At 42.1% G+C, this 288,358-nt stretch overlaps 1 protein-coding gene across 4 annotated transcripts; it reads left to right on the top strand.

The window, feature by feature from the left end:
- The first annotated feature begins 49,344 nt into the window (after positions 1 to 49,344).
- FAM135B (family with sequence similarity 135 member B) lies at positions 49,345 to 268,482 on the top strand. Of its 4 annotated transcripts, none has more exons than XM_033076055.2 (21): positions 49,345 to 49,621; positions 91,180 to 91,300; positions 149,289 to 149,384; positions 174,176 to 174,255; positions 204,309 to 204,448; positions 209,914 to 209,984; positions 211,939 to 212,112; positions 222,574 to 222,700; positions 243,196 to 243,349; positions 245,980 to 246,029; positions 248,708 to 248,863; positions 250,912 to 250,985; positions 253,746 to 253,900; positions 254,935 to 256,993; positions 258,754 to 258,920; positions 260,124 to 260,215; positions 262,372 to 262,469; positions 262,802 to 262,953; positions 263,742 to 263,852; positions 265,864 to 265,977; positions 267,320 to 268,482. In XM_033076055.2, the coding sequence occupies exons 3-21, from the start codon at positions 149,308 to 149,310 to the stop codon at positions 267,523 to 267,525; spliced, it is 4,257 nt and encodes a 1,418-aa protein (XP_032931946.1). In that variant the 5' UTR covers positions 49,345 to 49,621; positions 91,180 to 91,300; positions 149,289 to 149,307; the 3' UTR covers positions 267,526 to 268,482. The 4 variants fall into 4 exon arrangements, with proteins under 4 accessions (XP_032931946.1, XP_032931936.1, XP_032931929.1 ...); XM_033076045.2 differs by lacking the exon at positions 91,180 to 91,300 and adding an exon at positions 66,006 to 66,218; XM_033076063.2 differs by lacking the exon at positions 91,180 to 91,300 and having other exon boundaries at positions 49,346 to 49,621; positions 254,935 to 256,317; positions 256,828 to 256,993.
- The last annotated feature ends 19,876 nt before the right edge of the window (positions 268,483 to 288,358 follow it).

Raw genomic sequence — 288,358 nt, 5'->3', positions numbered from 1 at the left:
AATTTTGCTTGCTAAAGAGGTGATTCATGTTTTGAATCTCCCTGTGGTTCCTTTGTAGCTTCATCTCATGGTGCTGGATGCATTGGCAATGCTGAGGAAACAACAAAAGGATCTAGGAAGACCCTGATATTCTTGAATCTCAGCTTGAGAATCTCCCAGGAATTGACAAACTGCTATTAAGTTTTCTGGGATCTGCTGCTGGTGTTCCCACACAGTTTCCCACAAGTTTGAAATGGCACCAGATCTCTGGAGGAGGTCACCTCCATGGGAAGGAGAGTCAGCTCCAAACTGTCCCACTGATTGCTTCTGTAGATCACCTTGGCTTCTCCCAGCTTCAGTCAGCAGATACCTGTCATTTGCATTCCCTGGGAATAGATCCCAGAGAATGCCATGCTCTGCTGAGCAGCCTCAGCCCATTCATCTTTACATCAGTGTTCAGCTTCAAGAAATACAATGAGGTAGGGAGGGAAGTATTTGATATCTGTCCTGACTTGCAAGTGTGTTATGCTGTGAGGTAGTGAGAATTACAGAGGATGCATCCTCTCATTTCTTCTGAAGAGTAACCAAAGAGCAACCCAAGTGCTATGTGTTCTCTCAGTAGCAGGATGCAAAAGCTTTTTTTTTTTTTTTTTTTTTTTTTTTTGTGATATATTCAGGGATTTTCCAGCAGAAAGTGTTTCAGTTGCTGCTCTGCTGCTGTCACATGTCTAAGCTGGTCCCAAATCCAAAGAAAGAGGTATACAGCAACAAGAGAAACCATGATGACTGGTAATGGTCTCATTGCAAGATCCTAGGCAGATTATTGAAGCCCTTTTGACATGATACTGTTGAATAAAGTATGCTGATTTTTTTAATGCTTTGAATTTCAAACATTTTGCCTGTCCTTTGTCCCACTAAAATGCTTCTAGGTCTCAGGAAAGCTCAGCTGGGCTAAGTGCTTGATGGTTATTTTAAGCAATTTTCTGCATTTAGCAAGCTGCCATAAAGCTCAGAAATAAGCATACACGTTTGTAAAATATGGCCATAATGAAGCAGACTGCAGCTTTTAAGAAGTGACAGTAAAGGTACCTCATGTGGCTATTTACCTGACCCTTTTTGGTCTTCTTCAAATGCAGCACATTAACCAAATTATTCTACTAATGCAAGGTGTACTTATGGAATAGGCAGAAATATTTCATAACCCCTAACATTATTCCTCTGCAAGCAGAGATAAAACCCCCCTGCAGCAATCTGTTTCTGTAAGAGATCTTTAAATCTCTTGTATGTAGTTATTGACTAGAATGTCCCAATTGCTTTTGCCTGCAAAGAGCTTGGAAAGAATGGATTCAATGATTTTGTTAATTGCCTGCCCTGCTTGGCTCAGATGGGTGCATATGTACCAGTTATATTTATTTGGCAGGTGTTCCTTTCCTCTCTCTCCTTTGGACTTGTTGTTCCCTGTTCTGTTACTCAATCAAGGCTTATAGAAAAAAAAAAAGGAATAAATAAAAGAAATTAGTATGATGCTTGAGCACTCTGTACCAGCACAGCAGTGTGGAAGGTACACAAGGAGCCCTGCACATCTGACCTCTCCTTCAGATGCTGCTGTACTCCTTGCTAGATAGGAAAGCTGAGGTGAAGAAATTAGGGCACAATGATTAAAGGATTATTTCACACTCAGAGATATCTAAATGCAGAATTTAGGAACATTTAGGTCATCAGTACCTATGCAAAACTCATTAATCTGATGTATGCTGTACTTCAGAGCATGTCTCTTCTCATGGAAGAGAAGTTCTGTTGCCACATTTTTAAAACCTGGGTGTCACAGTATGTGACAAAGAAGTGGCTCAGCCTATATGAGCAAAGAAGTCTGGCCTGGGCTGGGATTCAGAGCTGTCTCTTGAGCAGTGAACAGGAAACTGCTACCAAGCAGATTGCCAGCTCTGCCTTCATGTCATGGAATATGGCAATTAAAGCTAAAGATACCAGCCAAAGATGCTTAGAAACCCACTGTGAGCAGACACAAGTCTCGTGGCTCTCTTATCCAACTCTGCAAACCAGTGAGTTACCAGAAATGTCAAGCAGAAAAAAAAGGACAGGTTCAGGCAGGGTTTGAGGAGTTAACTTCAGACATGAAGATTGTGATGAATGGGGTGTGTGGATTTATCCCCATATGAGCTCTGATTTTATTAACCAGTGGTCTGAGACTTCACTATAGAGCATATGTAAGAGCACAGTGTTGACTTCTGTCCTTTCCTTCTTTGTGTATTCCAGGGAAGAACATTTATCTGTAATTTACTGCAACAGGTGCTGTGCTGCCATAGATTATGGCAGCCCAAGGAAAGACTTAGAATTGCATGTAAAATACCAGCTTACAGCTCCACAGCCAGCTCTGCCAGCTCGTGTGGGCGAGGGTTTGACCTTCTGCTTTGAGATGCCATTCTGGATAGCAGAACAGAACACTTGGGCACTGTGATCATCCACAGCCTCTTCTGAGATGGAGAATAATCTCATACCCTTCTGTCCTTCAGCAAATGAAGCCAAGGGCCAGACACTCTGGCTTCTGTCACCTGAAATCCTGGGAAGATTGCCATAACACACTGTTTCATCTTCCTTTCGAGCAGTCAGCTTTACTGCTGCCTGACATAGCACACAAGACACTTCAAAGTCAGACAGCTCGCAGGCAGTCACACTGGAGAAGTGGCAATGACATTTCTGTGGTCCCACTGATGCCCCTAACCTAATGATCAGTTTTTTGTGTGTCTGTGTAAGTCATTTTAAATACTTGATGCTATTATGAAACACCTTCCTGCCAACCTCAATGGGGCATCATAAGGCTTAATTAAATGCTTGCAGTGTATTCTGGCATGCTGAGAAGCAAGGTACTGCAGAAGGCAAAATATTATTACAAATAAAAAAGTCTATCACAATCTGGAAAATGGGTAAAAAAAAATTAAAACAGTCTAGTACAATCACTTTCTGTTGCACTCTGCAAGCACAGTGTAACTTGTGAACTCAAAGAGATTCTCCCCAAGGGCAGGTCCTTCATTGACACGAGAAGCTGTCTCACACAAAGCAAGAAAACTGTGAGTGTTAGGCAGATACAGAGACAGAGCTGGAAATTGGGAATAATTCTGCCTTTTTAATTGTTTGTTTGGTTTTAGTTTTGGGTTTTTTGGGGAGGTATTTTGATTTTTTTTTTTTATGTTGTTCAAATGCTTACCTTGCTCTGCTCAAGATCTGAGTGATCCATTTATCCACTTAACCTCTCTTTATAGCCAGGGCAGATAAATGAATTCTATTGGCACAATATCCCTGGCTAGTTTGGGCTTTTTTTTAAGAGCAATATGAGTTTTCACATAGGTTTTAAAGTTTAGGCTTTCAGCTGTATTTGTATATCTGCACTGAACATATCTAAATAGCCTGTGTCTGGAAACATGGATTCAGTCAGCCAATATGCTGAAGAAGGATTTTGTATAATGTATCTGAAGTGCCCAAGTTTGTCAAAATATCTTTTAAAAAATGTGGAATCTGGCTCATGCTGAGACCCTGAATTTATCCTTATCTCAGCCACTGAGTCTGAAAATGGCTTGCACAGAACTTGTCACCCAGGACATGAGGTGGATAACAGTATGCTGCTCAGATAGTGCTGGGTTTTTTTTCTGCTGATGGTGATCTTCAGTTGTTGTACATCATATCAGCAAAATGCTCAGCTTGCTAAGGATGAGACCCATGGATTCTGCTTGTTCATTCGCTCTCCATGCTGTGACTTGTTTTGCATTTGATATCCTTCTCTGGGCAAAGCAACTGGCACTTATGTGTCACTAAGTGGTAGCCATAAAGAAAATCAGCTATGCTTGTCTCTGCTGTCACCAGAGGGGAGCAATCCTAAAGGCAGGAGAAGATAGTGTGAATCATAAGAGGAAAATAAAATTCCCATCTCCTTCTGCACAGTCTCCAGGCATCATTTGTACTCCAGCACAGTCACAGCCAGTGGGAAAACTCTAGATATTATTACCACTCTTGTTTTTATTAGCAACAATCTGGAATTGGAGCTGTAAGTAGTGTTATCTGTCAGTGCTATCTGAGAACAAATTACAGACATCACGATGGGACACTGGGGCAGATAAATTGGGGATCATTTGAGGCATATCTCAGGTTTTCTTGCTGGGACAGAGAAGCTTATTTTGATCTTTAATAACTTTCAGGTTCAGAACCCAACAGGTTCATGTTGCTCAGAAGGCATTAAATAAAACTTTTTCCTGTCCAGTGGGGAACTGTGTAGTGTAAATTTTTTTGGAAAGTTACTGCAGAGCTATCAGATGGCAGTGGAGAAGGTGGAAGTGGTGCTGAAAGACTGGAGTTGTTAAAGCAGCAGTGGGAAGAGATAATGGCTAAAATGGTGGGGTTGGTTTGGGGGAAATAGACTTGGATTAGTTGGTAGAGTCAGAAAAACATTAATATCTGATTTGTGATCAGTGATACTGAGCTCCTGTTTGTCCAGCACAACCTTCCTGAAGGAGACTTGATTTTAATGGGGAAGCTTCCTGATGTTTACTGAAAACTGAGCTTATTAAATTAGTTCTGATTGCGTTTTATTAGAACTTCAAAGCAAAACATCTGCCACTGTTGGCTCTACCAGTAGTGAAGAGTTTTATAGGACAATAAAGCTACAAAAGCAATTAATATATGCACTAATGTAGAAGCTGTAAATATTTTCAGTCCAGTCAAAGTATCTTAAATAGCACTTACAGCATTGCTCTTGGTGTTACTCCAAGAAGACAATCATAATTCATGTGAATAGGTGTTAAAAGCATCGGTGCTTCTAGAAGCATTTGGAATTATGATGATTTGTTCTGCTACCCTGGCCTTAATTTTCTGTTTTTTTCACTTATATGTGTAGTCTAATCCAGAGTACTCAACCAATAAAATAGGAAATCTTGCAGGTAAAAGGGAGGCTGGGGTGTCTCCATAGCTCAGCTCCCTCCTTCCTGTCTTCATTTCTCCAGGGGGGAGGTGGGACTGGGATTGGGAATGAATTGCTATGGAAGCTGTGCCATGTCCTCACACAGCCCCCAGGCAGAGCTGGGGGCTTAGCTAAGCTCTGCTTAGCCAAACACCCAGCCCACAGGCAGAGCCAGCCCAGATCAGGTGAGCTGGAGGTGCTGCAGTTCTGTGCTTTCCGTCCTCTGCCCTCACCTCCACTGACTGCCAGGATCACCTACACATTTTGGAGGTGAGAAGAAAACCAAATGTTAGTGTTCTGGGGAGAGGATGTAGGTCAGGAGATGAACCTGCTGAGACAGAGATGGTGGGAGGAACTGGAATGGATGGACCTCAAAGTGATGGGAATAATGGACTATCAGGGAGGTTTGCTCTTAAAAAAATCTGGGAAACACTTGACTAAGAGTTTCTTTTTCCCACCTGGGATGTAGATATATTCCAGTGGTGTGCACCATGAGTTTTTACCAAGCACACATAAATCTTTTTGTGAGAAATGTGTAAATAGACTTATTTTTCTTCTGATCTGAGTATTTTTAGAAAGCAATCTTTTTTTGACAGATGTAGTAAACATAATTTTCAAGCTGTTTGAGTCCTTCACTTTAAACATTTATTTCTAAATCTCTTTCCTCTTTATCTTTGTGTTCAATTCAGCCTGTTCACACACTAACTGAAGTATATTTTGTGAAGTGATGGACCTTATAAAAATGTGTTCCATGATATGTTGTGCATCCTGGATTTGGGATTGAACTGAAACCATTTCAAGAAAAACTTGAGAGCTGTTCCTGAGAGTTTATTAGTAACAAAGATCAACTAGCAGAGATGAAGATAGACACATTGAAAAGGGACAGAAATCAATGAATGCTGAGATACCTGTGTTTGGGGGGGTTTGTTTTAGAAGCAGCTGTAATCAAGTGCTCTAATTTCAGAGTTGTCAATCTGAAGTCCTAAAAATTATCAGTCAAGCTATCCTAGGCTCTTTTTCTATCTATTTTTAGGGATTACATTTGGAAGAGTTTTCTCTAATAGTAAGTATTAAATATGCCATATGAGAACAGAATTTTCACTTGAAATCTTTGTTTCTACAGTGGAGTATTTTAGAAAAATGGCAAATATTGTCAGATTCTAAAGAATATAGCTAAAGCGTGATGGTAGTACTGTGGCTTGTTTGAATTTCAAGTAAATAATTGCTAACAAATATATGTTTCATCAGTGCCAGCTGTTAATGATGCAGAGGAACATCTCTCACAGAGTATATGCATGCACAGCCATGGGCCCTGGAGAGCAGCTGTGTCACTGTAATGACCAACACATGTGCTGTGCCTGTGGTGGACTCAACCTGCATTTAAATGGCAATAATTGATACAGATTTATCATGGTACAAAAGCAAGTCAAAAGCTGAAAGCTTGGTTGAGCATATGACTATGTGAACAAGTATGTGAATGAGGAAGACTGTCTTCTACACAAAGTCTACCCTTGTGATAAAGGCACCAGTTCAGAACTTAATAAAAATAAAAATTTAAAAAAAGCCATGCAAACAACGGTGGTTTTTTTGATAGCTACAGCTTCATATGAGTTTGACATGGCTATCTAATCTGTTCCAGACATCATTTTATATTAAATGTCTCAGTAATGGAAGGTGATTTCCATATTTCCATTACTGCTATGAAGATCTAGTGTATAATCAATATGAAGTAAAAGCAAACTAATTATTAATGACTATGTTAATGAAAAAAATAGATAGAAAGATAGAGATTGCAGTTTTCCATTTATTCTGTGTGTTTAAATTCTACTATATCATGTGGAGCATTCTTCAGAGTTCTTTAGGAAAAAAAAAAGAATAGGAAAAAGAAAATTATTTGAGACTTGAATATAATTTGGGAGAGTTAACTTCAGTCATTCTTAACTCAAACCCAGTCTCCTTTTTTGAATGAGAAAGAGGTTTTATTATCTTATGTCTGTGAGGCAGAAGAGTGTGGAAATATCAGAAAGAACCCCAAAAACTCAGTCCCTTTGTCTTTGTTAAAATGTTTTTTGGGAAGAAGTCATTATTGGAACCACAGCATTCCCCTGAACAACATTATTTTGCAAAGCTCAAAGACTAAGGAAAATGCTGACTAAATAGCTTTTTCAGAGGTAATCTGTCTCAGGAAGTTGTCTGGAATGTCTTTTCCCCATGGAGTTTCTTCAGAACAGTTTTTTGTGTTAGTTAACATATGTCTGCTTAGGGTTGAAGTTGGAGAAGCATCAAAAGGTCACTTGGAGCAGGAAGAGCAGCAGTGGAGGAGACTGGGAGAGATGTACTGGCTGTCCATGCTGCTTTCACCTTGGAATAACTTTCCTGTACAGCCCAGCATCTGACCATGGCCAAAAGCAGGTTGGCTGGGACAAATTTGCTTTTACCATTGCAGGCACAAGGAGGACAGAGTTTTCCATGTCTTTGCATAGAATCATAGAATGGTTTGGCTTGGAAGGGACCTTAAAGATCCCCTGCCATGGACAGGGGCACCTTCCACCAGACCAGGCTGCTCAGAGCCCTTTCCAACCTGGCCTTGAACACTTCCAGGGAGTGTTCACAACTTCTCTGGACAACAATCTGCAATCTTCTGATTCACTGCATTGTGTGCCAAAGGTAGCAAGAACCACATTCGTTTCTATATTTATCAGAACTAAAAATGAGTTTTCTGCATTTTGGGGGCCTGTTTGAAGTCATTTAGCAGTAGGTGTATCCTTTGTAAAATAACTGGGAGTTTAACCTCACCCTCACACTAATAGCTTGCATGTGATATACTCTTTCACTGTGAAGATGTATCTGTGCAGGGGGAAATCTTTTGAAAGAACTCATATTTCTTGCACAATTTTTTTATTGTATTGCTCTGGCAGGGGTTCTTTTACTACTGTATCTCTAAGATCTTGAGAAAGTTAGTTCTGGCTGCATCATGCTCAGTGCCTTGCCACAGGCAATAATCCTGTGATAGCCTGAAATTCATGAATCTGTCATACACCAGTCTGACATATCCAAGTATGATGGGAGTTCCAAGTCTGTGTGTGGGATAGAGAAGAGATCCAGCATGGGATTGTATCATTATACAATGATATAATGATTTGTGTAGCAAGACCTCACACTAATATTGTACAGGGATCTTAGCAAAAGGCTGTATGAAAAGCAAAAACAGTTCTTGAAACTTTATTTTTAAAAAAATCCCCTCTTTTCACAAACTTACAGGACATATTAGTCATCTTGCTGTATAGCCTATTACTCTTTTATATTGTGATTGTAAAATCAGCTCCCTCCTTGAACCAAAGCTAAAATCCTTCTCACAGGTGAAAAAGCATAAGCTTTAACAATATGAGAAAAATTCATTTTGTATTGCCATCTGCTTCTGGGATGTGAAGAGGAAGGGGGTTGATGCTGCACAGCCTCTGCCTTTGTGGTTTAGTTAATCCTGCTGTGATAAAGTCCCACATCTGAAGTGGTGACTGTCAGCAGTTCCTCCGCAATAATGCACATTGAAAAGCAGGTGAACAAAGGAAACACAAAGCCAGAAGGAAAATGAAAATGCAGAAATTTCAGTGTAATCTTGCATGTCAGGTTCATGAGAAAATTAAACATCTCTGTTTTTGTGCCCACTGCTGATTTTCTACCTTCTGGTGACTTTCATAGGAAAGTGGGAGTTTGACTCATTCCTGTGCCATGGGCTTCTGTCATGACCCCTGGCTTGTCACTCAGGCCCTCTTGCTGAGGAAGGTGGTTAATTACCTTTCACCAGAATGAGATTGCAACAGCAGATTTGTGTTACAGGCTTCTTTATCCAGCAAATTCCAAGCCTATATATCCATGCTTAACCAGGATGGCATGAGATGGAACTGCCCAGCTGCTGCCAGGGGAGAGATCCAGCACAAGTTCCTGCTGTGTGCACTTAAACACATCTCTGTACATTATGTATCTAGATGTCTCATATATATATATATATATATGTACATATATATGTCAATAAAAAATTGTATTTTCTTCTTCCACGAAATCTGAATTGATTTCTGAGACTGTAATCCTTTATTCTGACCATTGTGAGAGATGCTTGGCACTGGGATTTGAAAAGTCAGAAGCTTCATTCTTCTCAAGGCAAGCAGATGGCATTTTGGTCAAAGACAGGGAAAGATCTTGTGACAAAAAAGCTGAATTTTTGTACCATTACTTGAAGGTGCTGATCTTTAGCCTTCCTGAAAACTGCCACAAAAACTGAGAAGAAAAGATCATGAACATTTATTTTAGAAAGCGCTTTGTATGAAACACCAGACTCGGCTGGCCCAGATGCAATCTTAAATAGGGTCAGTACCATATCTCTTAGAAAATATTTGACCTACTTCAATGAGAGTTTAAAGAATTCAGAGGTAGGAACACATTAAAGAAAAAGGGTTTTCCCTGCTGCACTGAGTGAAAGGGTCTAACGTCATGGAGTAGCTAAGAATAGATGATTGCATTGTTCCCATTGCTCTTATCTTGGAAACCACATATGCCTGCAGTGGGAGATCTGTGACCTTTGCTAAACTTTGCAATTCTGTCTTAAATGTAGCCTGAGACTAGCTACTACTCTGTCATATTTGTTAATATTGCACTCAATTCCCATCAAAAAACTAAGTCTGTGTCAATGAAAAATATATTTTTAACAGATGACAGAATCCTTGTGTTAACTCTTGTAAAGGTTAAAAATGCAGTATTTGATAATCTAAGGACACTAAACTTTAAAAGTAAATGTGAATGTTTGGAGGAGGGTTGGCTTTTGACTGCCAGGTTTGTGTGCCCAGCGCTGTAGGCCAGGAGATGGTACCTGCAGCAGGAGATAGTTTTGCCTAAACTGGAAAACATCTGAGCTTTTTGGGAGTGCTGTGCCTCCTCTGGGAAGAGAGGGAGCTGGGGGATATCCCAAAGTGCTGCTTGTCCTCGTGGCAGAAAACCTTCAGTGCCTCATGGTTTCTAGTGGTGACTGTGGGATAAAGTCTGAAGTGTCTCTAACTGGAGCTCAGGCACAGCTGGGCACTCTGTGCCTGGAAAAAGGAGATTCTGGATGTCTGACCCTTTAAAATTACATAGTATGGCTCCTGGATAACATGAAACATGAAATAAAATAAAAATGAAATAGCAATATGTATTGTTAAATTGACACTACAGTTGACTCAGGGTAGAATTTGCAACTGAGGGCTGTGATTTACAGTAATTTCACGAATACAAGCCGCACCAATTTGACTAAGATTTTGCTCCTAAACCGGAAATGCGGCTAATACTCAGGAGCGGCTAATATGTGAATAATTTTCTGACATTTACAACCTCAGAAGTGCCAGCCAGAGTGCCGACCCGAGCTGCTGCAAAGTCGGCATTTTGCGATTGTTACAAATCGCTACTCTGTTGCACCGCGGGTGGAGCCTGGCTCCCTGCAGGCAGCACGGGGGGCGGGGAGAGAGGAGGGAGAGCTCTTTCCTTCCCTCCTCTGCCACAGCCCGGCGGGCCCCGCGCCGCCATTGCCGTGGCTCTGGGAGGAGGGGAGGGACCCGGGCCGCCCCTGCCGCGGTTCGGGGAGGCGGCAGGGGGCTCCGTCCCTGCCTGCCACCACGGGGCAGTGCCGGGCCGTGGTGACCGAGCCCAGTGGCAGCGGGGGCTGGCCCCCAGTGGCCCCGCCGAGCGGCAGCACCGGGCTGGGCTACCTGGCCCCGTCAGCAGCCCCGAGCGGGCCGAGCCTGCACAGCCTTAGCTGAGCCAGTAAACCCCCCGCCCTGCCGCCGTTCTGTTACTATTTAGCAACTTTGTTGCACGCGGGTCCTCGCTGCGAACGACAGAGCGGCTTATACTCGGGTGCGGCTTATTTATGGACGAAAAACGAAATATTTACCAACACCCAGAGATGCGGCTTATAGTCAGTGCGGCTTGTATTCGTGAATTTACTGTAAACATCTTCATGCTGTGCTCTCTCTGCTCAAGAGACTGTTTCTACCTTAACCAGAAAAAAAAAACCAACAAACCCCAAACATATTATTTGTTTTTTCCACTTGAAGCACCTTTCTTAATTTATTTTAATCAGTTGGTGCCAGTTATTGTCCCTCTATAAGGGTTGTGAAAGGCAATAAATATCTGCCATGCAGACAGTCAACTCAGCCACGGCTGCTGATTTATTTTAAACAACTGCTTTGATTTTTTCCTTCAAGATTTACTCTGTAGTAGGAGGTGACACTGTTGTCTTGTGCCATTAATGTTCTTCTCTTTCAGTGACACAGCCTGTTAATTAGAGAAAGGAGGTAAATTCAGAGACAGGTGGAAATCAATAGATCTTGATTTTAAAAGATTATTTTCTTTGTTTCAGGCTCAAGCACCTTTATTTCAGCACAAAAATAAAAAGAAGTGTGTTTTTATAATGTTTGATAGCCAAGTTTCAATACTACTAATATTAGAGTAGTGTTTAAACCATCTGACCTCTCAATGCCTCTTGGTCATGTTATTTTTAAGATTCTTTTTCTGATTTAGAGATTTCCGCATGTTGCTTTACATTCTTTCACTTTTCATCACAGTGATTATTTTTCTAAAGCTGTCTGATTTGTTTTTCTTTTTTTCTTGAGATTTTTAAGAAGCGCAGCCACAAATAATTTGATTTGACTCCAGCAGAAAACATGAAATTCTTCTGCAAGGTGCTTGAGGGTTTCTGGCTGTGTCAGAACCGGGGAATTTACTTAGTTATTTATTTAGTTTACTTTGGTTATTTACTGCTCAGTGATCCTTTAGGCCAAGGGAAGATCTATCCCTTTAAAGCTTTACCTGAGCACGAGTGTGGGAGCTGTGATGGGAGGAGGAAATACAGAAATCATTGCTGCCCTGACTTACTCCTCCTTTTGGTTTGCCTCAGAGCCAGAAATAGCCAGAATCGGTCAGAGCACAGAAAAGGGTGATTGCAAGTGGGAGAAGGCACAGAGAGGAGGATTCTTGACCTACTGTGAAGACTTGGTTGTGTGATTTTGTCGGTGGACTGTGGCACATTTGAGTCTGACAAGTTTAGTTGCACACAGAGATTCTCCAGGCAGGCTGAAGGAGTGCAGAGCAGTTCTTTGCTGGCTGATGCACACGGCAGACACCTGTTTAATGAGCTGGCAGGGTAAGCATTAATGTGCTCACCACAGTGCTCCTGTGGGCCAGGCACTCATCGATCAGGCAGGGAGGGCTCATCTCCATTGCTCCCCAGAACAGCCTGGCCCTGCTGCCCCCATCTTCTGGTTGCCTGCTTTTTTAATTAGGGTCTCATACCTTTTTGGTGTCAATACTTCTTCCCTCTTGAATGCTAGCACTGTAGCTAATTAACTACTGTTTGTCTGTCTTTGTTTTCACCTTTCTGGTCATGCATGGTTTTAGTTCTTGGGTGTTCTCACCATGAGGATGGACATACTCACTACCACCTCTCAACACTTTTGTAGGAACACAGAACCAGGGTCATGCAGCTGCTCTGCACCAAGCTGGGTCTTGGTTCACAAATCTGAGTCTGTCAGCCAAGGGCAATCAGAGTCGTCAGGAAAAATGGGAAAACTGAACAGTTATAAATTAGAATGGGTAAATTTCTAAAAAATCTTCTACTGCAGCAAATTTTGGATAACTGAAAGAGAGTAGCTTTAAATGCTACTCTAAGGGTGGAGAGGCACTCAAACAGGTTGTCCAGAAAAGCTGCAGATTCCCCATCCCTGGAAGTGTTAAAGGCCAGAATGGATGGGGCTCTGAGCAACCTGACCTTGCAGAAAGTGTTCCTGCCCATGGCATGGGTTTGGAACTGGATGCTCTTTAAAGTCCCTTTTAACCCAAGCCATTCCAAAGTTGATTCTATAATTCTGTGATTTTACATTACAGTCTTAATCTCTGTAGAGCTGGCATTTTCCAACACTATTGGATGTGGAGAAGACAATATCTGGTCAGTGAACTCTAATTTATTTTAACCTTTTGTGTGTGCACACTGCTTTACAGTCCATTCTTGCCACAATCAATTTGCTGATTTGCTAACAGACTGTTTTCAGGGTTGTATCTGCATACCCTGTGATCCATTTGAGCTGTTTCTGTTCACTCAGAGCTCTTTGAAATTGGGCCTTACAGACTTGGGGATTGTGGTTCCCAGTTGAAAAGGTAATGTTCAACTTGCTCCTTTCTCCTATACCATCTGTCTCCTTGACAGCAATCTAAAATGCTCTTTGTGTTGCACTTGGAGTAAATACTATGGATCTGATAGCTGTGTGCATAAATCCCTGCTGCTTTGCTGACTTGGATTTATGCTTGGAGTTACTGTATTGATTGCCTGAGATGACATCTGATTTGTTCTGTGATATTATACTGTAAAAAACAAACAGAACTTGTCTCCAGCTGAAGGATGATCTCTGAATCTGTGCCTCCCTCCTCTTCCTCTCTGTGTTTTTAGTTCATCATGTATTAGGTGGGAATGGGCTCACACTGTAATGTGTCAAGCAACCAAGCCATGATGCCTGGCAAAACAGCAGGTCCAATTGCACCCTTATCTTCTTTTTTCTTTTTTAATTTTTTTTTTAATTTACTTTGATTCTGATCTCTGGACCCTGATGTAAACAGCAACTTAGTGCCTGATTCTTGGCTGCTCCTATGGTTATTTTAGTGTAGAAAGCTGCACCTAGAGTAGCATGAATTAAAGAGGAACAGGGTCTACACTATTATATAATGATTTGGATTGGAAGGGACTTCAAAAGCCATGTAATTCCAACCCCCCTGCCATGAGCAGGGACAGCTTCCATACCCATGGTATAGAGATGGTGCTGTCAGAGTGGGACTCTTGGCTTCCAGAGAGCAGCCTGTATCAGCTCCAAAGCAGGAACTCCAATGCCAAGGAACATCATTTTCACAGTGGGAAACAGATGTCTCAATACCTGTAATCGTATTTCTGCATGGCAGAATTGGAAACCAAATTCTGTGGCTTTAAATTAGTCTGGTGAGTTGGCAAAAGGTTTAGAGCTACCACATTGAGCTAAAATTCAAACTTTCTCATTTCTGCCCTGAGTCAACAAGTTTTAACAGGAGTGAGGACCCAGAGCTGTAAAATGGGAAGTGCAGTTTCTACACAACTGACTAGAGATGTGATGATTTAAAATACATTGAGACTGCACTGTTCTTCCAAAGGAGTGAGGAGGATGCACTTAAACATTGAAGTTCTTTATGACTTTCCTGTTTATGCCCTGGTCTGACACACCACACACATCTGAGGCTGTGTAAGGAGCTCCCTGCAGGAAAGCAGGAACCTCTCTGCAAACGGAGACCTTCTCTGAAAATAATCAAGGTGAGATCGTTCAGCTTTTGGGTAATTCAGGGACTGTCTCTCAGGTTCTGCTTGGGTGCAAAGAGGCAGCTGGACTTCTGATGTGTCAAGGTAGTTTGACCTTCCATTAATGAAATTCCTACATACTCCTGGAAGCAGAATGCAGGCATCAGCCAGGGCTTGATGAAGCTGCCTGAGACTGTAGAGTTTCTGATCCCTGTGTTAGACTTGGTGAAATTGAGATTTTTTTGTTGTTGTTGAGAACAGGACACAAGATAGTTGAACACTGGACAAACACAGATTAAACCAGACTTTTCTAACAGGAAAGATATATTCTGAAAGGGGTGAAAAAGGCTATTGCTATGTGGTGCACCCTGCAAAAGCATTCACAGATGGGATATTTTGATGAAGCAGCTGTCCTGTCCAAATGTAGCTGAAGCAGTTGGTTAGTTCCCACTGAGACCAGAGACACACTTGGCAGGATTCTAACAAAATGTTAATGTATTGTGAATGTATCTGCCAGCCAGCCATTTGAACTGTCACTGTTCTTTGCTACAGGCTGCAGCACAGCAAGGGCAGGGCCACGGGCACTGAATTTCAAGGCATTTGTCAGAGCTGTCGTCTTGGTGCTGTCTCGGAGCAGAATGCAGCCAGCAGCCAAGTTTTGTTGAAAGGGAACATCCAACTGCATTAGTGTCAGCCTCTCTGCAGCACTGCAGGCTGGCTGTGCCTGTCCCTGGGTCATTCACTGTCTGGGAGAAGGCTTCCTCACAGGGGAACCTGATGATTCCTATTTATTTGGGTTTTTTATGTAAAGTTTTAAGCAACTTGTAAATCAGGAAGTTGTACTTTCTGAGCAGCAATGATTCGGAGGAGAGAAGCAGCACAGTGTTAGACAGACTTCACTGGCTTGTGCTGTGTAGCTATTAAAAGACTGGATCACAGCAGGAACTTGGGCATGGCGAACGGATGCATCTCGGAGGGGTGGAGGGGCCTCTGCATCCCTGAAATAGGCACAGCATTTGATGCAGCTCTTCATGACACCCAAATTAGAATAGTGGTGGGTGTGTGCCTGACAGGTTGTCCCTGCTGAGGATGTTACTGTACCACTGTCATCCACAAAGACTGAAAATAGGTAGAAAACCTGGAGGATAATTGTGTTTTTAAGAGGTGGCTGGAATGGCTTAAAGCCTAGGAGAAGACCTCTCAGGTCAGGTGGTGCTGTGTGCTGCAGCCAGATTTGCTGGCACTTCCTCTGGTGATTCCTCTGTTGAGATTTTACAGAAGTCCATGTAGACGTGTCTCCAGCTGAAGTCCATTGTGTACCCCAATCCATGCTCTATCCCGCAGTGCTCTAAAGGAATTTCAACATTTGGTTTTGCTATGAACAGTTCCCACTGTTCCCAGAAATGAGGCTAACCTTGATGCATAAATCCATGCTCATTTTATCTGAGCTGTCTCAAGCAGCATTGCTGCATGGCACCATAGCATTTTCTGAGTACTTAGCAAGAATGATTGTAATAATGATGCTGACTGCTGCTCAGACAGGTAAAGAAAGCATGGTTTGTTGCTATTATTGTGGATATTGCTTCAAAGGGAGGAAGTATAGGGTGAAGTAAATGTGGGCAGAGAGCAGAGGCTTTGCAAAGATTGAGCAGTTGAATTTTGATAGAATAATAGTTTACCTTTTCTAAAAATGAGACTTATACATATGTATTAGGATTGAAGACTCCATTTGTTGGAAGTATAACCAGGAAACTGAAATTACTGCAATACTAAGGCTAACATATCTTCAGCAGTTACTAGTGCCAATATAACTAACCTCTTCTTTAATTAATGTTTGAATATAATTAAACAACAGCACAGTGTAAACTTAATGGTGAATTTATCATTGAGGAAACTTTCATTTCCTTGAAGGACAAGAGCAGAGATAGGTAGAATAAGAAATATGTAAGTCCTCTGAGATTATGGGAGTGTATTAATCTGTATATTGCCTACCATACCTCCTTTTCTGAAACAGCAGCACCAGAAGGTTGTTTTCATTTCCGTCCCTAAACACACTGAACATCATTAAATAGTTAAATGCAATTAATAAAGAAGGCAGCTTTATCTTAATCATTCTTTATCTTTACAAAAAGTCCCTGCAGTGTCATATGAATGGCCTGTACAATATGGAATGAAAACCAATAGGCACAAAACATGAACAGTTAGGTCACGCAGCTTCTGAGATAGAAGTAGTAGTATAGGAAAAATAAAAGCCTGTGTTTTCAGTTTTAAAAGAGCCAAGCAAATTCCTTTTTGTGAGTTTCTTGCTGATGCACAGGAGACACCTCTCTGAAGGTGAAAATGCTGTGACCTTCAGGGTGTCTATTCAGAAACATAAACATATATTTATTTTAACATTAAATATGGATCTTCTCTAACACAAAGTTGCTGTGTGTTTGGATTTGATTTTCAATTGAATCAGGTTCAGTTTACAATATAACAATGTTTATCAAGTGTGTGTTTCCATGAAAGGTCTTGTGTTTTTAATGAAGAAGACAGATAGGTGTACGCTCCCAGAAAGCTCCCTGAGGTGAAACAGAATGGGATGTCATGAGAATGATTCAGGATGGAAAAGAAAGGCAGGCTCAGATCTGTGGGAACAAAAGTTTGGGGAAGAAGATAAAAGGTGATGTAGGCAAGAGGAAGACCATAAAAGTCATTAAAGAGTTTGGATGACAAATATTAATCTTTGGGTAGGAGAGATGATTCTCGCCTAAATGATTATTCCAAAGCTAATGAGCTGAGATTTAAAACCCCAGAAAGAAGCAAAGCCTGCAGTAGCTGCAGTGATGGAGAACACCTGGACAAATGCTTAAGATGGAAGGTCCATGTTGCCAGATACTGCAAAATAATCAGAAAATTTCTGATTGCCTCAGACAATCATATGTCTCAGACACTTGGAAAGCTCTCTGAATATGCCTCAGACTCTTGGAAAGCAACACAGAGGATATTCCACCACAGTTGTGGAAGAAAAAGGATAAATAACAGACATTATTAGGGAAGAAAAGGCCATTAATATATGAATGTAAATTTCATGCACAGAAATGCCTTTGATCTTAATCAATATTTCACCCCGTTCCTGTCTGAGCTGCAATACACATCTTAGATGGAGATGTCAAGTGATGATGAAAGAAGGTTGGGAAAAATAGTTGGAAGGCACATTTTATTTTTTTATTTAATGCAGTCTGGTTGAAATTTCTACTGAAAATTGTATTTGATTTCTCTGATCTTTCCACACAAGGCTGTAAATTAATCTGCCAGACATGAATGAAAAATTTGCCTTTTGTTAGATTTGGCTGCTGGACAGTCCATGGTGATGTGACAGCAAAATTGGGCAAAGGCCAGTTCAGTTTTTGGGAACTGTCAGGTTTGGGAGAAGAAACGAATGCTGAGTGATTGCTTGTCATCAAAGAAAAGCCCAAACACGTTAAAGGGGTGAAAGGAGGACAGATCCTGGAGGGACTGACCAGTGGTGATGTCTACAAGAAGACACAGGAGTTACAACTCAAAACAACTGAATGATGGCCCAGGGCAGTAGCTGAAGGAATTGTCACAGCAGGCAGATGAGACCCATTCACCAGGAAATGGACCCCCCAAGATGATTGCCAATGGCACCAGAAGGAACCAGACTGCAAAGGCGCTGATGCTTTGCTAAATAAAACAGTTTAGGCATCGATCTCCAGTCCAGAGGTCAAATGCCACGGGGTTGCTCCTCCTTCCCTCAGCTCACACTGCCCTCAGGGAATGGTCACTGGCAAGTGCTTGTCCTAAACCTGCCTGGAAAGCTGCTAATTGGCATTCTAAATACACCCCAGCAAGCTTGTGCTAACAATTAAAAGAGAAGAATAACAGTTAAGTCCATATTTTTATGTACTAACACATCTCACCCAATGAAACAGGACATTGAGGACATTAAAAATATGAAATGGGCTGTGCCATCAAAGTCTGAATGTAGGAAGAAAGGCTCATATATTCAAAGAGCAGGGGTGAAGAGCATGTTCCTGCTGTACCTGGGAGACAGGCATGAATACAACAGGCATTGAATAAGGAGAAGAGAATTAGGCTGAAAATGAGCCAGTCAGAAACCCTGGAGTGATGGGGTCAAGAGGGCAAGCCATAGAGATAGAGATCAAGGACAGGGGAGACAGCTCTGAGTCAGCAGCACTGGAAGGAAATCAAGTGAATTTCTCTCTTATGGCCAGGGGTCCTTTTATATCATTTCTCTGCAGTGCTAGCAGCAGCAATATTTGCTGTAGCAGATGTGGATTTAATTAATGTGCAGCATATTTCTTTCTCTGGGTCACTCTGAAACCTCAAATGGAGGGCAAGAGTGTGTATGGGGAATTGCTTGCAAATTCAGATGGGGTCAGGGGAGACTGTGGGGTCAGTCCTGGAAGTTGTGGGGTGAAGGAAGCAGAGATTGGTGCCTCTCACCCTCATCTCTCTGCTGAGGTCAAGAGTAGGGGTGAGACATGGTTGTTTTTTTCTGAAATGGGAGCTCTGGACACTGTGGCCAGCACAGTCTTGAGGGACTTTTACAGCTGCTCATTAACCTCCAGACTGTCACATTTGCATGGCTGTGTAGGTCACTACAGAATTTATTTTGCCCTCAGTTTTCCTGAACCTGCAGAAGTCCACTTCCTCAGGAGGTGTTTCCCTAGAGAGTGCTCTGTGATAGCAAAGAGATCTCACAGAAATGGATTGAAGGGATGGTGTCAGCAGGAGACGTCTGCTTTTTTTTTCTGCACATCTCCCCCTTGTTTCTTTCAGATATTTTGAAAAAACTGCCACAATTGGCATCTAAAAATATGATTTTAAAAAATACTGAAAAGTTTAGGCCCTGGGGGGAAATATTAAAATTTGTCTTTGTCAAATTTTGTGGGAGTAAAAGGTAAATTTTTAGAACGATATGAAAATTCTTATTTTGACAGATAGACATCTGTCTGTTGAATGGGATTGCAAAAAAATTTAATGGAAAAATTGACTCTGTAGGAAAGGTTGGAGTGCACAGTGAGGTTGGAATAAGCATTTCTATTTGAATGCCATTCATGCAGGGTCAGTGTCTGATCTCCATTGCAAAGAAACTCTGGGGGCAATTCCATATCAGGAAGGCTGAAGCAGAGGTAGCTGGGCTTTCTCAAAAGGGGGTGAACCTTTCAAACATGTTTTTGGCTGATGCAAGATTGATGGAGTGTGGTCAGTTCACGTGTCACCAAATGGAAAATGACAGCAGCACAGCAGAATTGCAAAACAGGTGGCTGAGAATAAGCTCAAGTGATAGCAATAGTTGGAAACACTGGTAAAAGAGGGGACAATTCAGGATGAAGGTTTAAGTGAGTCTGTAGAGGAGGTATCAGTGAAGATTCCTCTGCTTGTTACTGTCTGCACCCTTGACTTAATTTTGCAGCTCACATTCCCTCTGAGCCTACTCCTGCTCCAAAACCCTTCCATGATGACACTAGACTTTGCCAGGACCTTCAGATGTGCCTGCTAGCCCAGATCTGTGGGTTCATACTCTGATGTGGTGGAAAGGAAGCTTTGCAAAGTCCATTTCCAAACTCCCATGTGAGGCTCCAAAGAGTGACTGATTACCTTCCATTGCCAGTAACTTCAGAAGGCACATCCTGCTGTAGGTGGTTGGCACAGTAATTAGTTGGACTGAATTTGGGTTGGCTGATTTATAATAGGAGAAGACAATAAAGTATTTTGGCTCCAGCTATGGGGTCATTAGTTTTTTTAATTCCCAAGGCAATGCAGAGCTGTCTCTGATAACTGATTTCTTGCTCCCTCTTTCTTTCTCTTGAGAAATATCTCATTTGTTAAGTGGCTGCCCCACTCTTGAAGCTCAGCCAGGTAGCAACAGAGAGATTATATTGAAGTGTTCATATTAAAGAAAGTACTCAGAGCTAAAGCACTGCCAAGGGTTTGTTCAAACACAACTTTGGGAGGTTGATTTCTTATGGAGAATGGGTTGTCCCCTATTCAGAAATCAAACATGAAGCAACATTTATGAAACCCAAAAATGTCTAGTGTCAGAACAGAGAAAGTCAGTCCTACTTCCTAGCTAGAAGTGAGCTGTGTTCATTTGTAAAGACTTTGGGGACATGGTTTAATTCTGTTTGGCAGTTCTGGGTCAGCAGTTGGACTCAATGATCTTAAAGGTATTTTCCAACCTAAATGATTCTATGATTCTAAAAGTAATTTTTATAATGAGGTCATTAATTTGTATTATGGTTCTGCTATGGAACCTCCTCTATAAGGTTGGAAAATATTTTATATAAAAGGAGATGAATTAGTAATATTTACCAAGACAGACAGCCTTCCAGGCACAGAATTCCTTTAAAAAAAGTGACTAAACATAAATTTGTGCCAAAGAGCTTCCTGCTGAGCTGTGAGGATACAAGTGGGTAGATGGATTGGAATGGGACACTGGACTCAACATAAAGATGAGGCTTTTTTATGGCTCAGCAAGGACCCTTAGGGATGTCTTCAGGGCATCACCCACACCCTGGGAAAGGGACCCATGCCTTTCTATCATTTATAATAACACTATAGAGTGACCCAGCAATGCACTGTGCAACCTGCTTGTCATTGACAATGCAAAGGTGCTTTGTCCTCACTGGCAAAAGTGCTGTAAGTCCTGGAGGATCAGATCAGGGAAGATGCCACAGAGCAAAAGGGCTTTTTACTCAACCAGTTGGCTTAAGAGAAAGTTCAAATACACCTTCAGTGTTCCATCCTCTTTTGTGAATGGTTCATTCAGAGCTAGTTTTTTTCAGTAGGTGCATCAGCCCTGATTTTTTCACTCCATATCAACAATTCACTAGACCCTATGGTCAAACTGTGCAAGACCAAAGGTTCTACTGGCCCTGAGTTTGAAGTGGATATCCAAGGCAGAATGAAAAGGGGTGAGTATCCTCGTGAAGCTCTTCCCTGAGGTTTCTCTCACACTGTTCTACGTCCTTCCCCTTCTGAGACTTCCTGAGTCACAATTTGTTGCTGTGCCTCAGTGCACTTCTCTTCAATGGACTTACCTCACTCTGACACCATGAAGATTTGAGCATTCAAAATTACTCATTCTTTCTTGCAGTGCCTAGTGCCCCTGTTCAGTCCTAATTCAACACTATCCCACAAAAAAAAAAAAACAAAAAAAAAAAAACCCGAACAAAAAAACCCCCAAAAAACAAACCAAGCCCTCAAACAAACTCCTCCCAGAAAGCTACACACCAAAACCCCAAACCCTCAATCCTTTGCAGAAAGTAAAACAACACAATCGAACCGAAATCTATAAAAATCTGGATTGTTGCAGCCCAGGAGGGATTTTCATGGGAAAAGAAATCTTTAGAGCTATGGGAGTTTTAAATCAACACCTTGGCAACTTCCAGGAGTTGTCTACCTAAGGGGTAGGAAGTGATACATTAGAAAATGTCTATCGATGCTGTGTTCCCTTCCCCTGCTTTGTTTCTTGGAAGTGGAGGGCAAATGGTGGCCTGGCTGGTGGTGAGAAAGGAGAGGGGTGTTCCCTTAGCTCTCCCATTGGGTTGTTTTAGAAAATAGTAAAGAGTAAGAAGAAGCAAATCTTTTCCATCACAGAGTCTGGAAGGGGCTCCAGCACCACTCAGCTGAAAGCCAAGAAAGCAAGGGTTGGTGAAGCTTTGTCTTTTCCATTCTCAGTTAGTGTCCTACATGGCCAGAGATACCAAGGAAGATGGGATAAAATTTCTTAATTGATAAGGAACTGTGGAAGTAGCAGATTACTTTTTGTGGGATCAGATGGAATTATACTGTTTTGTCAAGTTTCACCAATTTGACACTTCCTTAGTGAAGTTTTAGGTAAGTCTGTGCTAATTTCCCCATGTATATTTAAATGGGAATGTTCGAATTTTCCTGACACATATAGAGCATTACAAAAAAATCCCAACAAATATTATGAGTGAGAAGAAGGTAGTGGTAATATCTGATTGACTCCATGGCTTTTTTGACTGAAGAACTTGATTCTAGTGGAAGAGATTTTTATCTTGGTGAGCCCTCAAGAAATCAAATGGGCTGAAACAAAATCAACATCTCCAAAATTCTCCATTTTATTTCAAAGAACTTTGAATATTACAGCATTCTTGAGAATGTTTAAGTAGTTGCTTAACTTTTACTCTCTTGAGACCTTTTCTATTGCTTCTCAGCAAGTTTCTAAACTCAAGCCTCTGGCATCTGGGATGCTGTTCCAAAACAAAAGCATCCATACAAGCTGGTTTCACTCCATTAACATGGAGATGTCTTCCACCTGCTTTGTACCTTTTCCTGCCTTATCATCTCTTCCATACTGTGTTGTTAGCTTGTGTGTCTCTGAGGTTGTTTTTTGTACATTTTAAATTGATCAAACTTCCTGAGTTTCTGTTGTAACATCACAGGATGATGTGAAATGCTCAAGAGACCAGCAGAGGCAGAATGAAAGCTCCACATCCTCACTTGGTCACTGTTCCTTACTGAGCTGCCTGGTCCCCTGAGTTGGAGTGCCACTAGTGTGGAACAGTGACTTTTCCTTCGTGGACTCTGAAATTGTAAGAGACCAACTATATCAGCTAAATGTTCACAATTCCATGGAGCCTGATGGAATTTGTCCCAGAGTTTTGAGGGAGGTAGCAAATGTTATGGCAGGAGCCATCTCTTTAATCTACGAAAGATCTTGGGAGTCTGGAGAGTCTCTGCTGGCTGGACACTTGCCAGTACTATTCCAACCTAAAAAAAAGGCATGAGGAAAGACCCAGGGAACAACACAAGGGCTTTTCTAACCTCAGTTCCTGTAAAAAATTATAAAGATGATACTGAGTTGAAAGGTATTTAAAGAATAATACAGTCATCGGGCACAGTCAACAGGGGTTTGTAAAAGGAAACTTCTTTTAAAATAATTTGATATCTTTCTATGTTAGAGTCACCCTCCAAGTGGTTGAATGGAAGGTGGTGTTTTGGGGTTTTAGTGAAGCTATTGATATTGATATTGATCCCAGCTGTGGAATTGGCTGAAGGGCAGAGCTCAGAGGGTTGCAGTGAATGTAGCTACGTGTGGCTGGGGCTGGACACCAGAGATGTTTCTCTGAGTTCAAGCCTAGGTCCAGTCCTGTTGAATATATCTATCAATGATCCAAATGGAGGAGCTGGAGGTGCCATTAGCAAGTTTGTCTTCTCTCCTCAGTTATATATAAAGGAATAAAGTGCATGATAGTTAAGTGGCTAAGACGGGTGATACCTCAAATCTCCAGGAAGCTGGTGAATCATATGTTGCTCTCTTCTGACCTCAGAGATGTCTACTCTATTGAATAAACCAATGCTTCAACTGTGCCAACACCTGGTTGTTGATCTGCAGTCAACACTTCCTACCATTTTGCTCAAACATTTACACAGTATATTTGAATTTTAATTACTCTCTTTCCTATCTGCTTTGCTTCATTGAATTGCTAACGATGACATAGCTGTTTGTAAAAAGTATCTGGTGGAGGTGTTGCTTGATTCTTTATAGTTTTCAAACGAGTGGTGTGTGAACCATAGCTCTGTATTCAGTACACTCTCAGGAACAGGCTCTGGAAGATTTTTGTGAGCCTTTACAGTGAGCCAAAGGTACTGAGGGTGAATTCAAGGGGAGCTAATGGGACCAGCACATATCTGAAGGCTGGGTTATAGCTGTGGGGCTGGGCTTCTTAGAGATCTCTTTCTTGATCATTTTTAAGAGCAATACACCTTTAGGAAGCCAAATAATTTGGAATGTGCCTTCAATTCTGTGAAAGAACAATGAAGACTCTGAAAAAAAAAAAAAGTTGGAGTCTTTGGAAAAAAAAATATGAATATGGCTTCTCACCTTCTCTGGCAAAGACATCAAGGCAAACTTCTATTTCTGACATCTGTATTTACTGAGGAGTAGTGTGAAGCTGTAATTCTTGAATTGAGAGTTTTATGTATTTTTCTCTTTCTTTATTTTTCTTTTCCTTGGTCTTCTAGAAGATACCAAATACTCTCTCAGTTTGTTAAGCCCACCATTCAGGACTTAGCCCAGAAACTAATTTGCCTATCAGTCACTCAGCCAGCTCTATATTTGTGTTTTCAATGGAGACTTGATTGCATAGACTCAGTGTGGGGTAGATGGTGTCTGGCTCTCAGTGATATACTTGGAAGGATTCTGTATGTGAAAGTATATTCAGTGGGTGATGAAGTGAAAATGCATGATTTAATTCCATCCTTGTTTAATTCAATGTTTGAGTAAAATGGTAGGAAGTGTTGACTGCAGATCAACATGAGCTTTGCAGTCCTGGAAAATTCCATGGGTAGAGCATCCATTCGTTTGTCCTACTCTGTTTCACTGGACATAGAAGGACTTTATTACAACAGTAACTGTGGTTTAATGTTAAAAAGCCCCCATGGCTTATTTTCCTTCCTAGCAATCAATGCTAAAAATTATTTCAGAGGATAAAGTGTGGCACAGGGATTCTGCATCCAGGATTTACTGCCTAACAAGAAACAGCAGACCTTGTTAGCTTTTCCCTGAAAAAAACCCTGATCTCCTGTTGAATGCCTACTTAAGTCTAGACTGAACCAATGTGCCTGAAAATGGCAGGGTGTGGACATGTTTGGTACTAAAACAAGATAGTGTGTTACACTACTGCACACTCCTTTGCTTTTAACATGATTCTGGATATTTTTTGGTTAAATTTTCTTTTTTGTTCCCCTCTTTTGTTTTTCAAATGACTAAAAGGGAATTCTCTAGAGAACCAACCTCACTGACTCCACATGACTCCTATTTATCAAGAAATTCAGGTGTTTTTCTATGTCCTGCAAAATAGAAATTTTCCTTGGAGGGAAAGACTTCAAGGTTAATTGGAAAAGCATAAAGTGTGACAGTAGCCCATGTGGCATAGACTTGTTAGAGTGAAGACTGTCATGGCAAAGTGGATTACTCTTGTGTTTTCTGTGGCTTAGAAAGGAAAAAAAGTTGGGAAGATGTGAAGCCTCTGATCCATGAATCTGTAAAGATTCATCACACATCATTAACCCAACCCCTTCCAAGGGGCAAATGGCAGAATTGTTTGTTTTAGAATCTGTTTTCCTGCAATTCTCCAAGTCTTAGTTTTAGGATTCAGGTAATGTTAAGTCCTATTTTTTTCCTTCTAAACCATGCAATGTTTGTGAAGTGCTTGATGGAAAAGGAGGTATTTGAAGGAAAATAATAAGGTACTCCACTGCACATTTCTGGAAGTTTCCTTGAAGGCAGGAACTTGATGGCAAGATGAGAAAACAACATTTGAAAATGTTAGTAATTCTCACTAGCTCTGAATGATGGGGGAAGTGCACAAAGTGAGGTGAAAGGTGAGTGTTCAAACTGATTTTGGCAAAGGAGGACAGGTAAGGGGTTACTGAGACAGAAAATAAGGCCATGGCAGGCCAGGAAAATGCCCCTTGGAATCTGATGCCAAGTAGGCAGGGAACATGGCAGGACTGCACTCATAAAGAGCAGGAAAAGTCAGAGACTGGTAAGGGGAGAGGGGATGAGCTTTGATAGCAAAATTCCTGTGCAATTAACCTAACAACATACAGACTAAATGGAAGGACCCAAATATTTGCATTTAAGACCTTGCAAGATTAAACCTTGCGTCACAGGCAGAGAAATTATTAAATCCATAGTGATGAAGAAAGCAAAGGAGGTCAAACTTTTAGGGGGAGTTTGCCCATAATTCAGCAGAAGCTTTAGGGCTGTTGACATCTATTGTCAGACTCTTAATTTAATATAAATCAGTACATACAGAACAACTGTTTCTAAATGTATTTTGTGATTTTTCAGTTTTTACAAAAAAAGGTTTTGGAAAGGATTCTGAAAACAAATAAACAAACAAAAAAAACCATTAAATGTTTTCAAACATGAGATTTGTAATTAAAAACAGTAAAAACTAAAAAAACCACCCCTAATTCCCATATAATCAAACACAGCTTTTTGCAATAACTATTTTTTTCCTACCAGTTTAAATCAAGAGTAATTTGATTAGGAGAGAGCATGCAAAAGAAAAGAAAAATGCTGGCTTTCACAAAATATTGTGTAGAAGTCATGGAATCCAGGGCACTAGGTTCAGGGCAAGGATCTTCTAATCAGTCAACAGAAGTACTCTATATGCCAGGAAAATAAAAATACCTTGATACTTTTATTTCTCTCAAAGCAATTGGAACCAGACTGTAACAAGATATGTTAGAAAGAAAAAACTAAAACTTACAGTGATGGTGCTGGGATTGCAAAGAATTCCCTGTAATGATCTCATTTAGAGACAGAAAGCCAAGATGACCTTCCCAAAAGTTCCTCTGATAGCTGAAATACCTATGTGAACGATCCATAATGATTCTTTGAACATATTTTCAAGCAAGACACTGTTGCGGCATTAAGTCCCTTAAAAAAGGAGCTCAGGGTTGAGAATGCAACTCAAAAAGTGTTTAATATCTTTTTTTATTGTACTCCATGCACATTGGCTGGCAGAAGTCTCCCAGATGGATTGTGTTCAGAGCTGCCACAGGCGCATTTTGCAATTTAGCAGTGGCCTGAGCTGTACTGAACAGTTTCCTCTGCAGTTGGCAGTGTTAAATGCTCTGCCATTACTCTGAAAAAGCAGCTTTTGTCTCTGAGACGATCAGGACAATCGCATTTCTGTAATGGGAATAAGTTTACAATCACTTTGTTTTCCTTATCTCAGGCTGCTGTGGTGCTGCACTGATAGCTGTGTTAGCGCTGGCTTGGGAGGAATGCAGAAAGCCCTGGGACAAAGGCAGGCAGAGTCTGTGCAGAGTGAGTTAGCTCAGCAAAGATAAGCCCAGGCAAAGATCTGCTCCTGGCTCTGCTGGAAGAGCTGATTATGCTTGATATTTGAAAATCAGTCCTCCGGGTTGCAAACCTTTTCAGGAAAGCGTTTACAGGCTTCCTCTGAGTCAGCTGCTGGAGAACTTTTGATAACAGAAGCGGGTGGATTTTAGCAGTTTCCCCTTTCCCTTCCTCCTTTTCCTTTGCAATTCCATAAAGATTTGCTCTGGGAAGGCTGACCAGTCTCCTTCTTGTCGAATGCAGATGTATCAATATTGGAATATTTGGGAGACTGTCTGCACCACAGACTCTGCTGCAGATGGTCTTTGCTTACCCAGCTGTCGCTGACCTTCTGAGGAGCTTGGTTTTGTGCTCTCACAGCACGGCTCCACAAATTGCAAGTGCTTATCTACTGTAAGAAAGATCAAAATCCTTGCAAATCTTCACTCTTAACATGATTTCAGAATCTTTATGAGGAGACTGCGTGAAGCATAATTAGTGATAAATATTTTTGCAGCCAGAATGGGGAAAAACAGCATGAGGAAAATATTGTGGCAGTGTTTGCATTCTGTTACTGTGAAAACAACATTTCTAAATGGGAATTTTAGAATTTAGATGATATCCTCTAACAATTTTATTTGGAACTTTTGAAACTTCTAATTGAAAAATATCTTAAAACTCTTGTCTTTGATATTTCCCTGATCTGCTTTTCTGCCACACACCTCTGAAACCCTAACACATATAAGTTTGTATTGTGTCAAACATTTGTACTTGTGTGCATTTTGTCTCTAGAAAATAATAATAAAATATATATAGGGATTGAATATACTTACTGAAGTAGAGGTGCAAATGAATAACCCAGATAATGTGAGAAGTTAAAAACATTAAAATCATAGAAAGACTTGCACTGAAAGGGATCTTAAAGATCAACTTGTTCCAACCCCCCTGCAATGGTGCACAGGACAGGTTGCTCAGAGCCTTGTCCAACCTGGCCTGGAGCTTTTCCAGGGATGGGGCATCCACAACTTCTCATGGCAACTTTAGGAAAGGGGATTCCAATCTTTACTGATGGTGGAACTGCAAACATGAAGAATGATGCTTGTCACTTCAGGCTCTGGTGTGCTAAAAGCAGAGAAGCAAACACAGGAGATGCTGTGAAAAGAGAGTCAGACTTGCCTCCTGTTTATCATTCCATGGCTGGAAGGTGTCTCTCTCCTTGCCTACCTTGGAATGTCCTGGTTGCCCTTTCCCATTGTCTCCTAAATCTTTTGCTCATACCTGTCCACAGATGGAAGAAGATTACTTTAATTTCTGTGGTATGTGGTTCCCAGCTTTGTTTCAGACAATATCCTGTGGCTTTTGTGAGCTTCCACTTTGGATACCTCCTTGTATTTGCTTGTGGCATCTTTATTTTCATATCTGCTGATGAAATGTGTTGTCTGGAAGGTTCCTTAGGGAGTTTTCCATTCCCTCCTCCTCATCTCACATTTTATTGTTGTTTTCTCTGCCCAATGAAATTTGATATCCAAGGACATCCAGTTGTCTGTGTTAATTTATTGTCTCTCAGCCCTGAATGTCCCAACAGCACCATATTATCAACTTTCTACAACCTGGGCTTTAAGCTTGAGTTCTGAGAATTTTCATGAGTGTTTAACCATTTGATCTGACAAGTGAGTAAGAAAAACTTTTTCATTTTAGCAAGATCATAGTGCTGATAATTTTTGTTTTCCTGCACTGCCTGAAGGCTTAGGACAACTGTGGTACTGTGGAGCTTTCCAGACTGGCTCTCAGGCCATACTTGTAATAGGGATGTATTTGCCATTTAATTGGACTGATGAGAAAAAAGGAAAAAAAAAAAGAGTCAGAAGAGATTAAATTTTCATTTTCTTTCATATGAAAATTAATTTCTCTTGGTACTTTCTGGTGATGAGAAGGGCATGTTTCTGTCTAATTATGTAGCAGGACTTCCATAATTACAATTTAGCTCTTCTGGCTTACATCAAAAACTATCCTTCCCTCCCATGGCTCTTAACTTTGTTTCTAATGGGCTCACAACCACGTTGGAGGGTTTGTCTTTTCCCACACTGATAAATTCTGCTGAGCAGGGGGTAAGACTCATTGCTAGTGCCCTGCTGCAGAGACCTTTGGCACATCCCAAAAGTCCAGTTCATCTAGGAATCTTCCATCAACTTGCCACTGAAATATAACAAATAATTTTTTTAAAAAGTGATTATTTTTGTTGTTGATGGAGATCTTTTGCTTTATTCTGGAGGAGATCATGTCTGTGTTGATCTTGATTTTTGAGTAATTCCTCACTGTTTCTTTCACTTCCACAAATGAACTTCCTAACATCTCTAAAAGGATCTCTGTTGCATCCACACTATTGCTCTTTTATACTTGAAAATAAAGTTTTAAAAAAAATCAAATTTAGAACTATGCAGAGAAGAAATAAAAACAGAAATCAAGATTCATTTTGTTCTCTAATCCTGACCTTCGTTTCCCACCTTTCTCTCAGTGCTGTCTAAAGGCACTGTCCAAAATACAAAACCTAAAAGAAGAAGATTAGAAAAGACAAAATGGGAGGGGAAAGAACACTTATTTTCTTCCCTTGGCTTCCTTTATTCACATTGACCACTGATGAGTGGCAGGTTCATGGTTTCTTTTGCAAGAGCTCAGGCTTTCATAGAGAAGGGGAAGGTATTTCAAAAGCCAGATAATATGATTATGAAAGCATAAAGAGTATCAGAAGTAGAACTCAGAGTGGTAGATTTTTTTTTTCCAAGGAGTTGAAATTGAAAGTTTCCTTTTATGTCCACTGTAGCTAGAATCACAGTTGGTGTTGGGAAAAGTGGAAATCAACTTTTATATGTGTATAAATGTATAAACAATATCTTCTACTTTCTTGAAAAGCATCTCTTGGTTCAGAGTGGGATGGTTATCATTATTTTGAGAGAAAAATGAGACTACCTTTGCAGTTTTAATTGCTACAGAATAAGTCTCATTGAACTAAAATGCCCAATTAGTTTTGGTTTGGCCATCTGCAGAGTTAAACAGCAAAGCAGAAAAAGACATTGTGGTATATATGGAGTGTGATAGAGACTTCTAAGAAAAAAGTGCATTTTACTTGAGATACTATGTGTAGAACTGATGTCTTATCTCAAACAGGATATTTTACACCTCAGATGAGTGCAAAGAAGTGTGATGACTCTAATATAAAGTACTATGAGAGGTCTTCTTTGAAGCAAAACCATGAATTTTAACACTATTTAAATAAAAAAACCCAGCATTTTTGAGAAAGTCGATCAAGAGCTTCTGTGTTGTCCCTGCATCTGAACATTTCAATCTAAGCACAGTCACTGGAACTGAACAGTGAGAAGCTCAAATTCAACCAACAAAAATGTGGGGAGTTTCCCCCCCCAAGAATTTGTGATTAGGATGTGCAAAGTCCTGAGAGCAGCAGTGAAAGTGAATTAGAAAGGGATGAGATGTTTGTCCATGGATAACAAGAGGCCCAGTAATGTTGCTGGTAAGGTTTTTGGAGGATCCTGAATCTCCTGCTTTGGCATGCAGAAGGCTGGTAAAGATCAGGTGAGATGGATCAAATTTCCCCTTGTGCATTTTAAGTGTGTAATCCCTTGGTCCTGGATGGCATTGGCTCTGTAGGACACAGGGGAAACTTCTGGCAGCTTCTCAGGAGCTGCCCCAGAGCCCCCTTTGCTCCAAACCTGCCCACATAAGCTCAGTGCAGTACCTGAGGCTTCCAGCTGAGTTTCCACATGATTCAGCAAACCACAGAAAATAAAAATATACTTGAAATTAAACACTTATCCAAATGTGTTGTTTGCATAGGAATGTTTACTGCCTAGAAAATCTTCCTCTTCATAAAATGCTATTGGAGGCAGCTGTTAAAAAAATGAACGGAGTCAGCATGAAATTGAAGTTTTCCACTGAATGTTTTAAACTGCATATTCAGCCCTAATGCTTTTAGAAAATGTTTCGGGCAGGCCACAGGTTTCTTCCACTTAATAAAATGTTTTCACTGCTTCAATGGCCTCTCCATCACAACTGGCTGGTTGTATGCTTAATTCTTTTTATCACAGGAGGTACATTCTAAATAGATCTGCCCATGTCTGTACCACAACAAAATTCATCAAGTGACTTGTCAACATCAACCAAAAGTCATCAAGTAAAATCAACCCCTTGCTTATTTGGTGGGAATTAAAACCTAGCATATTTAATCTAAGTTTTTTGTTTGTTTGTTTTCTAATTAGCTGCATTTAGTCCTGCTGACACACCTCTGTGTCTGTGTGGGTTGCCTTTATGAAAATACCAATGAACAGTGAGAAAGCTCAGGTGTTCAATTGACCTGGCACCTGGAGTTTGGCATTGTGTGGATTCTGTGGGGCAATAAAGAAGTGTGTAAACTGCTCTAGGTGGCCTTTGAGACACATGGGGTTTCTTTTCCTGTTCATACAGCATTTAATACAGCACAGCTACAGGCTGAAGAATGTACAAATACACCTATTGTCCTTTCTCTAGAAAAGTATAGAGACAACACATAAGAGGTGTTGTGTGTTAAAAGTATATTGTTGGATGCACAATTAATTTCTCTGATATTTTACTGTTTAATTTCAACTTGTGGACGAGAAAAAGAAATCCTAGCAAGGTGTATGCACCCTTTTTAATGGATTCATAACAGGATGGTAGCAGTGTTGTTTCAGCCTTTCCCAGCGTCTAAATCTTGATAAATAATTCAATAAAAGTCATCGCCAGAGTGAATGGTAATTAGGTTTATGAAAGAAAGAACAGTTGTTTCAGATAAAGAATGAGGGCCCTATTTCTCACACTGCCCAGACAAACATCCATCACTGTTCACTCTCAGTGTGACAGCAGGTCACACGTTTCATACAAAGCAAGCAGGGAAGTTTCCACTTGAGAAAATTAAGGTTGAAATACATCCTTGTACTTTTTAGCACAACTGCGAAGTGTCACACAGCCTGTGCTTGGTCCTAAAGCCAGCTGAAATTTCAACTGCAATTACACAGGAGCATGAGATTTACCATGACCAGCTCTTAGAAAAATGAATCTCTGACCTGTCTCCAGGTGTTACCCAACTTTTTCCAGTTTAGGTCACCAGAGTGTCCAGAATAACTAACTGAGTTTGTCCAGCTACACCACACCAGGTGCTCTGTGCACTGTTAAGCAATTAAGCACCAATCAAAAATATGCAAAAGCACAAACTTTATAAGAAGTTCCTAAAATTCTCCTTTACAGCTGTGATATAGGTTTGGCATTCAACCATCTACTTTTTTTTAGCCATTCACTTAAATAAGGTGTCCCTGCCTTGTAGTACATCATATGCTGTCCAGTTTCTTTGGCTGTTTTGAGTAGTTCACAAATTTTCAAAGTTCACTATGTTCTTGCTGTGGCTCCTTTAGGGGGTCAGAGGAGGCTAATGTAGTCAAATAAATTTTTGTACCAAAATAATCGCATCAATTCTGTTTAGTTTGTCTTTTCAAAATCCTTTCAACTTTGTGAAGTTCTGCATTTCAAGGGATAATAGACCATAAAAATACCAATTTTTTCCCGTTGAAAACATTAAATAAATAATGACAAGAATGAAAAATACTGCACTACACTGTAACATTATGCAACCAGCATGACTGATGTGATTTATCAGTCTCTTACAACTCCTTTTGCTGCTGAAGGAACTGTTCCATGAAAAATATTGTGTAGAGTAGGAGAGATGTGAGGAGATTTAGTTACATCATATTTTTATGACACACATCAGTATAGATTAATTAAAATTGCAGAAAAAAAGCCTGACCGTCACAGAAATCTTCCCTTTGCTTCCTTCCATCCTTATTTGCCATCAGGGTTCTCCACATGGGGACTATGCCCTCCTCCTTTCCTCTGAACCACTGAGCCCAGAGTTGTGTGCCCACAAGGAACTCAACTATTTTCCTTGCTATACACTTAATATTTAATATGTAGCATTCAGCTCCGTCTTCCAACTTAAATCGTTCAATAGACTATGTATTATTCAACAGAGGAAACCTAAAATGTTAAATAAGCACGGATTTCAGATCCATTTTTACGAGTGGGCCTGATTACATAACATTTCCTTGCTTTCTTATAGGTTTGTTATCACTTTTAATTCTTTCACTATTTGATTAAATTTAAAGGAAAGCAGTTTGCCATTCAGGACACTTCTAGCATTGACCTCCTTTCTTGTAGGTAAGTACAAATGTGCAGTTAGTACTTAGCCCGAGTGCATAATGCATGCAAAATTAATAGATGGGCAAGATTTGCTTGGGTGTTAAAAAACCAGGACAAATGAACATGCTGGGATTTATCTTCTCCCCTCCACATAGTTCCTTGCAGAGCTCTAGAGGCACTTTTGCAGAGCATTCTTTTATTAAATAGGGTGGAGGATTCACACCTGCTGGCACATGTGAATTACTTATGCATTCCCAGCCTCTGCTGTTATTTATCTCACAAAAAAGTGCAAGCACTTACTCTGACTGAGGTGTCTTCAGTGAACCACAGAGCTCAAAACTGAGTCTAGCGAAAGGCCAAAGAATAGCAGCACAGATTTTCTATAATATATTTATTGACCAGGGATTTAAATATGAAAAAAAATTTGGGCCAGTTTTACCGAGGTGTTTGGTTGCCTCAGTTCCATTTAAATAAATGGGAATTAAGTGCCAAATTGTTGCTTAAAAGACTGGGTGACAGTGATATCTAAAAAACAAATTATACCAGGTCTTGGCTAGAGGCATAAAATGCCCTTAGGTTTGCTGACACCCATTCCAAAACAAACCCATTTTTTAGCCCAGTCACTGGGATAATTTGATGCCTGATGAATAATATTAACCTTCCTCCCTCCCAGTGTGAAACCTAGAGCTGCTATGATAGGAATCCTCAAGAAGTAGGAGACAAGGCTCTTAGCACTTATCCCACCTTCAATCTAACAAATCCCCTCTGAGATCTGAGGAAGAAGATGAAGTCAAGTAGCATCAAGAGAAGCAATTTTTTTCTTTCTTCAGTCCATGACAAACCTTATCAATCTTGCCTGGGCAAAATCACCATCCCTGGATTGCTAGAAATCATCTTGTAATTTTCTAGCCTAAGTCTGTTTCTGAACATTATATATCCCATTGATCTTGTGCCAGTATCATACTTAAAGTTAGCTAATTTATCCACTATCTTGACATTCAACCTTTACAAGTATGAGTCACCACATCCTCCCACAACCTTTATATTCCTATGCCAAGTTGAGCTTTTTGTGTATCCTTGTCCACGAGGATTGTGGTCACCTTTTTAATTCTTCCTTCCAGTTCCCTACCTTTCTCTTGAAAACAGGTGCTTAGAAATGCCAAATGCAATTCCATCTGATGCTGCAACCAGGCATTTTTTACAACTGGATGGGCAATTCCTTACCTGTACTGAACCAAATTCAGAATGCTTTGCCATTTGTACCTGTACTGTGTCCATGGGTTCATGGAATATCTTGAGTTCAAAGGGACCCACAAACATCATCAAGGCCCTGCACAGGGCAGCCTCAAGAGTCACCCCAGGTGTCTGAGAGTGTTGTCCAAATACTTGAACTCTGTCAGGGTTGGGGCTGTGACCACTTTCCTGTTCAGCTTGTTCAGTGCCAGCCACTCTCTGGGTGAAGAAACTTTAACTAATGTCCAACCTAAACCTGACAGCTTCATTACCAACCCCTCAGGTCCTGTCACTCTTCACCAGAGAGAAGAGATCAGTGTCTGTCCCTCTGTTCTCTCTGTGAGGAAGTTTTAGAGTGCAGTGAGGTCTCCCTTCAGTCTCCTCCAGGGTGAATAAGAAGTGACCTTAGCCATATTTCATACTTCTCCTCTAGATTCTTCACCATCACAGCCCTCCTTTAGACACTCAATAGCTTTATATCTCACACTGTGCTGAGGGGAACTCACTCATGGGCTGAGCTCTCACAGAAATGGAGCTCCCTAGGGATGAGTGAAGGTGAGGCACAGCCCATTGGAATGTGGTAAATAGGGAGACCACTGAGGAGATAAGTTAACTTTGGAGACACAAATTGTATTTATCTCATCTCTGGGGATGCAGTTTTGTCCTTATCAGTACATGATTTAGCATCCTTTGCATTTAGGTCATGGGATGGAGTTCTTGTTTTGCACACAGACTGTCACAGTAACAGCTCTGCTGAATTCACAGCAAATTCACAGCAAATTCACAGCAAATTCACAGCAAATTCACAGCTTTGGGGAGCCTTGGCAGGAGGATCAGCCCTGGTGCAGCTTGGGGAAAGGCCTGACCTGGAGCAGAGACAGGAGAGGAGGGAGGAGCAGCCTGGAGAGGCTGGGAGGGATCAACCTCTGCCCCATGCCCACCCTGCCAGGGAAGAGGAGCAGGAGTGAAGTGGGGATGGAGAAGAGCTGGGTGGAAGGTGTTTTTTGTGCTGCTTGTCTTTCTTTCTCAAGACCAGAATATGTTTTAATTGTGAATAAATTAAATTATTTTTCTCCATAGAACCCTGTTTAGCCCATGGCAGGAACTGGTAAATGATCTCCCTGCCTTTACCTCAGACCCTCTCATCATGTTTGTCTGCTTGCACCTCTGGGGAGGGGGATGACTGTGCAGCTGGGTGGGTGTTTGGCCCTTTAGCAGGAATTGATTGTATTGTCTGGCTCTTTTAAGGTCTCTCAAAGGGATTTTTTTCAGGATCTCAGTGTCCATTCTGTATGGTTGGGAGAGGTGTCTTGGCTCTCCAGAAAACAGGATGCACGAGGGTTGTGCTGTGCATTCTGCATGCCTGGGAGAGCCCACTGAGCCAGAGGCTGTACAGCATGGGTACATGTGTCTGCACCCCAAATTAGCAAATCCTGAGAGCCCCTGGTGTACATCAGTAAGTTTTAGCCCCACCAATGCAGCTGCATATCTCTGACCATATACTCAGGCAGCAGAGCCTGGCTATTTTTGTTTGCCCTGGCAAGGGGGAAACAAAAGTCCACAATAAACATTCTGGGTGACCCTAGGCTGAGACTTGCCAGGAAGAAAATGTCTTGAAGAACAGCAGATTTGTTTTTTTATTTCAGCATTTAGGAGGAGGCAGCTTCCCAAAACATCCAGGCATGATCTGCATAGCAGTAAATGTTGTGTGTGTGAGGTACTGCAGAGGCTGTATTTGCATTATGCTGAAGGAGCAGTGCTGCACAAGGAGGTGTGTTTGTAAATAGTTCTGAAGCATCCTCTGAATTACAGCAGTCTGCCAGGCTCCTGGTGGTGAGAAGAGACATGCTAAGGATGTGCAAAGGAGTTGAGCAGGATTGCTTCATCCCAGGTGTGATTCAGAGGTTTATGTGAGGCCATGACTGAGTTTTTTAAAAAGCATTCCCTCAAGCTGTCCTGAGATAGAAGGTGAATTGTCTCAGACTTTAGAGACTGGCTGTTCTGGCAGCATGAGGGATGATGATCAGAGGGATGGGGGCTTATAAAATAGAGAAAGAAAGATTTTTTAAAATGAGCTGATAGTGATAGGACAAGGGGGAACGTTTTTAAACTAAAAGAGGAAAGATTTAGATTAGTCATTAGGAAGAAATTCTTTTCTGTGAGGATATTGCGGCCCTGGCAGAGGTTACCTAGAGAAGCTGTGGATGCCAGACCCCTGGAAGTGTCCAAGGTAAGGCTGGATGGAACTTTGAGCAAGCTGGGATAGTGGCAGGTGTCCCAGCCCATGGCAGGGAGTTGGAAATAGATGATCCTTAAGGTTCCTTCCAATCCCAGCCCTTCTATTATTTTATAGTTCTGTGATAACCCCTCTTGGATTTGTAAATGTTTGTGTGTCACTTCTGCTGTGCATGTGAGCTCTGCCTCTCTACCAGAGGCTCCCAATGGCTGGAAGTGAGAGAAATTTCATCTTTTTCACCTAAATGTTGGGAACTCAGTGTGTGGGGTTATGGGAGGGGGGGCATGTAATTGCACAGAGTGTTTACAAGGGTGGAAGAAACAAAGGACAAAACTGCAGTGAGGAAAAGCACGATGAAATGAGAGCCAAGCTTGTGAATCTCATTTTTAATGTCCAAACATGTAGCCCTGGATGCTGGTCACTGTAACTCAGATATGCTATAAGTACCAGTTTGGTTTGCTCTAGAGATCACTCTCTGTATAGTGAATATATTATTGCCATGGGTTATTTACCACTGGCTGCAGTAACAGCTCTCCAATCTTGAAGCCCCAATGTGATTTTTCTTTTCATGAAGTTTCCTTTTTCCTTCGCAAGAAATATTAAGGAGAAAATAAATTGCTGTGCAATTATGAACATTATACACACAGATATTTAAAGTTAAAATAACCACAAGTTGCTTGCGGAATGAAAAAAGAAAGAAGGTAAACATTAATAGAAGAAAATTTTTATTTTAGGGACTGAATGATGAGGGCTAAACTTGATGGTTTGTTTCTTATCTGCCCTCTAGTGTTCAGGACTCCTTTTCCTCTGGTGTGTGCTCACATCCAAGGAATTCTTTGAGCATGGGAAGTGAATTAAAGAAAAAAAGGCAAAGCAGTTGAGTTAGTGGAAAAAAACTTTCTAATGTCTTTCACCATATGAGTTCAAAGGATTCAGTTTGTTTAATTGATTTGTCATATTAGAGAAACATGAGGACAAATAAGTAATCAATCTCATCTCCAATCTCATCTCAAATTTCTTAGTCCTTTCTAGAAGCTGACAAAGTCTCTGCAAGTCTGTGAAACTGGGAAGATTGATATAATCAGAGATCATTTTCCCTGAGATTGAAACAGATTTGTTGAACCTTCATTGGAATGCTCTGGGGTAGCTGAAAATGTTAATTTATGTTAATTTAGAGCTTGAAAAATACAAATATGAGAATATTTTAGAAAACAGTTTTTTTTGTTTTGGTTTTTTTTTTTACTGATCTTAAACCTTAAAGCCAACATTTCTATTAGTCATCTTCTCAAACCATTTTTACAATTTCAAATTCAGGAGAAAAAGAGGTTTTACATTAAAAAAAGTATTAACTTATTCTGCACCCACCAAGACTCTTTTCCTTATGTAACAGCTATACCTCAGCAGAGGATTTACTAAAGTTCACCCTGAAATGAGTAATGATGGTGCTTGGTGACAGAATAGAACTAAAAAAAAACAGTATTGCTTTTTTCTCCATTTCAAATGAAAATACAGGTGTTGATACCTGGCCACATTAATGACTGAACCTGCTCTTGCCTGGAAGGGAAAGGTGCAGCTGCCTTCTGAGGACTGGGGTCCTGGAGGAGCCCGTGTTGTTCATGAGAAGACAGGCAGGGCTGGAATGATCTCTCAAGGATTTCCCCACCCTGTGTGCAGTGACAGAGGTGGTTGGGATTTCTGTCAGGAGGCAGTGCTTGTTGTGGGTCTGTGCTGTGGTCACTCAAATGTACAGATCCTGTTAAAATCCAAGCCCCATGTGCTGGTTGGGATTGTTTCTGTCGATGGCAGAGGATGATGCTAAAACCTAATTAACATAGGGGAGCTGTTACCATTGTCCCTTGCATGAAGGGCAAACAAGGGTGTGCTCTGTGGTGGGACCTGGACAAAACAACAGATAAGAGCTCATCTCTTCTCAACAGACAGGCTGTGAGAAGAACTTCTGCTGCTTTTCACCTCAATCTATCCCTCCTTTCTCTTGCATGTCTCTCATATCTGGGTGTTGGCAGGGAACTGGGTCATGCAGGCTTTCAAGGCAGAGAGAAATGTTTATTTTTCCCTTTGTGTTGAAGAGATTGAGCCTCTCTCTTGCCCCATTTAATTTCAGAGCTGGGTAATGAAGTCAGTGCTATTGCTGTGTTTGTGACTGGAGAAGAAAGGATGATAAAAAGAATGTGATGTAATGCTCTGATGAATTCCAAGATTATCTTTAGCCTCCTTTCCTTTTCCTTTTTATTGGCCTCACATGGACCTGCTGTGCCAATCTGTTAGCCAGGATGTCGTCACTGAGAAGTACACAAACATATAATCTCTGCTTTTCATTTCACAGACTGAGTGCAAGGCAGGCTACTAAGGGAAGATTTGGAAACCTGGGAAAGTGACTTCTGTAGTGAGACAAATCACAGGTATCACAGAATAATCCAGAGGGTCTTTAGCTCAGTTCCCTGCTCCAAGCAGAGCCAGCTGTGGGGCCAGCTATGATTGCTCAGAGCTTTATCCAATCCAGTCTTGAAAATTCCCAAGGATGGACACCACACAACCCCTCTGGACATCATGCTCCACTGCTTGACTGTGCTCAGGGGAAAATGGTTTGAATCTCTCTCATTTAAGTTTGTGCCTGTTGTTTCTGGTTCCCCTGCCATGCACCACCATAAAGAACTTTTTCCCACTTCTGGATGGTCTGTCCCAATAAGAATTGAGGGCTGCTGACCTCCCTTAATAGTCCACCCAAAGCAGTGCCTTATCCAGGCTGTAGAAGCTGATCCTCCACTCTCTCCTTACTTGGAAAATTCTCCAGATCCTTTCTTCTCAGTGGTCCTCTATGCTCTGGTTTATCCAGATTCTCCCTGTATTGGGGGCACCAAAGCTGGGTTCAGGATTTAGGTGTGCTCTGAAGAGCACTGAGGCAGGGAGGGATGATCTCTTCCCTTTATCTGCAGGCTGTAGCCTTGTTGGTGTGGCCCTGGAGCCCATTATCTTAGCTGACAATCCATCTCACAGTCCAGCAAGAACCCCTGAGCCTTTTCTGCAGTCCATCAGCCCCAGTGTTTCTTCCTTCCCAATCCCCTGCACTGGATCAGGGATTCTGATGGGAGCACAGCAGTGTTTATAAGAACCTCTTTTGCAGTTCTCACTGGTTGCTGGATCTGTAGATGACAATGTTATGGATGTTTTGAGATGATGTTGCTGTGGGTAGTGCCAGGTGCCTCATGCTCCATCTGCACAGTCTGTGTAGGCTGTGATGTGTGCACGTGGAGTTTTCTTTTAGCACTGAGGTGGCAGGGAAGACCATGAAACACACTCTGGTGATGGAGCTGTGCCCAGGGGTTTGGCTCTATTCTAGGCTTGGTTGCTGCCTGTGTGTGTGGGAATTTTTCCTGCTAGGGTGGAATGGGAGAGAGGAAACAAGGTGTTTTCCCTCCCTTCCCTCTGATCTAGAAACCTGAGATGGAAATGTCATATGTACATCCAGCCTTTGCAGTCATTCCCTGGACTCTGACCATGCTAAATTTTATAAGGTATTCTGCAGCTCTTCCTCAGGAATAACAGGGCAACCTACAGGGAAAATCCTCAACAGTTTTCTTTTTATTTCCTTTGGAGATGGATAACATCTTTTCTTAACATTTTTGGTTAGAGCATGTAGAAGAATATTCTGCTTTGACTGAACACTGAAGGTGAGTTTTGCTGGTGGGGTTCAGTTCACTGGGAAATCAAACCCCTCTCTGTTCCTGTCTAGCCTCCAGCTGAGCAGCTACTGAACACAAACAGCCAAATCCTTCCATCTTTAGTCATTTGGATATCTGTATCTGTCAGTATCCTGGCTGTTTGGTCTCAGTGTTACAGACGTGCCTAAATGGCTGGACATGCTCCACATCTTCTCTGTCTTTGTCCTCCCCATTGAGAGAAACCATTTGGTGGCTTGTGGTGTCACTGACTTCTGTTGTCATATGCTCAATCGAGGCATTAAGATGAGGAAATGTTTTTTTGAATTATTTGCCTGTGAATTTCAAGATAAATCTCAATCTATGGCAAACCCCTGAAGTCCTGCAGTTGCTCTCTGCGCCTGTGGTTCACCTCTTTAGATGTGTAGTAGTTCTCACTGTCTCTTCAATAAATAATAAGCTTTAAGAAGAACAGCAGATGTCTACACAGGTACTAAGACAGGGTTTCTTGATTATTTATCCAGTGTAGTATCTTTCACCACTCTTTGAACCACCACAGACCCCAGAGCATCGTATAGCTGAATGAAAATCCTTAATGTTCAGTTTATTTTAAAGTTACAACTCCTGTATTCCATAAACATTGTTTACCTTTTATTCAAAGACACAAGGGGGTTTTGGCCTAAACTCTACAAGGAAGGTTGGTTAATTTATTCTGATTAACTCTTCTAGTTGCCCAGAAGACAGGTGAGAGCTGGTCCTATATACCCACAGTCTATGGGATTTCTGAGATCAGTAAAACTGAAGTTCTTTCCAAACCAATGCAGACATGTCTCAAAAGTTTCTATACTAAACTCCTTCCTTCTCATGAATGACCTATTTGCTAAAAGCAAATATGAATGTGAGGTAAGGAAGTGTCCACTAGCAACCACTCTCATTACCTAGGGTGGTGGGAATGCTGAAAAATATCCTGTTCTGGTTTTGTTGTAATGAAGTCTATAGAGCTGTGGTAAAAGCTGGGACTCATCAGTCTGGATAGTGAATTCTTAATTTGCTTTTCCTAGACTTTAAAATACTCTTAAGAGCTTGACTTCTCCCTCATCTTATTCCTTCATACCATTGCACTCAACCTTGAGCCAGGGAAGACAAAATGTCTGTAGCAGTTTCCGTGTTTCCCATTTAAATGGGCTTTGGGGTGTCATTGACCCAGAAAGAAAAGCAGTGGTTGGAACTTATAGGCCAGCACTTAGACCAACTTTAAATAGGTGTTCAAATCTCAACCATGAAACCTCCCTCACTGCTAAAAGTGCTGGTTTTCCACTCACTTGGGATTTGCCAACAAATTGCCATCCTGTGGCTGAAAAAATTGTTGCATTCAAGAATATTTGGGAGAAAGAAGCCTGATCCCTGTCCTTTTCCCACCTATAATTTACCCTTCCTCAACCATATTCAGCTTTTCTGCACCATGGTTTGCCTAGACACAAATGAGGATGGATGTTTCTCCTCTCCTTGCAAGGCTGAAACATTGTGCTTATTGGAAGCAGTGCTAGACAAGTGTTTGGTCCTCATATTTTAAAATAATCTTTATATGCAAACTCCAGTTAGTAGTTAGGTACTACTAGTACTGCCTGCCACCTGGTATTTTGCATTATAAAAGACATATATAAAAAAATAGAAATCTGCAAACCTCTAGGGAAGAGTCTTAAACAAACAAGCCCATCTGGTTGTTTAGTGAATTAATATGTATTTTAGGTGGGAGTGATACCAGTGAGTGTTGTTAAGGTTGTCCAGCATTTCTTATAGTAACACTCTAGCTTTTATTGCTTATCATTTTGCTGTATCTTAATTGCTTGGGCTGAAACATTTTATGCAGGGCATCTTCCTTGGACTGAATTAATTTGTGAAAACTGCATCCAAAATAGTTTAGATATTTCCATAGAGGAATGTAGGAGAAATTATTGGTTTTGCCTACATTAGAAATGGGTCATCTGCTCTCCTTTGGAAGACTGCACTTATGTGCTTAGGAGCAGCTACTCCAAAGAGAAAAGAAATTGTCTTTCTGTTGTGTTCATCTCTCAGAACTTCTATAATAAGACAGCACATAAACCTTTGAATAAACACAATTTTTGGGTGCTCAGCAGCAGCTAGACATAAACAGCTAAGTTCCTCTGATATGCTGAATGCACCGGATGTTTTCCAGTCTGTGTCAAAACAGAATTCTCTGCCTTCCTTTTTCTGTGGTGATGTAGGTTAGGCCAGATCTAAGGCGGCACACAAGGTGGGAGAGGCACCACTCAAGGTGACAGGAAAGCTTGCACTGCACCCAAACTAAACAGGGGAGGAAGCTGCCACTATGGTTTACTGCACAAAATTGGCAGAGGGAGGTCTGGGAGGTAACAAGGGGCCTAGGAGGAGACCAACTGATTTAGGTTTAGGATACTGTAGGTTGACTGGAGGAGAGTAAGGTGTGATTATAGGTGTGTGGCGATATGTTTGTGTGTGGAAGAAAAAGGAGGTTGTGTATAAAACCAAGGGGGCAGAGATCAGGAATCTCTGGAATGTATGCTGGAAACATTGGGGTATGGGACTTGTTCATGATTTCATAGAATGGTTGATGTCAGAAATCAGTTTTTGAGGTCACATCATCCCTGGCCCTGCCAGGATTTGCTAGAGCAGGATACAGAGGAAAATAATAAAATTTTGAATATTTCCAGTGATGGAGACTCCACAACTGTCTGGACAGCCTGTTCCAATGTTCAGAGAACTCAGCACTGACCTCCAGAAAATCTCAGCTGCTTGTGTGGGTGCTTCTGGAAAAGTCCAGGACTTGTTTTCCATGCACAAAATAGATGGCAGTGGCAGCCCTTTTTCAATAGGAGCATTTAGAAAAGTATTGATTGTGATTCTGTGAGGTACTGCAATAGAGAGCTGTGCTCTGCAGCCCTAAGGCTGTCTGCAAAATGATGTTTTGGGCCTGGACTGTGTTATTCACAAAATCCTTCTTTTATTTGTGTTTTTGTTGTTGTTGTTTTTTGAACTTCTAACACTGCAATAGTTCCTTCAAGTCCTATCAGATGTTTGTATCATGTTAAACATTTGAAGTGTGCTTATTTACTCTCTGTTTTCCATCCAGTATACAATCTTCCTCCCTGAATGAGAGGATTGTAACCTGAGGCTTCCCACTGCCTTCCAGGTAAGGGAAGCACTGGTGGGTAAAAGTAAATTTTTTATGCTTAAAGCAAGACTGCTTACCTGGCAGGCTGTCTGTAACAAAATGCTGAACTAAAACCAAGTGGTAGAATGAACAAAATATTAAATGGATGGAATTTTGTCTGAAATACATACCTAATAAATGCTTACTAAAATGATAAATTATACTTTATACTTTTTCTAATATTATAGACTTTACCTTTTATTCTTCACTATGATACGTGAAAATACTGCAGCATTTTAAATGCTATATGGTTTAAAAAATCTTCATTATTTAAAAAACATCTTTATACTGTGGAACTCCCTAAGAATCTGTTATATTTACTAGAATCATAAAATGGTTTGGAGATCATCTAGTTCCAAACTTCTTGCCATGGAAAGCAATAACTTTCACTGGATCAAGTTGCCCAAAGCCCCTTCAATCTGACTTTTAATGCTTCCAGTGATGGGGCATGGGTGGTGGAGAGCTGACTGTCACCAGCTGCATCAAAATAAATATTTATGTATTTTAGTTGACACTTGTGGTTATATTTTTCTCAAATAGCTTTGTGAAAGGCATCTTTTGATCCCTTCTCCTGTTTTTCTCCTTCTTTTGCTTAACTGCTTCTCTGTTGCATAGCATGAAACTGGATTATGTGAGACTGTAATTCATATTAGTGGGTGTTTCAAATCCTGCTATAACAGTATGGTGCATTTGCTTCCTCAAAGGGTCTTGCCATCTGAATGCTCCTAGAGCATCCAGAAGTAATCAAAGCCCCAAGACTGAGAGTTCTGTTTGTTTTTCTGTGTCAGACTTTCCCTTTGGATCTTACCCTTTCCTGAAATTATAAAGTAGAGAAAAACAGCCCCTGGAAACTGTGTTGCAATCAAAAGGTGAATTCAGCTTCTCAATTCACTAAAAGAGAAGCTTAACTTTGTCTGTCCATCACCTACAGAGCTGCTGTGTTTCCTGCTGCCAGCCTGGAACGCACATTTTACCCTTCCTCCTCCTCCCCAGCCATGGTGTGACCTGTTACACACCCACCAGGAGCTTCCACAGAGGGCTCCTGCAGCAAGATGTGAGCCAGAGCTTGAGGAAAGCTCTTACAGCCAGGGTGAGGAAGCTGAGGGTTGTGGTCTCTCCTTGACACGAGACACACTCCCTTCCTTGCTCTGTGTGTTTAAATCACAAGCTGGTGCTCATCATGTAAGGTTTTATGTGCTGATATTGAGGTGTCAGAGGAGTCACAGAATCACAGAATGTTAAGGGTTTGGAAAGGATCTTAAAGATCATCTGGTCTCAACACCCTCTGCCATGCCAGGGACAGCTCCCACTAGACCAGGCTGCTCAAGTCCTTATCCCACCTGACTTTGAACATTGGGCTGGGGCATCCACAACCTCCCTGAGCAACCTGGTCCAGGGTCTCACCACCCTCACAGCAAGGAATTTCTTCCTAATCTCTAACCTACATTTACTCTCTCTATACCCATTATTCCTTGTCCTGTCACTACAGTTCCTGACAAAGAGTTCCTCTCTCTGTAGGCCCTCTTCATATAGTGGAAGATTGTTTTGGGTTCTCCACACAACTTTCTCTTCTTCAGGCTGAACAGCCCCAATTTTCTTAGCCTGTCTTCAGTAGAGAGGTGCTCCAGTCCTGTCATCAATTTTGTGGCCTCTTCTGGACTTGCTCCAGCTGTTCCATGTCCTTCTTGTGCTGGGAGCACAAGGACTGTGCTCAGCACTCCAGGTGGGATTTCACAGGAGCTGAGCAGAGGGGCAGAATCACCTCCTCTGACCACTCTCCTTTGGACACTGCTCAGGATTCTGTTGGTTTTTCATCAACCACCACCCCTGAGTTCTCCTCAGGGCTGCTCCCTTCGCTTCTCCACCCAGCCTGTCAATGTCTGGGATTGCCATGACCCAGCTGCAGGAACTTGTACTTTGCTTTGTGTACCTTCATGAGGTTTGCCCAGCCCTACCTCTCCAGCCTGTCCAGGTCCCTCTGGATCCTTCCTTTCCCTCCAGAATATGGGCACCAGGATGTCGTGTGGGACAGCATCAAACACCCTGCAGTAGTCCAGGTAGCTGATGTCAGTCACTCTGGCCCATCCACCAACACTGCACCATTGTCACAGAAGGTGACCAAATTGGTCAGGCATGAGCAGGCAGTTCATAAGAAGTTTGTAGTTCTAAGCTTATTTCAGTTATTTTAAGATTTTTCTTTTTTTTTTAAATTTAAACCTGCTCTCAGAATTTTTACAATTACTATCACACTCCAGCTCTGGTAGTGTAGAGATTGGAGCCTACACCCTGCAGAAATGTTTACAAGTGCAGTGTGTGCCCTGCAGCACGGACTGGATGCTCCAGTGAACATCTATTAGTTATCCTGCTACCTAATGGGAATATCTGTTTCAGGTTATTATTAAATAACCCAAAGGCTCCACACAAAGAATCCAGAATACAAATTTTTCTGCTTATGACAAGATACAGGGCACTAAGCATGTCCAAGGATGTCTGTGCCATAGGGATTGCAGCCAGTCTGGGAACATTCATCAGCTACACAGGCCCTGAGACATCCTCATTGCTGAAACCTCAGTCTGCTGTGGGGCTAAGGTGGCACTTAAGAGACATTCCCTGAAGATATGTTTTGGTTTAAAAGTTTGTTGACAGGCATCAGGGCTCAGATGGCTGATTTGGTGGGATGGTTCTGAACTGGAGTTAGGGATGGGGATTTACCTTTAGCTCTGGATGTTGTAGATAAATACAGCTAAGCAAGTCAGCCCTTGTTTTTCCTATCAATAGGGAGAGAAAAAAGAGGCACAAGGGAGAATTCACCTGATTTGCTTTAGAAATCTGTGTTAGGCTAAGTTGATTTGCCTATATTTAGTATTTAAAGCAAAAAGTTAATCCAGACATGACTAAATCTAGATGCCTAGTACCATCTGAGATGCCCAGAGGGGTCAGTAATTCCTTAGCAGGTCTGCAAGACATAGGTTCTATCTTTAAAAACTAATGCTGTGCTTAAAAACGCAGCCTTTCCTCTCAACTCTGTCAAGCACATCTGTGATGTGTCCTTTCCTTATTGAATCATATCTCCCTATGAAATCAGCATGCTTTACATACTGTAACACCACTTATCTCCCCAGTGAATGATGCAAGTCATCGATCCCACTGGACCTTCTTGCATGACTGAGGGAAAATGAAACTATTTTACCTTTTTTTTCTTTTTTTTTTTTCTTTTCTTTTTTTCCCCCCTGTGCTTTGTTAGATTTTTAAATCTACTCTGTCCTCACTTGGCACAGTTGAAGATGCCCACTTTGCAGGGTACAGACAGAGAGGTACCAAAGCCATTTGTTTTAGTGGACTCTGCATCTCCTTCGAGGTGGATTTCCCCTCTGTTGCAGATTAGCACCAGCAAGAGAATTGAGGTGGGCAATTCCTCAGTGGTATCACACAGAGACACTGAGCCAAAGAATCTGAAACTAGAGGACAATTCTCTCCTGCTATTCTTAGGTGTCTTCTTGAAATAAGTGATGCAGCTTCCAAAAGAAAGCCCCAATAAGCAAACTTGGAAAATATAATCTTGCAAACTGATTACACACACCTCAGCAGGTACATTTTGCAATACACATTCTGATTTAGCAGAAATAAGATCTGTCTGTGGTCTCAGTGATCTATCAGAATAACCATGGGTTTTCCTGTCAGCTGGTAAATCATGGAGTGGGTGATTTAGATGTGTTCACCATCATTACTGCAATGAGATCTTCTTTCCCTGCATTCAAAATTACAGCAGGAAATCTCCTGGGCCACACATGCAGCAAATATTTTTTAGCTCTTGAGAAGGGTTTCAGGATCCTGTCTAATTTTACATGCATTACACTTTTAAAGATTAAAATAGATAACATATTTCTTATTTCTTTTCAGAGTGCTAAAAAGTCCCTTTGAGTCAGCTATTCCATATAATCTCTGAGCAGACACCAAAATTGTTGCCTAAAAGAAGATTAATTAAAAAATCTTTGGGGATAATGGTTTATAAGATACTTGGAGCCTGTGAAATCAGAAGTTACTTCAAGGAGGTCTGACAGTGTATGCTGGCTGGCACTTTTTCCTCCTCAATCAGATAGTTCCAGTTTCTCCCACAGTCATGAGCTATATAGAAAATGATTTTATATGAACCAGATTATGACTCTGCAAATGAACACAGTGTGGAGACACTGTCTTCTAGAATATCTTGAGAAATGCTGCCAACAGCACACCATAGAATCATAGAACTGCTTGGGTTTGAAGGGACCTTAAAAAACATTTCATTCCAGCTTCCCTGCTAGGGACAGGAATACCTTCCTGTCCACTAAATGAGGTTGCTCCAAACTCCATTCAACCTTGCCTTGAACATTTCTGGGGCTGGTGCATCCACAGCTTCTCTGTTCCAGGGCCTCAGCAGCTCTACAGTAAAGAACTTTTCCCTAATATCTAATCCATACCTACTCTCCTTCAGTCTGAAGCTATTCTTCCTTGTCCTGTCACTACCTGCTCTTGTAAATAATCCCTGTCCATCTTTCTTGTAGGTTCCCATCTTCTATAACCATTTATCCAGGTTTGATACTTTAATAGAAAATACCATCCAGTTCATTTTCCTGGTGCCTCAAGCTCATAGATTCATTTTATCTGCAGCATTCAGGCTGCAAGCAGAGATCTGGCAGCAGTAAGCAAATCCCTTTAGAAAGTTTCCACCAGCGATTTTTCTTTTATTTTTTTCAGTATTTTTAAGACAGGGTTTCACTATGCCCTGCAAACAGTACCAGCTCCTGAAAGAACTGTCATAGCTTAGGAGCACTACGTAACTTTGCACTGACATTTTGGGATGGAAGTGACATTTGATTGCCGTGACCTTGTTGTGTCTTGTGATGTTCCAGTGCAAAATGAGGACCTCACAACATGCCTCTCTGATAGATAAATGGCAGCTGAATGCCTTGATTTCACGTCTCTCCCGGTTAATACTCTGTATTTTGATCATGTGGTAGTCCATTCACCTGAGGTATTTTTCCTTTCTTATTTTCAGACCATTAGACAAAAGCAAAGTTCAGCTTATTTGCTTGATGCATGAAAGAATTAGTGTCCTGTGCTGTGAAAGTGGGTTCCTTTCTGGAAGGTTTTTCTGTCAACATTTGGTGGTTAGAGGCAGTTCTCTGTCACACAAGGAACTCAATTCTAGGGGGATTCCTCTATGCAAAGAAACCTTTACTTGATAAGACGGTAACTTTTAAGTCCCAATTTAAAGGCAGAGGGTTAACCTTTAGTTTAAAAAATAAAAAGTTTAAAATTGCATCACAGCAGCAACTTTGAAAGTCATCCCCTTCCCCAGCTTTGCTGTCTTGCTCAGTTCTTTATAAAAATGCAGAAACCCGCTAAAAAAGGAAACTTCTCCCTCCTGGAAGCCGGGATTTGACCTTTGCAGGGCAGCGAGCTCTCTGCCGACAAGTGCAGAATGCGAACATTTTGGATGCATCACTCCATCTGCTTTCGCAGAGCCCAGGCCGTGCCAAGGAGTGACCTCCATGGTCTGTCCCTGTCCCTAGGAGAGGCTCTGGGTGGTGTCCCCGTGCTGCAGCCCGGGGGCTGCCTGGCAGCCCTGGGTTCCAGCAGATCCGGCTGCTGGGGCAGCTGTTGCTCTGAGCGGTGCCGAGTTCCGTAACCATGGCAACAGCATCACCGCCAGCATCCTCCTCCTCCTCACTCGGCTCTCCTCCTCCTCGGCATCATCAGGAGCAGCAGCAGCAGCAGCAGCCCTGGCAGGAGCCAGAGCCCGGCAGCCGAGGCTGCAGCCAGCTGCTGCCAGCCCCTGCACCGGGCACCCGCTGCTCCCGGGGGGAGCAGGGCACAGGGAGCTGAGGGAGCTGCACTGCAGAGGGACCCCGGACAGCCCAGGTAAGAGCTGCGGGGCTGCTCGCAAACTCCCCGGGATCGATGCGCTGTGTGCCTGCCGTGTGTTTGCGTGCGAGTTTCCCGGCTGGCTCCTTCCAGCAGCAGGGCGATGACAATTCCAGGCAAGCATGTTTTCCGGCTCATGTTCCCCATCTCTGCCATACTGTCCCTCTCTCTCTCTCTCCTCCACCCAGATACATAAGGAATAGTAAATAATGTTCTAAAAGGTTGTCAGAAAATGGGATGGTGGGGGTTCCAATGTGATCAGAGTGGGGAACGGCTGCGCTTCTAAAATAAAAGTGGGCAGCAGCCGCGGAGCAAAGGTTGGCGTGGTAATTAATAACCCTTAAAGAAAAAAAATTATGCGACAACGCACTTCTGTCTCTACCCACCCTACAAATAAATCTCTCATCATATTCAGTAGAGAGCTTTAAGGCACAAAGGTATATGAATAGACAAGACTAGAAACCTCACTGTAGTCCACAACTGTCAGGTTCACATTGAGTGCTTTAAAACCAGACTAAATTATTATAATATCAATGCAGTTATACCTGAGAATATATGTATGTATAGAATTGCAAAAATACTGCTCTTAAACCTTTATACCTCCTAAGAAATAATAATAATAAAAATTATATTAAAGGTGTGTGTCTGATGACCACACAGTAAATGATGCTTGCTTCATCTGTTGTGAGAAAGCATGTAGTGAGTACATTTCAAAAGGTAGGAAGAATAGTTCTGATCAAAAAGCACGTGAGGACAGTCCTTGTCATTTTACAAAGAGAAGAGATACAAAGCTGTGGAGTGTCCTTGTGCAGGCAAATAGATGAGCGTGAGTGCGTGTGTCTGAGGAGCACGAAGGGGGGACCATAAGAAGTAAGTTTAAGCCAAGTGTTTAAGCTGTGAGTGTTTGCTGTGTAATGACTGCAGAGAGCTCTTTCCACTTCCACAGAACTATTTTTATTTCTTTGTTTGTTTGTTATTGTCAGCAGTAAGGAGAAAGAGATGTGATGCTGCTGCTGTCTCTGTCTCCTCTAAAACCCTGTTCTTCCTCTCTTGTGTCCCTTGTCCTCTCTAAATCATTCCTGTCTGTGTAGGTGGAAATGCTTCCTAATTCAAACATGGGGATGGTCTGGGTATAACCCAACACAATTTCTTGTATACTTGGGTGTATATATATTTACATATATAGATAGCCTTGTACATAGGCTAAGAGGCACCTGCCTCTCATGTTCAACCTGATTTGAAAATCAGAGTGGTTTTTGGTCCCTATCCTGCATTTTGCTATATCTCTAGATCCTCCTAAATCAGCAGGAGCTGGAATATAATTTAAGTTTATAGGTACAGAACAGAGGGCAGGAATGTGCCCACCTTTTCTCTGTGTTTACAAACATTCTCCTCCTGCAGGCTACAGACCAAGGAATTCGGGTAGGCAGGACCTCATGTCCAGTTCTTATGCTGAAGTGCTGTAAAAATCACTTGGGAATTATGTTCCATCCCAAGGGAAATTGGTTAGGTAAAGGACAGGAAAAAAAAAATATAGGCAGCTATTTTGAATCAGTGCTTCGATTTGAAAAATTTATTGAGGAACTTGACCTCATCACAACAGGTCTTCTCTACAAGAGGCTCTTTGATCCGTGGTAATGACAGTGCTCACAGACACCAAGTTTAACTGAAGAGGATGATTTTGGATACTTACATTAATTAAACTAAAGCACTGTAGGGCTACAGTCCTTAAGAGTCTGGGCACATTACAAGGTGCATTTCTGCATGAGATTTGGTGTTTGCTACAAATGCAAATAATACTTAAATCTTGAGAATTCTTTGTAATGACAGAGAGGGAATAAAAGTGCCTGTCAAAAAGCCTGTAAAAAGAGCACAAACCTGATCATGTGTCTGACACTGAGACACCAGTGGCAGAGCCACAATCCTGTTTACATGTGTTGCAGAGATGTACAGTGCATAATCCAGGGGCAGCTCAGTGAGGCACACAGCAGTGACCCTCTCATCAGCACAGGCAGATGATTGAAGGTCAGAGGGCTCTGGGTATTACACATTAACACTCTGCAGTATTCCTACACCGTCCTACTTTGCTGCTAGCAGTGGGCAGGTGATTAGGGAGAAGCCAGAATTTGTACATGGACTTTTGACTGCTACAGGGCTGAAAACTTCTATTAGAAATGACTCTAGGTAAGGCAAGGAAGCTTGATGTTTTCATGATCACTGCTTGGCCATAGAAATCCTCTATGGAGTGCTGTTCATGGAAAGTCAGGGCACTGAGGCTGATACCAGTGGAAACAGCAAGGATGTTCCCCACCTCAGACATCCAGTATTTAATTCACAGTGTCCCCCAGTCCTGCAGCTCTTTCCATTGCTTAACCTGGAAAGCTTAGGAGAGATTCTTTTTTTTATTTTCATTTTGCCTTATGGCTTTTTCTATTATATTTCCTTAGTTTAGTAATAGATGGGAACACAGACTTTCTTTTGTTTTGTGCATGGCTGTTAAGAGCTGCTCCCTCAATGCTCACTTATTGTTCACTAGCACCATTCTAAGGGGAAAAAATTATATCTCATGATATAACTAAGCATCTTTTAAAATCTCACTCCTAATGTTCATTAGTCACCCACTGTGGCTCTCAGAGCTCAGAACAAAAGAAGACTTACACAGTAGTTGCTGTTCTAAAGTCAGCATTTGCCAACAGGTTGAGGCAGGAATTTTGGAAATGCTGCAGCCAGGGTTTGGGTGTTTTTTGTTGGCTTTTGTTGTTTTTATTTTTTGGGATTTTTTTTGTTTTGTTTTTTTGTTTTGGTTTGGTTTGTATTTTTTATATAAGGAAGATGCTTTTTTCCAGATCCTGCTCTGTAGTAAGCTGAAGCAAAAGATGATTTGAAGAAGAATGTTGTACCTTGCCTTTAGTTTAACAATGCTATTTATTTTATTTTGAACCTATGTGTACACTGCTATTTGTTATTCTATTCAATAATCATACTCTGTTATTTTCCTTTCTGAAATGTTATGTTTTTCCTTTACATTCTATTGTGATTGGCTAGATTCACTGCTAAATGAGACAGACACTTAACCAAGGAAAAGTTTTCCCTGTGAGGAGGGGGATGATGGGATCTTTACATTAGGAACTGGACACTGCTCTGTCTGTCTGGTTCCCTTAAAATTATGTACCCAAACCATACTTGATACAGAAATAACCTTTTTTTTTTTTTTTTTTTTTTTTTTGCCAACTTCCATCTTCTTGCAGAGTCAGACTGGCCTTGGTAGGTTCTCTTAGTCTAAATGAGACCCATGATGATGCAATGGGAACCTTTGTGCCCACTGAGCAGATACCCCATCAGCACTGGGAGGGTTAAAATTCCTTCCTGGTCTGTTGGCTCAGGTGGTGTCAGCTTTTTGGTTTCTCCTCTCTGCAACCCCTGGGGTCCATCACTTTCCTTGCTCCTGGTTTGAAACCTTCTTCCCCCAACTGGTGAGGCAATCTGGGTTGTCTGTGCCTGCCCCAGCACAGCTCTGACAGAAGTGTGTCCACAAGCACAAACAGTGCAGGTGTCTCACTTTGTGTGCATCTCCTCTGGTCTCCCCTGTTCCCAGTTCCCTCCCTTGCATGCTGGTGGTGCCTGACATGCTGCAAGAGCCTCAGGGCTGTGATGGAGCATGACCTGTGCTCACACTGCTCCAGGAGGCAATGGGCTGAAACCACCTGGGCAGCTGTGGCTGCTGGGCTGATCCTCCTTCAGAAGGTCAGCACCATGACATGCCTGATCTCAACTTGTTGGGAGAGTGAGTCAGAAGCTGGCTTCCTCCAAATGTTCCAAATCCAAGAGGATATGATTTTATTCTCTCTCTAATCCTATTATTAGTGCCTGCAATGTTAAGGACTCTGTTATTCAGCAGTTTTATTTCTTCCCAGTTCCACTGCTGCAGATGGAGCATCCAAACAAAGTGTAAAAGGAAGAATTTCTTCATTTTGTACACTCAGATGCTGCTGACATCCATGTGCTGCCCTGTATAGAAAGATAATACCTTTTTTTTTGGGTGGAGGAAGCTCTCTCTGGTCCTCCTACAAATCTGCCAGAAATCTCAAGGCATTTCTGCTTCTCTCTTGGGTTCAGACATGCCTCGGTGTGGATTCTTTGTTTCTGTAGCCCCCACACCTCTGACCTGGCTATTTTTCAATACTAAGATTATTTTCAGCGGTCACAGAGGGTCTCACAAAGTTTACTTCTCTCACTGCACATGAGGCACTGCAGGTAAATGCAATATCCTGATATGCTCTTCCTACCTGTTGTGTTTTCCCATCCTTAGGATCACGGGAATAAGACAACATCAGCAGTACTTTGACCTTTTCCTTGTATATATACCCACCAAATTCTTGATTTTATAGTAGTATATCTAGTATATTTATATAACAATATATGTGTATTTAGTAGTCTACTAGTATACTAGTAGTATATCTAGTATATATATATATATAATACATAATATGTGTATCTAGTAGTTATATTCATCATAATTCCTTGTTATTTGTTCTTAGCTACGTGGTGTTGTCATGAACAGCTAAGGCCTTGTGCACTCCACTGGAATTTAGAGGTGAAACTGCAAGTGTTAAACAACAGACTTGTACTGAAAATGCATAGCACTGGTGTGACAGTAAATTGATATTTGTCTTATTTGCATGGAAACTTCAAACTCTGGTCACTGGCTTTTGAGGATTCACAGAATGCAGCACAATATGGGAATTTTCTTATTATAACTTGGCTTGGTAGGGACCACCTGTGCTGTTAAGAACCTGATGCCACCATTTAGCAACCTGGGGAGGACCAGGCTCTTTCTTGGTCCAGCTAGTTGGGCAAAAAATCCTCCTTGTTGTATTGCTGTGCAGATCTGCACAACTGGGAAGGAATCCAGCTCTGCACCATCTTCTAATGTGTAATTCTGGTTTCTCTCATTGTTAACATTGCATTTATATCTGAGGCTGGCAAGCACAGTCCCATTACCTTTTTATGGCCCTAAAGAACGTGAGTATTATTTGGAGGATGTGGCTTGAATGAAATATGGCTTGTAACTTGGTCAATTTGTCAACCCATACTGCCAAAACCATTGTGGCAGTAGGAAAAGCAATCCTGTTGCATGAGAATGATTTCTTAAAGAACAGAGCAAAAGGACCAGAATTTCCATCCATTGAATCCTAGACAAGAGAGAAATTTCAGTATGAAAATTTCCATTTCTGTAAAATTATCTCCTCCTTTCCACTCATAGCCTCTTGTTCTGCTCAGTGGCTTTGGCTTGACCTCATTGCAGGGAGATGATGCCTACAGATGAAGTAACCTCATATTCTTCCTAAATAGGCCCTTGGCTTTTAAGTGGCAGTTTGAGGTGTCTGCATGAAACCACCGATTTTATTTGCATAAAAAAGTTTCCCATTTGTTTCAGAGGTGATGGGGCAGAATGGGGCAACACCCACTTTTGGGAGGTCGCATCTCTGTGTACTCTACTTTTCTGGATTTGTGTGCTTTAAAAAGAAATTAGGTTCTTACTGGTGTTTTGGTTTCTGCAGAGGACTCTGGGCTACAGGTTTTGATCTGGCATTCTGCCAGTACCTGTAGCAACTGCTCCCCCTCTGTGTGACTGAGCACCTGAGTGCTGCAGGTACTGGCTCACATCTGCACAGCTCTCCTGTGTTATCAGGGCCCAACTACCCCACGTCACAGCACACGAGGATCTCTGTGGGACGAGGCAGATGGATTTCATTAGAACTGAGCAGTGTGTGCTGCTGCAAGTGTCTCTTCTTACAGGTGCTTACAGAGTACACTGCCCTGCATAATAAACCTGTTCTACACCCTGCAGCCACACAGCCCTATTTATTTTCTTTTCCTGCCTGCCTTGGTTTAAAATCTCAGCTGAAAACTTCTCTTTTCTGTCCGTGCCTCATTGTTTTCTCTCCGTTTCCCTCTCCCTTTGCAGCTGTGTTTAGGCTGCGCTGTGTGAGGTTGCAGCTTGCCATGGTAGATGTTAGAGGAAATAAAGTCTCATTGTGTGATGTTCCAGAGGGCTGTGCTCCACAGCCACCCAGCCCCTGCACCACTGGAGGATGTTTGCCACTGACCTCAGGAACAGCAGGAGCCATCCCCGTGCACAAAAGTCTTTTCAGAAGGGAAGATAATGCACAAGGCTGTGAAGAGATTGTTGTTTGAGAAAGGCAGAAGCCTGAACCCTCTCGGTCGAAAAGCTTTTGTTGGCTGCCATGGATGGATCAAAGTCAAGCTGCTGTTTTTGCCTGGGATGTCACAACCACCTGAACATTCCTTGTCTTTGCCTGGGGAAGCAGGCAGCAAAGTCAGGGGCATTGTGAGGCAGAAGAGGGACAAGGCAGAGAGACATTTTTTAGCAAGGCTACTCTTTTTTGAGAGAAGTCCATATGGATGAATGGATGAAATGGAGATGAATTATAATTCCAGAAGGTTATGTGAAAAGCCCTTAGATGTTTTCTTTCTTTTATGGTGGGGAAGGGAGGAATAGATTTTGGATTGCATCAATTCATTTGGATTGCTTCAATTCTTTTGGATTGCATCAATTCTTTTGTCTGATGAGGGAAGAAAGATTGTTGGAAAAAACAGAAAAAAAAATAGAAAAAATGTGCCAATGAAAAAACTAGTGAGGAATGATCATCCGACTCTTGCTAATTTTTAGTAACACTGTAAATTAGGCCTTGTTTTCTTTAGGTGCCTTGTGTTGGTAGTGGGTGACATTAGTGCTTTATTAAACTCACTGTGCTGGGGAGCTCATGGGTTTAGTGCAGCTAATAATAATAATGCCCTGACTGAGAAACAGAAGGTGGGATAGCTCAGCATCAGACATTGGAGTGCAGAAATAGTTGCTGCTAGTTGAACTAAAAATACACATCAGCATAGCCCTCTTGCCTACAGCAGCACATGCTGAGCACACTTTGGACACTGGCAGTGGGGGGAACGGCTTCCCTTTGTTTTTGGCAGCTGCTGGATCAGCATGCTCTGTGGTGTGACTGCCTAACGCTACCTTAGGTGTGCAAGGCCCCTCAGAGCAAGTTAATTAATATCCTTGGAAAGTGAATCATTATCCAGGGTCATAAACAGACTCTATAGGGTGAAATGGGCTGCACCAGATGAGTTGTTAAGCCAGTTTGCCCCAGGGTGGGACTTTGTGATCATGGAATCACCCAACAACTTGGGAGTGACCGGCAGCAGGGACTGAGATGTAACCATGGCTACTCTGATCCACTGCTCCCTGCTCCTGCTTGGGGACAAACAGCAGATGTCAAGATCACTGCTGAATTATGACCCTTGGAGTTATTGCTGCACAACCTGGTAAAAGAGGTTTATCCATTTTTTTCCTACCATCTCCCAGGTTTTACCCAGCCTCTCCACCTCACGGGCTCTCCATGGGTGAAATTCAGTTTAGCATGTACACGTTTTTCTGCTATGGGCTTCAAAATCTCCATGACCAGAAGCTAAAAGTGGCCCAGATGTAGTGGGGATGGGGTACCCTGAAATAGGTTAGTTAGATGAAATTAGGACACACCTAATGCCTGAATCAGCAGTGCAACATGGATGTCTGCTGCACTGTCAGATGGTAGATCAAAGGTGAGGAATGCCTTGTAGATGAATCATAGAACCATAGGACAATTTAAGTTGGAAAAGACCTTTAAGTTGATCAAGTCCAATCTCTAACCCAGCACTGCTGAGATGTGGAAAAGTGCTGGGTGAAAAGAGGGAGTTAATTGACTGTGTTGGGCACGAGTGATGAGACATTGTCTCCAGATAAAGGGTGCAAACACAAAGTGCTGAGACCATGAAGACAAGCAGCAAAGCCTGAACGCTCTGATTTGAAATTCCTGCATTATGTGTAGTAAATCCCAGCTGTGGTGGGACTCCTTCACTTGTTTGAATATTGAGACCTGTGTCTGGAATAGGAATGGCCAAGGATATGGCTGTACTCTGGTCACCACACCTGCAGGTAGGAAATACAGGGGCTGCATCTTCTCTCCTGCTTTGCTTCCCCTCCCAAAGTCAGGTACAGGCACAGGTGCTTCCCTCAGAGCAGAACCTGTCAGGATATTGCATGAAGAAATGTCAGCTAACAGAACTGGTTTTATAATATCTAACACAGAGGTAAGCCCTTTCCACAGTGCACATGAGCTTTTTTGTTTTTAAATTTTTTTTTAAAAAATATTTTTATTATTACAACCAGGAGATCCAAGGACATCAATGTCCTTTGTGTCTCCTCTGGCACTCTTTGGAGCTTGAGGGTTCAGCTGGAAACAGAGCAGGTAAAGCACAGAGGGTTTTTTTTTTCTCTTGGGATAGGTACTTCTTGTGTGGACTTCCCTGAGTTGAGGCTACCTTAATAAAGGGAGTGCCAGGAATGACAAACCTGTCTTTCTTAGCCAGTCTTAGCTTCTTTCTGGGACTGCTATTGGGCTTACTCTCTGATGAAGTGAATAGCAAAAGGCTATTTTTGTTCACAGGATAGTAGGATAACTCTGGTTGGAAGGAGCATCTATTCCAATCATGCTAAAATCAGGGTCACCTCCCGGGTCAGACCATCCTTCTTTGGGTTTTATCTAGCCCACCTTTTTATACATCTATAACAGAAAGTGAGTGGCCTCTAAAATTCTCTGAATTGTCAGGATCAGGGTCATGAGGAGGTTTCAGAGAGAGTTTTGAGAGACAGGAGGTCTGGCCGCAGGGGCAAAGAGCATTTCCATGAGGACTTCTGACCGTGGGGATATCCAGGGGAAACTGGCAGCAGCTCTGAGAGTGGTGTGCAGAGCATGACAGAGGTGAAAATGAACTTATCAAAAGCCTTCTTGGGCTGTCAAGGGCAGGTTTATTCCTCAGCTTAAGTGGCTTCCTCTGGGGATTTGTGGAATAGGCAGTGCCAGGGGGAAGGTGCTGATTTTGCAGTGGGTCTGCCTTGCCCTGTGTCTGTACATGGTGGGTGACTGCTCTGGGAGATAATGCCTCAGGTCAGTGACTTAATTATGTCTGGTTTGGAGACCTTTTCCATGCCTGAGATAGCTCAAGGCTTACAGGATGGCCTCTGGAAGAACCATCCTGCTCAGCAGCAATAATCGCCAATTACTAAGAAAAGATTGCCTTCCTCAGTCATCCCCCACTGGTCCCATCTTCCCACCAAACGCTCTGCTTGTGAAATGTTTTCTTCCAGGACTGGTGCCACTGATAATCAGAACCCTCACATCACAGAAACATTTTTAAAAGGGTTTGAGGGCCAATTATAGAAATGTTTCCCCTTTTGTAAAACAGCTTGGGACTTGTAAACATATTAAGTCCACATATCTCTAAATAATTCATGATGATGAATTATTTACTTGTGTAAGCTGTGTTTTAAGTAAGGAAATTTTTTCCCTAATATGAGGGAAATAAAAACATTTTAGATAATTTTGAAGGGAGTAGTTGCCATTTCATTCTTTTGGGTTTTTTGTGTTCCAATTGATTTTTCCTATGAGTGTGTTCCTCAGGAGAGGCTGATACCAGGTGTGAAGTGTGTAAAGGTGACTTCCTCAGCACAAAAAACCCACAAAACCTTTCAGCAGAATAAGGTTTATCAGAAATCATGGAGTCTACTTCACGTTGTAGATGAGTGAAGATTTTAGAACTTAGAATTTTATAACCATTGTTTATTTTCCAGATGAAATTGAGGATGGCAAATTCAATCCATTCAAAGTAAAGGTGGATGCTGTTACTATGGAGTCCTTTGCATGATGCTTTTAGGTTTAAGCCTTATTTATGAGATTATTTTGAACTTTGTCCCTTTTATATATATATATATGGATCATTCTGTTGCATTTTCTTTTCTCTCCCCTTCCTTTTCCTCCCTCAACAACAGATGATTTTGAAGACAGCATGAATGAAACAAAATGTTGGCATGGTCTAGCTGAATTTCCTGACAAGATAAACATTAAGTTAAATGTGAGACATATGCCTTAGTGTGTGACTGTAATTTTGTGAGTTCTTTTATATGTTATGGTTGGCAACAGAATCCCTGTAGCTTATTCTGGCTAGAAAGAACAGTATTTCTTAGTCCTAAGACAAATATGTGATTTGAAATCTGTATTTGCTACCAGCTGTACTGTGTGAGTGCTGAAGTGTATCCTGGTTATAAATACTGTCCATTCCAGTTCCTCTCATCATCAAAGATGGTCATTCAACCACGGTGCATTTGTGATGGGGATAATGTTCTTACCAGAATTCCTCTTTTCTGCCTTCATCCCATCTTTGGGTTAAACTGTCTGAAGGTGATGCTCCTCCATTTGCTCCCCCTGTGGAATGCAGGCTTGCATTGGGTGAGAATATTTCCTTTGATGCAAGATTAGAGAGATATTGGCTCTAGCTCATCCTGTGAGACTTTGGTTTGTGCAGCCAGACCACCAGAGGATAAATGGTGTGCCCTTCCCCAGTCCCCTCAGTTTTGGGGACCACTCATGTAATCTTGGAGTACTTTGAACTGCAATGAAATTTGCTCACCCTTCCTCACATTTTTACACAATGATCCCCATGCTGAAATGACATTGATAAATCTCCTGTGGTAATATTTAGGCCTAGGAGTGTATTTTGTCTGAGACCCTGATATCTATTTTAGTTTTCTTTAGTAGAATCAGCTTCATTCAAAGTAGCCACCAGCCTTCTTTTTGTGAACAGGGCAGAGAAATAGGTATTTCTAAGGCACTACCTAGATAACTCTAAAAATGCATGCTTTAGGACAGAAAAGTCATGCTCAAGCTTTGTCTTCAGTGCCTGAACAGGAGCCTGGACAAATAGTTGAGGAACAGCCATTTGTACTGTAGATGTATGTCCTTTTACCAAATGTAAACTTATTTATTGTCAAAATATGGAACAGGGGACAGACATCCCAAACCTTCCTTATCCCTCTGTTCCAAACACCCTTCACATTTGTCTTTATGGCATAGTTTTCAGTCAATCACACACATTCCTACTGCCTCTGCCATCACCTTCCTCTGTGTGATGCCCCACTCTGGATTCCTGGCTGGTTGCTGGACTAGCACAGGGGAAAAAAAGATGAAGCAATCCTAGCATTGCTTCACATTATGCATACTAAAAGATTTTGGTTCTAAGACACAATCAGGGAATAAATAGCAAATTTGGCAAAAATGTAGCCTGTTCACAAACAGCATTTGAACTTGAAAGATGCAAAGATCCATGAGCCAGCTGGGAGAACAGAGGCACTGTCCCTTGCTTAGCCTGGTGCCCAGCTGCAGCAGGACATCCCTGGGATGCACAGCCAAGGGTGCTTCACCCAAGCAGAGCAGCATCTGCTCCTTGCCCCTGAGAGAGCTGGTTCAGAGACAGCTCATGCACACCTCTGTAGTGGTTCAGAGATGCAGTACCCTTTGTTTGGAAGAGTAATTTAGCACTTTGTGTGGGTGCATTTATGGGAACACACAGATCCTCTTAAAGAAATAGGCACGCTTCTGGTATTTGCAGAGGTTATGGTTGCACATTAAGAGAAAAAAAAAAAACCAAAGTAAAACACATTTAGTGGAGGAAATTTCCATTATTCACCAGCACTTCTTATTTGTACCTTAGTAACTTATTCTGTGTGGGGAAAGAAGAGGAGTTGGAAGCTGATTTCCAGAAGGATGAAGTATGCCTGGTACTTTGTAAATCGACAAACTTGTGGAAAGAATTGCACCTGAAGGTTTAATTCCTACAACTGCTATTAGAGTGGCAATAAGAGAGGCTGAGGATGCAAGGATACAGAGCTATTGGAAATTGTCCAAAGGACAGTGAAGATGGTGAAGGGCCTGGAGGGGAAGCCACACAAGGAGTAGCTGAGGTCACTTGGCTGAAGAAGAGGAGGCTGAGGGGAGAGACCTCGTTGTAGTCCACACCTCCCTCAAGAGGGGAAGATGAGGAGCAGGCACTGATCTCTTCTCTGTGGTATCCAGCAAGTAGGGTCAAAAGAACAACATGAAGCTGTCAGGTGAGGTTTAGTTTGGACATTAGGAGAAGGATTTTCACCCAGAGGGTGGCTGGGCACTGGAACAGGCTCCCCAGGGGAGTGGTCACAGCACCAACCTTGAGAGATTTCAAAAAATATTTGGCAATGCACTCAGGCACATGGTGGGATTATTGGGATGTCCTATACAGGGCAGGAGTTGGACTCAATCATCCTTGTGGGTCTCTTTCAGCTCAGGACATTCTATGGTTTTGTGCTTCTATGAGGCTTGGCCATCACTGTCTCTATGGGAACTCTCTGGAATTTTCCTTTTTTTACTGTACAGCCTGAGCTTCCAATGTGTGTGGTTGCAGATTTATCCTGCCTCACGCACTGCAAGTCTCTCTGACTCTTGTTGAAGTCAAGGAGAGCAGCAGTATGATGCCAGGAATACCTGAGGCCTGAAGTGTGTAGAATTGAGAAGGAAAATTCAAGAATCCAGGGAGTAAACCAAGCTCCTGGCCCATGGCTGTCTTCCCCACTCCACACACAGGCCTGACACCCTGGGTCATGTTTTTAGACATTGCTGTGCCTCTGTCTCCAGCTGCCAAGAGCATCCCTGACAGCAGCCACTCTCCAGCTGGGAATGGCTGTGCTGCCCTCCCTGCCTGTGGCTGGGGCTCAGAGGATGCTGAGGTGCTGCTGCAGGTGCTGACATCAGTGCCTGCAGCTATCACTGGAATTTGTGGCCTTCCTCCAGCCTGTGTTTAGTCACTCCTGGTACAGCTGTGCTGGTTGTTGCTGTTCCTCTGTAGTGGATGATATGTTCTGGAGACTTGTTCCAGAAATTTTCACTCCTGCGTCCTCTTAGACATTGCTGACAATAGGTTAGGAAGAGAAATGGTGGCTTCTTCTCTCTCCACCAGTGTGCAATGCTCCACCAGTGACTGCTGTTCTGGTAGGACCAACCACAGAATCCTAGAACAGTTTGAGTTGGGAGGGACCTCAAGGATCATCTCATTCCAACTCCCCTGCCACAGGCAGGGACACCTTCCACGGGACTGGGTTGCTCAGGATCTGCAGGTCAAGAGCAAGGGTTATCACCAGGAGCCTGAACTATTCATTCAAACATTTTGCTGCTTCAGTCTGTAGCACTGGAACTGCTGAGGTAGAAGACAAACTCCTCCTTTTTAATTTTAAGGGCAATATTGATCATGTTTTGTTTATGAATATTTGTTGAGTCTCAGCACATCTACTGCAAGCCTCAAATCAGTGTTGAATGCATCCCTTTTTTTTTTTTTCCAGATCATTGATTTAATGATCAACAAAGTAATAAAGATGGTAGAAAATGCAGAATTATTATGCCTAGGTGAGATTTGTGGCACCTTAACAAAGCTGCCTGAAAGAAGATGAAATACTCTGTTGATGAATACAAAGTAATGTACAATGGAAAGAATTAACTTAAATGATTCATAGCCCTTGCTGGCTTAAAAATAAATTCTGACTACTTGAGAGGAAAGAAAGCCTTCAGAAAACCTTTCTATGTGTATGGGTACCTTAGGAAATAAAATTTGCTGTGAATAGAATAATATGATGTATAAGAACTGGAATGAAGATTATTTTTGAATAGAAAAATTAATCATGCTTTTTTTTGTTTTCCCTGTGGTGAAGAATTTGGCAATTAAAAATGTTTTAAGTTCAATTAACATGAACCTGTGGGAAGTATTGATCTAGAATTTGTTTAGGGCAAAATCTGGAAATTAAGAGATCCATTTGGAAAGTTCAGGGTTTGTTTGTTTTGAAACACTTTTTTAAAATGTCAAAATGCAATTGTTTTAGAAAAAGAAGCTATTCACATAAAAAAAATAGTCTTAAATGAAGAGTGTTGATTCACTGAGACACAGTGTTTCTGATCCATCAAAATATTTTTATTTCTGTCAAAAAGTTTTGTGGGAAATATAGGGCTTTCATTTGGAGTCTGAACACAAACACCCACCCACTCACAGCCTGAACATTTCTTGCTACAGGTCCCATGGGTGTGTTTTTCAAGACATTGCAGTGTCTCACCAGAAGCAGGGCCCCTCCTAAGGTGCTGCATTTTAATTTGGTCACTGTCTCCCAAGGGTCCCCATCACTAAAGCAGGAGGCTCCAGAAGGTGACCAGAATTCACACTGGTTTCTGTGGTTTGGATTTGACTAAAATGAATATATTATTTCAGCTGAGAATTAAGGAAATGATTAGGTGAGGTTCTCATGGTCTCAGTTTTGCAAAGTTAATGGAAAAACTCCCTATATGGGATGAGAAAGGTTTTCACTCCTGGTTTTGGTATCAAGGGAGTCCCTGTGGCAAGCTGGTGCAGTTGTGCTCTGCAGAACTGACTGCTGAGCACCTAGAATAACAGAAAGTGAAAAATTTACCTTTGCCTCTTTTATTTTCCTAAATGCAGGAGAAAGATAGCATTCTGTGAAAGTCAAAGGCATGACTTTGAATGTAGATTAAAAACAAAACAAAACTAAACACTTTTAAACCTTGTAGTTTGCAAAAAATGAAACCAAATCAAACTAAACCAAAACAAACCCCCCAAAAATTAGGAAAAAATATCAGAGGAAAATTTTAAAAGATAAAATGGGGAAATGAGGGAAAAGTGCTCCATTTTTGGTTAGAGGATGAGAGGATGAGTTTAAAATCAACTTTTAAACAGAGGCTGAATAGCCCAGATTGGAAGAGATGTCCAAAGTTCATTCAGCCCAGCCTTTTGTGGGAGCCAAGAGGGGAACATGCATCAACCTGCCCAGTCACATCTGAAAAACATCCAGAGATGGAGGCTCTACCTGACCATGCAGGGCTGTTCCAGGGAATGATTATTCTCACTGTAAAAATTTCCTCACACAAGGGTGAATCCTTTTCTGGTGTAAATTGTTACCATTTCCCCTTTCCTTCTCCATGTGGTTCCTCATGTAGAAACACTGTCCTCTTTGCAGTTACCCAGGAATAGTCACTGGAATAATGTGATGAGATTCCCCCTGAGGTTTCTCTTCTCCAGGGAAGAGATTTCCTCCTGTCATGGCTCAGAGGCCAGGTCATGGCACTCCTTTGGACCCTCTCCTGGTTTTCTGTGTCTTTCTTGAGCTGTGGGGACCAGAGCTGGCCACACTCTGATCACCACTCTCTGAGTGCAGCCTTTTACCCAATTTCCTGCTCATCTTGCACACCACCCATCCAGTCTGTGTCTTGCCAGCTCGTCCCATAGAGGCAGATTGTCTAATGTGTAATTTCAGGATGACTTTCACCTTTTCATTGAAGCCTCTATCATTGGTACTGCAATGTGGTATTTGTCTCCAGTATTCTGAAGTGAAGAGGTAAACTCCAGCATCTATTTCTTGGGTCATAAACCCCTATACATATGTAGATATGTTTCTAGAGTTTGTTTTTTTTTTTTTTTTCTGTTTGTTTCTATCAGTACTGAAATTCTTAGGTCATAGTGCACATAACACTAGGCTTTAGTACATGGAACACGTATTCTGCATTTGCTTTTTAAATGTCACAGTGCCTTCCTTGCTAAAAGCATTCAGAAAATCTGGGTTTGGTGCTGCATTAGGAATAAAAAAAGATTAGGGGAAAAAAAAATACTCAACCCAACCTAGTAATTAACTTCCTTAGGACTTTTTTAGGCTTTGATTTTGGTTTTGTTTTTTTTTTTTTGGTTAAAATTAAAGCTCCGTTTATTCAGTGCGTAAGAAATAAGAACATTGAACTCTATGTGAAAAATGGAGAGGAGGAAATACAAAGGTACTGCAGAATGCCAGGGCTCAGTATATGCATAGAAAAATAAAAAACTTAATGAAAATGGAAAACAAAACTAGAAACATTTTTTTCTCTTCTGTCTGCATGGTGAAATTGTCCTATAATAAATCAATTATTAGCAATCTCTTCTTCAGGCCTCAAAGGAGACCCATCTGCATTGCCACAGCAGGTTAAAACATTCCGTGTCTCTCCCAGGAAAAACCCCCACTGTGCCATAATAGGATTTAATATTTTCCATCATCATGTAGCTGTGATTATAAAAGGTAATTGTTAAAAGCCCCAGTGTTCATGATGACAGGCTTGGAACAGGAAGGCTTAAAGGTAGCAAAGTTGCAATGGGCATTTTCCTTTCTTTTTTTCTTTCAACTTAGAAACACACCTTCACCTCCCTCTTTCCCTCTTTGCCAGCATCTTCCGTGGCCTCCCCTAGGTTTCTTGTAAAGTGGAGCTGGAGTTGTGTGGAATATCTCTCAATATAATGGATTTCTCATACTGCTTGGGCCTGTTCTTATCCCCAGGTCCCATAAACAGATTGCTGCACAAACAAGGGAAATTGTTTCACAGCCACTTCTCTGGAATTGTGTTGTGCCATGACTGCTTTGTGTTAATGTGCCCAGGCATAATTCCTGACTGGAACACGTCCTGACTTCATGGTGCTTCAGCAGAATTGTCCTGCCCATCTCCAGCTCCTGGACATGTGCTGACCTTTGCCTCCTGCTGCCTTGTACTCATCTCCTCTGTCCTTGTCCCTGCTGTCCCTGCATGGGAACCTGACACATTTCTGTCTCAGCTCGGAGTCAATCCCAGCAAACCACTGTGCTGACTGCCAGGTACTGCTCCCTGGGATTTGCCTTTTCTTTTGCCCTTCTACCCATTAGACAAGAACAAAAAGCTGTGGTGACCTGTCTCTGCTTTTGGAGGGTAGCTCTTCCCTTTAAAAATTAAACATTCTCTCTTTTTGTTCAGTTTGGGAAGGATGTTCTTGAGCTAGGTCTATCCTTGTGCTTTTTTATTTGTGTCAGAGAAGCTCAGCTCCTTCCTTCTGTTGATGGATTTCTCTGTTTCTGTAAGCATGTTCAGCTCTGGGTGCTGAACAGATCTGAAGTGCTTCAGAAATAAACATCATATCTGTACTGAAATCTGTAGCCTCTTCATCTTAGATGTGCTTGAGATTGCTGTATTTTCTGGAAAAAGAAGCTAGATTATCCATGTTCTTCTTTTCACTCACTGCCTTCCTTCTCCACACCTTTGTTCCTCACCTTCCAACCTATAACCAATCCGTGTTTCTCGAAAATCTCAACATCTTTCCCTAGAAAGGTGGCTTTTTCCCATCCCTCTCTCTTCTCCTGTAGAGTTCTAACCATCCAGACCCCCTGGAACCAGCAGTGCCCTTGTGGCACAGTGGGATCCTGGGGTGCATTAGGAGGGTCATTGATTGCCAGCAGATCAAGGGAGGTGATTCTGTCCCTTTATTCAGCCCTAGAGAGGGAAATCTGGAGTGCTGTGTCCTGTTCTGGGCTCCTCAGGACAAGAGAGAGATGGAGCTCCAGTGGAGATGATGAAGGGACTGGAACATCTCTCTTACAAGGAAAAGCTGAGGGAGCTGGGGCTGTTCAGCCTTGAGACGAGAAAACTCAGAGGGGACCCCATCCCTGTCTGTGTCTGCAGGGAGGGTCAGAGCAGGGACCAGGCTCTGCTCCTGGTGCCAGCAATGGGACAGGAGGAATGGGCAGGAACTGATCCCAGGAAGTTCCACCTGGACATGAGGAATAATTTCTTCCCTGTGCAGTGACCGAGCACTGAGCAGATTGCCCAGAGAGGGTGTGGGGTCTCCCTCAGTGGAGATATCCCAGAACTGTCTGAACACAATCCTGTGCCCTGTGCTCTGGGATGACCCTGCTGGAGCAGGGAGGTTTGATCAGATGACCCACTGTGTTTTTTACAGCCTGACCCATTTAGTGATTTTATGATTGATTCTGTACTGGGGTGGGGATCAATTTTGCCAGGCAGGAGCATGTTCTTATCTCTGTCTTCTGGAAGGACCCCATCCTCTTCTAAGCTAGAGAAAGAAGTGAGAGGAAATGGCAGTGTTTAAAATCGTTCCACTCTAAATGGTCAGGACTAATTATGAAGGCTACAGCTACTGTGAGATGAGCTATTAAATGCCTTGAACAGGTTCCTGAAGTCTGTACTAGAATGGGATGAGTCACAGTTGCACCAGCTGACTGCAAATGAGTGGGTGGGAAGGGAAGAGGCCCTGTGCCTTGCTGGCAAGGTAGGAACAAAGAGCTATCCACAGGCCTGGGGTATCATCTGGGGTGAGTTAGGACTGACACAGCAGTAAGATGGAGGCAACAGAGTGCTCCTCAAAGAGGTACAGCCTAAGCTTTTAAGCTAAATCACGCCTTGAAACCACTCTGAATGAAGTGCAGATCAGCAGAGGATTGGTCAGGCTGTGAGATGTGTGTAGGATTTAGTCTCTGCTTCTTGGTCTGACTGCTTGTATAGAGCTCCTTGAATACCAACATTAGGAAAAAAAAATGTGCTGTGATTTGAGTCAAATCAGAAAACATTCAAGCTTCAGTGTTTAAGATCAATATGTTGGAACATAGGCAGATAGTGACAGGACTATCTGTTACTAGGAGTAACAGTTTTAAACTAAGAGAGAAGAGATTACATGTTAGGAAAAAATTATTCCCTGTGAGAGTGGTGAGCCACTGGAACAGGTTTTCCAAATCCCCCATTCCTGAAATGGTTCAGGGCCAGATTGGGTGGGATTCTGAGCAACCTGGAGCAGTGGAAGGTGTCCCTGTCCATGGCAGGGAAATAGAAACTGGATGGTCTTTACAGTCCCTTTCAATGAGTCTACAAAACTGTCTGCATCTGTGGCCTGTTACAGAGGCTCCAGATGCAAAATTCAATTCTGGACCTGGGTTTATGCCAAAGATTTTGTGAAATTATGACAGAGGTTTCTTATTCACCACTGTGATCTTGCAGAGGCCAGAGTTTGTTGTGTCTGATTTGCAGCAAAACTGTGCAAAACTTGTCTGGGTGAGGATAATACCCTGACTGGTAAGACCCCTGATTGTCCTTTCCCAGATTAAACCCCCTCAGCTCCCTCAGCTGCTCCTTGCGTTCCAGACCCTTTTCCAGCTCCATTCCCTTCTCTGGCCATGCCCCAGCACCTCAAAGTCCTTTTTGTCATGAGGGGTCTGGCACTGAGGGCAGGATTCAAGGTGCCCAGCACAGGGGGACGGTCACTGCTCTGGTCCTGTTGGTCACATTATTGCTGCTACAAGCAAGTCAGTGCTGCTTATTTTGGCCAACTCACCCAGACTAGAAGGGGCAGGGTGTTTTCTGCTCTGTCTGATGAGATAATGCAGCAGGTAATTATTTTTGGCACACCTCACTTGAGTTTTTGAGATGTCATCTGGCCTTTTGGGGCAGATCAACGTGGTGCTTCAGCATGGCATAGGCTAGACAAAATGGGATACAGCCTTGCAGGTGAATAGACAGGGGTGAAGGGAGAGTCTTGAGTCAGGTTTAGCATGGGGTTAACAATGAATTTTGGGAAAACAGGAAACTGTGGGCAACTCATGCAAGGAGGATGAGAATGTGGTCTCCTTGCAGTATGAAAAAAACAATCCACACTGACTGATCTAGTTAAAAAAATATTCTAGAGAGGTTAAAACAATTCAGCCAGACACATCATCAATAACTGATTATTTGCAGCTAAAATTAGACCTGGAATTGGCATTTTGTATCTTAATTAAAACAAAGCTATCTTTATCAATGAGTACGACAACTTTGAGCAGACATTTCCTAGCGAATGCTAATCCCTCAGTCCCTTTTGATTAGTAGATGGGATTACATTAAAATTGATCCTCCTTCCGAGGTCCATTTGTGGGCCCTGTTTCAGTATTGAATTACATGGCTGGCCCTGTGCCAGGCACAGGTTCCCCATCGGGACGATGAAATCACAGCCACAGTGATGCTCATTTGTGTTTTACAGTATGCCATTTATTTATCACAAAAGGCTCAGGAGACTTTATGCCGTGGTAAGATACTTCTTAGGCTTCAGATCTCTGTCAAACCTTATTACTCTCTTCAGTTCTCTTTGCACAGAGATGGCTTTTGAAGATAGGAAGGGAAAGGCTAGGGAAGAAAAAACAATGTCATGTTTAAAATCTAGCTCCAGTGAGTTTTCTTCAGTTGTACAGGCTGTTCTGAGGGAATTGTTGGGTTTCAACCTGCGAGAACAGATCTCTAGACAAAACATCACTGGTCAAGCTCAGTGTTAACATGTTTGGAAGCTTCAGTTTGGAACTGTGTGGATCTCATTAAAAGATGAATCCCTCTGGCTCATAACTGAGCTTCAGACAGCTGTACCCTGAAAGAAGCTGTCCCTAAATTTTGCTGACCTGTTGCAATTGTTGTCTGAGAGTCCCTGTGAAGCTGGTGGGAATTGGGTGGGGTGTGATCCTTGCAAAATTCAGGAGCAGAGAAGAACTGCTGTGTCTTTGTTTTCTGTTTCAATGTTCTTTCTTAGTAATTGAAAGTAATTAAAGCTATGAACAATTCTCCCCAGGGGAATGAAAAAAAACTTCACAAAAAATATCAGAGAAGAGCTGTTGACAGTCTGAAAAGCTGGACAGCTTTCCATTTAACTCCCTCCCACCTTTTCCATCTGTAGCTCTTGTCATCAGCCAGCAAGCCGGCCAGCAGACAGTGATAGATAAATGGTGTGCAGTCCCCTAAAATTCCAGATTACATCTTCCCTTCCCTTCCCTTCCCTTCCCTTCCCTTCCCTTCCCTTCCCTTCCCTTCCCTTCCCTTCCCTTCCCTTCCCTTCCCTTCCCTTCCCTTCCCTTCCCTTCCCTTCCCTTCCCTTCCCTTCCCTTCCCTTCCCTTCCCTTCCCTTCCCTTCCCTTCCCTTCCCTTCCCTTCCCTTCCCTTCCCTTCCCTTCCCTTCCCTTCCCTTCCCTTCCCTTCCCTTCCCTTCCCTTCCCTTCCCTTCCCTTCCCTTCCCTTCCCTTCCCTTCCCTTCCCTTCCCTTCCCTCTCTTATATCCTTTAATAGTCAGTTTTTATAAAGGGTGCTGTGTTGCTTGACTTGTGCTCTTGTGATCTGGAAGATATTTTCCAGCATCTGACTGGTTCACTAGGGAGTTACATGAGCATTTTGTAAGAGTGTGAACTGATGCCTTAACTGAGCTACTAAAGCACCATTCTGAGCCTGCCAAGCCTCAAATGTGAAGTGGAAACATGTATAACATATATATATATATATATATATATATATATATATGTATAATTTAGGCAGAAAATATAAAACATGGCATTCCATACAGTGTTGTAAACAATATTCTGATCCACTTTGCTTATGTGATTTGGCATTTCTCACCAATGCTCTGTGGTAGCAGTAAGAAGGATGCCGTGCTTGAGTGGAAATAACGTGGGATGCAAGTGATTGATGTTGCTTGAAATGAGGAATATAAGAGACTCCAGATAGCAGACTAATTATGTAGCTTGTTTATTTTCCAAGGAAAGTCTCATTACTACAATTGGTGTTGAATGAAGAAGAGGGATCAGTTATTCACTGTCTTGGATCTGTTTATTCTTTCATCTGCAGGTCTTTGAATACCTAGAGATAGGCTGGTAAAAGTTTCAGAGGAAGAGATGGACACAATACATGGTTATATTTTGTAAAAGTGTCATCTTGAATCCACAAACCCACACTGATTCTTTTTATTTTATTGTAATAGCCATAGCCAGGTAGATAGTTTATCATCCTTTACTGTGCTTCAGCCAACATTGCTCCTGCTACATCTCCAAGTTTTCCAAGTACATGAAGTGCTACACAGCATTGTGTGCTTCTCAAAACTATACAAAAAATGGGGAGATGAGGCGTAGGTGCTAGAATTTTATGTTTTTTACTGTGATCTTTCCACTCAGGAAAAAGCAGCCTTAATTAGACTGGTTAAGAACTGATAGCAACCTTTATCAACTGAAGTTGATGATGATAATTCTGTCTTGGAACTATAACACGAACATGCACATATGCAGCTTTAAAAGTCTCCTGCCTTTGTAGTGCACTGAGACAAGAAACTTCCAGAGCAAATTTGAAACATAGGATACCTCCAGTAGTATGTGACTGAGTAAAAAAAATAACCAACAAACCCACTGATTATTTTCTATACTTCAAATGTCTTCATAATGCTGTGGGGAACATTCATAACCCAGTTTATTCTGTTTTATCTGGATATTTCCAACATAAGGAATGACTTCTCCATGCTGTTGCTTTCCTGCAGAATCTGGACCTTTCCACCCTGTATCTCCAAAGACACCATGGTGTCAGATTGAGTTACGTTATTTTGAAACACTATGTTGTCTTAATCTGCTCAGGATACTCCATTTTATCGTGATAGCTGACCAGAAAATGAGGAATAGTGATTTTTTTTCTTTGCATTTGATATTGCTTCTTCAGTCTTATGTGGCCAAATCTTTGGACAAAGGATTTATTAATTTCATTTCATTCATTTCATTTTCCTAGTTGCTAGTGGCTTTCTCCCAACATAAAAGAGGCTTATGCTTAGCAAACCAGTTCTATTTTTTGCCTACCTAACTGCATGCAAGCTGGAAGTTTCTTCTTTATGCAACAAGCTCCCTACTGTTATATTGAGCCTTGGAGAGTCTTGGCTTTCCATCTACCCAGGCTCCATGGCTGTGTTCACTACGCCTGTAATACCAGAAATGACTTAAACCATAATGCCTCAAACACTGTTTTTCAGCTCAATGATTTATTTGCATGATTGGGAAGAGGCTGCAGATCTTTTGACTACACCACAAAATCAAATAAAGTAGTAGAACTGTATATATTTTTGAAAGCAAACTGTGCTGTTGCTTAAATTTGTTTAATTTTTCTAGAAATGTGAGGAAGCCTCTAGTGGGAGCAATCAATCCAGTGGTGCCAGCTCCAGGTTTGACAGACAGCATAAATACTTACCACAAAACCAAGCAGAGTGATTTGGAAGATAATGTGGGTAGAAGAGTCTAATCCCCTGAAGCTTTGTTTGTATGGATTTAGGCATGAGGCTGCACTATTAACCTGAACTCTCTCTGCCCTGGTTGCTGTGCCTTCAAAATCAGGTTAGACTGCAAATGGATTTGAGATGCTGTGCATCCACCTTGACCTCAGTATCAAGTTTTGCCTGGAAAAGCAGATTTTGTTTTTATAGGTGTTTTAAACAAGTTCACTATATAAATCCTTTGTACACAACCGTTGAGACCAGATTTTGCACGTGGTACTGAAAGAAAACAGAAAGCAAGTCATACTGCCTTTAATTTAGTATTTTTTTCATTAGTGGAAGGGTGCTTTTACTTAATGCCTTTTCTCTCTGGTTCAAGGTAAAGAACAGGCTGATTTCTTCATGATTTCTAGTAGACAACAGTAAATAATTCCCTCAGCCTTTCTTTTACAGCATCTGAGCTACAGCAATGCTGTTCTTGCTCTGCTGGTGATACAAATAGTTAACTACTGTGGTAAACCAGGCTGGTCCCTTTTCAAGTCACTCCTTGCTGCAGGTCACTGTCCTCTGTAGATCAATTCAGAATGAGCTGACAGAACTTTGTGGCAAATCGATTGGCAAAGAGGCTCTAATGATACAGTGAATATGACACGAGGCAAAAATTTCAGCACCTGCTTCGAAGCAAAAATTCATCCTGGATTTGAAATATGAATATACTCCAATGAACATTAAATTGTAAAGAGTTTCCACTAGTTCTGGGTATTCTAAGCTATTGAAGCTGATTTCCAAGCACAGGAGCAGCAAAACCTTTTTTCCATACCAGCTTTCCCATAAAAAGGTGCTGAAGCCCACAGAGAGGAACGTTTTACAAGAGCATGTAGTGACAGACCAAGGGGCAATGGCTTCAAACTGAAATAGAGGAGCTTTGGATTAGGTATTAGGAAGAAATTATTCACTGTGAGGGTGGTGAGGCACTGGCACAGGTTGCCCAGAGAAGCTGTGGATGCCCCATCCCTGGAAATACTCAAGACCAGGTTGGATGAGGTTTAAGCAATCTGTTCCAGTGGAAGGTGACCCTGCCCATGGCAGGGAATTCAGAAATGGATATTTTTTTAAGGTCCATTCCACACCATACCACTCTATGACCCTCTCTGTACACAACCAATGATTGCAGTCAATCATTTTGTGCAGAAAAAGTGGCTTCTTGAGGTAATTTTAAAAAACAAAAAAACAAACAAAAACAAACAAAAAACCCAAAAAAACCACCTGCTTACTTAAAACCATCTATTGCTGCCTAAACTAGGGAAAAAAAAAAGAAAAAAGAAAAAAAGCTATTCTCTGTCCTTGTTTTGGCTGAGATGGGGTAATTTTCTTCCTGGTAGCTGGTATGGTCTGAAGACAGAGACCCTCTGATGCCAGGGCAATGTGTTTATTGCCTTGACTAAGATCAGCATTTCATCTGCTAGTTTTTCAGCCTTCTCAAGCTTACTGCTGTGTGCAGTCAATAGCTGCTGCAACAACAGTATCCACAGATGGAGGATGAACAGCTCTGTAGCAATTTCAGAGATGAAATTTTGGGTTTCAGTTTATCAACATTTAGCAATTTCTTAATTATAGTACCCAGCGCTTTGAGCTTTTTACCTTTTCAAAGCACTGCACAATTATTAACAAATTAATTGCTGCCTCATTGCCCTGTGAAACATGATGATAGTTATTTGATTATCTGGTTCTCCAGCAAATGAAAATAACCATGTTGCTTATAAGACTACATGTTTTATATATGTGTATACATAGCAATATATAGGGCATATATATAATTCAAAGAAAGTTCTGATAAATGAGGGCACTGATACCACCCATTATGAATTTGTTTATTGCAAAGGTTATTCAGTGCTACGGTAAAATTCCTGTATTGTGGCAGATATCTGGGGGGAACAGAAAGAACAAAGTGAAGTTTGTCCTGTGATGGAAGCAAAGAATCTTCTTTTGTTCATATGGGAATCCACTGTGGTGGGAGTGTGACTTAACAGGCAGAGGATTATCATTTCTGCAAGCTTCTCCTGAGAAATGGGACAAAGGAAGGAGATACAGAATCATAGAATGGTTTGGATTGGAATGGATCTTAAACATTGTTTATCTCCAGCCCTGCTGCCATAGACAGGGACACCTTCCACTAAACCAGGTTCCTCAAAGCCCAGTCCAACCCGGCCTTGAACACTTTCAGGTGTGGGACATCCATTTCCCTGGGAAACCTATTCCAATGAAATGAATAATGTTGGAAGCATTGCAATTAGTGGGACTGTAACTGGACAGAAGATCTGAACTATTTTTTTTTTTTTTTTTTTGAGAAAGAGGAGCTTCCATTTTGTTGATATTCTTTCTTTACCTTCTACAAATTTAAGTATTTCCCTGAAAGAAACTCTGATCTAACATGAGGATTAATTAAACAGTTAACCACATTTATCTCCTTTACACAGGAGATCATTCCCTGATGGGGGGCGGGGGGAGGAGGGGGGTAAAGGGATGTTTTATAACGAGCAATGAAAATATGGCAATTTAGGGAATTAACATGGTGTAGTGCCTGACGCAAATGTTTTTTCTATTTATAAGACTAAATATGTTCAGCTGTCTGAGTCTTGAGAGCTAAACATTGGGAATGATGGACCCCTAGTGCCAAGGCTGTACAAACAGGCAAGGGGAACAGTTACTTTCTGAAGGCAAAGAAGGGGTCAAAATGTCATGGGAATTGTTTAGTCACTAATATAAAGTTTCAGTTTTTGTGCCCCCGTTACAAAGTTTACCAGTTTTTAAATCCAGGTACAACATATTAAATTTATTTATCATATTTAGGTATCTTTAGGCGTTCCTCTGATAACTTTGCCTAATCTTTTTAGGGATTCAGGTATGTATTAAGTCTTTGTGAGCAATGATGGAAGTATATTTAGAGTGTTGGCATGAAAAGTCAGCTTCTCTGTCCAGTAGGATTTTTGTGCTTCCCATTGTCCAATGCTGATTTGGCTCAATAGACTGAGGGCATTAGAAATCACCAGTTGTGAATTATGCAGCCATACATCACTTGAAAGAAATATACTGCCTTTATGCCTGTTTCACCTCTGAAGCACCAGGAGAAAACAAACATTCCTGTTTGAAGATTGCCCTCTCTTGTTTTGTTTTGTTTTGTTTTGTTTTGTTTATTGACCAGCTTTGAGTTACTAAGATTCCTAAGGCAACCTTTGGGTGGTGCCTTGTCCATTTGATGCTGCTCACACCATTTTATTCTTCTAATGTTTCATCATGATACTTTCAGACTTGAGATTTGTTCTCTTGCACAGTTTGTTCATACTCATCTAAAGATCACGTTTCAACATTTTGGGACCCTCAAACAAACTGAAGATTCAAAGTTTTCTAAGGAACAAGGGATAGGTCCTCTTCCCTGACAGGAAAGCACCTGGAGGTTAGGGAGGTTAGAGAACAGCCTTAGTTTTCATGGCTTTTGAGGTTGTGGGTTCTCTGTGTGAGGCTGTGGGTCCCCCTGCAAAGGACTCTTTAACTCCTTAACCATTTTTCTGTTCACTGTTCTTATTCTGCTTTCTTGGACCATTTGTGTTGTTTTTACTTTTAAAACCAGGTTATGAACCTCTTTATCCAGTAGCACTAAAGTCTGTTCTCCAGACTTTAGCTGGAGGATTTTTTGCTAGAGAAACTGAGCCAATGATTTGGCCACTAACTGTTCATTCCAGATTTGTCTCTTGCCATTGCAATAAAACTAACAGCATGTATCTGGGTTTTTTATCTTGTTTTTTGTTTGTTTTATTTATTTTTTTCTTTAAATGAATTAATATTCCCAGCTGACAAAACCCTCTAGCAAAAAGGATGGCAAACCTGTGAGCCGTGTTTATGCATATGAAATTATCTCATTCTGAAGATGTAATTAATATTCTGTTTCATGGGGTTAGGAATAAAGTCCTGAAGGTTTTATTTATTCTATCACTTTAAAATTTAGCATTTAGAATCTCCTTTCAAAAGATTAGTGCAGTGTTGTTGACTAAATGGTTCAGTACATCCTTTTTATATAACCCTTTTGCTGGGCTGGATTCCAAATTTTCTTGATTTCATATGTTTTATATCTCCTCAAGAGAGATTAATTCTATGTTAATTAACATATTAGGGTCAACTAAGTTGACAAATATGGTTTGTGACTTATATAACCTTTAAAACACTTTACCTGAAAACTTTTTTTTAATTCATCTGATGTTTGAATACATTTGGGAAAAAGTTAATAATAATATTTTTTTTAAAAAGACAAACATTTTCACATATTAATATAAAGATCAAGTCTTTAATAAGCGTTTCTGTATTCTGTGGCACTTTGTTTTAAGGCAACTGCCAATACAGATGAGAAGAGAATAAGTATTAATTCCTCCCTGAAGCTCAGAGACTACCACTGGCAGACTTTCAAAAAATAAAGTTCTGCTTTTTGTCCCTTCCTACCAGAGCTAGTCAGATTGTATAGATAGATAGACTCAGTGCAAAATTAAGCCAATCTGTGCTGATCATTCTTTATTAAAATTTAACAAAGTCAACTTTTAAAACTGTTTCTCATTCTTTAATATAATTGTTTGGTTTTGGTTTGATTGGTTGGTTGTGTTAAGTCCCCTGCTCTTTGGCTGTGCTGTCAGGCAGAAGCTGTTTAAAAACTACAATTGTAGCAAAATCTGGCATGCAGATCCCAGCATGGATCTGCCTTTGAAGTGATAAACTGGCCAGGTCCAGGCTGTTTCCCAAAACAGTCATGGTGAGCAATATTTTGTGTGTGTATCACAAAGGAGGAAAGCAGCTTCCTGCCAGCCTGCAGCTGAGCAGAGGGGCAGGCGCTGATCTCTTCTCCCTGGTGACAGGGACAGGACCTGGGATGACTGGTAGGGCAGGTTTAGGTTGGATATTAATAAAATTTCTTCACCCACAGGGTGGTTGGGCACTGGAACAGGCTCCCCAGGGAAGTGGTCACAGCACCAAGCCTGCTGAAATTCAGGAAACATTTGGACAACACTCTCAGGCACATTGTGGGATTGTTGGGGGGTCCTGTTTGAGGCCAAGAGTTGTACTCAATTATCCTTGTGGGTCCCTTCCAACTCTCTTTCTATGATTCTATGAAGGCTTAGGAAAGAGATAATCCTTGATCAAAGCAATAAAGACTGGAAAGACTCCTCTCTTACACTTGTAATCAGTGTTGTGCAAAAAAAAAAAAAAAAAGTGCCAAAAGCATTCAGGGAGAAATTTCAGGTCTAGACAAAAGTCACGAGACTGCAGTGATGGTAATTGTGGGTTCGTAGTGATTTGCCAAGATCATCAGCCAGATTTCCACTTTGCTAGTTCCAAATCTCTTTTGTTAAATATAAACTGAAGAAGACACTTGTGGCATGAAGTAGGAATGGTTGGTGAACCCTTATGGAAACCAGGTCAATACCTGCAGGCTGCTGAAGTGCAAATTGCCTGGTGTGCTGGAGGAAAAAGGAAGTTTTTGAAACAGCATGAGAAAAGATGTGTGTGAAGTAATCTGCTGGGATGGGAGCTTTAATTGTACCCATTGGATCAAGTGAGCGGTATTGATTCTGTGGATTTGGGGTGGGTTTGGTTTTATTTTTCTGTAAAAGGAGTAAAAACACAAAGAAATTAAAGGTGTCTCAACACAGAAACAAATGCAGATCACAACAAAATCACAAGGTTGCCCAGTGTACATGGAGTCATTCTTCCACCTTGAGACAGGAGCAGGGTGCCATGCTATTTCTATTTTGTATTCAACAAATTTCTATGCAGAAGGGAGGCTCTGAAATGAAGTTTTGGAAAGGATACAGGGACCCCTGCGATCACAGACTGCAAGAGCTGATCGTGGTTGCTCCAGATCCAGCCAAGAGACAAATAGTGGGAAGATCCAAGACCTGAATAGATGCATTTCATCAAAATGTTTAGTCTAGAACATCCACTGCTGCTTTGTGAATAAAAGTGATGCTTGCAGTGAGTGTCTGTCTCTTGACCAATTACCCTGGCTGAAGTGACTGAGGAAAACAGGCAGAACTCGTAATAGGAAAATTCTTTTAGAATTTGTAGGGGATTTAAACCTTTATGTAGTCTCATTTGGTTGGAAGTGTGGCTATTTCATTCTTTGAGCAGTTACTCCAAGCCCTATGAAAAGCCACTCTATTCTCACAGGCAATGAACAGAGATTAATTTAATTTCTTCTCAGATGAATTATGAAAATGTGGTATTTCTGTACATAAACCCTAGAAACTCCAAATTATACAGAACAGTAAAATATGTATCTTCAGAGACATCTGGCAACCAACCCTATGCATATACATTATATTTTCTGTCCAAGAATATCTGAAATATTTTAGTCTTCAGTAGCATCAGACAGCCACACGACACCTTGGAGATCAGATAATGATGATGAAAAAGTTTATTGGACAGCTCTTGTGGTCTGTCTGAACTGTATGGAATAAAAGCTCTTATGTGTATAAGAGAGGAATTTTTCAGTGGAATTCCACATTGACCTTCTACCGGCAGCAAAGGGTTGACATAAGTCTCACTGTTCTGTCTGTAAGAAATATTTGCTTTCAATGCTCTTTAATTCAAATAATGACATGAATGCCTATTAAGGGCAACTTAAATGAAACATTAAAAAAATAAAAGTCCAAAGCAAGAAATATTCCCTGTGAATCTAGAACAATAATTACATTTGTGGGATTTATGCTGGTTTTGAACAATTCTTACAGAGAAAGGCAGAGAGTCTGGTACTGGCAAGGCTTGCTGCAGGAGCCCAGGCTTTAGTAGAGATGTACTTTGATTTCTAACTGATTTTTCTTCTCTAACTTGTTTCAACATTATTCATTTTTGTCAGGGTTATTAAACTTGAGGTTACCCTTTTAAGGGGTTGGATGTGAGCCAGAATTTAAAGGACTGCTCCATCAGTGGCAAGTACCAAGGCTTGGTGAAGTGAGAAATGACACTATAGCCTAACAACTGGCTGCAGTTTGAAACATTTTCAGAACAAATGATAAAAACCCCACATTCTTAAAACTGCAAGGTCTGCTTTCCAGTGTTGACATGCATTTGTCATGTTTATACAAGTTTTCATTCACCATCTCTGTCCTTTGGGGAAGCACTTGGGATATTTTCAGACACTGGCTCAGCTGTGGAACAAAATCCTGAAATTATCACTTCTGTCATGGGGATTGCTAGCCATGCTGATAAAAATCAGGAAAATGGTCTTCAAAACATTTAGATCTTGCCATTAGGTATAATTGAAAAAGCAACAAGCATGGAAATGACACAAAGAATTTCCCTGCACTCACATTATATAAAACAACATATATAATTTTGTGTACAATTTTGTGCAGGTGCATTTTTTGGCTGTATGTATGCATATTGGTGAAAATATAGTGTGAGAAGTTGTGGTTGCCCCATTCCTGAAAGTGTTCAAGGTTGGATGGAACTTTGAGTAATGTGGTCTGGTGAAAGGTGTCCTTGCCCATGGCAGGGTTTGGAACAAGATGAGCTTGAAGATCTCTTCCAGCCATTCTGTGACTCTCAATTTCTTCCTTTAGCCTGTAGCAAACATACCTTAAATCCTCAGCCATAGCATTTCTTGTATTCTGATGCCTGTGGTCAATTCACTACAGAAATCTTCAAATTCCAATCTATCTTCACATCTTGCAATTTTCAAGTACTCAGCTATTCCATCTCCCTCCCGAGGACTGAAGAAGTAAACACTGCTTCCTATTAAAACATTTAGCCACCTTTTTGTAGTGACAGAGCATTCTGGGCTGACAGGCACAGAGGAATGAAGATGTTGACTTCACAAAGTGCAGCATGTAGATCCCTCCTGTGTGCACTTCTTGCTGCATTAAAGTGTAATAATCCACTCACTCCACACAGCTGGAACTTTATGTGTTTCAAAATATAAGAACTTTATATATTTTAGTGTGAAAATCCCTGGGAAGCAGGGGATGGGAGTTGCTTTGTTGCTTTCAAGTGTTGACTGTGGATGGAAAGATGAAGAATTCAATTATGGATTTACCTAAAACAGAATTATTTTGGGTACTTCAAATTCAAGACAAGCTCCATGATGTTTCATCTCCCATCTTTGTTGGTTAGATGCCTGAATTCATATCACCATATTGGCATTCTGGGTTGACACAGTGTGTGGTTCTAGGGCTAAGCTTGGCCTTCCACTGCTAAAACCCTGTTTGAAGCATCAAGACTGGATTATTGGGTTTGAAGTTGCAGATCAGATGCAGTCCATGACTGAATATTGATTTCTCACATATCAAATGCACTGAAAAGGAAGAATTTATTTTTATTTTCTTCTTCCTTCCTTTCTTTTCTGACTCATCAAGCCAAGAAGTGGAATTTCCTCAGTGTGGAGGGAGAATTTTAGCATGGAGAAAGGAGGAAACAACAACTCATTTCTCCTCCTGTACAGAGTCCTGTTCACCTGTTGTGCCATTTGTGTGCTGGCCAATAAAGCACAGCTCCTAAGGTCAATTTTCATGTGCATTAGAGCCAAAGCAGCCTGGTATCCTTCAGATCTTGTTCCTGCAGCACAGGTTCAGCCAATATTCACATTTCCTGTTGTCTGCTTGTTGGTCTGAGGGTTTTAAAGAGGAGAGCTAGCAATTCTGCTGTCATTTAAAATACAGTGTTCATATGTAAGGGAAAGGTTGAAAGGATTTGAATCAATTCGTTTAAAATCTTCATTTTGGGTGTGGTGCCTTTATTCTGTGATACCAATTTGTCAAGGCTGTGTGTGCAGCCTTTTTTCTCTTGTCTGCAAGTGTCCCTGCCCTCTGAAATCATCCTTTTTCCTGAGAATATTTCTAATATGCTGGTAAAAAAGTATAAAAGTGCTCTAAGCTGAAACTCAAGAAGGGAAGAAAAATCAGCTTCTCAAAATTTGATTGCATAATGTATTATTTTCACATATATTTTTAATATTTTTGATTTTTAATTAGGGAATTGGTTGTTTGTTTTAATCTTTCATGCAACCATAGGAAAGAAAAAAAACCCAGGTGTTAAAATTGGAATGCTTTTATTACAAACTTCCGAAATTAACAATATTTTTTTTCACACATGATGTTAACCATATAAAATTGACTTTTCTTCCCTTTTTAAGTTATTTTGTATGTCTCCTGTGAAACCAGTCCTTTTATATCTTCAGATGGCAACTAAACAATAAGGAAACAACAGTAACAGTAGAGCCAGCACCTCACAACAAGGAAACAAAAAGATGCTTCTGTAATCCTGTTTGTAGTCACACAGGTGGTCTGTAGTCATATAGGTTATAGATCACAGAATTTTTAGGGCTGGAAGGGGCCTCTGGAGATCATCCAGTCCAACCCCTGCTAAGGAAGGGTCACCTGAAGCAGGTGACACAGGAACACATCCAGGTGGGGTTGGAATGTTTCCAAAGTGACACTCCAAGATCCCCCTGGGCCATCTGTACCTAAATTCACAGATGGGGGAATCATCCACATGTCAGGTGACACACTGTGCCTTTTCAGTTTCTCCTTCAGCCTTCTTCACTTTTCACTTTAAATAAAAGAAATAAATATCTCTTTGTCTTTACTCTTTCTTAAAAAAAAACCAAACAAACAAAAAACCAAAAACAAAACAATAAAAACCAACAAAACACAGCTATTTGTAAATAAATTTTGCACACTTAGGTAGGTAATCTACTAAAAAGTAAGTTGTATATCATAGCTCACAACTATTTTAAAACTGATGAGCCCCATGATGTTGCTTTATGCAGGAGAAGTCAAGTTCAATACTTTGGTTAGCATTCTACAGCTCTCATCATTTTAATGTCCAGTGGTTAGTGTTGATAGGAAAGTGCCAGTATGCTTAAAAATCCTGGGGGACTTTCTGCCTCCTGACAATGCCATGGATGCTGTCAACCCAGGTAAAATGAACAAACACATGACTGTACAAATCTGAAGTTCTGAAGGTCTCCTTAAAGCAACATCAAAACACATTGCTAAGCCACCTTGGCAGCTGGGGATACGTGCAACAAGTAAATGTAAATGATGGAATTTCCAACATTTGCCACGTGCAGCTGCACTCAGGTTGGAAGGGGAATTGATGCACCATCCTGCTCTTCTGCAGACACAGTAATCTTGTGTGTGTTGGAGCTGATGTGATCCCACATTTGTTGTGTAGGTGACTACACGCCCGTTATAATGAACATCAGTGCTCGTGCTGTGTTTTGCAAATCATATTTTGTTTCCTGTATGAGACTAATGGTGATTTATTGACTGCACTGAAACAACTCTTTGGTGGATTGTTTAGAACAAATGCCAGTTCAACCGACTAACGACATCGAACTGCTAATGGGAAATTTTAACAACAAAAGAAAATAGCTTCTATTGTTCCTTTGATTTAGGCTATGAGGCTACATAAAAAATCCACTGAAACATTATTCTCCTATTCTCTACTGTGACTGGTTCTGGCTAACAGTTGTGTTGATATCCTCTTAGCAACACTGAATAGCTCCTAAATAGGCTTTATCAGTATTTCAGTCTATTCCTGGCACAAAAATTATACAGAGGGATGTGAGTAAATTCTGAATTGGTGGGTTGTTTAAAAAGAAAAAAAAAAAAGATGTATTACAATATAATTTGTTTAATAGCTTTTTGAAAAAGCAGATGTGCAGATAGCATATTAAGCTAAATTAGATGTTGAAAGAGTGAGGCATTTGCTTGCTTTGTATTTCAGCAATAGAAGCCTTTCAGGCGGGCTGTATACAGGTGGTTTTCAGTAATTATTAGTTATTTAAATTATTAGTGACTTGCTGATGTTGAAGTACCAGAGTGCTTCATTTTAATGCACGCTGTTGTGTGGGCATTGGGGCTGATTCCCAGAATGGTTTGGCTTCCACAAATTGCAGTTAATGTGAGCTGCAGGTGTTCAGAAGCTCTTTAAAGGAGAGGTGAGCAGAGACAGAAAACCTGTGCTCTGCCTGCAGTGCTCTTACAGCTGCAGCCCCCACGCCTCCTCTCACATTTAGAGTTAAGTAACATCAAAGCTCAAGTGCCATCCAAGAGATTTTGGGAATTTTATATTCTCTATTCAGGTGGTTTGATTGCTAGAGAAGGCTACCCAGAACAGCAATTAATCTCCCTTCTCCCAGGAGAGAAGTTTGGCAAGGTTGTAGAAGGCTTCAAGTTTTAGACTGGCTTTTTATTGATTTATTAAAATTGTCCTGTTTTGTATTAAAAACATTAAACATTAATGACAGTGGAGTTGGAGACAATGTGTCTTGAAACCCCTCCAAATTTATAATTTTATATGAAATAGAGATCTTTCTTCTTTTAAAACTTGGAGAAGATAAAAAAATCTGCTAGTATCTTTAATACATTGAGATATGTTTTATATCTATTCCTTTATACATTAAGAGTGGTGAAGGATAGAGTGACGAGAGGAAAAACATTTTCATGGAGGTTGATCTTTATATTATCCTGCCAGGAAACTTATATCACCTTTCAGTCTTCTCATTTATCCTTTAGACTCTTCACCTTTGTTCATCTCTTTCACAAAACAAATTTTGAGGAGAACTCAGGAGAAAGGTTCTGATCTCTCTGCTGCAAAGGCCAGACTATAGATGTTAGCAGTGAAGAAAATGGTAAACTTGCAATTAATACATCTAATTGTGTCTAATTAACACAATCTAATCTAAGTTTTTATTCCAGAGATAATTTACCTACAATTTAAAACAAAGTTCTGTCAAGTGAGGAAATGAAAGGCACTAGTCAATATTTCCAGGTTTCGCCTTCTCTCAATATCTTAAATTAGGCTCAAAATGTAAATACAGAAAGTGCTAGAATACTGTGGAGATTTTTTGGGGGGCTGACCCAGTCCATTAATTTGTCCACATGTTGCTGCAATGTATATACACAGGTATGGATTTAAGTTTGCAACCCTCAGAGTCTTTTTGTTTAGTCAGCCCTGCACCAATGGCATCGGGACTTTCAGCCTCATTTCTTCCCTCCTGCTCTTAGCCCTGACTTTACAGAGTGGCTGACATGGGCAGTATGAGGCAAGGAACAAGGAGGGTCCCCTGGCTTGTGCATCCTGCAGTCCAGCACCTCTGCAGCCTGACCCTAGGATGTCCCAGGCCACAGATCCCTGTGTTGTACAGCATCCTGCAGCACTGCTCTCCATCCTGGGCTCCTCTCACAGGCGCTGCTTTATTCCCCCTGCTCCCACCCTGCAGGGCTGAGGAGCTCAGAGGGATCCAGGTGGGTCTGTACCAGCTGTGAGCCTCACAGCTGGGAGCAGCTCTGTGTAGGTGTTTGCCAGGGCCCTGCTGTGAAAGCTCAGAAAGCTGCAGCACTTCCTCCCACTTCCCTCTCGAGACAGTGCTAACAGCCAGTCTTGCCTGTCTGATTGTTCTCAGGTTGTGTTTGGGATGTTGCAGAGTCCTGGGGTATAGGAAAGGACATTGAGGAGGTGGACCTGATAGCCTTTGTGTAACACTTTTTTCTTACAGTTATGACTGATGAGTTATTAATTTAATTTTGTTCTGAAATATTCTTGCTCCTGTAGAACGAGCCACAGTAGCTCTGCTGTGGAATTTCTCCACAGTTGGTGAGTTTCTCTACAGTTGATGACATTTCTCTACATACGCCAGCAAATTCAGCACAAATACCCTTTCCCCTTTTATTCCTCCTGCTGTAACAACACAGATGTGCAGTTTTAAATGCCCTGATTTATCTGTGCCTCTTGGGAGGATCATCTTTATGCTGCAGATTTACAGCCAGGCACCATGACTAGATTTAGCTGTCTGTCAGCATGTCATGACTGCAAAGGACTGCAAAGCTTTGTCATATCCTTACTAATTTCATTTGGAAAGCACCCCTGGAGAACTGGCCCATCCCATGCCCAAGGCAGGGAGGCCTTTGAAGATATACTCAGTTGCACAGGCCCATGTCCTGAAGAGTTTTAAAATATCTCTAGGGATTGAGATTCCATCAGCTCTCTGGGCAAGTTACTGAAGCGAAACCACCCAGAGTAAATATTTCCCTTACCTCTGATCATAATTTACTTTGCTTCATTTTATGCCTGTTGTCATCTAAACTAAATATTTTTGTCTGATGTTATCAACTTCCCCTTGTATATAAGGTGATTCTCTATTGTTTATGCAGGGTTTTCAATGGACAGAGAAAACTGTTGTAGGAAAGTTTCTTACTGCAGAAAAAGTGACAGAATTCGTACATCAAGGATTTAATCTGCTTTTTGTATAAATCCTGAGTGTTCTGAGCAACACCTTAGTTAGACTAAAACTGTGCTGGACCCATACTGGACTGCTTTCAGCATCAGGTGCAGGTCTTTGGATTTGTCCAAATCAATGAAAATAACACAGAGCACAGAGGAGCTACTTCAAATCACCTGAATGAGTGCTCACTCCTACCAAACCCATGTAATTCCTCATCTGGGAACCAAGAAAGCCCACTAAATTAGCTTGGTGATGTTGATATCAAAATAGCATATGAATAGAAATACTTAGATAAGCAGAGAAGGAAACAAATGAGAAATGACTCTGCAGAGCTGAGTTAGAAGATAAGAAGGCTTTCCTAATAATGGTTAAGATGTGAATCCTCTAATAGAAAGAAGTGTTTGGTTTTGAGGGGTTGCTGTAAACCTTGTACATCACATTACAGCCTTGGCCCTTACATGTAGTTGAGCATAGATCTATTGATTTCATCTCCACTGCTTCAGGCCAGATGAGGATTTTGTTCTTAGGTTATTTTAATTTTCATTTGGTGCCCATTGAGCAATGGCATTGCAGTGACTGAGCAGGCAGCACAATGCTGCCCTGGTTTGTGTGGAAAGGTTCTGTTAGCAGGGGGGCTGCAGGGGTGGCTTCTGTGAGAAGCTGCCAGAAACTCCCTCTGTGTCTGACAGAGCCAGTCTCTAAGATGGACCCACAGCTGGCCAAAGATGAGACCCTCAGTGGTGGTGGAAGCACTTCTGGGATAATGTGTTTAAGAACTGGGGCAAAAATCCTGTCCAGCTGCAGCTAGAGAGAGGAGTGATAATAATATGTGAGAGCAACAGCTCTGGAAACACCAGGGCTGGGGGAAGAGGGAGAAGAGGGAAGAGGTGCTCCAGGTGCTGGAGCAGAGGTTCCCCTGCAGCTCAGGGGTCTATGGGGAAAGAGCAGAGACCCACCTGCAGTTCATGGAGACCCCACTCCAGAGCAGCTGGATGTATCCAGAGGAGGCTCTGAGCCCGTGGAGAGCCTGTGTGGAGCAGGTTTGCTGCCAGAACTTGTGACCCATGCTGCAGCATGAAAGATGTGGAAAGGACTCAGGGTGGAGGTCATGAAGGATGTCTCCCCAGGGAGGAACCCCATATAGCAGGGGAAGAATGTTTGGGGTCCTCCCACTGAGCCAAAACGACATGTGAGGAACTGACCACAATCCCCATCCTCCTGCACCCCTGAGAATTTGGAAGCAAAGTTAAACCCAGGAAGAAAAGAAGGATGGGGGCTAAGGTGTTTTAAGATTTAGGTTTTTTCTTATTATACTACTCTGTTTTGATTTGTAATAAATTAATTTTTTTCCTAAGTCACATCTGTTTTGCCTGTGATGGGCACTGGTGAGTGATCTCTCTTGTCCTTATCTCAACCCACCTTAAGCCTTCCATCTTAATTTCTTCCTGCCCTGTCCAGCCAAGGAGGGAAGTGACAGTCTGGCTTTGATGTGCCCCTGCATCCAGCCAAGGTCAATACACTGGGCTGAATAAATATTACAGATCAGGCTGAGGGGAAAAAAAATTGTCAAAAAATATTTTCCTATTGGAAAAATGCTGGTTTTATCACAAAAGGTAGAAATAATGCAAGTAAGTGTTGATTGTAATGAAATTTTCATTTGAGAAGGGGGAATAAACAGTAGAACTGAAACCAACTGAAAAACATCAGCAATGACAAAAGAATTTCTTAGAAAAAGAGTAACAGAAAAAAATACTCTGTGCCTCTCAAAAAAGAATAAGAAAAACCTTGTCCAATATTGTTCCAGGGAAAGTCTGCCAGAGGAAGCTCCTAAATTTGCCATTGATTTTGATTCAAAATCTAACCTTTTTCTCTGATGAATTATTTAATATTGCTTTTGTGGGATCTAGTCTATGTAGAACATGGTCAGGGGCACTGCTCAGGGTCCCATTCAGCCATGTCCTTGCATCTGTGACTTTCTCTCTCTGCATCTCTAAATCCACAGAGAAATTTGGACCTGCAGGAGGGATGGACCAAATGGGTTTGCTTCTTGGAAATGGACACCATGCTTTGTAATTTCACTGAAGGTCTTCCAAGACGCTTTATCATTTATAAAAACAGAATCATAGACTGCTTTAAGATGACTTCTAAAAGTCACCCAAAACATCTTGCTTAGAGAAAAGCCACCTGCAAATTTAGGTTAGATTGCTCAGGGACATTTCCAGGTGATCTTCAAGCAAATGCATGGATGGAGATCCCACAGCCTCTCTGAACACCAATTTCAATTCTGATCAAAATAGATACAAAGGAGTACAGTAAATTCACGAATACAAGCCGCACTGACTATAAGCCGCATCTCTGGGTGTTGGCAAATATTTTGGTTTTTGTCCATAGATAAGCCGCACACGAATATAAGCCGCTTTGTCGTTCGCAGCGAGGACCCGCGTGCAATCAGTAACAGAACCGCGGGAGGGCGGGGTTTACTGGCTGAGCTAAGGCTGTGCAGGCTCGGCCCGCTAGGGGCCGCTGACGGGGCCAGGTGGCCCAGCCCGGTGCTGCCGCTCGGGGACAGCCGCCGCTGCCCCTGGGCTCGGTCACCCCGGGTCGGCGCTGCCCCGTGGTGGCAGGCAGGGACGGAGCTTCCCCTGCTCCTACGGCAGCGGCGGCGGGCGGGGACGGAGCTTTCCCGCGCCCGTGGCGCCGGCGGCGGGCAGGGACGGAGTTTCCCCGCTCCTGCCGGGGCGGCGGCGGGCGGGGACAAAGCACCCCGTCGGCTCCCCGAGCCGCGGCAATGGCTGCGCGGGGCTCCCGTCGGCTCCCCGGGCCACAGCAATGGCAGCGCGGGGCTCCCGTCGGCTCCCCGAGCCGCAGCAATGGCGGCGGGCGCTTCCCCCCCCCTCCCCGGGCCGCAGCAATGGCGGCGCCGGCTTCCCCCCCCCTCCCCGGGCCGCAGCAATGGCGGCGCCGGCTTCCCCCCCCCTCCCCGGGCCGCAGCAATGGCGGCGCGGGCTTCCCCCCCCCTCCCCGGGCCGCGGTAGGGGCTGCCCGGGTCCCCCCTCTCCTCCCCGGGCCGCGGCAATGGCGGCGCGGGCCCCCCCCGTCTCTCCCCTGGGCTGTGGCAGAGGAGGAAAGAGAGCTCTCCCGCCTCTCTCCCCGCCCCCCGTGCTGCCTACAGGGAGCCAGGCTCCACCCGCAGTGCAACAAAGTAGCGATTTGTAACAATCGCAAAATGCCGACTTTGCAGCTGCTCGGCTCAGCACTCTGGCAGGCACTTCTCAGGTTGTATTAGCCGCTCCTGATTATTAGCCGCATTTCCGGTTTAGGAGCAAAATCTTAGTCAAATTGGTGCGGCTTGTATTCGTGAAATTACTGTATATAAACACTTCCGTTACTCAGTTTTAAGCTTCAGAATTAAATAATTTTGTGTTTTACATAACCTTTAAAACTTAAAAATCTATTTTTCCTCCTGTTTTGCCTTTATGTACCAGAAGATGAACATTTCTATATCAATTTGAATCTGAGATCTCAAATTTCAAGCAAAGAGCAAAGTATTTTGAAATTAATCACATTTTCACCATTTTACTTTTTCTTTGACTTTGTCCTCTCTTTTCTCTTAATCCAGGCTGTGGAATTTATCACTAAAAGAATTAATTCTCTCACCAGAAATGTCTCCAGGTGAAATGTGCAGATAAAAGAAATGAAAAAAACCCACATCACATGTTCTTTCAGGTTGGAGAGTTATTACAAAAACAGGCTAATATTTCCCCTTAATTTTGAACTTTGGTTGAATGATAAAACAAGTAGAACTTTTTAGAAAATGGTCGAATCCTTCTTGTTAAGGACAGCTTTGGCATCTTGTTGCAGGTTCTTAACAACTTCAGTAAATATTTAAAATGTATTGTTTAAAAATTAATTCAGCAGGCATCCCTGGTGAACTGAAATAATTCAGCCTCCAGGCACCCCCATCATAATGCAGCTAATTAGAATAATATCAGAGAAATGCAGACCAAAGAACAAACTTCTAATACTGGCTCCATAGGAAATTATAATCCATTGGCTTTTTGAGGTCCTTTGATCTTTCCTTAGGTACTGGAAGTACCAAGCACCAACGTAAGCTCTGATAACAACAGGTCTGAAATTTTCCACTGCAATCATCTTTCATGTATGTTTTTCCTTATCTCATACGCAGTTAGTGATAGGACAAAGGGAAATGATCTGATGTTGCACCAGGGAGGTTCAGGTTGGGTATTAGGAAAAACTTCACTGAAACAGTGTTAAACATTGGAAAAGGATCCTCAGGGAAATGGTGGAGTCATCATCTTGGGAAGTGCCTGGGGAGTGAGTAGACCTGGCACTCTGCAGTATGGTTTAGGGGGTGTAGTGGTACCTGGTTCAAGGCTGGGCTTGTTGATCTTGGAGGTCCTTTCCACCTTGATTGATTTTAAGAGTATTATCTGCTTTCTGTTGGAAAATTCCATTTCTCTTTTCATTAACTTGAGAATTTGTTACATTTCACTTCCTTTCATAAAAGATAAAATCTCTCCAGATGTGGAGGCTGCTGGAGTTGTGGGTGCTACCCATATTGGTGCCACAGGTGCCACTTACTGTCACTGAGAGGTGACTTGGGACAGATTTGCTGCCCAGTCACCACCTCCATGTGCAGACACTGTTTGGAAGGCAGGTTGTGCCTGTGCAAGTGGCACAATACACCTGGTGATCCCAAATACCCGGTGATTGGAGTGAGCTGCAATGAGTGAGCTGCACAACCTCACTGAAGCAGGATACCTTTGTCAATGGCAACGTTTTCCCCATAATTCTCAAGTAAATATCAAGATATTTCTCTATCTCTTCTCCAAGATACCCTCAAAATACAAAAAATACAAAATACAAAATACATATTTTTCCATTGCTGGCTGTGAACATGCTGGCCCTGATGCCACACAGAAGGGAGGAGAACCCTGACTTGCTCTAATGCCCTGTGCCTCTGAGCAATTAATTCATTAATTCATCAAAGAGCAGAGGGAACTCAGACTGGTGGCAGTGTCAGCCCACATTCTGTTTATCCTTTTGGCCATAAAAGTCTCACTTCTCTGGAGGCATATTATTTACTCTGAGACTGGATTCCCCTAGCCCAATAATTTTTTTTTTATTGCAAAGCTCTGCTGTCTAAAATGACCTTATCAAGGATTATCAAGCCTAATCAAGGACTGGCTTGGAGTAAATAAAGCAATAAATACTTAATGTGAACAGTCCTAGTGAGGTCACCCACAATGCTTTCTCCTGGCTGCCCTATGGCATTTCATGAAGGTGTGGGTCTCTGCCCTCTCTGTGATTTGGAAGCCAGCAGAAAGGAACCTCTGCTTCCCCAGCCTGTTTAATCAGGATTTGTGCTTCAGCTCAGCAGCTTTCCTAGTGTGAGATGGGTTGCAGTTATCTGAAAAGCTGATGTCTCTCCTGCCACCTGAAATTCCAGTCTCATCTGGGTTTTTTTCTACAGTGGCAGCATTCCCTGTGCATGGTCTGTTAAACGTGAGCTGGGGAGCCGGGAGGTGACTGAACGTTTGTTATAGCAAATGAGGCAATAAACGTCTGAGGTTATGACGGCCAGAAAAGTCAAGGTATTTATCAAATTGCCATGGGAAATAGCTTTGCCAAGTGTTAAGTAATAAACTTTCAATTATCATCTTTATGTTCCTACTGCAGAATGCTTCTGAGATCAGATTTGCTTCTGGTGGTTCAAATGAGATCAGAGGTGAAGCTGTTTTTCTCTGTGAGCAGAGAGGTGATGCGTGTCCATGTGTGTGCTTATGTACTGTGCCTCTACAGCTCTCTGCTACTCTATTTTTTTTTCTTTCTCTTTATTTTGGTATTTATTTTTCTTTTTCTGCCTGGGGACTTTCCCCAACTCTGGATTAACTGACCTACATGGTGATAGTGAGGATTTTAGGATAATCCACTAAATGCCTCTTTGAAAGGTACTTACCTTTAGATTCTAAAAGATTATCATACTTTGTTATTGTTGTTGTTATCAGTGTAGTGTCATCCTCTGCCTGGTATGTACTTCCCAGCTGTATATTGGCTTGTCTGTCTCATCTTCCTTATGGAATAAGAGAAGATTTTCCTTTCTGCTGACACCTGGTTTGACATGCTTTCTTGTCAAAACACAAGCTGTGTTTAATGTTCAACCTGTCCTTGATTTAAGTAAAAGTCAAGTCAAGCTCAGATGAACTTTTCCATAGAAGCAAAATTTCTGTGTCAGTTGGTGAGGAAAAATGCTCAAGGGAAAAAAAAAAAATCCTCAAAATCCTCAGTATTTAACAAAACTAATTCTCTAAAGTGAGAAGTGGCTGAGGTCACTTGGCTGGTTCAGCCTGGAGAAGAGAAGACTGAGGGAACAGGCACAACTTGCTCATGAGGGGAAGAGGAGGGCAGGCACTGATCTCTTCTCTCTGGTGACAGTGTCAGGAGTCAAGGGAATGGCCTGAAGTTGTGTTCCAGGAGGTTTAGGTTGGATATTAGGAAAGGTTTCTTCCCCCATATGATGGGGGAACAGCTGCCCAGGGCAGGGGTCACAGCACCAGCCTGACAGAGCTCAAGAAGGGTTTGGTCAACACTCTCAGGCAGGGTGGAATTGTTAGGGCTCTCCTGTGTAAGGCTGTAAGGCTGGGAGTTGGACACAATGATCCTTGTGGTCCCTTCCAACTCAGGATATTCTAGAATTCTGGGGTTCTATGAGACTCTTTATGCATGAGCATTCATAAATTTGCTCAGAAGAGGCCACACATGGTCAGTTGCACATTCCAGAGTCCTTTTAGCCAACCTCCAAAATTATCTGAAGCATAGAAACTAATTTTTCTCCACTTCAGAGTTTATACTCTTCCCATCTTATTTTTACACAGTGATGTTGTAATTTTTAAGACCTGCTATATCTGGAATCAGCTGCACCACCTGGCTGCTTAGCCAGCAGTTCACAAACTAGCCTTGTAAAATCAGACTCTTTGAAAACATACTTGTTAAAAAGCAGGCTTCCTCACAAGCTTTCTAGTGTACTGAATTCCCACTGCAGACCAATGTGTTCTTTTATACCTCTGAAATGGCTGGTGATTTCAGAGGGAGTCTGTGATATGCTGGTTCTGTAGAATTACAACCCTAACAGCTGTAACATCACTAAAAGGATTATTCCAGAGAAAGGCTGTGTCGTAAATGAGGTGTACAAAGACTGGAACTTGCAGCTGCAGCTTCCTAACTGTGCCTGCTGCCAAAAATGATTCTCCCCAGGAAAGTCCTACTCTCTCCTCATTTATAGTTTTTCTTTCAAAATAACCAAATTTTAGAAAGTTTAGGAATAAAGGGTATGAGTAAGAATTTTTGTTGGCTTCCAAAGTGGTGGAGTTTCAGATGATGAAGTCCTTGACAGATGAATGGCTGTAATGAGATGTCTGAGGGTTAGACACAGTCAGGCTCATGTCCCCTCTGTCCCTCTATGGGGAGATTTTCCTCACCAGCCAAGGAGAGTAAGGCTGGGAGATATCTGTGTTCACTTCAGAGTTCTGTTTATTAGACAAGATATTGATGAAAGTGATTTTTTTGCTAAAGAAGTATATTGGAAACTCCCAGAACACATATCTTCTGCAGCTCCAGCAGGCAAACTTCTGTTTGAGGGCTGAGGGACAGACAAGGGCTGCTGAACTGTCAGAGCCAAAAGAATGAATTTAAATTTAGGAGCTGCCAGGCAAAGCATAGGGTGAGCACAAACAGTTGTAAGTGAGTGTTCACTATGTTTAAGCCACAAATATCCCCACATTGATCATTAGGGTGTTTCCTTCAGTCCCCAAAACTTCTCCCTTTCCAGCCTCTGCAACCAGCATTTTGGCTTTGGGGTGAAATCACCCCCAGACACTGTATTTGGGGTGTAGTTTGCTCTTTTTCATGTATTCCAAGATGCTTTCCAGACTAGAACAATCAAGGGACATGGTCAGAAGGTTCATGTTTTGAAGTTGCCCTCTCCCATTCCACTAAAAAATGGCAACATAGGTGCTCAGCCCAACCAAAATTGTGTCAGTGGGATCTCATCCTGAATTCAAAGAGAGCTCTGCTGGTAAAACCTCAGGTAAAGCTCTGGATGCAGTGGAAGAAAGCAAGCAAGTAGACTCTTTCCTGAGCTTAATTTTATCATAGTACAGCTATATGGTATATATATAGTACAGCTATAAATACCCAAGCAGTTCTGGGCTTCTGAATTTTAAATGTTTGAGAAATTTGGGCATTTTGTTATACCAAAAAAAGAAATGAATCCATAAACAAAATGAAGTTGAATTTTTATACAGAAATTTCTATTCATGTCAATCTGAGTGGAAGAGAAGTTGAGTCATGCCAATTTTTCTTCTCAAGAAAACCTTTGCTTCAGATTTAAAAGTGTTTTGTCACTTTTTCCAAGGGTTAATTACATATTGGTACTCTATCTCTACAGGCCTTATTACATGTGGTCTCCAACTGCAGTGTGGTGCTCTCAAAACAGAAATTAATTTTTTTTGACAAATAGAAATTAAAAAGAAGAAAATGCAAGTTTTGCAAATTTTTATCCTGCTCATTTTTTAATCTATATGTCTAACAGTAGATACATAACATACTTTGAAAAATAGTGGTTCATTTTAAAATTGTGTGGTTTTACATTTTTCCTAATGCTGCTGTAAGGATTTGTGTGAGGAAAGTGTAATGTTTCAGAGCACAATTTCAAATTGGCATCGAGCTGAAAGGATCAATAATAAATTCCAGCTCAAACTGTGAATCTTCTGATACTTTTCTAAATGAAATCTGCATGTGTCAAGGGTATTTTTATCCCTCTGACACAGAAATCATGTTTTTCAGAAGCCTTGGCTGCAGAAATAATGGCTTATTATACAAGAACAGAAAAGGACAAGATATTTTAAACCTATAGTGGGAAACATCCTCCAGTGGTGTAAGTAGGTACAAACCCCCTTGATCTCAGTCAAACTGCACCAGTATTCACTGCCTAACACCTGACTGATGAGAAATATTCCAGATGCCATGCTCTTCAGGATCCATGCTGTTTGATAATTAATGTTCTTTGTACAGTATCAGCCCACAAACCCATTCAACTTGACAGGTTCGTGAGAACGCTCTTTGTAATTTTTCAGAGTCGTTTGTATCTCCTGATCTTAATAGTGACATGTAGTCATATGCAAAAAAAAAAAAAAAAAGAAAATAGCCATTTTGCTGCTTTGGATGAGAGGAGAAACCTTTTCTGGAGAAAGTTTTATGGATGGCCAAATTTGTAATGTTTCATAAGTGAGCTACAGAATTGAAGTTATTTTTTAATTTTACAGACACAGACCATTTTTTTTTGTTTGGTTTTTTCCCCCTTGTTTAGCATGGCATGAAATAAGATTATGTGCAATGAGTAGGTTTCAGCAGAATAATTTCATATGTCTTAGTATATCCTTACTTTGACCATGCAAATAGAAACAAGCTTTCTATCCTGAAAAAGAAACAAACAAAAAATTGCAATTAGCACATAATGTATTGAAAGTAGCTCTATCTAAGGGAGAGAACAAATGTAAAAAGGGGTAAATGTGAAAGTCTACATTGTGCCAAGGGTGTACAATGTTAAATGTGTTTATCCTGCAAAGATTTTATTTCTACACTTCTGAACTTGCTTTTAAATTTCAGAGGTATCATATCAAAGTCCACTTGATGTTTCAGATGTTCAACAGCAAGTTTCTGTGAGAATCTAGATAATGAAAATAATAATAGTATTCTGGTATCTCAAGTGTATGTTGTGCTGACAAAATCTTAACAGTGACCTCAGATGCAACTTTGAATAAGAAGACAGATACAGTGGTTTCTATTTTCTCATTTTTCTGATATCCCCAAATAGCTGTTTAACATTCACAAAGCTGTTCTGTTGACACCAGTATAACCAGAATTTTACCCAACATCCTTACTTTTATTGCAGCTAGTATATTCCAGGAATCACTGGGCTATTACTCAGTGTGTGATGTTGTCTTTGCTGCCAAAATTTTATCTCAGAAGACACACAGATGGCCCATTTCTGCATATAAATATGAAGCAAAGAGTGCTGGAGCAGCCCAAAGCGTGCTCATCCTGCAGGAGCTGAGTCCTGCACGCAGGACCCTGCCCCAGTCAACGCTGACTCTGCTTTGCAGGATCAGAGTGAGATTCTAGACCAGGTGAAATGTCGATCCTGGCCCAAATTTGATTATCTTGCCTAGCAGGATGTGTGCTCAGCTGTTCCAAACCATGAAACACTCAGGAATTGCTCTGCCATCATCTGTCTCTGCTGTCAGGGTGGAAACACGACTGCATTTTCCTCATGACACAAGTGCAAATACTTGGGTCCCCTGTCTTCATCTGCTTCATAGTGATATTTATTCAAATGCAGAAGAACAGAACATTTCACAACTTGCTATTTATGGCCCAATGAAATCATGTGCCTGCCATAGTCGTGTGTACCGTCTGTTTTCCTCATTTTCAGCACCGTGTGAGAATTACATTTCATGGATGTCTGCCTGCTAATAGGAGGATGAAATCAGAAATCCAGAATGAATGTTTCTTCAATACATCAAGTTCAGGATTATGATTAAAACTGCAAAGATGTGTTGAGACTTTCCCCTTGATATCACACAATTTTTCTCAGATTTTAATCTTTTTTTTTTTTTTCTTCTACAAAAAAGAGATCTTGTGTGAGGCACTGAAAACTGATGTTGAAGATGATAACATGAGTAGGAGAAAATAACCCTCTATATTTTCTTGTCCAGAATGTCAGAGCATCACTCTTGGGGAGGATGTGACTTGCTGCTTTGCTACTTTGTTCCAACAATAATTCACATTTCTTTAACTCAGAGGAGCCCCAAAGTGCTCTCCAGTATACATATATCTGATTACTTTCTATCAAGTGAAGAAAGCAGATATTTTATAGCCTCAAAACTGGAAATTGGTCTAAAAAAGACTATGTGGCATTGGAAAATTATAAGCAAAAAAAAGCAATTGGGATTCAGATGAAGAGAACGTCTACCTATGAGTGGACAGGACTTAGTTTCATAGCAAAATTCCTGTTGCATCTGGGATCTTTCCTGTCATTTAATCTTGCCTTTTTTTTCCATTCAGCTCTTAGTAATTAGGAAAATATAAATATGAAAAAAATTACATTTAAACGTTCAAGAGTGATTAGTGTGATGTTCGTACACTAAATCCCTACATAAAAGTCTTGGATCAATTTTTAAATCTTATTATTTATTTTTCTGTTTGAGATATAACATCTGTAGGATAAAATTGTGTTTAGATTTATTCCAGCAATAGTCTTTTGTCTGATGAGCATATAATTTGAAATTCCAAGTTCTTTAAGGGGATTGTGTTTAGTTGTTTTTAAGAGAGCAGTGAAATCCAGGAATTTCAAATTTAGAGTTCCAAATTAATCATAAGTGGCTGAAGATATGTGTGGCTGTCTGGTGGTACTTCTGAGAGGCAGGTATCTACATCTTGATCAATCCCCATATTCCAGAAGTGGGATTGGGGTTTCTCATCTCTCCTTCAGAAACTACATCAGAGATAAGCACTGAGATTCTCCTGCTAATCTGTGCAAACAAGTGGTGTGACTCATTTCAGTGTGAAATGGATGTAGAGAAATGGGTCAGGGGAATCTGCTACTTTTTTTTTCTTTTTTTTTTTTTTTTTCTCTTTTTGTAGACAAGTATCCCATATGTATGCACCTAAAATATGTGAGATAGGTTTCAACTTGAGAATGGGATGAATTCCCACCTCGAGGCGCCTCCATTCTGCTGTTCAGGCACTGTGTAGTCATCCAAGTGTTCCATTACTTCTAAAAGAGATGCAGCCAGTAGAGGCTGAATTAATTCTTTTGGGTGGCTGTGTCAGGCTAAGTTCAACCACTTTCTAGGATTTATTTGTTTGCAGACTTTACAGAACACACTCAGTTCCCTAATCACAAGTGTGTGTTATCATTTCAGAGGCTTTAAGATGCCTCATATGATATTTAGCTGCCGCTTCCAAAGAAAGCAGAACTCTCCCACATTGTGGGTTAACTGACAATTGTTTGTGAATTGATTCAGATATAAGAAAAGACAATTTGTTGGGAATAATTGTCTTTTTTATATCTTAGGGGGTATAAAATGTCACTAGAACTCTATGTTTAGGCACTGGAATTTCTCCCTAGCTGTTTAATTGCTGTTGAAAATAGAGCTTTAATAATTTCATGTCTGGTGTTATGGGTGAAAATAGTAGTACTTTGACACTCTGTCATTTGAGTCTGCAAGTGTCCTAAATTACCCTTTTCCTAAAGTATCTTATATAGATGTAAGTATTCTCAGGGGACAAAATGAGAGGTAAAATGCCACTGCTTTTAAAAAGGCAATAAAAAGACTCTGGAGGTCCTCTGTTCCTTGTGTTTTGTTGATTTTCAGATCAAATCTGAAATGTTTGCTTGCACAGCAAGCTAGTGTGTGAAATTCAAAGTGAGATACAAACATGAAGGCAGTTTCAGCTCATTTCAGCTCTGCAGGCCTGACTTCTACCGTGAGTTCTGGAAATAAAATTATGCCTCTGACAAAAGTCATATGGAATTTTGAAATAGGCTAGACCCTCTGCAGCAGAGGTAAAATGAGGCCATAAGAAATCTGAGATATTTTCTGGGGTTTGGGAAGCTGCACATAGCACTGAGTACTCTGGAAGTGCTCCTGATGTTCTCTGTATTGATTGTATTTCTAATACAAAAACCAAAACCAGTGAGGGTTAAGAATTTGATTGTGGGACACCAAGAATGATTAACCTGCTGGCACGAATTAGGCTATGAAAATCCTTCAGGAACAGAGCAGATTTGTACTATTGTTTGTATTAAATAATCAGGGATATTCACGTGACAGAGACTTTTATTTAGATGTTGATGTACCTATTTTTGTTACAACCTTCTGATTAACTACATTCACTTGACTTCACACTTCACTGTCCTGTTTGGAGATGGAGGAAAAGTCCTCTGCTTGTTTTAATATAGATTGAGCTGAACCTGACATTTGTTAGCTAATTAGTGCCTCTTATAAGCTGAGTCTTCATTCTTAAGAGATCATGGATGTTCCCTGTGAGGTATGTTAATACAAGGAACTCAAAAAATTAGCAGCACCAGGATTTGGAGGCTAGTCCTCTATGCATAATTCAGTTAATTAGGAAATGCTGTCAATAATTCTCAAATTTTATTTTAAGCTGAAAAGAAGCAAATAATCCCATGTGCCAGATGCAGTAAAAATCTGAATAGTAATGTTTGGCATAAAACTAAAAATTTGGGCTGCATCTCGGCCTTGTTTGCAAAAGATTCCTTCTAGGAACAAGTGTTTCATCCAAAATGCTGTCCCAGATTCAGCTTTAGTGATGAAATTTCCTCTGCTCATAAACAACCTCTCTGTTTCTGGTGTTTTGTTCTTAGAGAATTCCTGGCTGGGAGCACCAGGAGCTGTTTTGGTTTGGTTTTTAGCTCAGCAGCTTGGTGTGAGATTGTGTAATTAGTGTTGCATGAGATATTGGTGTGATATAGATTTTCCTCAAGATATTCTTGTTCCTGGATGTGCAGTGTATTAGGAAAATGGGAGCAAAATTAACAAAATGACACCTTTGCTGGCTACAAATTTGTCATGGCATTGGGTTCATTACTTCATTTTCCTGAGATTATACCACACAATATAGAGAGATCTAGCAGAGAACAATTTAATTTCATTTTTATTTCCATCTGATTTTTTTCTGAAACTTTATTAAAATATCTGGATGCCTTCGTATAATGTATTTCTAATGCATATTTAATGTTCTAAAGACATGAGAAAGTGTGCTGAAAAACTTTGTTCATTCCTGAAATGACAAAGCAGGATTTTAGTGTGGGAAAGGCAAGTAACTGGGAAAATTACTCCACAACTTTAAAATTTTCAACATTTTGCCTTGGGAAGAATTTTTATGTGATGGTTTCCTAGAATATTTTCTCATGCTATGTTTATTTGAGTATAAATATTTTTATGGGAAGTGTTGGAGTTCAAAGTTGTAGTATTTGGTGTGTTCACAGTCTGGTTCTGACTGCTGATTGAAATTGTGTGTCTGCATCACCTAAGCAAAAAAAAACCAAACCAAACAAACAAAACAAAATAAACAAACCAAAAAAAGCCCCAACCCCCCCCCCCCCAAAAAACCCCAAAACAAAACCAAAAAATCACCACAACAAAAAACCCACAAACAAAAAAACAGAGCTCCCAGATCATTAATTTTAAGCTGTACAAACTAGTAAAAGTGGTAATCACTGCTATATTCTACCAAAACCACACTCAGTACTGCCATGTGGCAGTGACCAAAAATAAAAATTCAATGCCCCTTAGTTTTTCTAATTATTTCTTCAGTAAAGCATAGAGTGTCCCTGTAGGCATAGAGCTTTTTCAAAGGAGGTTAAAAACCCCAAACAACAATAAAACAGGTGATAAAATTAGCCCTTCTTCATTCAGTTTGTCAGGAATAACAGTCTGGCAACAAAATTAGGAAGGAAGTAGGAGTGGTTTCAGGAGGAAGAACTTCACTGCAATGTCATGAACATGTGGTAGCAGTCCAGCCTTGTCTTCACAAAGCCCCCAGATTTCTGTGCCTCTCGGGGTTTCTTACATGAATGTCCACATGAAATTTCTTCTACCAGGCACACCAGAAAACTGCAGTTCATTGTTGGTTTATGTGCAGCTGCAGTGTGAACATCCAGTCTGTTCACAGCCACTGCCAGGAGAACACAACTTCAAGGGACATGGAGGTGACCTGCAGGATGGTGGTACTGGTGTCTTTCTAGAAAGCTCCCTGTGTGTGATGCTCAAATTTACTTGGCTGGAAATGCTTGGGTACACAAAAAGTATTTCAGGGGAAAAGCCCCAAGGTGGATATCTTAGTTTTGTTAGAATCTCACCTTCCTCTTCAGACACTGTTTGTCGTAGAACTCAAGTACCTGTGTTAAAGACAGCACCAAAGATAACAGATGCTGTGGAGAATCAGGAATTTTCAACCATTAATGGGCTGCCAGTGCCCCAGTACTCTAAAAGGAAATCCATCTCCATGTCCAGCTGAACCTCAGAAAATCACCATGACTTCTGCCAGCCTTTAATCACTTGAGAAGGGACCTTAGCTCCCTGAGATGACTGAGCAGATCCTTTTAGTGTGGCAGGCACAGCTTGAGGGACAGATGTTTGCAGCTGGAATAAGAGTCATGGCCTTCAGGAAGAAGTACAGCCCTTCTGTGAGGCAAACATTCTTGCTTCATGAAACCTTCTGGAGGAGTTTGCCAAGATGCTGGGCTGAATTTGAGAAAGAAATATGTTTCCTGTTGTTTTGATAGACTCTGCTGGCCTCGCTGTATTCAGCAGCTGTACCTCAGGCCCTGTTGTGTTGGCTTCATGTCTAGCAGTGGCACAGTTGGCCCTTTCTATTTTTGTCACAGATCAAGCAGTGCCATGACAAATAAGTCACCCTTTTCCTCTGTTTGTAAACCACTTAATTTAGCTCTTGCTCTATAGGAAAACCTGATGCAGTTATTTATATCAACATGGCCTCAAGCACTTAAAACCAGTCAAAATTCTGATTATGGCTCTGCATATTTTATTGCCTGTACTTAAATCACGCTGCTCTAAAACAGCACCTGTTCCTCCCTTATTGCATCCCAGTTTTATAGTTACTGCTTATCCAAAGAGCTGTTATGATGGAAAATGGTCTGCAGCTTCTTTACTTACTATCAATGGCCCTTGTAATAAATGTCTGCCTCAAAGTTTGGGTGCAATTTGTTAAATATTCCATAAGTGATTACAGTTATGAAGAAATTTTTTTGACTTTTTTTTTTTTTTTTTCTGTGAGCCTGAAAGTAAATCCATACTGTATTAATTTCAGTATTGCAAATATTCCATCTTCCAATACTACCAAGACCCTGTTTCTGCTGCTGCTGCTCTGACCACCTCTCTCTGTCAAGTTTTCTCACCAACATCCTTACCATTTTAGAATCATAGCATTATAGAATGACTTGGAAGGGACCTTAAAGCTCATCTAGTGCCACCCTGTGCCACGGGCAGGGACACCTTCTGCTAAACCAGGGTGCTCCAAGCCCCATCCAGCCTGGCCTTGGGCACTCCCAGGGACATTTTCCCATCCTGTCCCAGCCTTTAAGCATTTCTGCTGATGGGAATTGAATCATAACTGCTTGTCAAATTTCAAGGGCTCTGAATTCTGCTCTTGTTCAGTGTGCAAGGGTACAACACCTCTTGTTGTGCTGTTCTCTCTCTGTCCAGCACTGCAAACACTCAATTCAATCCTCCTTACAAATATCAATAGCTCCACTGACTCCACATGAAATATTAACATCTGCTGGCAGTGTTTCCTTTCCAGCAACTTCAGATAATTTTATTGATTATAACTGGCTGCATATTGAATATAAAAGAATATTTATATTGAATATAAGGGCTGCATTAAGAGTCTTTAACTTGCTCAAAACTTCTATCAAGAGAACAAGACAACGGAAAACCTGACTTGTTAAATATGCACATATTTTCTTGGATCAGCAGAGTTGTCTCTTTTATACAATATCTTATCTCCCTTATAAGATGTCTTTTGAAGTCTGAAAAGCCAAAAAACTTCACCTGTAATGTCCAGGTTAATTCCAGATCTAGTATGTCCAGAACACTGCAGGAGGCAGAAGTGATTTTGATCATTGTCTGGTCATAACATGATCCATGTGCATTAAGTAAGGAGATAATGGAGACTCTGTGGCCAGCCTTATCTTTGACATTTCCTGTCTCCTGAGTTCTGAGCACCTTTCCATCCAGTGATAATCTGACTGTTGGTTCCAGCTGGGTATCTTCACATGTGTGATAAAAAGGAAAATGTTTTCAGGCAAAGAAAGGAAAAATATTGAATCATCAGGTTTTGAGGATTTACTTTTTTTGTCTTTTTCAAACTTTTTTCTTTTTATGCACATATAAGAATCATAGAATCACTAAGATTAAAAAAGACCTCCAAGATCATTAAGTCCAACATAGAGAACAAATATATATAGAGATACACACATGCTACCTCTCTCCCCCTTTCTATGAATGATTCTGCACACACATTCAAAATCCTGTTTATATGTGGAATTTGGCTATGACTGACCTTCATCTAACTAGATCTGGACTTGGCTTGTATGTCTGCACCTTGAAAAGTTTCTTTCAGCTCCCTTGGAAGCCAGCAATGGTGACATGAATCCAGTTGGAGGTATTTTCTATATTCTTACTGATCACACTGAGACTCTAAGCACCCTATACATATGAAGACATGTCTAGTTAGTGAGATGAATCTCATGGGCAAGTGCCTGTGCTTTAAATTTTTCACAAACAAGGATAATCAATGCCATTAATGTAAAGTATGTGCTCACTTAGAAGGTCCTCAGAACATCTGAAGGAGAGTATAACTTGTCCAAGAAACTCTGCAGTGAATTTGATCACGCAAAATGCAAAATAAGCATTAAAGGTCTGACAAGGACAGCTGAGCTTGCAGCACAGTTAGACAGTGCCATGAAATTTTTCATGACCAGAAATGGAAATGCAGTCAGAACAGTGCCAAGAAAACATATAACTCAGTAGAGTTTCTCTGTCATAACTGTCACTAGTTTATTAGCTGTGACTGCTTTGTAGCATCAAGCTGATGTTCAAGTCTCTCTGTTTCCTATCTGGATTCTTTGGTGATGTCTCTATTGACATAACAGTTTGTGCTCCAAAGCAGATCTCCTTTACTCATGCATCAGGCAGCCCCACATCTCTTGCAAGAGGATGCATCTCATTCATCTTCTTACCTCTCCTTTGCAGTCCTACAGAACCTGATACAGGACTTTTTACACAGAGGATCTTGGTCTAGTTGCTGTAACATTCAGAATTCAGAAGATAGAATTGACCTTTAGCTGTTGCTGAAGTTTTGAATGTGCCCAAACATTCTGATAAACTCCCAAATACTTAATGTAGACCTATGTGCAAGCAGTTTTGACTTCAGTCAGGTATAGAGTAGAACTTCAAAAACATAATTATAAAATAAAAAAATAAAAATTGTGGGGCTCTTCTGTGAGTACATGAAAATAAAATAAGGTCAGTCCCCTAAAGAACCCTCATTTCCTGCATGAAGCCAACAAAAGAGCCCAGACTAAGAAGAATATATCCCCCTTTACTGGGAAAAAGAGCTCAGTCAAATGTGAGAATGATGGATAATTCTGTCTGAGTGTCCTAAATAGGCTTCAAATAACTTGCTGCCTTTTGATGCATTTTGGGTTTTCAAGACTGACAACAGGAATATCAGAGAAAAAGACTGAGGTGAACAGTGGGAATAAGACACAAAAACTGCTGAAGACTGAAGACGATGATGTTCTGAGTCTGAAACTTTAGCTCTCAGTTGTGCATAAAATATTAAAACATATTTTTCTTTTGAAGGTCATAAATAAGGAAAATAAGTCAGAGAAGGAACAGGTAGAGGAGTGAAGAAGGGAGGATTATGTAGCAGTGGGAAGCTATTCCAGGGCAAAGTTTGTATTATCTCCTTTTGCCTTCTGTTTTGCTCTTCCTCCTCTTCTGTCTGAATTTCCCCTGCTGCTTCATTTTTTGCACAATACCAACAGCAGGTTGTTATTAACTGGTGTAAGCAGATAGTGATTTGTGCTGAGCTGAACTCAGCACTGGTGTTCTGACAGGCACGTGCTAACAGAGGACAAATCGAGGCTGCTCTTCATTCTACCTTTTTTTTTTGAATGCTTTGACCTAAATTTGCACAGCTGTGTTCACATTTAATCCTGTGTAATAGCTCAAAGGCTTTATATCTCATAAGAGCAGCCTACTGGCACCTGACATTTATTCTGGCCCTCTTCAGTTCTGCCCTAAAATCCTCTGAACAACCTGGTATTTTGGGTTTTTCTCTTAGGGGATTTATTCCTCTCTCTAAATACCCTTGAAATGACCAGTGTATGGAAGGTATAATCTACACTTGCTTCTCAGCCTTCTTGGACCTGGTGACCTGCAGAAAATCTCTAGCGTAGATTGGTCTCACAAACAGAATGTGAAAGGAATTGAAGTAAGTTGTTGACTTGTTTCCCTGTGTGTTTTTCTTTGGACCCTTTAGTTATAGTCTGTTTTCACCCCATATATTTGAAGCTATTGATCTAGAGTTAAAGTTCTCAGCTGTGGGTTTCAAGAGGTTTTAATCTTAACACTAATTTTGTTGGAGGTTGAATGGGCATCTACCCCCATGAACTGGGTACCACTGGTACATTGTGAATTCCAGTTGTAATGATAAAAGACAAATCACACTTGAATTTGTAAATGGAAAAAAACCCAACCATAAAATAACACAGCTCCTTTCTTATTTGCTCCACTCTGAGTACTCTTTGGGCTATGACTAATTTTTTAAAGGGCCATTTAATATTTGTGTCTCTAACTCATTACATTTCAGTGGTAGCTAATCAACGAACCTTGGGAAAAGTGACTCATGTGTTGCACTCTGTGAACATATGTCTGATGCATCTGACAAAGTTTTGAATATTGATTTTCCTGAGAATATCAAACAGCAAACTCTCTTTTTGTAATATTGGAAGATTATTTTCATGGCTTGCATCCAAACTGAATTAGCACTTTAGAGTTTAAAAACTGAATTTGTCTTTATAATTTTAAACGAGGCTAAATGCTTATGCAGTGGATGCAAAGCATATTTCACAGATGTGACTGAGCAAGATTATGTGCCTTGCATTTGTTTTTACCTGTATCACAAACCTTTGCTTCGGTTTCAGTACTGAAGGAAATATAGAAAGGATTACAGCAGACTGGAAACCTAAATCCTTATCAAAAGAGCTGCAAGGGATTATCTGTGATGCTATCTCATTCTGTAAATTATGCAGGGTGATGTTAGGTGGCTGTAAAGATTGGAGACCTCACAAAGCAATCCCTGACACTTCCATGACTAAGGGAGCATTAGAAGGTTTATCATGGTAGAATAACTTGATTTCCAGGGAAGACTTGAGACTGAAATCTGAATTGTAATACACAGGAAAACAAACAGAAAATCACAAACACTCTTTGACCCAAAAGTCCAACAAGACTACTAAATCTTTGGGCTGAGTTTTACATCATAAAATCATAGAATCATTTAGGTTGGAAAACACTTTAAAGATCATTCAGTCCAACTCAGAGTTGGAGAATCTCTTGTGCTGGTTTTGGCTGGGAGAGAGTTCATTTTCTTCACAGTGGCTGTATGGGGCTGTGTTGGATTTCTGCTGAAAACAGGGAAGTTTTCATGACTGCTGAGCAGAGTTCACACAGAGTAAAGGACTTTTCTGCCTTTTTCACGACCCCATCACCAAGGAGGCTGAGGGAGCACAAGGAGTTGTGAGGGGACACAGCCAGGACAGCTGACCCCAACTGATTAGAGAGATATTACAGATGATATTCCATCCTCCTCAGCAGATAAACTAGGGGGAAAGATGTCCTGGGGGCTGCTGCTCAGGAGCTGGCTGGACACTGGTCAATTGGTGGTAGGCAATTGTTTTTCATTTGCATAATTTTTAATTCTTGGGGTTTATTTAACTATTTTTTTTCAATTTTATTTTTCAATACTCTTATTACAAAGGTTTTTTACTAATATTATATTAGAATTATTAAAGCATTCTTGCCACAACCCACAAGTTTCCTCAGTTTTACCATTCCAGGTCTCTTCCCCACATCCTCCTGGGGCTAAGTGAATGTGTTGGGTGTTTCTTGGTTGCCACTGAGGCTAAATTACAACACTTCCTTTTAGCATCTTTGGAGCTCTAAGATTTTGAGATGATAGATTGATAAGAGCATATTAGAAGTGATTCATATGTTAACATTTGTGGATCACAGTATTGGTTAATCTGTTTTTAATATCAGTTTCTGTGATCTGAGCCATGCGCTGTTTTGGTTTTTTTTTTTTAAATCTCCTTTTAAAGATTGGTGTTGGCTTTGCAGTTTGCTGTGCTCTGCAGTGATTAGTGATGTTTTGCCTGTGAGGTTTGTTACTAAAACACTGATCTTGAGTTCAGTCTGCTATTTGGACTCTGACCTGAAGGCATGATTGTACTTCTGGTACCCTCTTATGGAGACAATTAATAAGAGTCCCAATCTTCGGTAGGAACAGTTTTTATTCAGTTTTCCTCAAGGAAAGACTTGCAAAGTCTCAAAGGAAATGGGAAATGGAAGGAGATATCCAGGATCTGAGGAAATCAACTGTGTTGGAGGTGATCTGTAATGACCTGACATCCAGGTACTAGGATGAAATCTGGTGCACACAGTCTGTGTGGTGAAATTTTTCACCCACAGCAAGGGTATAATGAGCTGGACAGACCAACTATTGATGAATAAGCCAGACAACTCTGAGAATGTGACAACTGAGACTCCTTGGTGTGTAGCAGTTTGCTTTCACATGCAGGCCTATCCTGGACTTGACTGTTCCAAAGGTGAAAACATAATCCTGCCATTTGTCATGGATTAATACAGATTGCACTGGAATAAGGTGTATGTTGCAGTACATTGGTGACATCATTTTGTGGGGCAACGCAAACAGTAGGAGAAAGTTTTTGAGAAGAGAAGAATAATCCAAATTATTTTGAAAGCTATTTCTGCTATTAAAAAAAGTATGGTAAATGAACCTGCACAGGAAATTCAAATTTTAGGACAAAAAGAGTAAGGGTAGATGTTTTCATATCTCAAGGGGTGTGATCAATAATATAACGACTGAAAAAACATAAGCACAAGATTTCCTAGGTGTCATGGTTTTTTTTGGAGAATGTATGTTGCAGGTTATAGTCTCATCTATACTGGTTGTAGTCTCCCTCTCTATCTTCTAACAAGAAAGACTTTAAAAGGGGTGCTGAGCAGCAGCAAACATTTGAGCAATGGTTTTTGATAATTTTGGCCAGTCTAGACATGACAAGATGTAGAATATGTGCTTTATAACCCAGACAGGGGTAATGGCTGCATCTGGAACATCTGGCCAAAAGAACCTGGAGAGACTCTAGGCTGGCCTCTAGGTTCTAGAAATGGGATATGGGGGATCTAAAACCCTGTGACACTCCAACTGAGAAAGAAATATGAGCAACATATGAAGGAATTTGAGCCTCTTCAGAGGTAGCTGGTACTGAAGCACAGGTGAAGTTTGCATTTTGCTTTTGTGGGGTCAGCTGAGTGTTCAAAGGGAGGGTCACCTTCAGGCATCATGCCAATGATGCTACATGCAGTAAGTGGGTTGCACTGGTGATGCAGTGGGCTCAGACTGGAAATCCTGAGTGCCTGGAAATGTGGATATGATCATGGACTGGCCAGAGGGCACATGCTCATGTATGTAAGACTGTGACCCTGATGGGCAGGTGGATCAGACTGCTAGAACTGAAGTGGTTCTGGTGGATCTGGGTTTTGAACAGATGGGTGAGCTATTTATAGCTCAATGAGTCTATGACACATCAGGACATTTAGGAAGAGAGGTAAAATACAAATGGGCTTTCGATCAAGTGGTAGACTTGGCTACTGATGGCATTGACAAACCTTGTCACTTTTTGTATCTTTAGTGTGCACTTAGATTGGCTCCTTTTGAAGTGCAAAGGAAATACCTTACTGCCACTGAAAATCTCAGAAGAGAAGTACTGGCTTGATTTATTTTAACGAAATGAGGTGTTAACTTCTGAAATCACCTTGAAGGGGAAGACCTCACCTCTCTCATTTTGCTGATGTGCTGGCAGGAAAAGCTGACAAGTTCTGTAAAGTGGAGAACAACTAATGACAGCATTGTAGCGAAAGGACTTACTGACATTTGTGACTGCTTTGTCTCAGGAAATTAATGTGTGCTCAGGCAAGGCTATTGAGATGCAATCACTGTCCTAAGAACTGGGATCCAGTTCAGCTGCATGAAAGTGAGCAATTAAAAAGGAAAACAACAATGAAAAAGAGATTTGGTCTAATGAGTTTGCTTCTTCTAATCCTTTCATCTCAGAGCATATGTGTATGCTTACTGTCCTCCTTGTATTGTGTTCCTCTTGCTTTTCTTACTTAAAATACGGTGGGTAATGGCATTAGTGGAGAGGAAAATAAAGTTGTCTCACTGTGACTTTATTCACTTAATCAAGGAATTCCTAATAAATTAATAAATGGATACAAATGCCTAACTTATAACAAGTGCCAACTTCTGAAAAAAAATCACAATGAAATAAAAGATGATTTAAAACCAGTAAGGACTGTGGTGATATCCAGCATATGGGATGTGCTGTGTTTCTTAAGAGGTAGCTGTATTTTCTTAAATGAATGCTTCTAGGTTCACGAGTCATTGGCCTTGGTCACATGGCATTCCATTCTTTTCTCCTTGCTGTATTTTTCGTCTTTTTTCCTTTTTTTAAAACCGGTTTCTGTAACGGAGGTATTTAAGAATGGTGAAAACACTAAAAAAAAAAAGCAGTTTTTGTTTTAAAAATATGGTTTGTTTTTTCCTTGGATGTAATTGTGCAAATGCTAGAAGGTTCATGGACTGCCAGATTATGTAGTGTCTTGTCCTTCCATACGATGTGCTCTCTCCCCATCCCACCTTCCTTAGCTCCCTTTGTTTGGGGTGACAGTGATTCCTGTTTGTGGGGAATTGTCAGATTCATTTTTATCTTCAAGGTCTTTAACAGTGGTGTGTGTGGTACATAATCAACTAATTGCTTCCTGGCAGAGGGCTTGGTCAGTGGACTGGATCCCTAAAATGCCATTAAGTACAAATACTGCAAATTAAAAAGGTTGCATTTAGCCAGTATTATTTCTTGAACAGTCTCCAATGCAGAAGGTGTTTCCACTGACAGCAGTGGGGATGTGGGGAGTAAAATTCAGCCTTCCCTTAAAAATGCAAGTGAGACAGTCCCCAGTCTTTAAAAATATAGATTTTTCATAGGCTTTATTTGTATAAAGGATTCTGATTTTCAGTTGGTGTGTCCTTGCTCTAAGTAAGGTGAACAAGTGTCAAGTGACAATTGAAATTGACTGTCCCTTGGTGGGACACCAACCCAGCTGCAAGGACAAACTACCAAACTGGTGACCTGACTCGTGCGTGTGGGACAGCACAGCACAGCCAGTGACAATGGCAGTGCCACTGAAACAATCCAGTGCTTTGGAGTGACCAGGGTGACCACAGGCACTGCTTTTACAGGAGCAGATGGCCAAAACACTTCCCATGTTGCTTTATTAGCTTTGCATTGATATTTATTAGTGTTGTCTTAAGGTCTCTTTTTGAAAAATGCAAGGAGCCTGATATAGAAACAGACAATTCAGAAATATAAATATACTAAAGCCTTCCCAAAATGACCTCTATATTTTTCTTTAAGCTGCTTATTAAATAACTGATGATACTTCAATACTGGCAGTATTCCCTATTGTGTTTACAATGCTGATGTCATGGCAAACTTTAGTATTATTTTTACCAACTATTGCTCTATTTATAACCCAAGGTTGTCCCACACAAGGTCTGATCAGAGGTCCTTCATGAGCCCTTGATTTTGGAGGGTTATGATAAGATACCTTTAGGCAGGCATGTGGTACAAGAAATAAAAATTAGTGCATTAATGACATAATATTTTCTTGGTCCAGTGGTGCCTGGAGCTATCTTGTAAAATTTCATAGATTCTTGAATTGAAGAATTACACTCTTGTGTCTAAGCAGGATTCTTTGAACCTTGCTAAGTGCCATGAAAATAAGGTGCACCAGATGCCTCTTTTAGCACTTGTGAGGTGCTCCCTGAAGTACCAGGCTTTGGTGCTGGGGGCATAGATCTGGGTGATGATGGGGTGGATGGAAGCTCAAACTGGTGTAACAGGTGCTTACACCTTAATTCTGGTGACCAGTGAGGGAAATAAAGATACAGAAATAATTTTTTCATTTGCTTGTTGTTCTTTTCTTTTCTTTTTGTTTTTGTTTTTGGGATAATTTCTGTATTTGTTTTGAAGAGTTATAAGGCTTGCAAAATATATATTGCCAAAGGCAATTCTTTTAATTAGCACTGTCTTCAAGACTAAATGCCTTGTCAGAGCATTGCTTTGTGGTTTGCATGGTTTTCTACTAGCTTCCCACACAGTCTGCTTTTGGACTCAGGCAAGGCTATCACACACACGGACACTCACACATACACACACACACACACACACACACACACACACACACACACACGACACTCACACATAACCAGGTGGATATGTCATAGTCAACATAGTCAACTTGTTAATCTGCGCCAAAAAGCAAAAGGACAAAGTATTAGTTTCATTCCTGTTGAAATGGGGACAAAGGAAACAAAAAATTTCCCCAAATTTTTCCTCCTCTATACTCAGCACTGCTTAGGCTGTAGCTGGAATGCTGTGCCCAGCTCGGGACCCCTTACTTTAGAAGGGATGCTGAGATCCTGGAGCAGGCCCACAGAACGGCACCAAGGCAGGTCAGATGCTCCTCAAAAAGGCAGGGCCCAGCTCATCCAAGAGCTGGTCAAGAGACCTAAGCACAGAGTGTTACGGTGTCTCTGCTGCAGCATTTTTGATCACATTGGATGTGCTGTGTGGCTCTGAGGGGCCTGCAACTGCCTCCAGGGTGGGGCTTGGTGGATCCTGAAGGATGCGGCTGGACCTGGAGGGGCTTTCTGTGTTGTCCACAGAGGAGATGATGGCTCTGAACATCTCGTCATAGGCTTTGTCTTCCAGTTCCTCTGTCATTTTACGTCTGGCCTCCTCATCCTGTGGGCACAGCTGCTCACGAGGCGCTGTTTGCTGGACTGGCCACCGAATTCCTTCCCACTTTGGGTGGGAACCTAATCACTTGGAGGTTCTCCAGGTGGATGTGACAGGACTGTTCTCACGGAGGTGTAGCTCCAGGTCTCTAAACAGGTCACTGCCGATGTCACCACCCTGCCCTCCCTGCACCATGAATAGCCCCACTGTAAAGGAGTGCCCCAAGTGGTTCCACACCGGCTGGGTCCCACTGCCGATCTGCACACCCCGTCTGGTTTGCGCGGGTGGCAGGCGATGGCTCTCCCTTGCTGCTGGCCCGTAGCGTTTGTACAGCAGTGGCTGCCACTCACGGGGCTGGCCGTGAGCGTTCGCCCTCTGCTGCTTTGACATCTTCTCTGTGCTTTGCCAAACACTGGCCACAAGCACTCAGGAAACTGCTACCTCCTCAGAAGCTGCTGCCTCCTCAGAAGCTGCTCTCCTGAGAGTGGCCACTGCTGACTTTTATAGCCCCCTGCTGCCTGAATCAAGGTGCCAAGGAGACCATGTATCAAAGTTAACAATGAGAATTTTATTTAACAGTAAACGTGGGGTAGAGACATAGGGGTGGGAAAGAGGAGGGTGAGAAGGAAAGAGGGAAATATCTGGAGGTGGAATCCTCAGGGTGAGTGGGTGACTTCGGGCATTGTCCTGGTTGTGGCGCAAGGCTCACTCCTCTGGCTGCCCCCTGAGGCAGCTGAAGGAGAGGAGCCGGCGCAGAGTTTGCCGGGCCCTCTTGGCCATGGAGCGCCATGGCCGTGGGGCTGGGGGCTGCGGGACGGCTGCGCTGCCAGCGGGGCCGGCAGGAACGCTGCATGCCAGGGCCTGGGCAGGCACCGGGCAAGGCCTTGCCGGCACCCAAGCCCTGCAGGGCTGCTCCTGGGGAGGGGCGTCCTGGGCACAGCCAGACTCCATGTCTGCTGCATTGGCCTCATCTATGGGATCAGCAGGCAAGACAGAATCCACAAACATACTTGGGTCATTGGGCAGTGCTGTGGGGAAAGGCTCACTGTGCCACTCGTCACAGGGATCAGTGTCCAGGGGAGAAGCTGGTGGCTCTGCTTCTTTGCCTTCCATTGTGAGAGAAAACGTGCTCTCTGTCTCGCTCTCCCCCTCTCCTGCAGTGTCTGTGACATGGAGCTCTTCTTCCTCCAACACTGCCTGCAATTGGTCTGTCTGAGCGTCCCTGGTTGGAGCGTCCTTGTTGTTAAAGAGAGAGCTCCGCTCTTCAGATGGGTCAGGAGGCACAAGCTGTGTGTAGGATTCCGCCTCTTCTGTGCAGTTTTTGGTCCAGCTGCAAAGTCCCTGCGGCAACGCAGGGCCTGCAACAGGTCCCAGGGTGAGGCTTGATGGATCCCAGAGGGTGTAGGTGGTATTCCTGGAGCTTTCTTGATCCACAGAGGAGAAGATGTCTTCCTCCAACTTCTCCAGCTCCTCTGCCTCAATATTCAGAAGATGCTTTGAAGCATCCTCGGGCCCCGTGCACATCAGCTTGCCACATGGGGTTTGGTCAGGCAGCTGATGGGTTACACTCTCCTCAGAGGGGCTTCCAGATGAGGGAGAAGCTGAGAAGTCTGAGCATTGCTCAGGCTCTGACATGGCGTAAATCTCCTTGTGCCCCTCGTCATAGGGATCTTTGTCCAGGGCAGAAGCTGCTGCTTCTGCCTCTTCCTCTTCGAGAGGGGGAAGCGATGCACCCTGTGGGTCGCTGTCCCTGTCTCCTGCAGCCTCTGTTTCTGGGAACTCTTCCTCCTCCCACTCTGGCTCTTTTGGAGCAGTGTCCCAGCACTGTGAGTTGTCTGATGCAGAGCACGGCTCTGCAATCACACCAGGAGACAGAAACTCAGAGGAGCTTCCCATCTCTCCTTCGGTCAAGCCCGGATCGCTGGGCAGCACCAGGGGCTCCACATTTGCCCCTTGCCAGAGACTTGACCACTCCTGGGTACAGGTGGACTTGGTGGAACTTTCTTCACAGAGGCACAGGTCACGGTCTCCAAAGAGGTCTCCATAGGAGTTGACTCCGTCCTCTTCCTGCTCCTCAGTGAGCTCCTCCGTCTCGCTGGGCCCCAGGTAGTTCCAGGCACACAGGGTCCCTGTGCGCAGCACCGGGCCACGTGCAGCTCGCAGGGGTTTCAGACAATAGCCCTGCCTTGCTGCTGCCCCTCGCAAGAGCCACTCAGCTGAGCTGTCTGGGGAAGGTGTTACCTGGGCCCTGTCATCAGCCAGGGATTCCCACCATGGGGAAGGGGGCACAAGCTCTCGGTAGTGGTGGGTGACAGGGCCCGCAGACCGTGCTCTGCGCGTGGGAGAAGATGGAGAGGCTGCTGGGGCTGCTGGCAGAGGGGGCAGCTTGACCCTTGCTGAGGCTGCTCTTTCCATTTCAGGCCTGAGCTGGTACGGAGGTGTCACTGTCAGTGGAGGGCCGTGGAGGGGCGGCAAGTCTGACACAGACAATCTTCGTGTCCGTGTGACTGTGCCGCTGTGGGGCAGTGAATGCCCTCCCTCCAGGCTGGCCACTTGTCTCCCTGTTGGTCTCTGTGAGGTGTCCTCTCTGGGAACTGGTCTGTCCCCATGGAGGGGCATGATGGTCACCAAAGTGACCTCCGCTGCTGCCTGCGGCAGCCTCTGGGGCTCCTGTGGGAAGCAGGAGGAAGTATAGAATGGAGGTGACTGTGTAGGCACACTGTCCCCTCTCATGATGCAACCCCAGGCCTGGCCTCAAAGCAGGTGCTGACCATGGCATCCAAACTGGGCTGTGTTCCCAGCTGCACTTGCTGGCTCTGAGGCATTCCTTCACCCGGGCCTGGCTGGCACCATCTCCTCCTCAGAGCAAGGCCTGGTGCCAGGCCTGGCTGGCAGTCTCTGCCCCCAGCCCTCCCCGAGTTCCCACTGCAGCCTCTCCCTCCATCCCCATCCCTCACCTGTCGCCGCTTGTACAGCAGCGGCTGCCCCTCACGGGACCAGCACTGGGCATTTGCATCCTTCCTATTCGACATTTTGGCAGTGCTCTGACAAACACTTGCCAAGGCACCCAAGAGAGCTGCTTCCTCCTGAGGAGCTGCTACCTCTTCAGAGAGCTGCTCTCGTGGCAGTGGCAATGCCAGGGGTTTGGCCCTACAAGAGTCCTCTGTGTCACCACATGGACTTGTGTCACAATGGCCTCTGGGCATGATGCAGCCCTGTGTCACAAAGGCCTGGTGGGCACGGGCCCCCCACTCCCGTCATGGAGAGACATGGAGACCGCCTGGTCACAAAGGCGTTTTTTAGGCCTTTCCCCTCAACTCTGCCTGTTCCTTTCACAGTGACATACAGTTCTCCATTTTTTCACCTCACCAAACATCCCCATAATAGCCTTATTCCCTGCCAAAATGCTTTTCCCAGCCAGCCCACGATGTGTCCCACCCCTTGACCTCCACCTCATGTAGAAAGAGAATCAGGAACGCAAAAGCTCTGTTAACACTTCATCTGGACCCTAATTGTAAAAGACAATTAAAAGTGTTTGTTTACAAAGTTTGACAACAAAGGGGCGACATGGAAAATCTCCATTCTCTAATGAGTGTGGTGTGCATATGGGTACAAAGGATTCTGTAAAGGCTGAGGTACTGAATGCGTTTTTTGCCTCAGTCTTTGGCCAGCAGACCAGTTCTCCAGAGGACAAGCAAACAGGGACAGGGAGCAGAGCAGAGGCCCTGTAGTCCAGGAGGGAATCATTAGTGACCTGCAGAGCCATTGAGACACTGACAAGTCTATGGGGCTGGCCAGGAGTCCCCCAGGGGTGCTGAGGTAGCCAGCGGCCAGGCTCACAAAGCCGCTCTTTGTTCTTTTTTATCAGTCCTGGACAGTCACGAGGTCCCACCTGGCTGGAGGTGCCAAATGTGAGTGCCATGCCCAAGCAGGGCTGCAGGGAGGATGAGGGGATCTTCCGAATGTGTCACCCTGATCTCAGGGCCCAGCAAAGTTTTGGAGCACATCATGGTGAGGGGATCACATGGCCCGTAGAGGATAGCCGAGGAGTCAGGCCCAACCAGTGTGGATTTAGGAATGGCAAGTCCTGCCTTCGCAACCTGATGTCCTTTGAGGTGTGGGTGACCCGCCACAGGGCTGAGGGAAAAGCAGTGGATGGAGTTTGTGTGGACTTGAGCCAAGCCTTGATTCCATTTCCAACAGCACATTCCTGAAAAATGTATCAGCCCTGGGCTTGTGCAGGGGCTCAGTTTGCTGGATTAAGAACTGTCACAATGGCTGTGTCCAGAGTGGTGGGGAATGATCCTGCATCCAGTTGGCATCCAGTCAGTAGTTGTGTCCCCTGGGCCCAGTCCTGTTTAGTGTCTGACCTGCTGATGTGGCCAAGGGCATTGAGGGTACCTTCAGTAGTAAATTTGTGATGACTCCAAGGTGGGTGGGAGTGTCAATGTGCTGGAGGGAAAGAAGGCTCTGGAGGGTGATGTGGACAGGCTGGATGGATGCTGTGAGGCTAGAGGAGAGAGGATGAAGAAGAGCCAGGCCTGAGTCCTGCCCCCATGTCCCAAAAATTCCCTGCAGTGCCCCAAGCTGGGGGCTGAGGGGCTGGAAGGCTGCCCAGTGAAAAAGGCCCTGGGGGTGCTGGATGTAAATGGTCAAATATGAGCCAGCATGTGCCCAGGTGGGCAAGGAGGCCAGTGGCTTCCTGGCCTTCTGTGTCAGCACTAGTGTGGCCAGCAGGACCCGGGTGGTGATTGTCCCTCTCTGCTGCACACCAGGGAGGCCACACCTCGAGTGCTGAGTGCAGATGTGTGCCCCTGTGGAGATGCAGTTTGTGAGAGTTGCCTCTGCCTGAATCAAGGTGCCAATGAGATCATCTACAAATCAACAATGGTGATTTTATTTAACCATGAATGTGGGGTAGAGGGATAGAAAGGAGCAGGAAAGAGATGGGTGAGACAGTAAAAGAGGGGATGAGGGAGAGATGAAGCAGAAGACAACACAAGATCCTAGGATCTAGCAAGGTTCCATCAGCCCTTCATGTGCTGGGTGTCCCAGTGTTTTTTTGGAGCAATGCAGCTCAGGCCTAAATTCAGTTCTTGTGGGATTCTTCAGCGCTGTCGCCCTTTGTCAGTCAGCTCTCCCTGACCAGGCTGCCTTGCTGTTGGCTAAGGGGGGATGGGCTGGGGCCCACAGCTGGACCTACATTTGGCAAGTGGTTTCCTCAGGCTGATCAGTCATCCTTGGGGATCTTCCTGCTCCTGGCCCTGGGCTCACTCCTCTGGCTGCCCCCTGAGGCAGCTGAAGGAGAGGAGCCGGCGCAGTGTTCGCCGGGCCCTCTTGGCCATGGAGCGCCAGGGCCGTGGGGCCGGGGACTGAGGGATGGCTGCGCTGCCGGCGGGGCCAGCAGGAACGCTGCATGCCAGGGCCTGGGCAGGCACCAGGCAAGGCCCTGCCGGCACCCAAGCCCTGCAGGGCTGCTCCTGGGGAGGGGCGTCCTGGGCACAGCCAGACTCCATGTTTGCTGCATTGGCCTCATCAATGGGGTCAGCAGGCAAGACAGAATCCACAAACATACTTGGGTCAGTGGTCAGTGCTGTGGGGAGAGGCTCACTGTGCCATTCGTCACAGGGATCAGTGTCCAGGGGAGAAGCTGGTGGCTCTGCTTCTTTATCTTCCATTCTGAGAGAAAACGTGCTCTCTGTCTCGCTCTCCCCCTCTCCTGCAGTGTCTCCCACATGGAGCTCTTCTTCCTCCAACACTGCCTGTAATTGGTCTGTCTGAGCGTCCCTGGTTGGAGCGTCCTTGTTGTTAAAGAGAGAGCTCCGCTCTTCAGATGGGTCAGGAGGCACAAGCTGTGTGTAGGATTTGGGCTCTTCTGCGCAGTCTTTGTTCCAACTGCAAAGGCTGTGCGGCACTGAGGGGTCTGGAACAGGTCCCAGGGTGAGGCTTGATGGATCCCAGAGGGTGTAGGTGGTATTCCTGGAGCTTTCTTGATCCACGGAGGAGAGGGTGTCTTCCTCCAACTTCTCCAGCTCCTCTGCCTCAATATTCAGAAGATGCTTTGAAGCATCCTCGGGCCCCGTGCACATCAGCTTGCCACATGGGGTTTGCTCAGGCAGCTGATGGGTTACACTCTCCTCAGAGGGGCTTCCAAATGAGGGAGAAGCTGAGATGGCTGAGCATTGCTCATGCTCTGACATGACATAAAGCTCCTTGTGCCCCTCGTCGTAGGGATCTTTGTCCAGGGCAGAAGCTGCTACTTCTGCCTCTTCCTCTTCGAGAGGGGGAAGCGATGCACCCTGTGGGTCGCTGTCCCTGTCTCCTGCAGCCTCTGTTTCTGGGAGCTCTTCCTCCTCCCACTCTGGCTCTTTTGGAGCAGTGTCCCAGCACTGTGAGTTGTCTGATGCAGAGCACGGCTCTGCAATCACACCAGGAGACAGGAACTCAGAGGAGCTTCCCATCTCTCCTTTGGTCAAGCCCGGATCACTGGGCAGCACCAGGGGCTCCACATTTGCCCCTTGCCAGAGACTTGACCACTCCTGGGTACAGGTGGACTTGGTGGAACTTTCTTCACAGAGGCACAGGTCACGGTCTCCAAAGAGGTCTCCATAGGAGTTGACTCCGTCCTCTTCCTGCTCCTCAGTGAGCTCCTCCGTCTCGCTGGACCCCAGGTAGTTCCAGGCACACAGGGTCCCTGTGCGCAGCACCGGGCCACGTGCACCTCGCAGGGGTTTCAGACAATAGCCCTGCCTTGCTGCTGCCCCTCGCAAGAGCCACTCAGCTGAGCTGTCTGGGGAAGGTGTTACCTGGGCCCTGTCATCAGCCAGGGATTCCCACCATGGGGAAGGGGGCACAAGCTCTCGGTAGTGGCGGGTGACAGGGCCCGCAGACTGTGCTCTGCATGTGGGAGAAGATGGAGAGGCTGCTGGGGCTGCTGGCAGAGGGGGCAGCTTGACCCTTGCTGAGGCTGCTCTTTCCATTTCAGGCCTGAGCTGGTACGGAGGTGTCACAGTCAATGGAGGGCCATGGAGGGGCGGCAAGTCTGACACAGACAATCTTCGTGTCCGTGTGACTGTGCCGCTGTGGGGCAGTGAATGCCCACCCTCCAGGCTGGCCACTTGTCTCCCTCTTGGTCTCTGTGAGGTGTCCTGTCTGGGAACCACTCTGTCCCCATGGAGGGGCATGATGGTCACCAAAGTGACCTCCGCTGCTGCCTGCGGCAGCCTCTGGGGCTCCTGTGGGAAGCAGAAGGAAGTATAGAATGGAGGTGGCTTTGCAGGCTCGCTGTCCCCTCTCATGATGCAACCCCAGGCCTGGCCCCAAAGCAGGTGCCGACCATGGCATCCAAACTGGGCTGTGTTCCCAGCTGCACTCGCTGTCTCTGAGGCATTCCTTCACCCGGGCCTGGCTGGCACCAGCTCCTCCCCAGAGCAAGGCCTGGTGCCAGGCCTGGCTGGCAGTATCTGCCCCCAGCCCTCCCTGAGTTCCCACTGCAGCCTCTCCCTCCATCCCCATCCCTCACCTGTCGCCGCTTGGACAGCAGCGGCTGCCCCTCACGGGACCAGCACTGGGCATTTCCTTCCTCTCTCTTTGACATTTTGGCAGTGCTCTGACAAACACTTGCCAATGCACCCAAGAGAGCTGCTTCCTCCTGAGGAGCTGCTGCCTCTTCAGAGAGCTGCTCTCATGGGAGTGGCAACATGAGGGGTTTGGCCCTACAAGAGGCCTCTGTGTCACCACATGGACTTGTGTCACAATGGCCTCTGGGCATGATGCAGCCCTATGTCACAAAGGCCTGGTGGGCACGACCCCCTCACCTTCATGGAGAGACATGGAGACTGCCTGCTCACAAAGGCGTTTTTTAGACCTTTCCCCTCAACTTTGCCTGTGCCTGTTCCTTTCACAGTGACATACAGTTCTTTTTTTCACCTTGTGTGTTCCTCACCTAAACATCGCCATAGAAGCCTTATTCCCTGCCAAACTGCTTTTCCTAGCCAGCCCACCATGTGTCCCACCACTTGACCTCCACCTCATGTAGAAAGAGAATCAGGAAGGCAAAAGTTCTGTTAATACTTCATCTGGCCCCTAATTGTAAAAGACAATTAAAAGTGTTTGTTTACATAGTTTAACAACAAAGGGGAGACAAGGAAAATCTCCATTCTCTAATGAGTGTGGTGTGCATATGGGTAGAAAGGATGAGGAAAAGGCTGAGGTACTGAATGCCTCTTTTGCCTCAGTCTTTGGCCAGCAGACCAGTTCTCCAGAGGACAAACAAACAGGGACAGGGAGCAAACCGAAGGCCCTGTAGTCCAGGAGGGAATCATTAGTGACCTGCAGAGACATTGAGACACTGACAAGTCTATGGGACTGGCAAGGAGTCGCCCAGGGCTGCTGAGGTAGCTGACGGCCGGGCTCACAAAGCCGCTCTTTGTTCTTTTTTATCAGTCCTGGACAGTCACGAGGTCCCACCTGGCTGGAAGTGCCAAATGTGACTGCCATGCCCAAGCAGGGCTGCAGGGAGGATGAGGGGATCTTCCGACATGTCACCCTGACCTCAGGCCCCAGAAAAGTTTTGGAGCAGATCATGGGGAGGGGATCTCACGGCCCACAGGGGACAGCTGAGGAGTCAGACCCAATCAGTGTGGATTTAGGAATGGCAGGTCCTGTCTTAGCAACCTGATCTCCTTTGAGGTGTGGGTGACTTGCCGCAGGGCTGAGGGAAAAGCGGTGGATGGAGTTTGTGTGGACTTGAGCCAAGCCTTGATTCCATTTCCAACAGCACATTTTTGAAAAATGTATCAGCCCTGGGCTTGTGCAGGGGCTCAGTTTGCTGGATTAAGAACTGTCAGAATGGCTGTGTCCAGAGTGGTGGGGAAGGGTCCTGCATCCAGTTGGCGTCCAGTCAGTAGTTGTGTCCCCTGGGCCCAGTCCTGTTTAGTGTCTGACCTGCTGATGTGGCCAAGGGCATTGAGGGTACCTTCAGAGGTAAATTTGTGATGACTCCAAGGTGGGTGGGAGTGTCAATGTGCTGGAAAGAAGGAAGGCTCTGTGGGGTGATGTGGACAGGCTGGATGGATGCTGTGAGGCTAGAGGAGAGAGGATGAAGAAGAGCCAGGCCTGAGTCCTGCCCTCATGTCCCAAAAATTCCCTGCAGTGCCCCAAGCTGGGGGCAGAGGGGCTGGAAGGCTGCCCAGTGGAAAAGGCCCTGGGGATGCTGGCTGTAAATGGTCAAATATGAGCCAGCATGTGCCCAGGTGGTCAAGGAGGCCAGTGGTTTCCTGGCCTTTTGTGTCACCTCTAGTGTGGCCAGCAGGACCAGGGCAGTGATTGTCCCTCTGTGCTGGACACTGGGGAGGCCACACCTCGAGTGCTGAGTGCAGATGTGTGCCCCTGTGGAGATGCAGTTTGTGAGAGTTGCCTCTGCCTGAATCAAGGTGCCAATGAGACCATCTACAAGTCAACTATGAGGATTTTATTTAACCATGAATGTGGGGTAAAGGGATAGAAAGGATTAGGCAAGAGCAGGGTGAGATGGTAAAAGAGGGGATGAGGGAGAGATCAAGCAGAAGACAGCACAAGATACTGGGCTCCAGCGAGGTTCCATCAGCCCTTCATGCGCTGGGTGTCCCAGTGGTTTTTTGGAACAATGCAGATCAGGCCTAAAGTCAGTTCTTGTGGGATTCTTCAGTGCTGTCATCCTTCCTCAGCCGGCTCTCCGTGACCAGGCTGCCTTGCTGTTGGCTAGGGGGGGTTGGGCTGGGGCTGGCAGCCAGGCCTACCTTTGGCAAGTGATTTCCTCAGGCTGATCAGTCATCCTTGGGAATCTTCCCGGTCCTGGCCCTGGGCTCACTCCTCTGGCTGCCCCCTGATGCAGCTGAAGGAGAGGAGCCGGCGCAGAGCCCGCCGGGCCCTCTTGGCCATGGAGCGCCATGGCCGTGGGGCCGGGGGCTGCGGGACGGCTGCGCTGCCGGCAGGGCCAGCAGGAACTATGTAAGGCACGGCCTGGGCAGGCGCTGGGCAAGGCCCTGCCAGTGCCCCAGCCCGGCAGGGCTGCTCCTGGGGAGGGGCGGCCTGGGCACAGCCAACCTGCATCCGTGATGCATCGGTTTTGTCCGCTGCATCAGCAGGTGATGTGAAGACCTCAAAAATCTTCGGGTCTTTGGGCAGTGCCATGGAGAGAGATTGGATGTGCCCCTCCTCACTGAAACTGCTGTTCTGTGGGGAAGGTGCTGCCTCTGCTTCTGTGTCTTGCAGTGGGAGAGACAACACGCTCTCTGTCTCGCTGCCCCTCTCTACTGCTGCTGCTGCTCTGTCCTGGAGCTCTTCTTCCTCCCACTGTTCCAGGAGCTCATTCAGAAGAGCATCAGAGGCTGGCGAGTCAGCAGAGGCAGCACACAGGTTTGCCCAAAGGTGAGAATGTGCCATCTCTGCAGTGTCCTCTCCTGCAGGGCCTTTGCTGGTGCCCAAAGTGCTGTGTGGCCCCTGGGAGCCTGCAGCAAGTTGTGGGGTGACACTTGACCCCTTCCTGAGTACACATCCTTCTTTGTCTTGTGATGGGGTGACCCCTGCATTCTGTGGCTCTCTCTCCCTCTCTCCTGCAGCTTTTCTGTCAGGGAGCTCTTCTTGGTCCCAGTCTTCCAGGAGCTCCTTGACGAGAGCATCGCAGGACAGGGAGTGATCAGAGCCAGGGTCCAGCTCATCCAAGAGCTGGTCAAGAGACACAAGCTCGGAGTGTTCTGGTGCCTCTGCCTCAGTGTTTTTGGTCATACTGGATGTGCTCTGCTGTTCTGAGGGGCCTGCAGCTACCTCCAGGTTGGGGCTTGGTGGATCCTGGAGGATGCAGCTGGACCTGGAGGGGCTTTCTGTGTTGTCCACAGAGGAGATGATGGCTCTGAACATCTCGTCATAGGCTTTGTCTTCCAACTCCTCTGTCATTTTACAGATCCGCTGGATCCTGGCCTCCTCATCCTGTGGGCCCAGCTGCTCACGAGGTGCTGTTTGCTGGGCTGGCCACTGAATTCCTCCCCACTTTGGGCGGGCACCTAACCACTTGGAGGTTCTTCAGGTGGATGTGACAGGTCTGTTCTCACGGAGGTGTGGGCCCAGGTCTCTAAACAGGTCACTGCCGATGTCACCGCCCTGCCCTCCCTGCACCTTGATGAACCCCACTGTAACAGAGTGCCCCAAGTGGTTCCACGCCGGCTGGGTCCCAGTGGCAATCTGCACACCCCGTGTGGGTTGCACAGGTGGCAGGCGAAGGCTCTGCCTTGCTCCCAGCCCATAGCATTTGTACAGCAGTGGCTGCCACTCACGGGGCAGGCAGTGAGCGTTCGCCTTCTGCTGCTTTGACATCTTCTGTATGCTTTGCCAAACACTGGCCACAAGCTCTCAGGAAACTGCTGCCTCCTCAGAGGCTGCTGCCTCCTCAGAAGCTGCTCTCCTGAGAGTGGCCACGTCTGGCTTTTATAGCCCCCCAGGGTCATGACGTGGACCCACATCAGAATGGCCTCTGAGCGTTATGCCACTGAATGTCCCAAAGGCCTGGTGAGCACGCCTTGTCCCAGTGCCTGCTGGATTCCATGGAGATGCCCCTGGTCACCAAGGCCTTTTTTTACTCCTTTGCCCATCAACTTTGCCTACGCTTGTTCTTCTCCCAGTGACCTCAGCTCTGTCTTGTTCCACCTTGTGTTTCTCCCTTAAACATCCCCTAAGAAAAATCTGAGCCATGCCAAAGTGTTATTCCCACCCAGCTCACAATGTGTTGCAGCAGATTATCCTGGATGGTGCCTCAGTTTCCCCACCTGATTATCTCCTTCCTAATCTTCCCACTTGGTTGCTCCCAGGAAGCTTCATGGAGAAGGGGATTTCTGTTTCCTTCCATGAAAAGCTGTGGCTGGAGCCCTCAGGGTGCAAATATCAGGTGGCAAATTGCAAAGTACATGAGATAAAACCGTGAAATAATTAAGATTGGAAAAGACCCTCCAAGTCCAAGTATTCCCTCAGCACCTCCAAGGCCACCACTGACCATTGTCCCCAAGTGCCACATCCATATGGATTTTAAATTCTTCTTGGGATGGGGACTCCATCACTTCTTTGGGCAACTGTGCCAGTGCCTGACCACATTTTCCATGAAGAAATTTTCCCAATATCCCATTTAAACTTGTCCTAGTGCAGCTTGATGCTGTTTCCTCTCCTCCTGTCCTTATTTTCCTGGGAGCAGGTCCTGATCCCACCAGGCTCTCTCCTCCTGTCAGGTAGTTACAGAGTGAGAAGGTCCCTCCTTGAGCCTCCTTTTTGGAAGCTGACCCCTCTACCAGCTCCCATTTGTGTTCCAGAGGTTCTTCACAGAAATTATCCCTGCAAATCCACCCTCATTCTCCCTTTTTCTTCCTGCAAATCTTTAAAACCCCTGAATCCCAGAATAGTTTTAAATCGTCTTGGAATGGACCTTAAAGACCACCTCATTCCAACTCTTTCCATGGATGAGGACAGCTTCTATTGGACCAAGATTCTGGGATTCCCTTCTGTGGGAGCAGGGAATACAATATTTATGGAATAAACACACCCCCAGTGTATTTTGGCAATGGTGTGGTCATTGCTTTGCATTCAATTTGGTGCAAATTCCTGATCTCTGAATCAATAATCACTCCCTGCTGATTATAAATTTCCATCAGATAAATATTGATATTCCTCTCCAACTTTATGGATAAAAGTCCTGGGCTTCCATATCGTTCCAGGTTTTATAGGTAGGAAAAATCAACAGTGGTTTATGGTTTGAAAGAGTCTTGTGTTGGTTTGGGTTGTTTTACGTCCACTTGTGTTAATCAAGGGGGAGGTTTGGGATTTATTGCAAGTGAGGTGTTGGTGACATTTGAGGTGTTGGATGGTGTTATCTATGGAGGAATCCCGAGGGATTCTGGGAAGTGGCAAGTTAACTTAGAAGTTTCTGGGATTTTGAGTAGGACATGGATATTTTTGCCACGTGAGAGCTACTTTTGGAACTTGCTGGGAACCTGCATCCACCCTCAGATGTGGAGGAGCTCCTGGAGGGGCTGGAAAATCTCTGGCTGCAAATGGAGCTCTGATGGAAGGTGCTGCTCCCGGGCTGCCTCTTCCAGTGTTCCTTGGGGAGGGAAGCAGACCCCTTGGACACTTCTGTGTGATGGCTGTGCTCAGCAGGAAGGGAAAAAAGTGGAGACAAAGGATAAGAGGAAGATTCAAGTAGAGCAAGGAGTAGGTCCTGCCCTTGTGTCCTGACAGGGTGGGGCCAGAGTGGCTGGAAGGCTGCCCAGTGGGAAAGGCCTGGGTGGAGCTGGGTGACGGTGGCCAAATGTGAGCCAACATGTGCCCAGGGCTGCAAGGAGGCCAGTGGCCTTCTGTCTTCTGTGTCAGCTCTAGTGTGGCCAGCAGGACCAGGGTGGTGATTGTCCTTCTGTGGAGATGCAATTAGTGAGAGATGCCTCTACCTGAATCAAGGTGCCAAGAAGACCATGTATCAAAGTTAACAAAGAGAATTTTATTTAAAAATAAACGTGGAACAGAGACATAGGGGTGGGAAAGAGGAGGGTGAGAAGGAAACAGGGAAATATCCGAAGCTGGAGTCCTCAGGGTGAGTGGGTGACTTTGGGCATTGTCCTGGTTGTGGTGCTGGGGCTCACGCCTCTGGCTGCCCCCTGAGGAAGCTGAAGGAGAGGAGCCGGCGCAGAGCCCGCCGGGCCCTGTTGGCCATGGAGCGCCATGGCCGTGGGGCCGGGGGCTGCGGGACGGCTGCGCTGCCGGCAGGGCCAGCAGGAATGATGTGAGGCAGGGCCTGGGCAGGCACCAGGCAAGGTCCTGCCGGCGCCCCAGCCTTGCAGGGTTCTTCCTGGGGAGAGGCGGCCTGGGCACAGCCATCCTGCATCCGTGATGTGTCGACATCATCTGCTGCATCATCAGGTGATGTGCAGCCCTGAAACATCTTTGTCTCGTTGGGTGATGCCCTGGAGAGAGATTGGATGTGCCCCTCCTCGCTGGAATTGCTGTCCAGAGGGGAAGGCGCTGCCTCTGTTTCTTTGTATTGCAGTGGTAGAGACAACACACTCTCTGTCTCACTGTCCCTCTCTGCTGCTGCTGCTCTGTCTTGGAGCTCTTCTTCTTCCCACTGTTCCAGGAGCTCGTTTAAAAAAGCATCAGGGGCTGGTGAGTTGGCAGAGGCAGCACACAGGTTTGCCCACAGGTGAGGAAGTGCCGTCTCTGTGGTGTTCTCTCCTACAGAGCCTTTGGTGGTGCTCAAAGTTCTATATGGCCCCTGGGAGCCTGCAGCAAGTTCCAGGGTGTCACTTGACCCCTTCCTGAGTACACATCCTTCTTTGTCTTGTGGTGCATGAACCCATGCACTCTGTGGTTCTCTGACCCTATCTCCTGCAGCTTTTCTGTCAGGGAGCGCTTCTTCGTCAGGACAGGGAGTGATCAGAGGCAAGGCCCAGCTCATCCAACAACTGGTCAAGAGACACACCCTCGGAGTGTTCTGGTGTCTCTGCTGCAGCATTTTGGGTCACACTGGATGTGCTGTGCGGCTCCGAGGGGCCTGCAGCTGCCTCCAGGTTGGGGCTTGGTGGATCCTGGTGGATGCAGCTGGACCTGGAGGGGCTTTCTGTGTTGTCCATAGAGGAGATGATGGCTCTGAACATCTCGTCATAGGCTTTTTCTTCCAGCTCCTCTGTCATTTTACAGATCCTCTGGATCCTGGCCTCCTCATCCTGTGGGCACAGCTGCTCACGAGGCGCTGTTTGCTGGTCTGGCTGCCGAATTCCCTCCCACTTTGGGCGGGCACCCAACCACTTGGAGGTTCTCCAGGTGGATGTGACAGGTCTGTTCTCACGGAGGTGTGGGCCCAGGTCTCTAAACAGGTCACTGCTGGTGTCACCACCTGCCCTCCCTGCACCTTGATGAGCTCCACTTTACTGGATTGACCCAGGTGCTTCCAAGCCAGCTGAGTTTCAATGCCGAACTGCACACTCCGTCTGGGTTGCGCGGGTGGCAGGCGAAGGCTCTCCCTTGCTGCTGGCCGTGCCTTTTGTACAGCAGTAGCTGCAACTCATGGGGCAGGCCGTGAGCGTTCGCCTTCTGCTGCTTTGACATCTTCTCTTTGCTTTGCCAAACACTGGCCACGAGCACGCAGGAAAATGCTGCCTCCAGAAGCTGCTGCCTTCTCAGAAGCTGCTCTCATGAGAGCGGTCACTGCTGGCTTTTATAGCCCCGCTCTCTGCTTGAAGTAATGCGCCAAGGAGACCATGTATCAAAGTTAACAATGAGAATTTTATTTACAATATATGTGGGGTAAAGAGACATAGGGGTGGGAGAGAGGAGGGTGAGAAGGAAACAGGGAAATATCCGGACCTGGAGTCCTCAGGGTGAGTGGGTGGTTTTGGGCATTGTCCTGGTTGTGGCCCTGGGCTCACTCCTCTGGTTGCCCCCTGAGGCAGCTGAAGGAGAGGAGCCGGCGCAGTGTTCGCCGGGCCCTCTTGGCCATGGAGCGCCATGGCCGTGGGGCTGGGGGCTGCGGGACGGCTGCGCTGCCCGCAGGGCCAGCAGGAACGCTGCATGCCAGGACCTGGGCAGGCACCGGGCAAGGCCCTGCTGGCACCCAAGCCCTGCACAGCTGCTCCTGGGGAGGGACGGCCTGGGCACAGCCAGACTCCATGTCTGCTGCATTGGCCTCATCAATGGGATCAGCAGGCAAGACAGAATCCACAAACATACTTGGGTCAGTGGTCAGTGCTGTGGGGAGAGGCTCACTCTGCCATTCGTCACAGGGATCAGTGTCCAGGGGAGAAGCTGGTGACTCTGCTTCTTTATCTTCCATTCTGAGAGAAAACGTGTTCTCTGTCTCGCTCTCCCCCTCTCCTGCAGTGTCTGTGACATGGAGCTCTTCTTCCTCCAACACTGCCGGTAATTGGTCTGTCTGAGCGTCCCTGGTTGGAGCGTCCTTGTTGTTAAAGAGAGAGCTCCGCTCTTCAGATGGGTCAGGAGGCACAAACTGTGTGTAGGATTTGGGCTCTTCTGCGCAGTCTTTGTTCCAACTGCACAGGCTGTGCGGCACTGAGAGATCTGGAACAGGTCCCAGGGTGAGGCCCGATGGATCCCAGAGGGTGTAGGTGGTCTTCCTGGAGCTTTCTTGATCCACGGAGGAGAGGGTGTCTTCCTCCAACTTCTCCAGCTCCTCTGCCTCAATATTCAGAAGATGCTTTGAAGCATCCTCAGGCCCCGTACACATCAGCTTGCCATATGGGGTTTGCTCAGGCAGCTGATGGGTTACACTCTCCTCAGAGGGCCTTCCAGATGAGGGAGAAGCTGAGATAGCTGAGCATTGCTCATGCTCTGACATGGCATAAAGCTCCTTGATCCCCTCGTCGTAGGGATCTTTGTCCAGGGCAGAAGCTGCTGCTTCTGCCTCTTCCTCTTCGAGAGGGGGAAGCGATGCACCCTGTGGGTCACTGTCCCTGTCTCCTGCAGCCTCTGTTTCTGGGAGCTCTTCCTCCTCCCACTCTGGCTCTTTTGGAGCAGTGTCCCAGCACTGTGAGTTGTCTGATGCAGAGCACGGCTCTGCAATCACACCAGGAGAGAGGAACTCAGAGGAGCTTCCCATCTCTCCTTCGGTCAAGCCAGGATCGCTGGGCAGCACCAGGGGCTCTGCATTTGCCCCTTGCCAGAGACTTGACCCCTCCTGGGTACAGGTGGACTTGGTGGAACTTTCTTCACAGAGGCACAGGTCACGGTCTCCAAAGAGGTCTCCATAGGAGTTGACTCCGTCCTCTTCCTGCGCCTCAGTGAGCTCCTCCGTCTCGCTGGGCCCCAGGTAGTTCCAGGCACATAGGGTCCCTGTGCGCAGCACCGGACCACGTGCAGCTCGCAGGGGTTTCAGACAATAGCCCTGCCTTGCTGCTGCCCCTCGCAAGAGCCACTCAGCTGAGCTGTCTGGGGAAGGTGTTACCTGGGCCCTGTCAGCAGCCAGGGATTCCCACCATGGAGAAGGGGGCACAAGCTCTCGGTAGTGGCGGGTGACAGGGCTCGCAGACTGTGCTCTGCATGTGGGAGAAGATGGAGAGGCTGATGGGGCTGCTGGCAGAGGGGGCAGCTTGACCCTTGCTGAGGCTGCTCTTTCCATTTCAGGCCTGAGCTGGTACGGAGGTGTCACTGTCAGTGGAGGGCCATGGAGGGGCGGCAAGTCTGACACAGACAATCTTCGTGTCCGTGTGACTGTGCCGCTGTGGGGCAGTGAATGCCCTCCCTCCAGGTTGGCCACTTGTCTTCCTGTTGGTCTCAGTGAGGTGTCCTCTCTGGGAACTGGTCTGTCCCCATGGAGGGGCATGATGGTCACCAAAGTGACCTCCGCTGCTGCCTGCGGCAGCCTCTGGGGCTCCTGTGGGAAGCAGGAGGAAGTATAGAATGGAGGTGGCTGTGTAGGCACACTGTCCCCTCTCATGATGCAAGCCCAGGCCTGCCTCAAAGCAGGTGCTGACCATGGCATCCAAACTGTGCTGGATTCCCAGCTGCACTCGCTGTCTCTGAGGCATTCCTTCACCCGGGCCTGGCTGGCACCAGCTCCTCCCCAGAGCAAGGCCTGGTGCCAGGCCTGGCTGGCAGTCTCTGCCCCCAGCCCTCCCCGAGTTCCCACTGCAGCCTCTCCCTCCATCCCCATCCCTCACCTGTCGCCGCTTGTACAGCAGCGGCTGCCCCTCACGGGACCAGCACTGGGCATTTGCTTCCTTTCTCTTTGACATTTTGGCAGTGCTCTGACAAACACTTGCCAAGGCACCCAAGAGAGCTGCTTCCTCCTGAGGAGCTGCTGCCTCTTCAGAGAGCTGCTCTCATGGGAGTGGCAACATGAGGGGTTTGGCCCTACAAGAGGCCTCTGTGTCACCACATGGACTTGTGTCACAATGGCCTCTGGGCATGATGCAGCCCTGTGTCACAAAGGCCTGGTGGGCACGGCCCCCCCACTCCCGTCATGGAGAGACATGGAGACTGCCTGGTCACAAAGGTGTTTTTTAGGCCTTTCCCCTCAACTCTGCCTGTTCCTTTCACAGTGATGTACAGTTCTCCTTTTTTTCACCTCACCAAACATCCCCATAGAAGCCTTATTCCCTGCCAAACTGCTTTTCCCAGCCAGCCCACCATGTGCCCCACCACTTGACCTCCACCTCATGTAGAAAGAGAATCAGGAAGGCAAAAGTTCTGTTAACACTTCATCTGGCCCCTAATTGTAAAAGACAATTAAAAGTGTTTGTTTACATAGTTTAACAACAAAGGGGAGACAAGGAAAATCTCCATTCTCTAATGGGTGTGGTGTGCATATGGGTACAAAGGATTCTGTAAAGGTTGAGGTACTGAATGCCTCTTTTGCCTCAGTCCTTGGCCAGCAGACCAGTTCTCCAGAGGACAAGCAAACAGGGACAGGGAGCAGACCGAAGGCCCTGTAGTCCAGGAGGGAATCATTAGTGACCTGCAGAGCCACCGAGACACTGACAAGTCTATGGGGCTGGTCAGGAGTCCCCCAGGGGTGCTGAGGCAGCCGGCGGCCGGGCTCACAAAGCCGCTCTTTGTCCTTTATTATCAGTCCTGGACAGTCACGAGGTCCCACCTGGCTGGAGGTGCCAAATGTCACTGCCATGCCCAAGCAGGGCTGCAGGGAGGATGAGGGGATCTGCATACCTTTCAGCCTGCCCTCAGGCCCCAGCAAAGTTTTGGAGCAGATCATGGGGAGGGGATCACACAGCCCACAGGGGACAGCTGAGGAGTCCGGCCTAATCAGTGTGGATTTAGGAACGGCAGGTCCTGCCTTAGCAACCTGATGTCCTTTGAGGTGTGGGTGACCCGCCACAGGGCTGAGGGAAAAGCAGTGGATGGAGTTTGTGTGGACTTGAGCCAAGCCTTGATTCCATTTCCAACAGCACACTCCTGAAAAATGTATCAGCCCTGGGCTTGTGCAGGGGCTCAGTTTGCTGGATTAAGAACTGTCACAATGGCTGTGTCCAGAGTGGTGGGGAATGGTCCTGCATCCAGTTGGCGTCCAGTCAGTAGTTGTGTCCCCTGGGCCCAGTCCTGTTTAGTGTCTGACCTGCTGATGTGGCCAAGGGCACTGAGGGTACCTTCAGTAGTAAATTTGTGATGACTCCAAGGTGGGTGGGAGTGTCAATGTGCTGGAAAGAAGGATGGCTCTGTGGGGTGATGTGGACAGGCTGGATGTATGCTGTGAGGCTAGAGGAGAGAGGATGAAGAAGAGCCAGGCCTGAGTCCTGCCCTCATGTCCCAAAAATTCCCTGCAGTGCCCCAAGCTGGGGGCAGAGGGGATGGAAGGCTGCCCAGTGGAAAAGGCCCTGGGGGTGCTGGCTGTAAGTGGTCAAATATGAGCCAGCATGTGCCCAGGTGGGCAAGGAGGTCAGTGGCTTCCAGGCCTTCTATGTCAGCTCTAGTGTGGCCAGCAGGACCAGGGCAGTGATTGTCCCTCTGTGCTGGACACTGGGAAGGCCACGCCTCGAGTGCTGAGTGCAGATGTGTGCCCCTGTGGAGATGCAGTTTGTGAGAGTTGCCTCTGCCTGAATCAAGGTGCCAATGAGATCATCTACAAGTCAACAATGGGGATTTTATTTAACCATGAATGTGGGGTAGAGGGATAGAAAGGATTAGGAAAGAGCGGGCTGAGATGGTAAAAGAGGGGATGAGGGAGAGATCAAGCAGAAGACAGCACAAGACAATGGGCTCTAGTGAGGTTCCATCAGCCCTTCATGTGCTGGGTGTCCAAGCGGTTTTTTGGAGCAATGCAGCTCAGGCCTAAAGTCAGTTCTTGTGGGATTCTTCAGCGGTGTCGTCCTTCCTCAGCCGGCTCTCCGTGACCAGGCTGCCTTGCTGTTGGCTAAGGGGGGATGGGCTGGGGCTGGCAGCCAGGCCTACCTTTGGCAAGTGATTTCCTCAGGCTGATCAGTCATCCTTGGAGATCTTCCCGGTTCTGGCCCTGGGCTCACTCCTCTGGCTGCCCCCTGAGGAAGCTGAAGGAGAGGAGCCGGCGCAGAGCCCGCCGGGCCCTCTTGGCCATGGAGTGCCATGGCCGTGGGGCCGGGGGCTGCGGGACGGCCGCGCTGCCGGCGGGGCCAGCAGGAACGATGTGAGGCAGGGCCTGGGCAGGCGCTGGGCAAGGCCCTGCTGGTGCCCCAGCTCTGCAGGGCTGCTCCTGGGGAGGGGCGGCCTGGGCACATCCAGCCTGCATCCGTGATGTGTCGGTTTTGTCCGCTGCATAGGCAGGTGATGTGCAGACCTCAAAAATCTTCCGGTCTTTGGGCAGTGCCATGGAGAGAGATTGGATGTGCCCCTCCTCACTGGAATTGCTGTTCTGAGGGGAAGGTGCTGCTTCTGCTTCTGTGTCTTGCAGTGGGAGAGACAACACGCTCTCTGTCTCGCTGCCCCTCTCTGCTGCTGCTGCTCTGTCCTGGAGCTCTTCTTCTTCCCACTGTTCCAGGAGCTCATTCAGAAGAGCATCAGAGGCTGGCGAGTCAGCAGAGGCAGCACACAGGTTTGCCCACAGGTCAGGAGGTGTCATCTCTGCAGTTTCTTCTCCTGCAGGGCCTTTGGTTGTGCCCAAAGTGCTGTGTGGCCCCTGGGAGCCTGCAGCAAGTTCCAGGGTGTCACTTGACCCCTTCCTGAGTACACATCCTTCTTTGTCTTGTGATGGGTCAACCCCTGCACTCTGTGGCTCTCTGTCCCTCTCTCCTGCAGCTTTTCTCTTTGGGAGCTCTTCTTGGTCCCAGTCTTCCAGGAGCTCCTTGACAAGAGCATCACAGGACAGCGAGTCATCAGAGCCAGGGTCCAGCTCATCCAAGAGCTGGTCAAGAGACACAAGCTCGGAGTGTTCCAGTGCCTCTGCCTCAGTGTTTTTGGTCACAATGGATGTGTGCTCTGCAGCTCTGAGGGGCCTGCAGCTGCCTCCAGGTTGGGGCTTGGTGGATCCTGGAGGATGCAGCTGGACCTGGAGGGGCTTTCTGTGTTGTCCACAGAGGAGATGATGGCTCTGAACAACTCGTCATAGGCTTTGTCTTCCAGGTCCTCTGTCATTTTACAGATCTGCTGGATCCTGGCCTCCTCATCCTGTGGGCACAGCTGCTCACGAGGCGCTGTTTGCTGGGCTGGCCACCGAATTCCTCCCCACTTTGGGCGGGCACCTAACCACTTGGAGGTTCTCCAGGTGGATGTGACAGGTCTGTTTTCACGGATGTGTGGGCCCAGCTATCTAAACAAGCCACTGCTGATGTCACCGCCCTGCCCTCCCTGCACCTTGAAGAGCTCCACTGTAACAGAGGGCCCCAGGTGCTTCCACGCCGGCTGGGTCCCAGTGCCGATCTGCACACCCCGTGTGGTTTGCACAGGTGTCAGGCGAAGGCTCTGCCTTGCTCCCAGCCCATAGCGTTGGTACAGCAGTGGCTGCCACTCACGGGGCAGGCCATGAGCGTTCATCTTCTGCTGCTTTGACATCTTCTCTGTGCTTTGGCAAGCACTGGCCACAAGCACGCAGGACACTGCTGCCTCCTCAGAAGGTGCTCTCCTGAGAGTGGCCACTGCTGGCTTTTATAGCCCCCCAGGGTCATGACGTGGTCCCACATCAGAATGGCCTCTGAGCGTTATGCCACCGAATGTCGCAAAGGCCTGGTGAGCACGCCTTGTCCCAGAGGCCTGGTGGAATCCATGGAGATGCCCCTGGTCACCAAGGCCTTTTTTTACTCCTTTGCCCGTCGACTTTGCCTACGCTTGTTCCTCTCCCAATGATCTCAGCTCTGTCTTGTTCCACCTTGTGTTTCTCCCTTAAACATCCCCTAAGAAAAATCTGTGCCATGCCAAAGTGTTATTCCCACCCAGCTCACAATGTGTTGCAGCAGATTATCCTGGATGGTGCCTCAGTTTCCCCGCCTGATTATCTCCTTCCTAATCTTCCCACTTGGTTGCTCCCAGGAAGCTTCATGGAGAAGGGGATTTCTGTTTCCTTCCATGAAAAGCTGTGGCTGGAGCCCTCAGGGTGCAAATATCAGGTGGCAAATTGCAAAGTACATGAGATAAAACCGTGAAATAATTAAGATTGGAAAAGACCCTCCAAGTCCAAGTATTCCCTAAGCACCTCCAAGACCACCACTGACCATTGTCCCCAAGTGCCACATCCATATGGATTTTAAATTCTTCTTGGGATGGGGACTCCATCACTTCTTTGGGCAACTGTGCCAGTGCCTGACCACATTTTCCATGAAGAAATTTTCCCAATATCCCATTTAAACTTGTCCTAGTGCAGCTTGATGCTGTTTCTTCTCCTCCTGTCCTTACTTTCCTGGGAGCAGGTCCTGATCCCACCAGGCTCTCTCCTCCTGTCAGGTAGTTACAGAGTGAGAAGGTCCCACCTTGAGCCTCCTTTTTGGAAGCTGACCCCTCTGCCAGCTCCCATTTGTGTTCCAGAGGTTCTTCACAGAAATTATCCCTGCAAATCCACCCTCATTCTCTCCTTTTCTTTCTGCAAATCTTTAAAACCCCTGAATCCCAGAATAGTTTTAAATTGTCTTGGAATGGACCTTAAAGACCACCTCATTCCAACTCTTTCCATGGATGAGGACAGCTTCTATTGGACCAAGATTCTGGGATTCCCTTCTGTGGGAGCAGGGAATACAATATTTATGGAATAAACACACCCCCAGTGGATTTTGGCAATGGTGTGGTCATTGTTTGCATTCAATTTGGTGCAAATTCCTGATCTCTGAATCAATAATCACTTCCCTGCTGATTATAAATTTCCATCAGATAAATATTGATATTCCTCTCCAACTTTATGGATAAAAGTCCTGGGCTTCCATATCGTTCCAGGTTTTATAGGTAGGAAAAATCAACAGTGGTTTATGGTTTGAAAGAGTCTTGTGTTGGTTTGGGTTGTTTTACATCCACTTGTGTTAATCAAGGGGGAGGTTTGGGATTTATTGCAAGTGAGGTGTTGGTGACATTTGAGGTGTTGGATGGTGTTATCTATGGAGGAATCCCGAGGGATTCTGGGAAGTGGCAAGTTAACTTAGAAGTTTCTGGGATTTTGAGTAGGACATGGATATTTTTGCCACGTGAGAGCTACTTTTGGAACTTGCTGGGAACCTGCATCCACCCTCGGATGTGGAGGAGCTCCTGGAGGGGCTGGAAAATCTCTGGCTGCAAATGGAGCTCTGATGGAAGGTGCTGCTCCCGGGCTGCCTCTTCCAGTGTTCCTTGGGGAGGGAAGCAGACACCTTGGACACTTCTGTGTGATGGCTGTGCTCAGCAGGAAGGGAAAAAAGTGGAGACAAAGGATAAGAGGAAGATTCAAGTAGAGCAAGGAGTAGGTCCTGCCCTTGTGTCCTGACAGGGTGGGGCCAGAGTGGCTGGAAGGCTGCCCAGTGGGAAAGGCCTGGGTGGAGCTGGGTGACGGTGGCCAAATGTGAGCCAACATGTGCCCAGGGCTGCAAGGAGGCCAGTGGCCTTGTGGTCTTCTGTGCCAGCTCTAGTGTGGCCAGCAGTACCAGGGTGGTGATTGTCCCTCTGTGGAGATGCAATTAGTGAGAGATGCCTGTACCTGAATCAAGGTGCCAAGGAGACCATGTATCAAAGTTAACAAAGAGAATTTTATTTAAAAATAAACGTGGAACAGAGACATAGGGGTGGGAAAGAGGAGGGTGAGAAGGAAACAGGGAAATAGCCGAAGCTGGAGTCCTCAGGGTGAGTGGGTGGCTTTGGGCATTGTCCTGGTTGTGGTGCTGGGGCTCACTCCTCTGGCTGCCCCCTGAGGCAGCTGAAGGAGAGGAGCCGGCGCAGAGCCCGCCGGGCCCTCTTGGCCAGGGAGCGCCATGGCCGTGGGGCCGGGGGCTGCGGGATGGCTGCGCTGCCGGCGGGGCCAGCAGGAACGATGTAAGGCAGGGTCTGGGCAGGCACCAGGCAAGGTCCTGCCTGCGCCACAGCCTTGCAGGGTACTTCCTTGGGAGAGGCGGCCTGGGCACAGCCATCCTGCATCCGTGATGTGTCGACATCATCTGCTGAATCATCAGGTGATGTGCAGCCCTGAAACATCTTTGTCTCGTTGGGCGGTGCCCTGGAGAGAAATTGGATGTGCCCCTCCTCGCTGGAATCTCTGTCCTGAGGGGAAGGTGCTGCCTCTGTTTCTTTGTATTGCAGTGGTAGAGACAACACACTCTCTGTCTCGCTGTCCCTCTCTGCTGCTCCTGCTCTGTCCTGGAGCTCTTCTTCTTCCCACTGTTCCAGGAGCTCGTTTAAAAAAGCATCAGGGGCTGGTGAGTTGGCAGAGGCAGCGCACAGGTTTGCCCACAGGTCAGGAGGTGCTGTCTCTGTGGTGTTCTCTCCTACAGGGCCTTTGCTGGTGCTCAAAGTGCTGTGTGGCCCCTGGGAGCCTGCAGCAAATTCCAGGCTGTCACTTGACCCCTTCCTGAGTACGCATCCTTCTTTGTCTTGTGATGGGTGAACCCATGCACTCTGTGGCTCTCTGACCCTCTCTCCTGTCACTTTTCAGCCAGGGAGCGCTTCTTCGTCAGGACAGGAAGTGATCAGAGGCAAGGCCCAGCTCATCCAAGAGCTGGTCAAGAGACACACCCTCGGAGTGCTCTGGTGTATCTGCTGCAGCATTTTTGGTCACACTGGATGTGCTGTGCGGCTCCGAGGGGCCTGCAGCTGCCTCCAGGTTGGGGCTTGGTGGATCCTGGTGGATGCAGCTGGACCTGGAGGGGCTTTCTGTGTTGTCCATAGAGGAGATGATGGCTCTGAACATCTCGTCATAGGCTTTTTCTTCCAGCTCCTCTGTCATTTTACAGATCCTCTGGATCCTGGCCTCCTCATCCTGTGGGCACAGCTGCTCACGAGGCGCTGTTTGCTGGTCTGGCTGCCGAATTCCCTCCCACTTTGGGCGGGCACCCAACCACTTGGAGGTTCTCCAGGTGGATGTGACAGGTCTGTTCTCACGGAGGTGTGGGCCCAGGTCTCTAAACAGGTCACTGCTGGTGTCACCACCTGCCCTCCCTGCACCTTGATGAGCTCCACTTTACTGGATTGACCCAGGTGCTTCCAAGCCAGCTGAGTTTCAATGCCGAACTGCACACCCCGTCTGGGTTGCGCGGGTGGCAGGCGAAGGCTCTCCATTGCTGCTGGCCATGCCTATTGTACAGCAGTAGCTGCAACTCATGGGGCTGGCCGTGAGCGTTCGCCTTCTGCATCTTTGACATCTTCTCTGTGCTTTGCCAAACACTGGCCACGAGCACGCAGGAAAATGCTGCCTCTTCAGAAGCTGCTACCTTCTCAGAAGCTGCTGCCTTCTCAGAAGCTGCTCTCGTGAGAGTAGCCACTGCTGTCTTTTATAGCCCCGCTCTCTGCTTGAAGTAATGCGCCAAGGAGACCATGTATCAAAGTTAACAATGAGAATTTTATTTACAATATATGTGGGGTAAAGAGACATAGGGGTGGGATAGAGGAGGGTGAGAAGGAAAAAGGGAAATATCCGGACCTGGAGTCCTCAGGGTGAGTGGGTGGCTTTGGGCATTGTCCTGGTTCTGGCGCTAGGCTCACTCCTCTGGCTGCCCCCTGAGGCCGCTGAAGGAGAAGAGCCGGCGCAGAGCCCGCCAGGCCCTCTTGGCCATGGAGCGCCATGTGAGGAACAATGTGAGGCAGGGCCTGGGCAGGCAGCAGGCAAGACACTGCCGGTGCCCCAGCCCTGCACAGCTGCTCCTGGGGAGGGGAGGCCTGGGCACACCCAGCCTGCATCTGTGATGCGTCGGCCTCATCCGCTGCATCGGCAGGTGATGTGCAGACCTCAAACATTTTCAGATCTTTGGGCGGTGCCATGGAACGACGTTGGATGTGCCCCTCCTCGCTGGAATTGCTGTTCTGAGGGGTAGGTGCTGCCTCTGCTTCTGTGTATTGCAGTGGGAGAGACAACACGCTCTCTGTCTCACTGTCCCTCTCTGCTGCTGCTACTCTGTCCTGGAGCTCTTCTTCTTCTTCCCACTGTTCCAGGAGCTCGTTCAGAAGAGCATCCGAGGCTGGGGAGTCAGCAGAGGCAGCACACAGGTTTGCCCACAGGTCAGGAGGTGCCATCTCTGCAGACTCCTCTCCTGCAGGGCCTTTGCTGGTGCCCAAAGTGCTGTGTGGCCCCTGGGAGCCTGCAGCAAGTTCCAGGGTGTCACTTGACCCCTTCCTGAGTACACATCCTTCTTTGTCTTGTGCTGGGTGAACCCATGCACTCTGTGGCTCTCTGACCCTCTCTCCTGCAGCTTTTCTCTCAGGGAGCTCTTCTTGGTCCCAGTCTTCCAGGAGCTCCTTGACAAGAGCATCGCAGGACAGGGAGTGATCAGAGGCAGGGCCCAGCTCATCCAAGAGTTGGTCAAGAGACACACCCTCGGAGTGTTCTGGTGTATCTGCTGCAGCGTTTTTGGTCACACTGGATGTGCTGTGTGGCTCTGAGGGGCCTGCAGCTGCCTCCAGGTTGGGGCTTGGTGGATCCTGGAGGATGCAGCTGGACCTGGAGGGGCTCTGAACCTCTCATCATAGGCTTTTTCTTCCAGCTCCTCGGTCATTTTACAGATACACTGGATCCTGGCCTCCTCATCCTGTGGGCACAGCGGCTCACGAGGCGCTGTTTGCTGGGCTGGCTGTCGAATTCCCTCCCACTTTGGGCAGGCACCTAACCACTTGGAGGTTCTCCAGGTGGGTGGCAGCCTGTTCTCACAGAGGTGTAGGCCCAGCTCTCTAAACAGGTCACTGCTGATGTCTCCCCAATGCCCTCCCTGCACCTTGATGAGCTCCACTGTAACAGAGTGCCCTAGGTGCTTCTACACCAGCTGGGTCCCACTGCCGATCTGCACACCCCGTCTGGTTTGCGCGGGTGGCAGGCGATGGCTCTCCCTTGCTGCTGGCCCGTAGCGTTTGTACAGCAGTGGCTGCCACTCATAGGGCTGGCCGTGAGCGTTCGCCTTCTGCATCTTTGACATCTTCTCTGTGCTTTGCCTAACACTGGCCAGGAGTACGCAGGAAACTGCTGCCTCCTCAGAAGCTGCTGCCTCCTGAGAAGCTGTTCTTGTGAGAGTGGCCACTGCTGGCTTATATAGCCCCCCTGCCTGAATCAAGGTGCCAAGGAGACCATGCATCAAAGTTAACAATGAGAATTTTATTTAAGAATAAACGTGGGGTAGAGACATAGGGGTGGGAAAGAGGATGGTGAGAAGGAAAGAGGGAAATATCTGGAGGTGGAATCCTCAGGGTGAGTGGGTGACTTCGGGCATTGTCCTGGTTGTGGCGCTAGGCTCACTCCTCTGGCTGCCCCCTGAGGCAGCTGAAGGAGAGGAGCCGGCGCAGAGCCCGCCGGGCCCTCTTGGCCATGGAGCGCCAGGGCCGTGGGGCCGGGGGCTGCGGGACGGCTGCGCTGCCAGCGGGGCCAGCAGGAACGCTGCATGCCAGGGCCTGGGCAGGCACCGGGCAAGGCCATGCCGGCACCCAAGCCCTGCAGGGCTGCTCCGGGAGAGGGGCGTCCTGGGCACAGCCAGACTCCATGTTTGCTGCATTGGCCTCATCTATGGGGTCAGCAGGCAAGACAGAATACACAAACATACTTGGGTCAGTGGTCAGTGCTGTGGGGAGAGGTTCACTGTGCCATTCGTCACAGGGATCAGTGTCCAGGGGAGAAGCTGGTGGCTCTGCTTCTTTATCTTCCATTCTGAGAGAAAACGTGCTCTCTGTCTCGTTCTCCCCCTCTCCTGCAGTGTCTCCCACATGGAGCTCTTCTTCCTCCAACACTGCCTGTAATTGGTCTGTCTGAGCGTCCCTGGTTGGAGCGTCCTTGTTGTTAAAGAGAGAGCTCCGCTCTTCACATGGGTCAGGAGGCACAAGCTGTGTGTAGGATTTGGGCTCTTCTGCGCAGTCTTTGTTCCAACTGCAAAGGCTGTGCGGCACTGAGGGGTCTGGAACAGGTCCCAGGGTGAGGCTTGATGGATCCCAGAGGGTGTAGGTTGTATTCCTGGAGCTTTCTTGATCCACGGAGGAGAGGGTGTCTTCCTCCAACTTCTCCAGCTCCTCTGCCTCAATATTCAGAAGATGCTTTGAAGCATCCTCGGGCCCCGTGCACATCAGCTTGCCACATGGGGTTTGCTCAGGCAGCTGATGGGTTACACTCTCCTCTGAGGGGCTTCCAGATGAGGGAGAAGCTGAGAAGTCTGAGCATTGCTCATGCTCTGACATGACATAAAGCTCCTTGTGCCCCTCGTCGTAGGGATCTTTGTCCAGGGCAGAAGCTACCGCTTCTGCCTCTTCCTCTTCGAGAGGGGGAAGCAATGCACCCTGTGGGTCACTGTCCCTGTCTCCTGCAGCCTCTGTTTCTGGGAGCTCTTCCTCCTCCCACTCTGGCTCTTTTGGAGCAGTGTCCCAGCACTGTGAGTTGTCTGATGCAGAGCACGGCTCTGCAATCACACCAGGAGACAGGAACTCAGAGGAGCTTCCCATCTCTCCTTTGGTCAAGCCCGGATCGCTGGGCAGCACCAGGGGCTCCACATTTGCCCCTTGCCAGAGACTTGACCACTCCTGGGTACAGGTGGACTTGGTGGAACTTTCTTCACAGAGGCACAGGTCACGGTCTCCAAAGAGGTCTCCATAGGAGTTGACTCCGTCCTCTTCCTGCGCCTCAGTGAGCTCCTCCGTCTCGCTGGGCCCCAGGTAGTTCCAGGCACACAGGGTCCCTGTGCGCAGCACCGGGCCACGTGCAGCTCGCAGGGGTTTCAGACAATAGCCCTGCCTTGCTGCTGCCCCTCGCAAGAGCCACTCAGCTGAGCTGTCTGGGGAAGGTGTTACCTGGGCCCTGTCAGCAGCCAGGGATTCCCACCATGGGGAAGGGGGCACAAGCTCTCGGTAGTGGCGGGTGACAGGGCCCGCAGACTGTGCTCTGCATGTGGGAGAAGATGGAGAGGCTGATGGGGCTGCTGGCAGAGGGGGCAGCTTGACCCTTGTTGAGGCTACTCTTTCCATTTCAGGCCTGAGCTGGTACGAAGGTGTCACTGTCAGTGGAGGGCCATGGAGGGGCGGCAAGTCTGACACAGACAATCTTCGTGTCCGTGTGACTGTGCCGCTGTGGGGCAGTGAATGCCCTCCCTCCAGGCTGGCCACTTGTCTCCCTGTTGGTCTCTGTGAGGTGTCCTCTCTGGGAACTGGTCTGTCCCCATGGAGGGGCATGATGGTCACCAAAGTGACCTCCGCTGCTGCCTGCGGCAGCCTCTGGGGCTCCTGTGGGAAGCAGAAGGAAGTATAGAATGGAGGTGGCTTTTCAGGCTCGCTGTCCCCTCTCATGATGCAACCCCAGGCCTGGCCCCAAAGCAGGTGCTGACCATGGCATCCAAACTGGGCTGTGTTCCCAGCTGCACTCGCTGTCTCTGAGGCATTCCTTCACCCGGGCCTGGCTGGCACCAGCTCCTCCCCAGAGCAAGGCCTGGTGCCAGGCCTGGCTGGCAGTCTCTGCCCCCAGCCCTCCCCGAGTTCCCGCTGCAGCCTCTCCCTCCATCCCCATCCCTCACCTGTCGCCGCTTGTACAGCAGCGGCTGCCCCTCACGGGACCAGCACTGGGCATTTCCTTCCTCTCTCTTTGACATTTTGGCAGTGCTCTGACAAACACTTGCCAATGCACCCAAGAGAGCTGCTTCCTCCTGAGAAGCTGCTACCTCTTCGGAGAGCTGCTCTCATGGGAGTGGCAACATGAGGGGTTTGGCCCTACAAGAGGCCTCTGTGTCACCACATGGATTTGTGTCACAATGGCCTCTGGGCATGATGCAGCCCTGTGTCACAAAGGCCTGGTGGGCACAGCTCCCCCACTCCCGTCATGGAGAGACATGGAGACCGCCTGGTCACAAAGGCGTTTTTTAGGCCTTTCCCCTCAACTTTGCCTGTGCCTGTTCCTTTCACAGTGACATACAGTTCTCCCTTTTTTCACCTTGTGTGTTCCTCACCAAACATCCTCATAGAAGCCTTATTCCCTGCCAAACTGCTTTTCCCAGCCAGCCCACCATGTGTCCCACCCCTTGGCCTTCACCTCATGTAGAAAGAGAATCAGGAACGCAAAAGCTCTGTTAACACTTCATCTGGACCCTAATTGTAAAAGACAATTAAAAGTGTTTGTTTACAAAGTTTAACAACAAAGGGGCGACAAGGAAAATCTCCATTCTCTAATGGGTGTGGTGTGCATATGGGTACAAAGGATTCTGTAAAGGTTGAGGTACTGAATGCCTCTTTTGCCTCAGTCTTTGGCCAGCAGACCAGTTCTCCAGAGGACAAGCAAACAGGGACAGGGAGCAGAGCAGAGGCCCTGTAATCCAGGAGGAAATTATTAGTGACCTGCAGAGCCATTGAGACACTGACAAGTCTATGGGGCTGGCCAGGAGTCCCCAGGGGGTGCTGAGGTAGCCGGCGGCCGGGCTCACAAAGCTGCTCTTTGTCCTTTTTTATCAGTCCTGGACAGACACGAGGTCCCACCTGGCTGGAGGTGCCAAATGTCACTGCCATGCCCAAGCAGGGCTGCAGAGAGGATGAGGGGATCTTCCGACGTGTCACCCTGATCTCAGGGCCCAGCAAGGTTCTGGAGCAGATCATGGTGAGGGGATCACACGGCCCACAGGAGACAGCTGAGGAGTCCGGCCCAATCAGTGTGGATTTAGGGATGGCAGGTCCTGCCTTAGCAACCTGATGTCCTTTGAAGTGTGGGTGACCCGCCACAGGGCTGAGGGACAAGCGGTGGATGGAGTCTCTGTGCACTTGAGCCAAACCTTGATTCTATTTCCAACAGCACATTCCTGAAAAATGTATCAGCCCTGGGCTTGTGCAGGGGCTCAGTTTGCTGGATTAAGAACTGTCACAATGGCTGTGTCCAGAGTGGTGGGGAATGATCCTGCATCCAGTTGGCATCCAGTCAGTAGTTGTGTCCCCTGGGCCCAGTCCTGTTTAGTGTCTGACCTGTTGATGTGGCCAAGGGCACTGAGGGTACCTTCAGTAGTAAATTTGTGATGACTCCAAGGTGGGTGGGAGTGTCAATGTGCTGGAGGGAAAGAAGGCTCTGGAGGGTGATGTGGACAGGCTGGATGTATGCTGTGAGGCTAGAGGAGAGAGGATGAAGAAGAGCCAGGCCTGAGTCCTGCCCCCATGTTCCAAAAATTCCCTGCAGTGCCCCAAGCTGGGGGAAGAGGGGCTGGAAGGCTGCTCAGTCGAAAAGGCTTTGGGGGTGCTGGCTGTAAATGGTCAAATATGAGCCAGCATGTGCCCAGGTGGGCAAGGAGGCCAGTGGCTTCCTGGCCTTCTGTGGCAGCACTAGTGTGGCCAGCAGTACCAGGGTGGTGATTGTCCCTCTGTGCTGGACACTGGGGAGGCCACACCTCAAGTGCTGTGTCCAGATGTGTGCCCCTGTGGAGATGCAGTTTGTGAGAGTTGCCTCTGCCTGAATCAAGGTGCCAACAAGACCATCTACAAGTCAACAATGGGGATTTTATTTAACCATGAATGTGGGGTAGAGGGATAGAAAGGAGCAGGAAAGAGATGGGTGAGACAGTAAAAGGGGATGAGGGAGAGATGAAGCAGAAGACAACACAAGATCCTAGGATCTAGCAAGGTTCCATCAGCCCTTCATGTGCTTGGTGTCCCAGTGGTTTTTTGGAGCAATGCAGCTCAGGCCTAAAGTCAGTTCTTGTGGGATTCTTCAGCGCTGTTGCCCTTTGTCAGCCAGCTCTCCCTGACCAGGCTGCCTTGCTGTTGGCTAGGGGGGGATGGGCTGGGGCCCACAGCTGGACCTACATTTTGCAAGTGGTTTCCTCAGGCTGATCAGTCATCCTTGGGGATCTTCCTGGTCCTGGCCCTGGGCTCACTCCTGTGGCTGCCCCCTGAGGAAGGTGAAGGATAGGAGCCGGCGCAGAGCCCGCCGGGCCCTCTTGGCCCTGGAGCGCCATGGCCGTGGGGCCGGGGGCTGCGGGACGACTGCGCTGCCGGCGGGGCCAGCAGGAACGATGTAAGGCAGGGCCTGGGCAGGCTCTGGGCAAGGCCCTGCTGGTGCCCCAGCTCTGCACGGCTGCTCCTGGGGAGGGGCGGCCTGGGCACAGCTAGCCTGCATCCGTGATGCACCGGCTTCGTCCGCTGCATTGGCAGGTGATGTGCAGACCTCAGACATCTACGGGTCTTTGGGCAGTGCCCTGGAGAGAGATTGGATGTGCTCCTCCTCGCTGGAATCCCTGTCCTGAGGGGAAGGTGCTGCCTCTGCTTCTGTGTCTTGCAGTGGGAGAGACAACATGCTCTTGGGGTCACTGTCCCTCTTTGCTGCCGCTGCTCTGTCCTGGAGCTCTTCTTCCTCCCACTGTTCCAGGAGCTCATTTAAAAAAGCATCAGGGGCTTGTGAGTTGGCAGAGGCAGCACACAGGTTCACCCACAGGTCAGGAGGTGCCATCTCTGCAGTGTCCTCTCCTGCAGAGCCTTTGGTTGTGCCCAAAGTGCTGTGTGGCCCCTGGGAGCCTGCAGCAAGTTCCAGGGTGTCACTTGACCCCTTCCTGAGTACACATCCTTCTTTGTCTTTTGCTGGGTGAACCCATGCACTCTGTGGCTCTCTGTCCCTCTCTCCTGCAGCTTTTCTGTCAGGGAGCTCTTCTTGGTCCCTGTCTTCCAGGAGCTCCTTGACGAGAGCATCGCAGGACAGGGAGTGATCAGAGGCAGGGCCCAGCTCATCGAAGAGCTGGTCAAGAGACACACCCTCGGAGTGCTCTGGTGTATCTGCTGCAGCATTTTTGATCACACTAGATGTGTTCTGTGGCTCTGAGGGGCCTGCAGCTACCTCCAGGTTGGGGCTTGGTGGATCCTGGAGGATGCAGCTGGACCTGGAGGGGCTTTCTGTGTTGTCCACAGAGGAGATGATGGCTCTGAACATCTCGTCATAGGCTTTGTCTTCCAGCTCCTCTGTCATTTTACAGATCCGCTGGTACAGCAGTGGCTGCCACTCACGGGGCAGGCCTTGAGCGTTCGCCTTCTGCATCTTTGACATCTTCTCTGTGCTTTGGCAAGCACTGGCCACAATCACACAGGAAACTGCTGCCTCCTCAGAAGCTGCTCTCGTGAGGATGGTCACGTCTGGCATTTATAGCACCCCCTCTGCCTGAATCAATGTGCCAAGGAGACAATATATCAAAGTTAACAATTTTATTTAAAAATAAACGTGGAGTAGAGACGTAGGGGTGGAAAAGAGGAGGGTGAGAAGGAAACAGGGAAATATCTGGACCTGGAGTCCTCATGGTGAGTGGGTGACTTTGGGCATTGCAATGGTTGTGGCGCTGGGCTCACTCCTCTGGCTGCCCCCTGAGGCAGCTGAAGGAGAGGAGCCGGCGCAGAGCCCGCCGGGCCCTCTTGGCCATGGAGCGCCATGGCCGTGGGGCCGGGGGCTGCGGGATGGTGCACTGCCGGTGGGGCCAGCAGGAACACTGCGTGCCAGGGCCTGGGCAGGCACCGGGCAAGCCCGAGCCCTGCAGGGTTGCTCGTGGGGAGGGGCGGCCTGGGCACAGCCATCCTGCATCTATGATGCATCTTCCTCATCTGCTGCATCATCAGGTGATGTGCAGACCTCAGACATTTTTGATTCTTTGGGCAGTGCCATGGAGAGAGATTGGATGTGCCCCTCATCTCTGGGATCGCTGTCCTGACGGGAAGGTGCTGCCTCTGCTTCTGTGTCTTGCAATGGGAGAGACAACACGCTCTCTGTCTCACTGTCCCTCTCTGCTGCTGCTGCTCTGTCCTGGAGCTCTTCTTGCTCCCACTGTTCCAGGAGCTCATTTAGAAGAGTATCAGAGGCTGCTGAGTCAGCAGAGGCAGCACACAGGTTTGCCACAGGTCAAGAGGTGCCATCTCTGCGGTTTCCTCTCCTGCAGAGCCTTTGGTTGTGCCCAAAGTGCTGTGTGGCCCCTGGGAGCCTGCAGCAAGTTCCAGGGTGTCACTTGACCCCTTCCTGAGTACACATCCTTCTTTCTCTTGTGGTACATGAACCCATGCACTCTGTGGCTCTCTGACCCTCTCTCCTGCAGCTTTTCTGTCAGGGAGCTCTTCTTGGTCCCTGTCTTCCAGGAACCCCTTGACGAGAGCATCACAGGACAGGGAGTGATCAGAGGCAGGGTCCAGCTCATCCAAGAGCTGGTCAAGAGACACACCCTCGGAGTGTTCTGGTGCCTCTGCTGCAGCGTTTTTGAACACGCTGGATGTCCTTTGTGGCTCTGAGGGGCCTGCAGCTGCCTCCAGGTTGGGGCTTGGTGGATCCTGGAGGATGCAGCTGGACCTGGAGGGGCTTTCTGTGTTGTCCACAGAGGAGATGATGGCTCTGAACATCTTGTCATAGGCTTTGTCTTCCAGTTCCTCTGTCATTTTACGGATCCGCTGGATCTTGGCCTCCTCATCCTGTGGGCACAGCTGCTCACGAGGCACTGTTTGCTGGGCTGGCCGCTGAATTCCCTCCCACTTTGGGCAGGCAATGAACCACTTGGAGGTTCTCCAGGTGGATGTGACAGGCCTGTTCGCACGGAGTTGGGGGCCCAGGTCTCTAAACAGGTCACTGCTGGTGTCTCCCCCAGGCCCTCCCTGCACCTTGATGAGCTCCACTTTTTTGGAGTGCCCCAGGTGGTTCCACGCCAGCTGGGTCCCAGTGCCGATGTGCACACCACGTGTGGGTTGCACAGGTGGCAGGCAAAGGCTCTGCCTTGTTCCCAGCCCATAGCGTTTGTACAGCAGTGGCTGCCACTCACGGGGCTGGCCGTGAGCGTTCGCCTTCTGCTGCTTTGACATCTTCTCTGTGCTTTGCCTAACACTGGCCACGAGCACGCAGGAAACTGCTGCCTCCTCAGAAGCTGCTGTGTCCTCAGAAGCTGCTGTCCTGAATGTGGCCACTGCTGGTTTTTACAGCCCTCAGGGGTCATGACATGGTGCTGCGTTACAATGGCCTCTGAGCGTGATGCCACCGATTGTCACTACGGCCTGGTGGCCATGCCTTGTCCCTGTGGCCTGGTGCATTCCATAGAGATGCCCCTTTTCACCAAGGCCGCCTTATATTTCTTTGGCCATCGACTTTGCCTACGCTTGTTCTTCTCCCAATGATCTCAGCTCTGTCTTGTCCCACCTTGTTTTTCTCCTCTAAACATCTCCTAAGAAGCTCTGTGCCACGCCAAAGTGTTATTCCCACCCAGCCCACAATGTCTCCCAGCAAATTATCTTGGATAGTGCTGCTCCTGGATGGTGATAGAAGGTGCTGCTCCCGGGCTGCCTCTTCCTGTGTTTTTTGGGGTGGGAAGCAGATCCCTTGGACACTTCTATGTGATGGCTCTGCCCAGCAGGAAGGGAAAGAACTGGAGACAAAGATAAGAGAAGGATTCAAGTAGAGCAAGGACTAGGTCCTGCCCTTGTGTCCTGACAGGGCGGGGCCAGAGTGGCTGGAAGGTTGCTCAGTGGCAAAGGCCCTGGGGGTGCTGAGTGACAGTGGCCAAATGTGAGCCAACGTGTGCCCAGGGCTGCAAGGAGGCCAGTGGCCTTGTGGTCTTCTGTGTCAGCTCTAGTGTGGCCAGCAGGACCAGGGCAGTGATTTGTCCCTCTGTGCTGGGCACTGGGGAGGCCACACCTCGAGTGCTGAGTGCAGATGTGTGCCCCTGTGGAGATGCAATTAGTGAGAGATGCCTCTGCCTGAATCAAGGTGCCAAGGAGACCATGTATCAAACTTAACAATGAGAATTTTATTTACAATATATGTGGAGTAAAGAGATATGGATGGGAAGGAGGAGGGTGAGAAGGAAAGAGGGAAGTCCTAGGAGGAGCATCTGAGGGAGCTGGGGGTGTTTAGCCTGGAGAAGAGGAGGCTCAGGGGTGTGACCTCATCTCTCTACAGCTCCCTGACAGGCAGGTGCAGCAGGCTGGGGTCAGTCTCTGCTGCAGCAGACAAGGGGACACAGCCTTGAGCTGCACCAGGGGAGGTTTGTGCTGGACATTAGGAAGAAAGTGTGGCTGAGCCCTGGAATGGGCTGCCAGGAGGTGGTGAGTGTCCCTGGAGGTGTTCAAGCAAAGACCAGGTGTGGCACTCAGGGCCTTGTTCTGGTTGGCAAGGTGGTGTTAGGTCATCAGTTGGACTCATGATCTCAAGGGTCTTTTCCAACCTAGTTTATTCTGTGATTCTTTGACAAGAAATAGAGTTTGAATATCTTCAGCACACCCAAATCATGGCTGACACAAGCTAATGTAGAGTTCCTTACTTCAGAGGCATATCAGATGTGTGGTTTAGCAATTGTCTTCGTCTTTCTCACAGTTATACACATATATTACATGTATTTTATATCACATTATTGTCATTCCAAAGTTTGAGGATGGTGAGTGAAAAATTAATAATCTTTTAACTCTGGAATGAGATCTTTTTGAAAAACTGTAGTGCTTAAGATGATAGCCAGAAAAAAAACCCCTTAGTTTAAAGTAATCAGGGTAATAAGCCAGTCAGTTGGAAAATTACTAATCAGGAGCAAGCCTTGAGAAAGCTAAAGCCTAATGCTTATCTGAGGATTTCATGTATCAAAATCTTCTTCACTCCTGCTTCATTAAAGGACACGGTCAAATCTATGAGGGCCATGAAAATTATTGATTAACACCTCTGGAGAAATTTTTAACTTTGCATCTGAGCTACATATCCCTTTAAAGCCCTGCATGTCTCAGAAAGGGGAATTGTTAAGAGCCCTGACATGGGTCTTCCTCAGAGACTGCACTTGGCTGCTGTCAAACAACAACTGAAATGTTGCTTATGAATGTGTTAATGAAAAAAATTTAATCTTTATCCTCTTATTGATCCTACAGAAAATTTCCAGGCAGCTTGGCAGATTGCCAGAAGTACACTTGCTGGGGATGGGGGGGAGAAGGAGGGAAGGGCAAAAAATAATTGAAAATCCATCTGAAAGCTGCAGAAGTCCTTGGCTTGCCTCTCTTATAATTAGGGAAATGTTAAGGACCTACACTTGTGTATTAAATAGAGCTGGTTTGGAAAGTTACTTCCTTGAGTGAGGCATGACCTCCTGAGCTCCCTTCCTACCTGAATTATTCTATGATTCAATAAGCACATGAGATGTACTATGTAAATGGCTGTAATGTGTCAAAATCTTGATCCCACTGTTGTGGCCTATTAGGTGTCATGACTGTCATCATTTTCTTTAAAAGAATATCTTCCACTCATTAATATTTAAATTATTCATATTCCCTTAGAAGCTTGCCTTCTGGGACTTTATTTAAGTCATAGGAGGGGTCAAAAGCAAGAGAAATCTGAATTCTGCTCTTATCTATCTAGGGTTCTTGTCTTTTTGGCCTGTGCTTTTACAGAAATGAGCTGTGCTGACCCTGGAAATCTGCCATTTCATAAAATGAGAAGGAAAAAAAATCAATTTCCCATACAAGAGTAGCAAGAGAGTTAATTAAAATTTGCTTTGAGATTCTTGCACATAATATGTTATTTACTTTTTGCTTCTTATACTTTTCATAATATTATCATTCTGTCCTTAATTAGACTTCTTAGCTCTCTTAATTACTGCTTTGATCTGGCTTTTAGTGAGTTTTCCTGACAATGGAGCCAGATGATGTCATTGTAAGATATCAGTCGCTTTCAAGCTTTGCATGGACCCAGAGGTGCCAACTGAAATGAAATTATCTATTCATAGATTTGTTAAGCAAAATACTTCAAATGTTCACAATGTCTTTATATATGTGTTGTTTAGGTGATGACCTGAAAAAACCATGTCTGAGGTTCAGGGAACGGTCGAGTTTTCTGTGGAGCTACACAAATTCCACAATGTGGACCTCTTCCAGAGGGGGTGAGTTGATGTTTCCCTTAATTCACAGCTGACAACAGAGGAGCAGCTTACAGAAAAGAGTTAAATTGCAAAACAGGTTCTTTTCTGCCAAGTGCAGTTATATTTCATGCAATCTCCAGGGCAGAGAAGGATGTCATTGGGCTTTCATTGCTGTCAAGGAAGATCAATGTACATTGCTTTCACTATAAACTCAGACTGACTGACTTGTTTTTGCAATACAATGTTGTAATGTTCCAAATTATTTTAAGCCCCTGTTCAGATATAAGTACAATGGCTGTTTTAAATGCTTCTGGACTGGTTTTGAGTCTCCATGGTAAATAATAGCTGCATTGAATTATAATGCAAACAATTTCATTTTAAGGCCATAAATCTAATGACCATATTTTTTAAATGAAATTTAGCAGAATCCCACCATTTCAGAAGGGAAAATGAATACTCATATTTGTCTAAAACTCTGCTTCTGGTGGCCACACTGATTTTTCACATCCCTGTAATTTAGAAGAACATGTACAGCAATGGTCTAGTTAAACTTTTGCCTCTAGTATTTTTGCACCACTCTACCTAGTAGTTTTTTAACAACCTGATGGCTGTGGAGAAGCCTGGCCAGGTGTGAGTTGTTCAGCTTGCATATTGCACCCCACAGGTGTTCTTCAGTAAAGAAAAATTAGACAAAGAAACACTTTTGGCGGAGACAGGACTCTCAGGTCAAAAGAATGTACTTCATTGAAAACAGTGGGTCTAGAGGAATATTATTTTCTTTTGCCTACCAAAACTGATGCTTACAGAACACTACATGTTCTCTTTCAAGCCTTAGCTTGGGCACAGAGGTGGTTCACAGCTGATTTGTCTATCTCAAGCACCATTTCCCTCATGAAAACCAGGGAATTGTTTCAGGTATTGGGATGGATTAGGTAGAGCTGTTTCCATCAGTACAGAGGCATTTTGTTATTTGATTTACTTTGATGAACTGTGTGGGAAAAATGCTAGGAACTTGAATGAAGGAAACACAGCTTTATTTGGTTTTAACAGCTGGCATCTGTCATTCTGTTGCTCTCTCTAAGAGAATATCCACCAACTTTTTCTTAGAGAGTATTCTGACTATGTCAAGTACTGGTGTCAAACTGAAAAAGAAACCTCTATGCTTGAGCTGTTTGGTTTATCCAAACTATTAAAAAAAATCTCATGTGCATTCTGATTCTTATGATATCAGAAGACATAGCTACAGATTATTTTTTTCTTGGTTTTTGGTGATCACTGTAATGTCTTTGATGTTTTTCACAACTGAAAATCCACTCCCATCTGTGGGCCATGTGATGCTTTGAACTTAGACAACAGGGTGTTCAGAGGTTAGCCAGGAATCTTTCCATGTTTCAGTGTGATGACCTGCCTGTTTTTTTTCTTGTATTGGTCTGATTTTGCATTCAATCATTCCTGTGAAATGCTTTCCTTGGCTTTGACAGTCAGATCAAATCTCTGGTGTGGGGGTAAGCCTAGCACTAACACAGATAATAAATTCAGCTGTCACACTAATGAGTTCCTAATTACCTTTGCTTTTTTCCCCACTGGTACTTAACTTGCTTTAGTGATTAATATTCCAAACACATGATACTATAGGTTATACTGCATTAATTTGTTTGCAGTAATTTTTCTTTCCATGTATCCTGCACAATATTACATTTACTTCCTTTCCATCTTTTTAACCTTTATATTTCCAACAAAATCCTTGTGTCTCATATTTGCTGGTCACCATCCTCTGGCTGATTTCGTCTGCTCAGCAGGGCCTTTCACTGTAGCATGAATGTGTGAAAAGAAAGAGTTGAGCTTGCCAGATTTCGTTTTAACTTGGGCACACTTTTAATTTTGACATTTTTATACTGCCATTGTTGATATTCACTATAGACATCTGGGATATCTTGTGGTCTCCACAGATGAGAGTGTGGTAGAATTAAGAATGATGGGTATTTTCTATTTAACTAACATTGTTTTTCTCTGAGTGACTTGTAAATTGAATCAATATCATTCTGTCCTGATGAAGGTCAGAAAGGTGATTTATGAAGTGTTGTCTATCAGAAAAGCAGAGAAATTGAAATTCGTCTTAATTTCTGTGGGAACCCAACATGCTGTATTTTTTTAACCTCAAAACCATGCAAAAAAATGAAGAGCATTAATAATAATTTATATAATCTATTTTTTCCTCCTAATATTTTGGCACAAAGACAAAATAAAAAATCATAATAAAAACCCCGAATATGCCCACAAATACAGAATAGTCCTGCTCCTGTATGCCTAACTAACAAGGCTGAAATTTCTGGTCTGAGCTTGGCAGCTGCAGAAATAAGGGCAACACTTCCCAAAACACTTAGTCTTGGCTAGCTGTCCTTCTGAAGGCATTGCCCTTTGGGAGAGTGTGGCTGTGCCAACCACGAGTCTTTTCAAGAGGAGCACTCCATTCAAATAAAGGAATGAATAAATCAACATGATTTAGGAAGAATCAGCCCTTCTGGAACCATTAGGTAATAGTTAATCAAGCTTGATTAAGGACATGATCTGCTGTCCATAAGTCACAGAGTCAAAGTGCTTTAAAATGCTAGGCTGCCAGTAATGGCCCTGTTCTATTTTTAGTTTTGCTGGATGCTATTTTGAAATCTGTATGCATGCACAGCCAGGTGCCCCTCAACCTCCTCATGAAAAATGGAAGCTTCTTAAATTATTTGAACTACAACTTCTGCTATTGGAATAATGTTTCTTTACCTGTATGAATTGTTACTATATAAAAATCGGTATTTTTTTGGTGAGTATTTGTCATGGTTTTATGGCATTTGGCAAATATATATCAGGAACAGTCAGTAAATTATGTGTTGCAGGTAGTTTGGTCAGTTACTGTTAAATATATCTTCTTCTGGAGCACAAATATAACCCTGTCAGTATTTATAGACATCAAAGATTAAATGCTGCACCCTGTAGGTGCTGCTACAGGGGAAGAAAACCTTTTTTTTTGGTCAAACCAAAGGTTTTGCAATGCTGCTTGATGCCAGAGTTTTAAAGGTTGATCATAAGTAATGCAATTTCTGGAAGGAAAAACATTTTTGAGTTTTCCGTCTTTAATTCTTTCCATCATGTGCTGCTTAATAACTGGTGACATTTTCTCTAGTGAAATTAGCTAACTGATTCTGATTTTCCTTAATAGAGTAGGAAATAAAATTATCCCTGACTGCCAGAGATCAATTAATTGATTCGTCTGGTTCTGTCAGAAGCAATCCTTCTGCACCTTTTTTTCTTAAAGCTTTTCAAAATCTATTTGACTGAGGAAAAAAAATGAACCCCACAACTACTGCATTCACAGGGTGAATAATAGTTGGAAATTGTGAGGAAAAAGAGGGCACAAAGAAGGTGAAATAGTGACTGACCAGTGGTAGGATTCTGGCAATGATGTATCATAAAACTCGGACCAAGGTGAGTCACTGGTTACTGATCACAGGGCTGAATCAACTGCTTGTCTTCTCAATCCTCAAATTCCAGGCTGCAGTTTGTAAGTGTCTGACACTTACACTGGTGGTTTATGTGTGTGAAGGGTGGTGATGATTAAAAATAAGTGGAAAAGTGAAGTCCAGTTTCTTCTAAAAGGAATGCACCTTTGCCCTGGAGAAAGGATCAGTGGTTTCAGAGCTTGCAAAACCCCACAAGGATCAAACCAAGATCAATAGCACTCAGAGCTGCTGGAAAGAAGATCTTCTGGCTTAGCAGACTAAGCTTTTGTGTGGCAAAACATCCCTGTTAACTTCCAGATGGACAACTGGGCTTCAGTGTACTTAGCCATGAATTCATTCCCTTAGAGACAAAATGCAGCAGCTCCTTTTCCCAACAAAATGGGGTTCAGCAATCCATCAGGGCCTCTCGTGTCAGATGATACATGAAAAATACACATTGTGTTCAGAGGTTCAGACCTTATTTCTCAGAGTCTTTGAGGGACAGTGTCAGAATATATGTAAAAAATATGGTTTGAAAGTGTAGGACAGAAGTAAATCTTATTTGTTCATAAAAATATGCATTTCTTCAGACTTCTCACCTGTAATGAAATACAAATCACTTTGGGAGTGTAAATCTGTCATTTTAAAAATACTTGCCTAGTGCATTTATGATGCATGAATTCTCTTTATTATAAATAAAGAAAAAAAGGGGGACAAATAAAAGGAAGTGGGCTTGTAAGCATTGTAAAGTGATGGAAGTGATGCCTTTTTGGAATCATAAGTGCTGTCCCTTGGAACAGATGCATTGAAAGAACTGACTTCTTTCTTGCCATGATGACATACTTTCTTCACTTGAATTAAAAAAAGAAGCAAGCACAAAACCCTTCAGGAGTCAGGGACTCAGTCATGGTCATGCAGTGATAGCTGAGAACCTACTGAACTGACAAGATGGAGCAATCCAAAGCCATGAAAGTAGCTGCAGCAGTGCAGGTGTGCATGAAGCTAAAGATCAGAGTCCTGAAGCGTAGCAAATGGCAACTTCATCAAAATCCTGAATGATAGGTTATTGTCATGACAGCTGTTGAAGACAATTTTCTCATTTGGTTAATGAGTATAGCCATCTTTAATTTCTAGGCACTCTGTGTCTGCTGAAGAGAGTTGGGAAGTTCTGTCCTTGTGGTAGGGAGGAGACATTGAAAATAAATGGAGGTGAGGCTGTTCTGCAGGTGAAGAGCAGCACCTCAGCAAACTCCATTGACAAGTAATTGGTTGGTCAGTGGAAAGTAGGGTGCTCTTGTATCTGGAAATTATCTTTCTCCTTTAAATAAGCAATACTCTAGCTTACCAAACCTAAATGCATTAGGAAACTGTTCTGTGTCACTTGGTCCCCTATAGACAACTGTCTAACCCAGGCAATATCACAGAATTAGTACAAATTCAGATATAAGGGGCCTGGACAGATACTTAAGGCCTTGGGATAATGCTTTACATACTAGTTAGTGATTGTTTTTTACACACTGTTCCCAGCAATCATTAATACAGAGTGAAAACCAGGCATGTGCAGTGTCAGAGGGAAAATTCTGGACAGCACAGTAATTTGAAACAAACACATGTTGGAGAGCCCAGAAATGTTAAAGCAAACTGAGAGCTTCTGAGAACTCCAAATGTCGTCTTGCCACTCCTCAACCCATATGGTCCAGGCTTCACCACTTGTTCTGCTCCCACTTGGCACCCATTCAACACAACATGAGCTGTCTGAGTCATATGTTGAGAAAGAATGTGCTCAGTTTACTTCAGCCACCCTTTGCACATGGGATAACAACTGTTTCTCTCTTGGTCATGAGCACTAGAGTGATAACTAGTCATTAAAACGACTTACTAAAAAGTGCACACTGCACAACACTCAGCAAATTGTCCTCTCTTCATGGGCACATCCGAGGGGAAAAAAAAGTATGTTTTAGTGAATCAATACATTCACTTCCTATCTCTCTTTCTGATCCTGGCCTTGTTAGACTAGTCCCTGGTTTTCCCCACCTGCAGAAAATAAACAACTGGGACTTAAGAAAGACATTTTGAAAGATCAGTAAATGCTGCAAAGCAATTTCTGATCCAAAGATAAAAGGTGGTGATACTTACAGAGAGAACAGTTTGGTATAGATACTCTGGCATCCAGGTGGGAAGCTTTGTACACGCCAGGAAAATTCATAAATCAGAGGTAAGGATAGAGACAGAAAAGGCATTCTGCTTGCTCCTGGAAGACAAACATTAAAATATATCATATAGACAGTACTAGCCAAGAGGAATGTCATGCAAACAGATGGGATCCACTCTCCTAGGAAATAAAGTGCAGGCTGTGATGTTAGATTAAAATCTTGGGAAAAAAAATTGAGTTAAAAAGAAAAAAACAAAATTAAACTTTTGGGATTTAGCCAGATTTTAATGCTCATCAGCCATTAACCTAGAAGACAGTTCATTCTATCATCTGAAACATTAAAAATTGACTATTATAAGATTTTCTTTAAAGCTCTTGATGTCTAATTTGGCACTGCCTTTCCCATTTCTTATGAATCCAATTCATAAAATAAAAAATATTTCTATATGCAGAGATCTTAAATTTCAAGTATCATCCCCTAGAGTATCACAGAGTGGCTTTGATCCCTCTTAAGTTCTGCTAATCAAATGTATTAATCTAATGGACTAAATGTATATCTTAGAAGTGAATTTCTACTTGAATCAATAGATTTTATAAAAAAAGTAGCTGCTCTTTGTTCATAGGCCTTAGAAGCATGTGATCTTCATTGATACATTTGGATCAGTTTTATCCTCTATCTCCTTAATGAATTGATGACACAAGCCCCATAAATTCTTACATTGTGTCGTTAAGGGCAGCATTGAAAATTGAGCTCCTCCAGAATGGGACACACTTATTGAGGAACTGGACACAGTGACATCAAGACTTAAGGCATGGAGCACTGCATGCAGCTGAAAAGCAGAAGCTAATTTTATTAGCAAACCACATTTCTCAGCTGAAATCACTTATTAATGATAATCAAGTAAATCTGTTTTGTGCTGTAAACAGCCAGGTGAATTACTGGTGACCATCGTCCTGGTGATAAATCACTAAAACAATGCTTACTTCATGGGCTGAAACTGAGTGCAGAAAGCAGCTGCACAGCTTCATTGTTGTTTCTATGCTGAGGAAGACTATGGTCATAGTCATCCTAGAGTCAAGGAATGTTGGAAGGGAGCTTCTGTGGTCTTCAGTCCAATACCTGCTTAAAGCAGGAATTGTTGAATTCAGACCAAGTTACTCAAGGCCATGTCCAGCCCCATCTTGAAATTTCCAAGGATAGAGATTCCCCAGACTCTGGAGAACAAAGTTCAAACAAATTTCAGAGCTTGAGTGTAATCAGAGGATTTTACTTTCTCCCTAGCTGCTCTCCTAAGAGCTTGTCCTGTATTTAAAGACAGGATTTGCTGCTCGTGGTCACTCCATACTTTCCCTAGGAATATACACAGTGGGTGCCACACAGCCATGGGATGGTTTGGGTTGGAAGGGACCTTGAAGACCATCTAATTCCTACCCTCCTATGTAACCATGCGATAACAAATTCCAAATTCAGGTAAATTCAGCTGCCTCTATTAGTTGTTGTTTGCAGAGTGCATGGGAGAGGAAAAGTGCCAGAAGAGCTAAAAACACCACAATCACCCTCACATGAAAACTTGGAGAATGAATTCTTATTCCCTAAAAAATTGCACGCAAGGGGCAAAATGGGTTTTTTGAAGCATTTCATAATTATTTTATTACCAGACCTTCTCATTCACTAATGTCTGGCGCTCTCTCTTGTTTAGAATAATTGCCCTGACACAGTCTATGCCAGTGCCATGTTTCTGGCTTGTTCTAGTTAAGATCAGTGCTTTAAAACTGTGTCACTTCACTTGTTCTTAAGTAATAAAATGTTGCAGCACATACACATAAATCCTTTCACAAGCCTGAGGGCTTAGGCTTCCTCCCACAACTTACACATACAAAGAGCTGAGTGATTCCCAGCAGCAGACATGGGTCCATCTGTAACTCTCTGAGTTAGGAACTCTAGTCAACATCTCAGGTGTAGCTGTGTATAAACAGAAATCATGTGAGGTGAGATTGAAGCTACTTTCTGACATAATTTGCTCAGAAAGTTATCAAAGCAGCAATATAAATGTCATTTGAACTGGGGTGATATTTGATTTCCTCAGAGGAGATAGTGTGTAGATATTAAGGGGCCAAGGTTTAATTTTTGGCCAGCCAAATGCAACATTTAGGCCAGCTTGGGGATTTTTTTTTTTTGGCATTACATCAGTGCTTGCAAAGAACACACTTCCTTTCCACTCCTCTATCACTGATTAACAACAATGAATTGTTTAATAAGTGAATGGAACCTGGATTTAGTATTTTTAAAATACATTTTTTTTAAACTGTTACATATTTAATTGTTTTGGGGTATAACATGTCATAGCAACTGTGAGCATTCAAAGATTAAATGTAAATAGTACAAGACCTTGTCAAATTGCCTCACTCCAGGAAATTGGTTTTTAAAGAAAGGGGAAGGAGGGAAAAAAACCCATAGACATTACTAAAGACTCAAATACAAACTCTTTAGTTAAAACACATACATAAACATGTACATAAACACAAGTGACAAACTTTTGCGTTTTTGTTAAATCCCACACTGTATGAGATTTTTATATTATACTCATCACTAATATCTGAATAACCCTGAGTAGCATTAGATGAAGAAAAAACCCCACACCAGTATTTTCTCTCACTGTTATGTCCCTGATGCACATTTTTCTCAGAGAGGAGGCACTGCCTGATGTCCAGGAGATGTGGTTCAGCTCTGTTTCCCTGTCCTGGATTTGAAGCAATCCTGTCCCTTGGCAATACTGTTCATGCACTTCATTGCCCTTTGTAAGGTGCATTTTAATGCAACTGTTCCAAGCTGGAATACAGATTCTGACTATTGCTATTTGTTGGAATGAGTAGTGAGTTTGGAAAATTACTTAAGGTGGGTTTGAACAACCTCTTAGCTTATCACCTATTATCTACAAACATGGGAGTATTAATAATATATCAGAAGATTGTTCTTTTAGGATACAATTACAAATGCTCAGATGGTGTGATAGTAGAAAATATAACTGTCTATGGGAAAGGTTTGTTCTGACTTCCATTTATCAGGTATCTTTGTAGTCAGCTTAAAATATCCCAAAGTCTAATTTTCAGAATGGAAAACTACACACAATCTCTTGATCAGATCCTTTTAAGATGGCTTATGCTGTCAACTCAAAATAGTTACTCTTTTTTTTTGACATGTAATCCTTTAGAGTTTCCTTGCTGTATTAACTGTTTTTGGAACTGTCTAATTCTATGGATGCAATTAAGCTATATGGTGTATATGCTGCAGACAGGGTGCACTCAAGATGCAATGAAAAAAACAGTTGTCATTTGTCCTTGGATTAATGGAGTTCAGTATATTGTGTGTCTGGATAGGAAGACTTCTTCTAGCACTTTAATTACTTAATGTGCTTGCTGCAGCAAAAGTACTTTAACAAACACAAATCAATTTCTCCCATCAATCCACGTCCACTTTGTTACAGTGGAACATTAATTCATTTGTGGGGATAACATCTGCCAATAAAAGGTATTACAAATGAAATGCAGCTGAAAAATGAACTGTTGTTCAGTAATCTCTTGTTCCTGTTTGGCTGTGCATGATAAATCTTTATAAGGATGTCTTGCAACAAATGAGAAGTCAGTTTATAAGTGACTTTTTGGAGTGGTGTGTGCAACCAAAACTCACCACAAATACTGATAAAGCTGTGGATTTAAAATTTATTTTGTAATTTTTTTTTTTACTATTTAAAGTAATCTCTTTGGTTTAGATATTTTCAGGACTCACAAGATAAACTTTGTGAAGCAGTGGAAAGAGTTAAGTTGATGCAATAGACCCTCTAGACCTTGAAGAAAGGCTGGGTGTGAAGATTCTTAGACAGGAGCAGCCCTGGGTAGTTCAATCACTTAAAAACTTTGTAAAGAAAGAATGCTAAATTGTAGAATAACTTGTGTTTGGGACCTCCAAGCTCATCTTTTTCCAACAGCCCTGCCATGGACAGGAACACCTTCTACTGTCCCAGGTTGCTCAGGGCCACATCCAGCCTGGCCTGGAACATTTCAAGGGATGGGGCATCCACAGCTTTTGTGAGCAACCTGTGCCAGGACTTCACCACCCTCTGAGTAAAGAATTTCTTCTTAATATCTAATCTAAATCTCTCCTCCTTTGTTTTAAATCCCATATCCTGTCTATCTGCTGGTGTATAAAATCCCTAATTCTCTTATAAGCCCCCATTACACACTGGAAGGTTGCAGTGGGGTCTCCTGGAGCCTTGTCTTCTCAGGGCTGAACAATTTCTAACTTATCATCTTGCCAGTAAAAAGACATTAAAATTTCCCCCTGTTCTCAAGTCCTAATGCTTCCCACCTTGGAGGCAAAGCTGGATTATTCTTGACCTGCTGCTCTACTTCAGGAATCTGCAGAACTTATTTGATGATCAAGCCTGTTAGGATGGTCCAATCCCAAGATTACCCTTGTGTCAGATAATAGCCTTAATTTTTTAAGATTCTCTGCTAGCCAAATTAGCAAGGTGCAAAATCCACTGAGCTCAGGCACTGAAAGTCCTGCAAAAATTAAGGATAATAGAGAAGCTGTAAAAGGGAGCCAGTGAGACTTTAATTCTGTAAGGTAGATGGCAAATCCATGAGTGACCTGGATGGCCAGACTGACTGAACCCTTGACTCCAAGCTGGTGGTGAGGTGGACGTGTCAGGAGGGACTTGGACATGCTGGAACAGCAGGCAACAGCAACTGTGAAGTTTGACAAACACAAGTGCAGGGTCCCAGCCCTGGAGTGACAGAACCAAAGACCTGACCTCTGAGGAATGTCAGAAGGAGATCTCACTGAAGGTTTCATCTCCCTGAAGGTTTCATCTCCCTGGAGAGGGGAAAGCTCAGGGGAAATCTCATCACAGTATTGCAAAGAGGACACACTGTCTCTTCACAAGGAGCCACATGGAGAAGACAAAGGGCAATTTACACCAGAAAAGGTTTCATCCCTTATAAGAAAGAAAGTTTTTGCAGTAGAATAATCATTCACTGGAACAACCTCAGGGTTGGGTCATTGTAGAGTCCCCATCTCTGGAGTTTTTCCAGATGTGACTGATCTAGACAAGGCTGCTGGAGGATGCCCTCCTGGCTTCCATTTCCATGAGGGGCTGAATTGGATTATCTTTTGAGGTCACTTCCATTCCGTGATTCTGTGACTCTATGAAGAGTATATTTCTGTGGATCCTGGTGGGAGATAAGTGTGGGTTTCAGTTCTGTTTTGGAAATCACCCCCCCTCATACCAAGAGCAGATTTGCAAACAACTTGGAGGCTTTACTGCAGCAAAGACAAGTGGCTGCAAACTCTTGGTGTTTTCAAAATTTGGTGGCAGCTCAGGTGGACACATCATCATTTTTCTCTACTGCTGTGTGTTCAGTATTGCTCTGATTCTAATATTTTGTCTGTGAATAATTTCATCTGGGACAAAATTTCTGAAACACAAGGTTTTGTGAATTATTACATTATTAATATTTTTAGGATTAGCTCAAAGATGAGATCAGAGCTTGAGCAGAGGGGACAGATTCATGATACGATTTGGAATGAAAACTCTTTTCACCTTTCTGTATAGATTTTCTGTAAAGGACTGAGGACTCATATTGACAAAAAAACATTGTGAAGAGGTTTCAGTGTAGTTGTTAGTGCTGAATCTATTCAGCAGAAAATGGGATTTTCATCTCTAGAGCTGTCAGGCTTGTGCCAGCACTGAGTGTGCTTTCAGAAGAGAGTATTCATCCTTCTTGGTAGAGGGGGAAGTGTCCCTTCTATGCTGCCAGCATTTCAATGAGAAATAGAGGTGAATTTTGGTAAGATTCCCACATTTAGGAATGAGTTTTGTTTCTGTGGGGTGAGTGGGTAGACAAAGAGATCACCCATTTCCTGAGAAAGGTTAGGAGAGAAAATGTGATGCAGACATATTATCATGAATCTGTCTCTTGAAACTGCTGGACAAGGAAAGCTGAAGGGTCACCGTGCAGGAGCTGGGGACAGCAGGGAGGGGCTCTGTGGGGCTGCACCAGCAGGACACAGTCCCTGGGCAAGGGGCTGGAGGAGCTGGGAGTGAAGGAGTAAGGTTGAGATTGGGAAAAAGGCAGGAAGAGGAGACAGGAAGCAGAGAATGTGGCTGGCTGAACCTCAAAAAAAAAGTAGTTGATGCAGGGAAAGTGGTTTATTTTTGTTTATCAGCCTACTCTGGTTTTAAATAGAAATAAATAATTTTCCCCAACCATGTCTATTTTCCCTGTGAGGGAAAGTGGGAAGTGCTCTCTCTATCTTTATCTCGAGCCAAGAATATTTTTGTTTTCCTTTCTCCCCCTGTTCTCTTGAGGCAGGGGAGTGAGGGAGCTGCAGCTGACCGAGTTCAACCCACAACACTCAGGTCCCTCTCCAGGTGTGCATTCTCTGACCAAAGCTGAGTGATGGTGGAAGTCCTGTGCTTTTCCTGTACCTCTGTCACTTCAGCTGTAATATCTCCTAATTTTTACTGATCAAATTATCCCAGTATTGTTCTATGTTTTCTAATAAGAACTGCAATCTCTCTTTTGTCACTGGTGCTTCCTGTTCTGCCTCCAATGGTTCCTTTAGCACTTGATCAGAAATGCCTTCTGCAGGTAGCCTTGTCTTATATCATCCAATTTAAACTGTAAAGCAGACATCTGAATCTGGTTATTGTACTGTTGCTGTTGTAATCTTTCTTCATTCTCTTTTAATTCTCTTACCACTTTCTTAATTCTTTGTAGCTGTTGCTCCAACCAACCTACAGTCTCTAAGACCTCCTTACTTCTATTCTCCAGTTCTTGCATGTGTGCTACCAGTTTTCCTATTTCTTTGTCAGAGGCTGTAAATTCTTGATGGTTTTGTTCCTTTCCTAATAAAAAAAAAAATTGTACTTATCAATCCTCCATTTTATTTATGCTTGCAAAAATTCTACCTTGTATTCTGTAAGCATTCCAGAAGTCTTTGATGTTACTCCTAAGTTTTAGCTGTTCTTCCAATTCCTTAATTTCTTGCACCCCATTAAATTTGGTTTGTCCACCAATTGCCACTTTTTTTTCAAGCTGTTTTTCAAGGACTAGAATTTGATTTCTTAGATATACAGACTCCAACAATTACTTACCTAAGTCCTGGTTTCCTTGCAGTTATTGTCCATGTTCTGGTCCTGTTTTATCATTTGAGAGGGCAAACTCAAATGGTCCTTTCCTATCTGACACTGAAGCTCTAATTTGCCCTTTTCTAAAAATTCTACTTCCAGTCCTAGAAAGAAATTACAACAGGAGCACATCACTTTCTTTTCTTGTGGAGTTGTTCAGGCTGTGTGAAACATCCAAAAAACGATGTTTTGTACAAACATGCTTTTGCTCCACATTTTATTCTGACACTGAAAAGTGCCCACATTTCCTAGCTATTCTTTGAGTGCTTTTTTTTCTGATTCTGTACTGAAGTCTTTAGTCTTTCAGAATAGGAAATGCTGCTTGTTTCTTTGTTTGTTTTTCAGTTTCTTTATTTGCTACATGTATGACACAGACACATCAATCTCTGTTTACATCTCACAGGGGTTACCCTCATGAATAAATCTGTCTGTCTGAATTAAGAACATTATTTTGAAAAGAAATGGACCATTGCAATCCCCTTCTCTTTAACAGGAGAACATTGTAATGAGTTCTAGGAATCAGGATCCAAAAGAGAACAGGATCAAACTCCTCTCTGGAACCCACCTGAGGCACCTTAGGAAATGACTGTTGGTGTTCAAGGAGCGTCTGGATGATGCTCTCAGTCATGTGGATTAGTTTTAGTTGGTCCTATGAGTGACTTGGACTCAATGATTTCTTGGACTCAGTGATGGGTCCCTTCCCACTTGAGCTATTTTATGATAGTGAGTTGAATGAAAAAACATACTCCTCTCAAAATACCCCAGAACAAATAAAGCTGCACTTCAGCAGAAACTACTGAAGCAGTGTCTTTGCACTTCTGAGAAAGTGAATCTGTTTTCTGACCTTAAGAATTGAGCTGGACCAAGATAGAAATGCTGAATTCTGTATTTGTCTTTGCTGTGGCACTGATCAGCCACCCCTGGGCTCAGTTTCACTCAGCTCTGCATTCCCCTGGGAATGTGCTGTGTGCTCCTGCCAGATGCTCCCACCTTGCACCTGCTGATGCACCTGAGCAGGGCACAGGCAGGTGTTGGGTCAGGAGGGACTGTAACCCCAGACTGCTTTGGGACACAGGTGGCAGTGACTGTGAATTCCCCTTGGGCTCCACAAATGTCAGGCCTTAGTGGAGGCACCTTCCAATTTCAGTGAGGTGATGCAGCTCCTCTCTTGTTCTGAAGGTTGAAAGTGAGCCCAGTGATGGCAGATCAGTAGCAGAGCAATGGCTCTGGGATCACGGACCTGGAGACCACCCTGCAGCTGTGAGAGGTACAGGCATAGCCATGAGACAAAACAGGTCTGAGAGCACACAGCTTGACCTGTCTGCACAGCTTTGTTCCACCACAGCAAGTGTTCAGCCTGCATGAGAATTCCTGGTATTTGAGCTGACCAATTCAGCAGAATTTAGGGATCTGCTGTGTGTGTAAGTAAAGTGACTTGTCCTGGGAATGTGATTCACTCTGTGCCAGGTCACACTGCATCTCCCCTTTGCTCATTTCCCTCAAGTTCCTTCTTTTGGAATCTAATTCAGGATAAGATACTCATCTTTTGTATTCATTTGAGATTGGACAATTTCTAGGCTCTGAACAAAGTGAAAGTCTCTCCTTTCTGCTGGATTAGACATTGTGTCCCCAGTAGTTTGCACCTTTGTTTAAAGGTCACTTTGGCTTTCAACCTTCTGAGATGTGGATAAAAAATGGCACCATTTTTACAGCAACAGCTTCTGAGAAGCCATTTCATGCCTATCACTTTCATTTTTCTCCTGTTTCCAGGAGTGGGATACAAAACAAAATGTAGTGTAAATAACCACGTCTCCAAACCTGTTTACCCATTTCACTCTAGAAGCATTACAGCAGCACTTTAGAAATCTCATGAGATACAATGCTTGTCTTATTCTACTGAAAAAAAAAAAAAAGAAAATAAAAGGTACTATAAAGGTTTGAATTCATCTCCAGGAATATTCAGCTCAATTTATATATATCAAATATTTTTTTCCAGTTTCTTGATTGCACCCAGAACAGGTGAGGGTTAATTCTCTCTCTCATTCTCTCAGATAATCAGAGTATAAGTTTTTCCAGGTGCTTCAGTTAGAAAAGCACAGAATCTCTCATCTTTAGCTCTTCATGTAATATAAAAACAGATTGGAAAAGGTTACTACTTGACTGTGAGACTAAATTAAACTGTTTTCAAGGTTTCCTATTGCTTTTGAGACAAGAGTATAAGTGCTCATATCCTTACTGGGGTCCTAATTTTTCTGCCCTTTCCTTTCACTGCCTTTCTTTTCCAACAATAAAGCACATTTCTATCTTGCTCTTTGTTCACCATTCTACTGCCCACTCCTCTTCACCCCTACCTTGCTATGATGAAGGAAAGGGAAGTAAAGGGCAAATTGCTTTAAAAGTATGAATATGGGACTAAATAAAAGATAGCATTGCTACCTTGATGAGGATGAAAGGGCAAGAGCCCCTGAGGTGAGCACTAAAGGAGATATAAAGAGAGCTGGTTGTGTAATTGTCAGAGAGCTGCAGGGCTTCACGGGCTGGAGGTTTTATGGCTGGTGGGAATGCAAGTTTCTGCAGAGGAGAGATGATCTGATGAAACTACAAGTTGTATAAAAATGGTCAAGGTTTGGGCTTACCTGGATCCAGATGAAATCCTTGCTTGACAAGCACTGAGTGCCAAGTGTAGGCTCTCCTTCAGTGATGCACTGAAATACTTTTGTGGACATTAGAGCTCTTCTGTCAGGAGTTGGGTATATTTTGTCCACATTATGCCCAGAGCAGTATGTTCTTGAGAACTTCCAGCCCTAAATCCTGGACTCAGGACATAAGTATCTGTTCTTGATCCAGGGAGTTGCTGACCACCTTCTGAAGATTCTGAGAACCCATGTGCACTGTTTGCTTGGATGAGAAGGAATCACACCAAGCACATCTCAAGCCTGCAGAAATGGGCAGCATCTGGTTTTAAACAGGATTTTGTGTCATAATAAAATAAGAAAAAATAAAAAGAAGGTTGCCATAATTTACAGTTGAACAATTTCATCTTATTGAAAAGTTTGCTTTCATAGACTCACTGTATTTTTCACTGAGCCACCCGTTCATTACTTACTGCACTGCAAAGAGGATATGGCTCACTCTACCCACTATTAATTTTAGACCTACCCTCATCTATAGTTAAAGAGCTTGAAAATAAAACTGGGATGAGAATTGTAGAAATTTGATGTGATGAATGGCTGTGGAGTCTGGATGGGAGCACTGCAGCTGTGTTTGACTGACCTGCCCTGGCACAGCAGCTCTGGGCATCACAGAGGGAGATGCCAGACAGATCTGTCACTGGGTCTGCAAGACAGGCTTGAGAAAAGCCTTCCTCTCCCACCTCTAGCAGCCTCCACAGTGAGTGTAAGATTCCCTGGGCTGTCTGAGGTGTTCTTCCTATTTCCAGAAAGGTGAGAAGAAAACGCTAATAGTGTTGATGACTTCTGTGAACAGCCACCTCCTGCCTGCTGCCAGCTCCTGTGTCCCACACTCACTCCCTTTTTTTTCTGGGCTATTCTAGAGCCTGCCAGAAGCTTGAGGTAGAGTTAGGTCAGAAAAGCTTATTGATATAGTATTTAATTGAGAAATGTCTGGATTTTTTAGATGTGTCTGAAATATTTTGTGGTCATATTGTAGGGCTTCCTCATGCACAGGGTATTGCACATTGTGCTTGCTTATATAGCAATGTAGTAATTTTTCTAATATGCTCCACAGTCTGATTTATCTGTCTGTTTTTAATCTGAGGTGTAAAATTATCACTTTTTCTCATGATCTCCTGTTTGAATAGTCAAACAACCCACCAAAATATCTATATACAGAACAGGGATGGATTTATACAGTGCACTTGTGTGTGACTCATGCACTTTAAAGATCCACCAGTTATTGACTCTGTTACATATGTAACCTAAAGCATTATCACCACAAACAAGGAAAATTCTCCATTGTTTTATGAAAACTTGCAGAATTTTTGTGGCTACACCTCTAACGTTTCACTGAAGGGAAAGGGGAAATAACCAATGGTCTGCTTGCCTTCTTTGCCCTGGTTTTCTCCCTATACCTCCACAATGGGTATTGCTTTTTAGTTTTTACTTTTTCAGCAGGAAGCTACTCAGATAGAAAGCTTTATTTTTAAGCTTTGTTCCCCAGTGCTTGTGGAATGGAAAATAATTGTGTGTTTGGCAGATTATAGATTACTGTTTTTTTCTGGGAATCAGCCTGGATGGCCACAGATGTTTACTCTGTCCTGCATAAACTTCTGGAATTCCTATCAGGAAGCCCTTGGATGGTAACACACTTGTCAGTTCTCTGCTGGGGATCATCAGCACAGGACAGAAAGGTCACTTAATGTTGGTAGAGAGAGAATGAGGTTTTTTACATCTGAACACCTCAAGTTCAAAGCCCATGAAGTTCAGCCCTGCAATGAGATTTGAGCTCTCCTCTATTGCTGTTTTCATGAAATCCATCTTCTTTTCTTGCCTGTAAGGCTTTTTCTCACCGACTCCCAAAAGGCTGTGCTGCAGTACTTGGCTCCCTGGGAGCATTATTACAATGGAGAAGATTTGGTGATATCCAGGGGTTCCTGGAGGACAGCTCCAACACTGGTCTGAGGAGCAGCTGGAACTCCAGGCTGACTCATCAGGCTCAGCACACAGCTCATTTGTTTGCTCTATGTATTAGCTTAAGGGTTGTTTGTTTAAATGCAGCCTAATCTGGGATGAAATTTTAAGCCTTGGGGCTGTTCAGGTATAATTCAAAGCAGGTGGAATTTGAACTTGTCTGGCTCCAGTGACACTGTTACTGAGCCAAAGGCTTTGATTTCCATGCTGCTGGAATGATCAGGGAGGAGAAGTGTGGTCTGTCAGTGCTGCTGCTGGGAGTGATCTGGTTTGGTGGTGTGATGCATCAATGTTATGTTACAAATTGCTTCTCTCAAACCAGTCAACCCTTCTTTACCTGGGTTTTACAGTGCCATTACAAGCCAATAGAAGGAGGAGACAAGTAGGCAGCAACAAAGAGCTGAGATACTCTGGTATTAATCTGAGAGGAGGAAGGATGGAGTCCAAAGCATCAGTAACAGGGCTGTACCACCCTGCTCTGTGTTGGCTTTAATGTAAATCCTCTGGAATTAGGCACTGCCCTGTACTGTGATTAGATCACTAGAGATGATATGATGAGTTGTCTGTAGTCAAAATGTTTTATGATCCTAACACCAGCAGAGGAGGTCTGAGCACCTCAGTGTAGAGGGACTGAGAGGTGTCAGCAGCTCTGCCCCATGCAGGGGGAGGCAGGGGCAGGCAGTGGCACCCAGCACATCTGTCAGTGCAGCCAGGCTCCCAAGCCAGCCAGTGGGGTGAGGCAGTGCAGGCCAGCAGGGATTAATTTGTGTCCAGCCACAGGAAAACAAAGGAGCCACTCCAACTGTTTAAAGATTAGAAATTCACAAATAGCCAGCGAAGGTGGGGATGGCAAATTCATTGCTACTGGGGTGACCCATGCAGTTTATCTTACAAGAGAGAAGGGACTTGGAGTAGTATGCACTGCCTGCATAAATAACATTGTCCTGGAAATAAAAAGGATCAATGGCTTATAAATCATTTGGAAATTTACTGAGCTTCCCCTAAAAACAAACTGGCTTTTTCATTCCTGCTTCTGGTAGGAGCTCATTTGATTTTTTTTTTTTCTTTTTTTTTTACACGGTCTTGCTCCTTTGCCAGCTGCAGTTTTTATGTCTAAACTGGATTTATTCATGGGTAGTTTATATGAGTTTGTTCTTGTGCCAATGTTGTACTTTCTTGTACCTCAGTCTTCTTTCTTCCTGATTATTTTCCTCCCAATATATTTATAGATGGAGAGGGGATCTGATTGAGCTCTTTTGCTGAGTTAAGTGTACCAAGTTCCTTTAGTTCTTAAAATCAGCTTGCTGTTTCCTGATCTTCCCTTCACAATGCCTGTACCACATTAGCTGCAATTTTCCATGCTCTCCCCACTTTACTGAATAAAGTTTTTCTGAACTGTTCTTCCCTTTAAAGAGGAAGAAAAAACAGTCACAAACCAGATGTTTACTCAAAAAGAGGTACTGCCTAGCCTAACTCTAATGAGCCAGACTCAGCCTAATTGCAGTAAAACAGGAATTGTGCTGCAGTTTCTCATTTATTCCCTAATTATGCTTTTCCTTAAAATTTACTGTAAAGCCTTATGTATTTCTGGGGCCACACTCAGGGAGCCAAGTGACGTCCGTACCACTCCCTTTGCAAAATGACTGTTCAGCTTCTGCTCTTTACCAGCCCTTCTGTAACTTTATGGATTTCTTGGATTTTTTGTAAGTCTGTATTACCAAGTGTCCAATTCACATGTCACTTCTACCAAGGTTCTCTAAGAAAAATAGCTTGTTATTTTTGGAGGCAATATCTCATTTATCATTACTGTCAGCTCCCTATCACTACCAGGCAGTGCTTTCCTACACATTTGTGGTGGGAAACCTCTCGTAACTATTTTGGTGGCCTTTGCAATGTCTGTCTCAGTCTGATTCTCCAGGTTTAGGTAGAGATTTTGATCTCCACATCGTGTTCTGTTCTTTGTAGTTTTCATGCGCATGGTTCACATAATTTTGGAGAGGGTCACTCAGCTGGGAAGAGATGAAGCTGTCTGTAGGATTTCTCCCTAAGCCTGAAATTCAGAGAGCTGCTTACACAGAGGGAGAAGCCATGTCCCTGCAATTGCTCTCCACCCAGCAGCATCCCACCCTCAAGGCTCTGCTGCTGCAGGGTCCTCTCAGGTGAGAACAGATTACGCACACTCCAGGAGAGCTCAGGAGACAAAACTGATCCCTCTTTATCTTGAGGGGGTTGGAAGAGCCTGGTGAGGATGACCAGACTATGAGGCTACTCTTTGATGACAGCATTTAGAGCCAGCTGGAGATGGTTCACTTTGTTCTGAGGAAAACCAGGCACACTGTATGGTCAGGTGCATCTGCTGCTTCTCAGCATAATTTATGCCATTCATAGCTCAGAGTGCCTCACTGGAACAGACGAGTGGTCTTAGCACCCCCAAAAAAACATTTTCCTTCTGCTATCCTGTTAGAATCATAGAATGGTTTGGGTTGGAAGGAACCTTCAAGTTCATTTTGTTCCACCCCCTTGCCAGGGCAGAAACACCTTCCACTACATCAGGTTCAGGGCCACATCCAACCTGGCCTTGAACATTTCAAGGGATGGGGCATCCACAGCTTCTCTGGGCAACCTGTGCAGGGCCTCAGCACCCTCTGAGTAAAGAATTTCTTCATAATATCTGACTGAAATATATTCTGGTCAAGTTTGAAGCCATTCCTCCCTGTCCTGTCCTTTAGCAGGGACTATGGACAGTGTTCAGTCACCCAACAGTGTGGGGTTTTTTGGAGACACTGAAAAAATGTTTTATTTATACTCAAAATAACATGGCTTCATTTTATATGTTGGTCTCAGTGTCACTCAGACTGGTACAACAAAGAGGTATGGGACAGTGGGATGGGGAAGTGGAGACATATCTGTGTTTAATGCTGAAGAAATTGTGCGGGACTCTGCATCTTGCAGTGTATTTTATAACATATTTGATTTCCTGTATTTTGGTCAGGAAACCCCTCCTCACAATGCACAAGCTATCATGAGTAACATCCAGCTTTACAGTGTGGGAACAAGAACCTTCAAATTTTTGGTTTTGCTTGGTTATAAAGTCACTGTTTGGCAATTCCTCCCTGCTTACAAAGGCTTAGAGGAAGCTCTGAGGAGGAATGGATAATGCTTTCATGTCTAATGATTTAAATATTGATATGTGCCCTAAAAATAGGAAAAAAAAAATCCCAACAGCCAGCAACCACACAACAGTAATGGGTTTTGTTTGGTTTCCTATAAGGAGGTTGCTTATTTTAACTGGACAATAAACATTCTTGTGAAACTCAAATGAGGATGTCCTTGGGTTTTTCTGGCCACCCAAGGTGAAGCTGTTCTTTGCTTATATACTGCTTGTGATGTTTATCTCCTTTATTTACCTCTTCTGTTAACGTTTTGCCTGAAACTGTCATTGAAAATATTTTCAGGAAAAATATTATTATTTTTTAAGGAATAAACTGATAAATCATGAGCACTAGTATTTCTCTGTAATTTTAAATTCAATCTACCAGTTTGAGCCTTTAACATTTTCACTGCCCTGTGTACTTTTTACCATGAATATCTCTGAGGTGTTGGGGGGATCTGAGGTCCTCTACATCTCTGCCCTCTGCCACTAATCCAACTGAGCACCTTAAGGTACAAGTCTTTGCAATGCTCTCATATGCTCAACTGAACCAACAACAGGACATTTAGAAACCTCTTCTGACTAGTAGATGATTCTCTAAAGCCTTTCTTTAGGAAGAATGTATCTAATTCCATGATGATTTATACCAGAACTCCTTTATGCCAGTGTGTTATCAAGGCCAGACTTTTTGGCATTAGGTGCCAAATGATCTGCAATAAATCATGTATTAATAACTGTTTATTGCCATTCTTTTTATTAAGAATTTAAACATGCTTGGTCACTTAAATATATGAGATACATTTTTGGCTCCAATCCTTAATAGTGCAGAATTTGCTAGTCTCTGGATTCTTTTTGTATCTAGACCTTCAATCTCAGAGGGGGACCTTAGTCTGAGATTTCCTTAGGTTTCTATGACTTTGCTATGCATTTTTTTACTTTGGCTAGCTTACTTTGGTGGGCGCACAGGAAGACAATGACTTGTGACCCCTACAATAACTCTGCCATCCAAATGAATTTACCTAAATTTAGGGGCTGAATAATGAAAGGTTTAAAAAAGATGAAGACATTTATTTTATGTCCTTGCACCTACTCCATTTGGCAAAGGACACAATGAACCCTGTTATGAAGACACCAGTAGTGAGGTATCTTCATGTGCTTTTGATATCCAAGGCAGTATTGCCTGGGCAATGAGGAAATAAAGGTCTGCCCAGCATCCTCCAGGAGCTGAATTCTCTAAATCTGCTGAGAGTTATGACTGCATGGCCATCACGGCCCAGAAAGGTTTTGGATGTCCCACCCCTGGAAGTGTTCAGGGACAGGTTGGATGGAGCTCTGAGGAGCCTGGTCTAGTGGAAGGTGTCCCTGCCCATGTCAGGGGGTGGAATGAGATGGGCTTTAAGGTTCCTTCCAAAACCATTCTATAATTCCATTATATGAAAGTGTCACCCTAGGCACCTCTGTATAATCTCTCCAGCTTTAGATGGCTTAATCAGAAGCACCAGCCAAGCCACTGAAAATCAGTTTCCTACTGGAAATATTTAGGGCTGCATGGGATGTTTCTGAACATGAGACACACAATGAGGGAAGGCTGACATTGCCATAGTGTGGCAGGAGGTACCCAGTTAGATATTCCCTGAAGGAGCTGCAGCCTGTGGAAGCATTTGCACGGGAGTGGGGAATGTGTGAAGAGGAGGGAGCAGCTGAGAGGTGCTTTTATGGACTGATACTAACTGCCATCCCCATCCCCATCCCCATCCCATCTCCATCCCATCCCCATCCCCATCCCCATCCCCATCCCCATTCCCATACCCATCCCCACCCCCCCTGAGCTGCTTGGGAGAAGTTTAAAAACTGAAGCCAAGCCTGGGAGAAGGGAGTGGGCTGGAGAGAGGTTTTATTTTAATGTCTGGGTTTGTTTCTTACTACTCAATTGTGAATGAATTAAATTAATTTCCCTGAAGTTGAATCAATTTTGCCAGTGGCAGTAACTGGTAAGCAATCTCCCTGTATTTTTCCCATCCTATTTTTCAGCCTATTTTCTGCTGCTGTTCTGTTGATGAGGGGGAGAGAGAGTGCATGTGGTTGAGAATTTGGCTGTTAGCCAAGGATAACCCACCACAATTCTGAGCAGCAAAAATCTATAAAGAAATGGCCAGACAGTTACAGATTATTATTCTTTGGAGCTGATCTAGTGGAATGGGCACATGGTAAATCTTAAATATCTGCAGATGGAGGAGTGTTGTGTTACACTAATGTGTAATACCACTTTAATACCCTGTTAGTGGTATTTGGAAATTATTAGAATTTATGAGTAGTCCACACAGAGTATTTTTGTCAGTAAAAAAATAGTATTGCATAAAATTATAATGAAAATTCAAAGGGTCTTAAGGCATTATTCTTGTACTTGCTTTAGAAAAAATCAGGATAAATACTATCAATTAAAAACTCCTGCATAGTGCAAGAACAACATAATGGAGAAAAAAATCGGGTAGTTTAGATTTGGCTGATGTTATGTTTATTTCGGTACTGTGTGTATTTAAACATGAGCTGCTTTTATTTTCTTTCCTGAAATCTAACATGTAAACAGAGTTTTCACGCCCAACCTCTAGACTGAAACAGATACCTAGAAATCTTTAAGGTTGTGCTGAAAGTATATCCCAGTTGGGAAGGAGCTGCCAGCTGAAGCAGAGTAACATGGGCTTTCAGCTGTGAAAGACATGGAACAATTGCCTCTGAAGTGGTGCCTTTTTGTTTTTGTTTTGTTTTATTTTGTCTTCTCCCCATCAAACTCTTCAGCTTTTAACTTCAGACAGACAGATCTAGTTCCTTCACTATTACACACTTAGCAAAGATGTTATTGGTAAGTGTAGCATGTGTGAGATTTTCATACAGGAGTTCACAGAATGGTTCAGGCTGGAAAAGACTTTTGCATTTAGAGGCTGGGACAAAAATCAGGCCAAAACTATCTGCAAATACTAGTGGGTTAAAGGAATTTATAAACAAAGAGACCAAAGGAGGGAAAATCCAGAGAAAGGGAGACTGCCACCACAATGGTGTTACAGTGAGTTAGTGGGAGGTCTACAAAGAAGTGGAAGGACCCTGAGCTACAATTTCTGGGATTGGGCACTGTACTGAACACTGCCTCATCCATGGAAGTAATGAAGGAAGACTAGAATGAGTTTTTCCCTCTGTTTAGACTGAACTAATGTTTTGGGCACTGGAACAGGCTCCCCAGGGAAGTGGTCCCAGCACCAAACCTGTCAGAGTTCAAGAAGCATTTGGACAATTCTCTCAGACACATGGGGGGATTTTTGGGGTGTCCTGTGCAGGGCCAGAAGTTTGCCTTGATGATCCTTGTGGGTCTCTTCCAATTCAGGATATTCTGTGATTCTATGTGTAAATTAAACCAGTGAAATTGCTGATGTTTTCTTTTTCTGTCTTCCTTCACCTAACGCAGAAAACAACCAGAATAATTGGTTTAGATATGATTAACAGAGTCATGGCATGGCAGGGACCACAGTGGCCATCTGACCCAACCTCCCTGCTCATGCAGGGTCACCCCAGAGCACATGGTACAGGATTGTGTCCAGACAGCTCTGGAATATCTCCAGTGAGGGAGACTCCACCTTCTCTGGGCAAATGATTAATGCTAACGTTTTCTTGGTAAGGTGGACTCAACATGGAAGAGCAGAGTGATAACTATCATGCATTGTTTGAATGTTCCTAGATGTGAATTAGCACTTTTGTTGTCTTTCCACTGAAGTTTTTATTTTTGTTTTTGTTACTTTTTTTTGGTTTTATTACCTTTTTTGTTGTTGTTTTGAGGGTTTTTTTTTGTTGTTTTATATTAAATTTTTGTCACTCCTTGTCTGATCTAGGGAGCTTTTAACATACATGTTTCTCTATGTCTCCTTTTCCTATAGGAGACCAAGTGCTTTTCACAATCTTTCTTCATTTTTCACACATCAGGCCACTGTGTCCACTCTGCCTGGTAAAATAGAAGGGGCCAGATTAAACCCACTTTAATAAAAGCTAAAAAGCAGAACAAAAGATCCTAAGCATGCCTGTTCTCTTGAGCACTTTTGAGTGCAGATGCCCAGGATGTGCTCTCACAGAATTTTAGGTTGGATCAAGAGGTGACTTCTCTAGCAGTGTCTAATTTTCATCCTTTCTCTCCAGGTATTACCAGATAAGAGCTGGACTGAAGATCCCATCCAGGATTCCCCACAGGCTGTTTGCTACGATTGCAGGACAGACAGGTAAGCAGGTCCCAGAGGAAAAAGTTCAAAAAGCTTGAGTATTTAAGGTTTTTAAGGTTGTCTTTTTATTTATTTATTTTTTAATTTTTTTTTTAAAAAAGGTATTTTTCAATTTGGAAACCTGGTTCAATTAAAACGCAAAATTGTTAGACAAGCGTCATAAAACACAAATAGTTATACCAAAATCTGAGAAAATCACCTAAAAAACCCCTCCCAAACTCAAAAGCTGAAGAAAGAAATTTCCTTGGAAAATCAATGAATACATAAATAATTTAGTCTAGGTTTGGAAAACATCTTGTTGCGAAAAATCCTCAAGGAAGAAACAATATTATTTTACAACAAAGTCCAGTGTAATTTTCCCTTGGCAGATCCATAATCCCCTGAAGTTCTTTTGATCTCTGGAAATGTCCTCAAATTACAGCAGTTTCTGGCATAAGTAGTCTTAAAGTAATGAAATAACTGTCAGTGAAGACAGCTAGTTTTACTTTCTTGGGGAAAAAATATTCAATAACAAACAATAAAAAGCCAACTACTACTGTTCAGAATAAATTATGTTTTATATTTACTTTTTTTTTTTTTTTAGAAAATAATATTTTCTTCTCCCTCTTAGAAAATACTGAAGATTCTTTCACCTCCTCTAGAAACAATTCATGGAGACACATGGTCAGGGGAGAGGCTGGCAGTGCAGTTACAGGATTAGCAGTTGATTTTCATGGTGTTAATGCAATCCAGACTGGGCTCTAATAGCTTGATAGGGCTGACATCAAGACAAGGGATATTTAAGCCATTAAGGCTTTAAACAGTTTCTCCTTGGCTATCTTTGCAAGTACTTCCTAATTGATTTCATAGATCTGCAAGAGTGCATTATTTAATGGGACTGAACTTAAAGGTACACAGGCCATAATCAGGGTGTTTTTCATGCCACTGATGTCTCTCAGTGTGTGGATATCTGGGGTAGGGCTAATTAAATTGCTGGGCATGCTTCAATAAGACACTCCTATTAAAATAGCATTACAACAAAACAAGGGTGATATAAAATAGTGAATAAACTCCTACATCACCAGCAAGAATGACTATAAAATAAGTGGCATTCATGAGTTTGGCTTATTTTTAATCTTTCCTTTATCGGGTTCGTAGGATCTGTGAAAACGGAGAATATATTTCGGAAATGATTATGAAAATTCATAAAGTAAAATCTGTGAATATATGCAGTAATAAAATATATAAAATATGGAAGTATATAAAATAAATAAGAGGCAGTATTTCTCTTCCAATGCACATGGCTTTTTATTTTTATTAAATGTACAGGATTTACAATAAAACCTTGGGAACTGACAGCATTAGCAATGTTTGCTTCCCACTAGATGTTTTCAGCAACAGAGGCAAAACCCCCCCTAGTTTGCAATAATTCTGCAGATGGAAAGCTGTAGTCTGTACTAGGTAGTCCCTTGGTGGTGACCAACCAAATGTGTGCAGAAAGAACTCCATCACAGAACTGAAAGCCTTGGTGACCTACCACATGGTCCAGAGTTTATCCATATCCTGTGTAAAATTTAGGAAGGGAATGAGCTGTGTGGCTCTGTCAAATCACAGGAGAGCTGTGCTGGAGCCCAGGAGCCCCTGTGGTCACTTATGTCCTCAGTACGGACCACTGGCTTGTGGTGAGTCAGGGTGCATGTACAGAAATGTGCTGTGAGCATAAGTATATTCATAAAAACATATACATTTCATTCACACTCCTAAGCATTTTTAACAAGGTGTGTTTCCCTAAAGACAAGACAAGACTGGTGACTGGGGACTTTTCACAGAATCATGCAATCACAAAATGTGGAAAAGACCTCCAAGATAAAGTCCAACCTTTGGGCCAAATACCACCTTGCCCACTAAACCATACAGTGGAGTGACACTTCTACTCGTTTTTTGGACACTTCCAGGGATGGTGACTCCACCACTTCCCCAGGGGGCTTGTTCCAATGCTCGCTCATTCTATCACAGAAGACATTTTTCCTTATATTCAACCTGAAAATCCCCTGAGTCAACTTGAGGTAATTTCCCTGTGTCCAATCACAAGTTGTCTGGGAGAAGAGACTGACCCCTACCTCCTTTCAGGCTGTTGTAGAGAACAATAAGGTCTCCCCTGAGTCTTCTCTTCTCCAGACCAAACCACTCCTGCTCCCTCATAGGACTTATATTCCACATCGTGCTCCTCATTTCTGATCATTGAAAAGGACAGAGGGAACAAGGCTTGTTGTGCACAATCTTTCGTTGCTGTCACGCAGATTTTGCACCCCCACGAAATTCAGCTTCCTGTCTTTTAATAGATACCACGACTGAAGACTGCTTCAGGCTTGTGCAGAACAAATTATGCTCTCTGCTCATTCATGTGCAGCTCATAACAGCACAAACTCCATTGCCCTGAGCACCACTCCTACAGGGCTGAGTTAATGCAGACATAGCCTGGATTTAAACCCTAGAAATGCCTTTCTGAGTGGATTTATGGGGCTTTGGCCCCTGGTGCTCTCCAGCAGCATGGCTTGTTAATGTCACCATGTGGAGGTGTGTGCCTGCAGCAGGCAGTGGGCTGAGCCTCTGGGACCCAAGCATGAACAGCTAGAGGAGCAGGGAAGGTGAAGATGCCATCTCACAGTTATAATTTGTATAATTAGCTCCTTGGCTGAGTTGTCTGATGACCCACTAAGTGTCTACCATAAGATTTTAAGTTACTGTATAAATTTTGGGGCAAGGAGTAATAGAAGTAATGAGCATACAGTCATTCCTTGATTTCCAGGCTACAGGCCTAAGCTGAAAAACTGCAGGAGCTTATCTTAAACGTATGTATTTAAAACACGGATTTTTGCTCTTAAGTACACAAGATCATTCCTCAAAACACTGTGAGAAAGAGCAGTGCTCAGAAACAGTCAGGATTAGCTGTTTTGTCTTGATGTTCTGCACTGTATGAAATAGGGGAAAGTGGAGACCAGAACAGTGCAGAAGAGGACAAGTGAAAGAACATGGCATGCATGGGATAAATCTTGGCAGCCAACAGAGACTTGGAGGGTGAATTACAACAATGAGGATGCCTGATAAACCCAATCTCAGAAAGAATATAAATTTCCATCTCCTCTGCAGTGTTTTGCAGTAGTCTACACACCACTTGAATGCATTAGCATTTTGGAAAATAATTATTCTTTAATAGTGAAAGCTGCAATTATTTTTTTTGGTAAGTTTTCAACCCACTGGGCCTCACTCCCATGTACTGCAACCAGCAATACTCATTGGCTAACAGCTTGCCTACTTGTTTACCTTACAGGCCAAGGAAATGTTTTGCTGGGTGAACACTAAAAAAAAAAATATTTTGCATGGCATATAACTAGAGAAATTAAAAAAAAATATTTTGCATGGCATATAACTAGAGAAATTACTCAGGACTTTGTTTTGTGTCCTGACCTCCTTTTTTCTCCACCCAGAAGTACCACATTACCAATTCTCAATACTCCAAATAGACAAATATGTTTGAAAACTTGACCTGAAAATGTAATTGCAAGTAATACAAAGCATTTAAGAAAAATTATCACTGGCTATGCTAACTTTTATTAGACTGTAGAAGTCTTCCATCTAATTTTAGTCAATTAAATTGGGTTATTGTTTAAAAGTGCAGAAAGCCAAGGATAGCCAAGGAATGTGGTTCTTTCTTCATTTTTCTCATAAAAGGCAGGGAGATAAGATACAACATTTCTTCCAGACAAGTCAAGAAAAAGCAAATGTGATTGCCATTACACATTATCTCTTTTTGTTGGTGATGTAAAATTGTGTACCCACAATTTAATGCTTTTTCATAAAATGGAATACCTGACTTTAGGTGACAAGAAGAAGCACAATTTCAATTGTGGTATGCAAACAAAAAATTAAGAAGTAGGAGCATCAGGAAATTGTGGAATCACAGAATCATTTAGGTTAGCAAAGGTCTCTTAAGATTGTGTCCTACCATTACCCTAACACATTAAAGTTACTCACCCATGCCAGCACTAACCCATGTCCCTAAAACAAAGGACATTGCTGTAACTTTTGTCTGAACTATACAAGTTCATGATAAACCACACTGAATTCCTTTTCCTATAAATTAAATTACTTAATTAAATTAAGCCTGTGACTACCTTTCACCTAAGACATGATTTGAAGGGTTATTTGCATTTCTGATATGCTCCATAATTAACTGTTTGTGCCTGTTTTTAATAAACAAGCAGTGTTCTTAATCTCTTCATTAATGTTTGACTATCTCAGAGCAGTTCCCAGTGAAGGAATTCTGCTTTGATTATTAAAGAGAAACCTTTTCTTGTAAATGGCTTCTTAATGCATTCAAAACAAACAGTTGCAGTTAGTTGCTCATTAGAGCAAGGAGAAACAGCACCATGACTTGTGGAACAGTATGAAATTGCAGTCATTAGTTTCAATAACTTTTTGAAAGGCAATTTTTTCCTCCATTAAGTGAAGGTAAGGTTACTGCATTTGAAGTATGAAGGGGAAAAAATTATGCTTTAGCAAACACATGGGTTTATTTTCAAAGCTTATTAAAAGTAATCTGGAAATAAATAGGCATTTCCTATATAAAATAAAGCATACCTGGTAAATACAAATTATATCCAGAGGGCACTTCACTGTGAGAGAAGGTGTTTTGGGGAGGAGTTGTCTTAGAAAACTTCACCTGTGAGGTTATAAGATATATAAAGCATGTAATGTTTCCTTGGAAGCATTCAAGACCAGATTAGATGGACCTATGGTCTAGTGGAAGCTGTCCTTGACCAAGGCAGGGGAGATGGACAAGATCATCTTTAAGGTCCCTTCCAACCCAAATCATTCTGTGATTCTATGATCAGACATTTTAGGACTTGTGAATTCACAATCTAAACAGAACTAATTCCATGATATACCAAGAGAAAAGGAGAAACAGAGAAAAAAATAATAAAAAAGGGGCAAACAGAAGATGGTTCTGACTGACATGATACTTCTGTGTGCATGTCTCAATCATCTTCCAGTTGAGGCCTTTCATAAATGCCTCAAAGGATGGAAGCTGAAAAGTATTTGTGGCTACAAGAGTTTCCATTGTAAACCCTCAGCTAAGCTGGAAACCATCAATTCCCCCCTCCAGAAGCTGGGTCAGATCACTCACATGGAAGTGGAGTAGGTCCCACAGTGTTGGAGAAAGCCAAAACCAGGAAGGGTCTGCAAGCACCAACACGTGCCACAAGTCTCTTCCCCTGGACAGTGATTCTGAAACAAAAAACTTCAACATCAGTGGCCACCTGAAGGCCTGGCTGGGACAGAACCCAGCTGTTCATATGCAGAGAGCCAACAGAGTATTTCTGGTGCTTGGGGCTAAGGATGACCTTCACCTTTGGGGTTAAATTGGCACACAGCTGTTTCAGACCACTCCAGTGGGAGCTGGCCTTCACGGAGCCCTCTTCTCTTCCAGGTTCATTCACATGTCTTTAATTTCCCCACACAGTGATTCTTGCTGCCTTCACTCTGATCTAAATTTCAGTCTTGAGATTCTTTTAAAATCCAGCACTGCTCTAAATATTGGTGAGTCATTTACACCAATTCAGTAGGTAAATTGCACCCAGAGGACAGTTTTCTTGTTTTCTGCATTGATGAAAAACTATGTGCTGTTGTAATGTCCCATACTTTACTCAGAGATTTTTGCTACCTGAATTAATATTTGGAATAAATATACAGAGTGGCAGCCACAGAGCTGTATAAACACAGTGAATTAGTATTTGCTCACACAAGTTTCTGAAGAACAGACTTCTTTTTAGATATGAAATCTCTAACTAAACAAGGCTTTTAGGGAACTAACATTGAGTTTAGAAACAGAAATAAGCACTACAAAAACCATAGATTCTGTTTGTTTTAGCAAAGCATTAAGCATTTAAGAAAGAAAACTTTCTGCTGCTCCCAAGCAGGTCAGTTATTCCATCATCTCAAATTTCAGCATGTCTGAGAAATGAACCTTGGTTTATAGAACAAATCAGCGATAAGAGACTGTATTTATGTTTGGATCCTTTGTACAAGGAAATTAATGGGACATCTTGCTTTTTATCATCACTGAATCTATGCATGGGTAGAGAGGTAGATTTATATAATTCTTTCCATGAGGCTAATTCAAAATGTCAAAAGGCAAGGTTAAGATAAAGGATTCCTCTCAGAAATGTGCAGCTTTAATCAAAAGTCACACTGAGGGAGAAAACATCCTGAACTTTTTGATCAAGCAATTTCAAAATTATGGTGTCTTCTTTAGAAATATAACATCTCAACTTATTCTAAATATAAATATGCAAAACATAATATTTCTAAATTAAGAAAAGTCTCTTCAAACATTTAAATATGAAAATGATTATGCATTGAATGAGTTAATGCCTGAAAAATGTTGTCTTTGCACTTTACAAAGTAAGTTTATTTTAGCCCTGGAGGGTCTGCATGAGTGTTTTTCTGCCAAAGAATGTGTATTTTCAACCTTCAGCAACTGGGTTTTCAAACTTCCTTCAAAGAAGATTTGCAACTCAGTACATGAGGATAAATGTGGTATTTTCAACCCTGTTTTTTTATTTCAAAGCCTAAATTTTCAGAAGTCAGTGCTTATTAGTATTGGTTTGGTCTTTATTTTTTGTTCAGTCTGGAACACTAAAGTGTCAAAGAAAGGTACTTGAAATTGGGATGTCAGAATGGTCAAAGTAAATAACAAATCACAGCTTAAGGTCTCCAATAAACTGATATTTCCTGTTCACTGAGTGCCAAAAAGGTGACAAAAAGGGACTGCTTGCAACAAATTATGAAAATCTTGACAATCAGCTGTTACAAACCAACACATAAATTTTTTATCTATATCACAAGTGGAGAAACCCCCCCAAAATGTACCCAGAATTCTATGCAGGAGACAACTCTGTTTTATTAACAAAGCTCCTTGAAGTCACCAGAGCCAAAAGCAGGGTTTGTCCTAGTGGTTCATGGAGCTGTAAATTCCTGTGAGCTTCAAGTGCCTGGAATGTTGGTGCAGCAGATTTAGTGCTAAGATTGAGGGAAGAGGTATATTGTCTTTCTAGAGGTATGACAGATAAAATTGAAAGTTTATCCTGCATCATTTGAAATCAGTGTGACTCAAAGCAGTATCATATGTAACTGGCAGCTCTAATAACCTCATATTTCCTTGAGGAAGGATAAATCAGAGGGACTATGACACACTGAACAGAGGTCTAGAAAACACTAGAAAATTCTGCAGAAGAAGCTCCTGTGCTGGATTTATGTTAGCTAAGAAAGAGGTAAATAGCACAACTGAGTGTTTTTATAGAATCATTTAGTTTGGAAAAGACCCCTGAGATGACCCAAGTCCACCACTAAATCATGTCCCTCAGTGCCACATCCACACATCTTTTAAATACCTCCAGGGATGATGACTCAGCCACTTCCCTGGACAGCCTCCTCCAGTGCTTGACAACCCTTTCTGTGAAGAAATTTCTCCTAATATCCAACCTGAACATCTCCTGGCTCAGCTTGAAGCCATTCCCTCTCTGCTATCACTTGTTATCTGGGAGAAAAGAGGAACTCCCACCTCCCACTTCATTCAGTTGAGGTGCATGGATCCAGCCTGAACAGAGCCCTTTGTGTAGCCTTCCTACCCTCCATCAGATCAACACTCCTGCCCAGCTTGGGGTCATCTTCTCTTTTCTGCTGTCAACTCTCTGTTTTTCTAAAAGTTGCTTTTTACATTTTTTAGTTAGTTAAACTCCTACAGAAAGGGACAGGCATCCCTGTTGAAGGCTGTGAATCACCAATTAAGGGCTGACCTTCTATGGATCTGAAATGCAGAGGGGAGTGAGGGATTATATGAAGGAGCATGCAGCCTGTCTGGAGGCAGTGGTTAGAGGGGTTCTTCAGTAACAAAATCATTTAGTGTGATTACATTCCCATTTATCTCTGCCTCTTCATGTCTTTTCATATTTAGCAGGTAATTCTGCAATACTTTGCTACATAACCAAGGTGATAAAGTGTCAGCATAATCTGAAATGAAAGACTTTGGAGTCTACTAGCAACTAAATTAGTACAGTTTCAGGAAGGAGTACCTGTATGGGAACTACAACCATTTTTAAGACTTTCTTTAAAAAATCCTTATGGGGGGTGGATTATGTCCCAGTGTTCTGCTCAGGAAATCATCACAGACTACAGATGTTGTAGGGAGTGATGGTTCCTTGATAATAAGGTGGTCAGGGTTTCCTAGTGACTGTGGGATGCAGAACATCTTAACAATGAGGGTTTCAGTATCCTGAGATCTATAGATGACAGTTAGATGTCAGTTTAAATAACATTTGTTACGTAAGAAGTCAATATTAATTATTACAGCATATCTATATATACTCTTACTAGCTAGAGGTAATAATGGTTCTTCCCTGGGGAGGGTGTCTTGCATGATTTCTGAATTATCTTTCTAACAAACCTTATTTCACCAAGCTTTCTACACCAGCAGGAAACAGTTGTCCTGTAATGGTTTGCTAGGCTGTATTCAAAGGGCAGGCAATAAATTATCTGAAACCTGAGTTGTGGCTGTGAGATGGAAGATGCCTTGGAAATCTGTGGCTAAGGGTAAAAATAATCTTAGATAAGTGCTGAAATCTGTGCTGTGGGTGTTTCTACCTAAGCTAATCAACCAGTCTCCTTTTACAGAGGAGAGAAACAGGTAATTTGAGGGAGTAATTTAACATATCTATTTTAAGATGAGCTGAATCACACCTATTTCTGTCCATTTACTATAAAAGAAGTTGCAGGAACTTTTGCAGAGAGAGACATTTTCATTGTGCTTGTAAAAGACTTGGCACAAAAAGGCTGTGATTGCACTTTGTGCCTTCATGTATCTATGCAAATTAAGCAAGTAATAATAAAAGGTAGGAAAGGTGACATAGTCAACATAGAAAGAAAATGGTGCTCTTGTCTTTCTCAGCAAATAATCAAAGATGGCATCTTGGTTCAGAATTTTAAATAACGTTCCTAAAGATTTTTTCAGGGTGGAAAAAAGAGCAAGGAGGAGACTCCAAAGTGAGGACAACTGTCTTATTGTTTTCTTAGAAATTCTTTCTGAAACTAATAGAAAAAAATCAATCGTATTATGTAAAAAAATGAATTATCATTTTCCTTCCATGGTGGCACTATAATTTATTAATTGAAAATGAAGTTGTAGAAGTGATGTTTATTTATTTATATTTTGTGTATTTATTTATATTTGTTTATTTATATTTTGTAAGACTAAAACTATGACTATATTTTCACCATAAATTTCATAAATTAGCAAAAAATATCCTGGGAAATAGAAGCCAGGTTTGAATTTTGACAAACCAGGAATTTAATTTGATGTTCAGGAAAGCATTCTGTGCTATTAACAGATCTCTAGGACATTACTCTGTGGTCAGTATCTCTGAAGCTTAACACTATGTATGAGATGTGACCATAAATTAGAAAACTTAGAGATTTTTCTGTGCCTTCTAATGTATATGTTGGCCTTTTAGAAGGATTTGCTTAATTTAGTATTCTAGCCAAAGAATGCTACTTGGTTTAATTTCCCATTGACATCAATGACAGGGAGTGCTCTGAAGAATTCCTGCAGTCAAGATGTTAAAACGAGGAACACACACAGGAGGAAAAGCTGTGTCTTGTCTGTAAAATGATGGCACTGCTTCAGAGAGGAAAATATTTATATAATTTAATAACCTTCCAAACATGTAAGATAAGCAAAAGGAACCCAAATTGCTAGAGACACACACTCTAGCAGCTGCCTCATTCCATCTGAAGAAAAGTTATGTCCCAGGTAAGGCAATGATGCCACAACATGAGGGGAAAGTTATGGATGACTTGTGCATGACTTCTTTTATATCCAGAAAGGGACATTTTTATAGCTAGTCTGAAAGGCTCTAAGCCATAGAGCTTTAGCCAGAGCTTTATGTGCAGAGCACAGCTCCAGAATGTGAATTGTGACATATCTCTGTAGAAGTATATTCAGTGTTAATTTTAAAAAGAAGCAGGAGGTTTGGGGTGATTGTTTTTGGGTCAGGTTTCTCATTTGTTTCAGTTTCTCCTTTTTCTTTTCCCTTTCCATCTCAGAGAAAGGATTTTCCTGCTTTCTGTGAATATCTTTATAATGGAAACAACTTGAGAACTCACTGCCTTTCTAGCAGCTGTAATCAGAGACATATGATGTCCACTCGTGCAGTTTTAATTAGCATTCATCTGCTTTTTCTTTTTTCTCATTGCTATAAGAAGCTAAAAAATTCAGACACAATCAGTTAGAGAGGGCTTTTAGCCACCTAATCTAGTGAAATATGTCCATGCCACAGCAGTGGGGTTGGAAATAGGTGAACTTCAAAGGTACCTTCCAACTCAAACCATCCTATGAGTCTGTGATTTACATATGAATTGCCATGATCAGACTGAACAAAAATATGGATTTGAATTCAGCAATGTCAATTTCATGTTTACAATTTCCTTATATACCCATGAAGTGTGCAAATAAATGTGTAAACAAATTTGTCCATTTAGGTATAAGCACTTTTGCTGGGTTGAGATTGCCCTTCAAGTGCTTACATTGAAATTTGATGTTTAAATTGAATAGATGGGGGGTGTGTGATGGAATAAAACTGTGTTCAGGTGCACTGGTCAGCCCTGACATTGGACCATTTGTCCCAAGGGGAAAACCCCAGTTTTGCTTTAGACTTCATTGCCAATCCATTTGGATACCAGTGGATCCCAATCCATTTTCACAGAGAGTAAATCTGGTTGGAATGACAGCCTTGAGCCACTTGCTGCCTACAAGACCTGATCTTGCTCTCTCTCTAACAAAAATACTGAGGGAATCTTTGGGAAGTCAATGGACTTGCAAGAAACTGGGCAAGAAGGAAGAGGGCTCAGGTGAATAAGACATCAGGTTTGGGTAACATATTGAGGAATGGGAGAACAATTCAGATTCTCTTAGACTTGCACATCCTGTTGATGTGACACCACAGAGCCTGCACACACTGCTGAAACTCAGCACTTCCTTTCCTGCAGATTTCCTACACACAGAAGTAATATTTGTATTTTTATATATTCACTTAACTACCTCTTTTGCCTTGGATTTCATGCAGTTTTCACCCCTTTCATGAATTAACAGCAAGATGTATGCTGAGCAGGGATTTACAATTTCCATTGTCTTTGCACTTGCAGAAATGATGGGATGTGTCTGAAGCACAATAACAAGGCAAATGGCTCAAACAGGGGCAAGGTTTGAGGGAACCAAACCACATTTAGCTTTTTGATTTCTTTCTTTCTATATCTAGGATAATGTAAACTTGGATCTGCTTTCTTATGTCATGAGCAAACAACTTTCTCCACCCTATAAGTAATCTAATACTTGTGAATATGACCTAATCTGTCAGAAGCAGGTACTTTCCCCAGTGACTGATGTAAAGTTGTGTAGTAAAATGCTTATTTATAACTTAAAACTTACAAACAATCCTGCTTGCTTAAAATATGTCCCAGTTTTTTATTAGATAAGCTGTTGCTTAAATAGCTTATCCTGTTTGATAGATTGGGGAAGAATGTTAGGAAAACCCATGGTCTCACCTTGATTTTAAATTGTGTAGCCTGTAGCACAAAAATGATGCAATGGGAAACAGGAACTAAGGAAGTTCAGAATTACACATTTGGCCTTTACAGACAGGTGGTAAAAGCTCACGTTCTACTGCAGATGATGTGTAACTTATTCTTCCCCTTCCATATCTGTGTGGGAAGTCATAATGAGTAATAAAATTTGCTACCACAACCCCCTCCACTGGTAAGATCATAAAACTCCCTGAAATTACACGGTGCCCATTTAAATGCTCCTCCGAGGGCTGCATGTAAAGTGGGGAGTTCAGTGAAGTCGACTCACTACATCTTTCTGTGTCAGAGTAGAAAGTGATAAAATCAGTCTCCAGCAACTCTGAGCCATAATTTTTTTACTGTAGTATTGCAGACTATAACTGTGAGAGATCTGCTTCACAAGAGTATTTTATAATGCTGTGCATAATTTAGAAAGTGTAGCATGACAAGAAAAGCATGTAACTGAGGGATGGTACTCTGTCTTCTGATTTTTCATCTTAAAGGAATGATATTGCACATTACATAACATCTATCATCTGTCAGCATCAAAAGCTAATACTCAAACAAAAAGCAAACAAACAAACTTAATTAGAAAAAAATCACACAGGAGATAAAGACATTATCCCTTAAGAACAAGTCTTTCTCATTGAGTTAGAAGAAACAGTCATGAAATTGTCACTCATATTTAAGTTCCCGAAAATTATTTCATTTCTTGCTATTACAAAAGAAACACAATTGAAAGCATAGTGTAGAGAAGATCCCTGCATTACTGGCATTTCATTTGGTTAAAGAACACAAAAAAAAAGGAAACTGTGGGTAGTACCCAGTGTATGTGTCCAACATCCCACATCCAATTTCATCACTCAAGCCAGTGAATATCAGAAGTAGAACCCCAGGAAAGAATTTAACAGAAACAAATCTCTTGAGTCTTTGTAGCAGTGAGCGCTGTGTGTGTGTGGAATGTGATAGCTGGAAGAGTTGAGGACCCAGGAGGATTTACTAGTCCTTAATTCCTATGATTGCTGGGCTCTTTTCCCCTGCTCTGATCTTGAGCAATCAGCTTCTCTCTGTTTTAGTTTCACCATCTGTGTAATGGGGTTAATTGAAGCTGTATCATAAGGGTATTGTGAAAATTAATTACTTAATATAAAGAGCTTGTACGTTTTTGGGATATGTGACAGTGCAGGAGAGTAGATAATTATTCATGGTTTTGAAACTTTTAATGGTTAGTTTACATTTTAGGGAATAAAACAGCAGATCTAAAGAGGGAAATGTTTGACCTACTATTTCTACTACACACTGTGTAATGAGACACAGTGATAACAGTAATCTGGGAGTCTGTTAATGTAATTAAACCACTGACTTTCTTCTAGGTGGGAGGTTTTTTAATGTGGCTGATGTCCTAAATGAAAGTATTGCTGCAACTTCATCATAGCTGCTGTACCACATCCAAAATTAGGAGGATAATTCTGCTTGTGAGCATATTTTTCCTTGAACCTCTACACATTATCATGCCAGGATTTACTAGTATGCCTTTGGAAAATCTTCAGCAGTGAACAAACTTCTGCTTTTGACAGTCTGAATGCAGTCAGAGGCTCTGGAGTTTCACCAGTGCTACAATCCTTCATGGCAAGGAGTAAGGGACTGTGTGGTGGAAGGTGTTGGCCCTCAGCACTCCAGTGTGAGTGACACACTGAGGCAGAAATGTTCTTGTTCTCTTATTATGAGTAAAGGAAAATATAAAACCACTTCTTTTAGCTTCCCACTAAAAGCATTGCCATTCCCTGCACTCCAGCTGGGACCAGGTGAGTCCCAGGCTGAGCACAGATGAATGCAGAGCTCCCCTGAGCTCAGGCTGACCCCCCTTGGATGAGGCTGCTCTGCCTCACTTGCTCCAACACCATCAAAGCTTGGCTGCACAGTTTGTGAATATGAAACAGAGACCAGCTGAGATGGGTGTGCAGTCAAGGGCTGTTAGAGGAAAGGAGTTTTAAAACTCTAACAGCACAAATCACTTCCCCCACCAGCTTAGTTACATCCCTTCTGCACAGTACCTGAGCAACACAATATATGCAGCCAGATACTACTGTAGTGGAAATTTTTCTCTTTAATACCTTTTTCACCTTATGGCTGCTCTTAGTCAGATAAACCTTCCTGTTTACTGGCAATGCTCTTCAGTTTTCTGGGAAACTTGACCTGAATGCCTGTCCAGTATAGAGGAAGATCCATATTGATGTCTTCAGTAGCAACAGGACAAAGCAATTAAAATGTGGGGGAAAAGCCTATTTAATTTTAAACAGCTCAGATACATTGATTTGTGATATTTGCTATTTTTTCATTAACAGTTGCAGGGTCTTGCCACTTCTGTATAACACTTTTCATCTCAGTGTGTCTTCTTACTGTGAGTTAACTCAGCTTTGAGGCCAAGTTCTTGTGATGTAAACAGGAGCATTTGTCTGTACTGCCAAGCCCAAAAAACAAAATACTGAAGATCTTTAGCCTGGCTCTATCCTGGTGCATTCTGTGACCTAATAAACAGCTTCCCTGAGCTAACACCTCCTGAGAGCCTCCACTTGTGCTAAATGTCCCTTTGTCAGCACATGGCATCCTGCCTCTTGCTCTGAGAGAAGTTTGCTGGCTGCTATCTTGGGAGGATTGGCACCATTCACTCTTGTGCAATTATTGATATTGTGCCAAGCTTATTTCCCATAATTTTCACCCCAGAAAAACCCATACAAAGCCCAGCATAGATGTTGGCCAACAACAATGTGGTTTTGTCTCAAGCCTTCTCAGGAGATGGAAGGCTGTGATGGAAGTCAAGTTTTATCCAGGAAAATAATGGAAACTACTGAGTGAGGTCTCCCTGGACCTCCTCTCTTCCCCTGAAGAATACAAGGTTTTGCAACAGTAATGGTGCTTTTGCTTTGGTGAAGGTCTCAGCAAGTTCAGCCAAGTTGTGCTGAGAGTACTTCCAGTCATGGAAACTAATATAATCCAGTAATTTCCTGGATTTGTCTATTTATGTCAGCCCATCTGTTATCCCTCATCTCACACTTCACCTAGAAGCCATTTATGAAGGTGAATATCACTTGGCTTTAGGTTTGAGTTTTGCATATGCAGGCAGATTTTCTACCATACCCCTGATACATTTGAATAATCTCTTGCCTCACTGTCTGCTGGTCTTGGAATGGGATTCCCAGTCTCAGGAGAAGGAATGGGAGTTTCTTATTGCTAAGACATGATCTTAGCAATAATTACAGACTTGGGTAGTCTTGAGTGTAGTCTAAGGTTGCAGTGCAAGTTTCCCTCCTAAGTACCTCTGGAAGAACTTCACATGTCTGAAGAATAAATTTTGGGTTGCAGTGATTCCTACTATTAGGTCTTAATTTCTTGCCACTGATATTACAAAAAAAAAAAAAAAAAGAGAAAAAAAAAGAAAAGAAAAAAAAAAGAAAACTAGAACAAACAAACAAACAAAACCAAAAAAAGCAACCAACAAAATATAAATTGAAACAAAAAAAACCACACAAAAAAAATGAAATCAAATTTGTTGCTTGCCCTTCCTGTGACCAAGATGAGACAGATCCTACCCTAAAAATTTTGATCAAGGCTAGTGAGTGCAGCCAAAGGGCAGTTCTGATATGAACTCATCAATAGTCTCTAAGAAGTATGTGGAAGTCAAGATTTGAGTTTTTGGCATGTGACCTTCACAAAAATATCAAGGGTTAATTCCCCGTGTCTTAGGCAGTGGAAAGTAGTGTAATAACTCCATCCACACACTAATAAAGCAGTATTATATTTGTGGGAGATGAAAACACTCACCTGAGTTCAGAGGCTCAAGGCTTATGGTGGAAGACATTACAAAGGATTTCTGACAGGATGCAAGGAAAGACTGTGATTCTGTGCTAGTGTTACACACAAGAAGCAAAACCAGAGGTTTAGACTTCTATAAGGAATTTCTCTTTTTTGTGCTTTACAATCAGAAGGCTAAGGGTTTTAAAAATTTTATTTTTTGTTGTCGAATTGAGTTTTAGGTTTTAATGAGATGAAATTAAACTTTTTATTTCCAGTGATAGAAGTTTATATATACTATAATTTCTACAACACTAGGGAGAGGAGAAAAAGGTGTTCATACTATTGCTGAACTACAAAATATGATTTCTATTTCCTTCTGTCTAATAGGCTTCCTCTCCAATGTTAGGCACTTAGATGCAGGTCTTCAATATCTCTCAAAAATTTAATTTTTATTGACTTTAATCGAATATTCCTGAGGAAACAGGTCCAAGTCAAGCGCTGCCTCAGTTTCCCACCTGAGTAAGAGACATGAACAGTAACTATGACTAGCACTGTGAGGGGTAAAGGTGGAAAATTCACACTGTGAGGATGTGGTAAACAACATAAAAATGTTCTTGCAATGCATTGCCTCTAAGCCATTAAAAAAATTTGGAGGCTTTCATGTTATGTCAAAGAGATTTAATGTAGAATGTTGATCACTGTTTACATTGACAGTGCCTGGTTTTGGCAGCTGTTAGCTGCAACAGGAAATTGAATGACTACACACAACGAAGGAAACTCTTTCAATATCATCTGGAAGTGGTGTTTCATCCATTTATTGCTGTCCTTTTGGGATAAAGAGGGAAGCCCATTTAAAATGTTCCTTTTTATTTTTTTTTTCTTTGTCTGGGTAAGCAGTTCTTTTCCCAGACTGAAATGAAAGGTTTTCAATGTTTTTCTTCTTTTTAATTGCGAGCCAAGTGGAACCAATGGAACTTATTAGGAACTTCACCTTCATTTACATAATTGCTATGTGGAATGGGAAATTGGCTTATGCAAGGAAGCTGAGCCTCATTAGTGAAAAGCATCTTGAGGAGAGGGAGGGCTCCCTGCATTAGTGCTCAGCTGAAGGTTGTGGGGGTGTCTGGGGAGATGCATCCCCTTTAGCCAGCCAATTAAGGAAAAATCCAGTGAATCGAATGGAATTCAGTGTTTGCCTGTTTCTGTGAGGTCACTTGCCTGGTGATTACAAACAAAATCTCGGTAACTTGCACAGCAAAAGAAGATGCTGAATACACATTTGGGGAAGTGTGGAAGGAGGTACTTTGTTTTCTTACAGGGTGATAACTATAGATTAAATAAGTGCTTTGTAGTCTGAATTGTGATGTAAAATTTACTCATGGATAAAAGGGTTAAAAGTCTCTCCTTGTTCTTCAAGGTTTTAGGTCCATCAGCAGCCTGGGGAAAAGGGGGGAGTGCAGACACCTGGGGCAGCCAGCCTAGTCCTGCACAGGAGTTTGATTGCATTCACTTACATTCCTTGATTCAAATGGCTCCTCCACCAGAGGGACAGGGTAAAACATTGCTTTGGTGGTGATTTTGTACAAATGAGAAATTACAAAATCCTGTTTTGCCAAAAGGTTCAAGAAGGAGCAATGCCTCTATGGGGATTAGTCATAACACACTTTATAGTCCACTGAAAAGTTTATTCTCTACTGACCCAAACCTCACATTTAAGGCACTGATTTCGATATCACTCCCATCTTGCCAATGTAATTCAGCACAGGCCAAGGGGACCTCAGCAGCATTCTTGATTTAAAAGTTCATTAACTGGAGTGAGGGGAAAAGACAAAGATAAGTAACAGCTATGAGTGGATGGGTTGATCAAAGTGTCTCTTCCATCAGATCCTTGTTGTTGCAAGCTTTGAGACAATCTGAGTGCAAGGCAGACCTTAATATACAACTGCTGCTGAAAGGGAACACCATGAAGGGAAAAGTCATCCTCAGATAGGGAGAGTTCAGCCTTACAAAACATCTTAGATAACTGTAGCAGGAAAGAAACAGAACTACTCTAGTAGGCAGTTTTTGTTTTTTCAGCTCTGCAGGCTTGAGTGGGAAAACATCCCTTTTTGGTGTATTTTGGGAGAGTTCCCAGAAGTGACCCAATGGCAAATGACTCAAGAGTGTTCTCAAGCAGGAAAGGCACAGCTGCACTGAAGGAAAAGCTACAATTCCAGCACGAGTTCTCTTCAGAGGTGCTGACCCAGCTTTACATGAAATCTTCTTGAAACTGGTGCACTTGCAGTTCTTGCCTGACAGAGTATTTTCTCAAAAAAACATTGAAGTCCATGTTAAAAGTATAAAAAAAACAGTTGAATTTGAATAATTTCAGGCAGAGAAATGTAGGAATGAAGAAAACTGCCACAAGATTAAAGAAACACTTACCAGGTGTTGATGTTAGTGTGCTTTAAATTATTCATCTGGTTGTAGAAATTAAGATTCACTCAGCTGTTCAGCTATAATTCTGGCTGATTTAGACACAGTTTTTGCAGGATTCAATTTTGGAAAGATCTTTCTTGCCTTTATCCTATGCAGAACTTCAGCTGCAACTAAGAAAGACTAGAGATAGAATGTTTTTCTTTTTTAAATAAAAAATTACTATTTTTTTTTTCCATTTACTTAACTGATGACTTTTCCAAAACTCCTGAGTTTCTAAAAACCATCTCTTCCGACAGAAAGGTCTGCTGGATAATGCTTCAGAGAACTGGGAGACCTTGGCCAGGTTTGGGTATAGAACAGTATGGGGTGATTCTTTGTGCATTAATGATCCAGCTTTAGGAACCTGAAGCAGGATTTTAATCCAGTCACTTGTAATTTACCCAGAACCCCAGAGCAGGTATGTGGTCAAGCTGGAGCAGGAGTGTCTACTGTCCAGTTCAGTGCTGAGGTCCCTGGAGCAGGGTTAGAATTTGGCTCATGGTTTTATGTTGTCCCCAACCCTGCATTTTTTTAAGAAATACATGAAGGAGGAACACAAAATCCTCTCAAAGCAATGGTGTAAGCACCTTATCTGACTGTGCATTTCTCATATTTGAACTCTGTTTTGTTAAGGGGTTTCCTTTCAGCTGTGATCATTGCTGCAGGGCTGGCTCACAAATAGGTAGAGTCAAAGGGACGGAAAATCTTGAAAAATCTGTCTGCGAAAAGTCTTTTTTTTTTTTTTTTCCTTTTCTTTTTTTTTTTTCTTTTCCTGCATGAAATTCTCTCTCTCCTCAAGTCTTTAAATTCCCTTTATTAATTTTGAATAAGTACAAGCTATCTCTTAGACTTTTCCCAGTGATTCATATCCATGGACTCTTACATGATTTCCCATAGCTCTTATTTTCAAGGACAGCTGACCTTGCATGGACATTGGCATGTAGAAAAGTGCCTTATTCAAGAGGCACTGTAACTTTTTCAGCATCTTAACATCTGTAGAACAAGCTTAACCTAAATTACTATTCCCTGGGTAATGGAAAACATCATGTTGGCTTTAGGCATTTGTAAAAGTATTGAAAAGAGAAGAGACATTGTTTTTACTGGCTTTGAGTTTCTTACCCTACTTTATGTAGGTGGTTCCTGATCAGTGCAATAGGGGCTGGCAGTGCATCCTTGCTGCCAGGAGGGCCAAAGGGACCCTGGGGTGCATCAGGAAAAGTGTGGCCAGCAGGTCAGGGAGGTGATCCTGCCCCTCCACTCGGCCCTGGTGGGGTCACATCTGGAATACTGTGCCCAGTTCTGGTCTCCTCAGTTCCAGAAAGACAAAAGGTGACTGGAGAGGGCCCAGCAGAGACTACAAAGATGATGACAGGTCTGGAGCATCTTTCTTAGAGAGAGACTGCAAGAGTTGGGCCTGCTTGGTGTGGAGAACACTGAGGCTCAGTGCAAACAAGTATTTCCAATATCTCCAGATATCTCAAATATCTTGACTGGGTACCAAGAGGATGGTGCCAGACTCTTTTCTGTGGTGCCCAGCCACAGGACGAGGAGCAAAGGCCATAAACTTTACATCAAGGGTTGCAGAGCCCTGGAACATTCTGCCCAGAGAGGTAATGGAATCTCTCGAGAGACATTTAAAACCCACCTGGATGAGTTCCTGGCAACCTGCCTTGTCAGGGGAGGGGACTAGATAATCTCCTGAGGTTCCTTCCAACCCTAACAATTCTGTGATCCTGGGATTCTGTGAATATTTTCTAGTTGGAATCTCCAGTATTTCTTTCAGACCTTCCTAATTAAATTCTCTTAATTTAAGTGTAACAGCAGAAATTATATTTTTTCCAAAGTTATGTCATTTGAATATATACTTGTCATACTGTCATTCTTTGGGAAAGAGATTAAAAGTTAGGAAGGGAACTAGCTGTGAGTAGCTGCAACATGGTCTCTCCTGTTGTCTTCTGTGAACTTTGTAAGAAGTTACAATTCCTCCAGGAAAGGTTCTTCAATTCAAACCTTGCAAATCATGTCCTGAATATTGTCAGCTTAAACTTGTGTTCACATACTGCACTTGAAGTCGTTACTTTCAAAGTTAAAAAAAAACATTACCAATGCAGAGGCTGAGCTTGATAGAATCTAACTGGAGAAGGAACGGAGAAGCAAATAAATAATAATTTAAAAAATCTATTGTATTTTTGTGCTGAGCTGTATAGACAGCAATTAAATCACCAATCAGGCAAGAGCTGGCTGACCTAGGGAAGGAGCAATCTCATGTCTCAGCTGGATGGGAAGTTTAAAAATATCTGCTAAAGGAGTATTTAAAGGATACAAACCAAACATAAGAACATTTTGGCTTTCAGTTAAGTTTATGGCTTATGGAAACAGTTCCTGTGGCAGATTAGCAATATGGTTTACTTATTTAGAAGCTATTTCATAATGATATTGGCTTTATTTTTAACAGAATCTGTTTCCCATCCAAAGGAAATGAAATTTATTTTTGTGTGCATATGAGTTAGTATTTATGAGATTTTTTTATTGCTTTAGCCTCTTTAGAAAGCAGATTAAATTGTCTTTGTGTAGTTTTGCTTGACTATCTAAGTGACACCTGTATGCTTCAAGGGTTGTGATGACACTTGTGTTGAAAACATGAGGCCATGACACAACTCACCTGTGGTCTGACTCTGCCACTCTCCATCATGTTCACTTCCTTTCTGGAGGCTCTTTTGTAATTTCTTTGCCTTGAGAATCCAGCACTGTACATGTGAAATGTTTCCAGAGCAAGGATTGTATCATACTTTATGGAAAGAACTTGGGTCAGGAGAGGAACATCTAATTTAGAGCACATTATCTTGATCTGGGGACTTATAGAGATCTTCCACCTTTTTATGGGCCAGTAAGGACTGGATGTGTTTCTACTTTTTCTCCCATTATAAATAAAAACCAAATCTAGTGATCAGAATCAGAGACCACCTGGGCAGTAGGATGAGGTCCCTCCTGAATGAACAAGGCATCTGTACAGGTCCAGTGGAATGTGGAGGAAAAACTCAGTGTAGAGGGATTCCTTTAGAGATGTGGGTGTGCCAAACCCACCTTGAACATCACACTGTACATTGAACTTGCAGCTTGTAGAATGAAAGACCCTCAGCTGCAGCAGCAGCAGCTACAGCTGAGATATCAGGTTTCTTTTATCCAAATTAACTCTGAAGATTAATCACAGAAATTATGTGTAATATCTCATTACTGGTATTGTGCACAGAGAGAAAAAAATCTGTAGGACCTTGAAGCCTTTTTTGTTTATTTACTTTCATCATCCAGAGTTGGTGGTTTCTTCCAGGGGAAGGCTGAAGTCCTTCACTCTGAATCCTCAGGATTTTTGTTTTTAGAGTGGAATATTAGGAACTACATCCTACCTCTGACAAATTAGATTTCTTCTCATATTTTTTTTTTATTAGACTGTTACAAATGTTTTACATATTCAGTTCAAAGTAATTTATCCTCTGGGTAAAGTACAGCTGGCCAAAGTACTCAAGATAAAAGTTTGGTAAATGTACAATTTCCATCCATCACCTTCTTGAACACAGGAGACATTGAAATAGCACATTAGGAAGCATTTAGTTTGAATCTATACCATTGATAGAGGACTTCAAAGTGTTACAGATACATCAAGGAAATCTTATTTTCCAGTTTGACTTAGGGACTGGGATTTTAATTCAGACCTTTATTTTTGAATCTGTAACTGTTGTGCTGATAAGGTGGTGCCAGGTGTGCTGTGAGACACTGAGGGAATAATCAGTGGATTAATGCAATATCTACGCTAGTCTAGGTCACACTTTTATGTATTCATTTCAATTCTTTCATTTCTGGACCTCTGAACATTTGGGATTTCCCAGCTGCCCAAAGCATTATGTGAACAGTGGTGAGAAAAGAAGAAGACAGTCTCCCCACTGGTAGCCAGAGGAAAAGACTAGTTGAAATGAAATTCTGGAAGTGATTTCTTTCTTCTTTGTGCACTTCTCATTTAAACAAGGAAGTCTTGGTTATTATAATGGGAAATAATTCTCTACCTGGTGGGTGGAATGAATTAAAACCATATTATTTTAATTTCTCTTTTATTTTATTTACTTTTATTAGTCCTAATTTCTGCTGGAATAGTTCTAAACTTCTTGGAAGGTCAGTACAACAGTCTGAAATTGCCAGAGTCTTGTGATGCTGAAAGAGCTATTTAGTATTTGGGGTTTTCAAAAGGCACTTCAACTGTTCATTTGCCATATTTAGGACTGGGTTATTTTTTATCCTTCAGTCTTTTTTTGTCTTTTCACGTTACACAGGAAAGCAAAATAATGTTGACACTGGAGGCAGTTACAAAACATTTGCCTGAATGGTATAAATTGACATTTATACAAATGGACATTTGTACAAATGCTCATTGGACATGAAAGTGAAGCCTCGTTTTTTTTGAGCTCATTAGGAGATGTATTGTTCTCTAAATAGGCTGGAATCTCTCTTCCAGAATTTAATTTTAGTATTGGATCTATCTTTGCTCCAGTTCTTCAGTGCTAAAAGGCAGCTGAGTTTGTGACAGGGCTGTTTCTTTCCTCTCTTTCACTCACTGCAGCAGCACAGGGGCAGTGAAGGAAAACCCAAATCACCAAGAGCACCAGAATGTGTCAGTGGGTATTTATTAGACACAGTCATTTTCTGTCCCAAAGTCATCCCACCTAATGTACTTTAGCTCTTACTACTTCCACAGCTTTTTATTAATTTCTTCCATGTGTTAATACAGACATGCTTGTACATAAGTCCAGAAAACCAGAGAAAGGCAACCTTCTCAGAACCTGGTTTGGGGGAATTTTTATCAAGGAGAAATGAAAATCCCAGTTGAAATTTGCTGCAGATACCACTATTTGATTAGTATTGGTGGAGACCTATAATTAGCTCTTATTTAAGAAGGCATATGGCTCCAACAGATGGCAAAGGAAAAAAAGAAAGTTAGATAAACAGGGATATTTGCACAAGGTTTTCTGATCTCTTCTGCTTGTATTTTGCAGCACAGTTCTTGCTGAGGTTCTGGAAAGATGGCCTACCCTTCATATGAAAAATACTTACATGTCTTAATTTTCTCTAAATATACCAAGATAGTGTGGCCTGCAAGTATTTAAGAATTCTGACAATAACAGAAGACTTGAGGTGATAAAGAAACTTAGAAAATCCATATAATTTTGGTAGGGTTTCTGAGCAAGAACCAGCTCTGCTTGTGAGGTTAGTGGGAATTTCAGAGGTAAAGGCCAAGAACAGGACAGCATGTGTATGGAAGGGTGAGAGAGATGGTCATCCATGGGAGAGCTTTGGGTTATGTTTGTGGCAGTACAAACCAGGATGCTGTGAACTGTGAGAGCACTCAGATTTACAGCAAGTCCTGAGATTTTAAATGCTTTGGGGAGACCTCATTGCAGCCTTCCAGTACTTTAGAGAGAGAGAGACTTTTTTACACAAAAAGGGATAGGACAAGGGCAACAGTTTTAATCTAAAAGATATTATATTAGATGTTAGGAAGAAATACTTTCTTTGGTGTAAGAGTGCTGAGGCCATGGCAAAAGGCTGAACAGAGAAGCTTTGGATGCCCCATCCCTGGAAGTGTTCAAGGCCAGGTTGGATGGGCTTGGAGCAACCTGGGATAGTGGAAGGTGTCCCTGCCCACAGCAGGGAGTTGGAAATAGAGGATCTTTAAGATCTCTCCCAACCCAAAGCATTGTGTGATTCTGTGATTATTTAATGATACTCTCTCTACTGGTTCATTGTCACCCTCCCTGTTCACCTCTGTTTAAATTACTGTGCAATTGCTTCCAAGTGGCTCCAGGGCAAGGACAGGTAGCTGGGATCAAGCTGCCTTCTGCTGGGATTTACCAGCAGCTTTGCAGGGAGGCAGATTTGCAGGGATCAGATGAACCACTGACACCACATGTCTGTGTGGGCAGTAACATAAGGTTTGTGGGTAGGAAAGTTTCAAAACGTTCACAGCTCATTCTCGAGTGAGTGCCTTGCAGTGCCCTCCCTCTGTCTGTGCACGAGTGACCTGGGAGATTGAACCCATCTGCCTTCGAAAAGGGGAGGGGAGAGGAAGGGAGGGGAGGGGAGAGGAAGGGAGGGGAGAGGAGGGGAAGGTTCAAATATTCTAATTTATATAGTTTCCCCCAAGAGAACCCTCACAACGCTCTCATTCATGTGAGAAGAGGGGAACATTTCTAGGGAAAAGTAATGGATAGATTAGCACTCCTTCTCCCAAACTCCAATTATCCCAATTGTTCACTCCAGGAAATCCAAATTATACATTTTTCAACTCTGAGCATTTATAGCATTCTCTCTCTGCTTTCATCATGACTAAATTATATAATTTTCCTTTAAAATTTTTATATCTGAACCCTCCTTTACTCTCTTTTTTTTTTTTTTTTTTTTTTTCAACTGCTATAAAAATGGTTTGAGAGGTTTCATGATTGTTCAAGATCAAAACTCTCCCGTGGAGCAAACAATGACACATGCATATCTCAACCTCTGATTTCTGCCAAGGAGAGACTCTGAAATGGCAAAATCTTGGTGTAGCTGAGACCTGATGATAAATTATTTTCCCAGAGCCACCAGTCACATGAGCCCTTGCTGTTTGCAAAGCAAGAGGGTTGGCTGGTCCTTACACATCTGCATTGTGTCTGCCATCTCAGTGACTGGGGTGCTCCAATCTCACCTGGTAGAATCTTTCCATAATTACATTTTTGATTGTGCTTCCTCATGGTGTCTCTACCTGCCAAAGAAAACTGGAATCCATGTCAACCAACAACCTTTTCAAGGATGGCAAATACCCCAGTGTGCAAACCCAGGTTTGCCCAGCAGAATTAATCTTTGAGAAGTGATGGAGGTCTGTTTGTATTTATTTTTTCAAGGCTTTAAAATATGTAAATTCCTTGTGGCACAGCCCTTAATGAAGAACTAGTGCATGAGGGAATGCTCCTCTGATAGGAGGATACCTTGAAAGCCATGAGTGAGTTTGTTTTGGAGAGGTTAGAAAAGGAGAGTTAAAAATCCTTCATTACCTCACTTCACATTACTTTCTAGCTCAGCTTCCAACAGGCACTAGAAGCATGAAAAAAACCCTTGGAGTTAGTTCTTTGGTTTATTTTAAAGTTACTATCACACTAAGAATAACTTTTAATAATGTAAGATTTTTTCCACACAACAAGGAGTGTGAGACCTAAATGAAATGTGAAAAAATCCTTTCTCCAAAGGAAACACATTAAAACCTCCTGCACAGCAAATTATATCATACACAACTTTTCTTTTAAACCTGTAGGTCTTGGCTACAGAATGCTGAGAATTTCAGGGGAAAACAACACACTTATACCCCTCTGTACATTTTTCGTTCAGTATAGTTTAACTTCTGGGTTTAACAAAGGAAGAGCAGAGACAGGATTTACCTGAACTCATCCTCTATTCTGCAGCCCATAAAAGTATTATTAATTAATACTTTTTCAAAGTAAGGAAGGAGGAATTGTGACAATTCAGTCCTTACACACTGCTGCTGAAAACATTGCATTGCTTCCTATCCCCAATGCAAGGCAGAGAACAAAGAAAATATTTTTTTCATTATTCTAAACATAATTTTATATTATTCTATTTATTATTATTCTAAGTATAGAATTACAACTCCAGGCCTTTTAGAAGGACAACTTCAGGTTTACAACCAGCTTTCTTTAGAATTAGCTTTCTGCAGTTTCATGAGCTTTGTGTCAGAGGTCTAAAATAAATAAGGAGTGCTTAAACAGTCAGGAAAAATCCATATGGAAAATAGATCTAACTTCAGTTCTAACCTCTTTAATGTCTTTATGACTATAGCACTGGAAATTAGATAATTACTCAAATGCTGGCAACTTCTTGAATCTCTCTTGCTGTCTGGGAAAAGCAGTATTATTGATACTGCTATTCAGATAAATGGAAAAGCAGAATTCTGCTAAGTTTTGCTTTGATGAAAGAGATGCTCTTCAATAATGTAGGGAAATCAAGATACTGCAGCTGTAAAAAGAGCTTTACAGTAAATGTTTCTTTATAAATACCAGTGCACACTTAAACATTTGTATTTCAGCCTAATTCACAGCCATGAGAAGCTTATCACACTTGTGTTTCCACACAGGAAAATCTCAGAGGCAGATGATCCCTTCCCTCCCCTCCTCTCCCCTCCCCTTTTCCTCAGACATCCACTACCCCAACCCACCTCAGTGCCTTTGTCCTGGCAGGGGTCAGATTTATATAGTTTCTATTCTCACTAAATTAGGTTTGAAATATGTAACAATATAGTTTACAGGTCACCTATTCATCAAATCCTTTCTTGTAAGATTATCTGGAGAGAATTTTTCAAGGCCCTCCAGGATCTAAATAACCTCTCTCTGAATCTTTAAAGAGATGAGTAATTTCTGTATGATGTGCTGCAATAATATTTAGAAACCTCCATCTATAGAAACACCCAGATGGGGAAGTTAGCAGACTAGAGTGTATCTGGGGAATCTTGGAAGATTGTATATGGGGAGAGAGGGAAAGCAGGACATGATAGAGTGACTGGTCTGTGCAAGCACCCTGTGTATGAAAGCATCCATAATTGCAAAGAGCATTTTCCCTCTTTCTTTTTAAAAATTCCATTGTTCAATAGCCTGTAAAGGAATTTCTAGGAATGGTGGTGGGATGGCATGGAAAGAATAGTAAGAGAAGGATGCATAAACAGGCTTTTCTCATTCTCTGAATGCCTGTGGAACACAACTCTCCTCTTCATGCTTGCAATTGTTCTCACAGCCCTAAGAGCTCTTTTGCTTTCCAGATAAACTGAAGAACTATTCAAGCCAAAGACAATAAGCAGTAAATGGAATAGACACTTAGGAAGAGGAGACAGGAAAACAGGATTCTTTCTAGCATAGGGAATACTGCACATGTCCCAAATAAATCTCCTAAAAGGGAAATTTACTGATCAAAAATTAATTTCCACAAAATTAGACTTTTGTTTTTGAATTCACCAAAGCTCAAGCCTTTGAAACCATGGAATAAATGCAGGTCAGTAGAGTTTTAGCTCCAGTCTCACCTGGGAGTGACACAGTGTGTCTGTCTCCTTTGGGCTGCCTGCAACTGCTGAGATTTTTGAACAGCTGAGGTTTTACTAGGAAGAGATGTGGGAAAACCCATGGTTCCAATCTTCTCTCACACCCTGCTGTGCTTTGTGCCAAGGCACAGAGGTGCTTGTGTTAACACAGGGATACACCTGCTGTGTCTTCTGCCAGCAGCCCTCTCTGAACAATGGCAGCTGTGACAAACACCAACCTCAGTGCCACTCTCTGCCAGCAGACACTCCTGGGCTTTCAGAAGGAATTCCAGGAACTAGGGGGAGTTTGAAAAAGGTACCAGGATTATGATGTTTTCATGGAGTAGACTGAGGAAGGATATGTTTGGAGCAGCAACTTTTTCTAGTGAGTGCAAGAAGCTCAAGCAGAGTGATGTAGGCTGGTCCCTGTCTGTACCTGAAAGCACAGAGCACACCAGGAAGTGCTGCAGCCTGAAGGAAAATACCTGTGGAGATGTTGGCATTCCCCTTTGGTTTGAGAGGCAGGATCCCTGCACTGCTGTTAACTTTGCCAAGCCTGCCAGGCTGTCCTCAGGAAATTCCTGCTGCAGCCTTAGGTCATACTCTAAGAGGGGAAGAAGCCACCTGTGGCCACTTAAGTAGGCAGGGATGGAGGTGTTTAGGGGAGGATTAGTCACTCATCTGCTGTAGTTCTCTGCCAGATGTCTGCAAAGGAGGTCTCCCTGCTTAAAATGGAGTGATTTTTGGCCTCTGATTTGAGGCAGCCCCAAACACTAGCATGACATTGACTTTGACCTTTCCAACAAGAGAAATGACTCCATATGCCACCTTGCAAAATCCAGCTCCTAAAGCAATTACACACAAGGAGTGGTCTGCTCAGGAGTGTGTTTGAAAAGAAAATGAGATTAAACTTTCCATCCGAGAAGAGTGCCAGTATATCAATATCCAAATCAAATAACATAAAGTTTCCTTTGTCTGCCAGCTAGGAGTAAGAATGCATTATACCTCTAATATGATTTTTGCAGTGGCTGTAATATCATGAGGTTTAAATGAAAATAAATATGACTGTATGCTTTTGAAGAGCTAATCAGGCTGAAACATTCTAGCCTTACTGGTGTAGTACATGAAAATAAATATGCATTTATCTAGGCTGCCTGGATTTATGCATAACTAGTGTGCAAATTGGGTGGTGGGAAGAGAATAGCAGGATGAAATATTTTGGTTGGTCCTGGGATGCTTGATAAAAGTCAGTAATAGGGAAATTATTTGAAAGTAGCCTGGATGACAGCACTATGGTTCTGCTAATTAATTAGTTCAAGTCTTATTGGTCTGTCATTTAGTCAATTCTGTCCCATATGATTTTTTATTTTTTGACATATTTCAGTGTCCATGCTATTCCAGTTCCAGCAGACTGGCACCACAAAATTAATTATTATGACAAAACTCCATTCACTTGTCTACTTTTCTTCAGTACCTTTTTATTTGGGTTTTTTTGGTTGTTTTGAAGTCCTTTCTGTTCTTCTATTTTTATTCCATCTAACCAAACTTTACCTCATAAAATATTTAATCCTCTGTCAGTCTTGACTCACTGACCTATGACAGCAAATTATCTACAAATCTTGGCAGACCTGTTCTGATTTGAAACTCTTGACAAAACAGCAGCCCCTGGACTTTTATCTTACCACAACTTGTGGTCCCAAAATAATTCTGCAAAGGGTAAATTCCAAGAAGTGCCTTCTGAAAAACTACACTTTCTAAAAAGCATTGCCTTCTGACTTTTTGATGATGGTCACACATCTGTTTCTCTCTGAAGGTCTAATCCTGGTACATCTTTTTTAAGCACCCCTCCTCAGGAGAGTTCCAAAATACCATTTGCTAAAGGACTTTATTTCAAAAGCTCTGATTCCTACAGGACTGAGTGCTGGAAAGGGACAAAGCCCTGAGTAAATTTTGTGACCTGTTCTTGCTCTGAGGCTACAAAAGTAGACTTAGCAGGAGATTCTGAATACCAGCCAAGGCAAATCTTAAAAGTTCCTAACTTTGGTGCCCAGTTGTTCATTTAAAAGTCACACATTCATTGCAGGCTGCTCTGGAAGGCATTCACTGTAGTACAAGTTGTTGCCTCCAATGTGAGTGTGTATAGCTCAGCAAGCCTGGCTTTTTTTCCCTCTTACTGAAAGGGGAATTGATCAAAAAGCAGTAGGCTTGAAGCAAAAAATTTCTTTGGTATAAAGCATGATTTTTTTTTCATTTTATGTTGTTCTAAATTCCATAGGCTCCATTTTTATCAAAACAAAATACATCCACTGGAGGCACCTAAAGATGAGAAGGGATAAATCCCTCCTGAATTTATGTGATGTTTATTGTGATGATGTGATACATCAGCACACAGATGATGCTATTGGCTGAATTTGATGTGCAGAAGCTTAGAGTTTTGCTTCTTGAGTTCCTTTGATTAATCCAATTTTTTTTGGACCAAGTTGGCATCTCTCACATGTGCCAAGGACCTGAAGGCATCTTGAAAACAAGACTGCATTTTTATATTTCTGTATTTTAAGATGCCCTGCACTTCCAGTTTCTACATTCAAGATCTGCTATTGACTATTGTCCCCCCTCCCAAGTAGTAACTTCTGGGAGTACCAGAGATGACAGAAAGCTCCCTCTTGTGAAAAATCCCCATTGCAGATAAAAGATGAAGTTTCAGAGGTGTACACCCACAGTCCTCATGGTGCTGGGTACACTGATTTAAGCATTTGATGCTTTAGCTTTTATTAGAAATAAACCTAATAGGATAAGTTCTGTCACAGGATCAAGTATTCTCACTTTGAAATACAGCCTGCCCACAGTTTAACATTTGTTTTCTTTAAATATCATGTCTGTGAACCTGCAACCCACAATAACAGCCTGTTCTACTACTATTAATTATTGAGAGTTCAAGTGTTTAATTACAAGTATTACCTAGGTAACCCTGGAGTGAAATCATAGGATAAAAAATAATCTCCCTGCTGAAATCACACCAGGAGTCTGTCTGTGTTTTGTGCAGGTGATTCCAGCCTTTGCTCGGCCTGCATTCATGAAAACAACGTTTACAGCAGAATATTTCAGATTTTGTACAGAAATGAAGAGATCGTTCTTAATGAGTCTATGAACTTCAGAGTGCACCTGCTTCTGGATGGTGAAAGGGTGAGTTGTTTTGGGATACACATAAAAAGCAGCAGGGCTGGGATTCCTCTTACTTAACTTTATGCATGCATTGCAAGGTATCTCCATTTCAGAAGTTGTGAAGAATTCCCTGTGCTGCCAGAGGTGAATGCAGCTGGTGCAGGGAAGGGCACAGTTTATCTGACCAGCACACCAGCAGCTGCATCCAAAGGAGGTTGACTCCTGTACCATCAATACCTGTGATTTATTTGTTTGTACATGCTGACACTGTAAAAGTCTGCCTGAGGTCAGATAGAGCCTCTGCATTGTGCCTGTTATGAGGAGCAGGCTACACCTTGGCTTTCCAGTGGAATAAGATGTTGACATAACACTGGTAAATCAAAATAGCAGCAACTCAAGTGTCTCAACCATAATTTGTCATTTGTGCACTGGATCATTCACTTTACACCACTGTGCTGATCAGCCCCACCTGAGAAAACTGGAGGTCTGCTGCATCTTTCTAGGACCAGCTACTGCTGCCATCCATCATTATTACTCTCTTCTCCTCTCTCTTGGGACTGAAATTTTCCAGCTACCCAGCCCCTTTCCATCCTTCAGAGGCCTTTGTCCTTGGTGCTCCTGACTGCAGGAGCCCATGGGAGAGCTGCTGGAGCTTTCCCTTATAGTCATGTACAACCCTTTCACTTTCTATGGTACCTCAGAAACAACATGTCCATCCCCAGACCCTTCTCCCCTTTTTCCATCCACCCCTTCAGCCAACAGGAGCACTCACACAAGGTAAGAACACGATCTGAGACACCCAGGTTGTGGAGCCCCTTTGGTTTAACCTTACTGATGTGAAACCAAAGTCTTCCAGCAGCAATTCCTGTTCCCAGGAGCTACAGGGGTGAAGCAATCTTCTTCACTGAGAGCACTGTTTTACTGAAATCTTAAATAGGAAGGGGAGAGAGTGTCACAGCAGAATGGCATTCAGGCATGTCCAGTGTGCCACCACTGTGTTTTGCCAGTCCAAGGATTCGTACAAAATGTGTGGCATTGGTCTCAGTGGTGACAAGAGACATGACAGCAGCATCTTTGCCAAGTCAGCTTGTCATCAAAAAGAGGCACTGTGGGTTACACAGCCAGTGTGAATCATGTGCTGTGTGTTGAACTTGGGGCCAGAGACACCCACCAGTCCTTTGTATAGCTTTCTATTTGATCATGATGAGATTTAAATTTTCTTTTTTTGTCCTATTTCAAAGCATATATATATATATGTGTGTGTGTGTTATATGGAGATCTAAATTAAAACATCTTGAGAATCCAATTTTAGCTTAACATGCTTCCTTTCCTCTCCCACTTTCCTTTTGCTGTTTTGGTTTGATTTATTTTTTTTATGATGGTGTTGTCAGTTTATTCCTCCCTAGAACTGTTGGGTTTTGCTTATGTGAAAAATTACTAAATGCAAGTCTATCAATATTTGTTAGGAAAATGTCCCAGCATGCTTTATCCAATATTAATTTTATCCTTCCTCTGTGGAGTACCTCTGACTAAATAACCCTCCCCTCTAATTACAGCAGCTTCCACTGTGTTGAACAGGGATGATTTCTGATGATTTTTGCATTATTATTCAGGAAAGTTGTGCACTTCATGAAACAGAAAATCAAAACCAGCCCACAAGATGCCTCACAACTAAAACTCATTGAGACTCTTGATGTGCTGTGTGCAGCATCACTTGGCTTTCCATAGGAGATTCCTTGGGAAGAGGACAGCTGCCCAATTTGGTCCTTACAGAGTGGACTTGCACAGAGAAACTCAATTTTTTCTGTGTGGTGTAGTAACTTTGGGTTTTCATGGATGTAGAACAAGAGGATAAACAGGTTTGTTGTTCCAGATAAGTTGCTCAAGGCACTCTAAAGAATCAAATACAAAAAATAAAGATCTGTAAAAATTTTTGTGTATTGAGCAGATTAGCACAATTCACTTCTGTTTAATGCTCCTAGGCTTCTTTTTTCTGCTTTGATCTCTTGTCCTCCACAGCTTTGCAAATTTGATATAAATGTGGGATAGACTGAAGTGTGCCACTACTACATCCACAACTATTCAGAGACAGTTTTGTGTCTTTGTCACATAATCTCCTATGTTGGATGAAATCCTTGCAATGTGGTGTTGGCATGTTAGCTAGAGATTTTTACAGTGTTTTAAATATCATCTGTGTTCATAACTCTTCATTTATTTAGCACACAACAGATGTGAATCCTTTTTTGTGCCTCTTGTGTGCTATGGTGATTTTTCTTGGTTGAGGGTGAAGGTTCTGTTCACTGTTTTTTTCTGTGGATGGAGGTTATGATAAATGGACAAAGAAGTTAGTCTGGGTAATGGAAGTATTGAGTTAATATACTCCATGCAGTTTCTGCTGTCAGAACTGGAATTATCCAATATTACATTAAGGAAGCATTGTTCCTCCTGGTGTTCAGATAGTTTTGCTGATGAGATGTTTTGCTGAGATAGGCAAAAAAACCTCAATGTGAATATCCAAATTAGATTATTTGCTATTTATTTTATTTTATTTTAAATTTTCCCTCTCCTCCTCTAGAATAATCCTAGACACACTTAAATATATAAATACTTTTTTTTTTACCTGGTATTAAATGGAAGGAAGCACTAATATTTGCCTAGAAGTGGCACCAAACATGCCTTTCACCATATAATGGTGCTTGAAAACTCTTTGGTTTATTTGATGTCTTTTTCTATATTGTCCCTGCATACAGCATTTGTTGAATTCAAAGGGAACAATATTGCAGGGCTGAGGCAGAATTTATTGCTACAAAGAACTCTAATTAATTTTCATAAGCTTTTGCTTTCTTTTTATTAGAAAAGAAGCTTTTCCTCTTTCATCGTGCAGTAGGACAGATAACTTGTCTGGTTCCTTCCTAGCAGGCCCTGTTCAGGGGAAATTTAGTAGCAGGGAGAGAACAGAGTGAGGCAAGCTGGAATATGGCAATATATTAACTTTTGTATTTTACAGAGAAATTTAAGTGATTTGGGACATCCAGATCATTCAGTTTGACACTCTGGCTAAGTGGTTACATATTAGGGAGGGAAAAAGGAAAATGTTGCCTCTGCAGTGAGAACTGTGGTTGGTTTTATGTGGGGTTTTGCGTTATTCTGATCAGTCTGATTTCAATACAGTTTTGGGATTAAAAATATCTAATTTATGCAGCTTAATGCATTGCCCCATGCAGTGAGAAATATCCCTTGGTCTCTCAGGCATCTGCTCACTGCCTCAAGGAGTTTGGGGTGAGTGTCACCAGGGACTGAACTTGTTTTGAGCACAGACTCAGATCTCAGTGGCTGCTCCAGGTGCTCAGCAGTGTTGGGCACAGACCCAGAATTTCATCCCTTTTCTTTGGAGGAGGAGGAGATTTGCTTTGTCTGAATCACTATACTGAATTCCTATTTTAAATTCAGAATGTAGCTTCAGTAATGATTACTTTGGTTTTTTTTTGGTTTTTTTTTTGGGTTTTTTTTTTTTTTTTTTTTTTGTTTTTTTTTTTGCCACTGTCAGCCACTGTGGTTTTTAGTGTCAGCAACTCATTAGAAATGAAAAAGTATTTATTTATTTATTTATTTATTTTAATAAAAGGCATGCTTCCAAGTGTTTTGAGACAATCACAAAAGAGAATGCACATTTTCAGTACATAGAAGTGGGAATTTTCCCTTCACATCTCTATGCCTGTGGCCATGCTAGAAGAAATACCATATAATTACAGAAGAGATTAAATTTTACATCTTTCAGAATTTTTCCAAAGCACAATCAATCCTTGGCTCTCAATTTTCTTACTTCAACAGGAAAAGACTGTTCATTGTGGATGAAGTTTCACCTCTGGAAAACCTGGCTAAACATGGTTTATGTCATTTATTTTATGACTCCTACCTGTCAGAGCAGGGTAGATGCCTCTGATGTTGCCTTCAGAACATTTTTAGTGTAGTCTGTGCTCTGTTGTTAAGAAGATGATCATCAGCTTTGGAAAGCAGAGATCATCTTGCCTGTTTGAAACCATCTAAAATGCAAATGTACCTAGACCAAGATATTTCTCTAAGCTCTATCTATTGTCAGTGGAGACAGGCACAAAGAGAAATTAATTGTCCTTTTCCAGTGAGTACCTCAGGATTGCAGGTCACTCTCTGCCTTTGCTTGTTGTTTGCCACTGACATAAGACAGAACCCATACATCTCACCTCACCTTTTTGTGGCAAAAACTGGGTATAAATAAGTTGCATTTATAATACCACATCCCCAGTGAATAACTTCAGTTTTTCACATTTATTTCTGTACCCCTCCTCCTGTATTCTGTCATACTGTAAAAGATGCTTACTTACATTCACAAAAAAAGACTATTTAGTTATAAAATGTGTATTTTTTTGTTCATATTTCCATTTAGGTTGTTAGAAATTAATTTTTTTTATTCTTTTAAACCTATTTTTCTTGGGGAAGAACTGATATTTCAGATGAGTGAATAAGAAAGTACTGGACAGCTTAATTCTCTTCTAATTTATTTATTTCCACTGATTACAGTTATTTTAACTGTGCCAAGCTGGGATGTGTTATCCAATTTAGTTCTTTCCCAGTGAAAGTAATCAACTAGCTCTAGCACTGTCTCCAAAAATCCAATCAAACTATTTTATTGACAGTAAAAGAAGGGTAATTTTACTGGTGGGATATTTAAGATGAGTTAGAATGGAGGTACCAGTGAGTCACACAGGATTTCTTCAGTGGCTTTGGTGAGCAGAATCAGCCATGCAGCAAGTTAAACTTCTGTTTTAGTTTTAAAAACAACCAAGGCCTTCGAGTTTTGGAAAGAAATTGGTCTGCATGAGAATCAATGACAAACTACCTCCATGAATCTCCTAAGGGCATAAAATAGAGACCATGGGGCAGGAAAGCCTTGGTTTGCTGAGAAATAAACTCAAAGATCAATGATGAGTGATCAGAAATTTCCAGAATTATTTGAGCCATTTCTGAATGTTTTAAGCTGCAAACTTTGAAATTTCTATTAGTTACAGGTGGGTAACCACGCAGATTTGTGGCTGTTTCTCATCCAGGAAAACTTGGTCCTTGCTTTCTTTCAGCTGCTCAGATAACTCAAACAAAGGCTCACTCAGTGAGGGGCAGCAGCCTCAGAAACGCTCCCCTGGCTCTGTGTGTGAGAGCAAGGATCCAACGAATGCAGAGCTTGATGCTCTCTGGTTCCTCTTGTCTGCAGTGATTTTTTTGACAAGTCATGGCACCCAGGGACAGATAACACCTCTGACTGCTCTGGTTCCCTCTGACTCCTTCAGCAATTATCTCAATTCAATGTACATTTGCTTCTTTCTGCCTCTGTGCTGTCATGCTGCTGTTGCTGTGTGGTTTTGCCTTTGCTCTTATCAGAAAAACCCACCCACCTTTGCCTTCTGTGTTGTAGGTGCCAACTTACACAGGCAAGCTTGTCTCTCTTTTTGCAGGTGGAAGATGCATTGAATGAAGCAGATTTTCAGCTCAAGCTGGACCTGCACTTTACTGATAGTGAACAACAGTAAGTGCTGGTTTAAAGCTCAATTGGTAATGTGGGGGTCTGTTCAACTGGAAAATTACTTTGATGAAATGAGTCCTTTCTAGAAAAGGAGAGCTTTGTTAAGGCTTCCATTTGCCTTAGTGTTGAAGTTTTCCTGTTTGTTCTCTCTGTATTTGAAGTGTGTATCTCATATTCCTGCTTAAAGGAAGAACATTTTTTTCTCCTAGAAGTATGAGTTCCTCAAAGGTTTTAAGTGTTGCTCCTCTGTTTGCTGCTGTTAAAGGGAATATCATCACTGACCTCCATGTGGTCAGGGTCTGTGCATTTGTCTCAGGAGGCAATGAAGTATTTTCTCACTGAAGACAGGAGTTATGAATATGCTAAGCACTTTTCTTCTATTAAGAAAATAGCCTCTACATTTTAGGAGGAAGTAGTTTTCCTATTGAATTTGATTTCCTCTAACTAAATTTGATTCTGTAATCTTAGGTGAAGTGGGAGTAGCATCCCTTCCTGAGACCGAGCGGGAAGTGTGATCCCAGATGTTACTGAGCCTCACTGAATCAGGGAAAAGGGTTCCAGTGACTTGAGCTGCATTTCTGGGGAGTGGGAGGGGATGCAGAGAAATCATCTGAGCTGTGTTTCATGCTGAGACTGTCCCTGTAGGATTTTGTTCATAACTACAGAGCACACAAACAGATTTCAAGAACATGTTTCTGTTATCTTCCAGAAACAAAAAAAGAAAATTGTTCTCTCAGGCAGGGGGGACTTGACTATCAGTGCTTACAGGTCTTGAAGAGAGAAAAACAAACATTAAGTTACACCAAAAAATAAAAAGAACTGAAGCATTTAAGTTGTGGAATTGTGCTCTCACCCATACACCTAATTTCTGTTATCACCTGAAAGATTACTGTGATTTACCATAAAATATAGTAGTGATTTTTAGAAAATTATATTCTGCGAATATCATTGAAACATTTCTTGGAACTAACCACGCACCACCCAAGCATCTATTCCTAGATTTTCTTAGCTCTGGGAAACAATTGGCTTCAGAAGTGTCTTTAATGCTTTCAAATAATTCCTCTTTAGAAGTTTTGCTTGCATTGGGACGATCTGTTTATGCACACTCTAGGTTTGCAGCTCAGTCTCCTGTCCTGTAGATGACTCACATGTCATGTGGTTGACTGCACACTAGGATGGTTATTCTGGAATAGTTATAAACAAACTTTAAATTAAAGTCTTGACTTTTATTCAGTGAAAAAAACCTAAAAAACCAAAACCAACCAACCAACCAACCAAAGAAAAGCAAGCCAGAAAATAAACAAACAAACAAACCAGCAACAACAAAAAAACCCAGTCCCCACCCAAAAAAAACAACCCAAAACTCAGAGAAGCTAATCCAACTTGTACTGTTTCTCTGCTGTTACTTCAATTTCTCTTTTGAGAACTGGAAAACTGGAAAGGTACTCTAAATATTTTCAGCTGTGTCTGACACAGGACTGCTTCTAACTCTCACAGATTGCCTGAGCTGATTGTTCTTACACAGAAGAACAGGAGCAGTGTGGTGTCCCATCTATGAACACTCAAATAATTTGAACAGTTTTCTAAATGCCTTTCCTTCTGTTATTTAGCTCTTGATGTGCCTACTAGTGTATAACTGGACATCAAGGGCAATCACGAGGGAAGACCAAAATTGTGTCACATCTGTTCTTCTTTTATACTGTATATTAAGATATAACTCTGCATATGTTCTTTATTTTTTAATATTTCTATTTATATTAATTATATCTACATTAGTATTAATATTTCTGTTTGGCACGAGTACAGCACAAGATGCTCTTCAGTTATGTTAACCCTTATGAAGCTGGGGAGGGATAAAATTTCACCTCAATTTTATCTCTGCCTGCTGCCTGTGGCACATCACAGGCTGTGCCAGCTCAGCCTTTCCCTGCCCTTTGCCATTCCCTTTCCCTTGCAGGCTGAGGGACGTCCCAGCCATCCCCATGATCAGCAGCCGCACGCTGTGTCTGCACTTCCACCCCCGCCGAGGGCTGCACCACCACGTTCCGGTCATGTTCGACTATTTCCACCTGTCCGTGGTGTCCGTCACGGTGCACGCCTCCCTGGTGGCTCTGCACCAGCCTCTGATCAGGTAAGGGCACGGGGCTCTCACTGGGGAGGCAGAGGAAGCACCTCTGATGAGTTCTCTCATACAGCTTGCTCATTGGATGGGAGAAGCAGAGAGGATAATTTAATTTAAAGGTTTTTGGTCCTGGGCTGAGAGTCTGGAGATTGGGGTCTAGAACCAAACTCTGACACAGGCCTCTTCCCTTGGTAAGACAGTGGGGGTCTGGTAAAAAAATTAAAAATTTGGGAAAGAGGTTAAGAATTTGGATTAGTCTTCATCTCTATTCCCTGTCTGTAATGAGGAAAGTGCAAATTGTGTTTTCCTTGGTTGTTTTTCCTCTATAGTCTAAAAGCAACTAAAAGCATTTACATTGTTCCTCTCTGATAATTTGTAAAGCATTCAGGACAGCTGGACTCAGCCTCCGTGCATGAGCATAATTCATGAAGTGCTTAGGAGGAGGCACGCAGGAGTCAGTTCTGACTAAGACTCCACTGGATTTTTCTTTTGCTCATCATCTGGTTTGACTGTGCAGCGCTATAATACCAGTCCCATGGGCTCTAGGTGTGACTTATCTTACCTGATTCTTCACGACAAGAAAATAATTCAGAACTCCTTCAAATAAAACAGGGCTGGAGGTCAATATCCTCAAATGTTTAGAGTAGATGAAGGGAAGCAAAGGTCTTTACTTAGAGCCCAATCTTGTCAGTGAGATAGAGAGGGCTGGGAGGGAGGGAACTCCTTTGGTTTTGAAACAAAATGCAGTGTTCAGGTTTGTTCAGCTTCCCTTAACTCCAGCAAGGTCTTTTTTCCCAAGTGGCCAAGAGATCTTAATTTTGTCCAATGTTATGCAAAGAGCATGGTGTCAGAGAGGAAAGATGAATCTGTAGAGTTTGTTTTCCTCAGGTTTCATGTGTTAACACTTCTTTGCTTCAGTTCTCCATTAGTGTAAAGGCATTTCTTGAACATGATGCCACAGAATGAACTGGGATTGTAAGAGGTTGAGCCTGAGGTTGTGAGAAGTTGAGAAGTTGTGGATGCCCCATCCCTGAGACTGTTCAAGGTCGAACTGGATGGGGCTTTGAGCAACCTGGTCTAGTGGTGTCCCTGCCCAAGAGATAACCCTTAAAGTCCCTTCCAAACCAAATCATTCTAAGGTTCTATGATCCTGTGAGATGTGACAAGGATGTGTTTCATATCAGCAGATCAGAGTGACATATCTGTGATCTGCTGATGTGATAGAGGTAACTGCTGTATCTCTTATTTTCTGTGTGTTGACTTTTTAAACAGTGAATTAGGTTGTAACAGACTACTTCTAACCACATAGTTTTGATCAGAAAATTTTCTCATTGTTCTACTATAGGAAAGGATGAAAGAACAATTGCTTAAGAGGCTTAATGACTGTTTTCAGTTCTGTGCTATCCTCTAATGAATGGGGTTGCATAGCCTTGTTACTGTTATTAGGCATAAATCACATGATCAGCAACTGTTCCATGGGCAGATTATTATAGCTTTTAAAATACTGTTTTGTGGACATTTGTGAAGTATGCAATGTATTTACTTAATTCAGTGGAATGAAGATTTTTGACAATATACATTCTCATTTCTTTAAGGCCATAAAATCATTTAAAGTGTGCTAGTGAGGATTTATCTTCTTCTTGATAAATATTCCAAACCCAAACAGTTTTTGTATCATGCATTCTCTAAGTATAAATCAGGATGAAGACAGTAATGTAAAATAAATGCACTTCCAAGCACTCTGAAACAAAACTAGCCAATTAAAACTTATTTGGGTTTCCCCCAGCTCAGAACTTTCCTTTTAATCATTTATTGTTGGAGTTTATTAGAAGCATAAAAAATTAAGTATACAATCAGATTTTGTTTTTCATAACACAATAGAACCTGAATGACTAGAGAGGCTTTTTTTTGGTCACATTATAGAAAAATATAAACCCCAAATCATACAATCACAAAATTGATTGGGTTGGAAGGGAATTTAAAGATTATTTAGTTTGAGCCCTTCTGACATGGGCAGGGACACCTAGACCAGGCTGTTCATAGCCCCATCCAGGCTGGCCTTGAACACATCCAAGGAGATAGAGATAGTTACATTATGGAGAAAAATAAATTAAATAAATCTATGCAGTGTCTCACTGTGGTTTCATTTGCTGCCTTGAACAGCCCCATCATGGTACAGACTTTGTGTGTATATGCACATTATTCCTACACATATCCATAGACATATATGTAAAATTGCAACATTTCTAGACCTACCCTAAAAATAATTATGTAAAATTGAAATTCACTGCTGTATTGAAGTTTTCCTGCAACATCACTTTCCCTGAAGCACATCTATCAGCTCACATATGCCCTGTCGACTGAGCTTTTCATATTTTTTCAGCTCTGTGGACAAATTAGATATTCTTGTTCAAGTTCTTTCATGTTGTTTGTGTTTAAAGAGGAAAACCAGCAAGACCAATTCAGGCCTTTCCCTTCAGGGTAATGTATACTCACACACAGCTGCTGCTGGGGAAACCTTTCCAGGATGCCTCCATTACCTCCTGCTTCTTTGACAAGTGAACATTTTGATATTGATGTTTGTCCAGGTTAAAAATTCTGATATAATAAATATTACATCAGGTTTGAGACTTTGAAGCCCTCATCTTTTACCAAACTGAGAATGAGTGGAATTCACATGCCTGGGATCCTTTGTCGGCTTCTGGATGGAAATTTTGTGATTCAGCTTTTCTAAAAAGTCTAACAAGCTTTTTGATAGGTCCAAGCTCATGGCAACTGCTCATGACTTTGTGGATTTACTGAGAAAGTGAGAGGCTGGGTAGGAAGGTGGTGAGGCAGACTTTGAGTGAACTCATCTCCAGCTTTGTTAGCACAGAATCATAGGATAGTTTGGTTAAGATATTTTAGTTCCAACTCCCCTTCCATGGGCAGGGACACCTCCCACTATCCCAGGTTGCTCCAAGCCCCATCCAGCCTGGCCTTGGACACTGCCAGGAATGGGGCAGCCACAGCTCCTCTGGGCAAAGGTGTCACCACCATCACAGGGAAAAAAGCAAAACCAAAAACCAAAAACAAAATCACCCAAAACAAAACAAGAAAACCCCTTAAAATCTGAAATAAAATCAGAAATAAATCTCTTTTTCAGTATAAAGCCTTTTTCCCTTGTCCTGTCACTACATCCCTTTGTCAAACATCTCTCCCTCTTTTTTATAAGCTACCCTTAGGTAGTGAAATGTGCTGCAATATCACCCTGGAGCCTTTTCTTCTCAAGCTGGACAATCCCATCTCTCTCAGCCTGTCCTCAGAGGAGAGATGCTCCAGCCTTCCGATCACTTTTGTGGCATCCTCTGGGCGTGCTCTGAGAGCTCCACAATATCCCAGAGTTTCCTGTGCTGGGGATGCCAGAGCTGGATGCAGCAGTGCAGGTGGGGTCTGACAGGGGCAGGGCAGAGGGTCAGGATCCCCTCCCTTTACCTGCTGCTCATGGAGCTCTGGATGGATGCAGCCCAGCTTTCTGAGCTGCAGCTGCACATTGTTGGCTCATCTCGTTTTCCACCCACCAGAACCCTCAAGCTCTTTGCAGGGCTCCTCTCAATGAGTCTCAGTCTGAGCTCTTACCTGGGAATGTCCAAACTCAGGGCTGGCACTCGGATCTGTTGAACCCCATGAGGGTCTTGTGGGCCCCCTTTCCTCCAGAGCAATCATATTTGCTGTACATGTGGGATGACCATAAGCATGGTGTGATGCTTTGGTGCTTGGATTGCCTCCTCTTGTCTCCCTGGCAGCTGGAAAGAGACTGGTTGGCTTTTATTTGTCCTTACAGAGCACTGAGCCATGGCTTGGGTAAAAGCTCTTCCTCTGATCCTTGGAGATCTTTGACTTCTCTAAAAATCACCCCAGGAGTGGCTCAGGAAGCTGGACAGCCAGAGTCCAAGTTAAAGACTTTTCTTTCCAGGCAGGAGTGGGATGCTAGGGGAGAACTGTGACGTGGGGCTCAGTGGTTGTGGTAGCTGTTGTCTTGGCCTGAAACACTGCTCCCCTCACCTTGCCCTAAACCCAAACCCTTTGACAAGGCACAGCAGGACTCTGTGACCCCAGGGCTGGAGCTGGGCTGTGGCAGAGCAGTGACAGCTGCTGTGCTGGCTGTGCTGGCTGCACTGAGTGCTCTTGGCACCTGCAGATCATGGAGTGCTGTTTCAGACTTCTAGAATGTGGGAGAAACAGAGCAGAACCTACAGCCAGGGTTGGATGCCACATCCTAATATGATACAAGTGACAGTGCTCTTTGGAAAGTTGAGACTTTTGCCTCTGGCAACCTCATTTTACCCAGGGTGATGGGAGATGAGCAGGATGAACCTGTCAAAAAACCAAAAAAAGGGAACAAAGTTCAAGCTTGACACTGCTCCTCTGCTGAGGCACTGGCCTCCATAAACAGCCTAAATACCTTCCATCCTCTTACCAAAGATCCAGGGGCTAAATGTGAGCAGACACTTGTAAGAGGAAGGTGAGGAGGAGGAGGAGTGGAGGCTTTGGACTCAAGTTTTTCTCATTTGTGTGGATGAGTTTGATTTCTGGCCTGGGGCACTGACTTCTCCCTTAGCTCCCTGTCTCTAGCCAGGACTGGAAGTGCAGCCAATGCTCATTAGCCCAGCTGTTAGAAAAGACCCTTTGCTCCAGCAGAACTCAGACTCCGAGAGATATTTCTGTTTTTCCCAAAGGAAAATGTGTGGGTCTGTGGTGTAGAAGTCTGCTTAGTCTCAGGCTTTCTGCAAGCACAGTGCCTTGCTTATACTGGATTCACTTAGGAAGCAAACACTAAAAGCATGGGTCAGTAATTCTGTAGAGCTCTTCACTACTTCCCAGAAAATAAAAACCCAAACCACCAAGGAAATTTAAAAAAAGCCTGTCTTGAAATCTCTGCAGATAAGCAGATCCTTTGCATGGGCACCTGGCAAACCTGTTTCGTCTTGCTTACTCAAGAAGGGGGTTTATTTTTCCCAGCTTTCTGGATTCTCCTCAACTTTCTATTCCTTTCCCCACTTCCATACATAAGTTTATGTGAAAAAACAAAGTAGGCTTTCAGGATTTTACTTGTCAACATTGAATTCTTAATTGCTCATCTCCAAATCACTGAGAAACAAGAAATCTTGGTGGAATCTGAGATGGAGAAATAATATAATTTAAATTTTGTTGGTGGAGCAACCAAGACACAGATACTCAGTTTTTCAGTGCCTTTACCTTGTTCTTTCAGGAAGAGGAGACAGAGCATTTAAAGATTGCTGATCTAGCCCTGATCTTGTTCTCTGCTTCACTGCACTGAAGAATTAGGTCAATCCTGGCCCTTCCTGAGCAATTTTATCTCACCTAAATCTATTTACTTCCAGGCATCCTCCTGTTCCTCAAAAGCACAACTGATCCATCTGTAAATGATACACACACTGTGCTGCCTTGTGTACCTTGAATCTGGGTGCAGATTATGCAGATTTTCCTACAGCTGGAGGTTGGCTGGCTCCTACTTATGGGCAGCTTGTGTCTGAAACTGCACAAATATTATACTAAAGTTCTTCAATTATTTCCCCTCTCCAGTCTGTTTACAAATAAATTAATCTGCAGAAAGAAAATTTTTTGAATTTTTATGCAGTAAAGACCTACTCCTTACATAATATATTTATTAGAAGAATACTGATTTATATCATTTTCCTCTAAAAACACATCCATAATAACTGGGTGATCTTTTCCTTTGAATTTTCTTTTATTTGGTAGTTTGTTATATATCTGCAAAGATAAACCTCTGCTTTGGCATGCCATTCTCCTGTGCTACCAGCTGAGAAATCACATAAGAATAACATGAAAATTTCTGAGTCAAATTTAAAAAGAAAAATCTCTCTCAACCATACATTATATATCACCACATGGCTTTATCTGTTTTCAAGTTTTATAGCAGTTAAGGTCAAGTTCAGGACAAATGAGCCAGCATTTTCCAGCAGTCAAAATCAAAGATTTCAAACCAGATTCCCCCTCGACTCTGTTTGGTATCTAAGGAGAGATATCTATTTTCATTAAATTTTATTTTAATAAACCTTATCAGTTCTACCCAAGAAGCTCAGAACGTTTTACAGTCACTGATTGTAACCTTAGTGAAACCTAGACAGAACCATGTCTAGAGGACACAATCTGTAAACATCCACAGATTATTCTTAATAGTAAATAACAGATCACCCATGTACCCTATGACCATGTGCCAGCAGTAATCTGCCAAAAGCTCTATTAAAGTTTTGAGTTAAAACAATGAGGGAAATCAGTGTTGTCACTACAATTTTCCTGATCTGTGGGAGAAGGCAGTTCCTGCTGAAATGCAGATGGTAGTGGGGACTGTGAGGGTTTAATTCTGGGTTATGCTATTTCTATGGGACTGACTTATATTTTCAATTTTTAAAGCAGTAATATTTTATGTATAAGGGACTGAGAGAAAAAGAAATGGTTTCTCCAAGGATCTGGCCTAAATGGGATACAAGTTCATTTCTTGAATTTCCACTCCTAGTTTACTCATAAGATTGTAATTTCTTGTCATTAGAAATGTGATGATTCTGTGTATGGAGATTGTGGGCTTTTGTTTTTGTTCTTTTTCTTTTTTTCCCCAAGCAAGAATCAGATCCTGGTCTTTTTTTTCCATTCTGCTAAACAATTATTAAAAAAAAATTGTTTTGCTTACCAAAAAACCCCCTAATGACTAAACCCTCCCCGCTACAAAAAGAAAGCCCCAAAACCCTAAAACAAAACTAAAAATGAAAGAAAAGTATTTATTTTTGGGCAGGTTAATCTGAAAGAGAACATGGTGTTCTATTACACTGCCCTAAAAGTATTTTTTCTAAATTGCTTCAATAACACATCTGAATTAGCATTTATCAAGACCATTCAATTTCTTATGCTAGGAAACTGTCATTTCATTTATTTGTAAGAGAATTGTCCACAGAAAAAGAAACAGGGAATGATTATTTAATATTTTGTGCTCTACAAGAACCTAGTGTTGCCACATTGAATTCTGCAACAGCAAGTTCAAAAGAACCAGAAAGTTCAGCACTTATTTCTACATGCAATTCATTCCAAGAGATGTTACAGAGGCCAAAAGTATAAATCACAAAGTCATGGACACAAATTCATAGAAGGTAACCATGACTGCTGGAAATAATTACTTGACTATAACCTTTGAGTCAGAAAGGTCTTAAATTTTGATTGCTGGATCTTGCAGGCTGTAATGAAGGAAAAAATGGACTTTTCAAGGAGGTTTACTGTACTGTGGGTCCACAGATGATTGCCATAATAATTGGGAGACTCCTTTGAAGGATAAAGGCATAAAATCATAGAATTATAGAATGATTTGGGTTGGAAGGGGCCTTAAAGGTCGTCTTGTTCTCTGCCCTGGGCAGGGACACCTTCCACTAGACCAGGTTGCTCCAAGCCCCATCCAGCCTGGCCTTTAAAACTTCCAGGGATGGGACACCCACAAATTCTCTTGGTAACCTGTGCCAGGACTCCACCACTCATGGTCTCATGGATAAGGTCATCTAAAGGCCAGCTCCAAAACAGCCCATAAACATTTCACTGAAAATATTAATAATTCTGCACATATTTTAATCCTCTTGGCCACACACATGTTACCTCTTTTGACCTTTTTTATCCTGACTCCAATTAAAAGATGAGGTTATCATACTGGATAAGGATCTAAATGTTGATATTAAATCAGTGCTATTAAATAGATAGTCCAAATGGACATGTAAGTAACCAAGGTTCATGATTCATACAAAGGAGCATGTGTGCAGAAATAATTAGAAGAAATAAATACAGCGAAAAAATAATTGATGTAGCAAATTAACCTGTTATTGCTAATAAAAATTTCATTCAAGCATAAGGTTCTTCAGAAAACATTAGAGGAAGTCAGCAGTTTGTAAGCCTTCCACTTAAACTTTCCCTCAGCAGTCTGATGATGTTTTGGCATGCTTCCCAAAAAAAGAGGTTTTTGTTTTACAGTGCTATGTGAAATCAATTTCTGTAAAACCAACAGATTAAAAATCCTTCTCTGCTGTAAAAGCAAAGATAAATAACTAAATAAAGGCATTAAAAAGTGCTCTTCTTTCCCTTTAAACCTTTGAAAGCTTTGCTCATATCCAGATGTGGAGTTTTTCATGTGCATAGAACATTTGTTTAAGCTTCTCTCTCTGATCTTTGTTTTTTATCATTATTTTTTTTTGGTTTCTTGAGCCTTTCCAGCAGACCACAGCAGACAACATTGTTCAATAACAGATGAAATTATTCAGAGTGATTTTCTTGTCTGTTGGAAATAGCTTTATTTAATTGTTTATTTATTTATTGCATTTATCTTAAATGTGAGAAATACATGGAAAGGCTTCATGCTGCTTAGAAGCAACCAGCTGGGAATTGCTTTGATCACATAAATTAAAATATACATAAGCAAGAATAGATATTTGCTGATTTCTTCTATCCCATCCTCCCTCTATGGAACAGCCTTTTTGCCAGCATTTATCTATAACAAGCAGCAGTTTGTTCTACAGACAAGAGAGGGATTTGTATTTAACTTTCTGAAACTGGTCCAAATTGTAATTTTGCTTGAGATTCTTTTTCCAGTGTTGCAAAACTGTTTCACACAACAACCTCACCTGTTGTACGGCTATTAATGAATTTTTTTTGTTTGTATCTTAATAGAAATCCTTCCAGAGTTCAAGAAGCATTTGGGCAATGCTCTCGGGCACATGGTGTAATTATTGGGGCTGTCCTATGCAGGGTCTAGAGCTGGATTTTGGAGATCCTTGTGGCTCCTTTCCATCTCAGGATGTTCTGTGAATCTATGATTCTCTGTTTTCTGTGTTCTTCTGTACCGCACTCAGCACTGTAATCTGACCTTAAAAAACTGAATCAGGTGTAGATATCAATTCATTAGTTTTATCTGAGCTGATGTGGCCACATGGCACACATCTGCATAGAGGAATAACCTCAGATTGGCAAGGCATTGCAGCAGGAATGGCACTTCCCTGTGGCCTTTAGTTCTGGCACATGATGGTTTTAAGATGTTTTTAGTGCTCTCCTGGACGTTTTTGTTCTTTCAAGAAGACCAGGTGTCCTGGGTACAATGGGATTTGGGATGCTTGGATGGGCACCAGATACCTGTGGGTGGTGATCCCAGTCTGGAAGTTGCAGCACAAAGCCAATGGCATTACTTCTGCACTTGGCACAAACAGAAATATGTTTTCCCATTTTCTCTACAGTTCATTATTTCAGGTCCACCTTTGCCTGCGTGTTTTTTTATAAGAACCCTTCTGGTTGCTTGCATTGCAATTTAGCAATCACAGTTTGTAATTTGACTCATTGCATTCCCCACAAGTAGACTGATTTCCCTCTTGAAATCTTGATGTAGTTTGTTTACAGCATGTGTTATCAGAGGCACTAACAGAGGGGTTATCTCATCTCCACTTGTTGATGAGGCAGTCATCCAGCCTCTCTTTGCAGTCCACAATTAGCATGAAATACTTGGAGGGTAAAATTCCTCTGATCTGTTTGATATCACTGCTTTAGCAAGAGATGACTCATATGTTGGAAATGCCAATTCCTCTCCAATGAATATAAAGACAGCCCACATCATTAACTAGGATATAACTAGTGCTCAGATTAATCCAAACTATGAGCCCTGGCTATGCATCAATACTGTGGTGGGCTTGATGCAGGTTATTCCACCCTTAATGGTCTTCAATAGGAAATGTACAAATATAGCCACAAGGGAGCACTGACCACAACAGTCAGCACTGAAAATAAAACAACTTACATTCTGTCAGTTTTTTGAGGAAAATTTTGGATAACAGGGAAATCACATTGCACCCAGAAAAAAATAAATGTAGTTTTTTGGCTGAAGTCTTATCCTTTTGGTGCTGAAAGCTAATGCTGTGGGAGAGTGAGAAGTGGCAACCAAACTTCCAATCTGTAAGAATAAGTTTGGCATGAGCTAGAAAATATTGGTAGTTAGGAGAGATCATGCACAACTCAGAGAGGAAGGGTCATGTGGGTAAAGCCAGAGAGAAAGATGTTGCATCCATCAAGGTGCAAGCTGATGAGAGGTTGCATAAGAATGTGATCCATGTGGATAGATGGAAGGGTTGTGTTGGTGAGATGTTATGCTGGAAAAGACAGCAGAGAAAGGAGTGAGTTAAAGAGAACACTGAAACCACTTGACTTAATGCCTAGAAAACAAATTTCATTTACCTTGCTTGAGCTACTGTACTTTGGACAACGATAATTTTCAAGGAAAACGTGAATTGACAGTGAAACTTGAAATAAACAAAAGCAAAACTCATCAAAATTGTAAATATTTTCCAAGCAAGGAAATAATACTGGGACAACAATGATTCTTCTCTAACAATGCTTCTCTGATTTTATTTTTCTTCTCAATCTTTCTCCTTGTAGTTTTGCTCGTCCAGGGAAAGGTTCCTGGCTTGGTAAAGGCAACCTGGAGGCAGGACCAGACCAGTCCAGTATGTCATTAGAAAATCTGGTGTTTGGAGCTGGCTACTGCAAACCCACTTCTTCAGAGGTAAGGAGGGTGAGGAATGATGCCTTACTTCAATTCACACAGAGTGTCCATATTGTCTGTGGAGAACACTTCATGGTTTCATATTTCCTGTTGAAGGTTTTTTGGAAGAACAACTCTTCAAACATTTCTGCAGGTAACACCTGGCACTTGATCAGACAATTCCTGGTGTTCAGCCCCCACCTGCATGGACCATTTCACAGTTCAAGATGTATGGATTACCCCCCACTGACAGTGACATTTTTAAGACAGGATTCACCTGACCAGGTGTTTGCTCTAAGGTGAAATGAATTATTCAGGCAAAGGTCCTGGCTTTCAATTCTTGTGTATGACAGTCAGAGGGTATGAGTCATTATTAAGAATGTTGTGAAAGAAGGTTTTGTGTGCAGAGCATTGTGTGTTTTGGTGATGGGGTGTTACACACAATAACTTACTCATGGAAGGTCTCACAGTTAATGTGTGTCTTTGATCTTGCTACTTACTACAGGTAAAAAGGAGAGCTCTTTGTGCAATTTTTAAAAGATAGCTGGTTGTTTTAAAATTGTTAATTTTTTTGTTGATCTTTTTTCTAATTTATTTTTTATACTTTTTAAGTGCTAGCTTTGGGGTTTTTTCCCCTTTTTTGTAAAAAATACTTCCTCAGCTCTAGAAACTCACCCCAGAATATTGCAACCATTAACCTGTTAAGAAACTTTGATTCAAGGGTTCTGATTAACATGCTGCCCTCAGCTTCCCTCAACCTTTCCCGTCAAAGCTTTTCTGTATAAATATTAAAAATAAGCAAGCCTGGAGCACCTGGTGCCGGGAATTAACGAGCACTGAGAGAATGTTTGGCCTGAGGCTGCTATCCCAAACATTGGGTCAGTGTATGCTTTTGGCAAGCAAACTGACCTCAACCTCTGCCTCTCTGGTAGACAGTCACATCATATACATTTAAATAACTGTTTGTGTTTTAGGCCAATCTCTGTATATAGCATATATATAGAAAGAGGCTTCTTTGGAGAGTGGTGCCTATTTTCATTATCAAGTCTCTGTTGAAAGAAGAGAAATGGAAAGATCTCCACTCCCATTTTTTCTTTTAGCCTCCATGGAAAAACCTTGGTCTGTTGTAATTAGAAAAAAACTTATTTCCTTCCCAATTTTCTTCCTTAGCTGGAAGGTCTATCTTCCACCTATTTCTGGAAACTCGTTATTTTTTTAATGGCAAGATAATTGTGGTGAGTTGACCTTGATGGGAAGCCAGGTGCTCACCAAGTCATTCTATCACTCCCCTCCTCAACAGGACAGGGTGCAATAGAGAAAAATTGTGGGTAAAGTCAGTTTAATGAAGCAAAATCAAGGCCATGTGCAGGAGCAAAGGAAAACGAAAGATTCATTCTCTCCTTCCCATCAACAGATGATGTCCAGTCAATTCCTGGCAAATGGGGCTTCAGGGTGTGAAGTGGTTCCTCTGGATGACAAACATAATAGTGAATGCTCCCCCTTCTCCTCCTTTCCCTCAGCGTTTATTGCTCAGCACACATCCTGTGGTATTGAAATATCCCCTTGGTCAGTTTGGGTCAGCTAGCCTGGCTGTGTCCCCTCCCAGGATCCTGCCCACTCCCCCCTGCTGATGGGGGAATGCTGGAGACAGCTCTGGTGCTGCTCCAACTCTGCTCAGCAGGAACCAAACTCTGCAGTGCCACCAGCACCTCTGCAGCCACCAATGCCCAACACAGCACTGGGAGGGCTGCCTGGGGAAAGTGAACTCCATCCCAGCCAGAACCAATATAATTATTATTATCTGAGCAGATGAGCTATGAAATACCAAAAAGAAATTGCTCTTCCAGGAACTGGCTTTAGCACGCTGCTACCCTGCAGTCATCAGAATGCCACACCAAACCATCATAAATATAATGCTGCACAGTCCACATGGCCAGATGTGCAATTGCTGAGCTTCAGAAACCTCCATAAGTCATGACATCTGTTCTTGAGCTGAATGTTTTAATTTAATTGACCATGATGGCCTTTTTGCCTATGCATGACCAATGATAATGAGCAAAGGCTATTTTCTCCTGGCTTAACATAAAAAAAATTTAAAATTCAGAGCTGGAAAAGAAATTGTTGTGTGGCTAGACCTAACTCCAAGCAAAGGCCATGTGACTGACTGCTGGTTTATATGGGAGTTTATACCAGGCTGTAAGGGATTAAAGGAAGAGGAGTAATATTAGTTCTTACAGTGCTGCAGTACTTGGCACCTGGTCAAGTTTTTTCCCCTTTAAAAACTTGTAGATACTATTTCAGGTTTCATGAATGTGTTTGTTAAACTTCAATTGGTTTGGAGAATTTTGCATCACTGCTGGTGGGCATGAGAATGGATCCTACCCTTTTCATGAAATAAAAATCCCCAAAACCTGCAGACCTCTCTGATTACTGATATATAATTGTTTGGACCTTCCCTACTGCATGTCTGAATTAGTAACTATTCAATACCAGAACTCAAAATATACCACACATATTCCTGTTTGTAACTTATTCTGATTTGATGCAACTGGATAAATCTAGGGTGAAGCATTAATAGATTTGGTCTTCCAAGACTGATGAAGCTTCACTGAGAGGCAGGACATGGGAAAATCAATCTTATAGGGATGTTGGTTAATTTCTTTTTATGTCATAAACTGCCATGGAACAGTTAGGTTGGTCTCTCACAGTAGATGTGTTCAAAACAGGATCCTATCTGCTGCAGTCTTGGGACATGCCAGTGGGGTTAAACAGCTTTGTGAGCTATGTGTGACTGATTTCCCTTTGGGGATCCTGAATTCCCCTTTGTGTCTGCTAAATTGCTTTTGGTTGTGCAGAAGTTCAAGGGGTTGTTTTGGATGTTACAAGGTCTGTGTCTCTAGTCCACACTGACTCATGTTTTCAGGTGATTTCACTGCCCTAAGAGCTGGATACTGGAAAATTACATCAGCTTTATTTATCTACAATAAAATAAACTATTCCTTGCATATCTGCAGATTGAATGGTCACTTACACTTCAGGATTTCTGTGCCTTACCCAGCAGCATAAACCTCTTCTGTATTCAGTGTTGTCAGGCTGGTTTAATGTCTTTGTAATGTGCATCACATGCCTGCTGTGTTATAATCAAGTTGAATCAATGGCATACTGGGGATTATTAATAAACTGTACTCAAAGTAATCTTATTTTCATTTGGATAGCAGTTGCACTGCAGATAAGTTGACTTCTAAGTAATCAGATTGATTAATCATATGATTTCTCATTAATAAGGCACTGGTGTTTGATGAGAAGTGTTCTTCTTTCATCTAGCATTGATGTAGCAGTCCCAAAAGACATGAGGTTTATGCCAGGCATAACACAAGAAGCAGGAGTGTCATTCAAATAAAATTTGTTGATGATAAGTGTTCTTTTCCACAGACAGTTTGCTAATGTTTTCATCCTTTCAGCAGCATATGCAAAACCTGGGCTGTTCTAGCCTAGCATCAAAACATTATTCAAGCCCACATTTTTATGTCTCATAAAAGTCATCTGTGGTTTAGTCTTCTTTTCTTTGTAGTTATGACTCTTGGCACAAATAGCTAATTTTTTCATCTCTTGAAGTAGGAAGACCCTGACATTATCTCAGTTCATAAGAACACAGAGCTAATAACCCCAAGGTTGGGGGTTTGATCCCTGTCCAGGCACTTAAAAGTTCAATTTGATGATCTTTGTAGTCCAACTCAGAATATTCTTTGATTCTGTAGTGATTGTGCATGACAAAGTAGCCCAAATAGGATCTATTGTGGGAATTATAATATGTTATATGATTCTGTCGTTCTTAGACAACTGATACATACTACTGATTTTTAAAAATCAATTTCAAAAAAATCCCAATATTAAAAATAACTTTTACTTATAATTGTTCAATGTAGTTTACATCAGAATTTAATCTAGAATTGTTAATTTGACGTGGAAATGCCTTCAGTTTCCATCTCAGACTTCTCTGCTCCAGTGTGAGTGTTTAATAGCAATCACTTCTTTCATGTGTTGGAGTGCATTTGTAATGGGTGGTTTTAAAAGATTCCTTCGGTGTCTTGCTGGTGCAAATGGTGATTAGCTGTGACTGGGACTCCAGCTGATGTCCAGCACATAATTATTCTGAAACACTAAGGCAGCTGATATACTGCTCTTTATAAGGTAAAATGACAAGTATCTTTAATCAGTATGTTCAAGGCACTATTTGTGATAATTACTGAGGAAGTCTTTAATCCTTGGCTGCCTGAAGATAAATGGCTGATCTCTAAAAAGAACTAAATTATTTCCTAGCTGTAGCAGAAAACATGAAACTAATAATGTGACAATAACTAGTTTCTTTAATCACTGGCATATTTCTTTTCTGTGGTTCTTACTTTCTGATCTGACATATGTAGCAAAGTATAGAGTTCAAAACAGAGATTATTTTGGATTTAGACCTGAAACATGGTGTTAAAAAAGCCTTGCAATCTTTTTGCTATGGGTGTTCAATGAAAATGTCATGAAATCAACTGGAGAATCTTGTGAGATTCCAGATAGGAGGGTGATGATAACTTGTTCTGGAGAAAATCCTTGGGAATTGCTCATATTGGACTGATAATTTATTCCTTTTGTTAAGCAATATAATTTGCATTGGAAGTTGCTCTTTTCATATGGTTTTTTTTGCTGTTTTTCTGCACTGTTTATGTAATAGATAATCAGATTGCTGCATTCTCTTTCCAAATCTCACCTACACTTATAAAACTGAAAGGATTTTTATTATGGCTAATTTAGAGAGTTGTGAGTAGTGTGGTAAAAGACAGACTAAGCATGGAGGATTTATTTCTCTTTCACAGCTACTATTACAGTTATATACTGAAGAATTTATTTGGCTTCCCTCACCATAATTTCTCACTTTGTCTGAATCCTTTAATGTGGTTTGTACAGTCATTCACTTGGCCAACATCCTTTCAATTCACGGTTTTCCTTTCTGGAGATTTCAGCATTGATTTTTCAGGAATTGTATAGGAAGGGGCTTGTGCAATACTTTTTTATTTTTTTCTTTCTTCCCCAGAGTAAAGTGCAGGAGCAGTGGGAACAAACTTTTTACTCCTCACTTCAAGAACTGGACTTGGCTGCTCTCCATTTTTTGAAAGAATATTTTATTATTCACCTTTTCTTTCTTCTCAGTATTTTTCCCAGAGTTACCTTGCTTAAAAATCATGTTCATATGCCCTAAGGAACACTAATCCTTAGCTCCTAAGAGACAATAATTCCCACTGACTGATGATGAGAGAGTTCCTGAAGGGAGACCAAATCAACTCTCATAGCTTTTCCAGGGTGAGCAGAGATGCCAACAACAGCACAGTCAAGATCCATCATCTGAAAGCCAACCCTTTGCTACTGGCAAGTGTCCCAGACAGTGGCTTGGGGACTGGGGAATGAGAAAAAAAAATCCCTCTTTTTTTTTTTTTCAAACCACTTTGGCTTGTTTTGTGGAAACAAATCTTCAAGGGACAGCAAAATCCTACACCTCTGTTCACAGCTATCACATCAGTTGTAGTGACCCAGGAAACAGCTTCATAGCTGGTAAGAATTTTAAGTTTTGGTGCAGTGCTAGGCAGGACCAACTAGAACTGCAGTCCCTGCAACATCAGTTTGTGCAAAACCAACTGACCCCGCTCAAATGGTCTCATATTTTCTCCAAGGATCAGATAACATTTGGCAGTGTGACAATCAGAAAAGGATGGGCTAAGAGAAAGAGATGGGTCAGTGTATTGTGATTCTTGAAAGCACTGACAAACAGAGGTGAATAGCATTAGACAAAAGTTTAGCCAACAAAGCATTTTCTTGGTAGCTTTATGGCAAAATAAGAATAATTTTAGAATCTCTTCAGGACAAGAATAACTTCTTCTGAAAATGACTTGACTTAATCACATATCCAGAATCTGTACTCAAGTGTTGTGATGGGTACCAAAAAGAAATTCGGATCAAAATTGGTTAATGTTTCAAGGAAGCTCTTTGCATAACCAGGAAAAGTGTGTGAATATTCATGTAGTTACACACATGAGTACTTGGGTGAGAATATGGGTCTGATATGAGACCCATATTTATGGTGAGCCAGACACAGGCAGAGGAAAATGAGCTTACACTACTCCTTTGACTGGCATAAACCTTGAGATATCCAGCTACCAGTCAGCCTGGTTTTACAACAGTATTTACCTCTACTGTTCCCAGCTTCACAGTATGGTATTGAATAGGGTCTGGTGCATTGTTAATATCTGGGCACTCAGTCCCTGCATGATCCCAGGTTAGCTGGCTGTGTCTTGAAGTGTGAAGGAGCTGCAGTATCATTTGTCTGCTGCCTCTGGTTCCAGCACATCAGAGAAAGCCAAGTCAGATCAGCCTTTACCCATCACTTTTCTTCCTTGTCTTCTTCACAGACTCATAGAATGGTTTGGATTGGAAGAGCCTTTAAACACCATCTAGTCCAAGCCCCCTGCAATGAGCAGGATCATTGTCAACAGGTTACTCAGAGCCCTGTCAAAGCTGGCCTTGAATGTTTCCAGGGATGGGACATTTACCAGGTCTCTGGGCAATGGGCCCCAGTGTCTCAGCCCCTTGATGACAAAATATCAAGTCTAAATCTACCCTCCTTTAGATTTAAATCATTACCCCTTGTCCTGTCTTAACATTCCCTGTTAAAAAGTCTGTCCCCATATTTTTTGTAAGTTGCCCTTAAGTATTGAAAAGCTGCTATAAGGTCACCCAAGATATTCCCAAATTCTTTCCAGGAGTAGGATAAAACCATGAAGTCAGTTGAAGGCACCATATATCTACTCTTTGATGACCCAAGGTAAAAGTCATTGCCATCTCACAGGTTTTTGTTAGCCCTAGATGCAATCTGTGATGTCTCTGCTGGAATTTGTTCTTCCTGGCTTTGGCAGACAGAGTTGGCTGGTGAGAAGCCAGAGTGAAAGGCTGAACAGGACAGCAGGACACCCCCAAGGCACTGTTAAATAACATTCATGTGGGTGCTAAAGCTTTGGTTCTGCTCTACACGTTGTGTTACTTTTGTAAACAAATACAGCTCAACTCTCCAGAACTGCCAATCAGTCTCTTTCTCCACTACTGAACTCATTAGAAGTATTTTATTTAAAACCATAAAATTATGGCCTGCAGAATAAATGGTAAGCTACTCATAGCTCATGAAATTTGATTGTCTTTGAGTGTAAATTACTTGAGGGCTGGCATATGTACTATGCATAATACAGGAGGTATCTATGGGGCTATGAAAATGAACCTGTGAAGATGTAATAGTTATGCAAATTTATACAGTTCCAGCTATTCAGAAGTTCCCTATTTTGTTGCAGTAAATTATAACATATCAATGTAATTGCCTTAAAGTAACATACCCAGGAAATATTCTGATTAGCCATTATTTCTGTTTCAGTGTTAGAAGAGAAATTGTGGATTTCTGCAGTGATAAAAAAGACTGTATATTATTTTATCGGTGGCTTTTCCATTTGATGTATGTTTGCATGCATGTGAGAGACCTATAAATGATTCATTGCCTGAGAGTGTCATAAGTGAAGACTTCAGGAATGTGGCATAATCACAGGATTAGATGTTAAGCTGTTTCCTGGCAGCAAAAGGCATAGAAATCACATCCCCCACATCAAAGAAACCAGAGCAGCATTACAGCACCTGGGCCAAAAAGAAGCAATTTTTGTGCAGACCAATGTTTTTACAAGAAGGAAGGTGCCTTTAATCCAGGCTGAAAATGATTTTTTCTGAGTGTGATTTGAAATAAAATAATAGAATAATACTAATAAAATAAAATAATACTCACTAAAAACAGGTTTTGAAACATTTCTAAAAGAAAAATCTGATTGATCTCGTTTGGGTCCCTTTGACAACTTCAGTTACCTGAGTGATGGGACTCTGTGAGCCTCAGAATTATCCTCAGCAAAATAAGTAGGGAAGTAATAGAAATTGATTTGACTTGGTTTTACAGCAGACCCTGGAGTATGTTCTAACAATAGATCTTCTGTTGATTACTTTTCTCAATTCAATAATGGACAAAATTCAGGTAACCTAAAAAATGGCACATTTAGACCAAATAAAAGCATTCTTTTTCTCCCCATTTCTGTAGACCACAAGAGAGCAGGTATAACACATTGCCAGGAGGTGCTTCTGTGAACTTTGTAGGATTTGTCACAATTGTACAAAATGACAGCCCTGACACAGTCCTTGTTCTGAAGGGATGGGAACTGTGAGGGCTGTGATATAAACTAATATTTGGGTAATTTAAGGAAGACTTTGCTTGAAGGCATTTAATTTCTGAAGCTGTCAGGGCTTAGGCTTTCATTTTGTTCTCTTTGTTTACCTCTGTCTCCTCTGTGAGTATCAAATACTTGACTGTGATTGCTTGCAAAACACAAGACTTGTTGGATTTCTCTTCTGATCTGGTTTGACAAAGACTAGAGAAGTCAAAATCTTTTAGTCACCTCTTTGGGGAAAATGGAAGTCAGTCATGAATCAAGCAGAGAGTCTGGGATGTGCAGGAGCATTTGTAAATAATAATAAAAAATAACAGTCCTGTCAATAGAGACATGATTTCTTTCCACTTGCTTATGAATCATAGGAACCTATTTGGTAACACTTGTGGCTGTGTAACAGGCTGAAGGAAATAATAAAATAAAAACTCTACCTTGGTAACAAAATGTCAAACTGCTTAAAAAGTGAACTCATTAAGGTTGAAGTAATTTTTCACTGTCAAAAGACAGTTAAATATTTCATCTTTAGCCATTATTTGACATTGTTGCTGATTTTTAAATTTGCTGAGAACAGGAAAGGTTAGAAATAGTGTTGTGATTGTTTCATGTTTTATCTCCATTTGTGAAGACAAAGGTAATTAACCAGCATGCAGGATCTGCTCTGATTATAGACATTTCAACAGTGAATTCTGGGCAAAGCTCTCAATAAATAGATTTGGGTGGGCATGGTTGGCACTGTGTCTCTTCCCTCCTATGAGAGTCTGTGTGATCAAGAACAAAAATAACCTACTAGGAACTTATTTTCAGATTGTACCTCTAATTTCAAAAGCCAAGCCAGTGGTAGCAAAATGACAGGGTTCAGTGATCTTGACCACCTGCTGTAGTGGCCTGGAAAGCAAATGGTGCAATTCATAAACATCCTGATAATGGGCAGGAGTATCAAAAGTCCCAAGGTGCTCATGTTTATACTCTTGTTATTAAAATAATTCACAATTCTTAATTTCTTTATGCATCATGCCATGTTGTAAGACAGCAGATGTACGTTCCCCACAACTAGTATCTGTGAGTGTTGATAAAAACAAAGACTCAGCCTGTTGGATTGATGTGGAATACTGTCAAATAGACTTTTAATTTTTTTTTTTTAAATGTCTATGGCCTCTTTGAATTCTAGGTTTCCCAAGAAAAGGATATACATCCTATTTTTTATTGTCTTTATATGATGCTTGAATAGTGGTCCTCAGATTTTGCTTGTGGCTGCATCTAGCTCATAAACATATTTTCTACAAAATGTGAACAGGAAATGAGGAAATTCATCACCTCATTTTAGGGAGACTTAATTTTTATCATCTCTTTAGCATCCTTTCTGCACTTTTGTTGTGTCTGGTTCTTTACATTTTCATTCCTTTGGAGAGGAAGATCCCTTGCCTTTGAGTCTTTCCTTCTGCACAAATGGTGCTCCAGTGTTTGAAGTAATTCTTCCTCCATACACAGACATATTTGTAGTTGAGAATAGTTTTAAGAGAGTAGTGGGATGTCAAGTTTTGGGATTTTTAGGCTTAAAATGGCTTAAAATTGTGTCCTTCATGTGCTCAAGGTCTTCATGCAACTCAAGCAGTTTGTTGGGAAATTTCAAGTAGCCCCAAATAAGAGTTCATTGGCATGACCTTCTGCATAAATGGAGCAAGAGTGGTTGCACTAGGGAGATTTTATTAATGAGACTGTCCAGTGAATCCTGTGCTTAGGGGCAGCATATCAGTCAGGATAACCCTAACCAGTCTGATTCCAGTGATAATATTGTACCTTAGAAACTGAACTCATCAAATATTTGATCACTTTAATATTTGATTTTGAGGCAGTTCCTGTCAACATTTTGGAAAAGTAAAAAAGAACCCAAATTTCAGAAAACCCAAATGGAACATCAATGGGACAAGTGCAGTGAGTTATTGGGCATCTGACTGATGTCAGAATCTGACTGATGTGCAGACAATGCAGTGTCAGCCTGGTTGTCCTCCTGCAGATTGTAAGCCACTGACATTCCATTTTCCTAGCAAGGAAGAAATCCCAGACTCTGTGTTCAGAGACAGGAAGGAGTGGTGTGACTGCTGAGTTCAGTCCACCTCTTTAGGAAACTGTGAAATAGGCAAATACTATAAGAGGTTATATATTTTAGGAATATAATAAGAATATATTTTCTGTATGAACATCCTCTCTGCATCCTAATGTTTATTATTCCCCACATTAAATAATTCCTGTGGTGTCCTGTGCTGTGTTACATGACTCTGCATGTGACAATTTATCTAAATTCACAGTGTACAGGTGAATTTAAGGTATGATTTAGTTTGTATTTGTAGCTCATTATAAAGTTGTAAAAGGTTTGTTGTGGTGCTTAAGTGGCAGGTCTTGAAATGTGAAGTCACAAGGACTAGAGAGCTTTCAGTCACTAAGGAAAATGTCTTGGAAAAAAAAGAAAAAACCCAAAAGATGGGTGTTTCATTTCACTTTGAAGAAGGAAATACTCCTTTCTAAGTTGACTTAACACATTTCTATTTTTCCCATTTGGGCAGTGAACTGTAAAATCAATTATTCCTGTAGCTCTTGTCATACGTGAGCAGAGACCCAAGCCTGAAGTCACTTTCTCTCTGGCAGTGACTGTCAGTACATAATAGAGCCTGGCATTTCTAAATAGGAAGCTGTAGTCCTTGTTGTTGCTATTATTAAATAAAAAAAGCATTTTATTAAATAAAAAGCATACTTAAGAGTGACCATTTGCTTTGTGTCAGTGCTTCAGAAGGCAACACAGAGCCAAGTAGTTTGGTATGTGCAGTTGATAGAAGTTCACTGTGCTTAGTAGCATATTCTGCAAACACCATGAGAGAAATGGCACCTGCAAGAGAACTGAGTTTAATTTGTTTGTTAGGTCCACATTGGCCCACAGGCACAGGCAAAGTGTCTTCAGCCAGCTCTTGTATCAGCTGGCCATGCTCTCTTATAAGGACAAGATGAGACTTTCACCTCCCTACACACCTCTCAGGTCCCTTAAGTTCCTAATTTTTCTCTAAGAGCATTTCCAAGCTCACACTAGACCCAAAAAAACATGTTCTGGGGCTGATTGCCAGCTTCTTGGAGTCAGCAATTTCTGCTGAGTGAAGAATCCAAATCATGATGTCTGAAACATTTCCCCTCTGTGAGGGAAGAAAATACTTTTGCAAGTTCAGGATGCTCCGCATTTATTTTCCTCTGTTCAAAACTATATGAATTTTTTTTTTTAATAAGCATTGAGTGGAACTTCTCTGCACAACTCTGAATTGTCTGCCTGTGAGGAATTGTGCATTATAAGAAAGTTGAAGAGGGACTTTTTTGCAAGGGCTTGAAGTGATAGGACAAGGGGGAATGGTTTTAAGTGTAGAATTATGTTGGGTATTTGGAAGAAATTCATTCCTGTGAGAGTGGTGAGGCACTTGAAGAGGTTGCCAGGAGAAGATCTGGATGTCTCAGTCCTGAAAGTGTTCAAGATGAGGTTGGTTGAGGCTCTGAGCAGCCTGGGATAGTGGAAGGTGATCTCCTGATGGCAGGGTTTGGAACTGGATGACCTTTGAGCTCCCTTCCCACCCAAACCATTCTAAGATTTTATAACATTTGAAGTGGAGGGGATAAACTATGCTCCAAAAATGCCAGTTTTTCTCTCTGTGCTATGAAGGGTGTCTGGGATGATAAAGTTTAGTTGGATAGTAATTTCACACTCTTATGCAAGAAAATTGTGACATGTATTAGAGCTTTGGTCATTAACCCCTAGGTAATTGTAAACTTTTGTAAAAAAAGCCAATAATAATCCATAAAATCCTGGGGAAAATAATTTATTTAATTACTTAACTCTTTATTCATATACTTAATACCAGACAGCATATAGCATTGATATAAAGGGAAACACTCTGCTAAAATGTATGATTACATAGCATAAAGCCATCTCCACCCCAGCCAGAGCCACAGCTGAGCACATCCTTCTCTGTTGCTAGGCACACAAGTTGAATCAAAACACTTTTGACATTTTCTGATGTCCTGAATGCCAATTGTAATGGCACAATTGTGTTAATATCACTGAACAGGGTCTCCTTTTCCATGCATCTGTGTGTGTGTACATGCAGGTGGGAGAGACAGAAAGATGTTAACAAGTGTTCTTTTAAAAATTTACTGTTTTATGCTGCTGCCTGCAGAGATGAGTTATAACAAGGCAGTTCTTCAGCTCAGGGGTCCTCGTTTGATCACAGAAACAGGAGTGGATTTGCTTTCCTTATCTGTGAGTAGGCAGCATGGACTCTCTTTTATCAGAAAGGGCAATGTATTAAGGCCCTTTTTGATGTCTCCACTGTGTTATCTTGGGTTAGAGGATCAGAATTTGCACCATAGGTGTGTATGTATTAATAAATATTTAATTTAAAATTATGTATGAAGACCAGCTTTAATAGATAAATAGGTAGTTTGGTAGGTAGATGGATAAATGGATAGATAGATAGATAGATAGATAGATAGATAGATAGATAGATAGATAGATATCTATCTAAATATTTGTATCTAATCTGTCCCCCTTTTTTCATAAACATTTAAAAAATATTTTTGGCTTTTTCCCCCATAAAATTATGATTATTCAGTGTTGCTCTATCATCTCATAGCCAAAGGATACTACAGTGTGCTTTGTGAATGTTGCCTACACAGACTTTAGTAATGATAATATGATGATATGGAGTACCATGCCATTTTCAGACACAGATGAAACAAAGGGAAATAAAAGCACTCCCAAAGGGTTGTAGTGGGTAGGGTGACATCAGGCTGGCAATGTAAATAGTGAGATTCTGCAGGGATCCATCCTTCTCCCAATTCTCTTCAACATCTTCATTAACAACTTGGATGCAGAACTTGAAGAAATATTAAATAAATTTGTCATGACACTAAACTGGGAGGAGCTGTCGAGGGCAGGGAGGCCCTGCAGAGAGACCTGGACAAATCAGAGAAATGGGCAATCATCAACAGCAGGGAGATTAACAAGGACAAGGCTGGGTCCTGCAGCTGGGATGGGCAGCCCTGGGTGTACAGGCAGACTGGGGAATGAGAGGCTGGGAAGCAGCTGTGGGACAGGACCTGGGGGTCCTGGTCAGTGGAAAATCAAATGTGAGCCTGCAGTGCCCTGGCAGCCAGGAGGGTCAGCCCTGTCCTGGGGGCATCAGGGACAGCATCACCAACCTGATTTGCACTGGGGTGGCCTCAACTCAAGTCCTGGGGGCAGTTCAGGGTGCCACAACATAAGAAAAATACAAAGCTATTTCAGAGTGCCCAAAGAAGGGTTGTGAAAATTGTGAAGGAATATGAAGATAGTGAAGGGCCTAGAGGGGAGGACATAATGAGAAGCAGTTGAGGACTGTGAACTGGATTCAATAATCCTAATGTGTCCCTTCCAAATCAGGAGATTCTATGATTGTATGGTACATGATTCATACAACTTCTCTTGTGCCAGATGATTCAGTGCTTCTCTCAGAACAAGGATGCCTCAGGTCAGACACTGCTCTCACTTTCATGAGACATTTTCCCCAGTGCTTAATTTACTGCTAAAGCAATGTTTTTATGGCTTTAATTTTCTCTGTGATGATGTATAAACCCTAGAGATCAGATGGAGGAAAAAGATTTCTCCCCTTCTTATTTATCATAATCAGAATTGTTCAAGAACTTCTATAGAATAACCCATATTTTACATGAAAAGCCATTGTGATTGTAGACACTTGTGATGATATATAGGATGTAACACAGCCTCGAGTCACTAGGTTCAGTTTTTAAAGTGATGTGGGAAATAGACTTCAAATAATTGCATAGAAATAAAAAAATTGTGAAATTCCCCCCAAAAGAAAAATCTGAGAAAAAACCCACAAGACCCCAAAATATCTGTACATGAACTAACCTATTTTGTTTCATTTTGCTTGGTTTTTTTTACATTAAAATTCTAAAATATATTGCTATATGAACTTTATCTTAATAAAAAAGAAAATTTTTAAAAAACCAGAAATTGTATTAAAAATGAGAAATCTTTTATTTTTTTCCTTCTAAGTGGTCAATATGAGACATTTGGAACATTATCAGTGTTTTTTCTCCTAGAAGAACTTTAAGGGAAATCAGTGCAATCTGTGAAATATTTTTGCTTTATTAGAATGATACTTTTAGATTATATTTTTCCTAAAAAATCATTTCCTGGCCACTCCTTCTTCCTTGGCCAATTGCAAGTAATAAACCTACAGCCTCCATTTAGAACGGTGACTTATAGTATTGAAACCATGAGACACAATCATTAGAGCTGACCAGGAGAATTCTCTTCTATCTGTTCAGAGAATTCTCTTTTTCAGGCTGGATGCTTCCTACTTTTCAAGAGTCTCAAGTCTAACTGCTAATTTTGCACAAAGTGTAAATGATCACTGAACCTGTCACTAAATTTGACTGCAATGTCAAATATTTTTTTCCTACTGCGTTATTATATCAGGGATTTTAACAAAGTAGCTCTAGTTTTTAGAGGTAATATAAATGTCAAATTGTATTTATGAAAGACCAACCTACGTTTCCTTACATAACAGTTTTAGAGAGAAGCATAACATAATAAACAGCTCCATATATTGTCAATGCCATTCTAATTATTGCCCATTATTGAAGCTTTGGATTAGTGTTATTAGTGTAACTGAAATAGGATTTAAATATAACATAATGATTTTACTTTTATTTTAGAGCTTTGGATAATGAACCAAAATATCAAATACAGACTAGTGAATCAATACAAACAAAGCAATTTCTTAAGATGATAGAATATGCACATCCTAGTTCAATATTTTTATTTATCTTGAATGTTAGGTGCTCAGTTTTACTTTTTTAATGGAAAATATTAATTTTCTCAGTTTTCCATACCTCCTATAAGCATGCTGTGTTCCTGTTGGTGGATATTAGAGGGAAGAGATTTACAGGAGCTGGTTTATGTGGGTGTCACCCCACCCTCAAGAATGTTCTGTGTTCACATATCTGCTGTTGTCAGATGAAAAACAGAAATGCATTGTTTTTCTGCCAAATAGGACCAAGATTTGTCCTATGCCTGTTACATGTAGTCTGTGGTTGCTCTGTTCAATAAAAATATTTAAAATTCCAAAACTGGGCTGAGAAGAAACAGTGTCACCACAAAATGACATCCACAATCTGGCCTCTGTGGGCTTCCATGTCTTTAAACTACCAGGGTTTTTTTAGATTTGCCAATAATTTTTCACTGCCTGGCACAGGGATGTAAAAGATGTTTGTATTGATGAATGAATTAATGAGGGGGAGTTGTTTGGGTCTGGCAGTTTTCCATAGCTGAATGGAGATGTAAATACACATCTAGACACATATAGAATTTTTAGGGGTGGAGAAGATTTTAAGATTATCAAGTCCAGTTGTCAACTCAACACCACCATCATTTATACCATTAAAGCACGTCCTCAAATGCCACATCCAAGGGACTTTTGAACACTTCCAGGGATAATGATCCCACCACTGTCCTGGGCAACATGATCCTATGCTTGACAACACTTTTAGTGAAGAAATCTTTTTAAATATCCAATATAAACCTCTATAGTGACTGTATGTGTATATATATATGGGGTTTTATATATACATATATCACATATATTTATAAAAATATTCTTAGTCAACCCAAATGCAGAATTTTTCCTTTTTGTTTTTGTTGTTGTTTGGTTGTTGTTTTCCTCATGAAATATCATCATTAAAAGTTCTTCATTTTCAATCATCTAGATTATTTTTTTCTTTTTAAATTGCATGCAATTTCTCCCATAAGAATGGCTCAAAAGACATTATTTGCCTCTTCAGTCTTCTCTGAGCATTAATTTTAATGTATTTTCATGATAACCTCTTTAGGACAAAAATAATTTCTGATATGCAAGCAGTTTCAGAAAATGGAATAAAAATTTGTTCTTCTTCTACCACTGCTCGAGCACTTTCACTAATAAGGTGGAAACACTAAAGTTTTATCTCAAGACATAACTACAATTTATTTTCCAACCACCAAATAACAAGAAATCTCCTATCTTAAAAAGCAGCATCAAAAGTAGAGTAAAAGCTTGGTCCTCAAGTTTGAAGCCAGAATAAAATTTTCATGTTAGGTAATCAAAATGGTCTAGCAGACAAATGGGCAGATGCTGTGAACTCAGAAACTACATTTATCTTGGGGTACTGAGATTTATTCCTCAGTTTCAAGCAGTTCTATAAATCTTTCCCAGAGGTGGGTGAGGTAGGTTAACTCTCTCTGCTACTGAAAAACAGCTGGAGACTGCAAAACCTGTCTATTTAGTCTGGAATGGCTTTTTAGTATATTAAAATTCTTGACAAGCAATTTGAATCCGAATTGTTCAATGTGTTAAGAGTTACATTAAACATAAAGGGTCTCATTTACCAACTGTTAGTGCTATTGTTGAACGTTGCACATAGTTAAGAGAGCTCATGAAATTGCTTTAATACAAAACAAATACAAGCTACTTATTGTACATTACAAAGCATAAAATTCAGTTGGTGCCTTTTGATATTAGATGTAATACACAGGTAGTGAATAGCCACAAATTGTTCTCTGCATTTGAATAATGAATGGACATAAACCTTATCTGATGAAGGTGTTTGCTTTTTGCAGGTTATTTTCCTTTCTCTTATTATAAAGGAAAAATACATTTATAAAACAATACAATCTAATTATAAGAGGAACCTGTTGACAGATAAGAGCATTGCACAGGAACCTATTCATTTAAAACCCTGATTTTCTTAAATGTATTCAACAGGGATATTGCAAAAATGTTTAGTTTGTTTGGGCTTGTTGGTATTGAAGGCTATTTTACTTGGCTGGGTAAATCCAGCAGAAGACCAGCTTAGAGGGTAGATGGACAAGGGTCAGTGATGATCCAGTGTTGGGGTCCAGCTTTGCACATCATCAAAGTGAACTGAAGCCTTTACATTTTCCAAACACTAGGCAGTAGTTTTTATCTCACATTTGTCTAGGTTTTTCTTCATGTGATCATCTACCTATCCTACCCATCCCTACCCTTGGCTGGGGGTTTGGAATGAAATGAGCTTTAAAGGTCCCTTCCAATCCAAACCCTTCTCTGACTGCGATTGTTGATGATCACAGAAAACAGGGAAATGGAGAAATTAGGTCTGTATGCTTAGGATTCCTCATGAGAAAAGAGCTTTAGAGCTCTTTAGCTGGAAAGAGTTTATGAACTATGGAAGAAGTTGTGGGAAATTCAGGAGGACTACACGTGTGTTGTATGGTTATGCAGGGAGAAAATTAGAACAGCCAAATCTTAGGCAGAACTTAATTTGGCTACTATTAAAAATACAAAATATTTGTATAAATTCTTTCAGAACAAAAGGAGGGCTAAAGAGAATTTTGATCTATTTTGCCCTAATAATGTTAAGACAATGGGAAAAGTAGTTTTGTGTCAGTACTGTTGGATTCTGTGTTGTCATCCATCTTTGCTATCAGAGTACCTTCAGGTCTTATGTCTTGAAGTGAAATTTGTCAGGAATTCCTGCCCTCCCAAAGTTTTCAGAAATGGAAAAAGGCAAAAGCCAGAGATGCAGTCTACCACTGTAGACAGTGGGGGCCTTGGAAAAGGAAATCAGTGCAGATGCATTTTACAATCAGCATAGAAGAATCTCTCTACCTACAAATTAGTTCAAAAGGTCATGAGAATATTTGCAAAGGAAAGCAACATGGCCAACATGTACTTTCACAATGGATATTACAAGCCCAGAGCAGCCATCAGGTTTTGTGCAAGGTGGGATTTTCAGCTTCAGTATTATTTTTTTGTTTAATGAGAGGTTTGTCTTAACCAAAAGTCAACCATTATTTGTCATCCTGAGTCAAGAAACCTGGAAAGCTGAGCACTTTGTAGCTGTTTAATGGGTCATAGCCACTGTTTTTCCTGAGAGCTGGTTTTGCAGCACTGTTTTCCCTTAGAACAGCACATGACATATTTGTTGCCAAACTCGATTTGTTAGTGTTGTCGTCTGAATCTGTTTCAAGCTATTGGCAAGGAAATAGGGAATCACCTGAATAAATTCACAGAAGAGGCAATTAAAATAGCAAATATGAAAGGTCTGCAATCTTTAGACCATCCCAAAGGAAGACATTTCTTGACATTTCTCAGCTTACTGAGCAGTGATGGATAAGCTGATTTAGCTGCTGCAGTTTATAATGGCATCATCTGACAGATGCCTGCCCTGCTGGGGTCCCTGCAGATGAAGATGCACAGACCTTACTTCACATTAGTTTAAACTGTCCCTGAGGTGGGTTTAATAATCTCTGTAATGTCCTCTCTGTATCCTGAATGTGTGTGACAACTTTCAGAAGAAGCAGAAGCAATCCTGTGAGAGCAGTAATATCTTTAAGTCACTGAAGAACCAGAAATTTGGAGCTCGTCACTTTTTTTTCTGTCACACTTACTTTCCACCTTGACAGAAAGATTTTTCAAATTAGGATGGATGTTCCCATTAAAGAACAGAGTTTCAAAGCCAGTTGCCATTTAATAGAATTTAAGCAAAATGCTTAATGCTCTGCCCTCTTACTCATGCACAGCCCAGCCTGGTCTGTGCAGCTCTGTTCCTCTCATGCAATGGCATTCTCAAAGCACAGCACCTTTCCTTGGCACAGATGCCCTTCCCAGAGAGCTGGGACAGGGAGAGAAGAGAGAGCTTGGAGCAATCTTTCCAGCTCTCTATTCACACAGGTACACCACCCACATCTTACAGTAATTTGAGGAATGTTTACATTGCAGTGGAGAGAAATGCTGGAGAAAATTTTACTTACCTGTTGTGGTTGTACTCAGTGCTTCTAATTCTTTGCAGTTTGGAACATGTGGTCGATTGTCCATTGTAAACCAGCTGAGGAAAAATTTGAAAAAAGCACCATAAGATAGGAAGAGAAATGCTAAAGAATTCAAAACTGGACTAATTAAGTAATATTTTAAATGTTAATTCATGCAATTTTTAAGCCACCTGGAGGTACATTTTCCTATTACTTTTTATGTTTAAACTATAATCTATGCCAAGAAATGGCTGAAAATAGACCTATTGGAGTGTAGTCATGCACAACACTATGTCATAGCATTCATATAAACTATTAAATTAACTCACTTTCTTCCATCTTCTCATCAGTGTAGCATTAAAATGCCAGACTCATTTTTGCCTAGAAATCAGCAGTGGATAATAAAGGAGGGTATATTTTCATGACACTGTGACATTGTACATCAATCTATTTCAAATTTTCTATTGTTTTGAGCAGCATTTCTTTATGCTCCCTTTTTTATTTTGGTGGTGGTGAAAGTTAAAAATATTCATACTGAGGCTGGAGGTTTTGAAACCTTTGAAGAACAGCCAACTCTGTCAATTATCATCAGCTGTTTCTCTGCAGGTCTAGAGAGCAGTTGCCTTTGTGCCTACCATAGAATTCTAGTTAACTCCTTGAAGATTTGCATGAGAAGCTGAGGGAAGCACCCTGGCTCAGGCCAAGATTGGTGAAATACAGGTTTTAGGGCAGTCAAAAGGAGAAAACCACAGGAGATGTGCTGGCGTGTGTTTGGTTCTTCTCTGCTGCTCCTGGAGATGTGCAGATTCTGGGAGTGTCTAAAAAGACAGCACCTGACTCACCTGTAGGAATTGTATTCTTGCCCCAGCAGTGATGAGCAGTGAAGACTAAGCTGCAAATTGTCTACATTTACACATCTATCCAGTTGGGTGGCTGGGATGGTTAAAATCTCTCTTTGGTGGCATCTGCTTGATTAGAATTGAGGACTCATGGAATGGCTTGGGCTGGAAGGGTTCTGAAATACCATCTGGTTCAAATCCCCTGCCATGGGCAGAGACACCTTCCACTAGACCAGGTTACCCCAAATCCCATCCAGCCTGGCACTGAACATCCCAGGAATGGGGCAGCCACAGCTTCTCTGGAAAACCTGTGCCAGGGCCTCACCACCCTCACAGTAAAGAATTTTGTTCCTAATATTATCCTGTCTAAACCTACACTGTTTTAGTTTAAAGCCATTACCCCTATATATTTTTTTTAAAAATAAATCAATGACTGTCCACAATGGGGTTTTTGTGGAAACCTGCCACACAAATGGAGACCATGAATTTTAATTTCTTTATTTTCTTGATACTTTTACTACACAGGGCAGCTTTTATGTCCCATCTGAAAACTGCATGCAGCATGCATACAAGTGGCATAAGGATCTCTGTCTTCTGCTCCTGAATGCCCAAAGGGGTCTTCACACGTACTACACCCTCATCATGAATGAGATTCCTGATTTACCACAGCTGAAGTTGGGTAAGTGAAAAAGCATTTAAAATCACTGAATATTTTAAAGTACTGCATTTTTAAACACATATTTTGGTGCCAGAATTCTTGGTATGTTCAGAGACTTTAATGGATTTTCATCTGTGTTTTCTGATTAGTGTTTATTTTTACTGTTAAAGATTGCTGACTCCTCAGATTGTGTGAATCCTTTCATAGGATGTGGCCTGATGTATAGATGGATAAAATATTTTGGTACATTTCTCAGAATATTTGCCTTCTGGTGATTTTTTTCCTCAGTTACATTTTGAAAAGTGTAACTTCCAGTTCTTAATGGCCACGAAATCTTGGGAAGACTCTTAACATATTTTTTCTCTTGAGCAAACATTTTTTTTAAAATTGAAAAGAAAAGTCTGAAAGGTGATACTAGTACTTTTAAATTATACTCCCTTCTTTATAACTCACAATATATTTCCCCACTGTCAATTATGACTTGCTCTTCAAAATTATTCTGATTTTGTTCCTAATTCAGTTGTTTAATACATTTTCTGGGTTTTTTTGGAAGAAGGTATTTTTGGCTGGTCAGGCCTGTTAAGTCTAATGTGCAAGAGCAGGTTGGCTGGATTTACAGGATGGAGTTCTGGAGTTTGTGTTTAGTCATCTTTGCAATGACAGCATGAGGTCCTATGAAAATGAGATTCATTCATCTCATTCAATTCCTGCTGTCTCACCTGTTTCTTTGAATTCAAGGAATGCGCTTCATAATTTCACGTCTGTGATTTTGTGTCTTTGTGCTTCTGTGGTGTGCAGGTTTTGAAGTTATCAACTTTGTTATGTTGCAGAGATAACTGCATTAGGAAGGTCGATTGCAATGGCCAGCAGGTTTTAAAAGGGAGTAAAATTTTCCAGTATAGTCCTTGTATATAAGAACTGTCAAGCACAATGCATTATGCTTCACACACTTGTGGACTTGATAGATCCTATTTTCCACTTCATCTCTTGCTTTCCAACATATATTTCCCTTCAAGACAGCCCAGAAGTCATAGGTAGGTAACACAGTGTGCTATTCAATCCAACTACAAGAGAAAAAAACAAAACAACAAACCAGCATTTTAGTTGGCAGCTTATGAGTGCTCAGACAGAACAAAACATGCAACAAAACTGCTTTATGGATGTTGGTCATCAGGTATGGATAACAGAGGATTTGTGGCTCACTCAGATAGGGTTATAGGTTGGGAGATGGCAGAGCTATGCATGGATGAGTGACCACAACTCCAGGATCGTCCCAGAGGACACACTTATGTTCTAAACACCATTTTCCTGATTTTGAAATGAATGCTGGTACTGAAGCAGGCACTTCATTTGCAAATGTGCTTCTTGTAATGCATGAAAATTTGCAAAATGCAAATACTCTTTTTAGCCTCTTGAGCAGGGTGTTATTTGCATCATTTTATTCACAGTCTGAAAATCTACTAAAGATTTGGTTTTAAGGCTGATCTTCTGACACCTGTTGCAAAAGTCAGTAAAATTATGAGGTGTAAGATTCATGCAGTAAGATGAATATAAATCAAATTTGTATATCTGTCTCTTTATATTCATTGGGGTGAAACATGCCCAATTAAAAATATGTTATCTGGCACAGGTAGTGCTTTCTAATTTGGGATGGCATAAACTGCACCTTGCACTGTATTTCTCCACTGACCAGGGGAAGAATGTAAATGGTTCATTCAGTTGTAACATCTATATTGGTCACATTAATCTCACAGTTTTTTTACAGAAGGTTAGGATAAATCCAAGAATATAAATCCCTGCACACTTCCTTAATTATTTTTCCCCTAGCTTCCTGAGTAGTATATTAAAAAAGAACATAGCTTACTTTACACACTAAAATTTGGAATGGTTATTTCCCAAATTTTGACAGCTCAGATTCAAGGCAGAACCCATCTTGGTCTGTCCTTTCCATTTATTAGTACTCTCTGAGAGGAGACATTTGGGGATTGAGGAGGGGATTGGTCTGTGAGTTGTTGTGCTTTTTCCTGCTTTGTTTCTTTACGGACACCATTAGAAAGTTCCGCATTGCAAAATCAAGCTGTTGAAGCTGGAGAGTTGATTGATGTCCTCCTTTTCCTGATAGCTTGTGGTGCATTTAAAGCAGAGTGTCCCTGGGCTGGATTCTCTCAGGATTACATCAAAACTCTGCTGCTTGCAGTGGTGAGGTAATTCCAACTTCACAAGGCAGTACAGAGATGCCTGATATTTTACTAGCCAGGAATTTGCCGTTGATCACAATCCTCTGTAGCACACCAGGGACAGCCATTCCTTGCACATCATTTGCTCAGACTCTGTATTCAGTTCTACAGTTGGCCATAAATACCAAAGACTAAAAATGAAACTGCTAGAGAGTCAACAAAGAGTCAAATTCTGTTGTCTTTGTCACCAAAACCCCAAAATTATCTACTAGTTTAGTGGTCCAGATTGCATAAGCAGAAGTTGCACTTGCAGGATACAAAGTGGGTTGTGGAGTGCCCACACCCAAAAAGAAATTTGTCTGTCAGGAAGAATACCAAATGACTGATTTCTTTCATAAATGAACAGCAGAGAATTAATATTTCACATCCACTGTTCTCAAACTTCATGTCTTTCTTTGTGTTTTTTTTCCTCAGAGGAGCTGTCTGTGGAAGAGACATTATCCCAGCTTTGTATGGAGCTGCAGGTATTGCCTTCATCAGAACCTGCCCATAGGTTTTTCAAGTCCATTTTTCAAGTGCACTGAGACAGCCCAGTAATATATCAGAGCAGGAAAAAAGGGAATTTGGTGTCATCAGAAAGTTTGTTTACTGGTTCTCTTCCATCCACTATTTTGCATAAATTTGATTAGTTGCTTATGAGATGTTCCTGTCACTTTTAACAAGCCACCAGCTGGATTATTCTAGCATCCTTCAGTAAGCCTACCCTGAGTATCAGGATGACAAAAAATTATTTGGGGTAGGTTGCAATTATAGCTTTTCTGCTGACAGGAGAAAAGCTACTTTGGCAGGTTGTACACCATATATTTTCAAATAAAAATACCTAAATGTGTTTGGAGGATCATGGGAGCAAAAAAGTGATTTTGGCACAGAAGTGACTGAACTACTCTCTTGAATTTACTTCTGCCAAGTTTATTTCAAGTGAGACAAAGACAAGTCATCAAGAGTGCCAGGAAGAAATGCAAACACCAGCTGATGGCTGGAAAAATGAGATATTTCATATAATTTATTTATCATAGGAACATAGAATCATTAGGTTTAGTAAAGTTCTCCAAGATCAAGTTCATCCTTTGATTCAATAGCACCATGCCCAGTAAATCATAAAAATAATGTGCCACCTGCTAATTTTTTTAACAATTCCAGGGTTGGTCAAGTGAGTTTGGTGACAATTAAAGGAGGAAAGATGAGTACAAACCAAATGAGAGCCCCATTTACATTTCTGTTACAAATGGTGACCTAATCTTTGTCAGTCATGGTTTTAAAACTTTAAAATGGCAAATTTATTATTTTAAGTCCTGACTTGGATACTTTGAAAGAAATCTGATTTCACATAAAATTGATTTAGAGAAGCATAACTTATTTGGCTCATCTCTACTAGATTTATAAGTTTTAAGGGTATAGGACAGACAACGCAGTCTAGAGTCTTCTTTGCACTGATTTTCAGTGCAGCAGCACTCTTGCAATTAGAAATCCATCCTCCCTTCCTTCTTTTCTCCCTTTCTCCCTTCCTCCCTTCTTCCCTTCCTCCCTCCAACATTTGATAATCAGTAAACTGGACAAATAGCCATCACACCTATTCCTAAGATGACTTGCATTAATAATGCATCTTGTTTGAAGACTAAGCTTTCAGTTTATGATGTAAGGAACAGCTTACTGACTTAACAAATAAAAAATTAACACTGACATACAGCATCTAAAATTGGATGCCATAAATAAAGTAGTGCCCTGACTCTGCAAAGGGAAATGTTTGAGCAGGATCTTTTGTTTCCCAGTGTCCTCCTGATTTTTCCTGTACCAGAGTGGTTCTGAAGCTTGTGACATTTTGGACAAGTCATTAAAACAGAATAGCATCTAAACAATGTAATCACAGTGACAATTATCTGTTTTATCCACATACAAATTTTCTCTGCTTCTCTCACACACAGAAAATTTGTTTTTAATCATGGCTTAGTTTGCAGTGTCACCAACCTGGAAACTACCTGCATAATAAATATGAAAAATAAGCAGGCTTTCAGCTAGAGTGCAGTCCTAAGCAAAAAAAAGACCCAGTGAATAACATGGAGGATAAAATGCAATGTCTGTCTCTCATTAAAGAAATAAGCAAGTTGACAAGTTAAGAGAGCTGGGTTTGTTAAGCCTGGAGAAGACTCCAGAGAGAGCATTTAACACCTTCCAGTACCTAAAGGGGCTACAAGAGAGCTGGAGAGGGATGTTTTACAAGGGTATGTGTTGCTAGACCAAGTGGGCATGGTGTTAAACCGACAGAGGGCAGGTTTAGATTAGATCTAAGGTCGAAATCCTTTATTGTGAGAGTGGTCAGACAGAGGCACAGGTTGCCCAGAGAAGCATCCCTGGAAGTGTTCAAGGCCAGGTTGAATGGGGCTCTGAGCAATCTGGGATAGTGGAAGGGGTCTCTGCACATGGCAGGGAGTTGGAAGACCTTTAGCCCAACCCATTCTACGATTCTATAATTGATTCTATGATTCTGTAATTCTATGATTCTATGAAATCGTGAAATGAGAAAGCTTGGTGTGCAGAGACTTTGCTTTCTAGCAGAGCTTTAGCACAGAGCTGGAGGGCACACAGACACCCAGCATGTTCTAGTGTGGGACATGGGCAACAGCACACTCTGGAATGTCTTCACTGACATTCTGGAATGTTTTCATGGTGTGTTGAGGACAGCATTTTGGTTTGAGGTTTCTTGTTTGGTTCCCCCTCAATCGCCCATCTGTATTCTAATGTGACATGGCTGAGAGGGCTCCCTTTGCTAACCGAGTCTGGCCATGGAATGTTATTTCAGGGCATCCAGCACCATCTGGTGGATAATTTGGAACATACACAGATGGTTCCCCCCCCAGTTACTACACCTGCAGTAAAATATCTGCAAGTAATTATCTGTTCCCACTTCTTGCTCTTTAATTGCATAGCTGAGACCATTTTCACTAATATAGGTGATTTTAAAGAGAAAAAGAAAATTTCTTGCCAGATTTATTTGGGGTAAAATAACTAAAAATGGTAGCTTTAGTAATAACATTCCTACATCAACAGACACTTTCTTGTTGCTGTTGTTCCTAAAAGAACTTAATCTGATGTAAGAACTGATTCTTTCCCATAGCATTCTCCTAATTTCCCTTCTGTCCTTCAGCTGCTGAGCAATCCAGAGAAGATGGCAGAACAGATAAGCAAGGACCTTGCCTGGCTTTGCTCTCACCTCCTGGCCCTGTGGACCCAGTTCCTAGAGGTGGCAACACTCCATCCAGAAGTCACAGCTTATCTGACTCAGGAGCATCACACGCTAAGGGTAATCTTAAGAATTAAAAGCAAGTTCAGTAAGGGTCACCTCCTCTTAAACAGCAGAGATTTATTTAGATGTGTATTTCCTATCCAATTCTGCCTCTATGACTATTTACATGAAATGAGGTGAGCACAACAAGAGTTGAAGAGGAGGGGAAGAAGAGATCAAGCTCAGGATTTGAAATTACAGATTTCAGTTTCTGGAACGAAGATGGTTGAGTTTGTGTGAGTCAGGATGCTACAAAACATGAGTAACTTTGAACATCAGGATCAGACATAGAACAGGAGGTGGGTGGGAAGGGGTATATCTCACCTGTACTTGTCATCCATAAATCATTAACACTTGCTTAAAAAAAATAACAAACATAACAGTGACAAATAGAAAAATACAATTTCATCTCAACTGGTTTCACAAAACTACCATAAGGAATATGGATTTGTTTTCTTCACTGTCATATATATAGCTATTTGCCTTTCTCACAATGAACTGCACACAGCAAAATATTAATATTGTTGGTACTGAAATTGCTTCTTGTACTTGGTAATAAAGAAGGCACAAAACCACTTGTCATTTGAGCAAATGTTGTCAGATCTGCTTATCTGATTAGTTCAGCAAGTGTTCTGTCTTCCATCAGGACGTTCTTGGTTATTGACCAGACACCAGCTCAGCACATCACCTGAGCTGAACTCAAAGTCTGATCTAATCTTTAGAGCAGGGGCAGTAGAGAAAGGGCAGGATTCACCTTGCATGCATGAGGAGTGTGCAGTGCAGGTGTTGACACCTCAGCTTATGTTCTACTCCTGCCAAAGTCAGTGGAGGGCAGAGTGACCAGAATGAGTCTCCCCTGGAGCCTGCAAAAATGGGGCACAAAATTCAGGAAGAGGTGGCTGAGTGCCTGATGCTGAAACTCCCCTGGTCAGTCTGACGAGGTTTCCCTTGACTCTGAGGGTACCTGGCTGTCTTTCAGCCAAAGGACCCGACTTGGTGTGCTCCCAGCTCCAGCAAGGTGAATCTCAGCCTCGGGCTTGTTCCAACCTTGACTGGTGCCAACTGTCTTCTTGACCTTTGTTAAATTACATAACTTTGTATGCTCTGGTTACTCCCCATATAAACTGTGTGTCATTACACTTTTTCACCTCTGGAAAATGGTTTGAGAGGCCTAAATGGAAAGTCCTACTGTTAAGACACAGTCTTTTTGAAGGGATGCTTGTCCTTTGTTCAGTAGGGCCATTTGCTAAAGCACAGCTGGGATTTGGGGAGATGCTGAGATGCTCTGACATATGCTTTTCACTGCCATTTTCTGTCCCTGTAACAGAGGTCACTTTTACAATTATTATTAGGAATGTATGGGCTGCAGTTTAACAGCTCAGTACGTTTGATTGCATATTATGCTTGATTCATTTAAACTCAAAGCTTATTCCAGGGCAGATGACAGCACTGAATTTTTTATAGCTTATTTCACACTCTGTGCTCTGCCAGCCACTTCAGATCCATGGCTCTTTTGTAATTGATTATCCAACACTGAACAGATCTCATGTCCATGAAGAGATTTCAAGAGCTCTCAGTTTGTAAGCATCATGACATAGGCAGGTGTGTTTCTGCTGTGGTAGGGCTCATTCTCCTCTGGACTGCTATGTAAGACTTCCTTTGCTGTTGTGGTAGTTTGAGAGTCACTGTGGATGTTCCCATAGAACAGAGGATCAATTATGAATTGTTCTAATTTAATAACTCACTCCACTGCTGCTTTTCTGCACAGTGGGAAAGGAATAAATCTTCCCAACTTTAACAATACAGGGGAAAATGGTAAATTTGGCAGCTTTTAGAAAAATAGTCAGAAGATGCAGATAACCAAACTTTGATTTATTGTCAAGGGTGGCTTCTTACCTCACAGCAAAATGTGCAACAACAACAGCTACTTTGTGCTGGATTGGGAAAATGAAACAGAATTTAACTCTTTTAAGGAATCTGGTCCTGATAGTCAATGCTGTGTTCTTATACTGATGGCACTTACCACCTTTCAGCAATCTTAGGTTTAATTTGTGTGTCTCTCTCAGGTGAGAAGATTCTCAGAAGCCTTCTTCTACACTGAGCACCAGAAACCTGCTGTTCTCATGTTCCAGGAAGGCCTGTAAGTAACTCATTAACACTCCCCTGTCTCTGGAATGATTAAAATTTACTTTAAAATATTTTGCAATCAAGAATGAGATCTTTTTCTGCAGGGTATGAAGGAATTTGGTTTGAGAGAGGTAATTTGCTCTGCTTTAACTCCGTATTGTAAACCTATTAAAATGAGTTTCAAAAGTAAGTGACTGATCAGGCAGGCCCCAGAAATAATTTATATATATATATATTTATATATTTACCATTCTTCAATTAACTTCCTAAACCAAATGCAGCAGATCCACCACTGGTACTTTTAGTGGGAAATAACTGTTGGAAAGTAACAAATTTTAAAATTTACATTTACGAATTTGCTTTTTGCCATCTCCAAAACATTCCAAGGTAAGAATTTCTTTCTGCTGGACAATTCCTGCTTGTAACCATTCTGTGAAGTGTGAGGAACCAGTCTTAAAGCTATGCCAGGGCAAATCCTGCCTTTGGTTTTAGCCCATGAACCATGGAGGACTTGGCTGATGCTCAGGACCTGGCCCCTGAAGGCAGAGTTCAAATATAGATGCTCAGATTTGAATTTCTGAGTAATGAAGGTTATCCAGACTATTTGTCACCATGGGCAGACCCCAACATTACCAGTGTGAAACCCATCTTTCAGAAGGGGCTGAAAGGCCATGACATCAGATCCTGTCACAATGATGATTTTTAAGTGAGACATTTGCTTCTGACCTAGTGCAGAGGAGAAAATTGCCTTTCTCAGAGCTGTCATTGGAGACATTAAGGCTGATTCAGTGTTGATGGAAAGAGCCCTGACTTCATTAGTGGATGGGTTGTACAAGGCTGCCTTGTTCTGCCAAATTAGAGCAGCACCATAGCTGCAGGGTCCCAGCTGTGTTCATCTGGTTCTCCCATGTCAGGATTTTAGGGAGCTGTGCACAAGAAAAACCCCATGTCATGATCCTGGGGTGAGGACACACACACTCATAGCCCCATTCAAACAAACATAACCCTGCACAGGGGGAAGCCTAATTGCATGAAGTGCTTCTGTTTCTCCAGGCAGTCACAGAAAACATGTTTTCCTCAGTGGTTATCAAGAAGTGTAAGTTAAAAAAACAAAACAAAACAAAACAAAACAAAACAAAACAAGAAGTTAAAAAAATATTAATTGGTCTCTGTAGAAAATCTGGTCTTTACAGGCCACGTGGCAGAGTCAGGTTTTCTTCCTGAATTTGCTAGATGGTGTAGTTGGAAAAACAGTCTTGGCTGTCAGAGTATTATTGATACTGGGAGTGGTAATAGGGATTATTAGTTGGGTTCACATGGTCACCAGCTGAGGTCAGTGCTCAGTGTGCCAGCTGCTGTACAAGCACCTCAAGCACTATGTTTTTCCCCCATATTTTTTTTTTCCTTCTTACCAGACAGGAGCTGTTTTTTGCCTCCCATGCTGTTGTGGGTTTATGTGAAGATGTGCACATATGTACCTGACAGCATTTGACTGCTTAGGCAGAAGGGGGCACATCATTCCCATTAGGATGAGTGTGGCACTGGGTGGAGACCTCTGGGGGGTCACATTCCCTCCTTAGATTTTACAGACAAAATTATTTCTCCTCACTCACTTTAATATCACTTATTCATCTTTTTTCACAAGGGTAAGTATTAATGAGACACGATAATAGGATATTGGCTTTAAAATGAAGAACAGATTTCAGCTGACCATCCATTAATATCTTTTTGCCTTACTCTCTTTCATATTTTCCCCAATTTTTGAGACAGGGGTTTAAACAGGAAAGTTCATCAGAAATAAAAATTATTGTATTTATTATAACCAAACACATATCCAGTTTGGTGTCACATTCACTGAGGAGAACCAGGTAGCATTTTGAGTGGCCTAAATTATGGAAACAGATGGGAAAGATACAAAAAAGCCAGAGAGGAGCTTTTTACAAGGACATATAGTGATAGACAAGGGGAAATGTCTTCTGACTGAAAGAGGGTAGGTTTAGATTAGGTATTAGAAAGAAATTCTTTACTATGAAGATGGTGGGGCACTGGAACAGGTTGCTCAGAAACTCTGTGGCCACCCCATCCCTGGAAGTGTTCAAGGCCAGGCTGAGCAACCTGGTCTGGTGGAAAGTGTCTCTACCCACGTCAAGGGGGATAGAACCAAATGATCTTGCAAGTCCTTTCAAGCTCAAACCATTTTATGATTCTGTGACTGTCAAAAGACACTGGCTGAGTAATGTGCTGTAGCTCTTCAGACTTGTACATGTGTGAGACACTTCTCTGTGAGTGCTCTGAGTTCTGATATGTGAGACAGAGGACTTGCCATGCATCCAACTTGGCTTTGTTCCTCCCTGTACTGCTCAACCAAATTTTTGATTATTGCTTCCTGCATCTGGGTTTTGAAACCCTGACCACAGCCAGAGTGACAGACCTCATTTCCTGACCAGAAACCAGCAGAAGGATCCAGTCCCAGCCAGCAACTGAGACCTTTGGGAGGACAGTGATGGGTTATGGCAGCTAAGAGGAGCCTGTGCAGTGGGATCTGGAATAATTTCCAAAACACTACTATTTTTCAGGAAGGGATTGTGCAAGTTGTAGATATCTCTAACTGAGAGATGGAATTCTAAGAGTTCTGGTACCCCCCATCATGCAGAAGTGTTTCCCTTTAAATACATTGACTGTCCTCTGCCTGTGTATCTGGGCTTGCAGGAGTGATGGAGAAGCAGCACAGCAGCTACTCAAGCACTGAATTTGTTTTGTACTTTGCTGCCAGGATCCAGAGCCACGCACAGATTTCCACAGAAATTCGTAATTCAGATTATTTCACCAGCATGCCCCCGCTGCCGGCGGAGTGCCTGGACATCGATGGGGACTGGAACACGCTCCCAGTCATCTTTGAGGATAGGTACACAGACATGCCTTGCAAAGGTGAGTGAACACCACAGGGCACAGCTTCACGGGACAGCTTGAGCTGAGGGAGGTGCTCCCCAGCTCAGCATAAGTGATCTCACATCCCTTGGGCTTTGGCACTTGGAAGAGAGTGACCCCCTAGGTAATACAGCTGAAGTTTTGTGTTTTCCCTAACAGCAGAGTATTTCTTTTGCATTTTTCATCTTTAAATTAAGCTTAAAAAAAAAAAAAAAAGCTGGAGGAAAAATCTAGAAAGAAAATCAGATCTTTTGGATTTTTGCTACAGTACTAATTTAAAGAAAAAAACACTGGACTGATATCCCCACTATGACATCTAGTGGTAAGAAATCTCAGAACAAAACCTCACAATTTCAATGTAAAGTCCCACACTCCCCTGAAAGGGAGAAGTGTCTTCCAAAAAGATATTTTGCCCTTTCAGTACTCAAATCAAATTTTTAATTAAGAAATTACTTAGTTCCACAGTTATTTAGTAAAAATTTCATAGCCCTTACTGCCTTTTATTTTGCACTCAACCTTTAAGATTACCAAGGAAGCAATATGTATCAATACTACAGGTGTCCATAATCTAGAGAATATAGCCTGTGATACAAAATCTTCCCTCTTTCACAGTTATTCTACTGCCTAAATTGTGACAATGCTCACTAAAGGTATTTAAATTATTAAACTGAGTATTAAACTGATTCAAAGAGCTATATTATGAACAATATTGAATGACACCAGGAATACAAAGTATCCATTTTGTTTTGCTTATCTATGCTCTAAAAAGTAGCAGTATAAGTGCAGTTATACTGAGGAAGGTGTATTTTATTAATATTGCCCTCTTTGGCGTAACTATAACTGTTAAGTGACTGCAATTCCAGTTAAATGCACTCTGGCATGTGCATTTGTAATATGCCTTTAATGCATGTATAATTTTTATAATATAAAAGTATAAATAATATTTTAGACTGTTCAAAGTCTCCCTGTTCTTTGGGGTGATTTTTTGTGTTCTTACAGGTAATGCTACTATCTTTCTTTCTTTCTTTCTTTAGGTCAGAATTTGGAAGTTTTCCCAGATTATGAGATTCCTGCAAATACTCAAATGGATGTAAAACTGGAAAATGAGGATTGTGCATCAGATGATGCCACTGCAGTAATGAAAGGAGACTTTGGGAAAGATGCTCCACTAATACACACAGACAGGATAGACAGGAATCCCTCATGCCTACACAGCAGTACTAAAGCTGCTGCTAAGGGTTCAAACCAGCACTCCACATCTCAGGTATGTACAATAAACAAAGAAGGCCAAAGGAAACCTGAAAATATTTTTGTTTCAAGAGAGGAAACTATTTCTGACTCTGAGCCAGGCAATACAGAACACAAGTCAGAAGACTTTAAAACATCTGAGGAAGTTTTATTGAAAGATAATAGACTTGGGGCAGATGTTATCTGTGGTGACATGGAACCCAGCAATAAGGACTCTCACAAAAGTGAACCCATGCTAATTGTCAGTGCTCAGTATGAGTGTGGAGCATGTGGAACTGATGGCTTGGAAGACAGGACTGAAATACATGAACTAGATGAATTTGGTCATCCTGAAACTAATTTAACTTCATCTGAGCTTGCTTTCAATGAATTGACCAGCCTTGGAAAACCAGAGGATGCAGACACCAAGGCTCATCTCCCCATCTTGAAAGCTTTGCCTTCACACAGCTGTGAAGCAAAATCAGTCACAAAGGAGCAGCGAAGTGAGGAGAGTGAAGAATTTACCCTGATGTCAGGGGTTATAAAAAGATCTTCCTCTCTGATATCTGATTCGGGCATCGAGAGCGAGCCGAGCTCGGTGGCGTGGTCCGACGCTCGCAGCCGCGCCTTGGAGCTGCCCAGCGACCGCGAGATCCTGCAGCAGCTGGTGCGGAGACACGCCATCCACCGCAACTCCCTGGAGGGCGGCCACACCGAGAGCAACACCAGCCTGCCCAGTGGCATCCAGGCCTCGCTCACGTCCATCAGCTCCTTGCCCTTCGAGGAAGAGGAGAGGGAAGTGGAACTTACCAAACTGACGAAATCTGTCTCTGCTCCTCAGATCAGTAGCCCGGAAGAGCCCACGGAGGAGGTGGATATATCAAAACACTGCGAAGCGCCTTCAGGAGATTCAGATCAAAACTTAAGGAGCTGCATGGAAACAGAGGATAAAGATGGAAAAATAATTGTGGACTTTTCTGAGTGTCAAATGACCACTGAAAGTGGACAAATAGAACACAGAAGACATCCCAAACCTCTCCTCAAACACAGTAGCAGTAATGCTGAGTTACAAGGGGAGGAGAAGAAAGGTTTTCCAGAGACTTGCTGTAGTTTGGAAAATACAAGACCACCCATTTGTCTGAAGCAGCTCCCAGATAATGTCTCTGAGTGCCTGTCACTGGAGAGCAATGGTGAGTGCAGCTTAAAAACACCAAGGGCTTGTAATTACTTGGACAAAAATATAGATAAGATTGATACATGCATTGAGGATCCAAAGGATAAACTTAAACTGGACAGTTTAAAAATACAACAGGGCTCTTCCAATAGTAGAATTTCAGGAGAGGAGAGTTTTTCACAAAGAATAAAGTTGGTGCCAGATTTTTGCTATCCTGTTACAACTCCTTCAGACACCTCCACTGAATTTGGCTCCCTGCGAGGAGAATGTGGCAGCTCTCTCACTGAAGAGAGCCCTGCAGTGTATGCAGAGATGCAGGGGTTGCAAGAAATTGAGCTCAATGACTCACCTGCCTCAGCAGACCCTGTGCCAGGGTCCCACCAGGCTGAACGTCCTCAGGAGCCCAACAGCCAAGAGAATAAACTCGTAGCAAACGGCACCGGGTTTCCTTTGGCCACCACAGAGGGAGTAGCCCTGGAAAGCAGAAAGGCTGCTGATGTGGTTAACCTGTCCATCTCTTGCACAGCCACCTGTCTTCCCTTTTCTTCCGTGCTCAAAGAGACCCCTGCCATGGCGGGCTCCTCGGCAAAGCAGGCTGCGTTCCCCATCACGCGCCAGCCGCTCGGCTCCTTTGGAGCTGTCTGCTCTAATGCAGATGAGATGGATGAAGAGACCAACGAAAGGATGCTGAAGTAAGAATGACTAATTCCTTCATTATTGTAGCCATAATGCCAAGAGACCCTGACTCAGTTCAGAACCCTAATGGTCTAGGCATTCAGGAAACTTGCATTTGAGACGGTTGCCTGAGGAATTTCAGTATGAATAATCCAAACAGACAAATGGTTCATACAGAGTGAATTATCTAAATAGACAGGAAGGATAAAAACACAGAGAGACCAACTTGCCAAAGACCTCAAGTCCTTAATTCTCATGACAAGCGGTGGGACTTAGCTATCTAAATAATCTTTGAGAGCTGACCCTACCTGAAATCAAGGCTACCCATACCAGAGTATTGATCCCAGATAATCAGTTCACTGAGGCAATGCCACACACTGTTTTACTCTTCTGCTAATTCCACTCAGTAGCCAAACTATGAAATGGGGAATTCAGATTGGCTGATATGTCTCAACTTTGCCCTCTCAGACTGGAAAAATTGGAGAATTGAAACCATGGATAGCTGGAGAAAGGGCATTATTTTTGTTTCTTGCTTCATTGCCCAATGTAACAGTGCCACATTGTGACCTTGATGTCACAGGGGCCCATTTCACAGATTGGCACACTAGCATCTATATTTTTCTAACACAGTTTGATGCCTCTGCTGTGCTGGTGAAAAACAGTAGCATTGAAATTTTTCAACCCGTTCAACTGCCCAAAATGTTGGCTGTCTGCATGTATATTCATTTTTAACCCAAGACTTTGTTTTTATTCTTTTGAAAGGGTCTTGAAGTTTTATACACCATACTCAAGTCCTGACAAATCTAAGCACAGAATTTTTTTCTCCTTTGTGAAAGAGAACGTTTGAGCATGTATTCATCCACATGAATCCTAGTCTTCCAGATTCATGGCCCAAAATATATTTTTTTCATTCTTGTGTCCCTTAAAATTAGTTGGGCTGATGTAAGTAATTGCTCACCATTGGACTTGAGTATCTTAGAGGTCTTTTTCAATCTTAATGATTCAATACTTATATCAAATTGCCTGAAGAGATCCCCAAGCTTTAAAGGTTAAAGGACTCAGAAGCTTGTCCATCCCAGTTTTCTTAATGCTACACATACATTGTGATTATTAATTCCTAAATTATCTGGATAAGTTTTACTGAAAAAGCCACTAAACAGTTTGGTATCTTCAACCAGCAGAATGCTTCAGGGTGAATTCAAGTATCAAATTTTAGACCTTTAGTAGGACAGGTGTTATCTTAATTCTTTCAGCATTGAGATGTTCTTCTTCTAAATGCTACTAAATGTTTTCAAAAGAATCCAAAATCATATTTAACCCAAAATATCTACCATGAGATGCATCCCTTAACTCTAGCTTGAGGAAGAACACCTTCCACCCAACTATAAGTGCATCTGATGGCAGCAAAATTATACATTTTGCATTTCAGTACCTATAAGGCCAATGGCATTGTTAAGAGGCAAATTGCTAATTCTGTACCTCAGTCTCATTTTATGAGCTACCAGAAAATTATTTTTTGCTGCTCTTTTATTCCTCTGACAAGTGTGAGTTGCTAATGCACTTTAGTTCTTCCCTGTATGTAGACAAATTTAAAAGAAAAAGAGTACATTCCCTTCATTCTGATTTCTCTCAGTCCTAATAGATAAGGAATTGTATCCAGGTCTTTACTTGAAAGTCGAAAACATAATTTCTTGCAAAGACAAGCCCCCTCATTTTTAGTTTTACAGTTTGTTGCTGACCACCCAGTTCTATTGTGATTAATTAATGTATTCTCCAGTTTTTATCAGGCCAAAGAAAAATTTAAAAAAGAAATGAAGATTGAAGGATTTCTGTACAGTGACTTATCTGTACTAGCTTCTGATATCCCATATTTTCCACCAGAGGAAGAGGAAGAAAATTTGGAAGATGGAATTCACCTGGTTGTCTGTGTCCATGGATTGGATGGTAAGGCCAGGAAGAATTGCTGTTTGTAAGTCATTTTGGTGTAAATTACAAAAAAAAAAATACAGATGTTCAGCAAGTACGAAAGGATGGAGAGTCTAAGTATTTGTTTTAGCTAAGTATTTGTTCCTTATTATGATATTCAGTCCATTGTAATAAAGGATCTACGAGAATATTAAGTATTGTTGCTAATATATGGGATTCTGCTGTTTTTCACTTGTTTTTGTTTTGTTTTGTTTTTTTTAAACAGCAATCTGCACCAAAGCACATCAGTCCTCCAGTATACAGGAAGAGTGCACTGCAGTAGCTCCTTGTCTTTCCACACTCGCTTGGTTGTTTTGCAGTATGTCCCCAGGAGGGAAATGTTATTTAAACCCCCAAAACACTCTTATAAATTAGATGATGACTGACTTTATAAAGTGAGAGAATAAAAACCACTCTTCACTGCAGAGGAAGCAGGTTTTGGGAATTTTTAGATATATGCTTTCTAAGAACAAAACGCTTTTGTTAAATGTGAACTTCCTCTTGACAAATTATTGATACCAATTAGAAAAGTGTAAATTTTAACACTGAAACTATGGAGAAGAAGTGATAGAGGCTCTGAAATCTCAAAAAAGAAAAAAAAAGGAAAAACAAACACTGGCTTGAGCCAGGACTGTTTGCCATTGAATATCTCAGTAGCAGGAATGCTCTTCTTGTGAGGTAGTGGTACTTTCTTCACCAACAAAATGTTTCAGAAGACTTTGGAATTTCTTAGTACAGAATGAGGCATCCCTCAAAATATTAGGAGTTTGATAGTATTTCAGCACCACCTCTAACTGTGAAAAAATGAGATGGGCCACTCTGCATCTGAAGGTTCAGCACTATAGCCCAGCACATTGAGGTGTCCCTGGGGCCCTCACCTTACCTTGTTATATTTTTGTCTTACCTCTGCTGTTCAGCCAATAGAGGACAGATTATTCTGGACCTGATCTTTGCTCTTTCTTATCCATCATTTATGCAGTCCCCCACAGGAGCAGGTGAGGTCCAGCCCACCTGGGACAGGCTGTTGGAATTCCTGTTCTCTTGCTGTTCCAGTGCATGATCCTGATGACATTCCTAGCAGCACTTAGCAAGAGCTCCATGGTGTCAAGGTTGTGTTAAATTGACTCTGTATTGGTTATATTTCTGTTGAATTGCATCTTATTAAATGCCATTTGTTCCTAGGTAACAGCGCAGATCTGCGGCTGGTAAAGACTTTTATAGAACTGGGACTTCCTGGTGGAAAACTGGACTTCCTAATGTCTGAAAGAAATCAGGTAGTACAGAACTAATTTCTGTCTTTCTTTCCATTGCTGAAATAGTACCTTCAGCACCAAGTCTTTTCACCAGCTGAGTGAAACAAAAGTGCTGGGGAATACAGGGAGTTATGTAGTGTTTAGTGCCAAGGCCTGGTTCAATTCCTGTCTAATTCAATAGGGTGTTTAAACCTATTGGAAAATATTCTTGGCATTAAAGTCAAAGGCAATGACATTAGCAGTAATAGGACTGGACCTTAGAGGAAGAAAATGGATTTTTCCTGCCAGTTTGCAAACCTGGCAGCCTGGTGCCTCTGCAAAACAACTCCAACAGAAAGCAACAAGTTTAGTGATGCTAAATTCTCAGGAGGATGTGGAATACCCAGCAGGTATTGTCAGCTCCCTTTGCTGCATCAGCCATTGTTTCTCCTGTTGCAGTGTTTGTGGGGATTTATTTCCTTGAATGATAAAGAAATGTCTTCCAGAAAAATTGATTGGAGGTCTAGGCAGAAAAACAGAAATGAATCCTGTGCTTTGCTTGGCAGTGGAGCCATATTTATGACCAAAGGCCTAACTTTATGCACAAGATAAGGATTTCCATTGTACAGTTAGAAACATTATTCTGATTTATGAGTACCTGAGAAACCTGAGTTAAAACTTTCTAACCTTCTTTGTTCAAATGCTTTTATATTTTGAAGTGGCTGGTTGGTGTACATCTGTGAACTGGCCACCTTCCAGTGCACAGCTCTGTCAGCAGCAGACCTGGACAGTGAATATAAAATAGGTGAAAATAGTCAGGAGACCTTTCATACTGCCATCAAAGCCTCTTTCAAGAGAAGAGAATGTTTTCAGAAAAAGAAACTTCTTACAACATATAACCTTTAACATTATCCAGAGTTCATAATGGCAACTATTTAGAGATCTTATTGTCTAGGAAGGTGGGGAAGTTCTCACAGCACTGGAAGTGGAATCTGGGTGACTTGATGGCTATTCTGATGTTGTAAAGCATCTCGTTACTGTTTTACCCTTCTCTGAGAACTACACTGAAAATAACCCAAGAAATCAGTTATGTAGCTGGTTTGCCTTATAGAGGAAAATTCAAATCCATTTTTTAGGCATTCATTTGTGATGCATTTGACAAGCTCAATCAGGCTGAAGTGATACTAATGGATGGAGATATAATCAGGTGAAATATGACATGTGTTTTGTTTGTGATTAACATTCAGGCTGATATTCTTGCACTTTTAAACAACCTGAAAGGTTTGGGATAATGAGCCTAGGAGGAAATCATTAATTATCAATGCAGACAAAACAAACTGGCAGACGGCTGCTGGACTGTTTGTAGTTTATGAGAACATTTATTTTAAGTCTGTATTGCAAAGTGAATATCGTCATGTTTTCCTGTGCAAGAGCTGCAATTAGCAAGATGAGTTGTGTCACAAAAACATTAATTACTGATATGTTTCAAAAGCATTAATTACTCATATCTTTGCTCTGAATAGCTGTTGCAACATTTGATGATTGTTTTGTGGCATCTCATTAGTTACGAGTTTGATTTAGAGTCCTGTTGGATTGCCAAATTACAAAGTTCTGAATAAGATCTGCCTGCAATTGTATAGACTGGAAATATATTGCTTATTTTATTGTCTCACAACTGGCAGTACTGTTGCAAGCAACAAATTATTCATCTGTCTCTAGCATTCATTCTCTTACTGATGACTGTTAAATAACAAACACACAGCATTTGATTAAGATGGCCAAATAATTTTGTGATGACATCCTCAGCACCAGCATAACTCTCATGTCTATTTATAATCCTGTAAAGTAATTTATTGCAGTAATCTGTTGAATCCTAAATTCCCAAAGCTTTTCTTCCATGTGTAGAGCCTGGTATCTAGAGCAGCTGAGCATTAGCAGCTCTCACCAGTGTCGAGTCAGGCTGCTTTAGCATCATGCTCATGATCCTGGAATCACTCAGCAATCTCTTTCAAAGGAGAATTTCAGTTTAAAAGAGGACCTAGAGACAGAGAAAAATCTACCTTCTTCCCCCTTGAGCATGTATAAAGACAAATTACGCTGGTTGTTACCTTTCTGCTTGCATTTGACTTTGAAAATAACATCAGTCCGCAATAAGTGTAACATATTTTTATTCATGAACTCATTTAATTTTTCAACAGACTGATACTTTTGCTGATTTTGATACAATGACTGACCGATTATTGGATGAAATTATTCAGCATATCCAGTTGTACAACCTCTCCATATCCAGAATAAGGTAAGGTATGCTTTATGATAGCAAATAGTGTGTAACTGTTTGAGTTACATGAGCAACAACCAGTGAAATTAGCTTTTCCTAAAGTGCCCTGTGTCAGAGGCCATTGAATGAGTGAGATTAATTTTCACATTCTTATAGATGAGAATGAAAGAGAAAGATTCTTATGAAAGAACATCTTGTAAGCTGAAAAAAAACATTAAATGATAACCAAAGGATCTTACTGAAAGCCCTGACAGAGTTTCCCCTCCAAAACCATTTGTGCCATCCTTATATTTATTTTAAATAATTCACAAAGGGGTTTTGTATTAATGTAATTCTTTCTTTCCCAACAGTTTTATTGGACATTCCCTTGGGAACGTCATCATTCGATCTGTACTAACTCGCCCCAGGTTTCGCTATTACCTCAACAAGTTACACACCTTCCTGTCCCTCTCTGGGCCTCACCTGGGAACCCTTTACAACAACAGCACTTTGGTTAGTACAGGTAAGAGCCAGTGGGAAAGCTTTGACTGGCTGTGGTCCACAGCAGAGAACATGAGAAGGCAACAAGTGGAGGTAGGAATTTACTGTAGCATGATTTGTACCTTGAAGTTGTGGAAAACATTTGCTGAAGACTTCAAACACATACAGAAAAAAATTGCAACTTCAGTATCTGCAAGGCCCATCATATTGCTCCCTGGAAAGATCAGGGGTGTGCAGCAGTGAGAGATGAACCTGTTTCCACTTAGTCTCCCACTTCTCTGCTGCAAATAAAGACAGGCATCTCCACAGCTGAAAAAGAGACATTATTATGGAAATGGAATGTCCCACATTTCAGTCTTCTGAGTGTTTTCCTACTACCATGAGACACCCACAGAATCGTAGAATAATTTGGGTTGGAAGGCACTTTACAGATCATCTAGTTCCACCCCTGCCATGAACAGGGACATCTTCAATTAGATCAGTTTGCTCCAAGCCTTGTCCAACCTGACCTTGATTATTTCCAAGGATGAGACATCTACCAGCTCTCTGGGCAACCTCTTCCAGGTCCTCACCACCCTCATTGTAAAGAATTTCTTCTTTATATGTAGCCTAAATCTACCCTCTTTTCATTTAAAACTGTTGCCTCTATCCTGTCATACCCTTATTAGATTTTTCATCCTGTTGATTAGAATTAAGAACAAACAAGACATTTTCTAAATTACAGTGCTATCCTTACTGTAGGCACACATCTTTAACTCCCCTGCTTGATGATTTACAAATTATAAAAACATGCACCGATTTTCATTCCAGGTCTATGGCTAATGCAGAAGTTGAAAAAGTCAGGGTCTCTTTTGCAGCTGACCTTCAGGGACAACGCGGATCTGCGCAAGTGTTTCCTCTATCAGCTCAGCCAAAAAACGGGTGAGTAGGGCTTGATGTACCTTTGTAAAACCAAGGGCTATTCCACTGGCTTGTGCTGGATTGGCCTCTTCTCCAGGGAGTAAAGGGAACCTTCATTTTGTTAATGAGCTTTCTTTAAACATGCTTTTTAGAAGGGTTGTCCTGTCTAAAATCTAATATCAATTTAATCTGTGCATTTTTTCTGTGAAAGTTATCTGATAATGTCTTTGCCAAACTGTTAGCATTAAGTAAGACCATTGTGCTGGAGTAAACATACATCTAAATTTAAATTCTGCAAGCAAGAACCATCATTCTTGACAGGCCATCATTTCTTAATTTATGCTATGAGATGAAAACCATTTTTCCTTTCTTTTTTTTTTTTTTTTTGTAAGTTTAACATCTCTTGTCTCTAGTCTCTAGGAAATATGGCTCTGTGAGATGAAGAACAAATTATATTCATGTCTGTTCTGACACTTCTGTACTACAGAGAGAGATGTATGGCCTCACACTAGAAAAATGATTTCTGAATAGAGAATTTTTTTCCTATTCTTTAGTCTGTAATGAATAAATGAAATAAATTAGGATTTTCTTAAGAAAAGAAGGCAAACATGATCCTTCTGTTGAAGCAGGTTTTTTTTTTCAATAGTTATTTTTAATATGGAGTGTGAGAAGACTGATGCTAAGTATATAGTGACAAGGTCACTACTTGATGATAATTCTTATACTTTTGTACACTCCTAATAGGAAACAAAGAGTATGTTAATATGAATAGAACATCTAAATCTTATAGATATGCTACGTAACTCAATCAATGACAGGAAGTTGATGTAAATTGGTGTTATTTGAATTTTCCCTTTGATTCCCTAGTTCTTATTTCCATGGAATACAGTTGATGACTACTTTACTACTATCAAGTTAAAATCAAATTGGTTCTACTCAAAAAGCTCATATTTTAATTTCCCAAGCAATGAATTCCCAAGCATGTATAGTGAGTCAAAACGATTTGCTGCTAAGAGTCTAAAAATGCAGGTGTTGTCCTTGAAAATGGAGAAAACAGAAATTTAAATGAGGAGACAATTGTCTGTAAAGTCAGAATCATCTGGGTAGACGCTTAGGCAAAATATCCGAAGATGTAGACATGTCCAAATGTGAACGTATGAGCTGGCACAGTGATTCAATAGAGCCATGTCCCTACTCTGGCACCCTGATCCCTTTGAGATCATCTGGTTCCAATCCCCCTGAAGTGGGCAAGGACACCTTCCACCAGACCAGGTAGCTAAAAACCCCATCCAACCTGGCTCTGGTTCTGGACCACTTTCCCATAAGAGAGAGTGAAAGATGAAGGACAAACCCACAGCTCTTCTGTGTTCAGGATATTCTCTGAACAAGCATGTTACATCATCAGTGTCCGTTTTCTTACTTTTCTGTTAAATGTGAGTGATGGAGCACTCAAGAGACCACAGACAGGTCAAGCAACCGGAGCTCATCAGTGGCCCCATGAGCTCCAGGGAAGAGGGAGAATTTGGGGTTTTCAGTTTGATGTACCAGCAGTGTGGAATTGTCAAGTGACTACGGCATGCAGGGGCTGGATGGACCCTAAGACTCACTGAACACCAATGTATCAGTATGATATCATAGCAATTCCTTTTCTTCCCCGTCCCTCTCTTTTGTTTGAGAATTTTACTAATTTGTTGTGTTATTTTTGAACTTGATCCTATTTAGAGTATAAATATTTGCAAGAATAAGGTTTTAACAAAAGGTTTTTTTACAGAAAGTTCTTTATTTTCCTTATTGACATACAATTACCCTGAGTGTTGATAAGTAACAAGTGTTGATAAGAAGCAACAGAAATGTGTTTAAGCTGTTATGAATCTTTCTAAGATTATATTGCATGTTGTAATTATTATCATCTATTTTGCACTGTAGATTTTCAAAAGACTTTGAACATGAAATAGTCATGTTGTTTTCACACTGTATTCATATTCATCCTTGTGCTTAATTGTGATTAATGTATTTAATATGTTTACCACAGGTCTTCAGTATTTTAAAAATGTTGTGTTAGTGGCCTCACCCCAAGATAGATACGTACCTTTTCATTCAGCACGAATAGAAATGTGCAAAAATGCACTTAAGGACAGACACACAGGTATGTTTAAGATCTTTTATATATTCCCAAGGCTGTTGAAGAATTGCATTTCTGTGCAACTGAGATCATTACATTAGAAGGTTTTTCATCAACATGATGAAAACTCAAATGTTTATTTGATAAGGAAGAAAGTGTTCGCTTCCCACAGGAAATTACTGAAATCAATAAAAGAAGCTTTTCAAGAAGCTCTTTGCCTGATGAAAACAAATTTCAATCAGGTCATAATCAAAGGTTTCTTACTGCTTCCTCCCCTTCCCTGTAAGTTTTTATTTTTTTAAAGCAATAATAGAACCAGCTCTTGACAATGTTTTTCTGTAGTCTACTGATTTACTTGTACTGTCTCCCCTATTTTACACATAATGAAATATTTCCTGACACATCCAAAGTAAGGGGATTTTCCCTTTGTTTTCAATAGTGTTTGAATGATTGCAAGATAATTTAAGGGACAGATCTAAAATCATACTGTTTTGTAATAGAATCTGTAAAACACATCAGGACTCATACCACCAGAGGCCCTCCTATGAGCTCAGGGCTCTGTGTATTGCTTTTGTTATTAGCAGTTTTCCTCAGTTATAAAATGTTTCATGGCTTCAGTTTGATACCACGTCCAGGAATAATGTTCAGTGCAATTTCATCCCCATTTCACATATGTGATTACCTAGAAATGGAGATACTCTTTGGAAGCAGAAAGAGACGCACAGGGCCAATAACCAGAATGGTTGCCTTCACACCTCTCACTTAAATGACAGCTCTTTCCATCCTACCTAAGAAATTAATTAAAAGGAATTTCTTCCACTCACCTACAGTGATTGTTCCTCAGGGAAAAGTTTGACCTAGCAGGAACCGGATCAGTACATTTGTCAATACATCAGGTCATTTATCTGTAAATGTTTCCTGAACCATTGTTTCTGCCCCTATAAACACCTCAGCTGTCTCTACACGATGCCCTTCCTGCATTAAAATCCCCAGAGAAACCCAAATGAACTTGTGTCCTGCCAGACCCTCTCACATTTGAATTCACAGGCAGTGTGAGTCCAGCCCCACTCCCCTAAAAGAAACATGAACATTTTCTTGGCTGACAGAGGAAAGGCTGAGGATGTCCCAGACCTCAAGTTAAGCAACTTCAGCAGATCCTTCCTCATGGCCAGTGCTTCCATTAGATGAACACCACTCTGGCACCTGGCAAATCACTGAACTGGACTGCTGTCTCTTACATTTATTTTAGCCTTGCTTCCATTTTCCTTCTCAGCACGACTGTAATTAAATGATACTGGAAGAAAAGAGAGGATCTGGGAGCTCTGACGTGTAGGTGTGATAACTCAACTCTTTTTCTCTTTTTCAGGTCCTGTTTATGCAGAAATGATCAATAATCTGCTCCAGCCTTTGATTGGGGCCAAGGACTGCACTTTGATCAGACACAACGTGTTCCATGCTCTGCCTAACACCGCCAACACGTTGATAGGCCGGGCTGCCCACATTGCCGTGCTGGACTCTGAACTTTTCCTGGAGAAGTTTTTCCTTGTGGCTGGACTCAATTACTTCAAATAGTGCCTGAAGTATGGAGTAACAGAGGCCAACTTTCCATTCAGTGGAGAAGACTCCCTTAGCCAAAGGAGTGCAATGTTAGAAATGAGATCAGGTGGGACTTTCAAACTTTCCATTTCCATTTCTCTTTCAGAGAATAAAGTGCTATGGCTTTAAGGCATTCAAGCTTCCAAGTATTGGTGCTTTTGGAAGAAATAAATATTCCTCTTCAGTTTCTAAGGTTTTTGTCCACATAAAGACATGAGCCACTTCTGAAGTACAGAATCAGAATAAGAAGGTTAATTCTCTAAATTTGATTGGACCAATATAATTCCCATTTCTCCTGAATATTAAACCAGGAACTTGTCTGTCCTTGATTTACTACTTATTTATGTATTGACAAAGCTCTACATTTGTAGCATTTTTGGGGTAGTTAACACACAAGGAAACACATGTATGTAAACTCAGGTTAAAACCTTCTTTGTGATGAACTGAGAAGTCTGAAAACCATTTAGGAAAGTTTCAGTCTTTCTGTTTGTTGTAAGAAAATATTTGAATGGTTTCATTACTGGAACAATACAAATTGTACATTCAAATAAAGGAAAGGAGTAAAGTATTTTGCATAGAATGAACAAATATTGATATTTGTCTTTAAAAAGAAGCCCCAACTTTAGTTTGGGAAGAATTTCATTCAAGTTAGAAGCTGTCAAACCAAGAGGACTATATTGAATTACTTGTAAAATATCAGTGGCATCTGTTAACATTTCTTCTGTTTACATTTATAGAGGATCATAACTGACTGTGTTTGTTATAACCTTAAAGTTACAATTTTTATGTTTACATTTGTATCTAAGTCCATTTGTCCCAACATTTTTTTTTTTTTGCATTTATTAAACTGAATTCAAAATCTAGCCAGTTATACCCTGGAAAACCCCTAACATCTGAAAAAAACCCCAAAAAACCTAGGAGATATAGAATGGTCAGGATTGTGGAAAGCTCATAAAATACAAGGATGTCTTAAGATCCTCTGCAATACTCTCTAAATGCTTTGTTAATGTCCATTTGCAGTGTTATATACAGTCCTAATAATTATATGGTTACAGCTGGTTGAACTATTTAAAACTTTATTTGTGCAATGATATTTAGGTCCTTTTTAAGAGTTTGAAAAAGAACATATTTCCCAATTTTTAATTTTTTTCTCATCAAATTTACATTAAGATTTTTATCACAATGTTATTAGATTTAAAGTAAAAAATTTCAATAAATTTCTGCACATTTTCATAAAATTTTGATAAATTTTCAATTCACAGTAGTTTTTGAAAAAAAGAGAAAGTGAATAATTCCTCAAAATTATTTTTGTTTTGAAGGCAGGCAATTTTTAAATGCAAATACAATTTGTTTTAAAATACAAATGAACAAGTCTCTATATCTTCTAGCAATGACTGTAAAAAAATTACGAAGTTTGGTTTAGGTGACAAGACTCCCATCAGTAAATTAAAATTGAGATGGTGGAGATTTGTGAAATGAATACAAAATGAAAACGTAAAGCATCACAGTCAGAAGGATTGCAAAATCTAAAACTAATTTTTTCTCAAAAGAAAAAAAGTGAAAAACTTACACAAAATTAGTTCAAGAAAAGAGTTTTAGCAGACAGGCAAATGTTGGTAAATGAAAAAGGCTGGCTTGATAACTAATACATATTTTTAAAACAGGAAGGAGAAAGAAGGTATACACCAAAGGGTGAGATTAAACTGCCTGTAAAGGAGTATTAGACATAAAAATCTTGTGACCTCATAAAGGTAGAAATCATATAGGAACAATTCCATGGTGTGATTCAATGTTGACAAGTTTTTTAATACCTCAGTACTTTAATTTAATAGGTAGATACTATTGTGTTTCCCTCTCTCTCTTTTATTATTTTTTTCCTTATAGATTGACTGTTAAATGCTAACAGTCAGTTTTACCCAGATAACAAATGAATTCTATCAGGGAACTTGTGGTTTCCACTTCTTGATTGGGAATTCTTTATCACTTTTTGGTCTCTGCAGTCCTGTGCCAGCTGCATTGACATATCACAACTTATTTCTTCATCAGTAAATTGTCTAGAGAATTTTCAATATAATGGGACATGGAGGTTGTGCTGTTATATAGTGCAGCCCTTTTGCACTAGGACTAGTACTTCTACATGGAAAAACAGGAAAAAAAGCAATCTCTAACCATAACCAACCTTCAGTGTGCTGTAGGAGGGTCTGGTCCACTTGTAGAAAATGTTCAGGAGTCTGCAAACCGAAAATTTTGAAAACCGTTTAGAAAGAAGTGACTTTACACTTATATACATGCCTGCTGTGTGTGTGTACATTGTCTGTACAAAGAAGTTTGCTTTTTCCAGGTCTCACACATCAACTTTCACAGTCCTGAGTCTGATAACAACCGGTATAGCTGTTCTTACACTCAGCTGGGAGGTTCTTGCCTTGCCTTGTGCATTGGCCAGCATTGCCAGCCTTCTGTTTGCATGACTGTGAGAGAATGGACATGGGGAAAGGTCTCTGCATTGCTGCAGGAGTTGGTGGGCCATTCCATATGTTCACTTTGACATTCTGTACTCCTACCAGTGCTCTGACTGATGGATAAATATACCTGAAGGTGTCAGTGTTTCCATTCACATAGAATTCTTTGATGGCTCAGTCTAATTTCAGAGTTGGAGTTGGATTGTTTATAGACTTGGATCAGGTCCATATAACTTACATCTTGTGGAGTATGGAAGAAAGCTCCTGTGGAACCTCAAAAAAATCTGGGAAGTATCTTTCCTGTCAAATGATAAGACACAGATTTTATCTTCCTTCTACTGGCAGAACATTGTGGGATATATTGGCAGTAGTTGTCTAGTTGAGCTTCCATTTTAAGGTTCTCAGAATAACCTCTCTCACTTTTTCTTCTTTTATTCTTTTTAATGGGATGTTGCCTCTCAATTTCGTAGACTATATTGCAAAGAAATCTGCATTGTCATTTTAATATAAATAGCATCTAAGTTTTTGGACTTCATCAAAGTATAGTAATCAGCATGGACTTTGTCTTTACATGGAAAGAAATAGATAGCAAGAATTATCTTCATAAAAATTAGCAAAGTAAATGCCCAGTTAATTTCTTTGTTTCTGTCACAACCTTTGGAATTTCAATATATTGTCCCTTCCCATAAAGCCTTTTAATTACATTTTAAGTACATTTTCAGTATTTCTACAAGGATTTTCCCTGCAATCTGAACAAACCCCCTTTGGCTTCCTCTATCCATGGAGGCAGGGCTTGAACTCTTCAGTGAAACTCACATTCACAGAGGACAGGAGAGTTTTTCAAGACCTTGAACAGAGGAGGGACAAACTTGGTTTTTTGGTAGGTTGTCAATATTAGTGTCAACTGTGTTTGAAGTGAAACCCCCTTCAGTTCTAAGGGATTTTTCAGTTAAGTAAAAAACAAAGCCAGCATTGCAAGTTTTTGGGGGTTTTTTATCATCTAAAAAGCTTAAACCAGCAAGGAGGATCTCCACCAGGTAAAGTGCATTTGGCTATTGTGGTTTTCCAGTGTCAGAGGTGAAGTATGAGCTGCAGCCCAGATGAGCAAGTTCTCTGTGAGGAAAGGTAGCCCATGTGTAGAATAAGAGGAACAGAGCCAGCAGATCTCAAGGCTTTGAAAGACAAAGACAGAGGGATGGAAGAAAGACAAGAAGTTCCTGAAGCAGACTATAAGATTTAAGAGGACTGACATTTTAACATGACTCTTTTAAAAGATTTGAAGAACTTGAAAACAGTGTGGTTATAACAACTCAGTGGGTCTCTGCAATTCTATGATCATGCCTTTTTTAGTAGCTGGATTACATTTTCTCCAATATTCTGTGTCTCCTAGAACCCATTGCTCCCCGCTTTTAAAATAATTTAATATCTTCTGAAATTGATTTTTCTTTTAAAGTATGGATGGAGAGAAATAGCAGTATTGACTAAGTGTGTGTAAAGGGACAAAATAGTGAGTCCCTTCTGCATCTGGGCTGAGGATTTTCAAGGAGTTGGTTTTCAATCTCCTGCAAAATGAGAATCCAATCTCCTGGATCTCTGGAATTTTTTCTTGGAGAATTGTAGAATTTGTCCTGTTTATTTTCATTACCTAATTAGTGTTTAAAAATTGGCTGCAAAATGAATTTGTTCTACTAAAATAAAAGGCTTTTTTTCCTGTCTGTAGTCAGTGAAGAAAGGTAGGTGCTGCTGAAAGTCTGCAGGAGTGATCCTGTTTTCTGCTTTGGTGACATTCAGGGTTATTTACCTCTGTTCCTTGCCAAGGAAGTTATTATAAGAATCAGTTTCTGGATGTCTAAGACATAGACAGAAACTGGAGGGTCATCCAATTTGTGGACTGGATGACTTCTTCAGTTTTTCATAGCAGGGTGCAAGTTTTGACTGGACACCTTGATCAAAAGCAAACACTGAAGATACGAATAAGACTCCTTTAAAATTTGGCAGGAAATGGGTCTTTTTCTGGCCTCCAATGAATGCTCATTTTCTCTTTAATGAAATTCAAAATTTGTTTTCAAAATCAGGTCTTCCACTGATAATAGAGGAAGCTGAAATTTTTTAGCTTTAAAGGATTACTTTCTAAAGACTTGAAACCTTAGCACAGAGCTTTGGAATTACCTACACAAATTCTGAGCACTATTTTACTTCAAAGCATTGCATAAATATCCACTGACCAATCCTCTTCACTGTTCCCTTGCCAGAAAAGAGCCACACTTGACAGAGAAAGCTATCACAAGGCAGTGTGAAAACTGGGAGCTCAAGCAAAAGTTTTCATTAGAATTTCTAGTTTTCTTTGGTGCTTTTGGCGTATTAAAAAAAAAAAAAAATCTTTTGCTTTCTACCCTGCATTTAAAATAGCTGAGTGGTGATGGAGGAGAAAGATGAGAACTTTTAATAACAGGGTTAGACTCTTGTGAAGGCTTATGCAAATATCCCATGAAATTTAATATATAATGAATAGTCATGGAGCATTTCTGAGTCTCAGCATGCCAATATGTGTCAGCCTAGCTGAATGATTATTTTCTTTGTGGACTTAAATTTCCATTTATAAATTATCATCAGAACAGCCTAACATATTTCACTCCAGCTGGTTATTTAGATGCTAAAGGTCATATCCACAGAGAACTCTTATGCAGTACTTTTCTTTATTTCAACACATACGCTCAGCAGTTTTGATAGTTAATGTTATATAATTGACAGTTTACCTCCTCTCCCAGATTTTAAGTGTTTATTTAACCAATGAATTGTTTTCAATTTATAAACTAGTATAAATACATGTCTGTTGGATCAGTGTTCATCTTCTTTAATGCAGTTGCTTTATGGCTGTAGTACCACAATCTCAGGACAAATAATCACCGAATTAAAAATTAGGCCATTAATGTTTGGAGTAAAGAAATTAATTCTGGGGGACTTGTTTAGCTGCAGTTCACTCTCCTCTGGTTTGATTTTGCCTTTTGGATCAAACATAACCACAGCAAGGTTGTGTCCCTGGCTCTGTTCATGGTTCCCTTAATTTGCAATTCCTTTGAGATGCCTAAATTGCCCTAAACTACTGATCTGCTCTGTCCAGGCATTCCCATATTTCCTTGGTCACCTTTCCATGACCTGACTGCATCTCCTCCATATACCGTGAAGTCAATGCAGACAGGGATTCACAAATATATCCAGCACTGCCGTTCCATTTATCCAGGAGTGAGACATCGTGCTCACACATTCTTTCCAGTCAATTTTCTCAGCACTTTATGAAGACTGCCATGCACCTATCCAGAAGTGTTACAGATGACAGAATATTTTGTTTCAGAAGGAACAACTGGAAGCATCCCTGTGTAATTCCTGTTAAAAGCAGGATTATCATGAGCCTCATGGGAAGGTCAGCCATATATTTCTCTTGTTGGATATTGAAAACCTCTGCTAATGGATATACTTCAGCTACTCTGGAATACCTTCTCAACTGCTGTATAACTCCTAGGGAAAACAACCAAGCAAACAACAACAACAATAAAATTTAAAAACTCAGTTCAAACTTTCTGAGTTGCAGCTTCTTTCTGCTACCTTTTTTTATCCCACCTTTTTATTCCATGTGGCTGATCTTGCTTCTGGTACAGCTGTAACTTCCTTTTCCATTCTTTCAGACAGCTCTTTGTCACTTGGTGTCTTTTGTGCTAGCCTAGACAAGACTAACTCAGTCTGTCCTCAGAAGCTGTGTGCTTACACCCCTCATGGTTTTGGGGATCTTTTGTTGGACCCCGACCAATTTCTCCAGCCTGAACTGGGTTTAAGAGGCACCAGGAACTGGCAAAATTAATTGGATGGTAGCTCTGCTGCAGACTGGTCCCTTTTTCCTGTTCTGGAGGGCTTCTGGCTGCTGGCACTCATCACATCCTCTCCCTGTTTGAGGCTCTAATCCCAAGAGCTGGAACTGTTTTCCCATTGCCACAACTGCAATCTTCCAGCCCTCTATGAATTCGTCTTTACTTTGGGCACAGATAGTGAGGAAGCCTAATGTGACCAGAGCTGCTGCTGTTCCTTCTCTATTTTAGGAAGACTGTATAATAAATCTGCACTTCCCCGAGAGAAATCCATGCACTGAATAGAAATGCTTATGAGAACAGTTTAATCAGCATTAAACAGTTAGAATGCTTTAAATGCAGATGACTCAGGCCTTCCTCTCATAGGATAAAAGCATAAAGAATAAATATGTATAAAGTCTTCTTATGCAAAAGGTCAGACTAAATTAACTTCTGCTACAACCTTGAAACTTGATTTCTCTGCTTTTGAAAATTCAATTCTCTGCTTTCACCCAAAGTGCTACAAGATGCTCTTGTCTGAGTAGCAATCTGAAATGGATTTGCACACATGCATACATGTTCCATAAGTCCAATGTCTATATGCTAACTGCATGGAGCTTCTTGTCTTCTTCTGCCTCTTCAAATATGAAACTGTGATACATTGAAGTCATCATGCCTTCCAGTCTTTGAAAGATATCAACTACAAACACAAGCAACTTATCCAAAGGAACAAAAAACCCTCCTTCTCCACATAAAAGTCCAGTCTTCAGTAATTCTCTTTTATTTTGGAGTGGGTGATTGGAATATTGTGATGGCCTCACTTTTTTATGCATCCTGTAAATGGGGTTACACTAATAACAGTTTTTGGTGCTGAAAATTCCAATTTTCAAGGAATTAATTTAAGAAGTTTATCATTCCTTCCTGAAATCATAAGTGCTATTAGGAACCAACCTGTTCCAGCCCCGGGGACTTTGCTACTTGTTGATACTTTTATATGGACAAGACTATGTGCATCATTCCCAGCTGTGCAAAGAAACCAAGGCATTTCTGACACTATCAAATATGCAGCTACATGCACAGAAAAGGCCAAGTGGGAATGTTTTTGATGTGAAATGAGTCATCACTTTCAGTAAAAATATATAGTTCTTGTATGCCATGTCTCCCCTGTGATATATACCCTAAATACATGTGTACTCAGAAAGTGTCTTTTCCCATAGGAGCTGTATGTTATTCCCATAAGAGGTGGAGCTGTGTTCCCATGCACAATGTGTACATACCATACCACACCATACTTGGGAGGAAGCTGGTGGTGATCATTCAGCCTCACAGGTTTCTGTTGTTTTTGGGGGCAGTTTATGCTGGTTGTCCTCCAGAACTCCTGTGAAGGAGCCATTTCTTGGCTTCATCCACCTCACTGGATGAGAGAGGTTTTTTTATGCAGTGACTTGTCAACCTCTTGTCACACCATTAGCTGACTAAGCTTGTCTAAGCAGTGCTGAGTTTGATGTGTGTTTTATCTAACACCCCCATGATTTCTGTGGTCAATGCAACATGTCAAACTGAGCTGCCCTGTCTCCTAAGACAGGAAGCTTGTTGTCATCTTTTAATTTTCCTTGACATCCATCCTCTTCAACCAAGCATTCATTTTTTAAGCTGGTAGATCAATGATTTATCACCTTTGCCACTCTTCTTACTAATTTTAGTTTTCTATATATTTGACTATGCATCCAGTTTGGAAAATTAGCTATTTCCTCTTTCTGCAGTTAAATCTTCTTATGAAACATGAAGGAGATCAGTCAAGAAGTCTAGACAAGCCATGGTATTCCTTTGCCACTGCATGTATGGAAAAACCCCACACCACTGGAAACTCACTAGTATTTGTAGAGTGTTCTGTGTTCATTTTCTACTGTTTGTTTTGCCAAGAAAAAACATACACTGATGTTTTGTCCCATTCCTTTTTGCATCTCCAGGTGAGTCAGAGCCTAGATATAGCTCTGTCAGACTGGGGAGAAGGCAAAGATAAACCCTCCTCCTGTCTAGGATGTGACAGGAATATCCCCCAGTAAGGTGGCAGTAATGACAGAGAAATCAAAAAGAACACCTTCCAAAATCCTATCCAATTCATCAAAATAAATCACTTCAGAATATTATTGGATTTTTGGTAAAAGTAGCAGGTCAAAACACAGATCAACATATTCCAAATCACAAAGTTCAAAAGTAAATTGTAAATTATGTTGATATTTTCTACTTGGATTTATCTCTAATAATATGATTCCTTAGAAGTGAAACAGTTTAACCTAAAACTTGCTTTCTTGGACTTAAACTAGTAATCTGTTTATTTTTGTCTTAGACTCTGGCATCTATCATCTTTACAATTCCCTTAAAATATATTCAAGTCCTTAAAAAAATAAAAATCTGATCTTAAATCTCTATCTTTCAATTATGCTTAGACGATTAGCCACAGCATCTGAGACAGCAGAAAATTAAACTTTCTCTATGTACAGAATTACCTTCAATGAACAGTACAAGCCTTAAGTGGGAAAGACTTGTCTGTTGGAAGATCTTCTTTCTTGTTTAGAGGAAGTTTATGTTGATGAGTCTAATTTAGCCAATAAAGAAAGTAGGTGAATTCTGTCCTTTTTCTTAGCCCTCTGTTCCTTGCAGCAAATTCAGGCACTTGGAATTAAGCATTCTATTTTGTGTTACAAACAAAACACATCTCTGAGGCAGGTTTTGATTGGTGTCTTATCTTTCCCTGTATGCAATGTACAAACACAGTTACTCTGGTTTTGACACTGGAACCATATTCTTGGTTTAAGGATATTGTAAACCTTAATGACACTCTCTTCAAAGTGTAATAAAACTGTAGCCCTCAAAATCAGGCTTTGACTTTTTAATAGTTAAAGTTAAGACTGGCAGCAGAAGTAATCACATTTTTACAGTATCTATTTAAATGGAACACCTTACACTGCTGGATTAATTCCCAGCTCAATGGTAACACCTAAAATTGGACCTTCACTGTTCCTCAGCTGACCTGTGTACTAGAATCCAATGGACAGGAGCACAGTTTTGTGGAGATCCTTATCCTGTGTTTCAGTTACCTTTTACTTATTTTATTAAAAATTTAGAAAATCCCTCTTGGAATTAAACTCTACTGTTTCCTGTAAATAATTGGCTCTGAAAGTGGTTTTCTGTATGCACACTGTTATGATTTTTAGTTTACAAAGGCAAGACCAAAAAATTTTCTTTGAAAGAAGTAGTATGGTTTGAGGTTTTTTTCAGATAAGCAACTGCCAAATACTATTGGGATGAGTTTCAAATGAGTAATTTCAACTTGAGGCATTTCAAATTTATGGGGTTTTTAAGCATTTAAAAAACTGTACAAAATCAAGAAGTTGGCCCCTGAACTTGATAGCCATTTGTACTCTTGCAAAGTGGATGCAAAATACTAGCATTGGATTCATGCCCATGTTTGTGCACACAGGCTGCAAGGCAAAGCATCAGAGATATATCCTTCTCCAAGTACTTCCTTTGGGGCTGATTGTTCAGGGCAAGCAATATGCATGATATAACTGGTGCATGTAACAGTAACTACAACATTCTGCAAATCTGAATTTATGCAGTAACTTGATATTGAGGCTGAACTTTGCAGATGAGTAGTGTATGGTATTTTTAATTATAACCCTTTCTGTGGTCTGAATATGAGCACAGAAGATTCCATCATGTGACACTAGAGGTTGGACTTTTAAATGAGACATTATTATATTTGATTGAGGCAGTTATGTTTCTCAAGAATTATTTCAAATCAGACAGAAGAGGCAATAATTAGAGGTTGAGAGCTTAGAAAATCTGTACTATTTTTTTTTTAAGACACCAAGATTTACAACACATGCTATGTCTGCCTCTGTCTAATTTACTTCCCTTTCCCTAATGAACATTTGTCAACTGCCACACACGTCAATTTTCTTTAACTATGTCTGTCAAGATTTAAGTGAGACTTACATCAAAACACCAAAACTAATCTCACTAAGTGGAAACATGTGAAGTTGAGTCAATTCTGTGATATTTTAAGGAAAACAGAAATGCAAATCAATTTTCTTGGAATGTAGGTTCAGACTCAACAGCATTCACAAAGTCTTTATTAAAGGTCTGATCCTGAAAATGCTGGTCAAATGCACTCTTAGTACAATGGACCAAATCTGCAAATGGATTGACCTGGTGAAGAGTTTCATACAGCCACAAGATCTTAAATGGCAACCAGCAGCATCCATGGCATCTCAAAGTCAGACCACCACAAGATAACAAATGTTCTGGGTTCTTTTTAAGGCCAATTTTCCAGTTGGTCAAACGTGTTTTAAAAGTAATGTCTTTTAACACAAATGCAGACCTCTCCAAGGGATCAAGTCAGTGGATTACTGTGGACAGATCCTTATAGGTTAAGGGAAAGGGCTTTTAATTTTTAAATCTACTACTTTGAATCATGACCATACAAAAAAGCTGAAGATATCTGACATGGTCCCTTGTATAAATAAGATCATGAATGTAAAGCTGATAATGCCACTGTGAAATTTTAATGCTTATTTATTATGGTTATGATGAAACCTGTATAATAAGATGATGATGATAATAATAATAATAATAATAATATAATATTATAATAATAATGAATAGTCATCAGTGCCAATACGATTCTACTATTTTTCTACATATGCTTTATTGTGGCATTTTGTGTAGCTTGTGTTCTGTGTAAAGAAATGTCAATAAAATCTTTGCTTCCTTTTGTCTGTACTTTCTGTGGTTCTTGATTGTTAGGAAATTCCCCAACCCCTTTTGTCCATGTAGCTTATGGCAAACATGATCAAAGTGATAAACAGAAGCAGAATAAAAGATGCTCAAATACAAGCAAATAGCTGAGCCATATGAAGGGCTGTGACTGGTGCCTTATGCCTGGAAATGTTCAAGGATGGGGCTTTCAGCAACATGTCTAGTGGAACATGTCTCAACCCATGGCAGGGAATTGAAACAAGAGGGTTTTAACGTCTCTTCCAACCCAAAATATTCTGTGATTCTATGCTTCAGACTGTCCTTCTGTTTGAAGAATGAAAACCAACTCTGACTTATTGAATACATAATTATTAAGTAAAATAATCATGGTCTCAAAGGCCTTGAACATGGAACTTTTTTGACCAGTGAAATGAATGAGACCTTTAAACGTGTTGAAACAGCAAAACCTTGAAGGCAGAAAATAATAAATTCTAGGACACTTTGTAGGTATTTTGTGTTCAATATTTAAAAACTAGTTTCAGGAATGTTATTCATAAGTAGTCTTCAGTTCCTCTGGCCCCATGTATTGTGCTTGTGAACTTCCTTACACCTGGCTGCACACTGTTACCAGGAGGTTATGGAAATTGGTGGGCTGGGGTTGGAGGGATTTGTTGTTTCTTCATGACTCTGTGGCCATGTCTATACCAGTTAACCAGACAAGTAAAGAATATTTCTGCTTTCACTCTAGTCAAATGGACACGGACTACAGCCATAAGTCCTGGTCTTAACTCACAGTTTCCATGAAAACACAAATGCACTTAAAATTAGTCACAGCTGTACATCAGCAACATAAGCATCTGTTTATCCTTCTATCAAGGACATATCCCTCTCTTTGTTTAATGTTTCTCCAGAGATATTTACAGACTGTTGATGGCAGTGTAGTGTTATACAATGGGATACAATCCATGGTATCTAACTTGGGAAATGGAAAGGATGGAAGTGAAGCAGAGCACAGTCCAGTTCCAGAAGTCTCTTGGTCCTAAATAGTGTTTTACACTCTTTCAGGCAATTCTTATGGAAAAAGAATTATTCAGAGGTGTCATCCCCAGAGACTCCAAAAGACAGCAAATACATTGAGAGGGTGATGGAAACCTTTAGACAACCAGGGAGGGAGTACAAAATTTAGAGCATTGCTGCCTTCCTGTTACAAACTGATTAGCAGTCAGCAGGAGCTATGTTGATGTGCCTGTGTCTGTATAGATAGTTTTTTTCCTAACTCATTTCACAATCATATCAAATGGCAAAGGGGCCAGCAGCAGGGAGGGCATAATTAGTGCATTGGTTAAATGCATTTTCCTTTTGATTGTAATTACATTCCACTCTCACAGGCAGAAAATGAATTGACCTCACCTTAATCCCAACAAGTTGTTTGTCCATCCTCAAAACGTTACATCCAGGAGTTGGCATAGTCTCTGTGATTTGGCAGAACGCCCCTCAAAGCAATCAGGATGAGCAGATAAGCAGGTACTCTGGTCAATGCCAGGAGAGACTCATCACAACTGTGCAGGAAATCCAAACCAATGCCAGTTTTATGGTGGTCCAAATTGGCATTTTTTGTGCATTATTAAAAAAAATTGCTAAATAATCCTCCCTATTCTTCTGAATCTAATTGTGGTAATATGGTAAACTATATCCTCATCAGAATCTAATTTTGTGCTGGGGACTCCTAGTGAAGAAGCACCATGATTATTGATGTCATGCTGTCCAAAATGAAGTAGGTGTTTTCCAAAAACTCTGTGGCACAGTCCACATCCTGGTAAGGTTTTAGTCATAGACACATGAGATTCCTGGACCAATAAAGTAACATAAGAGCAAGACTTTTAAAGAAGGCCTCTATTTTCTCAAAGGCAATAGGCAGGCACCTGTTAGGGGACAAAGGCTCAGTTTGGCCCTTTGAATAACTTCTTTGGGGAGTGTAAGGATACATGTGCCCTTAAAAAAGGGGGAGAATCACAAATAACTCCATGACAGTCATGAGCAATATGAAGTAGAGCATGGGTAACATGAGCTTTTATAGTCTTTTCAAGCCTAGGGACAGTCTGTTTTGGTTTATTTATTTTTTTTTTTCCTTTATGGTTGGAGAGCCAAATGCAAGTAGGCAATCTGGTAAAATATTACTCTGTATAGCTCAAAGCAAATCTGGTCTAAAGCCTCTCCAGCATTTGGAAGCACATTGTGTTCCCTGTGTTTCTAGCCTCTGGATGGTTGGGCTTTGGTCCTGTTCTGCCAGATGTAGCTCATATCTGTAGCTGTCTCTATATTTTTCCCAATTTTTGCCTCCTTTTCCTCCAACCAGTGTTTCCCGCACAAATACATCATCCTTCCCATCCCGTTACCAAAGATAGCACCCACTGTAATGAACAATTGACTTTAAAATCAGAAGGCAAATTCAAAGAGATTGAATTAGTGAAGACCCAAGCACCTATTTACACAGTTAAGACTGCAATTAGCAGGCAAATAAGCTAAAACAGGTCTGCTGGACTTTGAGCTAATTATTGCACTGGAACTGAGGGGTAATTGCTGAAAAAAAGAGTAAGTGTGGGTTTTCTGCATTTCATCCTTCTGGGTCTGTTGGCCAGACTCTGATATGCACAGAGTGGTGGTTGGTGGCTTTAGCAACTTGTTCTTCAGCTTGAATGGTTCCTGAGAGTTTACCTTGGCTTCACCAAGTTTTTATTATTGCTCTCCAAAGAGGTTTCCTCTCTGACTTGTGTCAAGGAGTGGGACACAGATTCATACACCCCTGTGACACACAGACATACACACAGAGCACCATAGTACATGCACAGAAAAGAGAGTACATGCACACTGTACTATCCTTACAGTTAATTCTGTAGGCAACTAATAGCTTCATATTCATACAAAACTACCTACATTTGAAGACAGATCAAACTTGACCAGTGTTTTTCTTCTTTGAGTCATGGCATTGAAAATAAGAACCAACAGCCAGATTGAAAATGCTATTTTTCATCATTGCTTGCTTTTTCTCCCTCTCATTTTGTCTTCTGCATTTTGTATTCAAATTCATCCATTAATTAATAATTAGTAGCAATTTTTGCACCTGCAACTAGGATATTTTCATCCCATAAGCACCATGAGGTGTTCACTGCACAGACTAAAAAGAAGTATGTAGAAACCTGAGAAGTCTACCTTGCACTGTGCAGTAGGATAGATTAGTTCAGGAATCCCTGACTATGCTCCATCAATTTGTTTTATATAGATGTGGTGATTTTTCAGCAGGTTTCAAATTATTTTGGTGGACTTGTGCATCAAATTCATAAAATTGTCTCACTTTAAATAGTACAAACACCACAAACATCCATTTTTCCTTGGTGTATAATCCAAAGCTGCCACAAGCTTTTTAGCTGCAGAGTTATTTATGGATTACCCTGTCTGATTTTAAAGTAGGACATATACAGCAATGCCTCTCTAGAGTTGTGCTCTACTCTGCTAACTGTAAAGAAGCAGCAGGCAGCTTGGAAAGAGCATCCTTAAGAAGCTTTGATAAATCATAAAAGCAATCTGTACATGGCAGGGAGACATAGCTAGTCAAAAAGAAAGTTATTTTAAATCACCAGTAAGAGTAACTGTCTGGTTCAGTCTGGGTTAGATGTGAACATTCCCAAGAATATTTCGTGGTTGTGTAACTGCATGCTGCCTCACCTCCTTGTGAATGGCTTCAACAAGCAAGATCTTTGGCAGGGCTAAACAGGCAGCAGATCTTTGCTCCTATTCTCAATACTAAATTCTGAGCCCAAGTTGGCACCTGCATGTCCATGTCATTTCGTCCACAGCAGAAATGCCACTGACTGATGAGCCAGTGGGGTGGCATTAACAGACCCAAATAACCTGCAAACTCGTTTCATGCACAACAGGAAAGGCTTTGCCACTGGAAGTATTCAGAAGGAAAATGGGAAGGATAACTCAGATTTTGTTACTTTTATGTTGGCTTCTTAAACAGTAAATCATTAACAGATGCTTTTTAAAAATCACAGATTCTTAGTCCTAAGGCAGTGGACAATCCCAAGGGAAGCCTGAGGAAGAAGCCCTTGCCAGCAACCACACGAGGTCAGTATAGGCTCATACAAATAAAATGAGCTGTGCATTCCCTTGAACGTCTGTGTGCACCTGCCAGGGCTGTGACAGGCCAAGGATATGATCCTGGAAGTAAACTCAGGTAAGTGTAACACCAGGGTTAAGCACAGAACCAAGTGCAGACTGGAATGGACATGAAGGCAAAGCTGTGTGCTCTTCTGATGTAAAATGTTACTACTGGTAAGTAATTTTGCTTTTCTAGAATGCCACCATGTATCCTGGGGGTGTATGAATCACAGTTTATGTTTTTCCCATTGCTGATGACATAAATTGGAAATTCAGACCCAGCCTGTGGCTTAAGTGTCTGAATATTGCTTTGTGCTTTACATCATGATGTTCTCAGAAGATGAACACTGAGTTCTCACTGAAATCTGATTTCTTTTATAGTGTGTTCAAGATTCCATGCTCCTTATTAAAATAACTGAGATAAAATTAGGATATTTCACTATGAAAAGGCATGAGAGCACAGAGCTTCCTGAGATTTATTTGGAACATTTCAATAGATCAAGCTCTTAATACAGGAATTGCCATGAGGCAGTAAACAAATATCAACTTTGTGCTTCTCACAGCTTTCATTAAAATGGCCAGTGAAGCTTTGATATGAATACATCCCTCCCAGAAATGACAACCATTTCTTCAGTGGAAGGGTTTTGAAAGACTGGAATAGGCTGTCCAAGGGAGTGGTGGAGTCACCATCCCAAGAAACATTTTAAAAATGTGTGGATATGGCAATTAAGAACGTGGTTTAGTGGTGAACATGGTGATGGCACTGGGTTGATGGTTAGACTTGATGACTTGTGTGTTCCAACCTTAATGGTTCTATGATTCCTGAAGAAGAGAATATTTTTTGTATGAAATTAAATCTTGTTTGTATTTTTTTCAGTGGAGAATATGGAAGTGCAGAATTTGAAATGGAGCATATCTGCTGCTTGGCTGAATTTATCCTTCAGTTTGAACACCCCTAGCTTTTTAAAGGAATGATGCTCTAGAGCCTGTGTTGAAAATTTAATCCAATATCCTGGTGACATGTCAAATCTCATCTGAAAGCATAAGCTGGGTACCTTCTGGAAACCTTTTTAGGTTTCTGGCTTTCTTTTGTTCTACACTTCCTTTTCTGTGAGATGATTCTTACATAGAGAAAGATTAGCTCTGTCTTAGAACAACTGTTTCCTCCGTTGCCATACTTTTGCTGGTATAAACACAACAGCAAAAAGACAAATCATAGGTAAGTACTGAAATCCTCTTAAACCTCTTTATCAGGAAGCCAGCTGTTGGTGGTGTTATAGCTAAGAAACAAGTTCCTATTTTTGTTTAATTTCAGATTTTTTGCTTTATTTTGTTTTTGCATGATATTTATGTAGAAGTCTTCCAGTGTGGCTGTCTCTGGAAAAAACAGATGCAGGAACTGGACCAACTTTATACTGTTCCTCTGTTACACCTTGGCTGTTATCTAAGGACAGCAGAACAGCTACCTTGTGCTTGCTTCTCTTTTTGGTAAAATGGGTGGAAATCAACACTTGATAGAGACACTGAGGTCTTTCCAAGCTAGGGTTCTCGTGAAACATTCTAGGAAACCCTTGATGATTCTTCTGCTTGAGATGGAAAAAGTCCATTTGCCTACTTTCTCCAACTCAGGACAGATTCAAGTGTCACAGCAAACAGTTCTGCTCTAGAAACAAAATCCAGGGTGAAAATGTGTCAGAACTAAAGTGGAAGTGCTTCAGCCCTTCTGGCTTCTTCAGCAAACGGCACAATCACATTATACCCTGTTCTTCCTCTTCCATTCCCTCTTAATCCTGAGGGAGGGAGGATTCAGAGCACAGACACTGCTTTCTGCTTTATCTTGGAATCTAAATGTAGAGTGAAATTAATTCTATGAGGGTGATCCTTCTTTCAAGCAACTCAAAATAGTGAATGTCACAGCCTCGCTGTGAAAGGCTTTCATATGGGCTTTTTCATAATTGAATACAAGGAAAATGGAAGTTCAAGTCAAGGAAAACATCCTCAGACAGAATTCTCCTACCTTCCTTCGAGCCTCCTGCAATGCCATTCAGTTTCTCTTGGATGAAAATTTCCATAATAAAGTTTCCATGACACAGACCCAAACACCAAAGCATATCCCAAACTCCTTGCTCCTTTTTGGGACTGCTCTCACCAGCAGCCTGTGCTGAATGCCCTCGTGCCCAGTTCACTTCCCACAAGGATGAAAATTACTTGTTCATATAATTTTTCCAGAGTGGAACTGAATCAACTTGAGTCAAACATTTATTTATTTTTTTTTATTACAAAGGAGTTTATCAGTGTTTTTCCCCATCCTCTACTACTGGTTAACTGGAAAAAGACCCAAGGATTGTAAAGTCTTCATGGTGATCCTTGGCTTCCAGTGTTTCTGGTATAACTTTAGATCTGCACAGAGAAAACTCATTTTCCCTTAACATTTTTTTAATAGGATATTCTTGTAGATCCAACTAAGCACATTGTCCTCAAGAGTGCAGCCTCCAAGGCAGATGATAAATGGCTGAAATAAGGTATCAGAGGCCAGACCAAACACAATCCTAATGTAGAATGAAACACACTAAGAGAAATTAATGAAGAACAATAAATAATGATAATTTTTAAAAACCCAACTTTTAAAGATTTTTTGTTAGAGAACACTCAGTCAAGAGTCTGTCAGAGGCTTTTAAAGCTTCAGACACATTTATAAAAAACTATTTCAGCCATTTCTGCAGTGCTCATCACTCACAAAGGGAACAAGTACATTGTTGGGCTGAAGTGCTAAGAGAAACAAGCAGGAACAAAACAAACCTGACAACTGAGAGACCCTGAAAATGCTCATATGAGCTCACGTTTTAACCACCTGATTAATCTTCATCAGGGCAATTCTGAAGCAATATTCCTAGTAGACAAGAGTGCTTATAGGTTTTGTAGTTTCGAGGTTTTTAACAGAAATTCTTCAGTGGTTCCTCAATTAGAGCAAATATTGACCCCTCCTTGAACAAGACAAAATGGAAGAGTGGAATCAATTAAACACATCCTCTGACTGCCAGGCCAGGGAGAAGAGGTTTCCAATTGATCCTAAAGGAGAAGTGATTGGTGAAGTATCACTGCTCCACTTGTTCTCCCAAGGTAAAGGAGTTTCAATATTCCCTCAGCTGTTTTATAGACTATTTTCTTGAGGAAATGATGCTTGTATTGTCCTGCTAAGCATTTCAGCTGGAGTCCAATTTCATCTAATTTTGATGGGGAGATGGAATTCACTTAGGTATTAAATTCTCACTCCTGTGCGCAGTAGAATGCATCTGAAAAAAAAAACCCCAAACCAAAACAAACACTGAAGTATAAGCTTGGTCGGTATTAGATATGTTAATTTACTCATTTTGTTTTCGCAGCAGAGTAACACAGCATCATAGACTTAAATATAGACTTAATTTGTAATGATTATTTATTGCTTTTGAAACTAATGCCTAACACTAAGAAATCTAAAATTATTGAGTAGTTCCTGGAGTTCTTAAATAATAAAGAGAACTGTTAATTCTTTTCTTACTCTCATTTCCCCCTTTAAATTTTAAAACACATTTACCCAGTCTTGCTAGAAACCAGGCAGTATTTATTTTGTTTTCTGAAAGGAGTTAGCATGAATAACTGAGTGGTCACTGTGCTCATCTGAACCAGCCTTAATCTATACTAGAAATATTGAGGGGATTAAAGTCTCATGATGTTACAAAGTTAAAATTTATACCTCATGAGAAAAGATAAAAAAGATGAAAGTTATAGGTAAAAGACAAGATTCAAAATTTTTCTCAGATTGATATCCTGCATGCAGTCTGGGATCGCAGGGGGTTGTGTCTCACTCTAAAGTAAAGAAAAAGGCAAAAAATCCACCAGGGGTCTTGTTCATCCACTCCATCTTCACTGGTGGCAGAGGTGGATGGTGTTCTCACTTATCAGTGTGCCACATGCACCTTGTAGGGTTATAAACAATCACATCAAATACAAATAGTAACAAATGATTCCCAAGGTGCCTGTCCCTCAGGGTACCCACTCTCTTCATTGCACTAGCTGTGTGTTTCCAAATACAAATATTAAATTTGTATTGGAGAAACTGATGGAAAACAAAATCTCATCTCATATCTGGTGTCACCACAGACAGGTCAGTACTGTCAGACACATTTTTATTTCTTAGCCTGAGGTAATGCCCCTTCCCATTGAGCCAAACCAGAGCTCAGTGGTAAAACCCACTCTTGTTTTGTTGTTTGGTGGCTGTCAGACTGTAACTGATGTTTTTTTGACAAAATTCCCATTCCCGTTGGGGCTTCCAGATGCAACTGACTCCTGATAACTCACAGCATGAGCATTAATGTAGTGGGCAGTGAGCTCAGCTTTCTTGGCTGTTAACCTTCTGCAATACCATGATGTGATGAATAACAAATTGTCCATGTTAGCCTCTCTCTTCTGAGGCTTTTTTATGCCTAGCAATAACTACTCATTCTGACAGAACTAGCTGGGACTCCTCTCAAATGAAATGCTATTTGAGGGAGGATTGTAGGTGTCCCAGTACTAAATCTAAATTATATGGCATGCTTGATTCAGCAGGGCAGAATATGACACCACCTGCTCTGGCCAGGAAGCAGAGTTATTTTGTCCTGTCCTGCTGCTACAAGGACCACAAAATAATTATAATGTCTAATCTGTTCAACAATCCAAACTGGTCCTAGTGCTGCAAAGCTTCCTTCAGTCTCACCCTTGAATACAGGGGAAGTTCATAAATCAGTCAATGTCTGAGGACATGTGAGGTGTGACTGTGGAGCCAACCAAACCCAAAGCACTTGCTCAGTTCTGCAGTTCCGATCTCTGGGCATTCAGGTACCACAGGCACTTGATCAAAACCTATTTGCTTGTTCAAGCCTGTTTAAAAAAACTATTTCAATGATTTTGACAAAGGGATCACAGAGGAAAGGAGGGAAGAAAGGGAGAAAGCAAGAGGAAGGTAATAAGGAAAAGCAAGCAGATAAAAAGGGTTATGAGAGATAATCAAAGTATCATAGAAACATAATGGTTTGGGTTGGAAGAGACCTTCAAGATCACCTTGCTCCAACTCTTCTGCCATGGAAAGGAACACATTCCACTAGATCAAGTTGTTCAGAGCCCCATCCAGGCTGGCCTTGAACACTTCCCAGAATGGGGCAGCCACACTTCTGTGGAAACTTGTGACAGTGGCTTACAACAATCACAGCAAATGTCTTCCTAACATCTAAAATGAGCCTGCCCTTTTTCAGTTTAAAGCCATTCCATTTTTTCTGGCCACTAGATGATCTCACAATTCCCTCTTCAGCTCTCTTGTAGACACTTTAGGTACTGGAATGTTGCTATAAGGTTATATTAGAGCCGTCTCCTCTTTTATCTCTTCTCTTCTCTTCTCTTCTCTTCTCTTCTCTTCTCTTCTCTTCTCTTCTCTTCTCTTCTCTTCTCTTCTCTTCTCTTCTCTTCTCTTCTCTTCTCTTCTCTTCTCTTCTCTTCTCTTCTCTTCTCTTCTCTTCTCTTCTCTTCTCTTCTCTTCTCTTCTCTTCTCTTCTCTTCTCTTCTCTTCTCTCC

The sequence above is a fragment of the Catharus ustulatus genome, chromosome 1 (genome assembly GCF_009819885.2).
Source record: "Catharus ustulatus isolate bCatUst1 chromosome 1, bCatUst1.pri.v2, whole genome shotgun sequence".
Lineage (NCBI taxonomy): Eukaryota > Metazoa > Chordata > Aves > Passeriformes > Turdidae > Catharus > Catharus ustulatus.
This window is presented reverse-complemented; position numbering and strand designations above follow the sequence as displayed.

What these genes read in the sequence shown, in the direction of transcription:
- FAM135B (XM_033076038.2), top strand. Translation starts at nt 149,308, where the DNA reads ATGTCTGAGGTTCAGGGAACGGTCGAGTTTTCTGTGGAGCTACACAAA. An exon ending in TGCTTCTGGATGGTGAAAGG is followed by an intron (nt 204,449 to 209,913) that starts GTGAGTTGTTTT and finishes CTCTTTTTGCAG; the next exon opens with GTGGAAGATGCATTGAATGA. An exon ending in CTCTCCATATCCAGAATAAG is followed by an intron (nt 262,470 to 262,801) that starts GTAAGGTATGCT and finishes CTTTCCCAACAG; the next exon opens with TTTTATTGGACATTCCCTTG.